At 37.5% G+C, this 288,358-nt stretch overlaps 2 protein-coding genes across 7 annotated transcripts; both read right to left on the reverse strand.

The window, feature by feature from the left end:
- Positions 1-6,717: 6,717 nt before the first annotated feature.
- On the reverse strand, positions 6,718-169,478 carry LOC129774925 (polypeptide N-acetylgalactosaminyltransferase 5). 4 transcript variants are annotated; one of them, XM_055779004.1, is made up of 12 exons: positions 169,339-169,462; positions 168,523-168,787; positions 120,473-121,513; positions 54,909-55,134; positions 47,653-47,782; positions 38,387-38,675; positions 31,510-31,706; positions 31,270-31,447; positions 30,961-31,141; positions 16,537-16,676; positions 16,202-16,435; positions 6,718-9,171 (listed from the first exon to the last, which is right to left on the reverse strand). In XM_055779004.1, exons 3-12 carry the CDS (start codon positions 120,650-120,652, stop codon positions 8,998-9,000), a joined length of 1,929 nt encoding a protein of 642 aa, XP_055634979.1. In that variant the 5' UTR covers positions 120,653-121,513; positions 168,523-168,787; positions 169,339-169,462; the 3' UTR covers positions 6,718-8,997. The 4 variants fall into 4 exon arrangements, with proteins under 4 accessions (XP_055634979.1, XP_055634978.1, XP_055634981.1 ...); XM_055779003.1 differs by lacking the exon at positions 30,961-31,141 and adding an exon at positions 29,847-30,027 and having other exon boundaries at positions 168,523-169,478; XM_055779006.1 differs by lacking the exon at positions 168,523-168,787 and having other exon boundaries at positions 120,473-120,814; positions 169,339-169,459.
- A 12,676-nt stretch (positions 169,479-182,154) lies between these two features.
- LOC129775277 (protein quick-to-court) lies at positions 182,155-281,726 on the reverse strand. Of its 3 annotated transcripts, none has more exons than XM_055779796.1 (6): positions 281,190-281,726; positions 224,131-224,731; positions 193,795-194,787; positions 193,492-193,731; positions 183,971-184,060; positions 182,155-183,541 (listed from the first exon to the last, which is right to left on the reverse strand). In XM_055779796.1, the coding sequence occupies exons 2-6, from the start codon at positions 224,614-224,616 to the stop codon at positions 183,338-183,340; spliced, it is 2,013 nt and encodes a 670-aa protein (XP_055635771.1). In that variant the 5' UTR covers positions 224,617-224,731; positions 281,190-281,726; the 3' UTR covers positions 182,155-183,337. The 3 variants fall into 3 exon arrangements, with proteins under 3 accessions (XP_055635771.1, XP_055635770.1, XP_055635773.1); XM_055779795.1 differs by lacking the exon at positions 281,190-281,726 and adding an exon at positions 252,518-252,988; XM_055779798.1 differs by lacking the exons at positions 183,971-184,060; positions 281,190-281,726 and adding an exon at positions 252,518-252,988.
- Positions 281,727-288,358: the final 6,632 nt, after the last annotated feature.

The raw sequence follows: 288,358 nt of genomic DNA on the forward strand, positions 1-288,358 counted from the left end.
GTGGTTTGTATAATTACAACATGCTAAACATAGCCTGTGTTTAAAAATAAAATCACTCCTTTGTTGAACGTTCATATTTTTAAAAATTGAACATTCTGATGTCTTATGCTCGTTTCGGCATGCGAAACACTTTGGTAGGCGCTTCGGCCTATATTTTTGTTCCTTTACAGCATGTGTATTCAAATATCCGCTCTTATGAGGTTTTTCTTTCCTCTCCGACTGTAGCATCGTGGCCAACTCTTCTTGAGGTTTTAACCAATTATAAAGGTCCTCTAGCGTCGGTATAAATGGATCAATTATATCTCTTGTTTTCTTTGTATCAGCTACAAACTTGATCCATTGATGATGCAAGTCGTTTGGAAGTTTTAAAACTAAATCACGAATCAATCTAGGATCATTGAGATATTCATCGTGTTTTAGTATTTTTATATTTGTCACGAAACAATCAAGCGATGTTACAAAATCAATCATTGTTTGGGGTGATCCAAAATGTGGATTCCTCGCATTTAGCATTTCCTTCAATAAATTCGAATAAATGGTTTCGGGATTTCCGAACCGTAGATTTAGTTTTTCCATTATTTTTGGAACATTAGCTTTATCGATTAAAAGAGCGCTCACTAATTTCAGCGCGTCTCCTTTGAGATATTTCTGTAAACGATTTATATTTTCTAAATCGGAAAAGTTTCCTTGAAGGGTAGTTTCTTCGAACGTTATTTTAAATCTAGGCCATATCTTATATGACCCATCAAAATAGGGGAGGTCTAAGAGAGATTGCCGGTGTAACAGTCTATTTGAATCAGGGGTTTCTTCTCTACCCTCGTTCTTAATTTTAAGAGTTTCTACTAGAGCCCGCATAGATCCTCTCTGGAGCCACCATGAAAAATTTCTCTATTGAAAGAAAAATTTTAACGCTTTCGCGTGAGTTCTGTTACAATACTAAAAAATTTATTCAAAAGTTTCACAATATATACATGGTTCCTTAAACTAAGATTGACGAGGAACATCTCCTCTCTCTCTCTTGAAAACCGATAACATATCGGTTTCGTTTAGATCATCTACCTTCCTTGTCCCTTCTTCTAGCGTATGGTAACGTGCAGTCTGAGACGGCTGCACTACCCTAAGAAAATACCTTAAGTTTATAGCACCTCGTCGGTGCGCCTATCTTATTCTTGGATTTCCCCTTTCCATCCTTCGCTCTAAATAACATCCTTTTATTTTATTACACCCTGCTGGTGTATCTGGCTGAGCGCAGCTAGGGATGGAAAAGGGTAATAAAAATGCATCCTAAATGATGCATGCATTAAATTGTTTACCGGACGCTATTTAAATATTCGTCCATTCTGAATTTATGACCGGCAATAATTTCGAACTACAAGCGTTTTCTAGCCTAACAAAACACTTGAGCTCTTACATCTTTTAATTGCCTTACATTGGTCCTTTCTAAACGTTTCTATACCTCGCTTGGAGGTCTTTTCTAAATATAATCTCAAATATTGCTTATCTTATGGATCTGTAACTCGATCCGCGATAAGCCTCAGCTGTCCGTAACAGGTACCGATTTAATCAGTGGATCGATCCCAACGCCGTTTGGGAAAGCGATTCGATAAGATCGATCTTTTTATAAAGATCGCCCAATCCTAGACTGGATGTGAGCATTAATGTTCCGTCTCTGTTTGTTCCAGATTCTATTTAACTTAACTTTGAGAAACTTCCGTATGAACATTTGACTCCGACCTGGGCAGATATTTGATTTTATTACGTTGATATTCTCATTACTTGAAAAGTTGAAAATTTGTCTAACGACTTTGACTTTGTGTACAGATTAGCGTTACGTAACATGAGGGGGAGGGGGTTTGTCTTGCATTACTTTTTGTTACTTCGCAAATATTCTCGTTTCGCTATCCCGCTTCGTTGTTTCTATTCTAGCGGCTGCATAAGTTGCTCGTTATTGATAGCTCTGTTCGGGAAGGCACACAAAACGACATAACAAATGTATGGGGAAATGGGAATGCTTCAAATTTTCATCAATTTAATCCATATACAGACTATGGGATTGTAGTGTATAGCATATCAAACAAATCTTGGAAAATTTTCGATTCAATTGGTACGCAAATCGTTAAAATCCGTTCGCAGCAAAAATAGTTATCAACGTTAACTTTATTTCATGAAAACGTGACCTGTTTTCTGATTTGGCACCCTTGATGTAAGACGTAGTCCTACGTTCACTTTTTTCAGCACAAACTAGCTTTGCGATGCTTTTCTTACGATGTATTGTAATAACTGATATAGCAAAACTGTATCAAATCGCGAATGTGTATCTCAAAATTATCGAGCGCAATATGATATAATATAAAAAAATATTTCATATCAGCGACGCGAATATTTATTTATTGTGAGAAGTACGTATATTACCACTACGTCAGATCACCTCCAGACCTTTGCGGTTCTTAATAAACGAAATGAGACGTTTATGCGGCCACCTGTACATTTTCGAGGCCATTGACTTGTTTGTGACGAGAACCTTAGTTTTCTGTCCACAGCTGCAAGTCACTTGCATAATTAAGAATTTCTTGACAACTTTATCAGCGAAAACGAACCTTTGCTGGGGACATTTCCTCTGACAGTGCCCTCATAGAATTTCTGGTCCCTATGGGCTGTCCAAAATCCATCTTCACGAACGTTTCGTCATCCATCGGCATGCACCCTCCGCCCTTTGTTGTACAACTTTCGAGCGCTTTTGGCACCAGATTCCTGTTTGGTTGCTTGTAGGTAGAGACGTCGGTTAATCGTTCGATTAATGCAAATAATCGAATATCTGAAATTATAATCGAGTAATTTTGTATCGAATAATTCAAAATCAAAATATGAATACATCGAATAATTGCCACTGTAATCGCGATTAATAAAAAAGGGAATCTTTCTCAAGGTTGACGCAGGTTAAGAATCAGGCTATATAATATTTTAATCGAACATTTTTATATCCATCCTTATAACATCGACAACCCGATAGACCACGCGACCAGAATGACAACGTGATACTAGATTATTACAAAAATAAATATTCGCTCGATTAATCGAATATTGAAAAACAATTATTCGAATGAATTGAATATTGAAAAATTCCCCAACGATTAATCGATAATCGAATAAATGAAAAATTTAGACATCACTACTTGTAGGCACGATAATTACTTTTACTTTCTCACATACGGATTCTTCGGATGGTACTTTGGTTAGAGTTGGGTTTTTTTTATTATATTTATTTTTTATTTATTTGTGGGATTTCATTTGACACTAGTCTTGATGAATAAAATGAGTTAAGTAAGAGTTAATTCGAAACAAGTCTAATTCTACTAAGTGTCTAGTTGGTTCATTAATTCTTCGACATCCGAAAACGCACGAATACAACTTGACAGTGGTTCACTGTATTCAAAAACGGTTCTATGGAAGCTTGGTTGCAGCAACGTTGTGTTCCGAAGCTAACTATTTGGCACACGGAAGTTCAGCATTGACAGTAGATCGGGAGCTTCTGCTTCTCCGTTTATCAATCTGGCCATAAGTGTCGATTGCTGTATTTTTCGGTGGCGCTCCAGTGTGTCTAAACCCAACAATCGACGGATATGGAGGCAAATTGTCAATCCTTGGGGACCATGTGACCTGATTAGGGTGCCATACAACAGATGCACTTTCCACAATTGGACGGACAAGTGCGCAATACAATGACTTACAACAAAATGGGCTGAGCTACGGAAGTAAAGATTTGTGGAAAAATTGCAAACATCGATTTGAGCTTTGATCGGAGAGATTTTGTGAGCACTGTATAGTTATCAACGAACGTGACCACCTTTGAGAAGAAATAGATATAAGTATGATACATTATCATTACACATAATTCCAGAAATAATACTTTTCTATTTACATTGGAAAATTTTCCGTCAACTTGCATAATCCATTCCTCAAAAAGCATTAAGGCCATCCAGACCTTGGTGTTGCTCTCGTATATCACTGGTAATTACTTCTTCTTATTGAAACATCGTGGATTTTAACTCTTTCCATTGATCAGCAACGGTAAGTTATCGCTCTCGTCATTGTTGGTTGTGCTTTAAAGTTGGGAATTCCCAGTTTCTGGACAAATTCGCAAGTCATATCCCGAAGAACAGAACCTTAGAGAGGTAAATTATTCTCTCTGGCTTGATAAGACAAAAATCCATTGACCACTCCAGCTTTTCGATTCCGACCAACCTTAGGGGAGTCGTGGGTGAGACGGACAGTGGAGGTATAATGGGTCGGTGGTTGATTTGTATAGTTGCATTATGAATTTCAAATTTCTGTTGATGGGAAACCCTTCTACATGCTATTCTATAATATTTGAACCATCCTATGACAATGAATACTGATCAAAAGTGGAATAGAGAAACTAGAACCGAAAATCGAACAAGATTCCGCGTGTGGATGTAACTTTTAAGGCTTCGATATTAAGCATTTTGAGTGGTTTAATTGCAAAATTGAATTCGCTGATGGTTATATTTCGGTTAATAGTTTGCTTGAAAGGTTTTTCGTAGTTTTACATACTTGAAAAGAAATTGCTTGATGACACGAACACTCCGTCTTCACTTTCAAGAGCAATTGAGCGGCTCAGAATGCAAGCGGTGTAAGTGACTTGATCGATTTCTCTTCATCGACTTTTTTTTTAGTTAATAACTCAACTGCAAAAACGTTCCAATTTAAGTTTGCTATACAATCCGATAGATGAGGTTCTGACCTATCTTCCACATTTTCAAATACAGCTGGGAATGTATTTGCAGCTAAGTTATGACCAAAAGAGAGAGTCGATGCAGAGAAATCGATCAAATCACTTACACCCTTTCATTCTAAGTCCCTCAATTGAAATCAGTGGTAATAACGCACAAAAACATGTACGCGAAAATCAATCGAGTTAGGGAGGTGAAAATCTATAGAAAAATGAATCAAAACCCATCGAGTAATGGAGAGAACAATGCTTGTAAAATCGAAGGTGCCATGAAATCCATCGAGTTAGGGAAAATATCGAGATACAGAACATCGAGTTAGGAAGACTTGACTGTATGTCAAAACCCCGTTCATATGGGTGTCAAAACTAGTTAATAAGGGCTTGACTAGTAGAACATAGTAATTCATGAAAAATGCAAATCCAAGATTGCTGCCACTACAAAATGGCGGACTACATATTTTCTCAAAACCCTATTATTATGGGTATCAAATGAGAGGGCTTGACTAGTAAATCACAGTAGATTATGAAAAATCCAAATCCAAGATGGCCGCAATCACAAAATAGCAAATCACTTTATTAAACGGTGTTATTTAGCTTGAACTGTTTGTATGTATGTTTGTACGTCTGTAGGGTTGTCCCACATTAATAGAAATTTGATCAATAGGAACTGACCGAACTTATCAAACACCCTTTACCTCTGTTGTAATTTTAAAACGGCTTATCTTGAAAAATCCAATTAGGCCGCCGCTACAAAATAGCTGATTCCATATCATCTCGAAAAAAAGGTTGATTGAGATATGTGTATCAAACGAACGAACTTGACTTGGAGAACACACTATGTATTTTCTGCAATCCACACAATATCGGTATCAAAAGAAATTATTTGACTGATAGAATACAGTACAATGGTTTTATTGTAGAGAAATATTCTAATGAAACAGATAATGTACTAAAAACTAGAAAATAAAATAAGTAAAGAAAAACTTTTTAAGTTAAACGGTTTAATTGTTATTAAACATAATGATGTACTAAAAGCTAGAAAATAATTAGGCAAGTAGCAGTTACCAGTTATCATACCTCTCCTTCATTAGTCTAGGGCATTAATAAGACGAAGATAAAATCGTGGGCACGTTGAATTTCCATTATCCACAATTAGCGACTTCATCATATGTCCCACGATTTTATTTTAGTTTCTAGCTTTTAGTACATTATTATGTTTATTCACAATTAAACCGTTTTAACCTAAAAAGTTTTTTTTCTACTTATTTTATTAAGCTTTTACGAGGACATTTTTTTACATTTCTGTAAAACTTCGCAGTTGTTTGAAAGGATTTGATATTCTTTATCGATTGGAAGGCACTTGCGTCACTTTGCGAGAATACGGCAGACCAGGCGCGCTTCTGAAGTTTATCTAGTTCGTCTTCTATCAGACTAAGCATATGTGCATTACTTATCAGCCTACTCCGGTAATTAAGTGCTATAATCAGTCTTTAGTCTGTGCTGATGTGTAACAAGATTTTTGTACCCAGTTGAGCTCCCACTCCTTGCGCTGTTGTTTTTATGCTTTGCTTCGAACGAACGAAGACAAAGCGGGCGTTACAATTTGATGTGTATGTGTGTGTGTAGTATCTGAGTTCTGTGCCGGGTACATTTTGTGCTGTCGTGCTTATGAATTTTGTGCTCTTCGCACCAAGAGAGAATACAAGTTTTCTTCGAGCGCGCGCTGCGTTTGTTTTCTTTTTTTAAACTCAAGCGCAGCGCTGCGTTTGTTTTCTGAAGACTGCCTATAACACAGTTTCAAGATTAGTTGGAAATCATGAATGTTGCAATAGTCTACCCGGTACAAGGCCAGATACTTCAGTCATTTTCGTTGGTCCATCAGGTATAGCAAATGAGTTTCATATTCGCAGTGGTTTGAGTTTGGAGGCACTCTAGGGGATTTCGAACAATAACCTACATACAATCGAATCATAAAAAAACTTCATTATTTTTATTCTACTATCGGAAATTACATCTTCTCTCGCGACTTCTCATTCTGATTCCTCATTGTTACAACTCACGCAATTGGTGCTGTTAAAGAAACAGTGCTCTCAATCCGTTGCCTAGGATGTGCAACTGAATCAACACAAAAACAAAACAAAAAATTGGTCCGTAATGATAGTAATGTACTGCAATTTAAAATTGGCTCGGTTCGTGCTTGGAAAGTCGAAACGTATATCTGGTTTCTTCCGCTGGCAAAAAGTATTGAACTTATGGTGTTTGTTTGAATCCTTCCGAGGAGGAATGTTTGTAAGAAGTAGTTTGTGGTGGCTCTGTTCAAAACACGGCGCAACGCGGAAGATTCGCTTGTTTCGTTTGTTTTTGTTACGGAAGTAGTTTAATACTGAGGTAATGAAAATTTGTGTCTGTAAACCATAAAACATGTGATGCAGTTAAGTGCGTTTTAACAATTTCTCGTAGTTAGGGAAGTATTTTTGTTTTGTAAAAAAAATAGTATATACCTAGTTATGTTTTCGCTAAAATAACTTACAGCCTTGCTCATAACGATTACTCATACTAAATTATAGGACAACCTCTCGTTCTGTTGCTTACCCATATTTTTTTTCTTCTTTTGTCTCGCTCAAACACTCTCACTCGGCAGATGAGTTGTGTTTCGTTTGAAAAGTATCGAATAAGATTAGCTTAAAAGCACAATTGCACACCACCACCTGAAATAAAATCAACCGGGTTAAAACTAAATGCTAAGCTCAGTGAATTGGATTTGCTAGCTTTAAAGGAAACTAAACTCTAACAACTTTTTCTCTGTGTTGAAACTTATTAAGCTCTGTGTAGATCTGATGATATAGATTTCCTTGGTTGATCACGTTCTTCTGTTTGTAAATTTCAACTATGTTTGGGAACTATCTCTTAGATATCTATATATTTTCATGTTTTTTTTCTGTCTCGTTACTACTAATGAATGATATCTTGATTTCGATCTTCTGTCAGATTGTTCAGCTCTTCTGGCTGATAGTCGTTCTCGTTTCTCCACGAAACAAACGTACACAACTAAGGGATTCACAAATCTAGTGTTTTTCGCACATCAAAATTTTGGGAAATGTTTTCCGCCTAAATGGTAAATGGTCCGTGTTTCCAACATGTTAATATTTTTTCCGTGATCACTTTTTTTTTTAAATGTTACACACAGTTTGAAACTCAAAATCTTTTCCGGAATACCATTATTTGCGCGTAAGTTTTCGAACTCTTGTTTGCGTTATCACCACAGTCAGATAATCTCGAACAAATGCTCGCAATACAAAACAGAATTCTACATGAGTTTAGTGCTTCAAAAGTTAGATCACACCGACTTTGCGAAACCAATATCGATATCTAACTTCGAGCAGAGATTTGTCAGTTGATTCTCTACGTGATATGCGGCAATTTTTGTTGTATTGATTTCTCTTTTGCTCCGAGAACCGTTTTAGGTAAATTTTAATTTCTATGAAATGCCAACGTCAAGAAACGTTGACGTTTCTTAAAGCAAGAATCGACCTTCGTTGAGAAATCGGCAGTCGGATTGTAACACTAGATTTGAATGTAATAAATCTCTTTCGTTTTTCTTTGTGTGTGTGTGTGTGTGTGAGTAGGAACATTCTCGCTTGTGCTGATTGGTAAAACATCCACTCCATTTTATCACCATCCTTTTCTCTGCACGATTCAGTCATTCAGCGAATAGAAAATGTGCAAATATTTATATGTACAATGCAAACCTTCTCCTATCTATGTACGTTTTGGGACAAACGCTTTGCTGCTAAATTAATTAACTTATAATTTTCCACATATTTTCATGTCTCGTCAAGCGAAATACGCTCATCATACTCGGATATTGTGCCCTTCACTCGTTCACTCTCACACATAGATTACCATCCATTCGCATTCCGCTAACTCTCGCAATATTAATTCTCCAATTTATTAAACACACGACTCGTACGTGCAAGTAAAAACGTCTAACTTCTCTTACTTCTAAGCAATAGATATAAATCGACTAAAACCGATGATTTTGCGATGACGCTCTCCATATAAGGCCGGGAAGTATATCGGGAATTACATTTCCGACTACTACCACTCAAGACCTTCCCGTTGTCCAATTACTTAACCGCTTCCCGACGGGCTTGGCTTCCCCTCATCATGTTTCCCGAGTTGTGGGCTGTGGCTGGGATGGAATTGTGGGATGATTGCTGCTGGCTGGCTTCCGGGGGGGTTCGATTTTATCTGTCGTCGCTGATCCGATTGTCGTGCTGCGCTTGCCACTTGAATTTGGATTGCATTAGCCACTGTTGGCCCCGGGAGAAAGTGCACGGCCGCAGCAGCGGCGTAGACGGATCTTCGGGAGACGGCCGCGTCAGGCAGTTGCCACTGTTGACGTGCTTGATAGTCTTGTCCTGTGTGGAAAAAGATTAAAAAGGAAAAAAAACATTTTTGATTATTAGTGACCGAGGTGATTCTTGATAGGGTGATCAAAGCATCATGTTAATATTTGTTCTCTATTAGGAATATTAACAAAAAGATGCCAAGATGTTAATTAATCAGAATTGATATTAGCCCCTACAAAGCACTCCCCACGAACCACAATGCACATTCTCACGATTCCCGAAAAAAAAAAGGAAATGAGAGCAACGGAAATAACGGCAGAGAAAAAAGTGTAGGGGAAGTGAGGGATAAGACGGACATGTTAAGAAGAACTTCAATTGTATCTTTGGAAACTCATGTTTTCCAAAACATAAAAGCAGATTCTTTCAGTTCAATATACTGGTTTTCGAAATAATTGGCCAAATGTTTAATAAAAATGTGTTTTTCCATGTTTTGTACTGAAATTAAAACAAGCCGAAAAGTAGAACACTTTTATCGATGCGGATATAATGGACATGTAGTGGAGGAATATGGAAAGGTTCATAATACAGTAGTACCTCGATTATCCGCGAAATAGTCGGGCGTATAACGAAAATCGCGGATAAAGCAATAAAGGTATGTGCGGAATGTACATAACCTAACAAAACCTTACAAATAATGTAATCTAATAAAATACAAGAATATCTGAACTTTTCTACAGTATTACTTTGATAACAAATTGTGGTGTAGAAAAAAAAACATTGAATTGAAGAATTGAAGAAAAATACTGGTTTTGGCCAATTTTTTGTTTGACGATTTTCATCATTTCCCGGAAAATTGAAGATTTGAAAAATATAAATTTTGAACAATGAAGTTTTTTGAACTTCAATAATCGAAAATATACCAATGACTTTCGTCAAAAACATACTTTTTACAGTTTGGTCGTTGATAGGTTACCAACTGGCATTCAAAAATTGTGAATCATATGGGCAGTTTCGCTCACTGTATGTCCCAAGTCAGTGCTCCCTTGGCCGAGTGGTTAGAGTCATAACTAACATGCCGGGTGTTCGGGTTCGATTCCCGTTCTGGTCGGGGGAATTTTTCGTCAAAGAAATTTCCTCCGACTTGCACTGTCATCACGCGTATTATAGAGCTTGCCACTCAGAATGCATTCAAGGCGTGTTATTTGGCATAGAAATCTCAACTAAGTACTAATAAAAATGACGCAAGTAATACTACGTTGAGACGGCGAAGTTCCTCTAGGAACGTTAGTGCCATTGAAGAAGTAGATGTCCCAAGTCAAAGAGGTATCGAATGATGATTCTTAATTCATTTCTGGTCAAACAAGGCCGCAGATGTATTGTCGCCGATCGATCTAGGCTAGCGGTTAAACAGTTTACCCACCTAAAGGGTGTGTCACATCAAATTGCATCACGGAAAAAACGCTGTAGAAATTCGCCCAGTAGACCGATCCTTTTGAAAATTTTAGACAGTAAAATAAAAACTATTAAACAACTTTTGGCATTTTGTTTTTATTCATACTTGGAGCCCAAGCCCGTATACTCGCACCTTCCTCTTTACCCCGTCCATAAGGTTCTGTACAACGTCAGGTTGTAGTTTTTTTTTGAACAGAAATCCATTTTCTCTTGAAGTCCGCCTCCGATTTGACAACTTTTGGGTTCTTCCGGAGGGCCTGCTTCATAATCGCCCAATATTTCTCTATTGCTTCAATAGTGGTAGTAAGCGCTTCTGTAGGCACTCCTTAAGGTAAACCTGCCCGTTTACCGTGCCGGTCATCACGAAGGGGGCGCTCCGCTTTCCGCAAGAGCAGATCGCTTGCCACACCATGTACTTTTTGGCAAACTTGGATAGTTTCTGCTTGCGAATCTCCTCCGGAACGCTGAATTTGTCCTCTGCGGAGAAGAACAACAGGCCCGGCAGCTGACGAAAGTCCGCTTTGACGTAGGTTTCGTCGTCCATTACCAGGCAATGCGGCTTCGTCAGCATTTCGGTGTACAGCTTCCGGGCTCGCGTCTTCCCCACCATGTTTTGCCTTTCGTCGCGGTTAGGAGCCTTCTGAACCTTGTATGTACGCAGACCCCCCCGCTGCTTGATCCGCTGGACGAATGAACTTGACAAATTCAGCTTATTGGCGACATCCCGGACCGAACTTCTCGGATCATGTCTGAACTGCTTAACTACGCGCTTGTGATCTTTTTCACTGACGGAGCATCCATTTTTGCCGTTCTTCACCTTCCGGTCGATGGTTAGGTTCTCGAAGTATCGTTTTAGTACTCTGCAGACCGTGAATTGGACGATTCCCAGCATCTTACCGATGTCCCGATGTGACAACTCCGGATTCTCGAAATGAGTGCGCAGGATTAATTCACGACGCTCTTTTTCGTTCGACGACATTTTTCCAAATTTACGAAAAATTGACAGTGAAGCATGGCCAACGTGATCTATACACTCTTATCTGATTATAAGCGAAAGCTGAAGATATAATTCCTAAAAATTAAATTTCTACAGCGCTTGTTCCGTGATGCAATTTGATGGGACACACCCTATTAGTTGCTCTAAGGTTACTTGAGGTTCGGCTAGTGACCTTGGGGACTCAATTACCACCACTTTTTCCAACGGTTCTAGTACAACCCACGGTTCAGACAATTAAAGGAGACGCCTCCATTGTGTCGCATCAGGTGGGCTTCTGACTTGCCCTCAGCGGTTCAACCAAAACGTGGAGTAATACCTTTTCATCTCTCGCTCAATCAGTCGTGAATAACCTCTCTAAACATTCTAAATAAATTCATATTTTCACATGAGAGTGAAAATGTTCCCTATCTGTTTTTGGACAGAAGGAAGAAAGACTAGCGAATGTATGAAAAATCGCTCAAAGCCATATAAGTACGGTATTTGAAATATCAATCCAATTTCAAAGATGTTGATCATTTTTTTGGGAGAGATTTATCTATCAAATGGTTTTTTGAATCGGTTTTGTGAGAAATCTGATGTTTTATAACTTCCACGTTCAAATACACTCATGGACCTTCAAAGATGGTTATGTTGGGAGATTGTGGTGGAGTAACACTAACTTTTGAACAATTGTAAAGTAACATTGTGCGAACTTTATCTGTCTTTTGCTTTGACTTTTATCTTGATAAAACTTGAATCCTTGACTCGACATCATTTTGTTGGAACTTTGTTTCAGATTTTCATTAAGGATGTTTAAGTGAACTTTTAGATCGATGAGAACCAAATTGAACCAAAAAACGGGTTGTGATGTGCTGAGGAAGAAAAATTTGAATACCCGAATACAGAGGAAAATATTTTTCATCAGCGAGAAAAATTAGTAGCTCCGGTTCGATTGTTCCAAACTGCATGAGAATATACCAACGTCTTACTGGGAAGATGGTATTTTCGTAGATGAGTCCAAATTTAACATCTTTGACTCCGATGATCGTCGTTTTGTATGGAGGAAGCCAAACGATGCATTAAACGTAAAAAAAAACTGAAACCAACGGTTAAAAATGGTGGTGGTAGAGTGATGGTAAATAAAGTTCGCACAGGGTTTCTTCACAATTGTTCAAAAGTTATTGGGTACTTTCGTATTAGACGACCCGCCGTCGGAAGCGGCGGCCTTCCGCCAACAAACCTGTGTTCCATCGATTGCCCGGTTAGTTTGAAACATAGGAGACGATCTTTTAGTTAGGTCCGACCGAGCGTTAGCGAGCCATACGTTTGCCCGGTTAAGTAATTGCTGTCTATTGTATTTCGGCTCCGGTGACGCTAATACTAAAGTACCAGTTATTGTTACTCCACCACAATCTCCCGACATAACTCCCATTGAGAATCTATAGGAATATTCGGACAGAAACACCGAAGGCAAATTAGAAGAAAATAACCAAACAAAGTGAGATGCAATCAGGGATTCAAGTTTTATCAAAATAATGACCCAAAATTCAGGGCATATAAAATTTGCACATGGTTACTTTACAATTGCTTTTCGACATCAATCCCATTGAAAAACTATGAGAGTGGTTGGAAAACAAAAATGTTATAAACCATCCGATTTTTATATAAAAATTATTGTTCATGCGCAACCGTTTTGAATTTCGAATACTTAACAGATTTGGATTTCAACACAAAACATTCAAATATAACGCGAACACATATATTACACAGACTCTGTTTCTGCTGACGGTATCTTTCTCAGTCTGTTCTGTTCTACCATCAGCTGTTATCACGAACTATCGATCAAAGCAATTCCCACAAAACTATTCTCCCGAGAGATTTGATATTCAGAGTTATTGCTACATATGAAACAGGCCAAGTGATACTGTGTGAGTGAATAGATACACAATATCACTTGACTATTGTGGATCATGTTCACTCGAGATGTTCAAATTCCCTTTCGGCACGAACAATTATCGTAAAAATACTTCATGGATACATGGATAAATATTCTTCCTGAATACACTAAAAAGCTCGCGGATAGCCTCCTGAAACAGTTTAAGACAATTGAAATGAACTAACATCATTCTAAGATCGTTCTCAATATTTAATTCTGAAATTGATCAACACCCTCGGAATCGAATTAATTTTTCAAATACCGCACGAATATGTTAATATATGTCTCCAAGTAAACTTTGATATAACGTACATTTCACTTTCAAAATTGTACGTTGGATCGAATTGTACGTTATATCGAAGCATAATAAAGTACTCACAAACGTTCTCTATAATACATTATTGTGTTGATGTTTTAGTAAAGTTAATGAATAACTTCAATCAGAAGACGAAGCCAGCCTTTCTCATGATGTTTCCCTTCGTACTGTTGATTAAAGCTTGATTCATTCAGAATCCGGAATCACAAAACTAGCTGTATTTCGGGATTGATTGAAGGTAAAAATTTGTTTTAGCATCATAATACAGATAATTCATTGTTCTATCAGGAAAAAGAATATTGAAATTTTTTTTCCTCTACACTTTGGAAATGTGTACGTTATATCGAAGTTTCCCTGTAATATATTTTTTGTGCAATAAAAGTCTTCTTTCAGAAAACAGATGGCAAACCTTTTCACTCCCATGTGAAAAGCGTCTTTCAAAAGAAACGAAAAGAGAGCTGCATGGAGGCGTACGAATTTGAGTTTGAATCACTGCATGTTCGTGGAAGACGTAATCCTACGTCAAAAGTTGTAATATTGTATACTTCAAGATTCACTCTATGTTCCGATATTTGCTTCTTGTTCCAGTGACACCATGATGACACCAAATGAACTCATCAGACTACAAAAACCATTCGCACATTTCTGATGGAAAACCCACTAAATCTAGACTCCGAACCCCCGTAACCGAAAAACAAAAATTATAGGAGGTTGTGTCCAAGATACGACCGCATTGTTGACGTAGAACTACGCTGTTATTTCATATAAGTCGCTTATTTATACCTTCGGATATTATTCTACAATGCTGTGAAATTTTAGAAACAACTGCTTAGTAGAATAATCTCTGAAATGTTTTTTTCATTGTAAAATCAGTTGACAATAATTGATTGATGATTTATTCTTGCCCTCGCAAAACAATACACTAGCTGATCGTATGTCGCAATTTATTTCATGTCAATGCGTTGAAAATTTACCTCCAACGCTATTCCGGTGGCCTTTTTCGCAATTAACATAGACTCGGCTACAGTCGATTATATACATGTTGTACCAGCACCATTATTCCACATCTCAACTACATCAATATATCTTTGGCACCGCATGGAAACAACAAAAATGACAACACTTACAAGTATCAAATATCATGCTACATGTTATTTGGTATTGCCTCAAAGGAATCGCACCTCTAGGCATCGTTCGTACAACGTAAACCAAGCGCCAAGAAGCGTTCGCCATAGCTTACATACAGAGTCATACATTGGTGGCTTGAAACTACTAGGAATATAAACACTTCTCATCATTTTGCACTATTCTCAAAATAAACGCTTCTGTTAATATTACTGGCTTCGAAAAAAGTTGCATTACTTTCTCATGCTCGAGAGAAGAGCAGCTGCATCCTTAGTCAAGGAAGTTTTGCTACTGGCAAACGAAACCTAATCACATACAAAATTCCAGAACGACATTTACTTTCTTGTTGACTAAACAGGCGAAATAAACTCTTTTTGTTAATCAACCTCGAAAACAGTAGTAATGTTTCATTATGATCAATATTAGCGCAAATGCAATCCTAGTTGAAGTCAGTTGCGACTGACACGCGAACCCAAATAACTTATAACCGACCGACGCTCCAAAATCGCCTACTTCGCTGTTGTTTGATGCGGTGTCACACTCGCGAAGTCTCGGTTCAGTGCGAGCGCTTTTCACTGCACCAACATCGCGTGCATCATTAGATGACGCTTGCCTTGAAATTTTATTGCCCATGGCAATGCGTTCGTTTTTTGCAAGGCTCGAGCCTGCCTTCCTCTTTTTCTTGCTCATCACACACTACGCGAAGCGTCCAATTTATGACGCGGAAAGAAAAACACATGATACGAATAACGCGAAAAACGAACAGAAAAACCAAACGACCATATCCAAGTTGGATTACCACTGGTGGGGTCCAATCTTAGATCGAAGCGCAGCGAAAGCGAACTGGATTGCTCAACAGTCCGATGCCGAATGAAAGTTTGCCTCAGCGAGATCCACTGTTTATACTCTAGGCAAGTATTCCACTTCATTCTTCTACTTTTCCTTTGCTCACGGAGGCTTTAGATCCTACGATTTCCCTTAGTTGGTCGTCGATAAGTTGCTCGTTATTGACAGCTCTGTTCGGGATAGCACACAAATGGATAGAACAAATGTATGGGAAAATGGAAACGCATAAAGTTTTCATGAATTTAAACCATTTACAAACCAGAGGATTCTAATGTATAGCATATTAAACAAATCTTGCGGAATTTCTGATTCCTTTAGCATGTAAATCGCCAAAATCCGTTCACGGCAAAAATAGTTATTAAAGTTAACTTTATTTCATAAAAACGTGACCTGTTTTCTGATTTGACACCCTTAATGAAAGACGTAGTTCTACGTCAAAAAAACTTACCTCATTGTCATACACCCACTCCTGGTTGCCACCCATCCCGTGACACCGGACCAAGTTCACTGGTCCCAGCGCGTTGGACGCGTCGAGACAGTTGTCGTCCGACATAACCTGATGCCGCTTGGTGTAGGCGAACACCTGATTGCCGCCCTGTCCGTGACAGTAACTGCTGCCAATTTTCTCGTTCGACTTGTGTCCCATCGTGTCGAGACAATTTTGTGTTTCCACGTTTCGAATCTGTAAACAACAAAGTAACAAATAAAATAAACAATAATGCGATGATAAAGCGACACAGCGTCAGCAACGATGCTGCTAGAGATTAGGGATTGCGTACATACCTCGCCCAGGAAGTAGTAATCCAGCGGCATTTGGCTCTCGGGGTATATGTTTTCCAGATACCAGCGGAAGCTTTTGCACTTCAGCCGCTCGCGGAGGGCTTTTCGTTCGCTCACATCGCCTGCGGAAGCTCGACGAGCACCTAAATGTGAACGTTTCACAGGTGTTCGGTGGGTGGGAAATCAACAAAAATCAACAGTAGGGGAGAAAAAGAACGTGGGGCAGAATAAGAATAAAGAAAGAAACGTTATTTCAACAATTGATTTAAATAAATTGGATTTTTCATGTGTGCAATGAAGTGAAAGGGTGTATGAACATCATGAATACAAAAACACGATATATCGACGCATTCGATGAATAAATACGAATTGGAAACAAATGGATGTAAAGCGGAATCCGTAAGTTCGACGTACAAATAGCGAGCATAGTGCATACCATAAGGGATGCGATGTCGGGACAGAGAACAGAACATCCGTTTTGGGAGTGAAGAAATTCGCATGCACTCACACAGAAAGGGATGGTGTGGAATTGATATGGGATATGATATCACAGATGGACAAACTTGATGAATATGGATCAACAGATAAATAAAATATAAAAAGTAGATAGAAAAACATTGGCTGTTATGAGAAGGCCGTACATTTCAACAGATGGTTACGTTTCATATCGAATACTAAACAGTCATTGCTTTTAGGCTTCACAGATAACAAGTTTGAATTAACAGATTGTTCATACTGATGTCAATTAAATATGCCGGTATTTCATTATCCGATACATCGGAATGTAATACAAATTTATAATATAATCCCACTAAAATAATTTCGAAACAGGCGAAATTTCTACCGCACATTTTTTTCCCTTCCATATCTAAATTTGGGATGAGAAACAGGAAACCCAACCACATTTCCGCTAACGAAATTATAGCAATCAGACCTCGGCTGGGAAGTTATCAGGAATGCCACTCTGCGCTGCCAAGGTTTGGAAATCGTTCACACCGTTGACGGTAGTGTGGATACCACGGAACGAATGGTGAAGTTTTCTCCACCATCTAACAATAACAACATCAGTTGGTTGCGATATGAGGCTTACCGCATCGTCGTCGTCGTCGTCGTCATCATCTACTTCGTCATCCTCGTTGATGGTGCCATCGTCATTTACCGTTCACTCGCTTGACAGCCTGTCTGATTCCACCCATCTTTGGTTTCCGGGAATCGAACACACTCAGGATAAACTCAATCGAAAGTGTTGAACCATCAGTCACAGCCCGTTAGGCCGCCATGGCAGCTGCTGCTGGCTCAGTATTAGATTCGAGTAGGAGGTACACACACACTTCTTCTTCTTCTTGAATGGCACTAACGTTCCAGTGGAACTTTTGCCTTCTCAACGTAGTATTACTTGCGTCATTTTTATTAGTAATACTTGGTTGAGATTTCTATGCCGTATAACACGCCTTAAATGCACTCTGGAGTGGCAAGCTCTGGAATACGCGTGACCACAGTGCAACCCGGAAGAATTTTCTTTGATGAAAAATCCCCCGGCCAGAACGGGAATCGAACCCGAACCCCCGGCATGATAGTGTGGGACGCTAACCACTCGGCCACGGGAGCACATCAGGTACACACACACACATGTATTTTAACGGTGGGGGGATAAGCTTTGGAAACAGGCGAAAAAGTAACCACCGTTGAGAAACAAAAATTGTTCGAGGAAAAATTTGAATGTGGGAAGAGTTCAAATGGAAAATTGAACATTCTCGAGCAGAAGAAAAGAACGTTGGAGTGGTTTGGTATAAATCGAGTGATTTCCGTCCATGTTAGGCTTTCTGGGTACTCGACAGATTGAATGGTGCTTTGTGGTGTTATTCTTCCAAGTATATGATGAAAAATGGGGTGGAAAATTTAAGTGGAAATGTATAATTTATTGACGTCCAGCTTAAGTTGATTGGGGATTAAATTCAGCAGTTGACAATTCGGGTAATGGGTTTCATTTTTACTGGTGAGAATAAGCTGCTGTTTAGCAATCATTGTTACAATCGTATCATCATTTTGTTTCCCTCAAAGAGGATTCATCTTATGCGGGCGCTACACGATTCGTCCAACGTTTCACTCGAATGTTGGACTCAAACATTTGACTCGATGAATCGACAAATGTTGTGACGAATGTGCTGCTACACGGTGAAGTGAATGTTCGATTCAATGCAATCAGTCCAAACAATCGGCGAGTATTTGGATCGAATGTTTATTGTTTTTATTTAGCATAAAAAACGTTAGGAAACTGGATGACGATGCGAGTATTGAAATTGCTGCCGTAGCAATTGTACTGATATCGGGCTGTAAATTAGAAATGCTTGAAATTAACATTATTAAACTGCAATATTTTGCCGAACATTTTGAATTTTATGAATCAATTTCATAGTTCCTTCATCTAAAACTTGTAAACAAACCAATCTGTCAAAGATAGATTCGGACGAATCGTATAGCGGTGTATCGAATGTCATCGAGTGTCGAATCAACGAATGACAAAAATCCTTTGACTCGTGCCACTCGCGTTGGAAGGTAATCCACAACAAACGGATTATCTTCCATCGTGAATATTCGACACTCGACATTGGAGGTTCGTAGCTCGTCAGTCGACTACACGAAGCGTCGAATCATCGAGCGTCCTGCATTCTAGGGTGTTCGTAGCATCGTGTAGCGCTGGCTTTAGAGGAACCCTGTGCAAAGTAACAAAGATTTCTAAAGTTTAGAACATTTGAGAACGGTGGCCAAATTTGGATGCTTTTTGACGTCGTTTTGTTTTTAGTAAACATATCCTCATTGTTACCATAGTTTTAGCAATAAGCAAAACACTGTGTGGTGGCTGTCTAAGAAGCGATTTCTCGAAAGTTGTACGGTTGAACGTTATCCAGAAGTTTAATTCTTATTTCAAAATCTCAGACTATAATTATGGAAAAGGCTAAATGCTGGTCATTGCACTGTGCGGCAAAATATGTCTCCGAGAAAGTTGCCAATCTTACCGAACAAATCGTACCCTCAATCAGAACAAAGAACAACATCAGAACAAAGTATGGGCTCCCAATCTGTACTATCAGATGCTGACAAAACACCAAATGAACAGTGGATGGATGGATTATGGATGATGAAAAGTGTGGAAAATACTCGGAATATAGGCAGAGATGCCAACCTTCCTGATTTTTCAGAATTTCCCAGACTTTTTGTCACGTTCCCTGATATCTTGACAAGCAATCAAATTTTCCTGTTTTTTATAAAAATGATCCTGATTTTTCCTGATTTTTGTACTTTTTATATTATCAGAAAAAAATATCCATAACAAACATACTAGAATCCCTACCAAAATTCTTCTGGTACAAATATGTGCATTTCCAGAATGAAAATCCCGAATTATATTCACAACACTCAAACTGTTCTAAGATTTTCAACACAAATCTGAGGAATTGATTATTGATGAAGGAGCACGCTTCAGAGTGTAAAAGTACCTAAGAAAAAAAATTTGTTTCCAAAGTCAATATAATGGGATTTATATAATCGAACCAAAATTTGAAAACAATATTCAGTCCAAAACATGAACTATGAATACAGATAAATTCTGAATATAAATTTTCCTTTTATTGACTCTGGTGCTGCAGGTTTCCGGAATAAACTATCAACGATCGAAAGATCCGGGGACATACTGGCTTTTCCACTTCTGGGAGAATTTATACCATGCTTATCAATTCTTCCACATTCCTCAACATCGGTTGAACGACTTTCCTTTCAATTCAATCTTAAAAAACGAAGATCAAAAGAATAGACTGGGAACGGAAACAATGAAAGGAATATTAGACACTAACATTTATGTAGAGCTAAATATAAAAGATACAGGTCCCGTTATATTTCACAGCAGTTAACATCTAAATGCATCAAATCGGTATATGAAACATTTAGAAATAAGAATATTGAATAATCTATATAAAGTTATTTGAAAAGCCGCCTCAGATGAATACCAAATCAAAACGCTGATCAAGAATAATACTCGGGACACGACAAATAAATAAACAGATTCTCTACGAATACCTACAATAATCATTCATGTGGATCTGGTGAAACTTGATGAAACCTTTAATAGATTGCATCTCGGTCTGCAACGCGCTTCAAAAACGCAATGAAAATGCCGTTTTGAAGCAAATCGTCACGGGTGATGAAAATGAATCATTGACAACAGTGTTGATCGGCTGAAATCTTTGGGTAAGCGAAATAACTAGCTAACCCCAAAGCCGATCTGTACCCTGTGCCGGGTGGGATTGGGTAGGAATTCTGGATCATGAGCTTCTACAAAGCAATCCTGTTTACAACAATATTGAGCGGTCAAAAGAACTTGGCGTAAGCCAAATGAAGCACAAATCTTCGCCTCAAGAAAGTCATACACTGTTTCTGGTGAGATTTGGAATGAATTCTGTATTATGAGCTACTACCAAGCAACCTGTCATCCCACAAGTATGGCTCGCAACAGTTTTGAATGAGGAGGCAAACAAGATTTAGGAGAATAGAATATTTGAGCTGCCTGAAAGATGACGAAAGATTGTTAAACAAAACTCTGGATAGAAAATCGAATTATAATCCTTTGATTGAAAAAAGTATGTTTTTGTTCCACAAATCGACATTAATTTCCCGGACAATCCAATATGAGCAGTACTGATTTCTCCTGATTTTTATTTTCATTCTTGCTGATTTTTGAAAATTATAGTTGGCAACTCTGAATACAGGCATCTGAATCTATCCAGTTTCTGAATGTTATAAGTTTTGTTGTATGCCTTCGTATAGATCTTATAATCACTGAGAACACTATTGTAAAAATTACCGAGCAGAAGTTCCAAGGCATCTGAACTCGATGATTGAGGAATATTATAAACCCAAATAGAATTAGTTTGAAAGTATGGACAACTTTTGCAAAATATTTTGTCTAATATGGTTGAAATTCAGCCTGAATACTACTGAAACTTCTATGGACTCTTCATAGTAGATTTTTTCTCCTAAACCGAGATAAAATTTGAATTGAATGTCGTGGAATTTTTGAATGATTGAATCTCTCTAAAATGGATCTAAAACGATCTTAGTTTCTCTGAAATTTCACATGAGGTTTAAATTTGGACCATTTAAGTTTGACAGCCACATTGTACAAACGTTGTCGAAATTTGAGTCAAATTTAATGAAAAATCTAACGAAGTCTAATTTTTCTTTGGATGGACTTCAACTCTTGAAATTTTGGATGGACTGAACTTGAAACTTCTAAAGGTAAGTTCACAGTGATCAACTGCAGATATTTATTGATATATCGTGGAATATATCATTGTTATAGCGAGAACAACATCCAAGCAAGGGTAATCGGAGAGGATCGAAATGTACAATTATTTGCATTTTTCTGTAAGACGTCTCGAGTATCGAAATCATATCTTGATGCTTTGCAGCAAGCCTTTTTGCTGTCTCTTGTTTTGTGTTTATTCGCCCGAATAACACGTAAACATTGTGCAGAATGATCTCCAAAATGAAGTTCTTGTTAATTATGAATTTCAGAAAAATGTTTTGTGAACGATGATGCTTGTTTTTGGTTAAATGGATACATAAACAAGATAAATTACCGCATTTGGAATGAACGAAATCCTCGTGCTTCTTCCGAAACAACGTTGCATCCTGTAAAAGTCACTGCTTGGTGCGATTTATAGGCCGAGTTAAGCATTGGTCCATTTTGTTCGAAAATGATGCAATTTTGACCGCTACGAGGCCATGATAGTTGACTTTTTGACGTAGGATTACGGGAACATATTGGGGTGCAAATTGAAAAACGGAAAATCGGTCGCATCATGAATATTGCCCAGTTTCGAGCGTTTTTTGCTCAGTCATTTGGGGATTTGGGTACTCCATAACAATCTTTTTCAATGAATGGAAATATTTTTTTTATGAAACCAACCTTTCGAACAATTGAAACATGTCAATCATTATCTCAACGAAAATCACTCGTTCTGATTTGTCGGTTGGCACAAGTCATCTATGCTCTCAGAGTTGTTACCAGTGCATTAGCACCTTATAGAAATAATATTATGGGAATGCACCATAAAATATGCGTTTGATGCTTGATTTTCTATTTTTTTTATATTTCCAAAGAGTCTGGCTGGGTAAGGGAGTAAAAAGTCTTCGAAACCAAATCGCCAGCTGCATGGAAAATATTGTATAGGGTACTAAATAAAACATTTTGGCAATACAGGTCGGACTCGATTATCCGGAGTAATTTTTTCACTCCGGATAATCAAGTCAAAACAATTTTTTTTCTTCATTTGTTTTTTTTGCATGTATTTTTCGGTTTTTGAAAATAAAAGAGGAATTTGATTTTTGATTCATTCCCTTAAAGTCAGAAAACACCTTTCGCACATGAAAAAAAATAATTTATCCAGATTCTCTCAGGAGGTGATAGACGATCATATTTGATGAAAAAATTGTAACGGGTTGTATCTAGGACACGACCGCATATTTCCGACGTAGAACTACGCAATTATTTTCTGCAATCCACTTGTTTATCACTTCGAATATTATTTTAGAGTGCATCGAACGAATAATTGAAGTCCGTTCAAGCAACGGGAGGCACTATACACCCAGGTTTTTACGCGGTTTTTTTGCGCTGTTTTTTATGAGGTTGTTTTTACGCGGATTTTCCGATTAACGCGGTTTTTTTACGCGTAACGCGTTAATAATTTTTATTCATTAGGTGACATGGGTTTTTTTTTACGCGGATTTTGCAATTAACATGGTTTTTTTACACGGATTTTCGAATTAACGCGGTTTTTTTACGCGGATTTTCCAATTAACGCGGTTTTTTACGAGATACGTATCCCCCGCGTAAAAAAATATAGGAGGTTGTGTCCAAGACACGACCGCATTGTTGACTTAGAACTACGCTGTAGTTTAATTCAAGTCGCTTGTTTATAACTGCGAATATTATTTCAAAATGCTACGAAATTTTAGAAATAACCATGCTACCAGTTTGGTCGCCCTGAAATATTTTTTTTCTTGTAGAATCATTTGAAGATGATTAATTATATTCCTTGTGGAACAATACATGCTCGAGAAAGCGTAGTTATCATCCTTAGTAGAGAAAGTTTTGCTACTAGCAAGCGAAACCATATCGCATACAAAATTCCAGATATTTATTTTCTTGGTGACTAAATAAACGAAATAATCTCTTTCTGTGAATCTCAACAACCACGAAAAGAGTAGCACTGCTTCATTATGATCAAGATTAGCGCAAATGCAATCCTAGTTGAAGGGAGTTCTGCAACTGGCACGCGAACCCAAATAAATTAATTACTTATTATAACTTATTGAATAACTTGGTATTCCCCAAATATTTTTTTGGTGCACAACCTTAACACCTGCTTCACCATAGCGTTAGTTCAATGCATTGATGCAATGTAAAAGCCACCAACGAAGCCTTTCTGATTACGGAAAACAAACAATGTTAACTGCTTGGAAAAAGGCTAAATATTTGCCTCAGCAGAGATTCATTACTAATAACCTAGCGCAAATATTTTCCTCCCGCTATCTTCCCTCCTTGTCACCACGCTCGGATCGACATGTTCACCCGCAACAGCGCAATACGTTAAAACGCACGCACGTAAGCACACAAATATTCATATATCGATGGCTTGAAGCAATTAAATATACACACACTTATCTCCGTTTTGCGCTCTTCTCAACAGAAGCCCTCTTTGTTAATTTTACCGGTGTAGATCGGCTTAGCTGCCATCCTTTGTGGAGAGAGTTTCGCTGCCGTCATGCGAAACCAAATCACAGACAAAATTCCAGAACATTTATTTCATTGGTGAGCTGACGATAGCCTGGCTTGTTGATACCCCACACATTTGTGTAGCTCAGAGCCTTAATGCAATGGGGTTAGTTTGATGCAATGATTGCAATACTAGATACATCAGCGAGTCAGTAATTTGGTCGCGTCCACAGCTCAATCTGAAACTAACACATGTGAGATTTTAAATTTCTTCAGTTCATTCGTCTCTAACCTTCAGAAAGGCCCTTGGAAAACTTTACTTTTTCCTCGTATTACTCCTCCACCCCAATTGCCTTGAGAAAGGCATTCGATCCCTCACCCGTCCAGCATGCCCAGCAACGATGTTGTTCAGTCGGTGTCCCCACGAAGATTGAAAGTTTGCCTCAGCGAGATCCACTTTATATACTCTAGGCAAATATTCCGCTTCGTTCTTTTTCTTTTCCTTTGTTGACGGAGACTTTAAATCTTATGATTTCCCCTTCGTTGCTCGTCGATAAGTTGCCCGTTATTGACAGCTCTGTTCGGGAAAGCACACACATGGACAGAACAAATGTATGGGAAAATGGAAACGCATATAGTTTTCATGAATTTTAACCATTTACACACCATGGGATTGTAATGTATAGCATATCAAACAAATCTTAGGGAATTTCCGATTTGTTTGATATGTAAATCGCCAAAATCCGTTCGCGACAAAAATAGTTATTAACGTTAGCTTTATTTCATAAAAACGTGACCGGTTTTCTGATTTGGCACCCTTAATGAAAGACGTAGTTCTACGTCAAAAAAATCCTCCTACGCATATGTTCGAATTTCAACAATGACAGAGATACAGAACTTTTTTTTGTTTCGGACTCTGTTGCTTCAAACTGGCTCTACATTAAAATGTACGCTGTAGAAGACGATTCTGATGCTTTCGTTTGAAAGATGAGAAAGTACGGGACAGTACGTAATATAGTAGTGGAACAACTAAATTAGTGAATTTTAATAACATTTTGGAAGTGAAACACTTGAATGTTTATGATTTTGAATGTCTTATTATTAATTTTATCCTAAAAATTAATATTAAACTAGATTGTTTCTATCAATTGAAATGAAGTTCTTTAATCGCGCCACAATTTGTTCTTTCACGCACAACTTCTATCTTTCTTAATTTGACTGCAATATCGATATAAACAATTCCTGGTGAAAATTCAAGCAAAATCTTCAAAAATCGCGATTTTTACCCACAGTACATGTAATAGCCACTTAAAGTTCACCTTAACGTTGAAAGGTTAAATTTCTTCATGAAATAAGCCATATTTGAAACATAATTTTTTTTTTCCAAACTGAATATAATCGAGTCCAAAATTGTATATAATCGAATCACATATAATCGAGTCTGTATATAATCGAGTCCGACCTGTACTGTATTCTATTAGTCAAATCATTTCATTTGATACCAATATTGAGGGGACCATTTTGAGGTGGTGACCTTTTCGAATTTATGTTGTTCATAGTGTAGTGTATTCTCCAAATCAAGCAATTCAGCGATTTCAGCGGCCAAATTGAATTTTTCAAGATCATGGAATACGCAGTTTTATAATGACAGTAGAATTAAAGGTGTGTTCCAAATTTCAGATCAATAATTCAACAGAAACGGGGTCAATTTTCTATTAATGTGGGACAACCCAACAATCATTCAAACAAACATACATACATACATCATTTGATACCCATATGGGGTTCTGAAAAAATATGAAATCCACCATTTTGTAGTGGCCGCCATCTTGGATTTGCATTTTTCATGAATAACTGTGTTCTACTAGTCAAGCCCTTTCATTTGATACCCATATGGATGGAGTTCTGAGAAAATATGCAATCCTCCATTTTGTAGTGGCCAACATTTTGGATTTGCATTTTTCATAAATAACTGCATTCTACTAAACAAGCCCTTTCTTTTGATATCCATATTAGCTATTCAATATAGAATTATTTTACAAATTAATCAAAATTTCCGAAAATTAAAAATAAAATACTCCGGATAATCGAGTCTAAAATTCCGGATAATCGAATCCCGGATAATCGAGTCCGACCTGTAGTACCATATATTTGAGACCTTATATGGTACACTATAGGATTTATGGTGAAAAATGCACCTTTTCGTTTTTTTCACGCCATTCTCAATAGCTTTGAGATAAAAATATAAAAAAAAAAAATACTGAAAGTACATCTTACTAAGGTGTATCGATCAATATTTTCAAACAATTTTTTCATCAAGAAATCAAATACTAAAAAAAAATTAAATTAATTTTTATTTTAATTTCAAATCAAATTTTGATTATTTTTTTTTATTTTGAGATTCAGTACTACTCTAGTTTATTAAAATATTTAAGATTTTTCCTACGTCTATTTTGGGTATATGTGATTTTTTTCAGAATTTTTAGAGTGTTTCTCGCGGTACAAAAAAAATTATATATATTTTCAGGTATTTCGAAATTTAAAAAAAAATACTTTTAGATCCAATTTAACTCTAATTCTTATTTAAATGCGTTTCTTATGTGTTGTTTTTTTCCATATGGAGCGTAATTTTTTCTTGAATTTTTTAAGAGGATCGCGCGAAATTTTTTTTGTCCTTTAAGAATTTTTAATTTATTTTGAATTTAGTGACACATTACTGCTCTAATATTTATTTAAATTTTGTTTATCATATGTCTAAATTTTGTCGGTATATTTAGAGCATTGCGCTGTGAAAAGATTTTCACTTTTTTCACGTATCTTATAATATAAGATATTATCTTTACATTGGATTTAGATGGTTTATCAAATTCATAGGAGTCAGCAGTACAATAGAGCTCTGTGAGAAAAAATAAAGACCTTGTGGAAAGATCATTCGGATTAATGAGAAGAACACTTAAAAAATCCTAATTATTTTAATTTTTTTAATTTTAATCTTATAATTTTAAACCACCAATACAATAAAATAATCGATTTCAAGAAAATAAAAATAATGATGCAGACGATGAAGGAAATTATTTTTGTGTCCCGCAATGCTCTTAAAAAATCAGCAAAAATTGCGCCACATGTAGAAAAAAGCAGAAGTGGATCTCAATATTATATTTTTTTTTCAAAATTTCGAAATGTCACAAAATAAATAAAAAAAAATTGTACTGCGTATTTAATTTTTTTATTATTAGATTTTTTGATGAAAAAATAGTTTGAAGATATTTATCGATACACCTTAGTAAGATGTACTTTCAGTATTTTTTCATGTTTTTGTCTCAAAGCTATTGAGAATGGTGTGAAAAAAATGAAAAGGTGCATTTTCACCATAGATCCTATGGTGTACCATATAAGGACTTAAATATGTACCATATATACATATACAGACAAAATCTTTTATTTAGTACCCTATACAATGTTTTCCATACCGCTGGTGATTTGGTTTGGGGGGACTTTTTACTACGTTCCTTTGGAAATACAGGTCGGACTCGATTATATATAATCGCAATTTCACTTTCAACGTTAATTTTCGATTCCAATACATAATCGAATCACAAAAAAACTATTTTTCTATTAATGTTTGACATTCATACATCAATGAAAAAATTGTTTTCTTTAGATTCTATTATGTATAGGATTTGATAATAATTGTTGAAAAAAAAGGTCGACTATATATAATCGATAATAAATTTTTTTTGGTGCCGCGCAATACTAAAAAAAATCTGAAAAAAATCACACATATCTAGAAAAGCCGTAGGGACACATTTAAATATGAATTAGAGTAGTACTGAATCTCTAAATCCCCAAAAATTTTTTTTCTAAATTTCACTATTGTTTCTATTACTTCAATTTTTGATGAATATTTTTTTTGATAATTTTTCTTGATACACCGTAGTGAGATGCATATTCTAGATTTTTTTTTCAAATTGTTATCTCGAAGCTTTTGAGGATGGTGTGAAATAAACGAAAAAGTACGTTTTTCATCCTATGTTAATCCACATAGGTGTTCAAACAAACCGCCAAAATTTCTTATTCAATATCCTATACAATATTTGCCATACAGCTAGTGATTTGGTTTGGGGACACTCTTTACTCCCTTGCCCGGCCAGGCGCTTTATCACTCAATAACAATCCCTACCAAAAATGGTCCAGGGGTTCATTTTTCTAATCAAAGTGAGCAAATTTTTTGCTTTTATTCAAGGTTGTGTTACTTTCTGTGTATCAGAGATACGAAATTTCGTTACGTAGGGCGGGGAGGGGGTCCAAAATCTTGATTTTTAGCGTTACGTAATTTGTGCACGACGCCTAAGCGATATTTGTGATTTAACAAGCACGAATGAACTTTTTGATAGATAAGCTTTAATCCGATCTAGCTGTATTGAAATCGATATCCCGAGTCAAAAAGTCTATAGCAGAAACCTGCAAAGCGTGGCACTGAAAGCAGCAAACTTCGACTGACCTACGGAAGCGGTGACATTCAATGGTAGATACTTATCGACGAGAAGTTTGATGACAGCCCATTCTCTGGACTTTTTGTGAAAATGACCGCCATCGATCGATGAACGAAAAACTTTCGCGACAAAACTATGAGGTCAAATACCAGCTATTTCAATTTAAATTACGGTCGTAGAATATTGTTGTTGTTGTCGAGAACCAATCTCTGTATTTAGCATTCAAAACAAATATCCCTAATGGATTCCGCTTTACATACGGTCGAACTTTTCGACACAGTCGTCGTGTTTTTGTATTCGTTGTGAAAGGCGGCGAACGCATCATTTGCAGTGGGTGTGCTTTCGAACGGAATAAATATTGATTGGAACTTCAATAGTTCCGTGAGCGTGAACGTGGACAACAAAAAGCATCGTAAATAGAGTAGTCAGTGCAATAGAATATGTGTCTCTTTCTGCAGTCATCGGTGGACGTGGGGGGAAGCGGCTGGCTTGTTGATCAAATGTGCAGGTAATTCGTGTCAAAGCGTGTGTGTTGTGCGTCACAGTGGGTTGAGAGTTATTCATACAGTTTTTTTTCTTTCCAAAAACCACTCTAAAAAGCATCAAACGAGAAATTAATCCACTTTCCGAGTCATACCATACGAGGAAGAGGATTTGCAGATTAAATAGCCACAAAACCGCTGCCTCAACGAGAACTGAATTCAACATTTACCAGAGCATGCGACGAAGCAAAATGTGTGTGTGTTAGTGACAAAAAGTAGGCAAATTTAAATCCTTCCCCAAACGCGTAGTCCATTGAATGTAATTTTTCACCAAGATAAAGTGAGCAGGAGCAATAGAGTTACAGAAATATTAAAGATTGAGAAGCAATATCGATGTGTTCTGATGGTTTTGTGAATAATAGATTTGCTGCGACAAAGAAAAGGGGGGAAGCTTAAAGCGGAAAAGTAAACATAAAAACATGCAAAAGAAAGCAAAGCAAGGGATTATACTGGGCACAGAACGACAATGCAATGTTTGCGGAAAAGAAGAAATATCTGCTAAACCTGGGTTAATATTGTAGTAAAATTCACTCCAGCCGTCGAGCCATACTTCAGCCAAACGGGCGTTATTTTTGTTAACAATCTGCGATGTGCCACCCGGGAAAGAGTACGGCGTTGATTTGCGGAAGACGTGACCAACTCGTGAGCAGGGTGCGATTTCCAGCGTTCCGCCGCACATCCAGACCTAGCGGTCACACGATTGCGGTCACGGCGTGGTTTCAGACGATTTTGGTTAGTAACACAATGTGGATGAACATTACAGGCCATGGTCAGTGTTGTGTTTTGATTTTATTGGGTGGCGGGGAAAAGAACAATAAAACACTATGCGTTAGTCTACGGCAAAAAGGGAATATCTGTATGAACTAGGGAAAAAATAATTAGAAAAAAATAAATCCTTCTTGGAGAAGCGAACAAATCTCGGCGGCAATATGGCGGCGTAGAAAACGCGGCTAATGGGTGATTAATAGATACCTGTCAATGATGCGAGAAAACACATGAGTGTCGGTTAGTTGAACTCCGAATGTATGTAAGTTGTTGCTAATAGCACACGGGAAAACTGTAGTTAGGGTAAGGTAGTAGTAAATTCATGATTACGGAGTACTTTGACGTTATTGTTAGTTTCACACTTAACAGGAGCATAAATATAATATTTTTGATTCAGTTGTCTATGTAGTGTTCATGTATTTTTCGTGTAAAGTTTGAGATTTAACTACTTTGTCGTAAGGGGAATAACTCGATCCAATTACTGTCTGTCACGCGAACTCATCTACGTTTCTTCCAAACTCAAGTCGACTACAAGAAATCTCTAATTCAAGAACCTTGAGGAGATGAAATTTCTTCAACAGATACTAAAACAGTGGATTCGCATAACTACTCTAGTTCGCTAACGATAGAAGTGTTCAGTGTACTCAGAAAAAGGTAGGTGTAATACAAAAACTGTGTCTTAGATAACGCACTAGAGTCTATTGGTGTTCACAGCACTGCGTGTACTCAACAATGAATGATTCGCACGACATTCTATTTTTCTAAAGAGAAGACGTGTTAGAGATAAATGACGGAATGAATTTGAGGGGTGTGTTTGTGAGTGTGTGGGTGTGTTGTTTGTTTTGATTCGAACCTGGACTCATTTGATAGTAAAATTCTTTCCAATCGTCCAACCAAACTTCGGCAACGCGGGCCGCATTCTTCAAGACGATATTAGCGACTCCTCCGGGGAATGTGTAGGGCGATTTGTCACGGAAAACGTGGCCCACGTGTGAGCAGGGAGCGATCTCGAGTATGCCACCACATTGCCATATCTAAACTCATTGAGATTTGGATTTATCGATAACATAAACATTGGATTACATACAGAAAATAAAAACATGGAAAAAAACGAAACTACGAATCTGAAACAACGTTCAATCACAGCTTGTACTATACATACCCTGAAGGACATCTCTAAATTCTCACCACCCCAAATGTCCATGCCTTCGTCATACGAACCAATCTCGTAGAAATAATCTCGATCGATTGAGAACAGTCCACCGGCCATGGTAGGCGTTCGGAGCGGTGACGTCCGATCGTGGTTCCTTCGCTGCATCTCGCGGGCTGGCACTCTGTACCTGAAGGGGAAATCAAAGTCGCATTAACCGGGTTAGATTACCGCTCGGAACTGTAAGCATACCATCGGAAATTGAGCTTCCAGTTGAAGCCTCCCCACGTTTGGTCGGAAGCCGTTACGTATTCGAACGTTTCGTCCGATATCACATCGATGATGGGACAGACGACCGTCTTACGGTCTAGCACGATACGGGATAGCAGGGGCTCCAACCATCCTTCGGTGCACTCGCAGTGGGCATCTAGGAAAGTTATGACTTGACCCTGTGGACGATAAGGACAAAGAAAAAAAAAAAAATATATCGTTATAAGAAAAATTAATGGCAAATTCTTTTCGTTCATATATAACTGGATTTCTCGCCAAAAACTGGGTGCTGGGTGCGTTCTTGCTCACTCCTCAAGCAATGGTATCGGAGTTTTTCTCTTTCCTCCATTAAGACTTGCTTTTGTCGTGTGTTCCGTGGTGAAGTAGTGCCCCAAGTATAAACTGATCAGACGTCCCGCGTTACGCGGGACAGTCCCGCATTTCAACAAAATGTCCCGCGTAAGATTACGTCCCGCGAAATGTCCCGCATTTGGCAAAAGAAACGAAATTGTCCCGCGATATCAATATATTTCCATATCACAATTTGATCATGTTGATTTTCTTAAATGGATGAACCTCAAAAAAACTTTTATTTGGCAGACTGTTCAAGAGCGCTTCTAATGCATCCAAAGATTGATACGTTGAGTTGGTTTCATCGCACCGATAGTGGGTTTTTTGTTTAGAGAGTGTAAACTGGAAGCGACAGCAACAAAATTGGAAAATGATTTTTATAAAAGTCCCCTATTGATCCGCAGGGACCAACGTGAGCCAGACGAAGAGATCATCTTTGTACCCTCGGTCAGGGCTTAACGTTTTAAATAAGCCGGAAGAACTAGTGTAAACTCGATAGGAAGAGGCAGGGTTGTTTGATGAAGTATCGTAAATGAAGTGCTGAGCGGTCTTACGGAAGTTGGGCGGAACCTCAACCATGGCCGATGAAAAGATGTATGTCGGCGTGTTCTTTTACCTTTTCATGGCTCTGGTGGTCGACTGTCTCTCCATTTTGGCCATTCGCCCAAAAGTTTTCTATCGGTCGCAGCTGGGGAATGTTGGGAAGGTTGGCGGTCTTCACGACAATGTTTATCTCCAGCCGATCCATCCTCCAGTGACCTTTGGCATAATGGGTTGATCCCACGTTCGGCATAAAGACTGCATCACCTTCGCAATTCCCAGCAAGCACTTCGTACTATATATCTCCTCGTTCACCATATGACTCGAAAGAAGAGCGGCTTGGACATTCCCTTCACACCTGTCAGAGAAGGACCTTCTTCGAGGACTTGATGTGGATGATATATTCGACATCATCGCTTACCTGAGAAACGTAAAGAACCCGGTCCCCTGCCATTCGTTGAACTCTAGCATCAAGTACGTCTCGTCTTTCATTATGAGCACGAATAGAAGTTTTTCACCAGCGAAAAAGAAGTTTTTCACTTTTTCCGCTGGAAAGAAGTATTTCACATGATTCACCTCAACCACCACAAGATACTCCTTCTGGGTGATTGCCTGCTGCTCAAATACGCCGGTCTCGTCTGACGCTTCCGCATAAAAATCTCCATTTTGGCTAGATTCTACTTCACCATTTGGCCGGTTTCTTCGATCTCCAGGCTTAAGGAGCGGCAAGGAGATGATGTTGTAAATACCAGATCGGCTATATCTGGCGGACACAAAGTGCCTCAGGATGTCCAACTCCTTCACTGTGGGGGTGGAGCTTGCAGTATGAAAAACTCATCAAGTTGCTTGACAGTGCTACATCTGCGAATCAACAGCCTTGAATCATTTTTGTTGTAGGTCTTATAAACGTAAGATTTAAGGAAATTTTGTTCCATTAAATTATCTTCCATCGCCATCCGAAATTGGTCTATTTTTTTTTTGAATACATACGCTAACACTAAAATCGATGAAGAATGAATTGGAATTTTCGAGCATTCCATTCGGTAATTTGAAGAAAATTGTAGAATTGCCAGGCTCTGATTGCTCTGATTGAGCGAGTGATTTTCAGGCGTAAACAAAATCTAAACCAAAAACCAAAAATCACAACTGAGTGCCGATACTTAGAAAAGAAATAATACAGATCAGTTTAGACTCGCTAAAGTATGGTTTATATTAACATAACGTATATGCATAACGTTTTGTTTTTTTGTGTCTCGCGTTAGACCTCTGACCATCTGGTCACTTTACCCAAGTACAATTCGTAGTTACTCTCCGTGATCGACCTAAACCAACCAAATTGCACAAAGAACACACAGAATGACGCTTGGGACTAGCAAATCATTCTCGTTGTGAAATTCTCGGTGATTCGAGCTTTAAATGGTCAATAACGCCGCCGACCACGTCCTTACAGTCACCAGAGGAAGGGAAGGAATGTTAGTTTGATATTCGCCGCCCGAAGGCCAGAAGGGTCGCCTCTATAGCGTGGTTCCCTAGCGTTTATCATGGAAGGGATAGTTGTTGGTGGGAGAGGTAAAAATCAAGATTCACTGAGGTAAGTGATGTGATTATGGAAACGCGAACTATGGACCATTCAACAAAACGAAATTCTGAAAATCTCATATCTCAACACGCAGCAGAGATCTTTAGGTATACTGAGAAGGAAAACCTGTAACATTAATTAGATTTTTCATTTCTCACATGATTTGTTATCGAAATCCAACTGCAACTGCAAAATTTTAACCGTGGGAAACCTGAGAAGGTAACCGAGAAAACTCCGCTCAAACCAATCAGACCAGCGATATATCCTATTATTCAATGCGCGTAGTGTTTATTTAACCCCAATCGCGGTGATGGATGGTTAACCTTGGGAAACCTGAAAAGGTAACCGAGAGAATTCCTCTACAATCAATGTGTAATATATGAGGATATATTCCGTTATTCATCATGCGTACGCTTTATAGAACTCAAATCGGAGAATTATCTTTGGGAAACCTGAGAAGGTAACCGAGAGAACTGATCTCGAAACAATCGTCCTGCATCATGATATAAACTAACACACCTAAGCTATTTCCATAGTTCTATACTAGCCCCATTTTGATGGATTTTGATGAATATTTTGATCAACCTCTGTGCGAAAATATGACCACAAGGATCGTATGCAATCGCGAGAAGTAAACAGCTACACATAATTGCACTGGTACAGCTGCCAGTGACCCTCCACCCAACCCGAAATCCAGCAAAACAAGCGAACAAAATAGGCTGCCTCCTTTCGTCGCCATTGTAGGTAGCTACAATCGCTCGACCGTACACAACTCGTACGGCAACACTTTCGCACCGAGAATTGAGTTAAAAACACGAAAGCATTGAGCATCAAAAAGAAAGAGACTAAATGATACTTAGCTGCGTTCCATTCTTCCTGTCGCTCACGAAACAATCATGGAAACTAATCATTAGCAACTCCTCTCATTCGGAGGAAAGCAAGGAGAGCACCTCGAGCAAAATGACACTTAAACACGAAACTGTTACAATCAGTTAACACTGGAATCCAATCAATGAGCACTGGATTTGTAGAATGCTTTTTTTCAGTATATAGCATATAACAACAAACACTTTCTCTTATTTCTACTGCTATTAAAAATTCTAATCACGGATATCAACGAACAAATCCCTATTATCTTGGTCATCGAATTACTGGAGCGCTCAAAGAGAAAGTAAAGCATACACACAAAAAAGCCTTAGCATCCATCTTCAAAATGCGTTTCTAATTAGATTAACACCATAACATCAAAATGCTTCTAGAAACTTTAGATAGTTTCTCTGCAACACAAATCATGTACGTCGACACGTATATTTTTCCAAACACTTTTGAAAAACACTGCAATCAACAGATATCGCGGGAGGAACAAAACGCGTTTGATCGTGCCGAAAATATATACGGAGCGACCAAAAATGCGTCGGTGCTCGATGACTGCCCGACGGAGACCTTCAACAAATAGAAAGTAAAAGAGTTGGCAAGTTTAAGAAACTCTCCTCGATGGAAGTCAAAATCTTAAACCGTCGCCAACTCGGGAAAGTCTTGCATGATGGGGAAAAAATAAAATTCACGCCCTTCCTGACCACATCATGGTCGACAAATTGAGGCTACCGGTGCGACTCTTCGTGCCAAAGCCCATGATTTGCCAAAAAATCAGGTTAGTTGGTTACACAGCAGCTTATTGCGCCAACAAGGAGTGCTGTGCCATTTGCGAAGAGCAACTTGTGGTCGAACCCTGGTGTTCAAACCATAGTTAAGAATAATTTGAGTCCAATATTCAGCGCACCACCCTAAAAAATTATTGCCTCAAATTGAACAGATACCAAATCAATAGCCTTTGTCCAGCACTATCAACCTTCAGTTCTTTGCCGCGCTTGGCCACCAACCACAAAAGAAATATACGTTCACTTTGAACAAATCAGTTGACCACATAACACGTTCTTTTCGCTTCTCGTTCTCCTGAAAGAAATTCTATCGGAATACTTGTCGTTCTCGGTGTTGAATTTAGCCACAAATTTTGAACGCTTTCACGCGAACCTTGTCGTGATTAGACTCACCGTAATTTCGTCTCGAACATCTGGAGTACGACTCATAAGGGTCCATATTTCGAGGGACACCACATGTGCTCTTGGCATGTGAAACTAACAGCAGTCTCTGGGAGAAACAGAAGCGTACTTCAAAGGAGCGTTTGAAACGCACTTTCGCGGATATTTTGAAGGTCGCTTCTCCAATCCATCCTTTAACCGAAAAAAATGTTTTCGCTTCGCTGCCGGTTTAAGAAATAGTAGCAGATATAGCCAACGAGAACACACACAAAAATGCGATCACTCTCAAAGTTCAAAGACAAGTCCCGCCGGTGATACCCCTGTTAGATATCACAGAGATATTTTCACTGGATTTTTCGGAGTCTTAACCCTAAATTTTCAAATTTTTAATTAAATTCAACTTCAATTGTGATGTTTTTGCTCACTCCGGAACTTGGTTTTCTTATCAAAATGATCTCTCTTTCCACGGTTTTAATATTATACGCTTGGATCGTGATGACCGATACGTAGGGGGATCATGAGTGCCACTAATTTTTTTAAATTGACTTTCCACCTATAGGATCGAAGCTGGTGCTTGTCATACAAGTATCAGATGCAAAGACCTTTGCATTGTCAGCTTGTATTGACCACAGAGAGTTAAGGTTAGCGGCCAGCAGTTTGCTGCTATGTCCTCACTCCTTCCTGAGCCACGGTTGATCTTGATGAAATCTGGTGGAGAACAGTTCGATGACAACCGTTCATTGTTGATATATGACCTTGGTAACAGATTCAATATGACAGTTTTGAACACTGGGGAAACAGTACGTGTACCTAAACCTCCTGTTAAACCAAGTGCTCTTAATCTCTCGCTTTGCTCGAATTCACTATCGTTAGATTGCAAGTAGAATGTAATCCAGGATCCCAACGGTAGTGACTACTTGCCAAACAATATTTCTATCATTAATGGGTTGTATTCTTCTGAAACTGTGAACATGGCATATGACCTCACAAGACACTTTGACTGGAAACAATATGCGGACGCGATTGCTCTAACCACCCACTAAAGAGATGGTTAACCTCCTTTGAAGGAATATAACTTCATTTCTCGTTTCATCTACGACAGCGCAGTTCGCGCTAAAACGAAACCCATCCCAGGTTTTACCTTTCGTCGAAGGCCTCTCAATTTATGGTGGGATAGCGAATGTTCCAAGCTTTATGTGGAAAAATCGAATGTATTTAAATATTTTCGGAAACGTGGACCCCTGATAATTTTCAAACGTATTTAGAATTACACTGCACTGGGCGTAAAACAGCATCGTCTCACGACCTGTTGAACACTATTACATTGTAACATATAATCTTAGCTCTGTTGAGGCTCTTCGTTCAGTGAGGTCGGAAAAGCACTCGCCGTACTTACTTAAGAAGATACGAGATGACTCATGTCCAATCACTGTTCTTTAAACGCGCTACTCTTTCTTATCAATCTTGCCGACAACAATCTCTACATTTGTTACCAAGGTTACCACGACATCGAACACGTTGTTTGGTCGTGTGAGGTGTATCTTGTCGCCAAATCGAATTTAGAAAACTCCCTTCGGGCTAGAGGAAGGCAGCCCAATGTGCCGGTGAGAGATTTGTTGGCTAGGTTAGACCTTGATTGTATGTCCCAAATATATGTTTTCCTTAAAGCTATCGATCTTTGTGTGTGATTGTCCTTACACCCTAATACCCAACCTTTGTTCCATCGCGAGCAATCGATTCTCTTCTTACACATAATAGAATTAGTGAAATTGTAAATAGATATAAGTATAGGTTTAAGAAGGTTTAAGCTTAGGAAGATTAAGCATAGGTTAAGGCTTCTTTAAACCTATGTTACTGAAACGGTAAAAATAAGCGAATTTATATAGCAAATATAAAAATAACCACCATGTACTTCTTCGGAACTAGCAATTTGTTGGCGCTGACCATGACGTTGCCGCTTCGTGTGAGATTTACTGGTAGCGATGCTGTTAGGATGCCGTTCATTTTTGTTCCGTTGATGTTAGCTTGATAGGCACAGATAGAAATGTTCAGTAGAGTAGATTGTATGAAAATCGAATGGCGGTCAAGCACTACCAGTTTGTATTGCTACAGGAAACTATCCCATAGTGTGTCTTTGAATTGTCAATACGAAATTGTCCTGCACCGTATTTGCTCAACATTCGAAGGCACGACGCAACACTTACTTCTTAATGACTGGTGATGAAGCTGTGCGAAGGCGATGAATGTGTGGCAAATGCGAAGAGCGCCACTTCACAAATGTATATTATTTTGGTTTATTGCAGACCACTGTACGTGTAACGTAATTCCATTCCAGACACACAGCACTTACCTTCACATGTTTGGCTCCGAGCAGTCTCGCTCGGATCAGTCCGGAGCGCTTGCCGGTCCGCAGCACGTACGTGTGCACCGGTAGCGTCAGCACGTAGTCCTCCAGCTGCTTGCCAAGATGGTCCCGCTCGCTAGCATCATCCACCAGGATGATCTCCTTCAGTAGGGGCCGGGGCGAGCGATTAATTACACTCCAGATTGTTCGCAGCAGCGTGCTCCATGCTTCGTTGTGGAACACTATCACTATCGAGGTTGTTGGCAGTTTGGCGGAGTAGTGCTTCTTTTTGCAGCTGCAAGAAACGAAAGGAGTAGCAACAGGAATATAAGTTGGGTTGTTATGATAATTGTTCACTCTTTAAACCGAAAAGTGCTAGTGCTAGTACGGAACACACGGAACACGCAAAAAAAAAACAGTCAAATGTGTTGGGAAATAGACAAAACAGTCAAATTATCGCTAATTATTTGCGAACTTAAACGTTTTGCACGTTTTTTCATTGTTTCTCCTTGTTTGGAAGACTAATGTGAATTGAAGAGAGAGCTGGGCGTAAGAGGTGCCTGATTTGTTAAAAGTAATTTATTTTTTTTCCTTTCAAGCTCTTGAAGTTCTCTCAACAAGAAAAATTCTATATAATTTTATTCGGTAGGTATTACAGTTTTGACCTATTATCGATTAGTTCTCGTCATTTTTATTGCTCACTCGTACAAGGTTTGTTTGATAAATACACGCGAGTAAATACAAATTTGCTCCTTGCTAGAAATCATTGTTTTGCGATGTTTTAAAGACTGTAATTCTGAGATTAATAAATGTCTGGAGCTGACACAACCATTATTTAAAAGATACGAGTCTCTTGTTTTGAAACCTCTTATTCCAGTGATTTTCAATCGGTGGGGAATTTGGTCATCAAAAGGGGGGAATTGTTCAAGGGAATATTGCACATTTGTTCGCTTTGAAGATGACAATTATTAGCTGAAATTGCCACAAAAAATTTATTGGATACGCCAAAAATTTGCGATCCTCGGCAAACATTTCCAAATCTGAAATGTAATGTTCAATTGAACAACTTCGCAATTTTTGAAAGACTTTCGTCAGTGAATGATGATAGAAAGACGACGAAACAATACAGCATTTGTCAAGGCTTTTTACAACAAGTTAAACTTGAAACATGTTTTCCTTATATCAAAGAACAAATTTAAACATGGATTGAAATGACTGGCAGGGACGAAAGTTTCGGATCAATTTCAGAACAAACTCATCGATCTACAAATGATCGGAAATGATATGAGGAAAAAGCGTTACGAGTGTTGTAGTCTTTTGCGTAGAATTTATGTTAATCTGGATTTCCTACAATGCTGCTTATGGGAACAAAACACCGTAACAGAGTGGATATCGAAGACAAGAGGTGTGTTTTTCGACAACGTTTCCAAGAATTACGATTTTGGCGGAAATCTTTCAAGCGCAGGTGCCATACTGACTTGCCCAGCGTTATATACCTTTTTTTGTAATCAAATACAAGCATAAACTTAAATTTGTTACGAATATATCTTGAAATCCGTTTGTATTCTTACATTATTTTACTGATATGCTACAGACTTTCTAAAAAAATACTGATAGGGGTGATGAACTGGGATTAATATTCTAAAGGGGGGAATTGAGCAAAAAAGGTTGAAAACCACTGTCTTATTCACATGTTTTAGCTTTGATGTGTATTTGCGCTGTGAGCATAAATATTGGGAAAGAAATTTTTTTTAACCCTCACTCGCGCATACGGTCTCACAGTTTGAGAATAAGGCCTTGTTCTCACTGCAGCGGGGCGTCAGCGTGGCTTGGACGGGGCGTGTGATGCTTACGATTAATCGTGTGTGTTCTTACCGATGTGTTCACACCAGACTGACATGTCGTGAACGTGGTTCTGGCGTGTGGCTGGCGTGCAAACGAAAACACTTCCGGCCGGCGATATTTGCTCTTCTCCGCTTCTCTCTTGCATATGTTTGTTTGTAGTAGTGACATAATTTTAATTTTTCGTGTTTTTTTTAGTTTTTATGTTTTTCACCGTCCGATTTTTGTCCCGGTTCTTCCAACGATGTTGGAATATTTAAAAATAAACCAATTTTCATTCTTTCATTAAAAAAAAAAACATTGACAGTTTGTACAGAACATGTTCAAGAAATACACCTCTTACGAGGGAAGTCAGATAAGTACTTAGTTTACAAAGAAAAAAACAAAAAAAATGGAAAAGTGGTGATTTATTTCTCAACATAGTCTTTTTTTTAGCTCGATGCACTTGACTAAATTTGGAGAATACGGTGGATGGGGCAGCAGTGCGTAGTGCAATTCGACCAATTTGGCCGTGGCGACGGCGGATTTTCCATTATTTCTTATTTCAAGTACTTATCGGACCGCCCTCGTATGTGTGACACCTTTATTTAATTCAATTTGTCCTTCGAATCTATATGTTCATAAAGTTTTAATAACATCGGAATCGAGTTTTTTTTACCCATGTGCTTCGTCTTGTATACGAACAAATCGTTTGCCAAACCATGAGTTTGTTTGGCAGACTTGGACAATTTCTGTTTCCTGATATTCTCTGTTACTCAACACCTGGGTGATGCGGATAAAATCAAATTGGTTGTCAAAATGAATTCAATAAAAATGTCAAAAGAGATCCTTTAATTAGGAGGGGGAAAAGAGTTACTTTTCTTATAATGATTCACTACCTAGAGAAAGTTTTGTTATTGAAGGCAGATCTTTCTCATCCGTACTTTTTCTTTTAAAAATTAGTACCAAAAATCTGTATCATCGAAAATATTCGCTGTAGAGAAAAATCTATTTTATTAGCATGAAAAAGTACTCATTTATTTTGTGTTTTTGATGATGCTTATACATAGTTTTTCTGAATCTAGATTGCATACTATAATTTATTAAAATTTATAAGTTGCCGCCATCGATGTTCAATCAAATCTTTTGATCACAAAATAGCGTTCATCATATCGTTGCTGAGCCGATTTCAAAGTTTATTTTTGTCAATATTCAATATTTTTTTTTTTTTTTTTATTAATCCGAGCCAAACTCTTAACTATATTTCAACTAGCATATATCAACATGTTGTTTCCTTAATTCTATGGTTAATGAAATAGGAAACCGATTACTCGCGGTCGACTCGAGTTTAGAAGGGTGACACATTTTCATTAGGAAAAGGATGGGATGTAAGGAGATGTGTGTTTACACTCGCACTCACATTCACATTCACATTCTCATTCACACTGACACTTCACACTCAATTCTTAAAACTATCCTTACATCTAATATGTATTTACAATTTAACTTATTCTAATGTTAGTAGGAACGGAACCGATAGCTCGCGAAGGACGAAAAGGAGGGGAAAAGGATGTATAAACAATCACACTCGAAGATCGATAGCTTTAAGGAAAACATATATTTGGGACATGTAATCAAGGTCTAACCGAGCCAACACATCTCTCACCGGCACATTGGACTGCTTTCCTCCAGCCCGAAGGGAGTTTTCTAAATTCGATCTGGCGACAAGATACAACTCGCACGACCAAACAACGTGTTCGATATCGTGGTAACCATGGCCACAACCGCAGAGATTGCTGTCGGCAAGATTAAAACGAAAAAGCAGCGCGTCTAACGAACAGTGATTGGACATGAGTCGGGAGAAGGTGCGAATAAAGTCCCGACTCAATTCCAGACTTTTGAACCACGGATTGAGGCTAACCTTAGGGATAATTGAGTGGAGCCACCGGCCCAATTCATCTTCGTTCCATTTGCGTTGCCAGTTAACGATGGTATTTTTACGAACTAAAGAATAAAATTCATTGAAGGCGATTTGACGCTGATAAATTTCGCCTTCAATTGCACCTACCTTTGCTAATGAGTCAGCCCTCTCATTACCCGGAATTGAGCAATGTGAAGGGACCCAGACAAAGGTAATGACATAACAGCGTCTGGATAAAGCACTCAAAATTTCTCGTATTCTCTCAAGGAAGTACGGCGAGTGCTTTTCCGGCCTCACTGAACGGATAGCTTCGACAGAGCTAAGACTATCCGTTACAATGTGATAGTGTTCAACAGGTCGTGAGGCGACGCTGTCCAGCGCCCAGTGTATTGCTGCCAATTCAGCAATATACACTGAGCAAGGATACTGAAGACTGTGTGAGGTGCTAAAAAATTTGTTGAACACTCCAAATCCTGTGGACTCATTCATAGAGGACCCATCAGTAAAGTACATATTATCACAATTGACACGCCCATACTTTGCTTCGAAAATCGTAGGAACGATCCCCGATCGATGATAATCTGGAATTCCATGGATATCCTGCATCATGGACAGATCAAAATGCACAGAGGAATTGATGTAGTCAGGAAAACAAACACGGTTGGGAATATACGAAGAAGGATCAACCTGCATGGAGACGAATTCATGATATGAGCTCATGAATCCAGAATGAAAATTTAGCTCGATCAGCTGCTCAAAATTTCCGATCACCAATGGGTTCATAACCTTACACCGAATGAAGAACCGAAGAGATAATAAATTGAAGCGATCTTTTAGTGGGAGTACGCCTGCCAAAACCTCGAGACTCATGGTATGCGTTGAGGGCATACATCCCAACGCAATACGGAGACAAAGATACTGAATTCGCTCGAGTTTAATGAGGTGTGTTTTGGCAGCTGATTGAAAACAGAAACTGCCATACTCCATCACTGAGAGAATAGTTGTTCGATACAACATTAGAAGATCTTCGGGATGGGCTCCCCACCAGGTGCCGGTAATTGTACGGAGAAAGTTTATTCTTTGTTGGCATTTTTTACTCAGATACCTAATATGGGCCCCCCAAGTATATTTGGAGTCGAACCAGACCCCAAGATACTTGAATGACATAGCATGAGTGATCGGTTTACCCAAAAGTTGAAGCTTTGGTTTTGCTGGTCTATGCTTCCTAGAAAAAACATTATTCAATATTTAATCAATATTTTGTCAATATACAGGGTTTTTCATTTCGGGCTTCCGAAAGTATACAGCCCTGCGCTGACAACCGTTTGACATAGCTGTCAACCAAAGCGTCATATCGTTAGTTGAATGTCTGCCATTTTACAATATGGATCGTTTTAGCATCGCACATCGTGTTAATTTTGTTAAATTATACTATAAAAATGATGAAAACCGGCAAATGTTTTTCGAGCAATACGGACGGATTTTGGTCGTCATGGACGGCCTACAGAGCACACAATCTCTAATGTAGTACGTAAATTCGAACAAACTGGATCCGTAGCGTATATTGTGAAACCTGTGCATCATCGTAATGTGCGTTCGGCCGAAAATATTGCTGCTGTTGCTGGCAGTGTGGAGGATGTTTCGATTCCACGGAATGTTTCGATTCCACGGCGTGCCCAGCTATTAGGCTTGTCAAACACATCATTGTGGCGAATTTTGCATTTGGACTTGCACCTACATCCATATAAAGTCCAACTGGTACAAAAATTAGAGCGTAGTGACCATGGAATGCGTCGGGCATACGACGATTAGGTGAACGAACAACAGCAGCAAAATGCTGAATTTTCGCATCATATTTTCTTCAGCGATGAGGCACATTTCGAGCTCGGTGGCTATGTAAACACAAAATTTCCGTATATGGGGCTCAGAAAATCCACACGTGATTGTTGAGAGGCCATTGCATCCGCCAAAAGTCATTGTTTGGTGCGCATTATGGTCTGGTGGAGTCATCGGGCCGTATTTCTTTGAAAATGAGGACGGCGAGACGGTAACTGTGAATGGTGAGCGCTATGGCCGCATGTTAACCGATTTTTTTTGCCACAAATTGAAGATATGGATACGGATGACATGTGGTTTCAGCAGGACGACGCCACGTGCCACACAACACGACCGAACATGGCTATATTGCGAACGAAATTTGAGGGACGCATAATTTCGCGTTTTGGTGATGCCAATTGGCCGTCCAGATCATGCGATTTGAACCCGCTAGACTTTTTTTGTGGGGTTATGCGAAAGACCGTGTCTATGCCAACTCTCCGCAAACTCTTGAACATTTGAAAGACAACATTCGTGAAGTTATGACCCAGATACCGCCCCATATGTGCCGAAAAGTCATCGAAAATTACCTGTTCCGGATCAAGGTGTGCGAGGAAGCCCTAGGTGGACATTTGAATGATGTTGTATTTCACACATAATGGCATAAACCAAACTTTATTTTGAAATAAAAGTTTCATCGAAATTCGAATTCTAAGTGTGTTTTATTTCAATTTACTTTCGGAATTTAAAGTTGGAAAACCCTGTATTAGTAGAGTCAAACTCTCCCAATGAAAAGAAGCATATTTGACGAAGTTATCGTCCATTTAGTTTTTTTAGATGGTTTATATGCATTTCAGTGCAAAAAAAGCATATTTGCGTCTCAATTATCCACTTCTGAAATCATTCCCCTCCTCTCATCAAATGCTCTAAGTTTTTCAAAGTTTTTGCATGACATGATTTCTAACAGCAACACGTTTCGACATGCTACTAAAAGCACAAAACAGCCACGCGCAACCGAAAAGGCAAAGTGTCCCATCGTAAAGCAGGAAAACAAATAGAAATTGAACGGTGAATGGCGTGGATTTGAGTTATTTTCTTGGGGGAAACTTTTTTTATGCGGTCACTATCTACCGCACAAAAAAAAGTATTTTTCACAATGTGTACAGAACACGATTTTTTGAAGCTGCTGGTGAAGTTTTGCACGATTTTTTTATGCGACTTTTTTGTGCGGTCCCTATCCCCCGCACAAAAAAGGTTTGCCTGTATTACAGTGTGTGGAATAGCTCTATAACAAAATTCGTCCGGTACTTCTATAAGTGCACAATTTCTGTTCCGGGAAGAAGCCAAGAGTATAGAAGTCAATTTGCATAAATGATTTTTAATCTCATAGTTCCCTAACACTTTATGTTATAAAAAATAAGATTTATTCCATAGATAAAATGGATGTGCCGAGTAAATACTCCAGCGCTTTCCCCAATAATCCATTGAAATCAGAAATGGTCAGGCTCACATCCCAGTGTATTTTCCATTTGCCATTTGATGTTAAATCCGTTATCTGATTTATAGATTCAATAGATTCAATCTACCCTTTATTGAACCCACACGGGAGTGTGTTTGCTGTATCAATTGAAAATGAAACAAAAAGTAACAAACGCTAAGCCACAGAACGATAAATCGCTCGATTCGGAAGCAAATCTAGCTCCGACATGACACATAAGATGCTGAAAAACACACATTCATTCCAGGGTTGGCAGCGGCAGCGGAAAGACTCTGTCCGGAAAGCACGGATTGAGTAATATATGTTGCTTCTGCTAGACGTGCGCAATTGTTCACGCCGTCAATCAGTGCAAAACGTGCGGAATTCAGTTGAATCAAATGTCTTCCAACGACGTCGGTTCACCATTCGAATGCGGTATTTCGCACGTCAGGCATACAGCTTTTGGCACCCTCAGCCATAGCAATCTTTCAGTTTTCAGCGCAGAACTGCGGTCGGAAATCCGGCAAAGCTCTCCACTGACCAGTGGCGTGTATCGCTGTGTGAAGGTCGGAAACTTTCGGAAATGTGCTATTAGATTTTTTTCTTAGTATATTGGTGGGAAGAAATCAGCATGTGCCTTTAAACAGACAAGAATGTTATGTAAACAAATCGTCAGTCATTCTCGATAATGCAAAACATGGCCTAGAATCAAGTCATGAAAACACAGGTTATGATTTATGCGACTTATGCCCCATACGATAGTCCATGATTTCTCAACGTGACTTTTGTTTTTACCTGTTGACCTTGGTTTTGCTTACAAAGGTTACAAAATTGGTTACAAAATAACAAAGAAGACATCATCGTTCGCATAGAAAATGATTGACTCCTGTAGATATTCTTGAGCAGAAATCATCAACGGATCGAAAGTCATCTGCCGCTGCAGGAAAATTGACCCGTCACATGACCTGTGACATTAGTCAAGTCAATTTGTGATTTTTGCCGCTCCATCACTTGCCTTATGAACTCTAACTCAAAAGCAGACGCGCTTTGATACTTGAAGACAGTGCGAGGGCAGGAATGTTTTTTATGTCATGAACATTTCTCCGTCATTTCAGCGCATTCGCCAAGATTTGTTTGATCGATTGACAGATTGAGTTTCATGCGGAAAACCGATTGTCACAATCAGAAAACGTAATCGGGGAAAGTCGGGAAAAATGGATACGATAGGAGAGGCGGACACCTTTTATAATTGATAAATTACATACAGTGCTATACAGTGTATCAATACCTTTGACACTTACTGTGTACACCTAGCTGGCTTTCTGTTAAAATTGTAAATAAAAACAATCTACAAAGAGCAGCTCGATTTAAATTTTCGTCTGCAGATAATAAGATTCTCATTGTTATCGAGTAATTTTTTCACTTATTTTCCAGTTTATCGAATCAGCGGTGAAGTTTTCTCATTTTTACTCCAGAAATATTGACGAGAATAAAATACTAATCAAGTCGGGTAAGATGGACACTCCACCGACAAAAGACAAACATTTAGTTTTGAAAACAATTTGATTATCTCTTCCTTCTTATATTAACAGATGTCCACTAACTACGTTTGCAATTGCAACCAGATATCATGGACGAATCAGCACAGCGGTTTTTAAAACGTAATCCGAATTTGTCATTCCGAATACCGAAAGCTATTTTAGACATGAAAAAATGAGAAAAATTACAAGCCTTTCTAGGTGATTTTAGTCTAGCCTTTTTGTTAGATCATTTTTAAGGCATATTTGAAGACCTCCAATACTTATCGAGTGCATAAACTTGAACTTTCAGTTAGTGTCCATCTTTCGCACCACAAGTGTCCAAATTTCCCGCCAAGTCTCACCCGACTCAATCTTATTTTTTCAAAGATGCCGGACACATTCATTTTTCAAAATTTCTGCCTCAAAGACAAATTTTATTATGAAAAGTGCCCTAGACTATCAATTGGTGGTGAGATAGCTACATATTTTTTGTGAAATTCATGAAAAACTCAACTTTTACTAAGGGTGTCCGTCTTTACCACCCTTCCCCTATATGTCAATCTTTTTGTGTGAAATTCTCCGAAGGCAAAAAATTCAATTTAGGTGGCTTAGCCCGAGAGAGAATTCTTTTTCGAAACAAAACTCAAAACACAAACACACAATAAGGATGTAAGCAAGTGGAACAAAGTTTTCGAACTGAAAAAATTTAGTTACTTACTCATGATGCCGCACGTCCGTTAGAGATCGATTCAGCCAGATCATATCGCTGGCCAGGAGGTTGAATTGATTTTCCTTGAATTTTTCCTTCATTAGTTCCTGCTGGCTGGAAGGGATTTTCACTGGCTTGCCTGTGGAAAAATTCAAGACCAAACACATCAGAATAATTCAGTGTATATCCGAAGGGACGTTCTGTTTCATTTGAGAAGAAATAATGAAAACGGATTGATTAGTGAGAATGTATTCTGCTCGTTTCGACCAAACGCATCGAACATACGAACGGTGGGATTATCACTGTTCAGATTGCCTCCTCCCAGGTCCACTTGTTGGATGCTGGATAAAACGATTATGTATTCGGATGCTAATCCCGAGAACGATGCAATGCTAACGAGTAAGGCTTGAAATTCACAGCCCAGTCGAGAGACCATTCCATTAGAACTGTTAATGTGAGCAAACTATCCGACAGTGCATCGAAATGAGGAAAAGTTGCTCTTCAACCTTTTTGTGCTCATGGGGCCATGGGTTCATCACGGCGTTGCGTTCCCAACCGGTAATCCGTTGAATCTGTTGAAAATTCATTGTTCAAATGGAACAAATTACGCTGGAGGCAGAGTAGAGTGCAATGGCAAATCAAATCATGAATTGGGGCGATGTTTGAGAGTAGAGCTTCATTAAAAGACAGAATAATGTCTGGCATTGTTTACAAGGCGGGTGTCGAAGGTAAGCGCGTTGAAAGTGGAGAGTGCATAAGCTGGGTGCTTATCTTCACTCTTGGACTTGTTGAACTATGTGAGAAGTTATTAGCGCGTTTGTAATCAGTTCATTCATTAGTGAGAAATCTAGTTTGTTCACAATGTCACTAAATGGCAGTTAAATGGAACAACAATCGTTTCACGTAATGAAACGCAGTGCTCCCAAATCACGTGATCTTGAGATTCGGGTATGTCAATTGGAGGCTGACTGAAAATTCAATGCATTTGATTTTAATGATGAAGTTTGTCCATAAATAAAGTTTGTAGAAATCAAGTCTCTTATCTTCGTTGTTGAGTTGAATGGATCAGTGCTAGAAAGTCGTTTAATGTGATCGTTATCTCAGCAGGAATTCTGACGTAGGAGTCCGTTTTTCAGTAAGCTTGCCAAATCAGAAAGCAGACCACGATTTTCATGCGCCTTTGGTCCCAAAACCATGTAAACTATAAAAAAAACAAATACAATCAATAAATACAAAACCAAGTCAATATTTTTTTTGCGAGCCTAACATTTTTCTAAGAAAGGCTAGCTAACTGATTTTGATATATCGATCATATGAATCGGTCCAGTAGTTTAAAAATTATGATTTTTTTTAAATTGCATTTTTGCTGTTCGGAATTTGAGACAAAAGTGTTCGGAATATGAGTCAGTGACAAAAATGGTGTTCGTAATTTGAGACAAAAGTGATTAAACATATTTTTAGTTTTTCACCATGAATATGTATTTGTAAATTTATTTTATTGCAGTCAAATGAAAAAGAAGGCTCTATTGTATCCAAAATTCAAAATAATTTCGCGAAAGAGTACCATTTTGAGTAATGAGCCTGTTGACTGTTTAATGGCCATCAAACCTTAAGTGTTCGGAATACGAGACAAAACGATATAAAATATTTGTAAGAAAACACTACAATTACCAGTTTCCGGAGGAATTACAAATTCCAACATCAGCAAGACATCTTCTTTATTTGAAAATCGATCCACCATATTGTTTGCAGAGCCCCATCTCTCTACTAATTTACTAACCAATCTCCCAATTTTATTTCGTAGAAGCGCTTGCAAAGTTGACGAAATGTTGATTAAATTTGTTTTTTTTTTCTATAACGAAGTCGTATAATGAATTCCTCACGGGAGTTGAGGCAGTTATATTCTGCCCAGTTGTTTTTAATTGATCGAATAAATTCTTATTACATAACTGGGAGGCCATATCCCCAAAAATATTCACATTATTAATGAAATCTTCAAATAACAGTTATTTCTAATTAACATTTCGGGTTAATATTGAGAAAAAATCCAAAAGAGGGGATTTCGGGTGAAAAATTCAAGTGCTGAGTGATAAGAGACACTTTGAGGAACACTTTCGTTAAAAAAGTTTTACGGAGAAATGTGTGGCATTTTTTTTAAGTTCATCCGTAGCAAAATTGAACTTCCAAAATTGTACTTACTTTGTGTGATGTTAACACGAATTTTGAAACTGACAACAAATGCAAATTCTCCGTTAAAAATGCTTCAAAAAACCAAATGAGCCAAAAAAATCGTTCAAAAACTTCACCAAAACACATGTTAGAAAAACACACGCAAAATAGTGGCACCGGCGAGCATGCGAAACTGTTATCTTATCGCGTTGTCAGGGCATCGACGCGCGCGCGGAATGGGAATGGGAAACACGTGATCCTAGATGCCTTAAACATCATAGAATACAGGATAGACTATAGGATTTATTTTTATGCAACTTCATTTTTTGGGTTTTGGCCGCCTACATTTTCTCAGGGACCACTGTGTGACGTAAGCGCCATTTCCGCTGTTATGTGACGTAATTTGATTGTGATGCGATGTGATTCTTAATCTGATCTGATAGCATAGAATGAACGAGCGTGAACAGCGAATTCCACAAAATAAAATCTTTCGTAACGGACGTTTAGCATAATGGGAGTTCACATGCCTTCTTATTTGTAAAAAAAACCATTTTTCCAAAAACCTCGTCATGCCAAATATTTTAATCAAAAACAGTCCACCCCCATTTAGTGCTACATTTATAGGTGAATATTGTTTTAGAACTACAAATCATGTACTTAGAATCTCTGTTTTAAAATATCGTCAAATATTCAAATTTATAAAATAAAACTCAACTCCAAGATTGTAATTGATTATTTTTTTATTATTCGTTTATTCTTACAGCCCCAGTTACATACGTTTTAAGGGGCTCATTCTTGATTATATTTTTATAACTACAGGGTAACTTCGATATAACGTACATTTCACTTTCAAAATTGTACGTTGTATCGAATTGTACGTTATATCGAAGCATAATAAAGGACTCACAAACGTAGCCTAAAATACATTATTGTGCTGCTATTTTAGTAAAGTTAATGAATAAATTCAATTAGAAGACGAAGCCAGACTTTCTCATTATGTTTCTCTTTGTACTGTTGATTAAAACTGGATTCATTTAGAATCCGGAATCACAAAACCAGCTGTATATCGGGATTGATTAAAGGTACAAATCAAGTTTTAGCATCACAACACAGATAGTTCATTGTTCTTTCAGAAAAAAAATATTCAAAAAAAAATCCTTTGCATTTTAGGAATGTGTACGTTATATCGAGGTAAAATGTACGTTATATCGAGTGACGTTATATCGAGGGTACGTTATAACGAGGGTACGTTATATCGAAGTTTACCTGTATAGATAAACAATCTTCTTAATAACTAGATAGTTAAAACTCATCAATTTAATTGTTGATTACAAGGATTTTCCAATAGTGTCTTTCATCTTCAGCATGCTATAAAGCCGCAAAACATGTAGAACCTTCTCCCTAATGATTCCTCATGCTTCGCTCAACGGCGGCATGTTGGAAGAAAATAATTGGAAACAGATGCACACTTTGATGGATGTTTCCACAACAAACTGACGTTGGTAGCATAGCTTAAACATTGCATTTTTTTCAAAAAATCAAGTCATTGGCAATGTTTTACCGTCAATTGCACACATTTTGTACAGATCTGATTTTTGTAGTCTACGCGTATTCTGATTATACATGCAATTCCGAGAAAAACCTCGTACCTGAAATTCTTCCTTTTGGCGCTTAGCCAAAATACAAGATTGCGGCAGTTAAAAATGAGGCAAACACAAAAAAAGATATTTCAGCATGAAAACAATTTTTATCAAAACAGAAAGTGGTCAGAAAATGGAAAAACAAGATCAAAACAAAATAGCAGGAGTCTACCAGTGATGAAAAATTTTGGGAAGGTCAATAAAATTACTATGGATCTTGCTTTCGCGGATATTTCGCATCGCGGTTCATCCGTTCGCCGAAATGAAGATATGAATTCTTAAAAAATTACCGAATTTAATACTTTGTGAAATAGTAATTATTTAAGTAAAAGTAAAAGTAAAAGTACCATAAAAATGGAGTTCACGTGCGATTCAACATTAAATATTATGTACATTTTGTCAAATTTATACCAGGAATTTGTTTTTTTCCAATACATTTCTTCTAATGAACAATACAGTCACTGCAACTCTTTTTATAGCTGTATTCAGGAACACAGCGAATTTTTGTTTTATAGTTTCAATTCTGTCAAAACGGGTCCTACGAAGCGGTAATCTGAGTTTCGGAAATAGGAAAAAATCACACCCATGTCTCGTCGCCACTAGTTATGCGTTGGGTGAGCGTGGTACCAGAATGTCATCGTCCGGGCGTGTAATCAGCCACTTTATTGCGATGACATTTTTTGTAGAAACTTGAGCTATTTCGGCACTAAGTGCTTCCCACATGAAAAAGGTTATTTTCGAATTCTTTATTGTCAGATTGAAGGAAGAAGGTATATTGCAAGGATCGAGAACAATGAATTTAATCACGAGAGAAGGTTTCTGAAATCTTAGAATCATACATAATGGCCGCGATCAACGAAAACAATGTACCAGATGTGTGAATTCAAATTGTCCGTTATTTTTTCGATGAAAAAACACACAATTGTCCGGAAAACCCAAAATATTTTTAATGCGGAACCAAGTCTGGAGAACACGACGGGTGCACTAACGTTACTAAGTTAAGGGTTTTCTTTACATCACTCACGGCTTTGGCGAAGTGCGCCAGTGCGTTGTTATGCTATAATATTACGTGCTTCCTGAAAGATCGAAGAAAGTGATGGCTGACAAAACTTTTCATCATAAACGCAAAATCAATTTTTTTGCAACGGAGTTTTCCAAAGAATGTGGAATAGAATTGATCTAGATCATGTCTCTATAGGAAGGTAACCATAGGAAGGTAAGATACCAGCAAAAGTGTACGCTGGTATCTTTTCCTTGTTTCTTTGCCAATTCAGAAAACACATTATTTAGTGAAGAAGTGTTAATGTTAATAACAGATTTCTTTGACGAATGGAAAACTTTCAAGATTTCTTTTTTTGTTGTTGTTGTATGTTATACAATACGATTCCAAAATTTGTAATAGGTGTAAATTAACGAAAATTTGAAGCATTCCTATATATTTGTTATGTCCATTTGTGTGCATACCACCAATAACGAACGACTAACACATCGACTCCGTCCGCCGTTCCGTTCGAGTATAAATCAGCCATACAGTATCAATCTCGCTAGCGAGCAAACAAAATGATTTCTTAATGCTGATATTACACAAAGAGGTTTAGCTAGATGCTAGATGAATCATAAATCTTCCAATTTCAGCTAATTCCTTGAAACGGTCCTCTCCAGGGCCACCAAAAGTTTCTACTGAGGAGTTATTTCAAGAAATTCGACGTATTCTAAAGTAATAACCAAAAGCAATAAAAAGTAAATTGATGTTTACTTTTTCTAAGAGTTTTAACATTGTGTTCGGACTTGATGGCGATTTTTTCCGATCGATAATTGAATTTTCGTGAATTCGAGCATTGTTTCCGAGTTAAGAGTGGTGTCAAAGTGCAGCGCATTTTAAGCCGGATGTGAAGAAGATATTTTCCAGTAGTGAGAACTGTGTTCTTCGGTGGAAAATTGAAGGTGAAAATTAGTTTCATAGCGGTTGCTGTCAACAACACACAACCGTTTAGGTTTGGATTTTCTGTTGCTATTTGGTGGGGCAGTATTTGGAAAAAAATCGGATTTTCGGGAGCGCTGGGGATGATATTTTGTTAAGAGATACTGAAACATTATATGAATTTTTAATAAGTTCAGTATTTTAGTTTCGCTCTAGACAGTCAACAACAAACAGTAAATGTTATGGTTGAGAGTAAATTTGATAATTTGCTTAAATCGGTTTTTTTTGCTTCTCGAATCGTTGCCTTGTCAGTAGTACCAATTATTTGTACTAAAGAGCTCATACCTAAAATTCAATATCGTTTGTTCTCGTCGGTTCGATAATAATAAGGCCGTGTTTCAGACACCACCCTTCTGACTTTCATGTTTCAAAATAGGAAACATTAAACTACATACATGACGATTGTTTTTAATAACATTCGCAGAACACATTATGCGACCGCTCCCTTAGATGATGTCTGTTTTTTAGCACACAAAGGGGAATATTAGACACTAACACCTTATAAAACATAATCAAATTACAACTCAAATAAATTTTCAAATTATCATTTTGAAATTCTTGAATATACAAAGAATAATTTTTTATTTGATAATATAATATCTGTCCACCAAAATATTCTCTTCAACCTTGATCAAATCTTTTATATGAAAATAATCCTATTTTTAATGGTATCTTAATAATAATTCATGAACATATAGAACATGAAAATATGAAATTTTCTATAGAACATGAAAATATGAAATTTTCTAAAAAACACATCAACTAGAGTTTAAGTACAGACGCAAAAACGTTGGAATTACAGCGAAAACGAAATTGTCGGATATACGAAATGTAATTGACAAATCACTTTTACACATCTATTCTGTACCCTTAGGAGACAATCATCGCTTATTCTATTCAACCGAATACATCCAGCAATATGTGGGACCAAATCCGATCTGACTTTACTTTTTGTTTGAATACACGCGCTGTAATGTCATGACAATGCAGCGAGTTCGCAGAACACATTATGCGATCGCTCCCTTAGATGCTGTCTGTTTTTTAGCACACAAGAGGGGAATATTCCATCTATCTCAAGGGTCATATCATCCGTCCAAATTGGTATCCTTTTAGTAATATCAAATTTTTTGTGAAAATCCAGGGTTGGACCTGAATCACTGCTTAACTGTAAAAAATCAAATAACTCAACAATAGTTGAGTAGAACGATAATTTGTTTTTGGCACTCTTGTTGGTAATTCTGCTTCGAGTCGGCCAAACAAGAGATAACTATTAACCTAATTAATTCAAAGAGTATACTCGTAAAAGCTGAAGAGCGGATCCTAAACAAAACAGATAGCAAAAGGCACGCATGATACAATCAATACTAAATCCGTACACACTCCTGAATTGACTGAATTGTTGGATATTTAGATTAATGGAATAATAGAAAGAAGAGCAATTTATATCAAAACCACACAATGTTCTCGAAACATACCCATCTCGCCGGGTTTTCCGTAGTTCTCGCCCACCTGTGGCACGGGGCGCCATTTTTTCAACTCCTGAGGACGATACGTTCGAGGCATTGAGCTTTCGGGCGCTTGTTCGCCCAAATTGTTTGAATTGGTATCAATTTCTTCCTCATCCACAATCGGATCGTCGTCTTCCAGGGCAGCCGCCCCGCGTTCAGCCGGATGCTGTCGCAGTTGTGCACTGTGTGGAAGCTGTTGAAGAGAAGAAAAAAAAAATGACGGTATAAAAGCATATTAATGAAGTGTTTTTCCTTCGATTTTTTTTAAACTGAGCAAAAAATTTGCTCCCGTGATAAATGATACGGAACAATTCCTGAGAGCATTTCACAAAGCACGAAGGTACAATAAGAAATGATGATGATAATAATAAATTACCTCCATCCAACCGTAGGAATAATATGCTTGCCACCCGTAATGGACTATTAAAGCTAACGAAATGGAATTGAGCAGTGAGAAAGAAGATATAATGCTTTGACAATCGTCTCCCTCTGGAATATATCTTCCTGTACATTCATTGATTCCAAAATTAGCTAAATATTCTGCATCTGTGGTGACTACACCATGGAGGAAGAACAGGTGGTGCTCCCGGCTGATTTTCGTCGTTTGAATGGCTCTAGGGCACGACATTCGAGCAGGATGCCGTGTGTTCGAGTTGAAAAGAACAAAGACACAATGTGTCTTCGTTCTGCTGCCAATTTTGCCGGTGCAAATTCGAATTCAAACAAGTTCGTGAGCAGGCAGCCGTCTTCCGGTGTCTCTACAGTTTATGCAATAAATATTTGCAATTTTGAGAAGTGCAGATGCATCAAAAACTCAAACAAAATGCATTATTAATGTTGTTTTAAAAATTTCGATCTGGGAATATTTCAATTTCTCTTCATTTTGGACACAGTTCGTATTGTCTCCCGAAATGCAAACTTCTTCTGCACTCGAGGAGGACGATACACAGCAAAGTAGATTCGGAACTTTTAATGGACTTTGAACTTTTTCCTAGCTAGCAAGATTTATCAGTAGAAGTTGCTTCTCCTGGTGGAATAGTTTTGTGGTGAGCAGATAATAGAGGTTCCGTACCGCGATTTCATACGAAGCGAGTCGGGTCAGAAAGTTCAAGCCGGAATTAAGTTGCTTAGTTCATAATTGTCATACAAGGGAGTGCAAAGCAAAGCAAAGCAAAAAAAAAAGAAAGATGCGACAATTGAAGATTGAATCGAGGCGAATAACATAATTATTTCTGCGTATAATGCACTTAACATACAGCCCCGCGAGGCGAATCAATTGCATCGAGTTAAGTGAATAACGAGCAATGGCGATGGCAATCTAATGGTAGAGACTATCAGAGCAGCAGTGGCAATAATTGTCCGTAAGTCAATTAAATTTCATTTCTGCACTGACATGATTCGCATTCAATGGGAATCAATGCTCTGAAGCAATTTGAGGAAGATCGATTCATAAAAATCAAAATCAGATCAACATACCGCCGCCCGCCCCGTCAATGTTTGGTCCAATTTCACCGATTCCAATCCGACAGCAACGAAATGCCTTGCGCAATTGATGCATGCTACTTTCAGGTCCGTAATTAAAATGTACTGTTTATGTACTCTCGCTTATTAACTCACTTATCGCACTGTTTCTATATTCCGTAACGTAAGTGATACAACGTTTTTATACCAACAGGAAACAGCGCAAATTTACGGAAATATAATTTTTTCCAACATGTTTCGTAGGTGCAATTTTCCATGTAGATGCAATTATGTTGCGAAAATAGTTCATATTAACTTATACAGCGTTCCTCAGAAGGGCGTGAACGAAACTGTTGTCACGAGTGCAAGCAATCGATTGCGGTTTTCCATGCCCAAAAATATGTTTATGTATATATTTGTATGTGTACAAACTCAGCGGGATTTCTCTTAAATGGCAACCTAATCTCCGACAAAGGTTGGGGGAGACTGAACGAACGATGATTACAAACTACACGATTGAGTTTGAGTGCATCCATCGTCGGATGATTGCTCGGGCGAACGGAGCAAATTGGAAACAGAAAGCTACAAATTGATACACATGATGCGGGGATCGAATGTGGCCAGGGGGTGGGGTATGAAAATTTGATATACCTGCACATTCAGTTTTGTGGTTTGTGGTCGGAGGATTCGGTAACCTTCCATCTGGTTAAGGTGTCACCATCAGACCAGACGAATGCAGAAATAGATGGCGAGCTTTTATTTTTATTGTGCTATGGTACAGACGATGAATCTTCGTCGGTATCAGTATAGGATAACAAAATGGTCAAATATATTGTGACAGCTCCAATCGATGAGAGGAGTAATTGTTGTTCATAGTCATCTATCGCTAACTGGAAAACGTTTTGAAGTCCAATATGATTGTGGTTTGATATATCATCATTGTGATTTTGTGATTGAGGATTTTATATTATTTCAATTTTTTGGAAATTATAAGGAAATTCATTAAATTTCATGAACATGACGGTATAAGACGACAAACATATTAAAAGGGCCTATCTATCTATTTATATAAAAAAGGATTTCTGTCTGTTTGTCTGTTTGTCTGTCTTTCTTTTTGTCTGTCTTTCTGTCTGTCTGATTCTTATGGATTTGGAAACTACTGAACCGATCGACATGACAATTGGTATGTAGGGGTTTTCGGGGCCGGGGATGGTTTTCATGATAGTTTGAGACCCTTCCCCCCTCTCTAGGGGGGGGGGGGTTTGCTGCCATACAAATGAAACACAAATTTCCACATTACTCGAGAATTAATTAAGCAAATTCAACCAAATTAGGCATCTGAAGGTTTTGGGGTGCAATAAATGTTTCTATGGTGTCTAACGACACTCCACTCCCCTCTCTAAAAGGGAGCTTCCATATAAATGAAACACAAATTTCTACATTATTTTTTTATAGTTCAAATATGACTTATTTCAAGAAAAAAATTAACCTTCCAACATTAAGGTGAAATTAAAGTGACTATAATAAGTATAATGGGGTAAAAATCGCGATTTTTGAAGATTTTGCTTGAATTTTTAAAAGGAATTGTTTATATCGATATTGCAGCGAAATTAAGGAATATGGAGGTTGGGCGTCAAGGAATAAATTGTAAGTGGCTTGAGAGCTTTAATTTTATTGATAGAATAATCAATTTTAATATGAATTTTTGGGATAAAATTAATAATTACGCATTGAAAACTATTAACTTTTAATTTTTCACTCCCAAAATGTTATTCAAATACACTAATTCAGATGTTCCACTACTATACCCTGTACTAAATTCTTCCATTATTTTGTTTTTGCCTTAAAAAAACGATACTTGCTATAACTGGAAAACATTCTCTTTTTCTCAATGTGCAATTATGTTCTCAATTCTCGAACTCATACATGTTTACGAAAGTTCCCGCCATCGAAACTATAACATTTCATCAGAGTTTTAATTGCATTCAATTTGACAGGAAATCGATATTCATAGTTTTCCCTAAAAGTTGAGAATCAAGCTGGGGATTGCAAGTGATCCTGTGGTTTATGGGTGTGTTCTCGGATTTCATTTTCAGAAACCATATCTATTGCATACTGCAATAAAATTTTCTCCACTGCTGTGCTGGCCTGCCCCATCCCACCAGCCAATTATTTGCTAGCGTAATCGACCCACTCAAAGTTCTACAGCAGTAGAGCGAAAAAAAAACAACAAAATGCCAGAAAGCGGGCGTTGTTTTAATATGCTTTATGCTTTTGTATACATTTTTTGTGTAACCAACATTTGCGGCGAAAAGTGGGGGAAACAAGAGCCAATTCTGCCTCTGCGGCATTTGAACGGCGAAGAGCTTTTACAGCGCGCACACATCTGTGAATGCAAAGCATACAGTTCAGTATTTTAGATTGAATTTAGAGGCAAATTAAACAGGGAACACAAGTGAGGAGAATTTTGAACTAGTTTGGAAATCAGGCTCGTTTTAATGACGTTTCACTGTACATGAAACGACGGCATGTGTACGATGTAATTCAATCGTGTAAATCAACACAAAGTTCCTCCCGGCGGCAGAGTCATCGTTTCAAGTGCAATAGTGGTGTTTGTTCGTACACTTAGTACTCCGTTTGGATTTTCAATTAAACTGCCAGACGCGTATTGTTAATGTTTGGTATCATGGAGTCAATGGATACTGATAAAGAACTCCAATAAATTGTTTTAGGCCACCGGGGAATGACCAGATTGACATTAACTTCTTATCAGAATCATCAACTGATAAAACTCCACTTGACTGGAACGGTGGGATGCAATGGGACAACGAAACAAAGCGCTGCAGAAGTACTCCATCACCTGAAACGGTTTTCGTTTTGTGACACAATACATGAAATAATAGAAAAGTGACGTAAATTGCCTCATTAGCCCACGCTGCGAGTGGAATCCGTTCAGAGAAAGCACATTCACTGTGGCTCCCGGTAAACTGCTTTCAATTATGAAACGATCCACCGCAATTCCCCACCTGTGTGCATTCGGTGGTTTCGTAGAACACAACGGATTATACACATTTCCCGCGCATTGTGTCGATTAAACCGAAGCGACATACTTTCCACACCTCAATTAGGTTTGTTTCCATTTTGACTTCATCGGCACTTTTTTTTAACTGGCGCTGCATTTTTTTTGTACGATTTTCAGAGGTATCGTTTGGCGTGTGAATTTTATCAACGGGCGACGACGAGGTGAAAGCTGATTCATGTTCGAGTGAAACTGTTAATGGAGCAAATTTGGTATTTTAGTTATATGTGAACGATTTTGTTACCAGTGGATAATATTTTCACTACTGTGACATATTTTGTGTTTCGTTTTTCAATGATAACGATCCGTGTAGATGAAAAACAACAAAGATTATCATTGCTCACTCATGGTTGGTACCAACCCCAATAAATGTACAGCTTTTCTATCTTGAAATAGCGCTAATCACTCTGACTCTGATTGTTTATCCCTGACCATCGCTCGATAACTTCCATTAAATAGTATAATTAGTTGCAAACATTATCGTACTAAACTCGGATTTTACCCGTAGACGACAGCAATCGAACTCTGAATTGCACGATTGCATTGGGAGGGTCCCATGAACGAAACTGGGTCTGTTGACCCAATATACAAATTTTGTTTATTTTTCCTCTCCAACGGTATGCAAAAGCTTTTAGCTGAACATCGATAGCACTATCGGTGAAAAACTCAAAAACATCATTAAGCGGAGATGTTTCCTCTATTCCCAGTCTCTTCCTTTTATTCCCATTTTCATGAGATTTCCCCGACTTTTCGGGGTAGAAGGGCGTCCGCTTTCGGTGGGTGAGCACAAATTGAAATAGCTACCGGCAGAATAAATTACATTATTTTACACACAAAATCAAAATGGAAGCCGAGATCCCTGGTCCGTTTACCGTCCACCACCGTGCGCTTGAGGAAAGAAATCTTTTTCCAGAGCCTCCTTCTCCTTCTCATCCGACGCAATCAAAACCAGCCAGCGTGCACCGCGCTAAATTATGAAAATCCTCTCGAAGAGGAGCAGCAGAAAAGGCAACCTGGCGGATGAGTGTTATTTCGCTATCCCTGGTGAAAAGGTGAGGTACGTGATGAATTGGTTAACTGAGAGAATGGAACAGGCGAGCGGCGGAATCCTACCGCTGGATGATTCTCGGAAAATTGATAAAAATCGTTTCCTCGAATTATGATCGCTTGTAAATCATTTCTTGGAAAATAATGGCCTTACTTGGGAAGGCGGTAGCATTATATGCAGCCGTATAATTGTCGGTGGTATGATTGTTGAATTTGCAAGTTTGTCTAGATGTGTAGATTACCTACTGGTGTCTTTCAGACAGAACTAAAAAAGGTAAACCTGACATCAAAAGAATGTTCTTCTTTCTGAAGTTTTCATACCTAGGAAAATAGTTCCACTTTGTCGATTGTGAGTTCGAACGCAAGTGCACGCGATAAAGAGCAACTTTTCTGTAAAAGTAACTGAGTGTGAGGGTTAGCTTCTCGGCAGCAGCACTATGCGAAGATGGAGCCATTCTGGCATTTTCACATGTAGAAATGCACCATGAAAGTACCTCTCCCAGGACTTTTAATTTGACAAACATGTCGGAACTTTAGTACTATTGTTCCTTGAAAGTTTGTCGTTTTTGTTTTATCGTGATGCTGCAAAATTTGGTGGACGGACATACTTTTTCTTTTCTTCCAGAAAAAAAATATCCATAGCACTGAATAAACAATATTGTAGTTTGCCTTTTAGATTGTTTGTAATGGAAGTGGACTGTTATGAAGTTATAACGTGGCTCCATGTGTTGCTGTTTACATTCTTTCACTGCGGTTCGGCGGCATACTTTCGCTTTAGCTAGATGTTCCGATAAGGGTAACCGAATTTCAGCTTTCATACGATGGATGAACAAATACAAGACTGATTAGTGGAATATCAGTCTAGATTGAAATCTCATTTACGTGATTCGAAATCCGAATTTTATTTTCTTGACCTTAGATTCATGATTTGATATCAACAATTACACCCAAAATTAATTTTTAGCTCATGTTTTACCATCCTGTTTAATAACATTAATCCTTTTCGATCGTTTGTCTGCTCTCTGCCATCACAAGGAATCAACAATTTTTTTATTTAAAGATGTAATAGTTTACATTTTTTCTAAACGAATTATTTTTTTATTAATATCTAGTGAACTTTCTCACAAATATACACGAAGTTCCTATGAACAATAAGTACGCGGTATAAAAAAAATATTATTAGCGTGGAAAGATAAGAGGATCTCTTCCAATGGAAATCAATTCCGACCGCAAAAAGTTCAATGTTTAAGTTTAAGAATAACAAAAAATGTGCTACCCTCCCATACTAGTACAGCATTTGTAGAATGTATATGCCATAGCAACATAAGAGCAATATGAGAGAGCGAAACGAAAGACACATTTCAAATAAGCACGCATTAACCTTTTCCGCATACTTTGCCACATATACACGACCAACAACCGATAATGCATGCTTTTTAGATCCTACTTCATTTTATAATGTAGTGTAATATTACAGGATACTACTAGTACAATAGCACTAGCAGTATCCTGAAATCGAGATGTTATAGATGTTATTATGTTATTTGGATATTGAAAATGACCTGACAGGTTGTTTGTATTGGACAAGCAATCGAAATAGTATTTTGTGAAAAATGCATAAACTACAAATTCATAATAAAAGTTACTATTCATATTCCTGAGGCTTATCAGCAACTGATATCAATGAGGCTGTTCGTTTCTGGGTGGGTGGATTTAAAACACTGGTGTTTTGGATGATGTATGCGCTGGAAGGCCGAAAGAAGTCACCAATCAAGAAATCTATATATATATATATATATATATATATATATATATATATATATATATATATATATATATATATATATATATATATATATATATATATATATATATATATATATATATATATATATATATATATATATATATATATATATATATATATATATATATAAAAATAGAGTGATGTCTGTCTGTCTTTCTGTCTTTCTGATTCTTATGGACTCGGAAACTACTGAACCGATCGACATGAAAATTGGTATGTAGGGGTTTTTGGGGCCGAGGAAGGTTTTCGTGACAGTTTGAGACCCCTCCCCCTCTCTAAGGGGGGCTGCCATACAAATGAAACACAAATTTCTAAATTTTTCGAGAATTAATCAAGGAAATGAAACGAAATTTGCCGTGTGGAGGTTTGAGTGTGCAATAAATTATTCTATGATGGTTAGATACACCTCCTCCCTCTCTTAGGGGGGGGGGGGGGTTTGGTGGTCTGCTATACAAATGAAACACAAATTTTTGCATTACTCGAGAATTAATCAAGCAAATTAAACCAAATAAGGCATATGGAAACTTTAGGGTGCAATAAATGTTTCTATGATGGTTAGATACCCCTCCCCCCTCTCTTAGGGGGGCTGCCATACAAATGAAACAAAAATTTCTGCATTACTCGGGAATTAATCGAACAAATGAAATGAAATTTGGCATGTGGAGGTTTTAGGGTGCAATAAATGAATCTATGGTGATTAGATACTCCTTCCCCCTCTCTTAAGGGGAAGGGGAGGGGCTGGTTCTGCCATACAAAAGAAACACAAATTTCTGCATTACTCAAATAAAACCAAATTTGGCATGTAACGTAACGGAGAAACATGTTATTTGCAAGTGGTTGAAAAATCTTGAACGAGAATTGTGCCTGAAAATAATCTGATATTTTAATGTCGAGTTTAGGTAGAAGTACTAGGAATTTTATAGTAAAAGGTAATTTTAAGAGTAGATTAGAAGATCAATCAATGAATAACTCTGGGATTGGACCCATGAACAGCGCTTAGTAAGAAAACGTGGATGTGATAACGAAAAATAAATTTTGGGCGGGACGAAGTTTGTCGGGTCAGCTAGTTATAGATAAATTCCATGATATTGTGTTGGTCGGATAGTGGAGCTAGTGAGATCAGTGTCTTAGAACATCAACAAATATTCACGAGAAACGAATATGATTTTGTTCCAGTGTAAATGACTTTTTTCAGCTTGAAACACACTGCCCTCATTATATTGATGACAATAACAAACGAGTTCATATTGTCCATATCGCTGTTGCTTGAGCAAATTTGCTATAATGAATGAATGCGACATTGAGTGGGGTTCATAACTTCGCTGTTATTTATACTTTGGATATCAAAAGCAACAAATTGATATTCATCACATCCGAAACGATATTCGTTCTGGCAGTGAATTTAAGTTCAAAATAAATTTTATTTGGCGAGACGGTAGCAACGGCATATGCAGAATGGATACAACGAGTGGTTTTAGCTGTCAAGTCATTTGCGACATCGGGAATTTCATAAGGTATTTCCGATTACGGCCTCCGGCAACTGCAAAACCCAACCGCACACAGCAACCTCAGGTTAGAAGTTAACAACAGCTGATATTCATTTTGCTGAAATGAAATTCAGTTTTGACGTTTCCGATAATCAAGATGAAAATGACACTGGGTGGAAAAAATAAACATCAAAACATATTGAAGGACAAAAGTTCATTTGCTCATATTCAATGGTTGCCTGGATCTGTCATTTTAATTTTCGTTTGGAATATATAGGTTTTCGATGCAACCTAGCCCGATAATCTATACATTTGATCTTTTTTTTTATTAATCCGTTTATTTTTACAGGCTCAGTTACATAAGTTTAATGGAGCCAAACTCTTAACTATATTTCAACTAGCATATATCAACATGTTGTTTCCTTAATTCTATGGTTAATGAAATAGGAAACCGATTACTCGCGGTCGACTCGAGTTTAGAAGGGTGACACATTTTCATTAGGAAAAGGATGGGATGTAAGGAGATGTGTGTTTACACTCGCACTCACATTCACATTCACATTCTCATTCACACTGACACTTCACACTCAATTCTTGAAACTATCCTTACATCTAATATGTATTTACAATTTAACTTATTCTAATGTTAGTAGGAAGGGAACCTATAGCTCGCGAAGGACGAAAAGGAGGGGAAAAGGATGTATGAACAATCACACTCGAAGATCGATAGCTTTAAGGAAAACATATATTTGGGACATGTAATCAAGGTCTAACCGAGCCAACACATCTCTCACTGGCACATTGGACTGCTTTCCTCCAGCCCGAAGGGAGTTTCTAAATTCGATCTGGCGACAAGATACAACTCGCACGACCAAACAACGTGTTCGATGTCGTGGTAACCATGGCCACAACCGCAGAGATTGCTGTCGGCAAGATTAAAACGAAAAAGCAGCGCGTCTAACGAACAGTGATTGGACATGAGTCGGGAGAAGGTGCGAATAAAGTCCCGATTCAAGTCCAGACTTTTGAACCACGGATTGAGGCTAACCTTAGGGATAATTGAGTGGAGCCACCGGCCCAATTAATCTTCGTTCCATTTGCGTTGCCAGTTAACGATGGTATTTTTACGAACTAAAGAATAAAATTCATTGAAGGCGATTTGACGCTGATAATTTTCGCCTTCAATTGCACCTACCTTTGCTAATGAGTCAGCCCTCTCATTACCCGGAATTGAGCAATGTGAAGGGACCCAGACTTACATTTGATCTTAGCGAAGATGATTTTTTCCAACACTGAGTGAGATAGTTGACATAGACACAGCCAACAGAGGCGGAATGTGAAGTAGAGTTTGTTGAAACAATGTGTTTTAATGTGTTTTATATAAACAAAATACACTCGACAAAAAAATTATAGTAACAGAGTGCGAAATCAGAAATTTTAAGTGATTTTTGACATGCTGTATCTTTGTGAAAAATCAACGTATATCGATGGGAGGCACATCATTTTGAAGCTACAACTGTCAGGTGTTAGAATATTTTACGAACATATTTTTATCTTGGTGTGTGTATGTGTAGTAGGCAATAATATCGGGAAGGAATGAAAAATCAATTTTTCTTTGTTTTTTCAAGAATATTCTGAACTAACACAATTTGTTGTCAACCAACTCAACAGCAAATCCATATAACCTAATCAATCAGCTTTTTTTGGTTCCAAGAACGTTCCTGTAGGACCTTCCCACACCGAGATATTTCAGTTTGAATGAAAAATTACCCCTTCGTCTTTGATGATGAATAATTCAATAAACAACCATCGCACCGCAAATCGTAAGGCAGTTTTGAAAACTGCAATAAATTTTGCACAAGGATATTTTGTTACTTTGACGAAAAAAATTATTTGAATTTTTTGCATTGATTTGAAAAAAAGGTCAAAAACAGGATTTTCATAGTGCTTTACAAAATCGACTGTAGTTCTGCAAATATTGTAGTAAGTTCTAATGTTTCCAGGCAAATTTTCAGCCTAGTGTATTCGCTAAACATCTGTGAACGTTTCATATTGATACGTTCAACCGTTTTTTCTAGCCGATTTTTCAAAGTTTGGAATAAATTAGAAGAGCATTTAATCGCAATCGTATCAGAAGTACATCCTTGTGCAGAATTTATTGGAGTTTTCAAATGCGTCATTTCTTTCCGATATTGTTGTCCACTACACCTACACACACCAAGATAAATATATGTACGAAAAATATTCTAATACCTGACAGTTGTAGCTTCAAAATGATGTGCATCCCATCGATATGCGTTAATTTTTACGAAGTTACTGTTCCTCTAATTTTTTTTGTCGAGTGCATATTATAATTCACCTTGGTGTATATAACACGAGAATCACCTACAAGTCGGTCCACAATTTTTCATACTAACATACTTTCATACTCCTCCCACATTCATATAGTAATTTATAATAAAATTTGATTTGCTAACGTAAACGACGCCGCCTCGTTTCATTCTTTTTATTATAGTTGTTCTGTCCGATGTATCGTAGCTACTCAGCATCGTGACTATCCTCTCATCTTTCCACGCTAATAATCTTTTGTTTAAACTGAGTACCGTTATCTATAATTCATTGAGGCTCCATATTATCCAATGAACAGGATCACTAGACTTCATGATTCGTTTAGAAAAAAAGTAAACTGATACATCGTTGCATAAAGTATAAGATTAACAGAAAAAAAAATTAAGGGGCTGTATCTAGGACACGACGGCATATTTTCGACGTAGAAGTACGCAATTATATTATGTAATCTACCTATTCACCACTTCGAAAACTATTTTAAAATGCCTGAATGTGACAAATACCCGAATGCGACATTCACCCGAACATTTACCCGAATGAGAAGGAAAGATGAGTTTCTTCGAATCTTCTGTTGATAAATAAAACTAAATCAAAACAACATAAAAAAGCAACAAAAATACGAAGTGACATGCCGTCTTCATCCTCCGTAATGATTTTTAAGGCCATGACAAAATGAGCATGGTTTATGGAATATTTCGAAAATTAAGCAGGTAATCCGCAATCCGAGTCGGTCGCCGATCCGCTATCGGAAGCGGCAGCCTCTCGCAAGCAAACCTGTGTTCCACCAATTGCCCGGTTTGTTTGAAACAAAGAAGATGATCCTTTAGTTAGCATACGTTTACCTGGAGTCGGCGGCCAACTCAGATTGCATCACCTTGTCGGCTTGAGGCCGCCTCGGTTCCTCATCCTCGTTAGATGGAGACTTCGCCCCCATTACAGTTATCTCAGAATATTTTTTATTACGAAAAAAAAATCATAATAAAAATTGCACTTCAGTGCCATAATACGTATGTACTAAAATTGTCAGCCTTTTTTCAAGTGCGTCAGCGTTATTCATATGAATAGATAGATTTCATAATACGTTATAAAACTGGATTCTTTCTTTTTTTATTATTTTGAAAAATAATTTTATCCAACGCCGCTATTTCTCAAATTGCATGAAAAATGCGAACTTTTTGGATGGAAATGAACGTACAAGACAAATATGATCTTTGTATAACACTTATCAGAAATGAATATACAAGTACTTCTTAATAATAAAAATTGCGTATTATTCGAATATATCCTTCTTTTGGGTTAGTCTTGCATTCGGGTAAATGTTACATTCGGGTAATTGTTGCATTCGGGTAAGTGTCCATTTGAGTAGATGTTACATTCAGGTAGCTGTCGCATTCGGATATTTGTTACATTCGGGTGAATTTCTTTCGGGTGAGTGGGTTGTGAGTGAATGTGACACAATCAGTAATATAAGAGCAATATGAGCGAGCGAAACAAGAGACACATTGCAAATAAGCACACATTAAAGCTTTTCGTTTACACACATATACACAGCCCAGACTGAGAAGGATATAGATTCACGTTTATGATCTCCTTGTTACTTTTAGAAAACCCTTCATTTTATAATGAGAAAACACTGATAGTATATAATGAAATGAAAAAACACTGATAGGATACATTTTTTGTAGGAGTTTTGAGTATTTAGGCTGAATCAATTTAAAAAAAATGCAAAAAAAAATATTAGAAAAACTTTTTAGCTTATAGCCATTTAAGATAATTCGTCACTTTTGATCGCGATTTGTGATCTATCACCAACAAATTAAAAGTATTTTTTAAGGAACTTTCTATGGAAAAAAACCATATATCTATTTTAAACAAAACCTTCAAACAATGTAGCTTTTTTGTGTATTTTGAGTTGTCAAAACTAAGGAGATCTTAGCTGTTTATATCATTTATAGAGAGCAGCATTTTTCTACATACCATATCAGAAATTCAGGAAAATCATTTTTTCGTTTTTGCGCTATTTATTTTTCTCTTGAGAGTTTTTGACGTAGAACTACGAACTTCAGCATGAATGCCAAATCATAAAAAACGTCCCGAAATATATTTTTTTTTTACTGGCGAAGGATCTTCATGATTCGAATACCAGTAGAATTATTGCTTGATATGCCAAACATCACAATTCTAGAGTCGGTAAATGTTTCCAATTGATGCAAAAATAGGAGCATGCACATTTTCCTACAGATTTTTTCTCCGCATTTGTGCTGTCAATAAAAAGCTAACCTATGTATCGGGGAGATTTAAAATTTCCGCTATCGAAGAAACAAAGAGAAAAAGAGGGCACTATATATTTCCATTGCCCACTACGAATAATTCACGCGTAAATCGGTCGCTGCAAATGCATATGTAAAGAATAAGAACTGTAAGCACCCGACTCGACCCCTCTGGAATGACGTCATCGGTGCACGTCATTGAGAGCATTCACAACACATTTTATGTGCATTGCATGCACCGACATAACCGGCACAAAGGGGAGGAAAGTCGAATACTGCAGTGTTAGCTTCACCCGTTCACATACATCGCAACGGATGAGGTATGAGAGCTCATTAAGTTTTCACGTATTATAAAATCAACGTCGAGAATAGCCCAATAGCTAGATTTTGGTAGCAACTCCAAATCGAAGGTGGAACTTTATGAAATGATACAATGCGTCGGTTTTCATGGCGTCTGGGGGAGAGGGCTCGTGTGTTTTTGCATCACACGGGAACATTGTTGTTGTTTGTATGTTGAGCCAGAAGCAAATTGAAATTTCAATCATACACTCTGTTCAACTTCTATAAGCCCAGGTGATCATCTTGATGCTTTATGTCACTGTTAACAAACAATACTTCAATTTATATTGGTATTGCTAACTACCATACACTGCATGACTTTGGTATGTGTGTGTGCAAGCACTGAGTGTAAACAAATGTTTTATTTTATATTTTTCAAGTATCAATCATGTTTGTATAAGACTAGTTACAATTCTCGTTGTTTTAGTTGTCTTGTTCAATAAATCTGGAAAATGCCGATAGGTAAAGTGCTCATGGAAAGAGAAAAAGGGCAAATCGGAACATTTCACCAAGAAAATGTATTAAAAAATTGCTCGTCGGATTGGACGATTCCATCAAGTAGTACTCAATTATTTGGTGAATCCCCAAGCATACGGTAAGAAGAAATAAGCTCCAAGTAAATAGGAGCTCTCTGACCGGGATAAGCGGGAAATAGGGGGATCCTAGTACGTAGAATCTACGCTGAGGAAAAGCAGTACACCACGGTTGATGAACCCAAGGCCGCAGATTCGGAGACATAGGAAAATATCGAGAAATCCGTTCTGCAGCATTTGGCAAATAATATGCCAACACGAATTTTCCAGGTTATTAACCGAAATGGCAAAGTTACCAATTATTGACCTGTAATTGAGCCAATTGTTTTGAATTTTTCATTGATAATACTTATGAATTTTGAAATTATTATATTTAATCCCAATAAATAAACAAACGACACTTTTGAACCAAATTGACGTTAAATACACTTAATGTTAAGCATTCAACAATGTATGAAAATATCTTGTTGAAATTCTAATTGTTTGTGTTACAATGAAATATATTCAAGGTGGTCTTATAGTTGCACAGAGTGTAGTACACTCAGGATTGTTTTACGCGGTTTTTTTGTGCGGTTTTTTTTACGAGGATTTTCCAATTAACTGTTTTTTTACGCGGATTTTCCAATTAACGCGGTTTTTTTACGCGGTAAGAAAATACCAGCGCAATATCACATTACCTCCTCAGCTTACATTTTTCTCTCATGTTCCCTCAGAGCTGCACCTTATCACGATTCACACGTGGATTTTAGGTGTTGGGAAACGGGGAGCTCGCGGGGCGGTACAAAGGGACGGGGTTTTTACGGGCAGCGATTCGTGAATGTCTTTCCCTGTATACTTAGCTCTGAACGTTTTTATAAATAATTTTTCATTCACGAGCGGATGATTCGTGGTTCAATTTTTCAGCGATAAAGGATTTCACAAGAATAGTTTCATTTTCTTAGTGTGACTTTTGAACTGCTTTACCGATTGTGATCGTTTTACTGCAAATGAAAGGTATTTGAATGTTTTTTGGAAAGATATTGAGCTGCAAACTGGATGTCTATTTTCACGGCAAACAGTTTGAAAAAATCTTTTTTTTATAATTTTTTAGATGTAGAACCCAAAGAGGTTTTTGTATGATTTTCTCCTACATAGCATTGCAAGGTTTATGGGAGACATCTTTTTTATTATTTAGACATATTCTTCCTAAATATTAAGACATCTCAAAAATCGCGAAAAACCAATGCTTAAACACTTTATCCCAAAGCAAGCGCTCGGTATGCAATTTAATATTTTCTTTCTTGGAAGTTCATCTAAATACCGTTCATCCTCTGTAAATGTAAATGTCCACCCAAGCTAAAACTCCAGTCAATATATAACGCGTCTCCATGATTTCGTAAAGAGGCATTTTAATATTAGCCCCATGATTGTCTCCCGCTTCAAATTATCTGAGCGATAGTACGAGTAAAGTGGAGTGGAGAGTCGAGTACGAGTGAACGCCGTTTGGGTGGCTAAAAAAACGGAACGTGATTAAATTGAACAATTGAATTTTATTGGAAAAAATGACTGTGTCAAAAAAAAAAAAAAAAGGAAACCATCATCTCAATAACAATTCGCAAGAACTGCTCCTTTAGCCCATTCCAATCACTAGATGCAACAGAAATGCATTATCACCTCGAACCGTCACCAAAACGGGATCTTTACGTTCGTAATCTAGTCGATTGTTCACAGCTCATAAAATCGGTCCCGAGCTCACACAGCTAACAATTTGGCCCATTGCTTGCATCCATCCAATGGACGGGGCGGAGGGAAGCTTTTTCGCTGCATCCGCTTCCTTTTTCCGCCTTGGGGTATCTTTTAACGCTGGCAGAGAAAGCATCAGCAGCAACATCAGCCACTATCTCCGTGAAGAAATTTAGCTCATCCCGCACAAATGTTGAAACTTGGCTATTGTTCTTCCATCGTGTGCTATTATCAAGTTTATTTTCCAAAGCTCGCGAGAGGCACCGTGAAGCGCGCTAGCTAGTAGCAGCATCCTCGAGGATGATTATAAATTATGACTGAAATGGCAGAGTCCATTTTCTCGCCCTGTCAGACGAGAGTCGTGTTCTAAGATATAGGAGGCAACGATGTGAAAACAAGGTCAAGGGTTTCCTCCGAGAAAGCGCTGAATAATGAATTAGCATCTTGTGGGAGCGTATCGCTTGTTTGAAAATTGTTCGCTTCACTGCCAGAAGCAGTGTCGAAAAATCTATTCACGCTCGTCACATTCTGTATGTGTGTTGTTCGGAAAAAATATCGTTAGATTGTTACTCAATCTGGAAGCTTCAGATGTTCTTGAAAGTACCTTGCGGACCGATTCCTTTTTTAATTAAATCATGATGAGTTTGGCCTGGTCAAAAGGATATTTCATTCCAGTCGTCCATTTTTTACTTCCGGAATATCTTAATCCCTCAGACGATGAACGATGAAGTTGTGTATGCTCAGCTGGTAACGTTGCATATTGGAACAGAATCTAATTTAGAAGGAGAGCCGGCAGCGAGTAAATTGCTCGGCTAGCGGCTCTCTACGGGAGGGCTTAAAAGGGTTACATGCCCTTTTGCTGTAGGACAAGTTTTTGACGACATCCTTTGTGAGGATATTGAAGATAGCACTTCGAACTGCAGCTGACCCGGAGAAAAGTGCACACACAAAGACGGGAACAATAATGAGATTTCGATATGATGGGACAATATTTTACTGCAGGCTTCATGCTGATGGTGGTTACGGCAAAGTGCTCGACTTGACCGACGATGATTCGGTTGAACAGTTATTTTGTTTCCAAGGATTTGCCGAACTGTGTTACAGTTAGTTCTACCGTTTGTGTTACATGGAGGATGGCTGACGAGTGGGAACATTGTAATGTGTGTGCTTGTTTTACATTGCAACAGAATGAAAGGGTAGAGAATATGCAATTCGCATCGGTAGCTTTACAATGAAACATCAACCAGAATGGAACGGTCAACACTCGGTTGGTTTTATGCAGTACACGAGTTTTCAATTGTTGCTTTGCCGAAGAGCAAAATGAAACGTCACCGCTGGGAATAAGTGCATTTCACTGGACTTCATGTTGTCTTAGGTCAGTGCCGCAAATGTGACAATATTTCACACTTTGTAACCTATTGCGTGTAGTGCAGCGACTGACGATGAGGTGTCCTGCTGAGAATGTCTCTCATATGCGTGTCACATTGGCAGTCTAATGTGGGTGCAGGAGCTTGGAGCATTGAACCAGTGATGGATATGATGTTATCGGCATTAAAAATGTAGAAACATATCTTAACTCTATTATTTGGATCAGAAACATTTCTCGAAATTCGGTTTTCGGAAGTGTGGAATTTCATACTTTACCCCACGTCAGGAACATTTGAAAGTTGAGAATTAAGTTGGTACTAAAACACATTTATTTGCGTAAGCAACAATTTATTCTGTTTTTACAACATTTTGATTTTAAAGTAACTGTAGCAGAAGTTCGTCGATTACTTGAATGAGGTTATAGCGATTACGCTTCGTCACATAACAATGTAAATAGTGGTATAGACTATTCAAAGTATATAATTCAATTGACAATACAAGTCACTCAACAAGCTTTGATTGGTGCTATCGAAAATTTTCACCTGCTCCAACTTTCAAATACCGAATTTTGTTGAGTGAAGCAAATTATAGCTTAAATAGAAGTCTTCAGTATTGAAGCGTGGAATTCAATCATACGATGGCAGACACATAGCTCGAATGATGATGAGTGTTATTGCTGGGCCAAGTGGTACTTTGAACACTGTTGTCAATACCGTGTTCGACGATGTGATAGAAGCTCAGAACGATGTCATGATTAACAACGATGGCAACGACAATTTGAAGCGTTTGATCGAGAAACTGAAGGACGGATGTAATTGTCGTAAATGACCCATTTTCATCACAAGTCAATTTCTTCAAAACGTCATTTTCGTTACGTTTTTGAAGTGATTCTCAGATGAAGAGGCAATGCATTAAAGGTTTTTCGGTCAAATTGTGTGGAACCTAGGATTGGGCGATCTTGGAATGATTTTCAGAAGATCGATCATTTCCATTTCAATTTCCGATTTTTTGGATCGCTTCTTTGTACCCGGAAAAATAGTAAAGATCGGTCTTTTTCCTTCGATTTTTTCGATCTAAGAGTTCTTTTTTCAACGTACATCGTATTTAATCTCACCACCTGACAAATCTTATGAACATAATGCCAACATCTGAATATCTTTCGAGGATGTCAAATTAGTGATAGTGAATAGGATTGAGCTATCTTGCATCGATATTTGGATCGATCTTTTTCTCTTCGATTTCCGATTTTTCGGATCGATTATTCTTACTTCAAATAAAATTGCGAAAATCGATCTTTTTCTTGCTATCTTTTTGATCTTTTTGACCGTAAAAAAAATTGTAAATCTGCTTTTTGTGAACATTTTTTTTATCCCATTTATTTATATATTAGGCTCATTAGCATTTTAGCTGTAACAGAGCCGGGTTTTAATCGTGTACATGTACATATGTTTATGTTTCTATAAATTGTAAATTACACAGTAGTTAGTAGTAGCCATTTAGGCGTTATGTTTTCTGTTCCATTACATTATGGTAAATTACACAGTAATAGCCATTTAGGCGTAAAGGTATTCTTTCTGTTCTTCCATTGTTCAGCAGACCGGACAGCGGAGACAGTTGATATTGATCATTGATGGGTTATTTATAGAACAGCAGCCCGATGTTTCTTGCAGAGCAGAGCAGTTGTATGGATGAATCGATCTTTGTTCCTCCGTGGATCGATTTCCATCGCTGATGATGTTTGCGTGGACGTAGTTATTCTATAACAACACAAAGATGGTCAATTGAGGGCCCTGAATTTGAACTCACGATCGATCGCTTGGTAAGCGAACGCGTAACCAAGTGGCTACGAAGACCCCCTTTTTGTGAACATTGATTCTCACCAAAAACCACTTGACAAATTTTGTAGGTTTTGTCATTACAAAACAAGTGACAACAAGTTATATTTCACCAACACATTCACTAGGTTGACAGTGAAAATTGTGACGAAATGGGATGGTGCGAAATGGGAACGCTTCAGCTGGACCTGATGCAGTTGAAGCGTTCTTTTCTAGAACTGGGACTACTAGCAGGATTTCAACTAAATGGCAGGCGTATGATACGATTGGATTCAAAGGGATTATTTTCAGCGGAGTTCTGGTGGTTCAAGATGCTATGGAAAATACGTTTTTTCTGGGCTTTCAAGTTTTTTTTTGTGACTTTCATTCTGAGAATCAAACTGAAATGCCTTTGATGTTTGAGTAGAAATGTGAAATGTTCATTCCATGTTTAAAGAAAAGACTATTTTTATATAGAACTAGTAAATAAATTCGATTTTTCAAAGATCGATTCTTTGGTACCGATTTAATCAGTGAACCGATCCCTGCGCCATTTAGAAAATCGATCCATCAAGATCGATCTTTTCCTAAAGATTGCCCAATCCTAGTGGAACCCTCACATTGTAACGATGTACGTAACCAAAACTGGATGCACATGAACGATAATTTCAGATAACTGTAGTGAATCTGCTAATTCATTCGCAAAGTACCGAGTTTTTTTGTTACCAGCGTTTTGATTTGGTCATCGCCAGTGGCCGTCAAGGATGGAAAACAAGGGAGCATGATGAGATTTACGATTAATCGCAAACTGCACAGATCGTAATCTGTGCAAACTGCGACTAACTATTAATCCTCTCCCATCATAACCTAATGATTTTCTCTTGGTAACTCTGAGTTGACCAAAGCATTGCTAGACTGAAACTAGTTCGAATAATTGAGTTACTCTCCTTCCTCGTTCTGTTTACAACTCCTAACAAGAATTTGCTCCATGGGAATGAGTATCTCTATGACGTACGCTTTACGATTCACGCTCTCTCGTCCGGGCGTTCAATTTTCCTCTCCGAGCGCGTTTACTACGATGAAATTATGTGAGGAAATGCGCTACAGCAGATAGGACAACATTAATGTTTAATGTTCCACAGAGGATTTCTCACTTCTCAGATGGTGTTTAAATTCATCTACAAGAGACTACAAACAATAATCCCGCTCAAATCACTAATTTTATGAGTTAATGCAAATGCGTCATTGGAAAAGGCTATTACGATATCGAACACGTGGTCTTGCGAGATATATTTTTCCGCCAGCACAAATACAGAACACTCCTTTCGAGCTCGAGTAATTTTGTGGCTAGAAAAGACCTTAATTACCTTGAATTAATCAAAAACATAAATTAGCGCAAATATGTCAACATGTGTTTTTTGTGTAAGCACGTAAATATTTACTCATAAAATTTTAGGATTGTGGAACTCTTCATAATTTGTATGCAGATAGACTATCGACAATTTGTGGGGGGAATACTCATACAACTCAAATGGGTAATGATTATCTGCTATCACAAAGCTGAGAAATTTTTTGACGTTTTGTTTTACTACTGATTCATTATAAAAAAAAGCTTTATTTTAAAATGTTTTCTTATCCTGAGACTGGCTCACCTTATTGCACTGCTACTAAAACCGTAGGCCAACCTCAAGGATATTTTTTCATCCATTTTCGGCGAATAATCAATAAAGTGCCGTGTTATGAAACATCACAACAATAGCAAAAACAACATCACGATCATAAGGTGTTTGTTCGGTTATTCCAGATGACATTGGAATATATTCCATCTAATCATCTTTAGGAAGGTTAACGACCTTCAAAGGATAAATTTATCTTGGGAACATTAAATTGATGTTCATGACTTCCAGTCGGACGTTTATACGCTCTGATAATAATTTTTTGCTAAGCAGCTCAATACCAACGTCAAGTAACCTTATCAATCAGCTTTCATTTAGTTCCTAGAACGTTCCTGTAGGACCTTCCCATACAGAGATATTTCATTTTGAATTAATAAATACCCCTTCGTCTTTGATGATGAATAATTCAAGAGGTAATAATCGCACCACAAAATAAAAGACAGTCTCGAAAACTCCAATAAATTCTGTGTAAAGTAAATTTATTGCTTTGACGAAAAAAAATATTTAAATTTTTCGCATCGATTTCAAAAAAGTGCCAAAAACCGTTTTTTTTGTAGTATTTTAGAAAATCGTCTGTAATTTTGCAAATAATGTTTGCAGGCAAATGTTTAGCCTAGTGTACCCCTTGAATTTCTGTAAACGATTCATTGAAACGCTCAGCCGTTCTTTCTAGCAGATTTCAAAAATAGTATTAAGTTAGAGAAGCACTTCATCGCAAATCGTACCATATAACTCATCCAGAACTGCTTCGCGACTCTTACAATGAACGATTCGTAACATAAGTTTTCATGAGATTGTGGGTGAGGAATGCGTGTATATGTGGGAATGAATATGTATACGTGTAAGTATAACCACTCTTTGCAATCTTCGTACCTATAAACGCATGAAAATGAAAGTTATGAATCGTTCATTCTGAGAGTCGCATAGCATTTTGTACTTCTGATACGATTTTCGATTAAGTGCTCCTCTAATTTACTCCAAATTTTGAAAAGTCGGCTAGAAAAAATGGCTGAACGTATCAATATGAAACGTTCTCAGGAATGTGTAAGCGACAAGCTAGGCTGAATATTAGCCTGCAAACATTTGAATTTACTGCAATATTTGCAAAATTATAGATGATTTCCTAAAACTGTTTTTGGCACTTTTTTGAAATCGATGTGATAAATTTAAATATTTTTTTTGTCAAAGCAATAAATTACCTTGTACAGAATTTATAGGAGTTTTTGAAACTTTCTTTCGATTTGCGTTGCGATTATTACCTCTTGAATTATTCATCATCAAAGACGAAGGGGTAATTTTTATTTCAAACTGGAATATTTCTGTATGGCAAGGTCCTATAGGAACTTTTTGGGAACCAAATGAAAGCTGGTTGATAAGGTTAATTGGGTTTGCTATTGACAAATCATGATTAGGATATGTATGTAATATATTCCAATACATGAAAGTTGGGGCGTTGAATTGATGTGCATTTCAAATTTTAGACTTCGCACTCTGTTCTTCTTTTTTCTTGTCGAGTGTAGTTGCTTTCCAAAGACATGAAAAATTATCAAAGTTGTTGTTCGATTATTCGAACGCTTGGCACAAAATGGGTTGAAAGAAAGTACAAAAGCAAAGGAAATTTGGAGATGGTATATCCATGTTATTCAATCGCGATTCGGATCAAACTTCAATGATCTTGAAGATGTGTTACAGTTTGAAATAAATGGAAAAATAAGAGACATAAAGCGCCATTATGGCTGACCATAAGAGTCGTTGCCTTCAATCTAATGGCAAAAGAACCGTCGATGTTCGGTTTCATAAAAGAATTGCGGGAATTGAGATGGAACAATATAAATAGTTTTAGAGTGCATGTAAGAAAGTATATAATATTTATTGATTGTGAACCTGAGTCATTTAGGTAACGAGATAACGAAAGAACAATAGGAAACACGCAGATAGTCAGGTTTAGCAGATTTAAGACATTCTCTAAAACAAGAAAAATGTTAAATGTAAAATAAATTATTTTAAAACCTTAACGAGAAAAAATGAGTAACTACGCTCAGGACAGCAGAACAAAATTGAAGGCGCTGAATTGCTTGCATTGTTGTATTGAAGAACAGCTCGAACGTTAGAAGAACTTGGAAACTAATCTTTATCTACCTTAAGGGTCTGTTACCAAGAGTTAGTTTAATAGAGTAAATATCATGGTAATGTATACCCACATTTTCATCCCTTGGATAGAATTTGTAGTTCACGAGAACAGACGGACGCAATGATTTTGTATTTCGCAGAAAATATCGAATCACAAGTAAAACAATCGAATCGGTGTGGTCTTTTTAAACAACAGCCACTCCGTCACTCACGGTTATTCAGGGTAACAAGCGAAGCTTGACGCCTCATCATTGCATAATAATGGATGTTGCATATTTCGTTGTTGGATGTTTAGTCGAATTTCCCACTGTTGTGTCTGCACTTCTATCCGTTCACCATGCAACGTATGCTAATGAACTGCCACCAAAAAAAAACCACTTCCGTTCCGCTGAATGCCGATACGGTGGCTTAGGGGTGGCAATTCTTGCACAGTATATGTACATAGTCATCGGGAGAAAAGCGTCCGCATTTGTACTTCAATAAATTAAAACATTAGATAATTTTCCACTCATTTTCCAAATCCACTGCATGCAAATTAAACAAATGGTTGCGTAATTACTTTACCCACAGTCGTCGTTACCGCCCTGCCATCGCAATGCCGGCGCATATTAGCTAGAATTCGCTAATGGGTTAAGCAGACGCCCAACATGTTTAATTTCACCCACCAACAGGTGTGAGATGTCGGGAGCAGAACTTGTGCGCCACCATGAAACCTCTCGCCGTCAAAATACGAAAAGCAGCAAATGCGGAGCGAAGTACCTCGTCTTCTCTCGTCAAGTGTGTGGAAACATTGTAAATGGATTCACCCTCACCCGGCATCGAAGTAAATGCCAAGCTCTCATTTCGGAGAATACGCAACATCCAGACAGCGATTGGAAGGTCCGTGGACAGTCAATGGAACATCAAACGGTTCCAGTGGTTGCGCGCCAAGTATCTGTACCATTTTTATGAAACATCAGGCCTCCCGCTCATTTGGTGTCGATAAACGATGTCTGTCGTTAATCGACCGTACTTTGAAACGCCGACGCAGGGCGAAAACAATCGATCAACAGTTCTGCAACGTGCGAATCATTTCACGGTACGTTTGAAGCATACTTAGACGCGGAACGCAAGCGTCTTCCCAGTAAACGACCCTAATCGGCATTAATTAGCTGTTTAGTTGAGGCGAAGTCAGGAGCTTTTCCATTTCTTGTAGTGTGTTATCTTGTTAAAACGCTAAATTTCAGAAAAGATATATCGTCAGATCATTAAGGGTTACGCTGTTCCAGCACAATTTATCTGGCGACAACAGATACATATTTAAACATTGTTCATTAGACTTCATCAAAATTTCTAGATCAGAATAGAAATATAGAAATCAAAAGCAGGGCTTATAATGTAGAAATACAAATTCATTCAACTTTAATTAATTATTAGGCGAAACAAATGAAACGTGAAACGTTAATTATTAGGCGAAACAAATGAAACCAATGATTTCCTGCCAAACCCACAAAACATTCAGCAAAACTTTCTTAGTCATCAGTCCTGGCTTTGTAACCGCTCATTACTGGAAACCATCGACTTCAGAAATTTTGTTGCAATTCAGCAGAAAATTCGATTCATGGGGTTTCTTGCTTCAATTTGTTTGGCACCCAGAATACGAGCATCATTTTTAACCAGCATATTTCCTCTCTTCACATTGTTCGTAGAACGAACGCAACATTTGCAGTGAGCGATCTACGCGCGCCTGATTTGCAGTAGTACATAAATATTGTACTTCTATCTTTTTTTTTCATATTAAAAAGTCTTTAAACTCATTAGATTCATTAGATTCTAGCATTGAAAAGAACAACTTAGGAAAACTAACTCTAATTCTCGTTCTTGAGAAAGGCCATTTAAAAAGCCTCGAGGATCGCCACCGTCCGATTGCTTGCCAAATGACTGATGAATCTTGAAAAAACTTTGGTCTTCGCAGATGCAAAAATTACTCTTTATTGACAGAACGCCGCATATAAATGCATAAAACTAATGTTTTCTGTTTTCTGAAAACAGATCACGTTTTCATGAAATAGTTTCAACGTTAACTATATTGCTGCGAACGGATTTTGATGATATGCATACCAATGAACCTGCATCTGTCCTGGAAAATTATCGTTTCCAGCTGTACTAGGATCGCACTGTTCAGATCGACCTCTCGATCCACAATTACCGTCCGGATATAATGCGATCAAGACACAACAAGAGCGATCAAAAAGTCACCATCATCGATGTCGCTATTCCGCTGAACCAAAATCTGGAGGTCCCAAGAATTGTTCCAGTCGTTCTCTTTGGAACTTAAATTGTCTCGAAGAAACTTCTGGAAGCGCTGAGGGAGTTGAACTTGGAGAAAGGATTGGTGGGCATCCAAAAGTCGGTCATCCTTAGCACCTGCGCGAATGTTCGACAATTCCTCGGTCAGGACTAAAAATTCTGTGCATTCCGTAGAGCCTAGTCCCCCTTTGGCATTCAGATGCTTGGGGCAAGTGAATATTCCATGGTTATTATGCAAAGAAAGTGGATAAAGAAATGGATAAACTTCTAATCATATCGCCCACCACAGTGAATCCTGATTCTTGCCTCCCCCACTAATAACTATCCCTGCCTTGATAATCGCTATAACGGCGACCTTTCTGGTCTTCGGGCGGCGAGTATCATACTAACATTCCTTCCCTTCCCCTGGTGACTGTCAGGAAGTGGCCGGCGTCGTTATTGACTATTCAAAGCTCGATTCACCGAAATTTGCACAATGAGAATGAGTTGCTACTCACAAGTGTGTCATTCAGTGTGTTCTTTGTGTAATTTCTCTGGTTCAGATCAATCAAGGACAGCAACTACGAAGTGTATAATCTATCCAAGCTCAAGCTCTTTATTACAAAAAAAATACAATATCTTTATACGAGGGTCACTATTTATATTTCGGGAATTGGCAACACTGATGTCATGTGAGTCCATCTGACGGTTCCATCGTAAAGTTTGACATTTTTGACGATATACGTACTCAGAACATTTTGTCATACGGACGCTATTTGTTTATTTTATATTTAGTTGAAAGTTTGGTCTCGGCAAAAAAATGGAACTGAATCGTGAACATTTTCGTGCGATGATTTTTTACGACTTTCGACGTGGATTATCACAACAAGAGTGCGTCAATCAACTTAATTTGACTTTTGGCGATGAAGCTCCATCAAAAACCACTGTGTATCGCTGGTATAGTGAATTCAATCGTGGTCGTAGTTCGCTGTCCGACGAGTTTCGTGAAGGTCGTCCAAAATCGACTGTAGTGCCAGAAAACATCGATGCTGTGCACGAAATGATTAAGCAAGATCGTCATGTAACCTATTGTGAGATTGAGGCATCCCTAAGCATTAGTTCCACCAACATATATGCGATTTTACATGAACACTTAGTTGTGCGAAAATTATGTTAACGTTGGATCCCACATAATTTGACAATCGCTCAAAAAAAGGCTCGTGTCGATTGGAATAAATGCTTTGAAAATTGGTTTAAGCGCATGCAAAAGTGTATCGATCATCGTGGCGAGTACTTTGAAAAACAATAAAAATATATTCGCAGCTTAACTATTTGTTTTTGTTCCTATTCCCGAAATATAAATAGTGACCCTCGTAGTACTGTAAATCAGGCGTGCGTAAATCGCTCACTCGAAATGCAAATGCAGCGTTCGTTCTATGAACAATGTGGAAATATTGCAACCAAAGGTCCGCCCATTTTTAGTTTATTGGATATGAACAAACCAATCATAATCACGAATCACAGTCTCGTTCCAGACTGTGATATCGGCCAGAAAATAGTCTTTTCTAATGCTGTAATCTCTCACTCCAGTTTTGGGGTCACTTCTTGGACATATCCCTCTATAATTTCTTTTACTTCCACACATTTGCATCCGGCGTTGAAAAAAATCATTTTCGCTGATCATTTCAAGTGTTTAGATTTTCGAAAATCAAACCGATAACCAGTGAATATGAGTAGATTAACTTTAGTTCTTTAAAATGTTTTGATGTTTAATGCTAAACACAGTCTCATATCCGTCTTGATTTTTGAAAACGTCAAAATAGAACTTTAAGTAATCAAAAAACACCAGGTAAAAAGCTTGACGAATTTTAGAAAATTTGTTCACCTAATGAATTTATTACAGCAATTTTTTTCATGCATCAGCGATAATCATTAAATGTACACTTTTATCATTATCTCCAATATAGTGAGGGCAGTGAGTATGAGTATGAGTATTAAAATAAAATCTTATTCGTTACTCGTGAATATTTCGTGATAATCGAAGACACTGCTTGCAACGATAACATATAAATAATATGACTAAGCAACAAGATATAATTATCCGGAAATATTGGGTTCAGCATTAAGGGAGGACCCCTGTCTGGAAGGTTGAAAAATAATGAATTTTCGCAATTTGGATGTTGGGAACAAAGTGAAGTGTTCGGCTATTTTGGTTATTGTTTAAGGTATATTTGAAGATGTATTTTCCATTTTTTGGGTGCACGAATATCCATTATTGCACTGTTGCAAGCTGCATGCGTGGATGCTGTCTGAAAATCGGTACTTTGCTGGTCTTATCGGTTCTGAAGCAACGAGGTGTCGCAGAACGAGCATTCCAATGAATATTTTGAAACTGTAGGACAATACCTAAAGCGTTACATATGGGTTTTTTAAAATTCGAATAATTGGCGGCAATTTTTGTTAAAAATGAGTAATTTTTCATGTAAAATGGCTGTTTTGAAGCTCATACAAATCTAAAAAATTAGGTATCAAAAAACGGCTATGTAACGCTTAGATAATTAATTTTGACATGCTGATAAAAAATTTCAGCCAAATCGATCGAGTAGATCCGGAGATATCGTTACCACCTGCTGAAAAAACATGGTTTCGGGAAGAACGCGTTACAAAATTCGTAAAGCTATGCTATATTACTTGAGGTGGCCTCATACTTTTGGCTGTATCTTTTCAACGAAATCAAATATCCAAAAATCCTTTCAGGACAACATTTCTGCAAGAAAAATAATAAGATTTTTTCGACCTTCCTCAGCGTAGCTTTTATTTAAACAAAAAACAATAATTGTATCAATAAGTTAATCAACTATATATTCACCGCATTTCGTTTTTCCCGCCAATTCACGACTGGTGAGCGTTCTCCTTCAAAAATGTTTTGAGACGTTCTTCATCGAATTCAGCAGGGGGGTGCATCGACGTCAAAGCCGCCATTTTTGAACTTCGCAAACCATTTTCGTGCTGTAGATCTTCTCCATACACGACGCAAATGTCCCGGGTTGCTTCGGCAGCTTTTTGACCTCAATGAAAAACAACGAAGTATTCCCTTTCTAAACTGATAAAAACTTAAATAACTCAAAAATACAGTTAACAGAATTTTGTAGAGCAGAAAGAGTTCTGTCGAATGAATACTTACTCTTTGCCAAACAGCAACAAATCCATGCAAAATAAAAAAATATAAAAACGCTAGGAACTTATTCTTCAACCCAATATGTCTTCTTCATGCACGCTACTTTCGCTTCACGGTCATTCGCTTCATCATTCACACTGAAGCTAAGTGTCAGTCGTCAATTTCAATGCGAATTGAAGCATTCTTCTATTCGAGCAGATTATATTCTGTCACTGTCGAAATACGGAACAAGTAAAGGTTGCCGCTGTAGAATTTTGTTCTTGTTGTTTGTGTAAAATTTGTTTTTTTTTGACTGGTCTGCAATTATTATTGTAATTCAATTAATTTTTTTTATATATACGAAGAAAATTGTAGCTACTAACCATAGCCCACTGTGCCGCAAGAACGAAGTAACGCATGGACGAGATATAAATCCCACCTAGCTGTCACTGGTGATATTGACCGGAAACAGGAAGGATGGAAGGAATGGATGAAAGGGAAGGAAACGGAACGGGGAGAGGAAAGGATAGGAAAAGTTTAAAAGGAAAGTGGAAAGGATTGACTCGGCCATTGATGTCAGAGATAGGGAGCGAAATAGACGTGAAAAAGGAAAAAAAAAGTCTAAATAAAGTGTAGAGAAAAGTCGATAGTTCTACAGCAAAAAGTGGTGTGAAAAGGAGAAACTAGTGGAGAAAGCTGAAAAACCCTAGTGATTTCTCGGAACGCTCCGGTACACGCTCCGTTACTCCCAGGCGTGTCCCCGGAAATAGAATTTCTGACCGTACTAGCTCTGGGCCTATCGCTAACGGTCCAGACAGTGCACAAACCACACGTTACCTCGTCAAGACGAGACGTTACCATCAACTCGCTTTCCAAGGGATTCACCGGATATCTGTCGCGTGCAGAACCATCACGGTAGCATTGGACGTATCCAGTCATACATTCACCTGATACTACTAATGGTACAGAAGGTACCATCCCCTTTCCAACGACCAGCGACGGAGGAGCACAGTGGGTATACTAACAAAAAAAAAAATATACAATAAAAATCTATTTAATCAATTCCTGAACACGTTGAGCCCTGTGTTGGTCCTTAGGGACTGACATTGAACTTTTCATAAGAAAAAGTTTGATTACTGGGACTGACAGTTACTGTGCGCGATCGACAGCGCGAAAGAGGAGCAAGTATCCAAGAAACCAAGTATATTTTTCCATCCCCTATTTCTTACCCCTATCCAATCCACCCCCGCTCAATAGAAATAGAATGTGTGGTGCAAGACACAATTACCGACAGCAGTATATCTCGACTTACAGCACAAAATGAAACGCAGACGAACAAATAAGTGAAGCGTACAACCAATATTTCCATTAGGATTGGCCGATGTTTATAAAAAAAGATCGATCTAGTCGAATCGATTCTCCAAATGGCGTAAAAATTTGGAGTCAAAAAAAACATTTTCAGGGTATTCATTTTGTGACCAATTGGAGTCGTTTTATTTAGCATTACTGTAAATTCAACAACTGATAACTGTCCATAACTCAGCTGACAACGATTCCACAAAAGCCAGTCGTATCATACGTTTGTGATTTAGACGCATCCGATGCTTGATTTGGCGCCAGCTTTTGAGAATAACCTTTCGCCTGGAATTAATGTTAACATCTAGTTCAGTGATCCTGTGAGCCACTGGTGACAGCAAATCCAGTAAATCAGTTACTGCCACTAGTTCTGTCTCAGTTAGCATTTGTACAGAAGAATTAAATCATAGAAGAAGCGATTCAAATGCTGACATTATGTTTAAAAAAATCGTTAGATACTACATTGGGGAGATTAAAATCGATGTATACTGAAAAACAGATCTATAAAAAGTTTTTCTAAGATCGAAAAAATCGAAAATCATCCAATGTGTGAAGTTTTCTGAAGTATTTTATTTCCCAAGTGTTCTTTAACTCTCTAGTGCAAACCACACTTCAAAATCCTGAGCTATCATCGAGGCTTCCTTCAGCCGAAGGATCCACCAATTTCTCAATAGTGTGATCCACCAGTTACAAAAGAGGGAAATCAAAAATATGGTTTGTTTTCAGTTGCTCTTGACGAATTTCTGACTATTTCCCTTTTGTACAACAAATAACTTTGGGAGCGGGAACAGACACTGATATTGTGCAAATGCTCTTTACGTGGACTAAATGGAAGGCACATCAAGAACAATCCGGGGCTCAACGTGTTAATAGAAATATTTTAAAAGTGAAAAAAAAACTTCTAACTGTCATTTACGATCTCGAGCGACTGCTAAAATAATAGGAAATGACAAATACTGTGCACGTAAACGATTTTGAAACACAAAATGTGCTTGTCAAAATTGTACCGTTCTGAATCATATTTCGGACACTTTATTCTAATATCTTGAAATGCTTAATGCACTGATGATATAACTATAAAATTAATATCACAATTGCTTCTTTGGAGTAATCCCTTGGATTCACTATCATTTCATATGAGAACTAAATTTGAATTATAACATACAGGCAAACCTGTTTTTGTGCGGTCCCTTTTTGCGTCATTCCTCGTTTGTGCGACTCTTTTTGTGTTTGACATCGGGTCTTGAATCACACAAACCAATCGCACAAATCATAAAGTCGCACCTAAACAGTCACATAAATCAGAAATGGCACAAAAAGCAACCGCACAAAAACAGGTTTGCCTGTAATCGGCAAAAATCTATCAACGCTACTCACTGTCGTTTGTGTTTGACGTTTGCTTAGCATGATTCATCAATGTTTAAATTTCTCCCGTGTTTCATCAGTTCTCATCATCGATAACAGTTTACTGTGATTACCTGGTAAGTTTTTCGCAATTGAGTATAAAATATAATCAAGTGTAATGTAATTTTCGTTCAAAAAATTACAAAATAAAGTGTCCGAAATTTTATTTAGTGTCCGAAGTTTGATTTTTATTCGCTTCATTTGAAAAGCATTTTATTTGATGATTTTTTTATGTTTTCAATCAAATAGGTAGAAAGCTTAAAAACATATTGAACTAATTTATTAAAAATATCAACCAAATAATACCTATGCATAAAGGTTAGACCTGTTTTCTGCATCATATGTCTTAAGCGTTCGAAATATGATTCAGAACGGTACTCGATTTTCTTTTTATTTTTGAACAGCAAGCAAAGAAAGCCGGATCCTGCGACTTCTTTCTGTTTCTTGAGCGAAGTCTTCATTTAAAAGACCAGACCTCAGTACGTTTAGTTTGAAATGCTTTACGACGTCAGTCTCGGCCATAAATAACCACATATCGTACACCCAAAAATCCAAAGTTAGTTGTTTAATTTGCAACAAAACGCCAAACTTGCACCCAATGTTGTATCGCAATACTACAATACATCGGATGCACATCAAATACCATGACAAGATTCACGATGTGTGAACCCGACGCTGTTAAATCACGTTCGATAACTCCAAACCAACGATACGTGCGCGTTGTGGTATTATGCAACGGTATTGCAACGCACGCAACAGTTGTAAAAGGCGGAACATAAAACGATCCGGTTGACTGATTTTGTACGAAAGCCCTAGATATAACAAACCTTCTTTGAAAAGTGGGATTCTCCCCGTCCGAAAGACATCACAAACTCGATTTAATTAGTCGGTTAATTGATATGTGGTGCAGACTTGTCTAACACCATATTACTTCCTTCCTGATGGTGGTTTAAAAGGCGAAATTAATTTGTCCAAAGCTAGGATTTCAAATTTATCATCGCCACGACATTTTACCACAATTTGCTGCAATGGAAGAGATAACCAGAAAAGTGAGTTCCAACCCAACTCGAGACACTGTTTTGCTGCGTGCTGCCGCAGACTGTCGTTATGGTCAACGTTAAATCAACCTCGAATACTCCGGTCTCCGGTGGCGAGCAAGCTTTCGAACCTTGTCGCAAGTTACAAGGCACGCGTTCCGGCACCAGTTTTCATTACCAAGTTTAGCGATCTGTTACGTAATTCCTACGTTGAGAGCCATGGCATTCGCTTGTTTCGCATTCGTTAGGGCGTCTGGTGCTCAGATCAGCGCAGATGGTTTTTCTCACTTCAACAGTAAAATCACACTTCCAAAGTTTTCACTCCTTCCTGTCTCTAATGCTAAAGGAACAAAGTGAATGTACAGAAAAAGTAACAAAAAAAACCCAGCGTTATGAATGAGAGACAATAATTTTCATGTCTATCGGAATGGCTGAATGGGGATGGGTTGGTTTGTAAGCGTTTTCACCGGAATGTGAGAATTATGGGCCCAAGGGAATACGAAGATTCTGCTGGCTGCCGCCGGGCTGCTATGAAATTGCTGCACGATGTCGAGAGGGTAAGGTCAGGGGCGGCGCTTTTGTGGGAACCATCAAAGACCGGCATTATTACAGTCTCTCGCTCTTGCTTATTGCAGCTAGAGTTTACGATTATAATAAGCGCATAATTAGCCTCCGCACGGAGGATGCCATCGAACACACTTTGGGCGTTGGGAACTGGGTTAGTTGAGCAGCAGCAACGGTGAATGTTTGGTTCACGCGCTTTGCTATGTATTTTTTGGGCTTATTGCTCTCTAAGGTATTAGAATGGTTGTTCGGTTTGGAACGAACTATTCAATGTTTTTATTCCAATAATCTCTATCTATTATAAACGTTAGTATTCAGATTAGTTTGATGTGACTATGAGGTTCAGAATTACGATTAAAAATGATTGTAATCATTTTTATAAAATAAATATTTTTACATATAGAGAACAGTCATCCATAGGATAATAATACAATTAATGCAAAACTGTTGGAAAACGGCATTCCGATTTGGGATGAAATCTATTCGCAGTGAACAATACACTGATTCGTCTGAACAAGGATCGACGCAATGTACCTATTTTATCTCATGTCAGCCGTGCTGTTGCACCGGAACTAATACACTAGGCCCCCCTGGAGAAGATGTCTTTACGTCATCTTGTGAGCTTCCATCTGAACCAGCGTTTTGGTAAGACAGATGGAACAAAAGATTCCGTTTACTTTTAGCTGATATCGCTATTTTCGTGTATCGTGATGTGACGCATCAAAAGCAATTTATTGCTCCCACATGTCAGACTCTCGAAATAGACTAACCAGTTTCTGATCCAATTGATTGATTTTCTTTTTCTTGCATCGTCAAAGATATTCTTATAAATAAAGCGCACACAAACGCAACTCGTAGCATCTGCCTTTCACTTGTGGGGGCATCCTTGGAATTTTGGACTGACGTCGTCGTTGCACATGTCTTATAAATAGGCAGCAAGTTCCGTCGGATTGCCATACATATTTGTTATCTGGGCCAATCCCAAGGATTGTGACTAAGTCTTTAAGCTTGTTTTATTCGGTATTCATCGATTGTCGCAAGACATTGAAAACATAGTAGGAAAAAAAAGAATATTCATCCTTTTCTCCGCAGATTGGTATTCTACATGTTGACCATATCTTTCAATTAAGTATGTATTAATTCAAAACAATATAATTCAGAGCAGTAAACATATCGAATAAACACATTTTGTTTACACTTTCAGTCAGGTGCGAGGAACAGAAGTTGAGAAACAACTCATAGCTAGCAGATATACATGTAAACACAGCGAGTCGCATTCAAGAGGTAACGACACGTGACAGTACAATACTGCCAATATTTGCATAGCTGACATACTCACCTTTACCATTAGTGTTGGGAAAATGCAGATATGATATTTGTCCTGTTAATGAATATTATCGGTAAACGGGGCGTGGGAGATTATTTAAATTAAAACATATTTGTACCACTTGGAAAATTGTTACGGCAATTTACATTTGTTCGCATACCTTGACATAAACAGCAGGTTATTTCGTCAGTAGTATAACAACTTACATTTCCGATAATAGTCAGAATGTCCTCGTCAGTAGTTTCAGTGAATTAAGCCAGTAAGTTTCGAAGAAATTTGATTAAATTTCTGGAAGAGGTGCGCATGGTATGTTGCGGTGGCATGGAATGGCACGGAAGGTAAAAATAGGTCCAATTCACGGCCACCTCAATATTATTTGATTTCATTACTAATCCAATTATTTTCGTTATCACATTAATGCTTTAAATCCAAAAATTTTAATAATTAACACATAAAAAATATTTGTTCTTTATGTTCATCGCGGTGCTTTGAACAGAGAATAGTAACTATATGAGCAGCTTTTCAATGGTTTCCTATATTCATCTATTAGAGAACGCCAAGTAAAAGCAACCAAAATATCGATTTGATTCATTTTGTCGCTTACGTCACCTATACAAACATGGGCAGAATATGAGTGTTGATCAAGTGACAATATGAAAGGTAGGATAAAAAAAGAAAACTGAACCTCTCTAAGAACATTGGTTCCTTGCACTTGTTTCTGATAGGTTTAAGTGTTTTCAGGAGAGCCTTGAAGAAGCTGTCGGAAGAAGACTTCCAGCACTGGATGAATTTCATGCCAACTCGTCTTGGCAGCACCATCTCAGGTAGCATTGAATCGTTGCGGGTGTGAAGACATGGATCATCTAAGCATCTTTGCATACTTGAAATATATAAAAAAAAAATACTTTTAGGAAAGGGCCAAAAAATTTCTTGATTTTTTACAAAAAAAATATCACTTAAAAACTATAATACCTGAAAAATTCAAGATATTTTTTTGGCGTCATCGAACGTACGCTATATTCAACTTGCAACGCCGAAGAGTTGACTGTGAGAAACTTGAGAAGGTAACCAATAGAACTCGTCTAAACTAATCGGACTGTCGATAAATTCCGTGAACAATTGAGTATTCTATATGGAAATCCAATCGTTGTGACTGAGAGTTATTTTTTGGGAAACCTGAGAAGGTATCCGATAGAACTCTTATAAACTAATCGAACATTCGATAAATTTCGTTAATAATTGAGTATTCTGTATAGAAATCCAATCCTGGCGGCTGTTATTTTGGGGGAACCTGAGAATGTAACCGAGCGAACTCCTCTAAAGTTGATAGGACCGCAAGACAACGGCAAAACGGCGAACAAATAAATATAAATGTTACAATACCAAAGAAAAACATAAGTGTTACATACATGTGTATAAGAAACGACAGTATAAATTACCATAACTACAGACGAACAGTATCTACAATAACATGTCAAAATTACTGGAATCTATTTTAAATCAAATTAGTATAAGAAATTAATCTGACACTGAACAAGTATCTCCGTTGTTTTCACATATATTACAGATAAAAACAGACAAACACAGAACATTACCAAAACTCTCACAAATAATCAGTCCATCATATTACTGACCATAATTAAACAATCCAATAAACACCATTGTTATGAAAAGAAAAGCCGATTCAAGGAAAAATAGTATAACCCAAATAACATTGCAGTTTTTTAATGTTGCCGAGACAAGTATCGCATACTAAGCGAACGCGCAACCAATGTGGCTACGGAGACCCCCTAATCCTAATCTTGTTTAAAGTAAAAATAGCGGAATAGTGGTTTCGACAAAGTTATTATGAGGATCTTATTAAAATTTGAGCTTTTGTCGAAGACGTCAACTTTCTAGTTCCTGTTTGACATGTTCCTGACATGTTTCTAAATAGAATAAAGTTTTCAGAACATGTAATCACGATGATTTATACGTAAAAATGTTACGATTTAAACATTAATAGTAATTTTTCAAAGAAAACATGAAAAAATAAAAGATAGAAAGATGACGCCTTCGACGAAAGTTCATTTTTTAATAAGAGCTAAAACTTGGTTGAATATATTATATTGCTATCTTGACTTCAAACAAAATTAGGATTAGTTATAATTTTTCAAAAGAAAACATGAAAAAGTTGTTGGAAAAACTTTTTCCCTGTAAAAGTGCCCATCTTCTAGTTTATGGGCGACTTGTTGGAAATTGTAAGAACCATTCATATGATTTTTTTGAGAATTTAAAAAAAATACATTTTCGAGAAAAATGAGTTTTAATTTTCAAAACATTTTTCTTCAGCGAGATAAAAAAACGTTATAATTTTTTGTAAACAATCAATGGCCGTTTCTTTTTTGAAACTAATTATTTTTTGAACATCTCTGCATGCTTGAAATGTTGCTTAAAAAGATCCATGTGTTCACACCCACATCGTTTCACTACTATCTAACATGGTGCTGCCAACGGCCAGTCGAGGAGTTGGCATGAAATTCGTCACTGTTAAAAGTATTTCCGATGATTCGCATAGAAATAATCTGTAGAATCAACATAAACAGAGTCCCGTCAGTGCTTCAATAGTCAGTAATGAACAACGAATTCTGCCACTAACCTCGAACAAGAAATTCTACGCAATTGACAAATTCACAAGCTCTGAAATTGCATAATTTTTCATTCATTTCACATCCCACCGAAAACGTTAAATTCACGTATCCCAATTGAACGTTCTTGCATAGTAATTTTCCGACAATCTTCTGATTATCGCATATCACATGACGAATGCATACATCTTCTTCCGTGAGATGAAAAGACGCGTTGTCATAAGCATCCAGAGCAAAAAGATTGGACATGATTCTGAGAAAAATCGCTTTCGCGGAGAAGCGTTCTTTCCCCCCAAATCTAAGGTATAGTATATTCAGCGGCAGTCCATATCCCGTGGAATGCTTCAATGGAAACATTCATTTCGCGCAAGATATTCTAAGACATGGGGAAATACTGCCATGGGGTAGATTGAGTGTGCTGATTGCGAGTTTGCTTGGTTAAGCGATTGGAATTAGTTCATTGTTGTTGAGCGATATTCAGTACAAGGACGATCGTTACGGCCGTTTTTCGGAGTGAAGCTACATAAAAATGTCTTCACACTGAAACCTGTCCATGTATATGGCCATGAAATTATTGTTTGACTGACGAGACGAAAATATAATTTGTATTTCGCAAGTAAAATTTTTAAATGCCTTTCTTAAAAGAATAAAATGAAACATGAAACACTAAAATGTGTTTGAAATAAATATTTCTGTACGCCCAAATAAAACAAAGATTTGGATTGCTTCGCTTGAAAACCGAAAATTCAGAGAATGGTGTAGTTTTACCTTCGATAACCTAATTTGCTCGTCTAGAATTGTTTTTCCAAAGCGTATTTGACCGTCATTACCTGTAAATATGAAGAGAAGAAAAAAAAACATTGTAGTTGTGAAGATGCATTGTTCGGTAATATTTATTTGAAGGATGTTTTTGATTGATGAATTAGCGGGGTACAATTTCTTTTTGACTGAGAATTGAAAAATGTTTAGTCGAGATCTGAGAGATCCTAGCTTTCTATACCATTTCCAGAAAAAGAGATTCTTTTTCACAAAAAAATTCAAAATCTCTGGAAAGCTTATTTTATTGTTTTTGTCATATATAGTTTTCCTCCGTAAGTGCACCCCTGGCCGAGTGGTTAGCATCTCACATTATCATGCCGGGTGTTCGGGTTCGATTCCCGTTCTGGCCGGGGATTTTTTGTCAAAGAAATTTTCCTACGACTTGCACTGTGATCACGCGTATTCTAAAGTTTGCCCCTCGGAATACATTCAAGGCGTGTTATTTGACTTAAGAAATCTCAACTAAGTATTAACAAATGACGCTAGTTAATGCATACGTTGAGACGGCAAAAGTTACACAGGGAACGTTAACGCCATTCAAGAAGAAGATCTCCGCAAAGTTGGAATGAATTCTGAGATATTTTCTTTTTCACGAGAGGGGCTTTCAGCAGGTAATTATTGAGTGGCCCGAAAAGTAATTGTCGATTTCACACAGATGGCATTAATGATGTTTGTGATGTTTGTGTCATATGTCAATGTTATGATTTATTTGATTTGTGATTGTTGGATTTGGGTACTTGTCGCATTCGGGTAAATGTTGCATTCGGGCATTTGTTACATTCGGATAATTGTGCTCCGGGTGGATGATATTTGGGTAAATCAATCGAGTTACACAACGAGTAGGGCATCGATCGAATGCCCTACTTTCTCACTTCACTCCAGAAGCGACTATCAAAATTGGTGTGATTTATTACTGACCTCCAAAAATGAACAGTTCATCTGCCGAGGGATCCACAAATTGTCAAAAAAAATGTATTAGATTAGTCGAAAGTGATGTACACAATACTTCCAAAAATATAAATATGAAATGAGGGGCTTAGAATGAAAGGGGTGTAAGTGATTTGATCGATTTCCCTACATCGACTCTCTGTTTTGGTCATAGCTTAGCCTCAAATACATTCCCAGCTGTATTTGACAATGTGGAAGATAGGTCAGAACCTCACCTATCAGATTCTATAGTAAACTTAAATTGGAACGTTTTTGCAATTGAGTTATTAACTAAAGAAAAAGTTGATGAAGAGAAATCGATCAAGTCACTTACACCCCTTGCATTCTGAGTTGAGGGGCTCATATAATAAAAAAATATAATATATCTAAGTAAAACATTGATATATATGCGAAATGTCGGTTGAGAGTAACGTGTTTTTCCCGAGTGCAAAATCTCGACAGTGTTTCAGCTTACTCTCTGCCTAGATGAGATAATTTTTCAATTTTTCATGTATTTTCGGTTACATATTTTATATTTCACTAGCTGACCCGGCAAACTTCGCCCAAAATTTGTTTTTTGTTATCAATACCTTAAAAAATTCACGTTTTCTTACCAAGCGCAAGTTCATGAGTCCAATCGCAGAACTGTTCATTGATTGATCTTCTAATCGACCCCGTTGAATTTACCTTTTACTAAAAAAATCCTAGTACTACTACAAAAACTCGTCATTATAATATCAGATTATTTTCAGACACAATTCTCGTTCAATATTTTTCAACCACTTGCAAATAACATGTTTCTCCGTTACGTGGAATAAATGTACTATACAGAAAATATGATAGAATAAATACAGCTCTCAATCGGACAATTCCTTCCTCGAGTTCTGCTCTTATCAACACATCTGGCGATCCTTTTTTTTGTATAGATAGAAGAAGATGTAGGAATGCGTTTCATCACATTGAAATCCATTTCCAGTTTCGAACAAAGATCAAATGGACTAATAGCAATTGTCACTATGTAATTGTAGAACATATGGGAATTTAATTTTACGAATTTTTCCTTTTTCCTTCAAAGTTTTCCAAAAATTTTCAATTGTCATGTTTGGCTGGAATATTTTTGGTTGAAATATGTGTAATATTTTTATGGGACCCCCTCTCCATTCCAGAGGAGGGAGGGGTGTCATACCATTATAGAAACATTTCTCATACCCAAAAACCCTCACATCCAAAATTGTGCCTGATTAGCTTTCGAGTTATGCAGAAATTTGTGTTTCATTTGTATGACAGCCCAGCCTTAGAGAGCGGGAAGAGTGTCTAACCACCATAGAAATATTGATTGCATCCTAAAATCTCCACATGCCAAATTTGGTTTCGTTTGCTTGATTAATTCTCGAGTAATTCAGAAATTTGTAATTCATTTGTATGGTAGTCCGCCCAGACCCCTCCCCGCCTCCTTAGAGAGGAGGGTGGAGATTCTAACCATCATAGAAACATTTATTGCAGCATAAAACCTCCATAAGCTTTATTTGGTTCCATTTGCTTGATTAGTTCTCGAGTTATGCAGAAATTTGTGTTTGGTTTTTGTGTGGCAGCTCCCCCTTAGAGAGGGGGGGTGGAGAGTCTAACCACCATAGAAATATTGATTGCATCCTAAAATCTCCACATGCCAAATTTGGTTTCGTTTGCTTGATTAATTCTCGAGTAATTCAGAAATTTGTAATTCATTTGTATGGTAGTCCGCCCAGACCCCTCCCCGCCTCCTTAGAGAGGAGGGTGGAGATTCTAACCATCATAGAAACATTTATTGCAGCATAAAACCTCCATAAGCTTTATTTGGTTCCATTTGCTTGATTAGTTCTCGAGTTATGCAGAAATTTGTGTTTGGTTTTTGTGTGGCAGCTCCCCCTTAGAGAGGGGGGGTGGAGAGTCTAACCACCATAGAAACATCTATTGCACCCTAAAACCTCAATATGTCTAATTTGATTTCATTTGCTTGACTAATTCTCGAGTAATGCAGAAATTTGTGTTTCATTTGTATGGCAGTCCGTTTTATTTGGTTCCATTTGCTTGATTAGTTCTCGAGTTATGCAGAAATTTGTGTTTGGTTTTTGTGTGGTAGCTCCCCCTTAGAGTGGGGGGTGGAGAGTCTAACCACCATAGAAACATTTATTGCACCCTAAAACCTCAATATGCCTAATTTGACTTCATTTGCTTGAATAATTCTCGAGTAATGCAGAAATTTGTGTCTCATTTGTATGGCAAATGAAATTGCGAATTCTCAGTCCCTGAATAGTTGGAGTTTATGAAAACATATAACATATAACCTATAACATACTCTTTTCCCCAGAACATTGAGCTGTACTTCACTACCCGTGCCGTCAAGGGCGAGCACCAAACTTTACGGCGATACACAATGTTCATATACTATTGAAGCGCAAATGCAAAACAGAAGAGAAAATTTGCAACGTAAGCTTCAGCCTGGCACCGCAGCGAGCATGGTAATTAGACCAAGCGTAGCAGAACCTGGTGAGTACAGGGCACTCACGGTATCGGAGAAAGGAACCGAAGTAATTTAGGAATATTGTAAATCAGTCCAAGATATTGCAAAAGCATTTGATAACACATTGCACACAACTACATCGATATAAATAATACTACATCAATATAACTTTACAAAATATTCAAAATGGTACTGAATCTTTCCTTATACATAAGAGCTAAACGAAGCATATAGATAGTGTTAGTTGTTTGATGCTAGAATACAACAAAATTGGCGAAACATTCAAAATAAAATAAACTCAATGATAATGCGAAATAATAAGACATAATTTTAATTTGTATAACATTCGCCATGAATTTGTCAGAATATTGAAATTAATTTAGGTTAGATGAAATAGAAAAAAACAAACAGCTTTTATCTACAGAAAATCAAACATGAAACAAATTATACAACTACAGAAGAAGTAAGAAAATAACATTGGTAATAGATAAGTAAAACTGTTAAGCGTGCAAAAAAGTAAAAAAAAAACAAGTATTTAATTTTGAAGGCAAAAAAACGTTTTGATTCTTGTGTCGCTCCAGCCAGCGAGAAGTCAATATTTTTCCTTAAGGTTAATAGTTCGGGTTTTGATCGATTGGAAGATTTTATTTACTGTTCATTCAACTCAATGTCGATCCGACAACAATAAACCAGGTTTTAAAATTATTTTAGCTTGAATCTTTTCATGTAAAAAACACTCTAAACATTTTCTGCACTTCACCGACGCGTTCCATCACTTGAAGATGTGCGCTCCAGGAGAAAATTCAACATCACGAGCAACGTCAACACAATCTCACACCCACATTTCCGTACCCAGAGGGAAGTTTTCATTGCTTATAATGAAAACAGACGCAGCGAAATCCCCCGATGAATGTGGATCCATTACAGGCGGCTAGAATGGGAAAGGTAAGTAGTAGCAATCGTAAAAATGGAAAGCGTGCGCTGTAAGTGGATGAGGTCATTCATGCTAAAACGAGCACTGCACCTTTGCCGTCGTTTGAAGTAAAAATGTTGACGACCTTCGTAGAAACTCCGACCTGGGCCAGAGAATTTGTTGTTGACATTCAATTAGCCTTCCTCAGAGTGTGTAACATTTATGCGAATGTGGAAAAGCGGAATTGGAGGAGTACTGGCGTAGGAAGTGAAATCGGATGGCTTGAGTGGAATTTGATTTGAGACAAAAAAACAAATTCAGTTATCCCTTTCAATATTCTGTTTAAGTTATTCAATTCTTCTAAAAAATTCCAACAATTTTTTAAATACCATTTTTCGGACAAGCCAGATTCAATGCTATTCATTATTTTCCAAGTTTTCATCTGTCAAGTTATTTATTTTGATTCCCTAATTTTGAAAACACTCCAACGTATTATATCAACTGGTCATATGATATTGGGAAATTATTGGAAATTTGGAAAACAATTACTAAAGTTTAGAAAAATCGGAGTTGGTCGAGATATTAGTTGAATGAAACTGCCTTGATTCTAATGCTGTTGATGTAACTCATCGTTTAATGAAGCAATCTGCATCTGTTCATCAGTAGTCTCCACGAAGAATGCCGTACGTTATATCTATAAAAGCAATAAAATTTTGTTTACATTCACACATGACTATGGAAAAGCTACGATTCCTCTATTACGATTTGATTATCCTGCGGAGCTACAAAATAAACGCGATCCATTGTCTGTCTATCCCTCCCTGCCCAGCAGGGGTTAATTCGTTCTCGAGAGCGATTCGCGAACCCACTCAATACCGACTGAACGATATGATACTAAAATTTGCATATTATTCAAAAGTTCAACCATTCCGAGCGTATCCCATCGAATTCGTATATGTGCGCGTCCTTTTCGTCGCACGGTTCTCTTCGTCTTCGTCTCAATAGCCATCGGTTTGGCACCCTACCGCATTGCGCCGCTGAAAGAGCGATTGGGGGTGTTTGCTCTGTTCTATTTTCATTCCACTTCTAATAGACGTGCGACAAGCACTTCTCTATACTCGATTCGATGAACTTTCCTAGCATCAAGTGATCCACACCCCCCTATGGAGCTGCTTGGCTGTTGGGAGCAGACAAAAACTAAATTATTTCTACTCGAGTTCCACCCTGCGCCAAATGGGGAAACCAATTGGGCTATTAATTAAAAACTTTTCGATTGCCACTGGAAATCATTCGAGGATTTTTTTCTTCGTCCTCTCGTGCTTCATAATCAGAATGAAGAACGAACGTACCATGACGGTGGTAGTTTGAAAGTAAACGGAACGGAGGGGGTGGGGCTTGCAACAACTGTTTCCACTTTCGAATGCAAGAGAGGAAATGAAATGCTATCAATATTTCGTTCCGTATTCTTCCTTCGCGCCTGCGATGCAATTCGCGCGAGACTGAGGGAATGCGGCGGCGGATGCGGTGAAAACGTTGAGACAGAAATAGTTCGACCAAAGCATGGGCGGACAAGTGCCAGTGGCCACCAGTGTCAACAACCAGGACCGATCATCATCGTTGAACGGTGGGAGGAGGTATGGCCGGGGGAACAGGTGCTCAGCTGCACCCTTCCCTCTATCTTGTTTGGATGATTTCCAGTGGTAATGAAAATGGTTCGGTGCGCTGTTTGGGAGGCGACCCGTGCTGGGATATGGAATGAACTCCGTTGTGGAATATTTTAATTTGATGAGCAGTTTTTTTTTGTTTGCCCAAAGGTATTCGACATTAATTGATTGTTCCCACTTTTTTTTACAAAATAACAGTTGAAAAGCATTAGTGAATCGGTATTGTTTCAGTTATTGGACATACAGCACACTGGGGATGAATCATGGTCGTAAAAGTGACTTTCATTTGCATTCATTATAGAACTGAAGCTGGGATTGGCGGCCAGTAGAAAAGGTTTGTGTTTATTCAGGCTCCTCTTTGTGGCTGTATGAGGTAATTGTTTACCTGAATTATCACCACAATACATTTACATTTCATAAAATGGGAAATTTATGAATAAACATAATTGGTTTCGTCTAATGATTATACAGTATCCTTCTTTCATTTTTAGCCATGCTGCCAAAATGGCACTTTTTTCAAATATTATTCTTTTATTAATATCCGAATGAGATCTTTATTTGGACATTGCATAGAAAGCTCGCAGAAAAGATCGGAAAATGATGAGAAATGATCGAATTATCAGAGACCGGTACTAATTAACTAACTAACTAAAATGGGTTTTGTTTTTAATGTATCCCAAAATAACACAAGAGCACTAGTCGCTGCACGGTGCGTGAACTCTGCTTTTCAAAAAGCGTGAAAGTTCTCGAGCAGAGTTCTATGTACTGAAACAACGTCCACTTGTTCAACTCCCAGAAGAGTTATGCGTGAAGTAATATCCAGATGTTGACATAATTTGTTTTGTTCGCAATGGTAGATACCAAGGCGCCTAGAAGTATATCCTAAGGTGGGCCAACTTGCTAAAACCACTCTTCAGCCATATTGGAAGTCTACTGTGTTTTGTTTGTAAACAAAACACAATACGCTAGTGCCGAAGCTCGCTCCTGATCAGTCTGTCTCTTTCACGCTTCAAGCAACTAATTCCCGTTCTGCTTTCTTCCGTACTGTTTTCATATGCCGCTCCCCTAACCAACTTAGTGACGAAACGGCCTCACCTTAGGATATACTTCTAGGCGCCTTGGTAGATACGAAGACCATGACAAAGCCGATAATGCACGTCCCTAGACGAAAGGGAGGATGAGACGGAACAGATGAACCGTTGGTTTTTGGCATTGGACGATTTACAGTGACCCACAACGAAAAGATTTCACCCGAATTCATGAAATTTTTCATAGCTGAATGATCAGAAATATGTGAATAATAATTAAGGTAACCTCTGAAATGGAAGTTCTTATCAACCGTTATTGAACAACATCGAATAATTCCAATTCGATTCAAATTTTTCAAGTTCTATGCAAATATGGTAATTTTTGGTTCTAACAGGCATGGCATGGAAAAAAATTAACAATATTTTGTTACAAAACATGAAATTCGGATCAGTGGCTGAGAGAACGCGTAGATGGGATGTGCGTCCGAGAGTAGCCATTCGATCTATCGAGAAAAACCTACAGCTTTCAGTATTCGACCGTACAATTAGCCGCAAACTACCATACATCATTCCCAAAAAATAAAACGTGGGTTATATCTGTGGTATAACCGCAACGTTGACGTAGGGTTATTGTTGGTTTGGTGATCATTTTTTTGAAGTTGCATATGAATCAATTCTCTATGAATGGATGAATGAATATTTTGGGGGATATCGAAAACGAGAGCATTACGTTGGAGACACAATGTTTTGAGCCTCAATAGCTCTTTGTCGATTGACGAAGGGACATGATTATCACTTCATTTGAAAGATAAAATGTCTACGAGTTATATGTCTTGAAAACAAACTATTGATAAAGTCGAATGAACTGGACTTAAAACCTCGTCTCTATAATTCAAGACAGAAACAGCAAATTATTGAAATATGGGTACCTGCTTGAAATTTCATCTTATTCATGATTAATATGCGAGTGATGCAAGATACGGCTAGCAAAGCAAAATTGTCGTTCGGCTTGTGCACAACTTCGTCGAACAACTTGCATGTAGCGAAGCCAAATATTCAGCGAAAATGGTGCACCACGCAAAAGTGGTGCAAAATTTATTCTCCGCTTTCTAATGTTTTCCCTATACATAATACATTGTTTGTTACTAATTCTCACTCTTTCCCCCTTTTGTGAGTGATTTAATTTGTATATAATTTCTAATAGACAAAATGCCTGTCGCTTCCAATCAGTCTACACAAATGTTGTGCTGGCTTTTACTTGCTCACAACACCCACTTCTCATTTGGGAAATTGTTGAGTAAACATCGTTCGTCGGCGAGTGTCGAGCGAGAATTGACTTTCTTAAGATTCTTTGTACACCTATTGAACAGCCGAAGGACGTCTTACGTTGATCGTACTTGATTGAAAAAATTACAAAACAAAATTTATTTGGTCGCAATAATATATTATAAATGGGAAACAAAATAAAATCTATTGCTTCAATTCAGTAATTCACAATTATACGATGATTTGGATTTGATTGACTGAAAACAAAATCCCTCGTGCTCTGCTCTGTGCTCAAAACGGCTTTGCTGATTTCTGTGGCATCGGTGTCTTCGGTTTCTGTGCAAAGGTTTACGAAGGCTTAGCTGTTTTTTTTGCTACAGCTGTACCAGCAGGAGCTCACCTTCTTCACAGTAGTAACTTTGAGTTTTTCGGTTAATTGTTCTTATTTCTCTAGTAGCAACGATGAAATCGTTTCGATTTCTTCTTGACGGCTGCTCCCTCAACGCTAGATGCTCGCCGGCAATCGATGCTAACTCAACGACCACCAAACGAAAACAGTTGCGCGCGTGTGTGTAACTGTCTTCAAGTACCATTCTTCTACATTCTCTCTGGATTTTTCCTTTTGGCATTAACACGTTGAGCCCCACGTCGGTTCTTAGGGGCCGACGTTGAGATTTTTGGTAGGAAAAAGCTGCCTGACTGGGATTGATAGTTACGAAATAAAAAAAAAAATATATATGGTTTGTTTTCGGATGTTTTACTAAATGTGACTACTTTCTGGTCGATTTTCTGACTATTTTCTATTTATAGAATAAGTACTGGGACCTACACTGATATTGTGAAAACACTCTTGATGCGGGCTGAATGGAATGCGCTGCCAGAACAATTTGGGGCACAACGTGTTAAGAGGAATCCGACGCGCCGATGCCGTTTCTTTTCGATCGCCGGTGGATAGTGTTCTTCGGCCCTTCTGAGCTCCTTCACGGTTCGAAACATAGTGAATATCTCTCGCCACTACACCGTCGCTTATATATACAGCTATTCCATGCCAAACCGATATAGTGGTTCTCAGATTTCCGTAAAAAGTGGTAGTTTTGTTCCTTATCGCAAAATATTAGAACCGTTTTATTTTATTCATTGGGGTGTTCATTTCTATTTTAGGGTGGTCCAACAAATCATTTTTTCCCTGTTTTTCCGAAAATTACTTTTTCAAAAATTCATAACTTTTGAACTATTGGACCGATTCTGATGATCAATGATCAAATAGAAGCCAATAAAGTAAAAAGTAAAAGTAAAAAAAGTGAAAAATACAGTACTTGCGAAAAAGTTGAATTTTGTTTTTATAACTATTGATTGCATTTGTTTTTCATAGTTTACATGGTCTCGGGACCAAGGGAGCTATAGTTTTTATAATTTTTCTTGAATGTTTCCTACATAACATATCCAAAAAATTTGGACTCCAAATGTGATTTTCTGGAATTTGAGGATTGAGCGTGTACAGCGAAGATTCATCCGGTTGGCCTTGCGTCATCTACCTTGGCGCGATCCATTGAATCTTCCTGCTTACCCGGATCCATGCAGACTTTTAAGCCTGGACACTCTTGAGAGAAGACGCAGAATACAACAGGCAATTTTCGTATCAAAGCTGTTCAATGGGGAAGTTGATTCTCCTCGGCTACTTTCATTACTGGACCTTCGTGCTGCTCAACGACCTCTCCGACAGCGATCTTTGCTACAGAACAGATTTCATCGTACTTTATTCGGATACAATGAACCGTTGTCGTCGATGATTCGAACTTTCACATTGGTGGAGGATCTATTTGATTTCGGCGAGACATCCAGCCGCTTTAAAAACAGATTAACTAGTTCGTCGATTGTATAAATAATTGTACTATATTATTATATATTTATTCATTAAGACCACAGATGTCAGATGAATCAGATTTAAATAAATAAATAAATAAATAAATAAAAATTCAGAGAAGCGTTATTTTTTTTCTTGAGTTATGATTTTTCAAAGTTAACCGATCTAAGAACCAGTATATCGGTTTGGCATAGAATGGCTGTACACAGATATCCAAAGCAATTTTTAACACTTTGCCGTCCGGCGAAACCACAGTGGCTACGTGCGCATATTATTGAAAAGCAGAATTTTTTTCGCGATGATTACTTTTAGTTTTTTTTATTTTAGTTTTTTCAAAACCAAAAATTCATCGAAAATTGGAGTTATTAAAAAAATTCTTTGATGCCAAATGCCTTATATGTGGACGAAACGTGGAGATTTATTGCTATCTCGAAAGAAAAACTTTGTCAATTTTTTTTGCGCCGGTTGTTTTTCTACATGAAATCTCGACGTTTCATGCAATTTTAAGACATTTGGCATATTTTTTTTAAAAAAAACCCCGATTTCTGCGACACAAGTAAATGGATTAAGAATGAGCTAATATTTGGCATAGGGTATATTATCGTGCAAATTAACATTTCGCAGCAAGTTTCAAATGAAAAATCGGGATAAATATTTTTATTGGCACCCCAACCGAATGGTGTTTCACTTCGTATTCCAAAAAAAAATATTTCCCAGAATGTCGATTTTTGACAATATTGTATTGGCACCCAACAATAAGAACAATTATCTCGATTTTTCATCCGGAAGTTGCTGCGAAATGTTGATTTGCACGGTAATATACCCTATGCGAAATATTAGCTCATTCGTACTTCATTCAATAATGTCGCAGACGATAAAATTTGAGTTTTTTGGAATCCGAAAAATCCGAAGCTGATGTCTTAATGAAATTGATTTGATTGAACTGACAATAAATGGCATCTGTATAGCTGTTTGTTGTCTGGAAAGAATGAAACTACGGCAAAATTTAGCAGTCGTGAAAAATGTTAGTAATTTGGTGGTGGTTTGGTGGTTTGATGTTCACTTGATTAATTACCCTAAGATATATCGGAACTATTAACGATTTATCTCTCATCCCAGAGCATACAAATTAACACTAAACCTACCACGGCGGGGTCAAATGACCCCTTTTCATTTTTTTCAAAATTATTATACAAGTAACATTACCTCGTCGTCATTTGTCTTTACTACTTTTCTTTAAAAAAATCATCAGTGTATTCTTCAATATTTACTCCTTATCAAATTGTGCGAAATTATATATTTTGATCTTTATATAGTAATATTTCAAAGAAGGGTCATTTGACCCGCTTTGATAGTAATAGGTATACATGAATATCGGTAGGTTAGGTGTTAAAACACTACACAGCTACAGCTACAAACTGTTCGAGATAAGCAGTAGTTTTGGATAACGCTGAGAAATTCAATTTTAGTCCAATCATAGCGCAAATTGCTACACCGCACACAGCTCTGGACCAGAGCCAACAAAACATCACATCGCTCCGCAGCTTTCGACACTGTCAGTAATAATTAATGATCCTTCAAATTTAATTCCCGATAACATTGCATGACGTTCCATGGAGTTGTGTCAACACAAACACAACTATGTGGAATTTTCTGTCCTCGGTGAAAAGTGACCGTGCATTGAAAAATACATCAAATTTTCATTATAACAAACTTGTTCATGATACAAAGTTATGATAAGGAAGTAAAGAAATTTCATTACAAAAATTACTCCAAACCACCGCGTGGATATTTCCATCCACGACAGCTGCGAAAGGGACACGTGTGTAGAATAACTGAGGGTGAAAAACTTTGTGCAGGTATGTGCGTACGGTAGCGATTTTTTTTTCGCATGACGAGCAAGTTTTGTTCTGCTCTGGTTCCAGAATAGAACACCAATTTTCATGATTTAATATTGGTGCAATTTTCCGCTATGTTAATGGTTCCTCTGCTTCGTCGAATGCTGGTGGAAAGCATGGTTGCTGAACTTTTACGGTTCATTTCCACTCCTCTTAGTTGAGTCTACCCGCGTTCTGCTTACAAATTATTTGTGACAGTTGAATAGCAACTGTTTTACGAACCCTCAGCACCATTCATCAACGGGTGATAATAGTGGGAGGGATACTCTGACTGTCTGAATGAATTTTTAATGTGACATCGGGTGTCACATCTTATTTTGCGGTGGCGCTGGATGATTTTGATTAAATATGTAAAATCTGCTGCATGTTGCCTGCATATGCACTCGGAAGAAGGGTTGTTGCATTGTAATTAATATAAATAATCCGGTTACCGATGTAGAGCTGATCATCGATACAATTCCCAAATTGATCCAATTCAAAGCAATTTTGCTCAAAATGATTTAGCATATTCCCCCTGTCGGTAATCGAATCGCCATTATTTCAGGCTACTGAAGCACCATCACTGAACAGAATATACCCTAGAAAATGTCGAGTGTGCATAAGTCTGGCTTGGAATGGCTCCCATTTGCAACTGTGCAATACAATATGTTGCACACATCAATTTGGACATTATATATCAATTCGGCGTCGAGACGAGATTGGAACGATATACACTCATGGAGGCGTCGTCCAATTGAGACTTGATTTGCATCCGTATTCGACTTATGTGACAAGCAAGTGTTGGAAACAAATTGCTGTTTGGAGGGTGAAAGATAGTATTGTAATTTAATCTGTTTTAGATTATAATTTAACGAATGTCCAATTGTGAATGGTTTGGTGAAAGGTAGCTAAAGAGTCAGTGCAGACTGGCAAGCATTATCGCATTTGAAACCAACTAGTGTTGATGGCATATTTTGAAACATCTTTTTATTTTAGATTTTCATTGTCCTTTTGTTATCTTCACTTCCGTCGTAGCTAATGATGGGTTCCGTTGAAACATCTTAAAAAACAATAAATGGAAAAACTAAAAAGTGACAAAACACTCAGCGTATTCTAGAATTTATGGTACAGGGTGGCCCTTCGTTGCTCGTCGATAAGTTACTGGTTACAGACGGCACAAGTAGGTTAGCTCACAAATGAACAGAACAAATGTATGGGAATATGATAATGGTTCCAGTTGTAATCAATTTAAACAATTTGCACACCAGGGGATGGTAATGTATAGAACATCAAACAATTCTTAGTGAATTTCTGATTAGTTTGGTATATATATCATCAAAATCCGTTCGTGGCAAAAATAGTTATTAACGTTAACTTTATAGTACTCCTCAGACGTTGGACCACTCTGTATTTCTAATTGTCTTTATTTTTCAAATTCTATTAGCAGCCTGAGCGTTAGATTCACAATATCTCACTGCCCTGGAAAATTGTCTGCTGCAAATCTGAGAAATACTACAACAACAGCTCATAAGAATGACAACAGAAAGGTATAAAATCGAAATAAGCTAAAGTATGTTTAAAAAGTATGAGAAAAACCGAATTTGATGCCGTCCGACACATTTCGATTAATTTTTATTACCTACCTATCTACCTGAAAAATGGATTAGTTTACTGTTTACTCTTTATGAACATGTTGATGGTTCCGAAAAAAACCTTTGGTGTTGTGTTTTTGTTATCACTCGATATTCCTATCTTGTTCGGTTAAACCTTCCTGTTTAGCTATTGCGTTTGCCACTCGCCACATCTTTCACAGTTGGAAAATTTCTTCCGGAGAAACACTTTGCCACTCACTGAAACTAATTGTTGCCTTGATGAGCGCCGAACCGAAGCTGCTCTGTTCTTGATGCGGGTTTTCTGATTGTCGTGAGCAGCTTTGCAAGCCAACTCGAGTACTCCGACGGCCGAAACTCTATAATCGCTGTTAGGTATACTGGTGCTCCGGCACCAATCCGTTCGGCCTAATTACCCTTGCGGAGCAATCAGTGAATGCGACCAACAGGGAACTGGAGACCTGCACGGTTCGAGTAAGACTTTGCCTTTCCCTTAACTTGTCCTCCTTTGTTACGTCCACGATGCCGATGCCGTACAACCACACGGGTTTACGGTTTGAAAGAAAATAAGATATTTTTTTGGGGTCCGCGTGTTTTATACTCTAGCGGTACACACTCACAGGATAGAACCAAAACGGCAGACTCAGCCAGAGGGGCGAGTCCAACGCGACGAACGAATGAGCGTTAAAAGGGAGCGATGGCAAAAAAAGACATTCATTACGATTTGTTCGCTCGTTGGATTCACATGCAGGCTAAAAAGGGTCCTTTTCAGGATCACAAAATTATCTTCAATCTAAAGAGTTTATTGTTTTGTTATCACTCGATATCCCCATCTTGTTCGGCTAAACCTTTCTGTTTAGCGATTGCATTTGCCACTCGCCACAGCTTTCACAGTTGGAAAATATCTTCCCATCCAGCTTTGTGACATGTTGTACAGTAAATTACATTCAATGCGACGTGCCGAAGCGCCACTCAGTGTCGCATTGGAGGCGATTTTAACCTGTAACATTTGCGATGACAGTGGTACAGTGTCGACTTTCAATGTGGGGTCAATTTGGATCTCTATGTTTACAAACATGTCCAACTAAATAAGTCGCATTACATGTCCGTCCAATTAGCTAAATGTCGAACTAATAGTAAATTACTGTACTTTCAATCTGGAAACAATTTAAGAATTGGTGAAAATTGAATAATCAGGAATGTCCCCAACTATCAATAAGCTCAGAACAACTGCCAAATTCACATACTCATCAGATCCTGGCAAACAAATTATGAAAAAATCAATTTGTGTTTTATTATTATTTTGGATAATGTTTTAGAAAGCATTGAACTGTATTTCATAAACTCTTTTTTGGAAGGTTTAATGGCCCTGAAAAGCGCCTTGTTTTATGGAATGGTTCCAATTTCGAAAACTTAGTACTCGTGGTTTTGAAAAAAACCATTTCGAACGCCCAATTTTCACCAATTCTTAAATTGTTTCCAGATTGAAAGTACAGTAATTTACTATTAGTTCGACATTTAGCTAATTGGACGGACATGTAATGCGACTTATTTAGTTGGACATTTTTGTAAACATAGAGATCCAAATTGACCCCACATTGAAAGTCGACACTGTACCACTGTCATGCCGCCTTGTTCTGGATTTGCCACCAAAGCAGTTTGTATAAAGAACAAATTTTTTTTTTCTGCTACCTGATGCCGTTTTGCGATTGCGTTTGCCACTCGCCACTCGCTGCAACTGCCTGTTGTCTTGATGTCCACCGAACCAAATGTGTTCTGTTCCGAATGCGGGTTTTCTTATCGTCGCGAGCAGCTTTGCCAGCTAACTCGATCACTTCGGCGGCCGAAACTATATAACGCCGGCTAGGTGGACTGGTGCACTGGTACTAACGCGCTCGGCCTAGCTACCCTTGCGAGGACTTCAGATCAACACGGTTCGAGCGGGATTTTGCCTTTCCCTTCACTTTTCCTCCTGTACCATGTTCAGACATGGCTGCTTGGGTTGGTTTGTTGATGTGTTGTGATGCGAACCGATGTGGTGTACGGTTTGAATGAGAATGATCGTTACGGAAGGAAGGAAGGTCTTGTATTATAGAGACTTTAAACTTTTGCAGTTCATTCGTCTCTAGCCTTGAGAAAGGCCCTTTGAAAACTCTACTCTACTCTACTACTCTACTCCAGCGCTACCACCTCCGCCCTCTTGCCTTGAGAAAGGCACTCGATCCCTCGCCGTCCAGCTCGTCCAGCAACGATTTTGCCCAGTGTCCACACAAAGAATGGATCGTTACGGCAGCGGAGCGGGGATTTTTAAGCTGGCTGGCTCGAGAATTACGCATGTGTGAGACTGCGACCAATGTTTCGTTCATTTTTTTCTTTTTCCTTTCCAATCGTGCTTCATTCTATTTCGCTGCTGCTCTGGTTGCCCGTTTTTGTCGGTACGATTTGAGGAGCACAAAATGGACCAATCAAAAATGGGCACATAGTGCATTTTGACAATGCTTCATATTTCACAATTATTCAATTATTTATCTCAAGAAAAATGAAATGTTATTCGTAATGATAGATGCGTAGATATATTTCCTATCAATTGATGCAAAAACCTTTGCGATATATTGAGAAATGCTCGAGTTATAAGCGTTCTAAATCTTGCATTTTTTCCTACTTGTTCAGTGCCTAGATTTCCATTTCACCCCCTATATCTTCCGGTTAGACGTAGTCCTACGTCAAAAAACAATCAATCGTTTTGCTCGAATTACTATCGTTAGATTGCAAGTGGATTACGTTGAACGTTGGGAAGGACGAATTTTTACGTCCAGTCATTGGAAGACACAGCATTCATCAACAAATTGAAACGGCCTGTGACTGATACACTTTGTAGTAGCTAGATATATGACTATCAGTAGCATCTAACTTCTGGTTATGAACATTAGGAAACACAGCTGGAGAACCTGCTCCAAGATCTGATTGGCAGTAGACACCTTTCGTATGTTATCGATGTTAGGTTTGGGTTCGGGAACCAGATTCAACGACAAGATTCACTCACGATTGACGATGAACGAAGCGTTTCAAAAATCAGCACAACCTTACAACCTTGGAACAGCCTTACAACTTGGTTCAATCCCTTGCTTGGTTTTGGTACTATTACAAACTGACATTCAGTCTGAGAAAATGAGAGGTCTGCTCCATACATACAAACATTTAACACTCTTAAAAACAGGTTTTTGTATTGTATATTTGAAGCTGTTAAAACACAATAAAAGGTATATTTTCGGTCAACAATTGTCAGAGTTAGTAAAATATAACTTATAATTAGTCGTTTGTACCACGTGTTTATTATAATCCGAAAATCCACGCAGAACTTCCGAAGGAAAAGTTTTAGAAAATTTATGAAGAGATTGTGATACAGTGAACGCGGATTGTGAAGTTGAACAATTCAAATTAAGAGCCTCTATGCATGGACGGACAGTGATGGGAAAACATTAACATAGATCGATGTTGCTGGAGGAGTGTCAGATCTATTTGATTCGGTCTAAAAACACCGCAAAAGCAATTGACTCTAGGACAGAAGGTATCAATATTGAAGCAGATCATGAATCTCAATTCAACTCAACCAGATGGGACATAATATGGAAGTGTATTTTTGCAGCTATCGAGAAACTGTACGTTCGACTAGAAAATCCTGTTTTTGAAATGCAGGAATGCCTTGAGGTCCTCCGAGGGCTTCTGGATTCTTCTAAGTTCATTGATTCTCAGAATGAGATGAACCCTTCGATTGAAATGGTTGAGAGGAAGTTGACAGATGAAGGTGACAAGTGGAAAGATTCTTGTAGTGAGATAAACGAGCAGGTGGTTGGAGCTCGACCGGAAGTGCTGTCCTGTTTTCACTGCCAAGGAGGAATAAATGGTTCCTCATCGAGAAAACGGTACTTGAGAGCTAACTCAATTACCACCTATTTGTCATGCAAATGGGTGCAAATGGCTATTCAAGCGAAAGGAGAGCGAAGCCGGAAAAGTTTCAAGATACAAACGTAGACTCGTAAACTCATAGGCCGTCCAAAGGTTTTTCGAATTGTTTGAATTATGACCAGAACGGGAATCGAACCCGAACACCCGACATATTAGTTATGACGCTAACCACTCGGCCACGGGAGCACAACGGAGACTTACTTTAGTTGTAAAAGCTTTGCGTTGGATGAATGTCTCCAGGAACTGCAGCGGTTACGGAAACTGTTTATGAATACATGAAATCTGGTAGAAATAGTGGGAATCACAGTGTTGATGCTAAAGAACTGAAGAGGTCCAACATTCCGTATACACCTCGGTATGCACGTGACATGTGATCACAATGTGATCCATGAAATCAAACGATGTCAGCTAAAGTTTCATAGTATACAAATATGAACAAAACTAATGCTTTATAGAAACGCAGATCCTCCTAGTGGCCCATCACATGAAGCATACACGCTTATAAAAGCTGATCGATGAATGCTCGAAGTTTTCAAGCGTAAGTTGTTGTGTTCAATACTTGGCGGTTAATTGAAAAATGGAGTCTTATCTTGTTCTCAGAGAAAATTATCGGCGGAAACATGCAGTACAGATTGTCGGTACTGCTATTGACAAACATGAAATTAAAGGGTGTGTCACATCAAATTGCATCACGGAAAAAACGCTGTAGAAATTCGCCCAGTAGACCGATCCTTTTGAAAATTTTAGACAGTAAAATAAAAACTATTAAACAACTTTTGGCATTTTCTTTTTATTCATACTTCGAGCCCAAGCCCGTATGCTCGCACCTTCCTCTTTACCCCGTCCATAAGGTTCTGTACAACGTCAGGTTGTAGTTTTTTTGAACAGAAATCCATTTTCTCTTGAAGTCCGCCTCCGATTTGACAACTTTTGGGTTCTTCCGGAGGACCTGCTTCATAATCGCCCAATATTTCTCTATTGGGCGAAGCTCCGGCGCGTTGGGCGGGTTCATTTCCTTTGGCACGAAGGTGACCCCGTTGGCTTCGTACCACTCCAACACGTCCTTTGAACAGTGGCACGAAGCGAGATCCGGCCAGAAGATGGTCGGGCCCTCGTGCTGCTGCAATAGTGGTAGTAAACGCTTCTGTAGGCACTCCTTAAGGTAAACCTGCCCGTTTACCGTGCCGGTCATCACGAAGGGGGCGCTCCGCTTTCCGCAAGAGCAGATCGCTTGCCACACCATGTACTTTTTGGCAAACTTGGATAGTTTCTGCTTGCGAATCTCCTCTGGAACGCTGAATTTGTCCTCTGCGGAGAAGAACAACAGGCCCGGCAGCTGACGAAAGTCCGCTTTGACGTAGGTTTCGTCGTCCATTACCAGGCAATGCGGCTTCGTCAGCATTTCGGTGTACAGCTTCCGGGCTCGCGTCTTCCCCACCATGTTTTGCCTTTCGTCGCGGTTAGGAGCCTTCTGAACCTTGTATGTACGCAGGCTCTCCCGCTGCTTGGTCCGCTGGACGAATGAACTTGACAAATTCAGCTTATTGGCGACATCCCGGACCGAACTTCTCGGATCACGTCTAAACTGCATAACTACGCGCTTGTGATCTTTTTCACTGACGGAGCATCCATTTTTGCCGTTCTCCACCTTCCGGTCGATGGTTAGGTTCTCGAAGTATCGTTTTAGTACTCTGCTGACCGTGGATTGGACGATTCCCAGCATCTTACCGATGTCCCGATGTGACAACTCCGGATTCTCGAAATGAGTGCACAGGATTAATTCACGACGCTCTTTTTCGTTCGACGACATTTTTCCAAATTTACGAAAAATTGACAGTGAAGCATGGCCAACGTGATCTATACACTCTTATCTGATTTTAAGCGAAAGCTGAAGATATAATTCCTAAAAATTAAATTTCTACAGCGTTTTTTCCGTGATGCAATTTGATGTGACACACCCTTTAATGGAATACGGGCCTACAATTCTCCGACACATTTTTGCTTTTCGGGAAGTTTCACACAACATTACTTGCACAGGAAAACGATGTTGCTGATGATTCCTGATTTTGCTTGTCTTGCACGTGTATGTAAACAACCGCTCAAGCATGACTAGGGTTGTTCGGGTTTGATCGGGGTTAGGTTTGTTTATTTCAACAGTCATATTTTGGTTCGGGCCGTGCATGTATTGCGCGCGGAAATGTAACGCCATTCCAAATATTATTTTTAGCGTTTCTAGGTAGATAACGTTTGCCTTCCTTTCTTGTGTGCAGAACAGTGTTGTAGCGTTTTCTGAAACAAAACAATCCACCAGAACAAATATAAAAGCGAGGAAAGTGCTTTTCCACCAAAATGGAAAACAAGAGTTTACAATCCGTCCGATATAAAAGAATTACCCTATCTGAAATAGATCGCCGTTTCTCACAGCTGCCACAGAGCAAGAGAACGCGCGTTTCCCGATAGAGCACAATGCCTTCGGCCTGCGCTAAACCAACACGAATGGGTTTAAGTTCCTCGAAACGATGCTGCCAGCCAGGGCAGCATAGAGAGAACCGACGTTAATTGATATAAACTAGGTCACATCCGTTTTGTCTCACCGACACCTGTGCGCCACCACCCTGAGCCGGGCATCACGGGTGTGATGGAACCGTTCGGATGTGTTTGCATTGTGCACAGAGGGCGCCCTTCTCCTCCGGGCAGGTATGGCTTTGCATACATGCCTCGGGGCCGGCCAGAGTAGAAATATGCGAAAAACATCTGGTTCGCACAGATAACAGCGCGCTGCTACCGTCGTCAGTGGCATCTGGTTGGGCCCTAACATTGTCGGGTATTCAGCTGCAGCGGCGTTCGGTGTGCGGCTTCGATGCGGTTAAACCGAGGCACGGGGGAATTAGATATCGTTGGTTGGCTGCCAGTTGATAGTGATATGGTTAGCTCATTGCTTATGTTTCAAAGCACATCAATTGTCGACGGGGGAGTGGTTCCACTGAACCGCTTGTGGTTGAGACTAAACACTCTGGCACTTTTGGGCAATGGTGGAGCTTTTTGCGCTGAATGGCGGCATTTGTGTGCATGGAGAAGTTTGATAATAAAAATACTCCTTTTACTTCCCGCTTGCAAATTGTGAGCCCTTCTGGAACGTTGTGGAGAAGTCCCATCTTCTGAAGTGTGCGTTTTTTTTGTTTCATCCGTGAATATACAAACAATTTGTGTCGAGTAGGAGGACGGGTTATCAGGAAGAATATTTTGGTTTGTGCTGGGTAGAGCACATCTTTGCTACTCGAAATACAAATAAGGTGTGTAGTTACATCCCGTAATTCAGCCATTTTATGCCAAATAGTGATTCTCAGATTTCCGTGAAAAGTAGTAGTTTTGTTCCTTATTTTGATTTTGTTTTCGTAATTATTGATTGTATTTATTTTTTATAGTTTACATGGTTTCGAAACCAAGGGAGCTTTCACTTTTCATATTTTTTGTTGGAGGCTGAGGTTCTTTTTCCCCAAAAATCAGCGGGGCGTTTTTTTCGTTTCCGAGTTATGATTTTTTAAAGTTAACCGATGGTTTTAATAATTTTCTTCCCTTTTTTGCAGAAATGATTTTTATTTAAATTCATAACTTTTGAACTATTGGATCGATTCAGATGATCGACATAAGGACTGCATCGAAAATCTTTAGCAACATCTAATCGTGAATTAGAATAAAACGCTATTATTATTTAAACTTTTGTGATAACAAAATTCTATTCCCTGCGTAAAAAATGGTATATTTTCGGTACGATCAAACGCGTTTTGTTCCTCCCGCGATATCTGTTGATTGCAGTGTTTTTCAATTACGGTCGTGTAAAGTATTTGGAAAAATATACGTGTCGATATACATGATTTGTGTTGCAGAGAAACTATCGAAAGTTTCTAGAAGCATTTTGATGTTATAGTGTTAATCTAATTAGGCACGCATTTTGAAGATGGATGCTAAGACTTTTTTGTGTGTCTGTGTGCTTTACTTTCTCTTTGAGCGCATATTGCTCTCCAGTAATTCGATGAACAAGAATAAGTTGTGAAACTTTCAAGAATCGCTTGCTTAATCGAGATTTAGTGTAGTTTAGTACCTAATCATATTGTAACATTTTATAATGTAGACCATGTCGTCAGATGATTTTGTTAATAATAAATAAATAAATAAATAAATAAATAAACAATAGGGATTTGTTCGCTGTTACCCGTGATTAGAATTTTTAATAGCAGTTGAAAATAAAAGAAAGTGTTTGTTGTTATATGCTATATACTGAAAAAAGCGTTGTGCATCCAGTGCTCATGGATGGATCATGATTGGATTCCAGTGTTAACTGATTGTAACAGTTCCGTGTTTAAATGTCATTTTGCTCGACGTGCTCTTCTTGCTCTCATCCGAATGAGAGGAGCTGCCAATGATTAATTTGAAGATTGAATGAACGTTTCGTGAGCGACAGGAAGAATGGAACGCTGCTAAGTATCATTTCGTCTCTTCCTTTTTATTCTCTCTGTTTTTATTTTATGGCTCAATTCTCAGTGCGAAAGTGTTGCCGTACGAGTTATGTACGGTCGCGCGATTGTAGCTACCCACAATGGTATTGGTGTGGGTGCATTGGGATCGGACTCGTTGCTTCGGACGGACAGAAGGTTTTGTTTCTTTTCGTCGTTTGTGCAGTCAAATTTTCGTGTGAGCTTAGATCCACTGTCCGCTGTTATATTAAGTCGGAATACATACGATAGTTCGATTGTACGGTGGCGACGAGAGGAGGCAGGGTATTTTGTTCGTTTGTTTTGCTGAATTTCGGGTGGGGCGGAGGGTCACTGGCAGCTGCACCAGTGCAGTTATGTGTAGCTATTTACTTCTCGCTATTACATACCATCCTTGTGGTCACATTTTCATCAAAATCAATCAAAATGGGACCAGTATAGAACTATGGAAACAGCTTTGGTGTGTTTATTTCATGATGGAGGACGATTGTTTCGAGATCAGTTCTCTCGGTTACCTTCTCAGGTTTCCCGAAGATAATTCTCCGATTTGAGTTCTATAAAGCGTACGCATGATGAATAACGGAATATATCTTAATATATTACACATTGTAGAGGGATTCTTTCGGTTACCTTTTCAGGTTTCCCAAAGTTAACCATCCATCACCGCGATTGGGGTTAAATAAAGACTACACGCATTGAATAATAGAATATATCGCTGGTCTGATTGGTTTGAGCGGAGATCTCTAGGTTACCTTCTCAGGTTTCCCACGGATAAAATTTTTCTCTTTCAATTGGATTTCGATAACAAATACGTGTGAGAAATTAAAAATCTAATAAATGTTAAAGGTTTTCATTCTCAGGATACCTAAAGATCTCTGTTGCGTGTTGATATATGAGATTTTCAGAATTTCGTTTTGTGGAGTGGTCCATAGTTCGCGTTTACATAATCACATCACTTACCTCAGTGAATCCTGATTCGTACCTCTCCCACTAACAAATATCCCTCCCATGATAAACGCTAGGGAACCACGCTATAGAGGCGACCCTTCTGGCCTTCGGGCGGCGAATGTTATACTGACATTCCTTCCCTTCCCCTGGTGACTGTAAGGACGTGGCCGGCGTCGTTATTGACCATTTAAAGTTCGAATTACCGAGAATTGCACAACGAGAATGATTTGCTAGTCCCAAGCGTCATTCTGTGTGTTCTTTGTGAAATTTGGTTGGTTCAGATCAATCACGGAGAGCAACTGCGAATTGTACAGTACCCAAGCTCAAGCTCATTATTATTTAACCTATTGTTTTTGGCTTATTGAAGATCAGTTCAATGTGAAACAATAGTGTGGCTAACATAAGTGAAAATATTATGCTCTATAGAACGAACGCACTTTTGACGAAAGACCTTTCATCAAGTTTTGCACAGTATTTGTTGTGCCCTTCCTGGATGCTGTTGTCCATTTACATTCCACATCATTTTCAAAATCGCCTAATAACGTTCAATTGGTCGGAGCTCTGGACAATTTGGTAGATTGATGTTTTTCTCGACGAATTGGATATTATTGTCTTAGAGCCACTATAATACTGGCTTAGCGTAATGTAACGCCAAATCCGGCCAGAAGAGAGGAGGAGATGCTTTTTTATAGAGGGGCAGCAATCTTCTATTCAAGCATTCATCTTTGTTAATTTGAGAATTGGTCGTACCTTTTGTGAAGAAAATGAGAGACCGCAAAGGGGATTTTATTCTAGTCTCATCAATGCCCTAAATTAATTAAGGAATGGGTGTGATAACTACTAAGGGGCCGTCCACGTCCCACGTGGACAGTAAACACATGATTTTAGACATCCCCCTCTCCCTCCTAGGATAAGCGTTGACATTCTCTATTACCCCTCCCCTTGTTGTCCACGTGAACATTTCTCCATTTTGTTTGAACAAAAATCGGAAAAATAATTTAACTGCGCGTAAATTCCATTTTTAGTTTGTTTCTATTTGCTACGCTATGTTTTTTATATTGATAAAAAAGTTTTTTAATAGTTTATTAGTAGTAGCGGTTTGTACTCTATTTTTTGTTTGTCTCCCAACGTTGCTCGTGAACTTATTTCGATAACTTCTTAGTTTCATTCAAATTCAATTTACGTTGTTATTACGTTATATTTACGTTACATCAAAGCATCACTTATCAATTTTAGCTCAGGCATTTTGTAGCAAAAACTAACGTAAACTGACTGAGCTGATTAAGTGAAATGAAATCAAGAGCTTGGATAGTGGAATTCAGTTAGCCGAAATCTTCGAAGAAAAGCTGAAACAAGACAAAAAATCGATATGGATATCATCACGCTGTTCAAGATATTGAAATGTTGTGTGGTGCTATGTAGTTTAGATTTGATCAACACCTAAAGTGCTCAAACTAATAGACCTGATGCAACCTTTCGTCATCCTTCACGCAACTTTGAAATTCCATCATCGCAAAACATATTTGTTCATTTCGTCGAAAGACTGCGCATTGTGCTTTTCATGATATCCAATGAGTCGAATTTTTTGTCCTTCAATTATTTTTACCACCAGCCTGAACAAATGATTATCTGAAGATGCATCACCAGCAATACGATCCATGATTTTTTTTTTTGTAAAATAGTGTAGAACTCATACATTGTAGCGTTTTAGGTAATCAGGCTTCACCGGGCGTCATGAGGATATACTGTACAACCCTGAAATAGGAAAAGAAAATGCAGCTTTTTCAACTTATCTAGTATAAACAAGCTAAGCGACCAGACGGAATCGAGGTTTTCCAGGCCAAGAGTTTAGTTTAGTTTCATAAATTGGATTTTTTCAATGCGAATAAACTGAGAAAATTTAAAGCCCCTCATGATCATTATCATTCAAGTCACAGTCTCGCTCCAGCTAGCAGACAGCAGTCTTCCTCAATGCTGATTCCAAACATAGCTGTATTGTCCGAAGGATGAAAAAATGGAAGACAGATATCGCACATAGTGATGCACTGTACTGGAACATAAGTTAAAAATTTCGGAAACTAGAGGGTAACACTTAGGGTACAAGGATTCGAGCGTTGGAACTTATTTGCAAGCTGAAACAAGTGGTATGACAATCATTTTCGAAATAAAAGGTGTATAAGTGATGTTTGTATTTCATTGACCCAATTTTTCTATAGCTCAAAAACTGCTTTGAAAACAAACTATTGAAATCACAAAATTCTATAAATATTGGTGAAGTCACAAAAAACTCAGTCAGCGGTTGATGCATGTCGTCGAATGGCCGTGAAAACAATACAAATATCGTGCTCTCCCTGGCTGATCTCAGTTTCTATTTTGCTACCGTGTTGAACGAACGTTCATTTTTTTTTAACTTCGGAATGCGTTCTCAGAATATGCGCGCAGTTAGCATACTGCAGAGCTTGTATAAACAAAGCTGAAGAGAAATACTAAAAAAATTTAGCGTTACGTTTTTGTGCAAAACACCTAATGTTGATTTCATACTCGTATACACACAGCTCGATACAATAATGGAGTAAATGTGCGAAACACATTTAATTCCTGGAAGAAAGGGGAGCCCTCTGTATCAAACTCTGCTTCGATTAAGGCAGCGGTGACACTGGATGCACAAAAGTGGTCGTACGAATTGTATGTAATAGTGTATGTAATAAGTAAGCAACCACATTGAGTTGTATTGGTGTGGTTAAATTGCTTCCCCCTTGCTTCGTGTATGGTTGAAATATGTGTATTATTTTTACGGGACCCCCTCTCCATTTCACAGGAGGGAGGAAATATAGAAACATTTCTCGTATCCAAAAACCTCCACATGCCAAATTTGGTTGCTTGAAATTAGGCACATTGAGGTTTTTGGGTGCAATAAATGTTTTTACGGTGGTTAGATACTCCTCTACCCTCTCTTAAGGGGGGCTGCCATATAAATGAAACACAAATTTCTGCATTACTCGAGAATTAATCACGTAAATGAAACCAAATTAAGCACATTGAGGTTTTAGGGTGCAATAAATGTTTTAACGGTGGTTAGATACTCCTCCCCCTCTCTTAGGTGGGGCTACCATACAAATGAAACACAAATTTCTGCATAAAACGAGAAAACATTTCTAAAGTGGTTCAACACTCCTCTAACCTTTCTGAGGGGGTGGGGGGGAGGTGTTCATTTCCTGTCATAAAAATGAAACACAAATGAAACACATAACTCGAGAACTAATCAAGCAAATGGAACCAAATTAGGCATATGGAGGTTTTAGGTTAGGAAACAGTGCTCCCTTGGCCGAGTGGTTAGCGACATAACCAACAAGTCGGGTGTTCGGGTTCGATTCCCGTTCTGGTTGGAGGAATTTTTCGTCAAAGAAATTTCCTCCGACTTGCACTGTGATCACGCGTATTCTAGAGCTTGCCACTCAGAATGCATTCAAGGCGTGTTATTTGGCATAGAAATCTGAACTAAGTACTAATAAAAATGACGCAAGTAATACTACGTTGAGACGGCGAAGTTCCTCTAGGAACGTTAGTGCCATTGAAGAAGGAGAAGAAGAAGAAGAAGGTTAGGAAACAATAAATGTTTGTATGGTGGTTAAACACTCCACCCCCTCTCTAAGGTGGGGGGGGGGGGGTACCGTACAAATGAAACACAAATTCCAGGGGGCACACAAACACAAGCTTCTGCATAACTCGAGAACTAATCAAGCACAATTTGAGATGTGAGGGTTTTTGGTATGAGAATTGTTGATATGATGGTATGACACCCCTCCCTCCTCTGGAATGGAGAGGGGGTCCCATAAAAATATTACACGTATTTCAACCTAAAATATTCCAACCAAACATGATAATTGAAAATTTTCGGAAAACTCTGAAGGAAAAAGGGAAAATTCGGAAAATTAAATTCCCATATGTTCTACGCATGATGAAACGCAGTCCCATATCTTCTCCTATCTATACCAATAAAAAAAGTATCGCCGAATGTGTTGATAAGAGCAGAACTCGAGGAAGGAATTGTCCGATTTAGGATTGTCTTTATTCTATCATATTTTCTGTGTAAAACATTTATTCCATGTAACGGAGAAACATGTTATTTGCAAGTGGTTGAAAAACCTTGAACGAAAATTGTGTCTGAAAATAATCTGATATTATAATGATGAGTTTTGTTAGAAATACTAGGTATTTTACAGTAAAAGGTAAATTCAATGGGGTCGATTTGAAGATCAATCAATGAACAGCTCTGCGATTGGACCCATGAACTTGCTCATAGTAAGAAAACGCGAATGTTTGAAGGTATTGATAACAGAAAACAAATTTTGGGCAGGACGAAGTTTGCCGGGTCAGCTAGTTATACATATTTTTAAAGCTACAAGTTTCAAGTTTTTGAATCTACTCATTAATTATTGTATGTATTGATATATGATGCGTATGGGTTTTGAACATACTGCGCTTAATAATTAATTATTTTCTTACTCATATATAACAAAAGTTAAACTGCTGTTGAAACATATTGTAATCGAAGAACGATAGAAATCATCCTGAACAGAAAACGACAAGGAGACTATAAAATTATTCTTACTATCCTCTAAACCACAGTGAATTACGTTCAAAACTATGTGGGAAACGCCAAATTTCGGCCAGAATTTTCCGTAACGATATACGAACACATATTTCTCCACCGGCAAGCATATAGATACGCTTCGCGTGGATATTATCCACGAACCATTGTACATTCAGATGGCGGTAAATCGTCGTACATAAACCAGTCTCGGAGGAAAATCCTGGATAAACTAACACCTACCTCAACATCGTACTCGCCGGGCCGTTTGCAGAGCCAGTTGGAACCGCCAAGACAGTCGGCGTAGTTCATTATCAGCACTACATCGATCAGCAGCCACACCAGCGATGTGAGCAGCACGATCCGACATGTGTTGGTGCGAATTTTGCCTCGAAACATTCTCGAATAGTTGATGTTTGTCATATTCCGCCCAACGCCACGGCTGACTAATTGAGTTATAACTATTAACTAGCTTGAGGGGGCGAATGGAGTGTGGTTTGGATTTTCGTCTCGTTTCACTTCCGCCCTGCAGCGGCAGCGGCACTCACTGCACTATGCTCTGTCTGAGGCGATAGCCACCGTTACCTGTTAGCCGGAACGTTTCCGGACGCAAGCGATGGATAGGAATTGAATTTCATTAAAACATCACAACATTTTTTTCCACTCGCACAGACATACTCGCGCACTCTCACACTGGCCCCAGATTGACGCGCGTTGCTGCTAGCCTTCTCTGCTCCACGAACTGACAACGAAAAACATCAACAACAGAGAAGGATTTTTTGCGCCCGTCTCAACTGTTTGCAACTCCGGCAAAAAATAAATATTTTGTTTCCATAAATTATTCACGCCAAGCTCAGCAATAACGTTTTGATGGAGAAAAGAGTAAGAAAAAATATAAAACAAACGCCACTGCAGTTCACTAAATGCTAGGGTAACATAACAGGAAAACCCATAAACGCTAAACTCGCGGAGCAGTACCTAACGAAATAAACATATCATACGCGAGAGTTTGCTCGGTTGCTCATTTTCGATGCTACGACACATTTGGCACCGTTCCAAACACCTTATCCCCAGCACTGTGAGCAATGAGCAAGATTTTGAACGCGATCAGTAAACACACGCTGCAATGGGGATTACCCATCCATCGATTCAAGTCGATCAAGCGGTTGCAAACAGCTTCCCGTCGAGTTTCCTTGCGCACGCAGCTTCCTTCGGTAGCACAAGGCGATAGAGATTCATAACAAGATGACTGCCGCGGGGTGTTGCTGACGGGATTTCTAGGATCTGCAAAATTAATGAATAGAGAAAAGATTATTAGTAAAAAACTGATGTGCAACACGGACAGTGTAAAGTGGAACGTCATGAATTTTAATTTTATAAAAATTACTGAAAATGACAACTTTATCATCTAACTTTTTGGAACATTGAACAGGGCACCTAATCAAAAAATCGTATGCTACATTTTAGTTTATATCACCCACTCTACGTGTTACAAATTTGAAATAAGTTGAATCAGTGAGGTTTAGTATATCTATATCATACACCAATATCAATTCACAAATCCGCGAAAACGAATGTAAATTGTCGACAGCTACGTAGTTGCGAAACATTTAACTGTATCAGATTATCAAGCAATAACTTTTCAAAATTTGCATGAAATCTATTGCTAGATGTTATTTGAATACTTAAATTGCATACAGATTACAGATTTTAGTCATAATGTACAGATATGTTCAGATTTTCTGGAGTGTCACTCATACTGCCTGTGAGCTGAATCTACTATTCGTACGATCACTTCTCATAAGTTCGATAGGGTTTTGATCTGGTAAACAAACTGATCAGTCCAGAATCTGAAGCCCCTATTCATTAAATCATGCCATGCCCTTCCGGATTTTATAAATAGATGCAAAATCACCCAATTATCACGGTGCTTTTGATGAAAAACAGAAGTAAATGATTTTGAAATACCTCTTTGCACTTCTGACTGTGCTTTCGTGTTAATGAAAAGCTATCTGAACCAGGCCTTCTTGAAAATGTTTTCATCAAACTGCCTGCAAAGATACGAGTTGCAAAATTACATGACACGTTCCGTGAGTCCTTCTAGTATGAAGTAATTCTATTCAAGTTGAGAAGCTCTCCTGAAACAGAGAAACCCATAGGATTAGCTTCCACATTAGTTCTTGGACCCGCAGTTTTGGAGATGGAATTTTCATGGTTCGAGGAGAATTTTCTCGAAAAGGCCTGGTTTAGATAGCTCACCGTCAACACGAATGAACAGTCAGAAGTGCAACGAAGTACTTAAGAATCATTTACTGCTGTTTCTTCATCAAAAACACCGTGATATAGTTATGAACCACTGGAATTTTAGTTTTTTGGATGTTTGGCGCCTGGGCACAACAACAAAGTTCAAATGGCCAGTCTTATAAATGAACATAGTTATTATGTCCTACACCATATACTTCAATTCAACTGACTTCTTACATATCCCTGGAAACTCTGAAAAACTTAGTGGTTCTATAGTTGTGAAACGCAGTGTAGCATATATACTCAATACAGCGTAACTTTTAGGAAAGTAAAACTATCACACTACAAATTTTATAGAACGTCAATGACAAATGTGCCAACCTACAAAAAAAATTAAAAATAAAACGGGTGAATGAGAGCGCCACGCTGTGGTGATTCCGGGAACTTTGTGATCAAGGTAGTATATAAAATATGCGCTGCAATAGAAAATTTCCCCACTCGCGAAGTATACAATATAAAGTGCTCAAAAACGTCTGATACTTTCTGGATAGCCCTTCTATCTGCGGGAAATCAAACGCAGTATCAAGATCCAGTGCAAATACTGCTGAGTTTGAAAATCTTTTGAAAAGCAGTTAGAATATTCATGTTAGAATGACAGCAGAAGCCACAAATCGAACGTCACAATTTTCAAGGATATCTGTCGCAGTTTTTTCGTGAAACTGAAAGAGCAGATAAGAAAAAGGTTGGATTTCAATAATCCGAACCAAAAGGCTACTGTAATGCTGATTCCTGAAACATTTCCACATAACAGACATCATGGGGATTTACAAGAGCTGACGACCAATGCTCCGGAAGAAATCCCTGTTATACAGAACGGAAATGCGCAAGATTGGAAGATCAAATCGGATGCTTGAAAATAATTGACGATCGCTTGGATTTTTATCCCTTATTTTATTTTCTATAAATTTCCTAACACACTCCGTTTGGCCACATCATTGCAAATAGATATTCAATCCACCAAGTTTTTTTTTGTGTTAACTGGTGTGGCATCTAAACATCGAGCTTCTTCTTGAATTTTCATGTTTCCATGAGAGAGGCATTTCGAAGCTACTTTTAAACAAATTACAATATGATGTATACGGATTTGTGATTTGAACCAGTAACCTAGCCAACTTATCAAAGTTGTTATCATCTTAATCTGGTAGGAATTAATCACTGGAATCTTCGGAAACTGAATATGGAATCTGTACCAAGTGATTTGAATCATAATTTTTAAACTAAAATCTGTAATCTGAATCAGAAATTTGGATCTGTACCAGGATCTGAATCTGAATATTCGATCGGAATCCGGAATATTAATCTGGAATCTAAAATCAGAATCTGAATTTGAATTTGAATCTGAATCTGGGATCTGAATCTGGGATCTGAATCTGGTATCTGAATACGGAATCCATATCAGGAATCTGATTGTGATCTGATCTGGTAATGCGGATATGAAATCCATCTGATCTGGAAATATGGACATAAAATTCACTCCTAAAACCTTAATCTGGAATCTGAATCAGACATGTGAATCTTGAATCTGAGTTTGTGAAATGTGAAATCTGAATCTGAAATTTTAATCTGGAATCCTAACTGAATATCATTCTGGAATCTGAATGTGGAATCCGATTCTGATCTTATTTGGGAATCTGGATAAGAATTTCATCTGATCTGGAAATATGGATATAAAATAATATGAATGAAATGAACACTATTGTCATTATCTCCCATAAAGTGTGAGTTTGTTCCAAGTGTGTTTCAAGCAGAGATACCTGGTTTGAAGACATACCTTCATTTTGAATACATTTGGCTTACTGTGAAGACATTTGATTTTATGGAGACATTTTGAAGACATTATGAAATATGTGAAAACATTTCAGTATTTTTAAGAGATATTATTTTCATAAAATTCTAACTATTGGCCGAAAATATCGTCCAAAGAAATGCTTGTTGTATCAGTGTGATTCGATTGCTTTTTCGTTAGTCAAACTTTTGTAGTGTCAAACTGAAAAAAGTTAATTGACACTGAAACAAAATCATATTCGATACCCATGAATATTTGTTAATATTTGAAAGCACTGATACAGATGTTTTTGAATCTGAATCGAATCTTTACATCTATGTACCATACCACATATCACTCAAAGCAAAAACAAAGCTAAGCTGAAATAATTTGGATGAGAATTATTTTTGTATGAGTCGATTACCCAGATATTCTTTTGACGTAGAACTACGTCTTTTATAAAGGGTGCCAAATCAGAAAACAGGTTACGTTTTTATGAAATAAAGATAACGTTATCAACAATTTTTGCCGCGAACGGATTTTGACGATTTACATACCAAAGGAATAGCAAATTCCCGAAGTTTTTTTTATACTATATTTTACAATCCCCTGGTGTGTAAATGGCTTAAATTGATGAAAACTAGAAGCATTTACATTTTCCCATACATTTGTACCCATGCCGTCAATAACGAGCAATGACTTATCGGCGATCAACAAAGGGGAATGATTTAATGTCTCCGTGAACAAAGAAGAGAAGAAGAAGAAGAAGAACGAAGGAGAATATTTGTCTAGATCATAAATACTGGATCTCGTAGAGGCAAACTTTCAGTATCGTTCCAAATACGCAGCAATGAACATCGTTTGTTTTTCCTTGTTTTGCGTCATCACATGTCTTCGTTTCGGATTGAGCTGTGGACGCGACCAAATTACTTGCTCGCTGATGTCTCTGGAATTTTAATCATTACAGTAAACTGACGCCATTCCATTAAGGTTCTAAACTACACAATTGTGTGGGGAATTATCAAACTAGGCAATCATCGACTCACCAAGAAAATAATTGATCAGGAATTTTGTATGTGATTTGGTTACGCATGACAGTAACAAAACTATCTCCACCAAAGATGACAGCTAAGCTGATTGAGAACGGAAATATTAATAGAAAGGGATTCTGTTGAGAAGAGCGCAATGCGGAGGAGTTGAACAAAATAACAGCGTAGTTCTACGTCAACAATGTGGTCGTGTCTTGGACACAAGCTTCTATATTTTTTTATTTTCGAAAATTCTGCTTTGCATTTCGAAACATATTTGACTAATCGCATAATCGAAAATATTTGTATTTTGTGAAAAATATGAATGTTGAAAATTTAAAAATGACACTAAGTGAGGTCGATTACTAGTTTTTCTTGCACTTCCGGAGAAGAATAAGGATTTTTTCCATCCATCTGTAAAAACTTAAATAACCATGAAGACAATACAGAACGAGTTCCAGATCCATCTCATATACATTCAACAGTAGTTGATTTTTTTCACGGAACGAAACCCCCAAAAACGACCGAAAGAAACGGTGCTTGGAAATGGTGAAAAACTATCATCCTGGCACAGTGCGGCTCAAACGAAACACGAAAGTGCCACAAATATTTGAATAGCTTTCCATTACATCACCTTGCTGGTTTGGGGGTGGCTGTCTGCGTTCAAATGATGGAAGGGCTCTGCTCTGCTTCTCTTGCTCTTTGATGAAGGAAAATGGAATATCCTGAGCCATCGCAAAAGGCAACCGACCGAAACCGCGCCTGCAGACGTGTGGTAATAGTATATATTCAATCTGTAGATAAATACGAGTATCAGGGCGTGAGATACTGGCGAACGCAAGTGGTAGTAGCACGGGTGGTATTGGCTTTTGTTTCACTAAGGTTGACTGGGTTTTGAAGCTTCCGAAAGGCTGCCGGGTGCCGTCGGCAATGTGGCGTTGCGGGTGAATGGCTTTGGATGAAAATGTCGAACAAAATAGCCCGAGTGGTTTCACACAGCGCGCGCAAGCAACGTTTGCTCAAGATGATGGATGAGGATTGTTGAGATTCGTGTCGATACTATTACGATGACAATTAGGTGTTTTGATTGTTTTTCAGTGGAAGAGATTGGTGCGGGGGAAGTGATGTAATAAACGAGCCGCCTTAGGAGAAGACCGTCGTCTATCGGATGCACGGATGCTTGTCAATATGCGGTTGCAAGCTAGAAGAGATACAATATGATCGAACTGTGATGGCATAAGGGCGGGGTATTGTTGCTCACCAGAGGAAAATTGATTCGTACAATGCAATCAATGCTGCATTGTGAAGGTTACATCATCGACTGAAAAGATTCTGTTATGTGTTGAGCGCGAACATTTGTGGGTACGAAGCTAGATGTGATAGGAAGACGCTTTATGTTGCAAATATCGTTTATCCATACGTTCTTTGAATACGATTGAGAGATTCCATTTGCACCGGAAGCGATTGCACTTCATTGAATCAAGACACAATAATGCAGACATTTTAAATGAAGGATAATAATATTCTCTCTATTCGTCTCCATTGAAAAGTTGAACTCCACTCTTGCTTGCAGATCAAAAATAAATTCCAAAAATACATGAACCATCTCTCCATCTTCAAATATGCTCCGATACTCAAGCACCAAACAAAGTTGCTATGCTATCGATATTTGTTGTCTTGTTCAGCACATCTTAGTCAAACACACACCGATCGGAATGTGTTGAGAGTCGGTAAATTCCGTAGAATTCATCATTCCACCGGTAAAATACGTCAGCAGCCGCCACCAAAGAATCTGGTAAAATCCGGCGCTGGTCGAGGATTGTTGCGCAAGGAATAGGTTTTTTCGTTTGAAATTGGAAAATGTATCAACGTGAAGATGCAGCACACATACATATACACCCCCCCCCCTACATCGTATGAAATTGTGTTCGGTTGACGACGGGAGGAAAAACTGCCAAAGCATTAAATTAGTTTTTCTTTTACGGCGAGGCTCTCGTCTCGCAGCATTGCGCCCTGAATTGTGGCGGATGTTTTCACTTTTATGCTATCATACCACAAAACACGAAATAAAATAAACTGAAGCGAAGGAGAAACTCCTCGTGTCCCTGTCCTCCTTCCCCGCCCGACGAAACATACTTTTGCGAGGAGTAAAGATTCTCTCTGGTCGAAACTTTTTTTGTGTGTTTGTTGGGAATCGGTGGAACAAAGCCGAAGGTGTATTGCTCCGGCAAGGCAGCATCATACCTGGGCGCCTCTGTTGGTTTTTGGAACAGTAGCCTGCCGGAGCGTAATATTCTGATACGATTGTGTGAGTTATGTAATGGACTCTGATGAATATGCATGGGGAACAATGGGCAAGCGAATTTGTTTGAATGTGTAATTTGGAATGTCTACCGGTGGAGGATTTTACATTTGCAATAGTACACGAGACATTTGTTATGCAACCGTTAGCAGGCAAGCCTGGTTTTATTAGCATTTATTTAGGTAGATTCGCCGCGAAGGACTATTGTCGCAAGTTTATTGTGTTAACTTGGCACGATGGAACCTTTCCTAAAACAACAGTATAAACTGAAAAACTGGCACCTCTTTTATGTCACTTTCAAGATGGAATCTGTTTTGGTAATAAGTTTATTTACACATTCCAGTTGATTATCTGGAAAACTCATCAGTTAGCTAACTGTTGATAGGCCACCAGGACTTTGATGACTTCAAGAAAACGAATAATGTTTAGCACGACGCGTTAGAATAATCTTTTCTAACAATTTTCCTTCTCATGTCGAGGTCTGTAAAACTGAACCGTTTCTGGTGGGGATTTTCCAACGATTTATAACTGTAGATCAACCTTGTTTTGTACCGATTTGGGGTTAACAGTTATAGCAAATGCAATTTACTGGCTCCCTTTCAATGAACCTGAATCTCACACATTTGTACCTACACCCAAACTAGCGTTGGCAGAAAACATTTCATATTTAGCAGAAATGATGCCATACCGTGCGATAGAGAGTCAAATGAGCAAATAATGAGATATTTCAAAAGCTTAAAAAGGTTTGTATGTATGCGAGCAGACATCTCTTTCTGTTTTCTTTTCTCATTTCATTTGGGATTGTGCCAAGTACGTACGACGTCAATGGGGATCGAACCAAGACCGGCTGAAATGCAAAGCTATTTTGCACGACCACGCTATCCACATGACTAATGATGCTTTGGCAGTTGTTCAGCAAATACGTGATAATATTGCACCTGATTATATAATGAAGTTGGAAAGTGTTTTCTTAGAGTAAAAAAGGAGCGCATGAAGGAGAACAATATCTATCTCGGTCTGGGCCGTGTATGTGGCGAGGTATGCGGAAAGCTTATTTGTCTGTTGTTTCGCTCGCTCATATTCATCTTATATTGCTGTACCATGAATATTATACAAATGCTTACCAGTATTTGTGAGTCATGACATTTTCTGTTATGTTATGTATCATTTAATGTCATAAATCGGGATGACAAAACATGTACCAATTTTGGGTGTAGAGTCAATTACCGTGTTGCTTCTTCTCTGTGAATCTCTAGAAAGTTTCTTACTCTATACTCTTTCAATTTTTTTCCTCCGTAATTTTAATATACTGATATTGAATAAAACATTACTTGATTTTTACAAAAAGCAAATATATATAAAAATACGCAGACATGTTATGTAAAAATCATCTGTCTTACAAAAATCCACCTGAATTGAGTTTTTTAATCCTTCTACAGAAAATGCAAGGTATGCCGACGAAATTTTGAAACCTTTTATAATTTTGTGGAGTCGAGGTGTTTATATTTTTTGTTGAAAGTTGAAAGTTTTGTTGATACTTTTTTACATGAAATAACAAAAAGTAAGCTATGTTTATGTATTGATGAATAAATTAGTTCAAACTATCACTCCTATTCTTTACCTAAAGAATTCAAAGCATTAATTAAATAATTAAATCTAAGTGGATAGAGGTCCAAATAAGGCGTAAGATAGTTTTGAGATAAAACAGGATTTAATGTTTGTGGAATTAACATTCCTTCCTAAATTTTATATGATTCACATAAAAAGGCCTTTCAAAAATGTAGAAACAACAATCTCTTTGGGATCGACATCTGTTGATTCGTGATTCATTTTTGCCCTCACAAGAGCAATACACAAGCGGGCCAATCTCGTAATTTGTATCTTTATTTTCAATGCACGCACTGCACTGAGTAAACATCACGATCGTCCTTGTTCTTCTTTGTATACAAGTTCATTACCTTCTTTTCTGGAAACAGGCAAATTACGGGGGGATCCCGGTTTGGAAGGTTGAAAAAAAAATCGATTTTTCATTGCATTTTTGGGAAGCTTATGTCCTCAGAAATGTTGTTCCTAACGCGTTTTTTTGTTGTAACCATGTTTTTTCCAGCTGGTGGTATCGGTATCCCGGGATCTACTCGACTGTTTAGGCTTAAAATTTTCATTAGCATATAAAAATTAATTATCTAAAGCGTTACAGTGCGGTTTTTTTATATCTCATTTTTTATATTTTTTACGAGCTTTTAACGGCGATTTTTCATGAAAAATAACTCATTTCAACAAAAATGGCCGCCATTGTAGAAAAAAACATGGCATATTTTTATTTGTGCAATCTACCTTAAACAATAACCAAAATACTCGAACACTTTACCTAATTTCAAACATCCGAAAAAAATCACGAAATTTATTTATTTTTCGACCTTTTAGATAGTGATCCCCCCCTAAGAGATCATGATTCATTCCCTCGTAGTATTTATGGAGAACAATTAGAAAAATTCAAAGTATTTTTTAATCCTTCATGCAATTCACTGTACGCTGATCAGAGTACGCAAATTCCATAATTTTATCTTCTCGCCCGGATTTACTTGGGAGAAATGGTTATACATATGTTTATAGAGTTTTATAGAGTTAAGATACGAATATTTTTTTGCTTCTCTCGATGCAACACGCTGGGCGATGCGACCGATTCGCACGGTAACAGAGCAACAACTGAATTAAAACATTAAGGAACGCACGTGTTGGGGCCAACTTGAACGCTTCATTTGTTCGGATTCCACGAATGAGATCGTTTCCTTCGATGTGGATGAGACGAAGACGAGTCCTCGGTAGACCTTGTTAGATTCTTGGGAAACCAAGGATTCAACCTTCAAGTGTAGAAAACACGGGTTATTTCGTGATCCATCCGTAACAGACGTAACGCGAAATACGAGAAATCTCGTGAGCGGTCCGCAATGTGTTAAGTTAAGCCGCTATTTTACAGACTCGTGGCTGCCGGGACTTTTAAGAAAGTACAGAATCAATATATGGAAAAAAAAAAGGAAATGATTCCAATGTTCGTCAATTTGAACTATTTACGGACTGAGCAATCATAATCAATAGCATAACGAACAATTCTTAGATTCCGATTCGACTGAAATCCAAAATCATCAAAATCCGATCGCATTAAAATGAGTTTCAAATCCTCCATCTACTTCAAGCTCAGTTGATAGAATAGCCTCTGTTGAGCCGAGGCTGTCTGAGGAGATGAATCGATAAGGTTTCCATGATCATTGAACATGGTATGTTGTGACCAGTTCTATAAAAACACGAAATGAGTATCCCTCTCTCCTGCTTAAAGATATGATACTTAGAAGGAAATCAGTAGCCTATACCATCAACTCAAGGCATTACATTAACGCATTCGTTCTATGACTTGAGCCCGATCGAGAAGTTCGAGAAAATCGAGAGGAATTTGGGTATGGGAAATATTGAAATATTTTCCATACCCAAAAGAAAAAAAAAGATAAAAAAAGATTTGGAAAAGATATACTTCCAAATTTTGTTTTTTTCAGAATTTTGAGATCCAGTACTGATTCAATTTATATTTAAATATGATCGCATGTTTTTTTTTATGTTTGGGATCTTTTTTCTCAGAAAACTTCGAGAACCGCACGGTAGGAAAATATCTATCAAATTATGTATATTTTTTCATTTCAAAATCTAGAATTGTATTCTATTAATGTATTCATAAAAAGAGCCCCAAACCTTAACACTAGCGCTATGAAAAATATTGTATAGGGTGTTAAGTTAGAAAATTATGTAATTTATCTTTTTTTTTCAATGATGATGGTCCCACCTCATTACGCTGTAAAGGTTTGAGCGTGACGAATTATCTTATTGATAATAATTATATTACGGTATTTATATATATTTTTAAAACTACCAGTAGACAAACTAAATTGAAAAGAAAACGGACTGGTTATCTAGCAAACATAGATTACTAATCGAAAGAACAATTCAGGTCATTATCTCAACGTCTTATTCCGTGACATGTCGAGGGAATTTCCAACCCGGGAAGACCCTAGACCGATCGGGAAATGAACCCAACACCTATGTCAGAATTAGCCAAGATTTTACAAGGGGATTCCCGCATTATCAGATCTCCGGTCACTATGCGATCGTTTCCGAGTTCAAGCAGATGAGCAAACCCAATCCTAACTCTGGCCGATACTTCAGACTCATCACTTATCCCAAGGCATGTCAGGAAAATTTCCAACTCGAAAAAATCCTAGACTGTTTAGAATTGAATCCAATACCTATGTAATAGAGTAACACGCTGTGGAGGCGATCTGGCATAGCGGTAACATCCATACCTCTCACGCTAAAGGTCACGAGTTCAATTCTCACTCCCGACATTCTTCCGAAATGGAAGGTAAAAAGTGACGAACCAGCCAAATGTGTTGAAAGTCACTATAATACAGAAATAAAAAAAAAAAAAAGAGTAACACGCTCTTTTGCAAGTGGAGAAAAAAATTCTGAACGAAAATTGGGTCTGATAGAGATTTGATATAATAATGATGTGTTCAGTCGAAATATCGGTAAATCTATATGAAAATGGTTGGACAAGATTCAATACTACGTGTTTAAGTAATCAAATAACACAAAGAAAAAGGCTGACTCATTTTTTTTCAATATTTTGATTTGAACTCAAATTCATTGCCATGAATATTCAAGACGATTGTTATGCATATGTTATCAATATGTTTCCTTGCACACTCAAAATATAAAAAAACAGCGAAGTCTTGCACCTCACTCAAGACCATATTCATTCATCAAAGTAAATTTGTTCACGCGTCAGCAATATGAAAACTATTGTTGTTGTCTCCGATATGAGTGGTTTTAATGATAAAAAAAAGTCAATTAACACTGAAACAAAATTATATTCGTTATACGTGAATATTTGTTGTGACGCTGCTGCAGGGACATGCAAGCTACACTAAGCTAAGCTTTTGGCTTAGTTTCCCTAATACGGATTATAAAAGCGGATACTGTGGTATCATTACTGACGATCCAAGCATGCTGCGAAGAATTTCGATATCGTCAGGTAATACCAAATACTTGTACACGAAGGAGTAGTTTATAGCACATGTTTTGGCATCTATATTTATCACATTAAATGAGCATAAAAATAACAGAAAATGGGCTACTCTCCAATACAGGTATAGCACTTGTATAATATATATGGTAAAGCAATATAAGAGCAATGTGACCGAGCGAAACAAGAGACACGTTGCAAATAAGCACGCATTAGAGCTTTTCGCATACTTTGCCACATACATTGCCTAGACAGGAAAAGATATAGATTCACGTTTATGCTCTTCTTTTTACTCTTAGAAAACACTTTCTAACATGATTTTATAATTTGGTGTAATATTATCACGCATTTATACAACAGCACTAATAGCTATGTGAATAGCGTGGTCGTGTAAAACAGCCTTGCATTGATACTTCCATACATGCAAACATTTTAAAGCTTTTGAAAAAGGTGCTTTTATTTGTTCATTTCACCCTCCAGCACACGAAAAAGTATTTTTTTTGCCGAAGATTAAATGTTTTCTGCCAACACTAGTTTGGGTGTACTAGAGGGAACATTTCTACAATGTTCGTTCTCGTTGGCATTAATTTCATAGTCCTACGTTAACAATGCGGTAGAATCTTGGACAATATATAGAATTCAACATTCAGGAGAACATGATTAAAGTATGCCCGACAGGATTTCATTGTTGAAACGTGTTAGTAATTATTAGTACTCAAGTAAGTGCGAAAATAGACAATGACGTTTATAAATTTGAAAAAAATAGCTTCAAAATAATAAACTATTTCAAAATACATTAAAACAAGTTAAAAATTCAGTTTCAAAAATAAGCAAGTGGTCGAATTGTATAAGCGAGTTTTTGGACTTGAAAAATTGAAGAGTAAAGTTTTTCTGCCTGGTTTCTGCTGGAAAACTGGCGACTCGTTTACTGGAATATGAATGATTTTTTGATATTTACTCGAATTAACTTCTTCGAATTTTCTTTTCGACACTCTCTCGTATGAAAATACACAAACTATGATCTATGAGCCCTATTTCAGAAAACAAACGCTAAATAATTGCAATGAAACGAAACGCACAGCTTGTCTCTCTTAGATATAACCCACCCATTTTTTTATTCCTGATTTTGGGCTTCGAATTCATGCTCTGAGATCTCATGTTCGGGTTCCACTGACAGATTGACTTAGGATTCCAGAGAATGGCATTCTGTAGGGAACCTCAAAAGGCGATGGACTCTCCTGTCTGCAATCCAATGCGACGATAGTAGGTATGTAATATTGTAGTCGATCGAAGCTTGATATAGGCTGGTTGATAGCAAATTGACAACAACAACCGTGAGATTCGAATACGCATAGTAAATGTAAGTCCACAAATCTCTGACGTCCAACAAACTCCGACCCTATACGAAGTATATGACGGGTGCGAATCATGGACCTTTTTTGGAGAGGAGCACTTTGTTTTTTTCGAATGTGCTCAGAAAAATCTACGTCGGTGTACAGGAAAACCATGTATGGAGAAGGAAAATTAATCACGAAGAGATGCAATTTTACGGAGAACCCAGAAATAGAAGTTCCTCAAAGCAATGAAGAATGGGGTGTTTGTGCAAGGTCGGCGCTTCACATCGATCACGGAGAGTTAAGGTCAATTAACGTTTTTTCTCTATGATATGATCTAAAATCTCTGATAATGTTCTGCTAATATTCGAACACGATCGAGCGCAGATAGCAGTGTAATCCCAAGCCTTATTCTTGTTAGCATTCAGATTTTCTATTAAATTAACGTCAAAATAATTTGGATGAATAAACATTGAATATATACAGTCAAAATCAATCTCCTCGTATCTGGTATGGCCTTTTTGGCGTCCAGCACTGCCTGCAAGCGCCATGGCATCAATTCGGTGAGATTTCTGGTCACTGTGAACGGAATGCTCTCCCAGAACTCCTTAATCGCCATTTCGAGTTCCACTTTGTTCCCTGGGTTTTTATACTTCAGATGGTTCTTGATCTCCCACCATAGATAGGATTACAGGAATGTTTATTTTAGAATGCTTTCGCAATGTTCGCACAATTACCCATTCATCATCAGAAGACAGGATCCGTTTGCGTTCTCTATCCGGGATTTTTTATTTCCACAACCGTTTATTAATCGGACCCAATTACTTATTAACTAACGTTTACAGAGTCAAATTGCACCTTAAAATATAACTTATTTTCTACATAATTAAGACTAATAATTTAATAATAACTAAATCTGACACTAGATTGATTGTACGAATTAGGATTTAGGACTAGGAATCCGGGATATCTCCATGGTTCCTTCGTATTATCACCCGTTTTTTTTTTATTTTCTGTATTGTAGACTGGGTGGTTCCGACAGCAGCTGCTTTTTAACGCAATGTCTTTCCTCGATCAATCTATGTTGTTGTTTTCATTGTGCGTGTAACAATATCTATTTCTTTTCTCTACTTGCCATTGCACAATGGTCCAGGAGATGCATTTAAGTGGAAATTAGCATTTAGAGCTCGACAGTTATTCTCTAGACAAAAACTGTCTTCGACAAAGTTGCTCATTTTTATGTTATCAAAAATAGGGTGACCAAAATTTTCAATGCCATAAAAAATCCAACTTTCTTATCTTAATAGATAAAGGTAAACATAGTTCGACAATATTGTAGTCCTAGTTATTTGAGACATCTTTTAAAAACAAAATTTTTTTCTACCTCTTGAAATAACCGATATATCGCCTTTTTTCTAAGTTACGTTAGGGTCACCATGAAAAAAAATTTTTTTGCTCTAACTTTCATATTTCAAACTCTACATACAAACTGTCTTCGGAAGATTTTTAGAACTTACTAATACAAACATTTTGCTATGCAGAACTTGTCAATATCTCAACTTCACCCAAAGTTATTTATATTTCTTCCCAAAAATCACGCTCTTTTCATTTGTTTGTCATTCTTTCTGGGGCAAACATAAAAAATGTTTGTTAACGGAATTTGAAAGAACAGATTTCACTCTATATAATAAGTGATTTTCAAAACTATGTTATTTTTTTGTGTTTGAGTAAAATGAAATTGAAATCATGAGTTTTTGGTTAAAAAAACATCAATAACTTTGAGTAGGATTAAGATATTGACAAGTTCTGCATCGCAAAATGTTAGTATTGATAAGATCTAAAAATCGTACGAAGACAGTTTTGATGTAGAATTTAAAATATAAAAGTTAAAGCCAAAAAAACGTTTTTTCATGGTTACCCTAATGCAACTTAGATAGAAAGCGCCAAAAACAGCTGTGTGGGAGATACTTGTTCTTTAGACAAAAACTGTCTTCAACAAAGTTGTTACATATGATAGAGCGCTAATTTTTATGTTATCAAAAATATGGTGACCAAAATTTTCGATGAAATAAAAAATCTAACTTTCTTATCTTTATAGATAGAGATAAACATAGCTCGACAATGGTGTAGCCCCAGTTATTTTAAACAACTTTGTAGAACAAAGCTTTTTTCTATCTTTTAATATAATCGATTTAGCGCTTTTTTTCTAAGTTGCATTAGGGTGACCATGAAGAAACGGATTTTTTAGCTTTCACCTTGTCAATATCTTAATCCTACTTAAAGTTATTGATGTTTTTTTACCCAAAAACTCATGATTTCAATTTTAATTTACTCAAACACAAAAAATAACATAGTGTTGAAAATCACACATCATGTACAATCGACAATTTTGGTCACCCTATTTTTGATAACATAGAATTGAGCACTCCATCGAATGTAACAACTTTGTCGAAGACAATTTTTGTCTAGAGAAAGATTGTCGAGCTCTAAATGCTAATTTCCACTTAAATACATCTCCTGAACCATTGTGCATTGTAATAACAACTTTTTCAAACATCAACAAAAAACAAAAACCAACACTGTCCATGCAGTAGTTTGGTGCTGACATCAAATACTGACGAAAAAAGTACGCTAGTTTGCAATGATCTTACTTAAAAGGTTAATTTGTTTGGAGAAATTTAAGGTGTACACTAAATTTTGCAATGCCGAGAATAGAGGTTGTTTTCAACTTTTAGGAATAAATACTTAGAAAAAAAACTTTTAACGAAATTTTCTTGCTCACATAACTAATTGAATGTGTGTTATTAATGTGTATCAAAAGAAGACATGTATTCAAAATATTTTGCACCAAATAAATGGAGTATCGTCAAGTAGCATGTGTATACTTAATTTTGCGATTGACTGTATTCGTTGCGCAGACTGAGACCAGCTTAACAACGGTTAACGCGCGAATCCAAAATTGAGGCTTCGTAGGATGTTTATGGCATTTTAACTTTTATAATTCTGTTATACCACTGCAGTGGTTGTGGTTGAGTGTCGCTTAATCTCAGTTGTATCATGAGAAGCCAGGCGATAGATTTGTTCGTCCCCGGATGGGATGATTCTCGTGGGAGAGTCTGTTACGCAGTCGAACCGGAGAATGGATATTTATCATCAAAGTGGTTCTTTTTAGCATCACCAATGCTGCCTTCAGAAACTCAACCAATTGATTTCTTCATATTGTATGAGAGAAACCATTCTCAAATGTGTGCCTTTCGAGCTACATCGATTCAATCGAGAACATTACCCAAAACTGTTTCCGCTTGGTGCTCGATTTGTGGTCCTATTTCATCACCAAATACATAGACACACACGCGCCCAAACACACAATAGAACATCGCAGAACGTTCCACAGTCGTATTCGAGATGTTGGCATTAGACGACACACACAAATATACACTGGAAGTCAAATCGCTAATAGCTACTGGAAACGACTGCTTCCTGTCGGCTTTCACACTGTCGCTTTATATCACGACCAGTGCCATGAGAATATATACATTATTGGCCTACCAGCCAGCGTTGCCTTGATTCGTTCCTTCCCCGGGGGTGAAGGGAGGGAGCGAACTCTGACTTTTTTGCACGATCCCCAGGACAACCGTGCTGTTGCTGCTGCTCTTTGCGCACAGCGGAAGTGGATTGATGCAGAGAGTTCTTCCTCGGTGATCTGAATGGATGTATTGTTCCAGGACTATGCACTTGCCTGGCAATTGGCTCGTTCGTCGAAGTGCACACGAACAGCCCTGGTGACCCAGTGATTTAGTGATACATCGTGCACAGATTTAGTCAGCTCGAACAGATTGTTTGCCTCTCCGGTTTTTTGAGATGCTTTGTCAGTTCATTCCGACTCAGGGAAAGCCAATCATGAAGTTAGTTTTAAACTGAGTTTGCTAGGAGATTTGTAAGGATGGAATGAGATTGTAAACAGTTTTGCAGTTCGTCTTTTATCTCGTTGTCACATGTTGTTCTTAAACATTTTCATGGTTAGTGGGCAATAATGTGACGCATCATGTGTAGATGCGATGCCACTTTTTGCCACACACATTTTGAATGAAAACTGAACTTGTATAACCGAACAGATTTCGGCGATATTCTATTTGCACCTGAAAATTTAAACCATTCTACATAATAATAATCAATGGGTTTGACTATTTATGCAAAATATGACATTCACTCGATGTATTGCAGAAAATGCAAAAATTCTAAAAGAGTTGTAAATTTAATAAAGACCATGAATATACAAGAAAAATAAGTCTGGCATCTCTGAGCACATGTACGAAACACATTTGCATTTTATAAATGTCCCGCTCCCATTTGTATGATATATTTCCTAGTGGAATTAATGACATTATATTTTCAGTCGCAAGAATAAACCGAATGCAAGAAATTTCTAGGACCAAACCCTCGCGCTACATGCTTCCCTTTTGGCTTGAAAGGATCCAGGCATGGGAACATAACCGGGGACAGGTTTGTCCCGAAAACAAATTACTCGCAGTGCCAGCACAAAATACACAAGTTGTGCTGTCGCGTAAGCCCATCGCCTGGTGGTGCCAACAGTGCCCATGGATTTCATTTTAACATAATAATAAAACTGTCGCCTCCTGGTAGTTGCAAAGGCACGTGTGAATATGTGTTGATGAAAAGTCCATATACACTCGTATACATTCCAGAATGAAGCTCACACAACTCGTCGTTTGTGCTTTTCCCGCCCTACTTTCGCCAACTTTTTCCCAACTTGACTTTTCTTCTCCCTCGTGAGGGCTGAATAAGGAAGAACGAAAGAAAAAAAATGACACAAGCGAAAGTCAACGGAACGGAAACATATGCTCGAGATTACAGTGAGATCAGAGCGTCTTAATCTATTCTCTGGCACGGCTGCTGGTTGTACACTATGTGAGCGGAATAATCACGAGTGTTTGCACTTCCAAGTGTTTGAGAATGAAACGGAGAGAGAGGAACATTTCGCTGAGGCTCGGGCGAGCAGCGAAAAAAAAGTCATCCTTTCCAGGAGTAATACAATCAGTGTTCGTATGTCAGACGCTCACGCGATGTCAGCCTCTGATTTTCCGAGTAGCTAAATCCGCTTGGATTTGCCTGACCTGAAATATGCCCACTGGCGGTATGTTCCTCCTGCCGATGGGGGCTTAGTTTCTCAATCAATAAAGCTTTCCATTCCCGCTATTATTTACTCCAGTCCGTTGTTCCTCCGAGAGTAAGTATATGACTCCATGCCCACGATGAGCAAACGAGGATCTTTGGTTGGCTACAAATCAACAAGATGAAAGAATTTGTCAGCGACGGTTTATCGCAGCTTTTCGACGTTGAGCAGATTACGTGCAGTCGTCTGTCTCCCGGCAGCGTTTATTGGATGAAGATATGAAGATGAGAAAATAAGCCAGCCCAAGCTGATCAGAGTAATGAACATTGTTTGTGCCATCATTTGTGAATATTGGATTAGTGAATTTATTCTGATCTGTCCGATTTTTTTGCTGCATTGAATAAAATACAAACGTCCTGTCATTACGTGCGATGTAAACAGAACGAATTTATTTATTCATGAAGCCCAAACACGCAATGAATAATTGAATCGGGCAGTTAATATTAGATCCATGCAAATATCTGAATTTTCATCAACTTCATCCTATTGAGAGCGAGTCGTGCTCTGCATTGTGCATATTTAGCCGGAAATTTTACATTGAGAGGAATAAACAATGTGATTTTTTCTCGGTCCGGGATAGGAACCATATCTATAGAAAAAAAGGAACTGTAACCAGTTAACAGTAACTAGTTACTGTTACTAGTTACTACCAACCTGTCGGAAAAGTACAGATGAACAGGAAGCCATTCGCTTCGCAGTCGCCAGAAATAGTCATTGATCGGCAACAATACAAAGATCGCGTTTGCATCGGAACTGCAGGGAAAGGCAAAGATAAAAGTCCTCCTGGATTTTTTCGGATTTTGCCTTATAATAAACAATTCCATATGTTCCATACAAGGATCATATGTGCTAGTTAAAACTGACCGTTTTTCCGATGAAGAGAACACATACTTTTCAGGAGATCCTCGTAATATTTTGTTTCGTACATCCGAAATTAATTTTTAGCACATGTTTTGGCATTCATGTTTTGGTTCTTAGATTTTCGTGAAAATTTGTAGTTTTGTTCTTTATCGCAAATATTTGACCTGTATTTTTTTTATTTTTTCAGTAGGGTGACCATTTCCATTTAGGGTTGTCCGAAAAATCAAATTTTTCCTCTTTTTTTTTTCCAAAAACAACTTTTTCCGAAAACTAATAATTGTATTAGTTTTTTATTGTTTACATGGTTTCGGAACCAAGGATGCTATGTATTTTTTATATTCTTTCTTGAAAGCTGAGATTTTTTTACACAACATATCCAAAAATCAGAAATGTGTTTTTTTTCGTTTTTGAGTTATGATTTTTCAAAGTCTACCGATGGCCCAGGAAAATTTTCCAAAAATAACTTTGTTCAAAAAATATTACTTTTGAACTACTGAACCGATTCAGATGATCGATATATCAAATTAAAGCCAATTAGCTAGTCTTTTTTGAAAAAAATGACACATTTGCCAATGCTTTGAATTCTAGTCGCATACATCCAGTCTAGCCGCACAGAAATACTGAACGAAGACTGAAAACATGTTAACTATGAAAAATCATAACTTAAAAACGAAAAATAACACATTTCTGATTCTTGGATATGTTATGTAAAAAAACCTTAACTTTCAAGAAAAAAATATAAAAAATATAGCATCCTTAGTCTCGAAACCATGTAAACTATATAAAAACAGATACAATAAATAATTACGAAATCAAAATCTTTTTCTTTCGCAAGTCTAATATTTTTCAAAAAAGACTGTTTAATTGGCTTTTATTGTATGTATCGATCATCTGAATCGGTCCAGTAGATCAAAAGTTATGAATTTTTGTGTTGGAAAAAAATTGATTTTTCGAACCATCGGTTAACTTTGAAAAACCATAACTCGAAAGCGAAAAAAAAACGCCTCTCTGGTTTCGACTATTTTTTTTTATCCCATTTATTTATTAGGCTCATTAGTATTTAGCTGTAACAGAGCCGGGTTTAATCGTGTACATGTACATATGTTTATGTTTCTATAAATTGTGAATTACACAGTAGTTAGTAGTAGCCATTTAGGCATTATGTTTTCTGTTCCATTACATTATGGTAAATTACACAGTAGTAGCCATTTAGGCGTAAGGGTATTCTTTCTGTTCTTCCATTGTTCAGCAGACCAGACCGGACAGCGGAGACAGTTGATATTGATCATTGTTGAATTATTTATAGAACAGCAGCCCGATGTTTCTTGCAGAGCAGAGCAGTTGTATCGATGAATCGATCTTTGTTCCACCGTGGATCGATTTCCATCGCTGATGATGGTTGCGTGGACGTAGTTATTCTATAACAACACAAAGATGGTCAATTGAGGGCCCTGAGTTTGAACTCACGATCGATCGCTTGGTAAGCGAACGCGTAACCAAGTGGCTACGAAGACCCCCTGGTTTCGACTATGTTATGTGAAAAATCCTCAGCGCTCAAAAAATAAGTTTCAGTGCCTCAGAAATCACGGAAAAATAAAGTTAGGACGAAAACCAAGGTGATTTTCGTAATCTACTTTTTATTTTCTATTTTTCTACATAATCGCCGTAACGTTCGTGGCATTTTGCATAGCGTGGCACGAGTTCTTCTATTCCGAGCGCGTAGCGTCCAACTTTTTGAAGTACGATGTAACTGCATCACGAATTTCTTCAGTGTTATCGATTCGTTGACTGCCGAACGCCTGTTTCATCACCGGGAATAAGTGATAGTCACTAGGAGCCGAGGTCTGGGGAGTAAGGAGGATGCTCGAACACAGTCCATCTGATTTTTTTCAATTGCTCTTGAACTTCGCGAGCAGAATGGGGCCTCGCATTATCATGGATGAGGAACACTCCTTTCGTCAATAAACCTGGCCTTTTGTTCTTAATCGGTCCAAAACTTCACAATAGTACGGTGATGAAACAGGCGTTCGGCGGTCAACGATTCGATAACACTGAAGAAATTCGTGACGGATCGTACATCGTACTTCGAAAAGTTGGACGCTACGCACTTCGCGCTCGGAATAGAAAAACTCGTGCCACGCTATGAAAAATGCCTCGAACGTTACGGCGGTTATGTAGAAAAATAGAAAATAAAACGTAGATTACGAAAATCACCTTGTTTTTTGCCCTAACTTTATTTTTTCGTGATTTCTGAGCCACTGAAACTTATTTTTTGAACGACCCTTGTACTTGCGATTTGGCAATTTGGATTTGGTTTGCATGATTATTGATTGATTTGTTTTTCATAGTTTTCATGGTCTCGGAACCAAGGGCGGTACATGGAAACTTCGATATAACGTATATTTTACCTCGACATAACGTATATATTATCAAATTCCAAAGGAATATTTTTTTCTGAGAGAACAATAAATTATCTCTATTTTGATAGTAAAGCTTGTTTTGTACCTTTAACCTATCCCAAAATACAACTGTTTTGTGATTCCGGATTCTAAATGAATCAAACTTTAATCAACAATACGAAGGGAAACATGAGAAAAGTTGGCTTCGTCCTCTAGTTGAATTTATTCATTAACCTTACACAAACAGCAACACAAGAAAGTAATATAAGCTACATTTATGAGTCCTCTCTTATGCTTCGATATAACGTATAATTCGAAACATTTTTTTTAATATTTTTTCTTGAAAGCTGAGGATTTTTTTAAAATAACATATTAAAAAATCAGAGAGGTGTTCTTTTTCGTTTTGATGTTATTATTTTTCAAAGTAAACCGATGGTTAAAAACATCAAATTTTGTCCTTTTTTCCAAAATTGCCTTCATTAAAAAACAATCATGACTTTTGAACTGCTGGACCGATTCAGATGATCTACATATCAAATTGAAGCCAACGAGCTATTCTTTTTTTCAAATACTACACTTGCAAAACAAAATATATTTCCTATGTTATTATTTTCTGTTCATTAAGCTATTGCAACCAAAACATCTAAACTTCGAAAAGTCATGACTCAAAAACGAAAAAGAACACCTCTCTAATTTTTGGATATGTTATGTAAAAATAAATCCTCAGCTTTCCCGAGACCATGAAAACCATGAAAAACAAATACAATCAATAATAATGGAAACAAAATCCATTGTTTTTGCAAGTGTAATATTTTTTCATAGAAGACTAGTTCATTTTTTTAAATTTGAGTGTAGTAGTCCAAAAGTTATGAACTTTTGAAAAGTCATTTTTGAAAAAAAGGGGAAAAAGTAAATTTTTCGCATCACCCTAAAATGGAAACGATCACCCTACTAAAAAAATACGGGTCTAAGGTTTTGCAATAGAGATCAAAATTACCACTTTTCAAGAAAATCTGAGAACCACTATATCGGTTTGGCATGGAATGGTTGTATATATGGCATAGTAATATAAGATCAATATGAGCGAGAGAAACAAGAGACACATAGCAAATAAGCACGCATTAAAGTTTACGCATACTTTGCCACATACACGGTCCAGACCGAGAAGGATATAGATTTACGTTAATGCTCTCCTTTCTACTCTTAGAAAACACATCCCATCTTCATTTTATTATGAGCGACAGAATGTTACGATGCGAGTGGATTAAATGCTTGTTCTCTCGAATTTTATGTTTTCCATGATTTTTTTTCTGAATTGGTAGGCGTTATTGGAAAAAAAACTAATTAACCTTTTAGAATGCCATACAAATGAAACACAAACTTTTGCATAATTCGAGAACTTATCAAGCAAATGGACCCAAGTTTTAGATGTGTTTTTGGGGACGAGAAATGGTTCCTTCCTCCTCTGGAATGGAGAGGGGGTCCCATAATACACATATTCCAACCAAACATGAGAATTGATCACTTTTGGTAGAAGTATTAGAAATGTTATAGTAAAAGGGTCGATTAGAAGATTAATCAATGAACAATGTTGCGGTTAGACCCATGAACGTACGCCTAGTAGGAAAACGTGAATGTTTGAAGGTATTGATGACAACGGGACGAAGTTTGCCGAGTCAGCTAGTATAGTATTTTTTTACAGGGTAAAAATTAAACGCTAAATGAATAAATCAATTTCTGGTTCATCTCTGGTAAATGGTCGAAAATACCGTGCAAAAATTAACATAAAACGGATACACATATACTAATGGTATGTGCACACGTATCACGATGTCACTGGACCGAATTTCAGTTTAGAATTCATTCGGCTTTCTACCTTGATTTTTTTTGTTCGAATTAAACCTCCCCATGACGAATGTGGGTCCAAAGGCGGTAACAATAACCGGGGAGCTGTACAGATGTTGACTCACGAACCGGCTCCGCAACTGCTGATGCTGTTGCCTAGTAGTATGAGGACATGTGTGTTTGTGTACCGCATAAGGAGTAAAGTGGGAAGAGAATCAAACCGGCTTTCTGCATTTTGCCAACAATCCAATGTCCATTCGCAAAGTTTACCGCTCCCCCATAATATTATTGGGTGTTCTTTGTTTGGTGGCTTGTTTTATATATACGCAAGGAACTTTTGAGCAAAAAGTTTGAACCAGAACACTTTACTGTGCAACGTTTATGTTTCATTGCACTTCCGTTCGTATTCTGCTATTTATCGATTGCCACCAATCGCTGCCATATTTATCCTACATTACTATTAAATAATCCAGCACGGAAGCAATTCAATCCGCCTGATGCCTGCTAATGCTTCTAAAGCCCTTCTTTCGGCGGCTCTCAGTGCCTCATCCACCGATCGTTACGAATTATCGATGCTCCATTAAGGTGAATCCAAATGCTTGAAAGCTTTTTCGAGCCCCTTGTGGCGCGTCCCATGGCGGAACCGGCTTTACAATCAATCTCACCGGCCAATCTGTCCGAAAATTTTGGTTAGAGTTAATAGAGATGGTTCGTGGCATACGGAGAGAAGTATATTGATCTTTCGACCCATTTCCATCGCTTCATTCACTTTAGTCAGCCACCAGTGCATTCGGGGGGAAAAAAGGACGGAGGCAAAATGGATGGTTACTCAGTCATCTCGCAATTTGGTCCCGCAATAAATGTTGAAGAACACCTCCTCTATTTTTCATTTTTATGATCACTTTCCTTGAGCTTACTCAGACCCCCCTGCTGTGATGGTTCGAGGTAATTCGATAGTGCTACAAGTCGTCATGTCATCCCATCGTGCCAGCAAAACGTGATTTGCTTCGATGGAAGATTTTTTTCTGCTGTGGGATGGAGTGGCCAGAACAGCTAATAGCTGGGTCGATAGTAAAGCAAACAACCGGACAGTTATTCGAGGGTAGTCGGGTAGATTGGGTAGTACGAGTTTCATTTTCCAGCGGAAAATCAACAGTCAGCGGTAAACATTGCTTGTCTTTCTGCAGCCCCCATTAGCCAGCCATAACGTGCCCTAATTGGATACATCTCCCCGAGTGTGCCGGGTGACCTCCCCCGAAAACTCCCTCGAAAAATCTCCTGCTGGGCCAACAGTAAATTTAGCAGAACGAGTGCCGACGCTCTGTTGCTTCTTGTAAATTTGTAAGACAAACAGAAGGTTTTTCTCTGGAATGATTCGCTTTCGTGGCAGAGGGCAGAGTATGTGATGTTTGCTTATCAGTTGTAGTGCGATGGCAGAATCGTCTTCGATCGAATAAAGAGCGACAACGGATGTGACTGTTGTCGATGAAAGGGAAGAGAATCGAGAAATCGTGCGCTTATCAATTTTGTTCGATCATCGCCCGATAATTGCAGAAATTCATCAAAATTATATTTGATTCGGTGGTTTGGTAACATGTTTTGCTGTCACTGTTGTGATTATCGTGAAACTCTTAATTGAATTTGATTGATTGGTTACAGGTTCTGCGTGTATCTAATATTAAATGAAAACCAGATATAATAGCTTTTTATTAGTATGCTTCAATGGAAAAAAGATACCATTTTTTACACAAAGGTAAATCCTTTTCTAGGTATTATATTTAATTATTCTTTTTTTCAATAGTGAATAACGCCTTGAACATAACTGTGATGTACAGGTTAAGAATTTTTCAAATTTATATGAGGATTTATTCTCGTCCATTTGGTTGAAATTTTGATGTCTCTTTGATTAACATGAGTTAACTTTTTTTCTTTTTCCTAATAAAAATATCTTTCTTATCTCTCGAGATATAATAAAACATTCCTTTTATACGCAAACAATCCCTTTGAATGACAGAAAAAATCGACAAACTGGGTATAATGAATATCTTAATTAGTTTTAAGCCATATTCATTGTAGCAATTGAACAGAGTCCTTAGCCACAATGCTATGCTAGCTCAGCGATGACTCACAATACGACAGTAATCGAGGCACCTTCTCCTGTGGAAAAATTATGTCATTACCACTCTCCGTTCCTCGTTTCACTGCACGTTTCACCACAGCTTATCCACCAGCACCAGTAGAAGTACTTGGCTGTAATTACAGCAAGGCAAACGTTCTATCGATGAATCGATTTATTCCGAACGTAAATTGAAACGAAGTGGTCATCGTAGCCGTAATACTTAGCAACACTGATCCGAGTCACGATGAAGGCTAATCCCAAAGGGTTCTGAAGGTGTGTCAACGATCAGAGTCCGTGCCATCTACCGTAATGACAAGCGATGATGTGGAAGCTACTAGCAGAAACTATTAAGAATGGACTTCACTTGTGTTATCGATTAGTTTCTAATCTCTCCTATATGACTTTAAAATATGTAAAACATAATCTTGTGTAGAGCTGCAATCGGAATCTTCAATGTTATGATATTATCACGGTTTTTTGGTTTATTTGCTTTTTTGGTTGTAGCGGAACCGAATGTAATTGTGCACATATCTTCCTTATCAATACATATGGCAAACTACATACTATTGCTTTTTCAAAGTAAAAGAAAATCCTTTTTTTCCAGTTTCTAGTTGGACCGTAAGAGAGATAATAGTACGACGATTCCACTGTTTTGTTATTTATAGCACAAATAGTCCGATGTTTCATGTTGCAAGTAGCAGAGCATGTCTGAACGGAGAGAGGCTGCAGTTCCACCACTGATGATTATTGCGTGGGCGTAGTTATCCTATAAAAACACTCAAAGATAGTCAATTCAGGGCCCTGAAATTTGAATTCACGATCTTTCGCTCATGAGGCGGACATGTGTTGCCACGATTATTCTAAAATGGAGCTCGAGCAGTATATCTCTACTCTTGAGATTTGTCTTCATTTATTATATCCTATGCGATATTATTTTAGAAGTATGGAAGATTTAGTTAGTTTGTTGAGATGCTGAACTTTGCATTCATTGATAGCTACGTTCTTATCTACTTGATCAAACAACAAATCAGTGGCATCTAGTCCACCTGGTCAAACCGTTAATATGTCTGGTAGACAATCAGAAAAAAATTAAAAAAAAAAGTTTTCTTCATTATTTTACATTTGTAGCATAGATGAGGAATTATCGAAGGTATTTTATTTGTAATTTCCATATTATCCCGAACATTCTTATTTTCTTTTCTATTTAGGAGAAACTTCTTCACCGTGAAGAATGTATTATGATGGCTAAACTTGACTACACCACCCAACCCGCACACAACACAACACAATACTACGAAATAAGCAGTAATGATTACCGGGTTCAAACCTTTCATCTGAACCCGCCATCATCCAAACACTTTTCTGCATCAAATGATACACAATGTTTCATGCAAGTAACCTCTCACGAATATACAGCCAAACATGAGTGGATCATTCAGATACTTGTATGAATGACAGTAATCACTTGTGTTACATTAAATGATTATACGAAGCGAGGGAACGAAGCCCGTGGATTGCATATCCGAGCTGTAGCTAACATCGCGCACCATTTTCGAAGCCTGCATACAAGTTTGAACCGCATATATCGTCTCGTTCTACTGTAGCGAAAACCGCTGCACAGACAAGTGCAAAGCAATAAATGATACAAGAAAAATTACCTCATCATTCGGTCATTATTTGCGGAGAGCAGCGAATGGGAAAAGAGCTAATACGAGAGAGTTTTTGTTTCTCACTGTAGCGGGGTTGCTGGTAAAACTATGTGGTTTATATGAATACATATATTTCAAGGGATTGAAGCGTTAAAAATGAAAAATATAATCTGACTACCCTTCCTTGAGCCTCTATATAGCTAAATAAGCATATAGTTTGCACTCTCTGAAACTAATGGATCGGGATCTGCTACATTAGTTGAATATGAATCATTCGCCTTGCGTAGTCCGTATGATCTTGCTGTTTCATGATGCATGGAGAGGTGCGATATGTACATGTTAGAGGCAAAGAAGAAAATAAACGAAATGTTCAAAAAGCTAAAATTTCAGTGTTTCATAACTATAGAACCAGATGGAAAAACTCTCACTCCTTTACAAAATTAACGTCAATTTCACATGAACTACAATAAGTTTCTAATTCGTTTCTAATTTATATATAATAAAAAGTTCGCAGAAATTGTAAATCGCAATAATTTATACATAAAAATATTACGAGTTAAACATTAACTCCTTGAACGACAATTTATCCTCAGTAAGCGTGACTTTGGCAGACGTTTTTATTTTCTTAGTTTTATAAGGAGGGGTTGATATAGAAACTTACAATTTTAACTGCCCAGTTAACGTTCGCCCAGTTAAAGAACAGTCCCGTTAAATCAGGTTCAGTTATCGAATGATTACTATATATTTAATATATTCCTCTCAGAAAAAATATAATAACTTCCATAGAAGGATGTCACTAGTAAAATTTGTAAAAAACTAGCTATTGTACTTCACGTTGTGTCGATCATTTACTTTACGCGATAATGGCTGCATAGATTTATACAAATTACATTCTAACGGTAACTAGAAGCATGTACACATGTATATCAAAGCAATAGTTACGATATGACTTACAGATGCTGCTCTCATAAAAAGCATCAAACCTTAATAATTTCTTGCAAGACTATATTTTTCAGAATAAAAAAAAATTTTTTTGAGAAAAATGAATTTTAATTTTCAAAAAATATTTTTGCCAATGAAATAAAAAAAAAAAGTTTGATATTTTACAATGAAAAGTTGAATAATATCCTATATTTCATTCTCTAATCAACATTTTGTAGTCATCGCCATCTAGATGTCAACCTTTTGAACTTTTCAGCCGAACTGTTATATCGTTCTGAATCATATTTCGAACATATGAGAACATATGAGAACATTTAAATTATAACATAATCGGAAAAAACCTGACATAAATACTCATTATCATTTGTGTTTTACGTTTGCTTAGCGTGAGCACGTAAAATTTACCCGTTCATAAATAGGGTAAATGATCTTGGTTTGTCCAATTTGGGGTGTTTTTACGCAACTAGTAAATGCAAATCGATTTTTCTTCATGAAAATCACACATAATCGATAAGAGTTTGGGTTTGTTGAAAAGTCCCAAGTCTCTAGTTGCTAATACTACCATAAGGTGTTGAAATTATTCAAATTTTTATGTTTTTTAACGATTTTCCTTAAAGAAAAATTATGATCATGGTTTGACCACCTCTGATCATGGTTTGACCACCTCTGATCATGGTTTGCCCAAAAAAATTATCATGGTTTGTCCGGTTTTAGGAATCTCCATTTTTGAATGAAAACATTCGAATTCACAATTAGATGTTGCATTTATCATTGCTTGAGTTTACTGTCATCATATTGATTCATTCATAATTTAGGCTTTCTTCAGAATATTGCCTTTTCTTGGGCATTTTAGAAGTGTTCACCTCAACACAATCAACACAGAAAAACCATACTTCTGCTATGCGCGAAGCACACCATAAACAAATATAAACAAACTGCAGCGCGCCAAGCGGTTGCCATAGAAATCATGTGGACAAAACAACATTATTGAATTGGACAACTCATGATCAGAATTGAGTTCATCAAAATGCGTTAATTTAATGGTTTAGCTATGTAAATCCGATACAAATGGTGAGCAAGCATGATGTTTACAATATTTATAAGTGTTGTAATCCAGAAAAGGTCTGAATACGTGCCAAATAATCATCTGGTGATCGATTAAAAGTTAGCTCGAATGAGGGGCGCATTGACACAAATAGAAGGTGTATTTTATAATCCTTTAAAACATGTGATTTCGTAAAAATATACTATAAACCAACAATAAATCATGTAAAAGGCAATTTCATTTATATGTATCGAAACATTCGAAGGCCTTATTTGACACAGGAGCGCTGAATTAGAGCATTCAAAAAAGTGGGCAAACCATGATCATATTTTCGACTGGACAAACCAAGATCATTTACCCTATTCAAATTTCTCCCGTGTTTCATCAGTTCTCATCATCGTTAACAGTTTACTGTGATTGCTTGGTAAGTGTTTCGCAGTTGATTATAAAATATAATGAAGTGTAATGTAATTTTCGTCCAAAAAATTACAGAATAAAGTGTCCGAAATTTCAATTCAATCTGTCCGAAATTTGATTTAGTGTCCGAAGTTTGATTCTTATTCGCTTCATTTGAACAGCATTTTATACTATGATTTATTCATGTTTTCAATCAAATAGGTACCAAAGTAGAAAGCCTAAAAGCATATTGAACTAATTTATTGAAAATATCAACCATATAATACCTGTGCATAAAGCTTAGATATGTTTTCTGCATCATATGCCTTAAGCGTCCGAAATATGATTCAGAACGGTATCAGTTCATCCAATCGGCTTCCTGTCATAGGGTTGAGAGAAAATATTCGGGAAACCCATTGTTGTTGCTGGTGAAATGCGAATAACTTAAAAAAGAGCATGATGTCGTAATTTTTTTCCAAATATGTTAAATTTTTATTCAAAATATTTTGGAATGGATGCTTTTAGGAGGTTTACTACCATGGGATTTGTGTTTTGAAATCTATATATATATATATATATATATATATATTATATATATATATATATATATATATATATATATATATATATATATATATATATATATATATATATATATATATAATGGATTTCTGTCTGTCTGTCTGTCTGTCTGATTCTGATTCTGACTCTGAAACTACTGAGCCGATCAACATGAAAATTGGTATGTAGGGGTTTTTGGGGCCGGGGAAGGTCTTCGTGATAGTTTGAGACCCCTCCCCCCTCTTTAAGGGGGGGCTGCCATACTAATACAAACACAAATTTCTACATTACTCGGGAATTAATCAAGCAAATGGAACCAAATTAGGCATATTGAGGTTTTAGGGTGCAATAAATGTTTCTATGGTGGTTGGAACCCACCCCCCTCTCTAAGTGTTGTCTATTAGTTATTCACTATATTCACTCTAAATTCACATTACAAACAGGGTCTTTCCGATAAAACGCTCACGCAAAAAAATCGAATAGCTCCTTATAAAAACATTTTTCGCTCCGTCGCTTTCGTCGATGGTAATGCTACATTCCCCACTTCGGGACGATTATATTCGGCCACTCGTTCGGTCTGATCGAATGGTTTTTAGAGTCAAGATGTACAATTTACAAGAACGTGTATTTTTAGTGAAACTCGAGACACCAAAGCCTAAATGAAGCTTTGTCCCCTTATGGTAACCAATTCAGGACCCCTTATGGTACGCGAAGGACCGTTGCTATGTTAATAAGCCACAAAATTTGGAGGAACTTAAAAAAGAAATAACTCGGATTTTCAACAGCATCGAAGTCGTTATGTTATAGTTGTACATGAAGAATTTTGTTCACCGTTTAAAACGCGTTATCGAAAAAAGGGGTGGTCGCATTAAAAATGTATTTCTGTTTTTTTGAATAAAAATCGATTCACTTTTATAGAAGTTATTTAAATTGGTTGCGTGAGCGTTTAATCTGAAAGACCCTGTATTACCTCTACCATAACATTACAGTTAGCCCCATCAACTTATAACTAATTTTCGCTGTCGTGCTGAACTCGACAGAAAGTGATGCACATATAGCACCCCCTAAACCTATTCCACCTCAGTTACATTACGTCAACCTTTGAGGTAGTAAAGCAATAATCTAAAGTAGAGTTTGACAGATTCAATGCTCCCCAATCTCATCTTTTTCATTGGTTTTTCTGGTATGGGCGCAGCATCGTTCGTAGCAGCTCGAAAGATGACGATGATGCATCATGTGCTGGTGTTTGGTATTTGAGGCCAAGCCATATTCTCTGATGAGGTTTACCGCTCCATTACATAGAAATTGCCAAACCCGCCTAGCTCATCCACCCATCCCCATTTGCAATGTACCAACCATTGGAAGGTGTGTAGCTCGGTATATCACGACGGAGGAGCTCGCGTCGTACACTATTTGCGAAATAGCTCGTGGGGCAAATAGTTCGGGATACGGGTATCTTTGTAGTGTGTGATTGTGCTTGCTTGCAATTTCGCAATGAAATTGAACCTGAGTCGCGCGTGGAACACGGTCTCCGCACGGCTCGGCTCTTGGACGAAGATTGCAACACTACTGCTGCAATTTCTTAAATGTCATGTGCAGAGCGCCAGCAGCGTGCGCATGTCTGCCTGCATGCCTACCTGGCTGCGAGTATGGGTTTGCGCCAGAGTAAGCGGAAAAATAATAAACCGGTTGCTGGCGAACGGACGGATAGTTGAATGTGAAGGTTGCCGCCTGTCGTATGTAGGTTTAGGATAACGCGTTCGCTGCCTTTAGCTTGATGACTTTTCTCCACTCGGAGCGAAATGATGTGTTGGTTGGTGGTGAAGTATGGGTGAGTAAAAATATATAAAGAGTTGATTCACGAGCAATTAACAAATTCTAGTTCCTTTGCAAGTAATGATGATTCGAAAACAAAGAAACATCTTTTAGCAAATTCCTCTCCTTTGGACTAGTGACAACAAATTTGCATCAACAGTTGTTCGTTTTTTCTAGTTTCGAAAATGCGCGGGACTATTGGTAGACGAAAAATTCCTGGAAACTACGATAACGATCAACAACGGGGGATGTCTCACGCAGGAGTCACGGGATGATGGTGGCATGCCTCTAGTGAAGGTTCTGAGAATGCAGCTCTTCTAAGAAGGCAGCTCCGAAGCCTAATCAATGAACGTTTGAAGTCACTAGAACCGCATACTAGTCCTATTCTAGCTTCGGGCTTCAGGTAGCGTGGGATCGTACAGTGAAATTCTGAAGAAGTCCTGAGCTATCAGCTATCCTAAAGCGTGAAAATCGAGTTGATTGGAAAATTATTTAAGCAATTGCAAAGACAGCAGGGAAATTTTAAGGTATACCGAAACGAAGTCCAGTGTGACCTCAACCGGAGATAGGATTTAGAAAAAAAGAAATCCACTACTGTGGCAGATTCAATTTGTCTAAGTGATAAAATATAAAGAAAAATGTGGATGGAAGTTTCGCAAGATGGTAGACCATTGTTGATACGTTATATTAGGTCTACCGGAAACATCTCTTCGTTTCAGGATATACAGGTCGGACTCGATTATATACAGAATCGATTATATGTGATTCGATTATATAGAATTTTGGACTCGATTATATACAGTTTGGAAAAATTTTTTTTTTTTTTTTATTTCAAATATGACTTATTTCAAGAAGAAATGTAACCTTTCAACGTCAAGATGTAATTTAAGTGGCTGTACAGTGGGTAAAAATCGTGATTTTTGAAGGTTTTGCTTGAATTTTTACCAGGAGTTGTTTATATCGATATTGCAACCAAATTAAGAAAGATAGAAGTTGGGTGTCAAAGAACAAATTGTAGAGCGGTTAAAAAGTTTTAATTCAATTGATAGAAACAATCTAGTTTAATATAAATTTTTAGGATGAAATTAATAATAACACATTAAAAATCATTAACTTTTAAATTTTTCACTTCCAAAATGTTATTGAAATCCGCTAATTTAAATGTTTCGCTACTAAAGCCTGTACTAAATTTTCTCATCTTTCAAATGAAAGCAACAGAATCGTCTTCCGTAGCGTACTTTTTAATGTAGAGCCAGTTTGAGGCAACAGAGTCCGAAACAAAAAAAAAAGTTCTATAACTGTTATTGTTGAAATTCGAACATATGCGTAGAAGGATTTTTTTCATCAAATATGAAATTCTATCACCTCCTGAGAGAGTCTGGATATTTTTTTTTTCATGTGAGAAAGGTTTTTTCTGAGTACAAGGTGATGAATCAAAAATAAAATTCCTCTTTCATATTCAGAAAACGAAGAATACATACAAAAAAAAACGAATTAAAAAAAAAATTTTTTGACTCGATTATATACAGGATTCAATTATATACAGTCAAAAAAAATCAAAAACTATAATCGAGTCCGCGCTGTAAAAGATTTTTTTCATCTTTATGACATTTTTTTAAAATCGAGATGAAAATGTGATTACAGTAAAGCAAAAATTTGAATTACAAAAATAAAAACATATCAGTTACATACAATTGCATGCGTAATCCCGAACTTATCAATCAGAATACAGTAAAGGCGTGACGCAAAATGATTCAAGTAATTACATGAAGTATTTTTGCGTAGAATCTGACCTTTGGGTACAAATTCGAGATACACGACTCTTCTAGCATCAAAAAGACAATGGCTACGGACTTCACCCGGGATTCATTCGTTCGAGCCACCTTCGGGCACGGCTACTTCAGTTATAACATTGTCTAGGAAATTTGGATCATCCGTAAACAACTGTTTCATTTTCTCACATACTTCCACACGATGGGGTTTTTGGGCGTCTTTCAAAACTCCTGACACAAATATTGTGCTACATCTTCCGACACAATTTTACGTGCAAAGGATTTTGGAAATTTTACAAGGTCAGTAGTTAAACGAACACTCAGTCGACGATATGTATGGTATCGATATGAACTCGTATCGGTCACCTCTTCCCACACTTACCGGAACAACTCGATCCACTTTATTTGCGAATATTAAATTCAGGCATTCCCGAAGGCTGTTTGGAGCGAATCCGATGACTTCTAAGGTGTTTTGTTTGGTTTCACACTGAACTTTATCGCGTATCTTCGCCCTGAAGTTTCGACGTCCGCACTCTCCAGGTGATCAGAGGTAACTGGCAAAGGGAAAGCTGAAATTTTTCCCCACCCTTGCCAACCAGCCCCACCTTTCTGCATTAAACAGTCGCCTCACGAAAATTAGGCTTTCCAATATGTTTGAACGAAAAATAAATAGAAAGACTTAGAGCCACCACGATTGTGGATCGCGTTTGCGATCTATTGCCATCTCGCTCATACGCACAAGTTTTTACAGTCCGTTTCGCTGCCCGTATTTGGACTGTGAGTAGTATTTATTTGCCGGACAGCTGTTCTTTGTAGTGAATGTCAGTCGGAATGAATCTTCGTATAATATTTGGTATAATACCCGCTCTTTTCTACGCAAGAGTAAAAAAAACGGTTGAATTGCTGCAAAAGAATTTCGAGTTTATCAAAACAAGTGTCCAAAGTAAATGATGAAGTCGTTAATTGTGGATAATGGAAATCCAACGTGCCCCACGATTTTATTCTAGTCTTATCAATGCCCTAGACCAGGGGTGGCCAAACTTTTGGGCATAACGGGCGACTAATTGTGCAAATGCTAGGCCGCGGTCTACCATGAATGTAGAACTAGATAATAAAACATAGTTTTGCCCTCCTGTACTTGCGCGCAAAATCATAACTCGTATGTCACAGACTGTGCGTGTTTCTGTAATTTCGCAATACGAAACTTTTTTTAAACTAAAAAAAGATATAACTAAATTTTAAAAAATAAGAATAATAAAACTAATCACCGGTTACTAAACAATTGATAAGTATTACTTTGTTTTCTTAAAGTATCATCAATCAAAATCGTTGATTTTTCAAAGGAAATCGTCACTTATGAACATAAAAAGCATTTATTTTCCATAAAAATAGACCCGAGATGATTATTATATTCCTCAATGATCTAGAGGTAAAGGGTTAGCGACTTGACAGTTTTGTGTCTTCGTGTGAACGATCCCTTAAAATATTTCAATGGTCTGTTAATGTCGTAACGTTAGTCAAAATCAACATTTTCAACTAGGTGAAGTACAGGAACGAGCAACGCTTAATAATTGTTAACAATTACTACCGAAATTCGGAGTCAGTGGTTGGTACTTTAAGAGTGCTTACTCCAATTTTTAGCCGTAATAATCGTACCAGCCGACAGTTGAGAATTTGAATTGGATGTTCCCGTGTCAACGAGAAGCCGCCCCGCACGAAGCAACGAAAATATCTCGATCGAAAGTAGTAAATTCATCCGAAATTACCCAAATCAGTCAATTGCATGGCGTTCTCAAGAACTGGACATCCCTCAAACCTCATTGTGACACATCTTGCGAAAAGTTCTTTAGCTACATTCTTACAAGGTCAAATTGATTCTAGAACTAAAGCCACTTGACCATATGAAGCGACGAAACTTCTTCTTGGGCTCTGGAAAATCTTGAAAAAAAAAGATGATTTTTATCACAAAATCATCTACAACGATCAGACTCGTTTTTGGCTAAACGACCAATATTGGTCAACAAGCAAAATGTGCGTTATTGGTTAGATGCAAACCAATTTGTGCTTCAAGAAACACCATCGCATCCGCAAAAAATACTGTTTGGTGTTGTTTTAATGCCGGAGAAGTGATTGGGTCGTATTTCTTCGCCGATGAGAACGATCGTCATTTGAAGAGCGCTATCGCGACATGTGGTTAACTGTTTTCGACCAGAATTGAAAGATCGGGATATCAATGATATGTGGTTTAAACAAGACGGTGGCGCTTGCCACACAGCGCACGATACAATGGATGTATTCAAAAGTAAGTTTGGTAAATGTGTTTTTTCGAAAAATGGATCTGTCGATTGGCCGCCTCGTTCATGCGATTTGAAGCCATTGGATTTCTTTTTATGGATCTTTATCAAGTCACTGGTCTATGCCATCAAGCCAGCAACTTTAGAAGAGCTCAGAGACAACATCCAACGTAAAAATCGCAACATTCGGGTCGAAATGTGTGGCCGAGTAGTGGAAAATTGGGTTCAACGGATCGATCGCTGTAAATTTTCGTATTTTGTAAATCGATAGAATCTTATCGACTCGAGTTATTTCTTGAACGTCTGCGAATTGCATATTTTGAAACATTTCCGAAATGTTTCCCAAAGCAAAACATCAGGAATTTAACAAGCAAACTAAACAGCTCGAAAAATTATTCCGACAGCTTTCACCTGACTGTATCTATAACAGCAAAATAGAGCTAACGAGCAAAATTCTGTTTAACTTGGATTACATGATAGAGTCAATATTTAATTTTAGAAATTTTTAATTTCTCATTCACTAGTTGCTCTATTCATGAATATATTTCTTGAAACAAATCTGCGCAATTAATTCACATTACTTATCACAGTTTTAATATCAAAGTAACAATACTTCATTAAAACTGGCATTCGCAGTCTTCAAAGCGAAATTTTCTCCAAAAGTTTAGCTCAGAATAATTATAAGGTTTCGAATATCAATAAAAACAAAATTGAGTTTGTTTCCGAATGTTTCCACCTTTTTCAATTGGTCATTCAACAAATGATATGCCTGGAGAATACATTGCTTAAATTGTTCCTATAGGCAATTTTTTGCTTTATTACAAGTTATGGTCGAACAACTGGATGTGTTAATATTAAATAACCAACTATTTGAAAGAAAATATTAAAACGGAAACTTTAATGAAGAAATATCTACTCTTAAAAATAATATGTGTTATTGAGGTTAGCAGAAACACCTTAAAAAATTATCACGGAAAAAGGAGGAGGGATATTCAATCAATTGCGTTTGAAGGTGATCGTATCCTAAACCAGCTGGCGGGCACCTAGGAATACCTACGCGGGCGACCGGTAGACCGCGGACTACCGTTTGGCCATCCCTGCCCTAGACTAATGAAGGAGAGGTGTGATAACTGCTAACTGCTACTTGCCTAATTATTTTCTAGCTTTTAGTACATTATCTGTTTCATTATGATATTTCTCTACAATAAAACCATTGTACTGTATTCTATCAGTCAACAAATTTCATTTGATACCGATATTGAGTGGATTGCAGAAAATACGTAGTGTTTTCTCCAAGTCAAGTTCGTTCGTTTGATACACATATCTCAATCAACCTTTTTTTTTGAGATGATATGGAATCAGCTATTTGGTAGCGGCGTCCAAATTGGATTTTTCAAGATAAGCAGTTTTAAAATGACAACAGAGATAAAGATATTTTATAAATTCGGTCAGTTCCTATTGGTCAAATTTCTATTAATGTGTGACAACCCTACAAACATACAAACATACATACGAACAGTTCAAGCTGAATAAACCCGTTTAATAAAGTAATTTGCTATTTTGTGATTGCAGCCTTCTTAAATTTGGTTGGATTTGGATCTACTTTTCAAGCATCATTTGATACCTATATTAATCGGGTTTTGAGAAAATATGCAGCCCGCCATTTGATAGTGGCAGCCATCATAGATTTGCATTTTTCATAAATAACTGTGTTTTACTAGTCAAGCCCTTTCATTTGATACCCTTATTAACGGGGTTTTGACATAATATGTAGTCCGTCATTTGGTAGGATTTTGATGGATACCCATATAAATAAAGTTTTGAGAAAATATGTAGTCCGCCAGTTTGTAGTGGCAGCCATCTTGGATTTGCATTTTTCTTAAATAGCCGTATTCTTCTAGTCAAGCCCTTTCATTTGATCATAAAAATACGCATTCAAGATCATGAAATACGCAGTTTTATAATAACTTCAGAGATAAAGGTGTGTTCCAAATTTCAGATCAATCGGTCAACAGGAAGGGGGTCAAACAATGTGGTACATATAGAGGTGGAGCAGTAGGCGATGTGTATCTGTATTGGCAAGCAAAATACCGTGTCGTAATTATTTGCATTCAATATGGAATGTATATGGAAGAAACAAAACAATGTTTAAAGTACTCACGGTTGCATGATAATTTGAGCCAAAATTCTCATCAAATCATTCAACTGGTTGTTTTCTAACAGATGACAATTATATCGTGGCTCATTTCGATTATTCATGTGGTAAAAAGGTCCAGAGAGCAGTCGTATGCTTAGTTCTCGAAAGCAGTAACATTTTCGGTGAAATTTTGATTAATTGGCGATTATTATCTCACAACATACATACCGACACTGAGAGCCTTCGAAACATTAACTCCATAACGGTAAAATAATGAAACTTCGTTGTTTCTATGAACGCGAGGGAGTGAAAATGGCACATGGAAATATCACTTTTATCTGTCTTTTTCGATGTGATTTTACAAATATTCACTCCACGCTATCACATTTGCTTCATATTTAGTTGGAGCTCTACAAAAATGTACGTTTTTAATTGATAAATTACTTCCCGAAAATAGCATTTTCCACATAGATGCAGTGGGCAATCAAAGATAAACACAACGACTGACGTCACTATTTGCGAAATAGTTATGGCAGCGCATGCTATGTCGCTCGAAACTCGACCATCTTCATTACCTTTTTTCCAGAACATTGGGGGTCAAATTTCTATTAATGTGGGTCAGCGCTACAGACAAACATGTTACAAACATACAAACATACAAACATACAAACAGATTACAGGGCAATCTAAATAAAACCGTTTAAAAATGAAAGATTTCGAACGCTTATAACTTTGATGATGTTTGCATCAATCAATAGAAAATATTTCTACGTATTTATCACAATAAAAATATATATATTTTGACGTAGGACTAAGTTTTTCAGTAAAGGTGGCAAATCGGAAAACAGGCCACGATTGTATGAAATAGAGTTAACGCTACGAATGAATTTTGAAAATTTTCACATTAAACTAATCGAAAATTCCCTAAGATTTTTTTGATATCCTATACATTATAATTCACTAATCCGTAAAAATTAACCAAAGATGGAAGATTTTTTTTCCAATTTTTGTATTATAGGGGCTTAACATACGGAAAATTTTTGTGCTAGTGCGGAACTGGTATCCACAATTTTGGAATACGGACGTACACTGCATTCATTTAAATGCAACGTATCTTTCATGGAAGTATGCTTTCAAATCCCAGCAGGGAAATCTTACACTTTTTCCACCCGAAACTTTGAAATTGACCCCTATATTGAAAGGTTAGGTGTAGTCCCACGTCAAAACAAGCGGATTGAATAATTCCGTGGTTCTACGTTGAAAATGCGGCTGTGTCCTAGATACAACCCCTTACAATTTTTTTATAAGCAGGGGGCTATTGACTACGGAAATGTAAAAAGTTCGCTTGAATCAATCAAGCTCGATTATGGGTTTCAAAATTTATATATATATATATAAATCTCATTGTTATTAGGCATTTGATAACAAGGTGTACACGTGTTCTGTTAAACTTTTTTTTATTTGTTTGAGAATGCAGTCGTTTTTCCAAACCAGAAATGAGTGCATTAGTCCTACTGAAAGCATGACATAAAATTCTGGTACTTGAACCGATTCATTCATTATAGATCTACAAAAAATATATGGTGGGCCTTTTTTGCCTAGAATATCAACATGGGAAAATTGAGTTTGATGTTGTTCTTTTAATGGCTGGGGACAAACTATCACTTTTTTGTGTGTTTCCGAAAGATTAGACATAAAAACATCGATTTATGAAGAAAAGTGAAAATTGTCAAAAAGCAACATGGGACAACTATGCGTAGAATGGCAGTATAGCCCTGAAAAAGGGGACCTTGAGGAAAACTTAACCTAATTTTCTCTTCATTTCATGAGAAAGAAAATTCTTTCCCGAACGTCGACGTCGGCAAACGATATTCACTCAACAATCACTAAACGGAAAGTGTGGTGAGAGGTCTTGCAAGCATTCACATTTTTCCATACATTTGTTCTATCCATTTGTGTGCTCACCTACACGTGCTGTCAATAAGACTCTGCTTATGTATCTGTGAGTTCCAATATTCATATACCACTGCGAATCAAATGCAGCGTTCGTTCTTCGGCCAATGTTGAGAGAGGAAATATTGCAATGTAAGCTCCGCATGTTTTCAACTGAGTATAAATTATCCATTTGCGATTTCAAATAACAGTAACAGTAACGCAACATTCATTTCTGATGTTGAGAGTTTTTGCACGACACATGGGAAGAATGGAAGAATAGAAGAAAAAGCAAACAGCAGTTATGTTCGATGAGAGCATCGGGAATTTGTTTCGTTTTACAACCCTCTACAAACAGTGTTCCGGACACCATGGCAACGTAGTACAAAATGCTATTTTTATCCATAATATAATTCTGTAGTTATAAATTGATTAGACTTAGTTTTATGCCTATGAATCTATTAAGACTTGTGTTCTGCCCCTTGTCCTTTTCTGCATAATTAAATAAATATAAGAAAAGGTGGTAGTGGCTTTAATGTATTTTGTGTACATTTTTACACCTCGATATAAAAAACCAAATAATGTCGAGTTCCTAGTGTCCATGTTAGAATGTGATTACGGATTCTACTTGATCCTAACTTGTAAAAGATATAAGTTAATATAAGAAACTGTTTTTCCAGGACGTCCATTTTATGTATCAAAAGAGTAAAAATTACAGATTTCTGAACAATGAAAAACTCAATTCAAATGCAATACAAACAGTCACAGCCGTCCATGCCCCTGGGCCCAGACCCATCTACTTATTTAAAAATATTTATAGTTAAAACAGCAAGAAAAAGGGTGTCTATAGTCCACATTTGTTATATTTTGTCGAAAAATTGATACGCTTAAATAAATATCTGTCAACAGCAGGGTATATTTGTTTTAATTGGTGTGGATTGGATCATTTCATTTAGAAGGGTAAAAAAGAAATATTAGAGAAGTATCCTCTTTTATACAGAAAGACACCGCTTATAGTTTTCAACTACTGGCGTTATTTGCGAACTTTCCGCACATGATGATAAGCAGAAGTCATTGCATGGGAATTATTCCGTCAAATGGTATAAATGGGTTAAGCACACAAATAAACAAGGGTGCACACCTACCGGCTCTTAGAATAACATACACGAATGATCAAAAGTTTGTGCCAAGTTGTAAATCAGTTTTTCACAACTCTCAATAATTAAGTGTGTATCTTTTTTGAACAGACTCGAATGCAACGGACCGCTCATTGTCGATACAGCAAGTTTAATTGTTGCCTGAATGTGTATCAACATGGTTGGGCTCTAATTTAATCTGCACAGCTACACAATTAGATAACACTCCAGACATTGAAATGTTACTGCGGACGGCGAGAGACTTTCCCGTCTCTAGCGAATGTGCCACTAATAAAGTGCAAGAACAATTGAATTGGATTGTCTCCCGCAGATTAATTAGCTGGGATGAGACTGCATACGGAACGAAGCGGATGCTGATGCCTAATTGGAACATGGAAGAAAGTGGGCTTGAGAATTATTTGAGAAACACGTTGATCGCGGCCGGCATGGCAAAGGTAACCCCCCGTATATATTTAACCGATATGTGCGCGCCTGGGAAACGATTGTGTATTGTGTTGCTGCTGGCTTGCTTGCTGGCTTAGTGGGTGGGTACGTTCGCACAAGAGCCCAAACGAAAACTTTCTTCCATTGCAATGCGGCAATGCGCTCTTCTTACAACCTTGTGCGGTTAGTCATGCTAAATCTAACCGTAATGGAACTGTCAAATGTAAACAGATACCAACGTAAATCGAATTCATGTTGGCACTTGTGCGCGTGGTATTGCCCTAATTTATCGGCCAAAGGCCTACCCGTCGTTTGGTGAAAGTTAGGCTTGTTAAGCTGACGCGGCATGATTGATAGCAGCGGAGGGCATTACCAGAGGGAAGTATTTACAGAGCCCATAGTGCGTTTTGTTTTCGGTGTGGTGCCACATTAGGTTCCATGGAGGAATTGTGGCGAACGGATTCGATTCCTGTTTAAACATCATTTTTGTCGTAGGATTACGTCTTTCAGGAAAAGTGCCAATTTTTTTTATGAAGTAAAGTTAAAGTTAAGTACTATTTTCACTGGAACGTACTCTGATGATTTGCATGCCAATTGAATTAGATATTCTCAAGATTTGGTTGATACGCTACACATTACAATTCCCTAATCCCTAAACGGTTTACATTAATGAAAACTGGGAGCATTCACAATTTCCCATACATTTTTTCTGCCGATTTGTGTGTTGACTTACCAATACCGTCAATAACGAGCAACGAATATATTCGTTTCTGCTCGTTTGCAACTTATTTGACGGTCTCGAGCAAGCAAGCGATTACACCACAACGAGCGGACATCTATTCCTAATACTGATATCACGCACACGCACAGCTCGATACAAGAATGAAAGGAATGGATTTTCATTCGGAAATATTCTAAGATTTGTTTGATGTATACATTGTGATTTTGCAGTCCTCGAAGATTTTGAATTAACGAAAAACGGGAGTACATTTTTCCTGATGTTGAGAGGTTGTACTGAGATTTTGTATGATACATAGGATGAATAGAAGAAAATACAAACAGTAGTACAATTTTGTTCGATGGGATCACCGGGTCTGACGAGAGTGCTCCTACATTCATGCATCACACGCACATTTTGTTGTTTTATGTTATTGTAAATTGAAATGTGCAATAATGGTGCCGGGGGAGCAAATATTTAACCGTCTGTGATCGGATTTGTGACTGTCGCGATAGAATAATACATTGCTGTATTACTATAAGGAAACAAATTCCTTTTGTACAGTTCTCGCGAGGTTAAGAATTGATCATCAATCAATAATCTTTACCTGTTTCTACAAAACTATCGGGTCTTTTAAAGCCCCTAAAACTTGATTCGAGTTATATAAAAAATTTCGGTGCATTCTAAAGTAATATCGGACATAATGAAAATCGATTTGATTTTTATAACTTTTTTGTCAAAAAACAGTTTTTGTGAATTGTGGGGACTTATTTTTGATTTTTTTCCGATCGATCATTCAATTTCCTTGAATTCGAGCATTGTTTCCGGGTTAAAACTGGCGTCAAAGTGAAGTATTGCTTTTGATAATCGGCTCTCGCGTGTGCTTTTTTGGGAATTTTGTCGAGAGGGTTCTAGGTGCTCTCGTTGATGCCTTGAACTCCAAACGTATTTCATGCTAAACTAAAGGGATGCAAAAGAAGAGTTTCAAACTAAGGTAGGAAACACTTTCAACTTCTAAAGTTTGAAGAAATTTTCGAAACTTAAGAACAAGTTATTGCCACATGAAAGATGCAAAAAGCGGAGAATGCTGTGCATTGTTTTCGGGATAAAGGTGGCTGCACTTTGACAGCGTATTTCAAGCCGGAAGTAATAAAGGTATTCTCCTGGGGTGAGAGCTGTGTTCTTCGGCGAAAACTGAAGATGAATGTTTGTTCTGCAACGATTGTCCTTGACGGCAATAATTTTGTAGTCCTACGTTCACAATGCGGTCGAGTCTTGGACACCACCCTACTATTTAAAAAAAATCTTGTTGCAACAGTTCAAAATCACAATTTTCATTTTTAAATGAACAATTTCAATTACGACTGATTTTAATATGGGCGTATCCTTTTTTTCGCATTGACCTTTTTTCGAAACAAAAAATCATCACTCGAAATTGTTGGGAAATCAATTAATTATTTAGGAAAAATATCATTTTAAATGCAACAATAAAAAATCTTACTCAAAAATTGAGAATTTGATAATTCAAATCATGTCCCCATTTTATTTTTTTCAAAATATTCCACTGATTTTCCAACAACTTTACCGTACATCATATTTGAGGCAGACGTCTGGATTTCGATCTACTATTTCAAAGCAGTCGTAAATAAAATAGGTCATCTGATAATAAAAATAATGATAATGGTACTTGCCACCTTACGTACAAGATTCAAAAGTGGGTTATATCGGTGATATAACCGCAAAGTGGACGTAGGACTAACGTTGGCTTAGCAATCAATAAGCAACAAGCATATAACTCTCAACATACCACTTCGTTTAGCCGGAAAAGGATTGTTACGCTCGAAGGAGGATCGATTCCTTCTCGGAATTACCCAGAGCAAATAGTACCCCCTCCCCAATCCCTGACAATTGGAATCATCGTTTATCCGGAGTAGGATTATTAACGCTTGAGAAGGAATGGATTCGTCCTCGGAATTATACAGCAAAAATAAGACCCCTTTCCCAACAATTGGAAACGACGATCGATTGCGGCGTTCGTAAACAAATAATTTTATAACGCTGTTTTCATCAATATGATTTCATCAGTATGATTTTATGGTGCAATATTCACTACATCATATCAAATATTTCATATTCTTCATTGTCAAATCCATAGTCAATGACACTCATCTGTATCGAATTATCATCAATACCTCGGTTTTCGCTAAATACTCCGTTCGTTCCGACTGCAGAAGAAAAATTGAATTGGAAAAGAAAAGCATAATGCATAGACGTCTGAGTGTGACAGTCCTCATCTCACATCGCCCCATCAACTGAATGGATTTCCCTAGTGGGCGCCAGTTTATATATGATTTCAATAGCCTGTTTTCAAAGCTGTTGTTTTATTGAAACAATTTTTCAAGTTAATAAGTAGCAACCATATAGCTATTTAACATTTTGTCTTTCGAATGAAATAATTATACCACTCGTTCAACCCGCGAAGATGTATTAACGTTCAAAACCTTGCACTCCAGCGTCAATCTCTCGTTTTCGAAACTTTGAACTTACAGCCCGGTACATAAATGAAATTCGTAGTCCTACCTCAAAATCGGAGAAAATCGGCGTGGAATTGCTCTATAATTCGTTAACTTCACGAATTCTTACACTCTAAAAATTCGTTTTCCATCTTTGCAACTGGCACGAATTCTTCGTTACACATTTCATCTCATGCATTATAACTTCTTCAAACATTGTCCACTCATCAAACAAAATAAGTTAATCTATTTGAACTGGATTTTTGACGTAGAAGGTGTCAAATCAGAAAACATTAAATAAAGTTAACGTTGGTAACTATTTTCACTGTGAATGAATTCTCATGATTTGCATACCAATCGAATCGGAAATTCTTTGTTTGATCTGCTATACATTACAATTCGCTAATCTCTAAACGGTTTAAATTCATGAAAACTGGAAGAGCTTCCTTTTTTCTCATACATTTGTCCTGCCGATTTGTGTGCTAACCCTACCCGTATTTCGAATGCTTATAATTCGAACATTTCTTAATAGACCGGAAAGATGTTTTCATTAATTGATAGGAAATATTTCTTTCAGTTTACCAGTCCAGGCCTACCAGTTTGAAATTGTTCGAATTTCAAATGAAAATGTTTACTACTGAAGCAGTGACAATAAAGAAAACTAAAAAGTTATTTTGAAAATTTCGATCCATTCTAATATAATATTCGAAGTGGTAAACAAGTGGATTGCATAATATAATTGCGTTCTACGTCGAAAATGCGGTCGTGTCCTAGATACAACCCCTTACAATTTTTTTTCTAATTTTACTATGACCATTTAGGAATGAACTTTAATACAATCCATACATTGTTTTGTGTTTCTCCTAGACTAGCCTTCCATTATTCAATTTATTTCAACGCAGTATCGATTTTTTTTTCAGTTTCAATAAATTTGCATGCATGCTGTGTTTCATCTGAATTAACCAGTTTGCACCTCTCTAGTCAAAAATACTTCTCCTCTTTTATGTTGAAGAATTCTTATAAATTCTTATAAAATGATCATCATTTCTTCCAACAAAGTCGATTAATGTCTGAAAGATCACTATACGATCTCTGCTAGAAAGAACCATATTTTGCGACACGGGTTTTCGAACAATTTTTTTTTCATTTTTTCAAAAATATTTTTATATATTAAAATTATAGTTTGATCATAATTGTAGCTGTGATTTTCAACTCCGACCAGATGGTATTCCTAGTACTGAATGAGCTAAATATATGGATTTCTGAACGGTTACAAAATCTTCTCAAAGTCCTACGTCAAGTTTACGTCCATGACTCTAGGATCTACTTTTCTGAAACGCATGCGTTTGTTGCTTTGCTCAGCTGATATGGGTTCGAATTTTAACATGTCACGTTTGTGAACTTTTTAATTTGAAGCCTCTAGAAAATAAACAAAAATGAAAATCATGTAACTTAGATTTATTATGAAATTCAACAACCGTTTTTGAAAGCTACGACAAAGTTGCAACAAAATCATAAATCTGGGCGACCAAAAAATTCTACCAAATGAATTTTTTCTACCCCATCTGTTTATTTTTATTACTAGGCTCATCTAGCAGTTCAACTGTAAAAGAGCCGAATTTATCGTGTACATTTTTTCTTATGTTGTATATTACACAGCCGCCATACAGGCGTTAAAGTATTAATCGATACTAATTTTTAACTATTACACCATTTTAGGCGTAAGAGTATTCATTCATATTCTATCGATACACAACACGTGTCGCATTTTTTCGGCGTAACAATATTCCTATTGTTCGAATGTTCACAGTTGGACACTGTTGCTTACATTGTTGTGTTTATAAACAGCACCAATTACCGATGCAGCAGATCGATCGTATGTGGAGTGAGAGGCTGGGATCACCATCACATGATGATTGATGCATGGACGTAGTAGCTAGAATAACACACAAAGATGGTCAGTTGAGGTCCCTGAGTTATAAACTCATGATTGTTCGCTTAGTAGCGGACACGCAACGAATTAGGTTACGAAGACCCCCTACAAAATAGATAATAATAGATAGGTAACAGTTTCGTAGATTTTATGATCGGAATGGGAGCCCACATTTGTCCACTCGGTGTGCGAGAAGTCAAACTTCATTGTTCTCATCACAGTTTCGTACAAAATAGATAATTACAAACATTTTCCGTCTTAAGTTAATATCTGAAGTGATAACTGAATTGAAAGCGAATTGAATGCAATAAGTTCGTAGTCCTACGTTAACAATGCGGCCGTGTGTTAGACACCATCCTCCTATTTTTTAATTATAGATAAGACCATACATAATTAGTTAAACGATAATTAATGTATACAATTTTTTCAATCGTCAAATGTTGATCAAATTTTCAATTAGATTCAAGTGGACTCTAATTGGTAGATGTGTGAGTTATACGTCTATTGACAACAGGCAACTTGGAAAACCCCTCTTATCACTCGCGATTCTACAGACACCGTTGCATCGTTGTCAAATTTGAAATGTACGGCGGTGTACAATTTCAAGCTCAACAAGTATAGTGCAGTTCAATGTTCGTATCGCTCGCCACGTCAATCTTGCGTACCGCATATCGTCCAGACGTCCGCTAAATTATCGGAATGAGATAATGACCCCGAATGTATGTACAGTGCTTGATCATCATCAGCACAGCATCATTATGTACTTATCGTTTCCAACACTCACCGCGTTTGCCGAGAAGCAACAATAAACGTCCACTCCAAGAGTTAGAGCGTCAGAGACCAGAGCGAAGAATAACCGGTCCGATTGTGACGTCGACACCTCTCGTTTCCTCAACACTATCTCACAGCTCCGTTGGCGTGGATCGAATTATATTTTTGCTTTCTTATAAGAATTATTCCACTTCACTGGCTTTATTTATTTTCCAATTAGCACTCAGTTTCGACTCTTCTCCTAGGCCAGCGACCAGTTGTATGTTTCCAATGTTACACTGGGGTGTAAAATAAACATCGATTCACATGCAGCAGGATGGACAGTCAGCAATTTTAACCATCAATAACAGGGTCATTATTCCAGCACCACGGTGGTATTATTTATTCCCAAAATTTGATACACACACCATTTTTCCGAAGCGCTCCACGTTCACTCTTGGTACACGTATTCACGTTTACCTTCGCACAAGTAAACTTCCAACAGGAATTCAATTCAGGAATTTCTCAACCCGGACTGCTATATAATTATCATCTACGCAAGATGACTTCGAAAACATTCAGTTACGTCGGAAATTATATTGTAACCGTAACCGAATAGTAACGCGGTTCCAATTTTTGAAGAGCACGCACTATCGATATTCTAATAAACCAGAAAAACAATTGCTTCACAACATTCGCTCGCGCACACACACGCAAATTGGTCTCATCGCTTAGCGATGGCTTTTCTTGATAAGGTGTAAATGCATTATCAGCTCCGTAATATGCATCGACGATACATAGTGCAACATAATCGGACGCATAACTCTCTTTAAACTAATTGCATGCACACCTTGTGTTCCACCACGACATCCGTCACCAGCTGGAGCAGACTATTTTCCACAAATATCCAATGGAAGTCCGTTCTGACAGTCCCGGAGCGAAACACCGATATGCCTCCGCACGCTTGCACGTTCACTATTTATGTGAGCAATCGTGTTGATGATGCAGGACGTGGTTTGGAAGCTTTTCGGACTGGTGTGCTGTCGGTTGCGTGTTGACTGCAGAAGTGTCAGTGCGGAGAACGTCACGTTGGCCGATGCTGGCAGTTGATGAGACAGCTCTTTTGGCGAGGGGTGTTGTTTTGTTTATTAATATTGACGGAGAAAGTCGCATTTTTGTTGTAAAAATGGACGAACACAATTTCATTTGTATTTCGAGCAGAATTGTTAGGTTTGGATTTTTGACGTAGGACTACGTCTTTCATTTCTATACCGGGATGTAAAACCAAACTTTCGAGAACGAAAGCGTTACGCCGGAGACCGAGATTTTGAGCGTTAATAGCTCTTAAACAACTGAACGAAATGGTATGATAAACACTTCATTTGAAAGATAAAATGTCTACGCGTCATATACTTGTTACTTTTTCATCCAAAAACTTGTTTCAATAGTCTTAAAATTGCTTTCAAAACAGGCTATTGAAATCACCAATCGGTATATAAGCGAGCGCCGCTCGTAAACCCACTCAGTTATGATTGAACAGCGATTGGAGCATGTTGTCGCTGTTGTTGTGAAGCTAATTTCGTTTATCATGAAAACGCTGATGAACGGTGTCACCAAGAGCCTGTTTGTGCACCTAAGGCCAAAAGGGAATCCATCAGGAGGAGAGTGATGCCACGGTTCCGCTTGAAACATCGGAGCAGCCACCACACACACACACATACACGCGCGGAATTCTCGTTGCTATCATCGTTGCTGAAAAATAATCTGCCAGTTCCCCTGGTAATTGAAAAATACATTCATGCGAAATAGTTTATTTTAATGTTTTCTATCCATATAACACTGCAACCAAACACATTTGGTTTTGTTATTTTTCAATCAATCGCAATTAACAGGAAAGCTTCTGAATATTTTTTTCCCCATCAGTGGAAATTTTCATATCCAATATTGGATGCATAACATGAAAAACGGAAAATGTTTCACATCGCGAAAATCAAGTCATTTTCGAGCGATTATTTGCTTTCTACTCATATAATGCTGCGACCAAATACATTTCGTTTTTGATTTTTTCAATCAAGTGTGATCAACGTAAGACCACGTCTTTCGGCAATTTATTAGAGGTGCAATGAATCTTTAGGAATTCCCGCTCTACGCGCACTGACAAACAATGTTTACTCAACAATTTCTCAAACTAGAAATGGGTGTTGTGAGAAAGGATTAGCGAACGCGAAAACGACAAACCGGAGAAAGATACGTTTGGAGGTTGAAGGAAATTGGCAGAAAACTTCTTCATTCTATCATTCAAATAATGTGATTAATACCACATCGTTTTGCCAGAAAGAGATTATTAATGCTCAAAGGAGGAATCGAGTCCTCCGAGGAAATTACCCAGCGCAAATTAGAGTCGACTATCGATTGCGGCATTCGTACACAAATAATTTTATAATGCATTTTCACCAAAGTTATTTCTTCGGATATATTCAGTACATCATGTCATGTATTTCATATTCTTCATTAAGAAATCCATATCCATGGCACCTATCGGTAACGAATTATTATCGAAACCACGATTTTCGCTAAATGCTCCTTTCAGTTCGGCCTGTAAAAAACTTTTCTGTACTCTAATCCATCAAATTTGGAGCCCTGAAAAGGGCCGTTGATTATATGCTAAGCTAATATAGCACGCTCTCCTCGGATACGATGGGCTAGTTGGATGTCCTTGGGCATGATGTGACGTGTTTTGCATGGATAGCACACAAATTGGTATCTTCGAATAAGCCTCCTGCAGCGTCATAACCGCGGAACTTTGGAAGCGCAAGTCGGTTTTGAAGTCCTGAGCAATTCCACGAACCAAATGCTGCAAAGGTAGCTTGCGGATCAGCAATTCGGTCGACTTCTGATAGCGACGAATTTCATGCGAAGTTCCCGGTCGATAGCGATGTGGCTTCTTCACGCTTCCTGCGGCTGATGCGCTTATCCGAGCTGCTTTTGTGGTGCCTTGCCACCGAAAGACTAACGAGCTGTCTGCTTAGTCCCGATGAAACGAGTCCTCACGGTGCGAGAGTAGAGTAAGAAATGAACGAAAGCAAAGGAAGCGTCATTTTATAAACCATAAAAGTATAGAATCTAAATCCCACCCTTATTATATTCGTGAGTATACAGTAAGCTTATACAATAAAGAGGGTGGGGTTTACATTCGATTCTTTTATGTTTTATAAAATGACACTTCCCTTGCTTTCGTTCATTTCTTACTCTACTCTCGCACCGTGAGGACTCGTTTCATCGGGACTAAGCAGACAGCTCGTTAGTCTTTCGGTGGCAAGGCACCACGAAAGCAGCTCGGATAAGCGCATCAGCCGCAGGAAGCGTGAAGAAGCCACATCGCTATCGACCGGGAACTTCGCATGAAATTCGTCGCTATCAGAAGTCGACCGAATTGCTGATTCGCAAGCTACCTTTGCAGCATTTGGTTCGTGGAATTGCTCAGGACTTCAAAACCGACTTGCGCTTCCAAAGTTCCGCGGTTATGACGCTGCAGGAGGCTTATTCGAAGATACCAATTTGTGTGCTATCCATGCAAAACACGTCACATCATGCCCAAGGACATCCAACTGGCCCATCGTATCCGAGGAGAGCGTGCTATATTAGCTTAGCATATAATCAACGGCCTTTTTCAGGGCTCCAAATTTAATGGATTAGAGTACAGAAAAGTTTTTTACAGGCCGAACTGAAAGGAGCATTTAGCGAAAATCGTTTTTCGATAATTCGTTACCGGTAGGTGCCATGGATATGGATTTGATAATGAAGAATATGAAATATATGACATGTTGTAGTGAATATATCCCCATATCGAAGAAATCACTTTGATGAAACTGTTTACCGTTTGTCGTTTTTAATTGTTGGGAAAGGGCATTATTTGTGCTGACTAAATTCCAAGAAAAAATCCATTCCTTCTTTAAGCGTGATTCATTCTGCCTCGTGTGGTATCCTGAATTTAGAGTGTAGCTCTGCTAGTGAAAGGTAAACAAAGGGAGTGCTGTTTAACCTGTCAATGAAGATAGACGTGTCTGGAAGAATAGGAGTTTTACGTGAAATAAATTCCAGTAGTAATGGAATATCACATTGGCGATCCTGCCATGATGAAAGTGAACAGGAAGAAAGTGTTATGCTTACAAAAAAAAAAGATTTTTTGCGTCCGATGAGCAGTGTTTTGAAACAATGAAGGTAACGGTGATAGAGGGAGATTAAATTTTTTCTGAAGTGCTGCCAGTAATGTAGAAAACATAACATTCAGATTGTTGAACGTTATGTTGTGTTGAAATCATCTCCAGAAAAAAAAGAGTCGGTTCGAGCCTAAGACCGAAGCGTACGTATATAGTTATATATATTATTTTATTTAGATACTACATTGAGTCGGGTTCAGCCCAAGGCCAATATTTGGATAAATTTGCGCCAAGTGCATTTAGATCAGTTGAGTCGGGTTAAGCCCAAGGCCAACTAGTAAACATGCATGTAATCATATCAAATGTCATTTGTTTACCATATTGAGTCGGGTTCAGCCCAAGGCCAATGTTTGGTTAGATTTGCGCCGAGTTCAGCTCAAGGCCAAAATCGTTGCATTTAGAGCAGTTGAGTCGGGTTAAGCCCAAGGCCAGCTTGCAAGTGTACATGTTCATATTTACCATATTGAGTCGGGTAAAGCCCAAGGCCAATATTTGGTTTGTTTGCGCTGAGCTAAGCTCAAGGCCAAAATCATTGCATTTGAAGCAGTTGAGTCGGGTTAAGCCCAAGGCCAGCTTGTATGCGTGCATTGTAGTTTTTACTTACTATATTGAGTCGGGTAAAGCCCAAGACCAATATCATGGTGTGCGAATGACGGTGTACTCACAATATAAAACGGGGTGGCCAAAGACGATTGTAAAAAGCGTGGCACTGGTAAACAATCAATAAATTGGAAAGCGGTATCCTGCAGCTGAGGCAGTTGTTTGTTATGAGCTGAATGAATTATTTCGAAAGGAAAAGATTCTCGCATGTAGAAGTCTACATGCAGTTGAGAATAGTCGTTAAGTTTTAGAATGTGTTTTATGTAGAAAATTATCTACCTTTTTGGAAAATATGCATTGTTTGAAATATTTGTGATCGATATCTCTTGTGCCGAGATATCGATTAGTTCGATGTAGATTATAGAATTGATGAAAACATTGAGAACCGAAATATGGCAGCATCTATGAAAATGCATGTAAATTTTTCAAACATCATGGTATTACACATTGATTTGATAGACGCTGACGCTGATGAAGGAAATAATTTTGGTGAGCTTTAAGAATTAAATGAACTTGAGACGGGCAATATTTTTTTTTATAAAATGAGTTATTTTTCTTTTCGAACCAAAGAACGTTAATCTCTTTTCATGTTTTAGCGTCTTTGGAGGATGACGGTTCCTTATTACGGCGAATCAATCAATCGTATGCATTGTGATACTGCGGAAGTTCATTCACATGGATATTGTCTAGTACATAACGAGAACGCTGTTCAATTGAAATCGGATGCGAATGAATCATATGATTTAAAGTCTCCGTGAACAAACAAAAAAAAAGAAGAAGAAGTTTGAAAAGAAGCATTGAAAAACTGCAAAACGAATTCGTTAACTAGATTATTTTCCGCTACATTGTTGTTACTGCCAGGGGAGGATGTGGTATCCTGAATTTAGAGTGTAGCTCTGCTAGTGAAAGGTAAACAAAGGGAGTGCTGTTTAACCTGTCAATGAAGATAGACGTGTCTGGAAGAATAGGAGTTTTACGTGAAATAAATTCCAGTAGTAATGGAATATCACACCTCGGATCAACGGAACAGTATGATAATCATTTCATACAAAAGATAAAATGTCCAAGAGTTATATGATTGCTATTTATTGAGTCGAAAAATTGTTTCAATAGCTTAATGATAGCTTCGAAAACAGGTTATTGAAATCATTCGTATCCGTATGTAGCGCGCCCACTTGGAAACCCATTAATCTTATTGGAATGTGAGATGGGGAAGCTCATACTTACGTCTATGCATTATGCTGTACACTACAGACTTTTGACGTAGGACTACGTCTTTCATTTCTATACCGGGGTGTAAAATCAAAGTTTCGAAACCGAAAGCGTTACGCCGGAGACCGAGATTTTGAGCGTTAATAGCTCCTGAACAACTGAACGAAATGGTATGATAAACACTTCATTCGAAAGATAAAATGTCTACGCGTTATATACTTGTTACTTTTTGATCCAAAAACTTGTTTCAATAGCCTTAAAATTGTTCTCAAAACAGGCTATTGAAATCACCAATCTGTATATAAGCGAGCGCCGCTCGGAAATCCACTCAGTTCTAATTGAACAGCGATTGGAGCATGTTGTCGCTGTTGTGGTGAAGCTCTTCGTTTATCATGAAAGCGCGGATGAACGGTGTCACCAAGAGCCTGTTTGTGCACCTTAGGCCAGAAGGGGATCCATCAGGAGGAGGGTGATGCCACAAACGGTTCCCCGAGAAGACATCGCTACACACACACATATTTCAAATTTTTCAACCAAGTGTAATTAGCAGGAAAGCTTCTGAAGATTATTCTTCCCCATCAGTAGGATATTTCCGTATCCAATATTGTATGCGCACGCAATCGATTATTGCTCAGTCGCCGAAAGTTTCGAGCTCAGAGAGTTCATTCCCCTCTAGTTTGCCTTCCAAATTGCCATCGTAAACCACACCTTCTCTCGATTCAATCACACACAGAAAGCATACTAAAGCGATATTCTGGTGGTGAGACGCATTCATTTTTCGTGAGGACATCTACAAGACAACATCGATGCCTAACGTGCTGGAGGAGACACATACACGCGCAGAATTCTTTCCGTTTGGATGCCATTCAGCATCGAGAAAGTTCCGGAAAGATCTAATCATTGCTGGAAAAATAATCTGCCAGTTCCTCTGGGAATTTAAAAATACATTCATGTGAAAGAGTTTATTTTAATGTTTTCTAACCATATAACACAGCGATCAAATACATTTGATTTTGTAATTTTTCAACCAAGTGTAATTAGCAGGAAAGCTTCTGAAGATTATTCTTCCCCATCAGTAGGATATTTCCGTATCCAATATTGTATGCGCACGCAATCGATTATTGCTCAGTCGCCGAAAATTTTGAGCTCATAGAGTTCATTCTCCTCTAGTTTGCCTTCCAAATTGCCATCGTAAACCACACCTTCTCTCGATTCAATCACACAAGCGATATTCTGGTGGTGAGACGCATTCATTTTTCGTGAGGACATCGACAAGACTGCCTCAGTCCACTGATCATTCAACAAGAGCCAAAGGTTGTACCGCTCATGACAACTCTACACGAGCTGATGTTTGCGCCGGCTAGTGACCATTCTATCCTGGATTCCTCGAGTCGAGAAAGACGCACCACGCTAGATATGGGGTACAGAATAGGGGGGCGTTGCTGATTAATGGTCAGCTGCATCCCAATAGGAAGTATCCCGTGTCGGGCACACGTACAGAGCATCGAAGACTGCAACATACCAATTATGAGAACACTTGTAATACTAACCTCGAGCCAACCGCGAGTAATCGGTTACATATTACTAACATAGTTGTAAGCAAACATTGTCGAAATATTGAACTCCCGGCCCCGTTAGGCTGACGCCATATGAGCCTTAATAAAATATATATTTTGGATAAAAAAAAAATCGACAAGACAACATCGTTTTATAACGTGCTGGAGGAGACACATACACGCGCAGAATTCTTTCCGTTTGGATGCCATTCAGCATCGAGAAAGTTCCGGAAAGATCTAATTATTGCTGGAAAATAACCTGCCAGTTCCTCTGGGTATTTAAAAATACATTCATGTGAAAGAGTTTATTTTAATGTTTTCTATCCATGTAACACTGTGACCAAATATTTTTCAATCAAGTGCTATTAACAGGTGGTTATCGAGTTAGTATTAACCACTGGTGGGCTTCCAGTGTCAAGGAAAATGTGGAAATATCTAATCGTTGCTGGAAAATAATCTGCCAGTTCCCCTTGGAATGGAAAATTACATTCAAGCGAAAGAGTTTATTTTAATGTTTTCTATCCATATAATACATTTGGGTTTGTGATTTGTCAATCAAGTACAGTTAGCAGGTTAGCTTCTGAAGATTATTCTTCAGAACAAGGTTTTTCGAATCCTATATTGGATGCATAAAACCTTGTTCCTCCAACGTAACGCTCTCGTTTTCGAAGTCCCCCAAATATTCATTTATTCATTCATTCAGAATGGATTTTAATTCAACTTCAAACAAATGATCTCTAAATCAACGATAGTCCTACGTCACCCTTGCGGTTATACCAAAGATATAACCCACTTCCTGTTTTTCCAATAATAATAAATCTGGGTAAAATATCATCGAATCGAATGTCAATTTAGGTTTCGTCAGACCAGCTTACTATTACTGGATCGTTACAACGTAAATAAAATATCAGGTACAGTAGAACCCCGATTATCCGCGAGCGGTTGATCCGCGGTGTAGATTGTCCGCTGAAACGAGTTCTATAGTAATTGTATAGAGCTTTCCGAAATTTGTCAGTGAGTAGTATGCTTTTGATTTTGTTTGTCATGGTTTTCACATTGTCTGGAGAGAATAATGCTTTTTGTACTGATGAAACATATAATTTTTTAGCGTTGGTCCTTTATTTTTAGCCCTCTATTGCTTTATCCGCGAATTCCGTATTCCGAGGTGAGGTTGCCAGACTATTCTACGGATAATGCTTTGTTGTAATGTATATTACTATATTACCGCAAAAAATAATGTATAGGCCATCGAAGATATGGTCCTATTCCAGAAAGCGAGACGAACAATTCGTCATTCGTGTCACTCTACGTTAAATGTAATAAAAAATTAAGGGATTTTCGATGAATAACACGCAAAATTGCAATATATATATTATAGTTTGTACCATTAGATAGGAAATTTATTCAGCATTTTTTAATATAACACAAACAGTGAAGACAGTAAAACAGGCAAACAATGTATCGAATAAAGTAGATATGTTTTTTATATTTTACTCGCAGCTTGCGCTGTGGAGCAAAAAAAAAAACATTTTTACATACAATTCGAAAAAAAAACTAGTTCACCAAAAATATTGAATGGACGGTCGTAATTTTTCTAACCCCCTTGTCGGTTCCTAGGGACTGACGTTGAGCTTTTCGTTCGAAAAACGTTGATTATTTGGAACTGAAAGTTTCTAAATGAGGAAATAAAAATAAACATGGTTTGTTTACGGATGTTTTACGATGTCTACTATCTAGTATCTAGTAGAATTCTGAAAATTTACCTTTTACACAATAAATATCTTTGGGAGCGGGACCGACATATTGTGAAAATAATCTTAATTTGGGATTAATGGAAAGCGTAGCAGGAACAATTTGGAGCTCAACGTGTTGAAGAACAGGAGTTCGCCGTACGAACTGATTGCGAGCGAGCTGTTTAGGAACGAATGGAGTGCATCTGAACTGAATACAAAAAACATCTGTCTTCTGTGAAAGAAAAATAGTTCAGAACATGAGAGACGAGAGAATGTTATACACTTCGATTCTCAAGAGAAACGCAATGCCGATTTACTTTTTTCGTCGAGAAAAATGGTTTCGTTTTCAGTGACTTCTTGATGTCGATAATGGTTTTTCACTTCTTCAGAACAGCTGAACAATGCATGAAAATATGCGCTAACATTGGGTTTCATTGTGAAGTAAACATGGGATGGGTTAATATTTGTACAATTCATACGCTGCTTTGATTTTTAGCTCCACATTTTCAGTACTAAATGAGAGACGAAAAAGCATTCTCGTTAAACTCCAGAGAGAGAGATAGAAAGAGCGAGAGATTCTCCCACATCTCTTTCTCTCTGAAAAAGAATTTTCGGTGAATAGGAAAAAACGAAAATTTCAACATTGTACAATTAATCGAGAATTAGATTGATTGAATGAATACTTTTCTCGCAGCTGATCGAGAATTTAGATCTCTGATATTAAGAATTATTCTACGTTTGATGATGGAAAACACATATCAGAATCAGAGGAAAGGAGATGACTTGGAGGATTATGACACTCTATTATCCTATTATCTATTATCGTCAAGAGCCTGATTTAATGGATTAAAAGTTGATAGAGATTTTATTAAATAGATTTTTGCTTGATCATATCGTGCTCAATGCACTCTCCATCATGATAGTGAGTATGTTGGTAATCAAACATTTTAATTAAACTGGCTGCCTATTGAGAGGTTTGGAAAGGTACACTCACGCATACCAGTTCATGATATTTTATCAAAAAATGCTAATGGTTTTATTTAGCCAGCTACACTTCCCTAATTTTATCTTCCTAATTTAAGAAAAGAAAGAATTAACAATTAGCGGTTCTGGATTCTTTCTTTTCCACTACGGCTCTTACAACCCGTTTAAAGATCAGTTCATCAGTATTTTCTAGGGCCAGCATTTAGCATTTAGAAACTCAATTCAAAAGCAATTGTCCTCAAAGTCCTATGCCAAGTTTTCGTCCGTGCCTCTAGGCACAGACACTTCAACTTATTTTTCAAATTAAACTAATGATTTTCTTTCGATTAATCAGATGTCCAACTTTGTTTGATAACAAGCTGGGCTTTTGAAGGTGATCTCATTACGTTTCTTTCATAAGAACCCTCGTCTTTATTTGCAAAAAGTTGGAATATCCGGGTTTCATAGCTTGTCGAGTTACTCCCAATTCTCGAATCATTGGATTCGAGGGAAAATGTAAATATTCGGAAAAAAGAATGATTTCCCATTTGATCTGCAATGAGAAGTTTGCCAATTGGAATTCGCGTTGACAGCATTGCATTGAGCTTCGAGATGAAAAATAGAAGGTGGGAAGATTCACGGGTTTTGCTTGTGTTAAACTTTGATTGTATTAGTAGCCAGGAAGATAAGAAGTTCACATATCAGGCATAACAGTCAGTTACTCAAATGGTACAAAATTGAATGTGTCAACGAATAACGTTGAAAGAGGATATACAGAAAATAATTACATATTTCCAAAAATATTTTATTATTTATTTCTTCTTATATCAGAATTAGTATTCTAATTTTTACTATGTTTGGATTTTAGAGCATCTTCATGGTAGTTTATCTCTTGTTAGCAATTGTAATTCCTTTTTCCACGATTAGGGTGCTGAACACTTCATTCGTCAGAAGCAGAAAACTTTTCGTCTCAATTTAGGTCATATGGAGTCTATTCAATTTATTTTTCAAGTACATTTTACGCGGAAAAAAAACTTGCCACTCATGCGCTGTAAAATGTTTTCCGCCAAAGGAAAAAACGATTTTGTAACTCTGACTTTGTTCATTTACGTTTTTGGTCGATGTAACGACAAGTAAAATAAGATTGAAATAAAGTTTAGAACACCTCAACAATACTGAAATTTCAGTTTCTGCTAAAATTTCAGTTGGGCCCCTATGATTTTGAACGCTAGCATTGATTTAAGAAAAAATACAAATTTGTTCATTTCATCTGCTTATTTTTACTTTGAATAACAACACTTTTCCTATGAAGTGGACTATTATAAGAAAAGTAACATACATAAACAAAATCTGTGACGTCACTGATTTAAAAATCTTCCCACCTTTCATTTTCCATCTCGATTGAGCTTCGTGTTCCATTAAAGTGTAGGGAAAATGGTAATGAATTTTCAGGCGGAATAATCACAGTTTCAAACTAAACATTGTGTATGATAATTGTCTTTCTCATATCAAATATGTGTTCAATGTGATATAATGACACGTTCTTTGCAATTGGTACAAATATGTTGAACGAGAGGATTGTCAACTCAGCGTATAAATCAAACGCTTGAGCAATGTACGAGTAATGTCAAGAAAAGTCGATTTAATTCGCCATTTGAAGCTATTTCTTCTTAAATAAGTCTATTCTTGGATTTACTTACCAATTCTGAGACTACAAATAAATATACAAATATAAATATCAAATTTGTTCCGTTGACAATTTTGAAATAGAAATCGATGGTCGGCTTGTTTGGAAATTAAATTGTAGGCTAACGGGTTAAAGACAGGGGGCTCCTATGCGGCCAACTTTTTGTAGCCAGCATAGAAAATCATGAGCATAGAAATCATAATCTAACATTAAAAATGAATTGCTTTGTGAGAGCCTGCAGCAATGATTTTAATTGCCAAACAAAGCTTCCGGATGGGTATCCATACATCGTTTGTCAAAGGAAACTATCCAATGGAATCATTGGCTACAGGTCATTGCAAGTGCTGAATATATTTCCATCAGTATTGACTCCAAACAGTAAACAATGCGTTCAAAGCTCACGCGCAAGCCTAGTTTAACACCTTCGTCGCCCAGAGCGATTCGGTCGAGTTTCTTTCGGGGCCCAAATTCAACTCTCGGTGCGCTAGAGAAATGAGCGGGCAACGATAAGAATGAATTCGGGTTCGATTCTGGACTATTTTTCTGTTAAATCCGATTGAAATCAACTAACTGCTGATTAGAAAACATATAAAAATAATGTTTCAGGCAATTGTACAGTGTTTCCAATGATAATAAACATAAAAAATTCAACCGAACGTACTTGCTCTATATATTATACTAGCTGATCCGGCAAACGTTGTTCTGCCATATATATTATTTCTAGTGAATATTTTTGTTTCATAAAAAATTATCAATTTATTGTAAGCATGTTTGTATGTTTTTTTTAAAAGCGTGCTGATTCCACTCGAAAATCCATTAATGTTTTCACTACAGAAATGGAACACCAATCTCAATGTTGTCTATGTTGAGTTGTGTGGCAAGATTGCCACATTTGCACAACTCGATTGGACTTGAGTTGACGGATTACATAATGCAAGATGACTCGATCGGAGTATGCATATTTAGAATTTCCAAGGAAAACTATTTCCTCGGGCGTATTTTATCAACCCTCTACCGCCCATGTTTTTTATTTATCTAAAAAAAATGATATATATGATATAACCGCAAGGTTGACCTTAACTTAGCAATTATTTGTTTGTATTAATTAAATTCTTGATTGAATGCAACAATTTCCAAATTCAATTGAATTCAATATATTTGCTGTGTGAGTAAAAAGATTGAACAAATGCCATGTAAGGTCAATTCATGCATTGTGATAGATTATGCTCTTCGTTACAAGTAAATTTAATGACAGTCCTTTTACGTTTGGTATGATGCATAGGACAAAATATGTTATCGGAAGACAATGGGGTCAATTACATTGAAAACGACCTTAATTCTCCTGATTGCCCCCAATTCCGCCCGATCGGAAAATATTGGGTAATTGTCAAGCGTAAATTGAATAAGGGTCACAAAGTGACTCGGGATGCTACAGATCGCGGAGGTTGACCAACTGAGAGTTCAAGCTTCAATGGAGAATATCCGAAGAAAATTACGAAAATGATTTTTTTTGTATCTTTAATCAATCTCGAGACACAGCTGGTTTTGTGATTCCGAATTCTCAATTCTAAATGAACCAGTGTTTAGGGACTATCTTTAGATAATGACATCGCAAATCTGCGTTGCAGGCTTCAACGGGTGTTTTCCTAGAATATGATGGTTTCAAGCTTTCGGATGAAAGAATAGAACGATAAATAATTGATAATGCAACTTTCATTTTCCTATCGTGGTGTGTGAGTGTCTGTGATGTGTACGCAACATTTGAATAACATTCATTGCAAGTCGGACTATTTGAGATAGCGCACCAATATATAATTTGCATTCCATAGTATACTTCAATAGCAGTGTTTATCTTCCCTGGCGCACTATGAAACGTTGTGTTGTCTCTCTTTTCCTGTTTTTTTTTAATATACTTTGCTTACTAAATTCAATCTAGCTAGTTTTTAGTTTGAAAACGTCGATTCGAACATTTGAAAATTTTAATATTGATTAGATAAAGATTCGACTTTTAATTACAATAAAACTCCCTAAAATTAGGCACTATCCAAACTGCACTGGCTTGAACAACCGAAAGACTTTATACAAAAGTTGATACTCTCCGCGAAAATTTGAATACGAATAGCTATGTTGTTGCATTCATCGAATACGAACAAGTTTTATGAAGTAGTGTGTAAATATATAAGCAGAGCGCATCTAAACCGTTTCTTGTCCCTGTTTTGGTATTCAATATTTTTAAGGAAATAGCAATCAGCGAAAATCTGTGTTACGAAAATGTATTGCTTGAGGGTTATTCTTTCTGAAAAGCTAATCTTTGTGTGGACGAATCTGTTTACCTTCTATCAAGTTCTGAAAAGCAATGCAAATTAACGCTATACAAAACCTGTTTACTGTACGGTTATTTTATGTTCTAATTTATCTGTCTGTGAACAGTCCTCTTACTACACAATACCTACGAAAAATTTCTTCGATTGGGAAAACATTTAAATTGCTGCGATACTTTCGTTGAGACAGGGTAGAAATTTTAACAATAAGCCCTGAAAAATTACAAGAACCGTCAACCAAGTTAAAAATATAATACAGACCGATATTAAGTATTCGTTAAAATCATCAATCATGTTCGCCTCTATTTTTTGGTAGGATGATAAATAAATATTTAAAAAGGAACTTATTAAAATATCGTGTAGGGATAGTCTTCAACAATCACATATTCCTTTAAAAGTGTGCTTCATCCAGGATGTTCTCTCCCTATGCCTGCAATGTGAAACAGCGGTCTAATTTAATGTAGTTTTTGCAAGTGAGATTTTTTGTTGTCACAATCATTAAAATCTTATCTAGCTTCATAACATGTATTAGTATTTTCATCATTATTACGATTCCTTCATTTGTAAGCTCGCGCCTTGTTAATGTTGGATTTTTCCTTCTCCGAGAAACCGAGAATGCTCTCGATCGCATTCAGATGACCCTGGGAGTTCTCCTTGTCTGTGAGGAAGTAATAGATAGCGCTCTTCAGGAACTGCAGCGTAACTTCTGGATCGACCTTGTTCTTGACCTGCTGGGCGTCGATCAACCGTTTGTACATGGTCTGAAACGAAACGGACGGACCCGGAAACGATGGTTACAATGGTTGTCTTTAGGATTCTGGTACGGCAGTCATCACGATGCAGAGCGATAGTGGTGCAGAAAGTAAGACAGAGCAAACGTGTGATACAATAGTAGAGGAAAGTGGAAAAAACATTCGGGAGGAAGAGGAGTCAGATAATAGTTCGGAAGATTGTACAACCAAGAATATTTGGCATGCCACAGCCGCGCGCTGAAAAGTATAAACTAAATGTAAGCTCATATATGTCATGCACTATAGAAACAAAATAAGCTCCGCAAAACAACCGAACTCGAACCTATTGTCAAATTCAAACATTCTCGGGTAAAAATCAAAACTCAAAACGCAACGTTTGTAGTACATTTTGTGAAGTAGGAGATTTATTTTTTGATTTTCTTAAATTCTGCTACAAACCTTCCGGGCGCCCAAAAGCCAGAGCGAGATCGCTTCTTTTGCGCTTAGTAAGACCTGTGAGCTTCCACTTTGTTGCTGATAGCTTGTATCCTGTGGGGGAAAAGTAATCGAAATCGTGGGAAAGAGTGTAAAGTTAGAAAAAAAAACATCAGAGTTAGGTTGTTTGTTTTGCTGATTGGTTTTTGGAAAGGAAAGTGTGTTATAGTCCAGAGAGAAAATGTGATTATAGGCTAAACAATCTATCTATCACCGAATAGGGTCCAACTGCCATGGTATTCTACGGAATATATAAGAACGAATCGAGGTTTTCTCCATTAGACATTAGATATAAATTACGAGATTAAATGTGATATGTACAATTACAAATCTCGATTCAGTTGATCGTGAGTACGAAGCAGTTCAGTCCGATAAGCAGTTACGATTGCGGATAGCCTGATTTTCTGCTTTGATAGGAAGTAAAGCTCATAAAGATTCATAAATTTGATCCCAGGACTGTGGAAATCTTTTAAATTATATTTTATGCATCGAAATTTATTGTATTCGTTTAGAGATCGATAAAAAAAAACTCTAAAATCATACCTCTACAATAAAATATTTCTTCGGAAAAGTTAAAATGGAAAAATATAAGAGGTTGTGTCCAAGACTCGACCGCATTGTTGACGTAGAACTACGCTGTTATTTTATTCAAGTCGCTTGTTTATAACTTCGGATTTTATTTTATACTGCTGTGAATTTTAGAAATAATTGTTTAGTAGAATGGTTTGATCGCCCTGAAATGGTATTTTAAATTGTAAAATCAGTTGTTGATAATTCATTGATGATTCATTATCGCCCTCGCAGAACAATACCCTAATCCTATCGTATGTCACAATTTGTTTCATGTCATTGCATTGAAAATTTACCTCGAACGCTATTCCGGTGGCCTTTTTCACGATTGACATAGATTCGGCTGCATCCGATTATATACTTGTTGCACCAGTATCATTATTCCACATCATATAACTACATCCATATATCTTTGGCACCGTATGGGAACAACAACAAGAACAATATTCGCAAGTATCAAATATCATGCTACCTGTTACTTAGTATTGCCTCAGTGGAATCGCACCTCTAGGAATCGTTCGTACAATGTAAATCAAGCGCCAAACAAGTGTTTGTTATAGCATGCATACAGAGCCATACATTGGTGGCTCAAAGCTACTAGAAATATAAACACTTCTCATCATTTTGCGCTATTCTCAAAAAAACGCTTCTGTTAATATTGGCTGGTCTCGAAAAAAGTTGCATTACTTTCTCATGCTCAAGATAAGCGCAGCTTTCATCCTTAATGGAGAAAGTTTTGCTACCGGCGAGCGAAACCAAATCACATACAAAATTCCAGAACGACATTTACTTTCATGGTGACTAAATAAACGAAATAATCTCTTTCTGTTAATCTCAACAACTTCGAAAAGAGTAGCATTGCTGAATATTTGCCTCAGCAGAAATTCATTACTAATACCCTATTTCCCTCCCTCTATCTTTCCTCCTTGTTTAAATTTATCATTACGGCTGCATTATTTGCACCACCAATGCACATGGGAGCAGATAGAAATGGGATTTCAGCGTAGCGAAGATGTACTATTTTTACGTACGGGTTATGAAGCACGCACGTACGCACACAAATATCCATATATCGATGGTTTGAAGCATCTAAATATACACACACTTATCTCCGTTTTGCGCTCTTTTCAACAGCCTTTTCTATTAATTCTATTAATTTCTATTAATTCTAATTCTAATTGCCTGTCTAGATTAGCTGTTAGCTGTTTTAGCTTAGCTGTTAGCCTTGGTGGAAAGAGTTTTGCTACCGCCATGCGAAACCAAATCAGAGGCATAATTCCAGAACAATTATTTTCTTGGTGAGCCGACGATGGCCTAACTTGATGATTCCCCACACAATTGTGTAGCTCAAAACATTAATGCAATGGCATCAGTTTGATGCAATGATTGCAATGCAATGCGAGTGAGTAATTTGGTCGCGTCCACCCCAATTGCTTTAAGAAAGGCACTCGATCCCTCGCCATCCAGCTCGCCCAGCAACGGTGTTGTCCAGTCGGTGTCTTTACGAAGAATGAACGTTAGCCTCAATTTAATTCTTTGTTTTTAAGAGGCTTTAAACTTTGCAGTTCATTCGCCTCTAAGATTGCCTCAGCGAGATCCACTGTTTATAGGCACTGTAGGCAAATATTCCTCTTCGTTCTTCTTCTTTTCCTTTGTTCACGGAGATAGTGATCCCCGATAATCGTTCGATTAATCGAATACTTCCTACAGAAATCGATTATTAATCGAATGAATACTGCACAACCAATAATCGAAGCGAACGAATAATTTACGTCGATTATTCGATCCAAACTCAGAGAGATAAAAACGTACGGCCGCTGCAGTTTTATCCTGAAAACAAATAATTATTTTTGACGCTCCCCTAAGTTCGTAAACAAAGCTCAATGCCGTCAACGTGAATTGAGCTTCGTTTACGACTTTAGGGGTGAGTAAAAGATAATAATTGATTGTCAGGCGGAATGAACACTTTTTTGATTCCATGTGGCTTTCTAGCAAATGAACTATTCGATTAGCTGATTAACGATTAATTTCAAAAATCGGGGATCACTACACGGAGACTTTAAATCTTACGATTTCCCCTTCGTTGCTCGTTACTGACAGCTCTGTTTGGGAAATCACACAAATGGACAGAACAAATGTATGGGGAAATGAGATTGCTTCCAATTTTCGTCAATTTAAACCATATACAGACAATGGGTAGTAATGTATAGCATATTAAACAAATTTTAGAGAATTTCCGATTCGATTGGTATGTAAATCGTGAAAATCCGTTTACAGTAAAAATAGTTATTAACGTTAACTTTATTTCATAAAAACGTGACCTGTTTTCTGATTTGGCACCCTTAATGTAAGCCGTAGTTCTACGACGAATCCGATGGCCCACTTCGATTTTTTTAAAACTACTTATTATGTACTTATGATGAAAACTACCCAAAATCACTATTTCCATTTCTGATTCTTCAAAAGGGCGTATTCAAAATTATTGATCTTTCTATCAAAAAATCGTGACTGAAAATCCAGATGTCTGATTAAAATATGATGGTCGAAATGAAGACCAATGAAATATTTAGGAAAAATAACTTTTAAAAAGCACTGTTAAAAATATTACTCAAAAATTGAATTTATTTTTAAAAACTTTTGTATCTTAAAACACCCTCCCTTCGACATTTTTTCGCATATGAGGGGCTCAGAATACAAGGGGTGTAAGTGACTTGATCGATTTCTATTCGTCAACTTTTTATTTAGTAAATAACTCAACTACAAAAACGTTCCAATTCAAGTTTGCTATAGAATCCGATAGATGAGGTTCTGATCTATCTTCCACATTGTCAAATACAGCTGGGAATGTATTTGCAGCTAAGTTATGACCAAAAGAGTCATATGTCGATGTGCCCTTTCATTCTAAGCCCCTCATATACAGTAGAGATCAAACGGATATCCGGTGCCTGGCCTTTCCGGTCAACACCGGATATTAGAAAAAATCTATAATTTCTCATTAACACATAATAAATCATAACAAAACAGCTCATGTTAATTCAGCCAAACCGATATAGTGGTTCTCAGATTTTCGTGAAAAGTGGTTGTTTCGTTTCTTACCGTAATATAACAGACCGGTATTTTAAATTTTTTTTTGTTAGGGTGCCCATTTCCCTTTTGGTGTGGTCCGAACTTTCCATTTTGTCCAAAAATGCCTTTTTTTAAAAAGTCATAACTTTTAAACTACTGGACCGATTCATATGATCGATACAACAATTTTAAGCCAATGAGTTGTTTTTTTTTGAAGAATACTACACTTGTGAACATGCTGGATTCTAGTCGCATAGATGTAGTCCAGTTGCATAGAAATATTGAACGAAATCTGAAAACATGTTAATTTTGAAAAATCATGACTCAAAAACGGAAAAAATCTGATATTCGGATATGTTGTGAAAAAATGAGAAAAAAAAGCAAAATGTTCACCACCTCTAAAAAACACCCTACTCAAAATTTTAGCTCAATCGGGCTTCAGGGAGTTCTTATTTTAGATCTAAAATCACCCATAAGGGGAATAAAGGAAATCGAGGTTCATAGAAAAAAAAAAATGTCAAATGTCTTAAAATCCAAGATCGAAAAGATCACGAACAAAAATTATAATAAAAATATGGCACCCTTGGTCCCGAAATCATGTAAGCTATGAAAAACAATTACAATCAATAATTACGAAAATTTCTTTCCAAAGTACAATTTTTTTTTCACATGAGACTAGCCCATTGTCTTTAATTTGGTATGTCGATCATCTGAATCGGTTCACTAGTTCAACAGTTATTAATTTTTGTAGTGGAAAAAAGGAATGAAAATTGATTTTTCGAACCATCGATTGATTTTGATTTGGGCTTTGGGGTGACCACACCATTGTTTTGATCCGAGCTGATCGGAAGAATGCTGCTGTTTTTTTCGCAGTATGCTTCGGGTGATTATCTTGCAGGAATGTGTAGTCTCATTTTCAGCATGAACTCTTCAAGGTTCTCGCAGAAAATGTTTTCGAACAGCTTGAACTTGGACTCGTCTGACTAAATAACGCGCATCCAGAATTCCAGCAGCTTGTTGACATGGTCACTCGCAAACTGAAGTCGTTTTTCTTGCCGATGTTGCTGATCATCGTTAGTTTTTTGGCGAAGTAGCTCTTCAGGTCCTGTTCCACCATGCGTCATCGAATGGTACGATTGGAGAGGTCCAGATCCAACCTTTCTCTAATCGCCCGGATGGTCGTTCGTGGGTTTTTTTATATCTCGAATAATTAGCATGTCCGTTCTTGCATCAATCTTACGTTTCGGTCCTTTCTATCCCGATCGATCGGCCACGCTGATGCTTCCGAAAGACCAACTGGACCGCACCACGGCTTACTCCATACTTCCCAGCAATGTTTCGATGAAATTCCTTACTTTGGAAGTCACGCAGAATCGAATTTCGGACCTGTGTTGAGATTTAGCTTCCACCCATTTTTTGGAAGCTGAACAGCCACGAAAATTATGTTTGTATCAGATGTAAACAACCAGCTGTCAAAACCGAGGCGAGCATCGATGAACAAAACACGATAAAACAAATTTACGCAAGTGGATTATTTTATGTCAAATCTTAAATTGGTACAATTTAGGAACAAAAGTATTTGATTGGTTTTCTAAAAAATAAATCAGCGATACTGAAATGGACCAATTTCATGCCAAATCAACTGGCCATTGGCAACTTTTTTACTTAAAATATTCGAAAAAGAACTAGACTACTTTTTGAAAAGGGCCAACATTTTTTTTCTTTATTTTTTACAAAAAAATATAACATGAGAACTAAACACCTACAAAATTCTGGTCAAGAGATGAATTGTAGGAAATTGTTTGAATTTTCATAAAAAAACCAAACATTTTTGAAAGAAAAATTACACCAAAAAAATTTTATATTTTAAAAATTTGAATTCATTTTTCTCAAAAACGTATTCTTTTAAAATTCTCAAAAAATTATGCGAATAGCCTTCACAATTCCGAATAAGTCACTCATACATTGAAAGATGGGCACTTTTACAAAGAAAAAGTTTTTCTAATAACAACTTTTTCGTTTTTTCTTTGGAAAAAACTGCTACTAATTCTAATTTGGTTGAAAGTCAAGATAGCGATACAGGGACACTTCGATATAACGTACCCTCGATATAACGTCACTCGATATAACGTACATTTTACCTCGATATAACGTACACATTTCCAAAGTGTAAAGGAATTTTTTTTTCTGATAGAACAATGAATTACCTGTATGCTAAATCAAGTTTTGTACCTTCAACCAATCCCGAAATACAGCTTGTTTTGGGATTCCGAATTCTAAGTGAATCAAGCTATAATCAACAGTACGAAGGGAAACATCATGAGAAAAGCTGGCTTCGTCTTCTGATTGAAGTTATTCAATAACATTACTAAAACAGCAACACAATAATGTATTATAGACTACGTTTGGGAGTACTTTATTATGCTTCGATATAACGTACAATTCGATACAACGTACAATTTTGAAAGTGAAATGTACGTTATATCGAAGTTTACCTGTATAGCGTATTCGACAATGCACAATGGTCTAGGAGGTGCATTTAAGCGGAAATAAGCATTTAGAGCTCGACAGTTATCCTCCATACAAAAGCTGTCTTTTTGTTACATATGATAGAGCACTCATTTATATGTTATCAAAAATAGGGTGACCAAAATTGTCGAAGAAATAAAAAAATCTAACTTCCTTATGTTTAAAGAAAGAGGTAAACATAGTTCGACAATGTTGTAATCCCAGTTATTTGAAACATCTTTGTAGAACAGAGTTTTCTTCTGTCTTAGGGCTTTTTTTCTAAATTGCGTTAGGGTCACCATGAAAAAAAAACTGTTTTTTTGCTCTAACATTTATATTTCAAATTCTACATGCAAATTGTCTTCGAAAAACTTTTGAAGCCTATTTATAGAAATATTTTGCAATGCAGAACTTGTCAATATCTCAACTCCACTAAAAGATGTTGATTTACATTTCTGAGAACAATATTGAACGAAAAAATTAAATACTTTGAAAATTGCAGAGCATTGAACTTCAAGTTCGTTTTTCTCGCGATCATAAAAATGTCACATGGTACGCTCTGACTTAACACCGACCATATGTTAGTTATATAATAACTATATAGTTATATGATATATATATATATATATATATATATATATATATATATATATATATTTATTACAATTTATTTTTTTTTATTACAAAAAATATAACTCTATATATTTTTTGTAATAAAACAAAAAAAAAGTTGGCTCTTTCCAAAAAGAAAACTAATTCTTTTTCGAATGTTTCAAGTATGCAAAGTTGCTTAAATGACCAATGTCTCTACATCCATATCGTTTCACTGCAATCTGATATGATACTGCCAACTCCCAAGACGAGTTGGGAAATCCGTCAATGGAAAAATGGTCTACTAATTACCTACTTTTACGTAGTATTGACTGGAATACCGAAAAGTTTGAAAAATGGAAATGGAAATGGAAATAAGTTACAACACACTATTCATCTATTAAAAACAAACAACAAACTTTTAGGATCATAATATCAGGAAACCGGGAATATTTTCAACATTGTTTTGTTTCTTCCATATAATACACTTCATATTAAATGCAAAAAATGACGGCATCATATTTTGATGATATTTTCGAACAAAATTGAGCTTTTTCGGCACTAGTTCTGCTGCTACTTTTGTCATGCTCAAAACACCAACCATTATATGACCGGCATATTTCAGGGATATTCACGCAGATGCCTGAAACAACGTGGTGGATTTTCGTGTTAGCTGTGTAACATAACTCTTGAGGGTGTGAAAATCAAGGAGAACAACATAAGGTTCCTACCAAGGGTCATACGACGACGAGTTCGTACATTTGGGATTAATGGTGACCAACGGCAACAACCCCAAGAAGCAGATTTCGAGTTGCATTCAATCTGAAAATCGCACCTACTTTTCACTTACGAAGATGCTGAGATGCTCGCCACTGCATTAAATTGACGCTATGCTAAACACTGATTACACGGGTTGTCCTCTTTGGGCTCGAGACTACCACAATGGAAGAGGGAGAATGGCGAGGGCGCATGAACCGTGAGCTCCACGCGCTGCTCGGAGATAATACGATTGAGCATCTGACAAAAGAAAATAGATGGTGGTTGGCCGGGCACGTCGTTAGAATTTCGGAGAACAACCCGGTTGAAAAACTAGGTAGCCTTTTCGGCACAACAACAGAGGCTCAACTTGTGAATGATGAGACGCCTGAAATTCTGGCGATAAGCAGGATAGAATCGAGTTGGATGGAGACGACATCTTGATACAACACAAATCATTCGGGTCTAACCTACTAGGTAATGTAAGTATCACAACTCTGGCTTCGTTCAGATATTTATCATGGAGCTCTTGTACATAACAATTTTGGGAAAAATAGTGTACAGAAATATGAAAAATGATAGAATTTTATATAACTGAAATAGGTATTACCATGTTTAGTATGTGACATACTTAAATAGATATTTGGTCAAATTCAATAAAAACAATAAGATGAAAAATGCAGCAAATGTATTAACTCATATCGTACCGACTGCTCAAAAAATTGATAGTTTTTCATGGATTTGGGAAGCATTCATAAGCTAACATTTTGGCATCAAATGATAGCTTAGTTTATTAGCTACCACTTACCATGAATTTCATTCAATTTTGTATTCGTATCCGTTGGGCAATAAATTCGATTTAGTGCAACAATGTGCGAAAAGTTTATAATCTAACATCACCTAACAAATAACAACACTTGATAAAATAAAAGAACACTTATTGTGATGCAGGAAAAAAACATTCGATTGGACCTTTTACAGAATTTTCAGTTTTTAATTTTAATTGGATTTTTCGATTTTTCGTCGTGTCTCGAAAAATGGAAAATCCTTGAACATTGTGGTTTTCTGAAGTTTATTCTGTAGCAAAATAGGTACATATTCGTATTTCAACAAAACGACTGTATGAATAGTGATAAATTCTAATATCAATGCAGAAATTGCATAGAAAAGAATATCGGAATCGTTGAGAAAAATATAGACTGAGCCTGGAATAACATGAACTGAGAACATAAAATCTAGTTTTATCTCACATTTAATATTGAGTGCCACTTTGTGAACAAAATTAGGATAATACAGAAAAGTGAGCGGCAAAGACACATTGATACAGTATACAATATATAATATTTCTATCACAAAAACATTTCAAATCCAAGTTGCTGTTTTAATAGTATTGACCCCCCTCGATTTTCGAGGAATGCACAAAAAAAGCACACAGAAAACATTGAAAAAAAGATTAGTTGAAGCTTATAATGAAACAATAAAAATTATTCTTCTTTATTCATCAGTGAGTTGAATTTTCCGGAAGTATACTTGAATGCCCACATCGGAAACACTGCCGAAACGCCCGCAACGAGCGGGTTTGTTGGCACATATTTGGCAAAGTTTTACGAACCAAACATTCATTCATCAGCTTCTTAGCATACCGTGGTATATGTGACTTCCTATAACTAATCCTATGTATATTTTTACAACGAATCGAGATGATCACACGCACAAGTGTAGGCATTTTACAGCGAACTGGTACTTTTTAAAAGCACGAGCGAAAGCGGCGCGACGCTTAGACATCATAGAAACAGTGTGTTGGAAATGAACAAACACAACCGGCAGAACAGTTCGAGACTAGCCAAGATTCTTATCTGATAGTAATCGATCTCGTGCCTATCGCCCGCAAATCGAAAATCACCATCAAATCTTCATAAACTCTTACTACAACAGCCGGTTGGAGATGGTGATGATGAAAACCCCGATCTACGTCATTCCGCCAAGAAACTTACCCGTATATTCTCCAATTCCTCTTGGGTCACCTGCAGTTGCTGCATCAGTTCCGGAACCGACACTCGACTGGGCGACTGGCGTGCCATATCTAAGGCACGGTCAGCTTGCTCTTGCCTTTCTGCTTCCTGCCCCTTGGAGTACATGTGCAGGTACATCTTGTTGGCCTTGTGCTCTTGTTCTTGGAGCTGGCTGTGGAGTTCCTCGAGCTGCTTTTCCAACTCGCGGATTCGTTCCTTAGCCTACAAAAAATGTCATTTGTTCACAGAATAGTCCGAAATAAATATACAGGACAAATATTTTACCTGGTCATAGTCTGGAACAAGATCGCAGTATCTGCTGTTCGACTCGGCCAACTTCTGTAGCAGAGCCTCGACACGATCGTTGTTGGACATACGAATTTTCTGCGCGTCGTCCTGGTGCTGCTTTACCAGCTCCTCAATCCGCGACTCATACAACTCAACTAGCCTCTGCTTTTCGGCATCCAAGTCCTCATCGCTGCCGCAAGCACGATCCTGCGTGTGAACGTACGAGTCCTTCGAGTGAATCGACGATGTCGTAATATCCTCAAAGTGGCCCGAGTCGGCGAACGAACTCTGCATTTCTGATGTGGACAATTTGTCCATAAACTGCACCTGATGGATGCCATGGTTGTGAATATGATGTCGCGGGCTAGCTTTGACTGCGTCGTCCGTCTGATCCACGATCGGCGAGATACCTTGGGAACTGGGCGTATTCGCGTCATTGGTTGTGTTCTCCCGCACCGTCACGGCATCACTAGAGTTCGAGCGTTCCTCCGGGGAACTGAGTGATGCCTTGAAGAGTCGCAGTTCTACAACCTCTTTGGTAAGTCTCAGGATCTCGCTGTCCCGCTGTTCTAAGTCTACCCGCGCCTGAGACAGCAATTCCTTGAGCCGTCTGATCTGTCTTTGAGCCCGCTGGGTCGGCGTAAGGTAGTCTTCGCCCGTTTGACCAGCATGACTCGAGCAGTGTACTACGTATTTCATTTTGCGCCCACTGAAAGTGGTACCGTTGCGAGCAACGTATGGATGATCGCACGACATTCCGCTGGCCACTGAACTACTATAGCTCTGCAGAGAATCCAAATCGTCATCCAAGTAGCTGGTAGCCGGAGATTCAGGTGATACCGGCGGTGTCTTCGGGCTAAGGCTGCTCTTCTGCAATCCCGGGTGGTGGCCGATAATGTTCGACTCGCACGGTGTATGGGGTCTACGAGGCGATCTCTGGGCACTGCTATTACAGCTGGCACTGTGACCCGAGTTGATCAGATTCAAAGACTGGAAGGGATGATAAAAATAGAAACATTAATATTGCGGGTGTATTTAAACAATTCCATCGAAAGCATCATGTCATTGTATGTTGTGACCACCGAAGATAATGAATACCAAAAATGATTGAACAGTGTCTCGGTCCAAAAACACCTTGGATGGTTTATTAATGTCGCCAGTGTGGAAAGATTGGATGTTACGCATGACAATAAAACATAACAAATCGTAAATTTTGGGCTAACATATTTTTGTCCATTTCTTCATGTGGAAAAAACTAATCGCCATTATATCACTGTTTCATTTATGCGTGCGATTAACCATGCGATTATTATCTGGCTTTGACAAACTTGCAATTAGAGAAAAACATTCATCTGTGTGCATCATCATCTGTGTGCTCCCGTGGCCGAGTGGTTAGCGTCATAACTAACATGCCGGGTGTTCGGGTTCGATTCCCGTTCTGGTCGGGGGAATTTTTCGTCAAAGAAATTTCCTCCGACTTGCACTGTGATCACGCGTATTCTAGAGCTTGCCACTCAGAATGCATTCAAGGCGTGTTATTTGGCATAGAAATCTCAACTAAGTACTAATAAAAATGACGCAAGTAATACTACGTTGAGACGGCGAAGTTCCTCTAGGAACGTTAGTGCCATTGAAGAAGAAGATTGAAGAAGAAGAAGATTCATCTGTTTCGGTTGTGCTTTGTAATTTCGATCAATTGGGCTGTAGTGTTTTGACATAGGAAATAATTATCTAGTGCTGTCTCCACTTTTGTCAGCTTTGAGAATTTGAGCATAAATAGAATATTTGAAGAACGGGCAGAAACCGATATCCGCAATCCATGACAATCCATCTGATCGTATTGACTCGGAATTTAGAGCTTCTGAACGTAGATTTGAATTAGAATTAGATCATAGTTTTGGATTAAGGAGGGACCCTACTCTGAAAGGAATGCGAATGTTGGAATTAAAGTTGGTGTTGTGGAATTTAGGAGATTGGTTAAGGTATATTCGAAGATTTATTTTTATAATTTTCGGATGCGAATATAGTTGTTATTATGCTGTTGGCTGAGCGTGTGGATGCTCTCTAATACTGGTGGTACGTTTTTCTCAGAATCTAGTGGACCGATTTGACTGAAATTGACTTGTAAAAATGTAAAAATGAATTGTTATCGGTATTGTGATATTGAATCGAAAATGTTGCCTTTTGAAGGAGTATTACGTTTGTCGGTTCCATAAAAAATGGAATAATTTTAAGCGCTTATTATGTTTTGTACAATGATTCACCTCTACATAGACATACCGAGGCATCACGCATGTCGCATTCGTTGCGATTGTGACCTGTAATTGACTTTACAAACAAACATAACACAATGTTTAACTCTTTGTGGTCGCTTGTCTGCTCTCAGCCACCATACCTTTTTTACCGTTCTGGTCGTTTGTCTGCTCTCAGCCACCACAGAACGAAACCATGCTAATCTTATATTTTACTCAACCAAGTATCAGCTTATGCTTTTCCTAAACGAAGTTTGATGTCCAGTGTCCTGTTCACGAATCAATACGGCTCCTATGAGTAATACATAACGGTACTTAGTATCAAAAAAAGTAGACACCCACACAAGACAACGCACAGTGTGTTGAATGCATAGAATTGCGGGACAAACAACGTAACAGCAGAATTTGGTCATTGTAACACTTTGGTGTGATGGAAAAGATTGTTCATAAGTATCAGAACTACTGTTTGCTTAAATGTCTCATGTTATTTGAATAATCACATAAGTGTCTCAAGAGACAAAATCTTTTTTTATCTAAAGTGAAAAGTTCTGCTCAATTCGAATACGCTGAAATCATTATTTGAGTATCTACTGGTTTGAATTATGTTGAAGTAGCTGTTTTTAAAGGGCAGAATAATTGTTCGCATAAGTGTCCTATGTCATCTGAATAATCTAATGTAAACAAAATCTTTGTTAAAAGTGAAAAGTGCTGATTTTTTCGGATACACATTCCTAGCCTGAATTACACATTTATTGCATCAATGGCAAAAGTGTATCATATTCAATGGATAATAAAAATAAAAGTATATGTTGATTATACTTCATATGATTCACTCTTGGAGTATATAGTTCAAAAAAACAATGAAAAAATGTTTATGTTTCATAGTCTTGTTTTTTCAAGGAAAAATAGTTCCAACCAGTACGACACCCATGCCCAAATTCATTGCGACCGCAAAGGGTTAACACAAGTTCCACTAGGCATACCAAACGTACCGTTTTGAACAAGACAGTACCGTTTTGAACAAGACAGTACCGTTTTATCAACAAAAAAGTGTCTTAGAGGGTTGTATCAAGGAAAAGACCGCGTTGTTCACACAGGGCTATGGAATTATTTTAGGGGAGCCCATCTCTATAAATTCATATTAAATCAATGATTAAACGGTCTTCTAGTCGATTTTTCAAAATTTGGAGTAAACTAGGTTTGGCATGGAATGGCTGTATAGACTAAGTAAATACATTGGAAAAAAGACATTCGATTTTTCAAAGATCGATTCTCTGTTAAAATCAGTGAATCGATCTCCACGCCGTTGAAAAATCGATCCGTCAAGATTGATCTTTTTCTAAAGATCGCCCAATCCTAAGGTGAATAGAGTAGAAACACTTCTTACTTTTTTTACCATGGTGCATTCGTCCCATATGATCAATATGCAGCTCTTCAGAACTTCGGAATATGCACAATTTTTTATCATGATACACATTAGAGTTTCTAGAATTCGCACACTAAATGCCAATTTGAGTGCGGAATAAGCCGTTCGTCCGCCTTCCAACAAAATGGCTGCAATGCCATGTTGTGCAATGCAATGCAATCATTTGGGAGACTCGATATCAATTTCGATGAAATCAAATACGTTTACGCTGTGCAGTAGTATATTTCCTTTAGAAGTAAACCTGCATCTCAGACGAATGATAGCTATAATTACTATAATAGCATCAAAATTGGTGCTCCCATGGCCGAGTGGTTAGCGTCAAACCTAACATGCCGGGGGTTCGGGTTCGATTCCGGTTCTGGTCGGAGGAATTTTTCGTCAAAGAAATTTCCTCCGACTTGCAACGGTGGTCACGCATATTCTAGAGCTTGTCACTCAGAATGCATTCAAGACGTGCTATTTGACATAGAAATCTCAACTAAGTACTAATAAAAATGACGCAAGTAATACTACGATGAGATGGCGAAGTTCGTCTAGGAACGTTAGTGCCATTCAAGAAGAAGAAGCATCGAAAATGCAAACAATAAGCGCAATATTTCATGATTTTCTAACTTTTCCTTACCTTCTGTCGTAAAAATTCATCGGGAACAAAAATGAATTAAACAAAAAAGGAATCTTGCTAATCCGTCAGTTGTCAAAGAAACATCTACCTATTGGTGCTATTAATAACTGTCCTGCTTCGTACGGGGTTAAACTGTAAACAGTAGAACACTAGAAATACTCTTACGCCGAAAAGGTGACATTGTGTATTTTGTAAACGAGTGTACACGAATAATCATGGTGACATAAATTTGTTCACAGACGATACTGTCCTGTACATAGCAACTGAGAATATAAATAATTTTTTTCAAAGAAAAAAATGGATGGGTGATGAGTAAAAAAGATTGAACCTATGCCATGTAATGTCAATTCATGCAGTCCTTTTACATTTGCTGTGATGCTTAGGACAAAATATGTGAATGGAAGAATTATCAAACGATTATTTTATTTTACATCATCATTGGTGTCATCTTCTTCCAACTCGTCTTGAACACAGCAATTCAAACAAGCTTTACCCACACAATGACCGCAAGCTTTAGAGTACTTCAAACTTGAAACAGAAATACAATTTGGTTGTAAAGTTTGGTATTGTTTTTAGTGAACTTGAATCACTCTACTCTTATGTACAAACATAAATACAAACCATGCTTGCGGTAAGTACAACCTGATGTACATCCTTTCTTACAATTACAAAAAATGCTTTTCAATAAATCGTTCGGTGCTGGTGCCTTATTCGTAAATATTGGCTGGTTTGTGTCGTCGCGAAGCTTCCATCCCCAATCAGCAGGATCTTCAAAATTTCCTTGCCAATGCTGTATTTGCAAATACGTTCTGTAAAGATGTTGACGGACAGCAGCTTCGGTACGGGGTAGATTTGCTAGCTTAATGGTCTTGTTTCTTGCCACGTTTTTCGAAAAGCACATGTACCGAAATTCGTTCAACGTCGATTCAGATTCAGGATCTCCATCATATAAAGCCATGACAAATTTCAGGCCTTGCTCGATTTATTCCTGGCCCTTCCGTATAAAATATTTCAATAACTTCGGAAAAATCGTATTTCTGGAGAATTTTCTTGGCTGTATTTTTCCCTTTTTGAAAAAATGCAGAGGTCGTGTCGCAACCAGTTATTGGATGCAAAAATAGAATGTTCTCCTGGTTTTCTCGTTGATTATCAGCTATTGAGTATAAAGTAGGACGATTTTTATTTGTCGGCTTCGATAAAAAGATTGAACAATCTGGTGGTGTTAATGCACACAGCAGTACCATTGAATCAACGTCTTGGCCAACAACTACAACCGAGTGCGACTCTTTAATTTTTGAAATCTCGATCGCGTTATTCACAATGAGACAGTCCGCATCTCCTGGCGTTTGTTTAGTCGACATTCCGCTCGAAATAAAGGCAGTCGTTAACAGCTCAATTATACGAATTTTATTTTCGCTACTCGCGAAAAAATCTTGAGGCTTGAATTCGATGATTGTATCTGGCGCCATATCTTTTACCTCAATTCCTTTTCCTTCATATCGTCGATTCCTCTCAAAATGTTTGATGTCTGACGGATCATAACCATCAAAGACGACGCACACATTATTACCGTAGGAATTTTGAACATAAGACGTGTAAGCATCAATAATTTCATTCACAGTTGATTTACTTTTCCAAGAAACTTTATGTAATAAGATTCCGCCATCGATAATATAAAAAATATTTCCGTCAATTTCAACTGAGCTTTTCTCAAATACAGAATACAGGCTGGATTTTTGAATTTTTCTCATGCCATTTTCATAGAATAATGATAGAGGATATGAAGCTCATATTTGAAATACTTTCGGAGCTCATTATCTTTTTTTTCAGCAGTGATATCCTCTGGAATAACAGTAGAGGATCTATGATCACACTTTTTTTTTCCTAATTCTAATCGCCAAGGACATTTTGGAAAGCGATATTTACCAAACGATTGTTCGTTCGAGAGTCCAGGCTTTTCTTAGTGTTTGTGTACTGCATTGAATTCTCAAGTCTGTTAGTAGGGAGGGGGTAAATGATTACCTTGGGAATCTATTACAAACATTTTGAATCCTCATTTAAATACACCACACCAAAATAAACATTTCTTTAAGAGATTGTTCTGAAATAACAGCTACGCGAGTACTGCAACTAACGAAAATATAAAACTCGGGGTATTATTAGGGATGTAACTCGCGTGGGGGTGATCGTACAAAAAATTTCATAGAATAAAATTTATGTAAAATTTCACGCTCTTTAAAATTGTATAGAGCACTTTTATCGAAAAAAGTGATAGGGAGCGAGAAAAATGCAAAAAAAACTGTTTCGGGGGAGAAGCACCGATCCGATTTTGGTAGACATTTTGTATGTTGATTATGACACCTTCCCAAGCACTTTGCCGAAAAATAATTCTTTCCGCCAATTTGTTACAAGCTGAGCTCTTAAATGAGCTAATTGGACTGGACTATTAGGGGAACTCAGCTCGGTGGGAACAAAAATACCCTCGACTTGCATGTATATTTGCAAAGCGGATTTCACAGGTACATCGATTTTGAAGTCTGTGTTGGGGAAACCGTAAATCGGGCCAATCAATACTTGGAAGTAAGGGCGTTTAGATAGCGCTTGAAATTTTACAGATTTTCAATTGTCTATCTCATGAAAAATAACATTTTATTAATTGAGGGGCTCAGAATGCAAGGGGTGTAAGTGACTTGATCGATTTCTCTTCATTAACTTTTTATTTATTTAATAACTCAACTGCAAAAATGTTCCAATTTAAGTTTGCTATACAATCCGATAGATGAGATACAGCTGGGAATGTATTTGCAGCTAAGTTATGACCAAAAGAGAGAGTCGATGTAGAGAAATCGATCAAATCACTTACACCCCTCTCATTCTAAGCCCCTCAATTGTGATAGATGCGTAGAAATATTTCCTATCGATTGATGCAAACATCTTTCCGGTCTGTTAAGAAATGTTCGAGTTATAAGCATTCGAAATACGGGTAGGGTTAGCACACAAATCGGCAGAACAAATGTATGGGAAAAAAGGAAGTTTTTCCAGTTTTCATGAATTTAAACCGTTTCGAGATTAGCGAATTTTCTGAATTGGCAGACGTTCTACGTCCTACGTCAAAAAAACACAGTATAACAATCAAAAAATGTGCTTCGACTGCTTTTTTCTTCAAATGAAAAAACTGAAAAATTAGAAGTGCTTTTTGTGCTCTTTATTCGGAGCGAAACTCGACGAATTTAATTGTTCGTAAAAAAAGTTCGAAAGTTTAATGTCAAATAAAAAATGGCATATATGTCAAATCGAAGAAATGTATACAACCCTACTAGTAACATTTGTAACATCAACCAATTTCAATTTGCACATCTGATAAAGATAGAGTTATTCTCATCATTAGTCTTACCTCATATATACTTGTTGAAAGGCTATGGCAATTTATTTATATTTATTACTGATAAATTACAAATACAGAATTACAAATCGAGTTGAAAAAGGAAGTGATGTTCATAAATACAACACTAGAAACGTGGGTGAAGCAAGAACACCTTTTCTCATTGAAAGAAAACTGGACTCTATATTTGTAGAAACTCAAACATTATCCACAAGATAAATCGTTACGTTCAAAATTATGTAAGAATATGCGGCTCATCATTATCATTATCCATTCTCGATATGCGAACATTGGAAACACTTATATCCTCGAAGTCAAACTCTAGCTGGCCTGTGTTCAAATTTACTTTTTTTTACAGAAAATATAGATGACTAAACCAATCAATACAATTCCGAATATTGAATTTCAATGTCATTCACAATGTAGTGTGGTCAAGAAATTGATGATGAAATGATGAAACCTGAGAGGCCTCGAGGAAAATATGTTTTTGTTTGCCTTGGTTCATGAAGGTTAAATAATTGATTTAACAGAGTTATGAAAATTATTGCGATCATCATAGAGAAACTTTCGGAATCAGTTATGATACGATGATTCTGGTTTTCCCTTTGTTAACTGTTTCATGTGCTCCTTACCAATATGTTTTTTTTGTTTTCGTTGATTTGAATATTTGAACTAATGTTCAACTAATAAGAGTAACTCTGTAACAGATCATACCGGAGAAACTATTAGGTAAATCAGTTATAATTTTTTGAGTTAACCTTAGTCACAACATACCCTCATTTTCACCGTTTTTCTCCATAGTCACCAGTGGGTAAAATATTATCAATAACGCTATCCTACTAATTACTCAGTTACAATAGAACTTCTCTAAAATCAAGAAGTTGAACGAGTAATGGACGACACGGCGAGATGTTTCGATACGAAAATAGTCAACAATCCAGAATCCAAGTCCTCTATGCTTCCTGCGCACTCGTTCCGGAACACACCAACAGCTAACAGCACACACTTCAGAACAATCGCAGTGAAGACTTCAGGTACGGATTAGCCGAAAACTAGGCAAAAACTTTTACAAAAAGTAAGGCTAATTTTACAGTGTTCACTTAGTTGGGAAATGCAGGCAACCAATACCAGAATTATTCACAAAATTAAGAGGACGAATACTTTTCCACAACTTCTACCACTTAGGGTTCAGTATAAATGTTCCAAACACGTCCTCTCACTACAAGCTCAACACACAATCACGTTTCGTTACAACTTCACACCCCGATTACACGCTCCCTTAACTCCTGTATCGTTCGGTTTAACATCTAACGATAGTCGCGCGATCCACGAATTTTCCAACCCCGTCACTGTCACCTCGGGGATCAGCCCCGAGGCCAAGGTGGCTGCTTTCGGTAATGCATGCTTCTGCAAGGCTCTCGCTATGAGCACTGACGATAAAATGCTGACAGCAGCAGCAGTTTGATGGCGCACGAAGTCACGCTTCAGAGGACCCAAGAGGTGTTCTCAGTCTGAGACACTACAACCAACAACACAAGCACTGTTGTGTTGAACTTCGGCCGAGAGGCGACCAGCGTCCACAAAATTGTGGTGATGATACAATTGCAAATTCCGGCCGATCACTGCGAGGACATCACGAGCGCGCGCGCTGAAGACGATACTCTAGAAAAGGTGTGTCGGAGCTAACGCTTGAACGAAACTGGCGCAAACATGGCTAGCCTTTCCTCTAGTTCGCGATGGAAATGATTAAAGACATCGTCGCTTCGGGGGAGGAAAATGATGGTTGCTTCGTGTTAGGCTGAGCCAGCACGAGGCGCGGGCACTCAAGAGCCTTGCAGTTCGTTTCTTGTACACATTTTCTTAGTTTCGCTCGATTAGCCACTGGCTCGGGGTGCTCAATTTATTTCTTCACGAGCAAAAGATCTGTGATTTCCTCAGACACAATGAGGCGATGAAGATTGAGGCTCCAATTGAAAACGACCCGAATGTGGGATGTTAACTTTGAACCGTGTCATCGACTCGTGAGACCGGATGAAACACTTGGATTATCTTGTTACGACTCGAGAGCTAAGCGGATTCGGCAGATTATCTTGGAGGCGAAAATAACTTGTCTGAAGAAGCTTTTTGCCACTGGAAAGCCTCTTAAAACCTAGTTATAGCCGCGTGCTAGGTGTTATATAACAACATATACTTTTAATTTTTATTGTCTTCCTTTCACAATTTGCATACATAACTTTTCAGTACTTTGCAATTGTTCGTTGTCTTACATTGAAAAATGAAATAAAAACTGTTGCTGTTTCGTAGGAGGTCATGCAATTATCTGACTCAGCTCGGTATTAAATTGGCAATTGCCTCCAAAAAAAGCTGCGTTATGCAAAAGGTGCATTTTATCGTAACCATTCGATATTTAAATATGCATCGAAGAAAAAAAAAACTTTGCACTACTTTTCTGCCTCTGGCATTGCTATAATTACGAACAGCTTCGCATTGATGATGATCATTTTCAAATATTGATACGGATTGCATCCTGTACGTGCTTTGCTACCCCACACGAGAAGATCTCCCAACGAGTCATGGAACGTTTTCGTTTCTTGTCACCAATTGCTTAATCCATAAAGACGCCCAAGGCTGGTTGTATTTTATCGATTCATGTTTTTCGATTCCACCCCGTTCTTTGTTTCTTAGCAGTCCATATTTGAAATCATTTTCACCAAGAGTATTGCCATCTATTTATATGGATTGGAAGTTTGTTTTGAATTTCTTGCTTTTGTTTTTGCTTTGTCAGAATATGGACTGATATTTTTGGCTCAGTTCTAATTATCAGTTTGGCGAAGTGTGCAGTGTACAAACTTTTACGGAAATGTATGCCACAATCAAAGGAGGGGTAATTATAAGCTGCAGATGCGTTGATGTGCAATCCACCCGTTTTCAAGAATGCAACTCGGAACATTGTTTTCTGAATCAAACAATTGCACGTTTGGACGATTTTTAGATTGAAATTATAATTCTTTTTCGTGTCATGTGTATTGAGAACATGGTAGGAAATCTTAAAACGACAACGGCGTGTGTGAAATTTTCATCAACTACTTCTCAAATATTGGTATTATGTTATCCAGCGAAATCCCTAAGCATGGTGACAATATTTCACAAACACATTCCAAATACATACTTTTTCTGCATTCATCAACGCAAAATAATTATAAAAATTATAAACAAAAAAATAATTATAAACAGTTTCGGTTCTGATGAATTCCCAATAAGTGCTATAGAAGGGATTTTCTGGAATTTGCTCAGATATGTTCATAGTTCACAGTTCATGGGAAGTTAAAAAACAGCCTGAAAGTTGCTAGGATTACGTCAAATTGAAAATCCGCAGATTCCACGAATTCGAATAACTACAAACTTAGCATTTTATTGAAAGTTTTTTTTTATAAACCACAAGTATGATTATTCTTGGTTTTTTATGAAAATAACGTTTTTTTCAAACTCCAATATGAATTCAGGCCTGGAAACTGCACTACAACTGCCATGACTGAACTTGTAATTAAACTAATTAATTAAATAAATCGTAAAATTATCGTTTATGCATTTTTGCAGGCATCTTTGCGAGGCCTTCGATATAATATATCATGAAATATTACTAAAACAAACAGAATATTTATGGTATCCGAGGCAAGAAAACTATCTATTGGATAGCTAGCAATATATAACATTTAAAAATACTGAAAGTATCTTGTGTTCAAAAAAGTTCTGGTATTCCCATAGTAGTCAATTAGACCGCTGTTGTTTCTATGATATCGGAACCTTCCACATATAGTATCTCAGCCATTCCATGTCAAACCGATATAGTGGTTCCCAGATTTTCGTGAAAAGTGGTAGTTTTGTTCCTTATCGCAAAATATTAGACCCATTTTTTTTTATTTTTCCATCATTTTCCCATGATCATTTCCATTTTAGGTTGGATCGAAAAATCTATTTTTTCCCCTTTTTCTCCAAAAACGACTTTTTTCAAAAATTCATATCTTTTGAATCATTAGACCGATTCAAGTGATCGACATATCAAATTAAAGCCAGTTAGAGTCATAACTCAGAAGTGCAAGACAAAACATCTCTGATTCTTGGATATGTTATGTAAAAAATCCTCAGCTTTCAAGAAAAAATATAGCGTCCTTGGCTCAGAAACCATGTAAACTATAAAAAGCAAATACATTCAATAATCACGAGAACAAAACCCAATTTCTTAGCAAAAATATTATTTTGCTAGAGAAGTCTAGCTGATTGGCTTCAATTTGAAATATCGATCATCTGAATCGGTTTGGTAATTCAAAAGTTATGAATTTTTGAGGGAGAAAATTGATATTTCGAATTAGCGGTTAAATTTGAAAAATCATGACTTAAAAAAGAAAAAGAACACATCTCTGATTTAAATATATTGTATGTAATCCTCCATACCGTAACACCTTCTTCCAGCACAGCCTCCAATACCGTACACCTGGAGATCACTACAGCAAACAGAAACACAAATTGACCACGTTTTAATCGATGGTCGGTGTGGTCAAACTGCGTTCTAAATTGTCAGTCGTAAATAACATAAGACACCAGCGCTCACCACGGTACCACCTACGACGACTGCAGAAGCCGAACGTTGCTGCAACATACTCGCAGCGTCTTGAAGCTGCGTTACCGGGGGTAGACGAACTGGATGCTGCTCCCCTCGATGAATGCTGAAACACCTTAAAGTAGAAATTAGCAGCACAGCAGAGACCGTCATCGGGTATGAACAACGAGGACAACGGAACGAATGGTTTGACGACGAGTGCTGAGCGCTCCTGAACGAGAAGGATGCAGCACAGGCAGCCATGCTGCAACGAGCGACTCGACAAAACGTGGAACGATACAAACTGAAGCGAAGGCAGCAAACACATCTCTTTCGGGAAAAAAGCGCCACCTGGAAGAGAAAAAGTGTGAGGAGATGGAGTTGCTTTATCGTTCTCGAGAATCGCGGAAGTTCTTCAAGAAACTAAACGCCTCGCACAAAGGCTTTATGCCATGAGCCGAAATAAGCAGGAACAAGGAAGGAGGCATCTTGTCGAACGAACGCGAGGTGATCAAAAGGTGGAAGCAGCACTACGATGAACACCTGAACAGCGCGCAAACAGTGGACCAAGATGGCGTTGAGGAGGACTACACCGGTGCAGTGAACAACGACGACGTACCACCCCCGACGATGGGTGAAGTTAAGGAGGCCATTAATCAGCTAAATAACAGCAAAGCAGCTAGTAAGGATGGCCTCGTAGCGGAGCTCTTCAAGGGAGGTCCGGGAAAACTTTTAGAATGTATGCACCGGTTGATAGTCAGAATCTGAGACACAGAACAGCTACCGGAGGAGTCGAAAGAGGGGGAAATCTGCCTCATATATAAAAAAGGTGACAAGCTGGATTGTGGCAACTATCGCGCCATCACAATCCTGAATGGTGCCTACAAAATTCTGTCTCAGATCCTCTTCCGCCGTCTATCGCCAATAGTAAGTAGATTTTTGGGAAGTTATTAGGCCGGATTCATGCCCGGTTGCTCGACGACGGACCAGATTTGTGAATTACCAAACTTTGTTTACAAAGCGTTTGTTTAATGTTTCCTGAAATATGACCATCAGAACGCCTAGTGGAAAATAACCGCGGATTGTTACTTTTTAAATTACCTAAGATGTTGACAGTCTCTAGGCTCGCATTTCTAATATAAAAAATACGAGCTCTCAGCGGAGATATATTCAGTTTGTGACGGGTATCGCCCAAACCAACTTTATATAAATCGTGTTGCGCTGCTACCCGATATTGTAATTAATTATTCAGTATGAGTTTCCTTGAAATGCATCCATTACCAAGCAGATGCCATGATCTAAATGTTGGTTGAACATGACAGAACTATCATATATAGCACAATGATAACAGCCGTTTATAATTTTACATTTCAAGTATAGCGCGCACATGTTCGAGCTATATGATTGTTCGGGCTGCCATAAAGAACTTGAATTGTGATGACGATTGAAGATATATCAGAGTTTGTTTGAATTGTAGAGCAGTCCATATTCTGGAATGATTGAAGATTCAGAGGTATGGAATAGTGCGGGGCAAAGGTGAGCACCTTATTGTTATCGTCCAATAACTCTTGAAATAAAAGCAAATAGAAATCAGTTTACTTAGCAAATTGTAACTATATATATATTACCTTCGAAACGTAATACAAGAATTTCTCGAGTTTTGTTTGTAGTTAGACAAAAACCTATTTTAATGCAAAATGGTAAATGCGTACTTTAGCCCCATAATGGGGGCAAAGGTGCGCACCGTACGGGGCAAAAGTGCGCACTTATTGAATTGTACTTCTGAGGTAACTTGTAACAAAAATAAATGCTATTCATTACCAGCGACAGAAGCATAATTACCAGAATGTGTAGGCACCATCCAGTGGGGAGGAGGGGAGTGCTGTATGATGTTTTATGGTAGGATATGAGTGGGTGTTAGGGTCGAACATACCACGTGAAAATTTTTGGGAGGGATGAGACTGACAAGATATCTGAAAATGTCCAACATTCGTAACATAATTCTTTTTTATTAACAAACTAGCTGACCCGGCGAAATTCGTCCCACCCACAATTGATATACTCACGTTCCCACTCACGTTGCCACAGAAATTATTTTTATGTACATGATCTATACTCGCGGTATATAATTTCTTTTTTGACATATAAACCTGATGCAGACACATCAATCCTGATACTGACTGTTTAAATCCGTTGTTCCGTTCTTGAATTAAATCGTGTGAAACGGACACCAAATCAATTTTATTAATGTATATCAAGTTGATAGATGCATAGTTACCTTCACTTGATGTATTTGAAACTTATTGTTGAAAATATAACATAAAACATAAACATAACCTTTATTGAAGTGAATGCATGGTGAAAAATAAAAACATTTTTCATTTGAAATTAATTTTCAATTATTTTTAAGGAATTATTTATTTTTATTCCTCATCTTGAATTTCGGTTGGGGTTCGAAGAGACAGACGATGGTTTCTCATGAAGCTAGAATCACAATATCTTCCTGCCAGTTTTACAACTTGGTTGAATTTGTGCTGGAGGTTGTTGGCCAGACGCCAGACGACCTAAATCTTTGAGAGCTGATTCAGAAATGTCGAGGTCAGCCGCAATCCGACGCGTTGAGACTCCCTCCCGAAACCGCTGTCGGGCCATTTGAGCATTTCTGGAGTGCATTTCTTCAAATCAGTTTTCTTCTTGTGGGTCCCGTTAAAAATTTGGTAGAAAACCTTTCATATTTTTTTTTCAGAGCAAACTCTGGTACGAACTTTTGCCCCACAGCCTCTGCGCACCTTCGCCCCACAAGCAATTTTTGAACTTATCGAATTTTTAAAAAAACTTGAATTTATTCACAAAAACAAATATGAAGGTTTCCTCGACAGTGTAGTTTCGAACTTTCCTGTTATTTTAGGTAAGTTAATCGTCATCTCCAAAACTGAAAAAATTAGATCAAAACATCGCAAAACCATTTTTAGCTCAAAACTTTTTGCCACTTTCATGAAATGTATCTTGTTTATATGTTTGAGCTGCTGGTGTAATAATGTATTAAACGAACGCACTGTTGTCGTATGTTTATGCTCGTTTGCTTCAAAAAGGCCAATGCGCACTTTTGCCCCGTGCGCATGAATGAAGGTTTCCTCGACAGTGTAGTTTCGAACTTTCCTGTTATTTTAGGTAAGTTAATCGTCATCTCCAAAACTGAAAAAATTAGATCAAAACATCGCAAAACCCTTTTTAGCTCAAAACTTTTTGCCACTTTCATGAAATGTATCTTGTTTATATGTTTGAGCTGCTGGTGTAAAAATGTATTAAACGAACGCACTGTTGTCGTATGTTTATGCTCGTTTGCTTCAAAAAGGCCAATGCGCACTTTTGCCCCGTGCGCACCTTTGCCCCGCACTACTATAAGTGATCTAAATTCAATCATGACCAAAAAGGGAAGAACGGATAGTCTACAGCGTCCAGTTCAATATTCAACGGAATCGACGGTTCAGGAAAAGCAAGTAGAGTTTCAAGTGGATCTTACTCGCTGACAAAGATAAGAAGAAATTGACAAGGACGATAAACGTCAGTAAGAAAACGGATGAGATCAGCATTACACTCATTTATGTTTAGAGTTGTGGTTATGCGCATATCGCTCACAAGTTCTATATTTCAATATGCAAAGCCAAATGAGAGAGCGATATATATGAACCATGTAGAACAGGAACCGCAGTTGACTTGTATAGTTAACTATTGAATTTAATATTTATTTTGATGAGCAACTCCCTGAATGTTGGTCCTAGATATATGGCAGTTCATATAAATCTAATTTCGTCGGAACAGTTTAGCAGTAAATATTGATGTTGCGTCCGGTTAAATTCTGATTTTTTTCATCTCATTTTCAGGATTCGACTCTGGAAAAACTATCTTTAGGTTTGGCTATATGTACACTAGGGTGCCAATGAAAATGGTCATCTCGAATTTCAATAAGTTACCCTATAAAAATGTTCACCACCTCGGAAAAACACCCTATGCAAAATATCAGCTCAATCGGACTTATGGGAGAGTGGCACAAAGCGGACAAAGTGTGATTTTTTTTGAAAATCGAAAAATCACCCAAGGGGGGGAGTAAAGGAAATCGGGGTTTTCGAAAAAGTTTTTTTGATGTTAAATGTCTTAAAATTACATGAAACGTCGAAATCAAGTGTCATCTCGAAAAATTGTTTTGTCAAAAATTGACATTCTGGGACTTAGTTGTTTTTCGGAGTACGAAACGAAAAGTATGGTTTTGGGTGCCAATAAAAATAGTTATCTCGATATTTCATACGGAACAAACGTTAAAATTAGAGTTTTTTTTTCAAAAACGAAAAATCATCTAAAATCGAGGTATTCAAAAAAAGTTCGATGCCAAATGTCTTAAAATTGTATTAATTGTCGAGGTTCACAGTTATCTCGAATTTTTTTTGTTAAAAAAAAATTTTTTTGGCACTTGCTCGTTTTTCCGGCTGAAAAATCGATTTTTGACAATAATTTTTTTTGAGATAACTGTAAATCTCGACGTGTCATGCAATTTTAAGACATTTGGCATCATTTTTTTTAAAACCCCGATTTCCGGTGATATGTCGGTTTTTGAAAAAATCCAATTTTAACGTTTGTGACACTAGTAAACTAGTAAATGTAAAACGAATGAGCTGATATTTTGCATAGGGTATATTCCAAATCAGCACTTCGTAGCAAGTTCCGCATGAAAAATCGGGATAACTATTTTTATTGGCATCCAAAACCATACTTTTCGTTTCGTACTACGAAAAAAAACTAAGTCCTGGGACGATTTTTTGCCGAAAATTTTTTTTCGAGATGATACTATATCTCGACGTTCCATGCAATTTAAAGACATTTGGCATCAATTTTTTTTTTAAAACCCCGATTTGATTTTTCGATTTTCAAAAAACTCAAACTTTGACCGCTTCACACCACTCTCCCTTAAGTTCGATTAAGCTGAAATTCGGCATAGGGTGTTTTTTCGAGGCGGTGAACATTTTGTATAGGGTAACTTTTTTTAAATTTTAGGGTCGATTACATACATTCATTGGTACCCTAATGTACACCAACTGACAAAAGTTGTCAACTGTATTTAAAATGACGTTCGTAGTTTTCCACACGCATGCGAAGTTTGAAGTTATCCGCATAAATATGATTCTTACATACGAGGTACAGCAGAAAAGTTAGATGTTTAGAATGTCTTTATGAGGATGGATATGAGAATGTAATGTTACACATAGATAAGAATGCAGTCAGAGCAGCAACGATCCGAAGCTACTTAAAGCTATTTTTATATTTAAATATCAATTGAGATTGTGCTTTTAGTATCAATGGATACCAACAATGTTATTGCTTCAATAATTTCTGGGTTAAGAATACTCAGACAAAGTAGATCGATATGCCGAATCATCATGTTTAAGAATGGAGTTGGAACGTTCTGGTCTACAAATTTTCGTTTCAGAAAAATGGTTCGAAAAAGATGGTCTTGTATGAGATAAACTTTTAACAGTTCAAGTAACATTCAAAAAATAGATGTCATTTATTTGTGACCGAATACTTTATTGAGTCATGCTTTCGATGACCACACCTTCGAAAGGAACGTGAACATCCCCAGCAAAAACCTTCACTATCAGTGAGCACCTGCTGCGATTGTAAAACGCACTACTAAACGTTAGCAGAAACGATTAACACTTTCAGAGGAGCCCTCCATTGAACTGATTAAGGCGGTTGTAGAAAAGCCAAACAGCAACACAAAGTTCCTAGCAGTCTGGCGGTGTACAACCTGAGAAGCATGAGTGCACACATTAGCGAAATCCCACTCAAGCATCAATTAGTCGTCTAAGATGATGCTTTCATCAGTGGAGAAAAAATACCAAGAAGGCACACAGCCGAAATTACAAGCGTTGGAAATTATTGCATATACACAGGTAAACAAATCAATGAAAGCCGAAACACGCGATCCGAGTTGAAGGAGTTTGGTTTATGTTTTTCCCCCTCATCGACTCTTATCAATGAAAAACAAAGGTAAACAAGGGATGATCAAGTTAATCTGAGATAATATGAGCAACTTGGCTTATACAACTCACATAAATTCATATCCAGGTTTTTATCAACCCGATTGTTTTCGATCAAACACCTGCCTGCTACCTTTTTCACAGACCATTTGGCATCCCTATAGTAGTCGTCCAAATACATCAACTGCTGCCGCTCAACCGTGCAGTTTTGATTAATGATTTGCTACATTATATGGTGCTGTAGCATTGAAAAAAAACATGATGGGCGCAATAGATAACAACAACTGCAGCGAGGAATATTAAAAAGCAAAAAAAAAAACAGAAAAACAATAACAAAACCGAACGATGGGGTTGTTTGTGTCTAGCTGAGAGAGAAAGAAGAGAGAAAATTGGGTCGAGTTTTCCGCTGACAAGGGCTCGCGCTATGCTGTGTTCGGTTCATCCAGCTACACATGGGATATTTTGTGTAACCGAACCAAAAATTTGAAAAAAAAAACAAACAATATCGATTATTAAAAATTGTAAGATCGGGGGGTAGGAGTGCTTCCAGCCACTGCACACAAGGAGAACATAACATCAGTTTGTATGCGGAGTTTTGCCAACCCGTTAGCATATTTTCATTACTGATCATGTGAAAAATGTTAATTATAAACAGCGGAGGCTGTTCATTCAACATTATTCGCCATGAACTATGCTAGAACGGTTCCGAAACCGTTCACATTGTTATTTGCAAACGACGCCAATCATGTTAATGAGGCAATTTTAATTCATCGAGACAGTTTCGGTTCAGCATCCCGATGAAACGAAACGTTCCATTACTTGATCGAGAAACTTTCACACATAAATTGCTTTCATTCGCCAGACGTTCTTTCCGAAGTACCGTCGCGGACGAAGTTGCCGGCAAGCGTATAATTTTCAATCCAAGTCGGAAATTTCTGTGACATTGTAGCCAGCGGAAGGCTGCATTTCGGCCGCGGGAAATAATAATAATGATTTATTATTGTTATAGCGTTATAGCGAATTGTGGTGGCAAGTGAAAATTCGAGAAAAAAAAAACATTCCACCGTCGTTGTGAGAATCGACTGCAAGTGAACCTCAGTTACAAAACTAGTAACAATAAAATTCCGCATTTAAAGTGGGAGTGATTACTTTTCGCTTTATTTTGCCAATGTAGGCGCGCTGCGGATGTTGATTTCGTTGTTGGCCAAGTTTCCGCTCCCGAATGCAGTTGCGTGCTGTTGGAAGTTTCTTGCCGGGTCGTTTCACGATGGTCGCCTCCGGCTAGCGGAGGTGGTGGTCAAATTCCGAATGGTGGTCTCTAACTTTTGAACAATAAATCAGAGAGAAGTTGTGGAAAATTTCTGATCTGTGAACAAAGAATTAAAATTAGTTGAATTTTTTACTCAAGTTTCACATTTCTTGAATCACATTGACGTGAAGCCATTCACCGCGCAAACCAAGGTGCAATTTGTTTATATGCATTCCCATACGATTGGTCGATTTGTTGAAATATGAGCGGTAAATAACGTTTTTCTCGGTTGATTAAGGCCATGATGGGTGGTGGCAATACCTACCTACTTCATGTGGTAACCGCAAAGCTAGTGGATATGATTTTCTCGTGTGTTTGTCCAATTTTACAGCGATAAGCCGTGTAACACAACGTATCGAATTGGACAGAAGACGACCGTTTTGTTGTTTTGTTGTCTGTAATTCGTTATGGTTTTAGATCAATTTTTTTTGAATGCGATACAAACAACATTGAGAATGTTTGTAAACCCAAGAACACGCAATCAGCGTTTGCTCTCATAATCTTGGATGATCTAATAACTCAAATGTTATGAAACGGCGGAATAGTGCATAACATCGTGATAAATACATTCCACATTCCAAATTAACTTTCATTGATTTTTGCATTTACTCGATTTTAATACAGGGAAATCTATCTCCTTTGAGTTGATTCATATTCTATATTGACGTAGGACTTCGTCTTCCATTTCTACACTGGGGTGTAGGTTCATAGTTTCGAAAACGAGAGCGTTACGTTGGAGACACAAGGTTTTGAGTGTTAGCCCTTCTTTGCCGGCTGAACAACGTAGTATATCAGTCATTCCTTACGTATGATAAAAATATCTATGAGTTATCTTTGAAAAAGCAGAGAAAACTCGATTTTTCATTTCTTCCCGATATTGTTGCCTACTACACCTACAAACACCAAGAGAAAAATATGTACGTAAAATATTCTAATACCTGAAAGTTGTAGCTTCAAAATGATGTACATTCAATCGATATGCGTTGATTTTTCACGAAGTCGCAGCATGTCAAAAATCACTTAAAATTTCCGACTTCGCACTCTGTTTCTCTAATTTTTTGTCGAGTATATTTATTGGAATTCGCACAGGGGCTCGCCCTTAAACAATAACTGTAAAACGTCGCATAGCATGAAGGGGCGCCCAGGATTCTGCAGCTAAAAATTTAAAGGGGATTGGTTTAATGTGATGTTGGGCGTTTCAACTTTGCGAAAATTAAAGAGAGGTTATTGGTTTAATGTACGGACCTGAGCATCTACTCATGATGCATGTTTTTTTACTAAATTGAAAAATGAAATTGGAATTGAAAATTCTTGGATTTTGGCGCCCCAAAGGGCCAGCGCCCCCGGCAAATGTTGGGTTTGCCGCCCGCACACTACGCTACTGGGCCTTATCATATGATTTTAACATGTTGAGCCTCGAATTGTATTTGATGCGCTTTCCACTCAGTCCGCATCAAGAGTATTTACACAATGGTCCTGATTCTCGAATACACTACGAATACACTTCACGGTGGAAACGGAATGACAACGGTACGGTGTCGACATCTGGATACGAGATTAGTTTCCCACTAAACTTATCATTATAATATCAAATTATATTCAGATGAAATTTTTGTATGAGATTATTATATCACATGAAGAAAACAAAGTTTTCCACTCACATTGAATACCAGTTTGATACGAAGAAGTTAATTTTCATTAATGATTTTTTTTTTCAAAAGTGCTCATTCTGCCTGAAAATTCATTATTATCTTCGACACTTCACTAACTCGTAAAACGTAGTTCAATGGTATGCCGTTTATTTCGTTTCCACCGTGAAGTGTATTCCAGAATCAGGCCCAATATTAGTGTCGATCCCCGCTCCCAATGTTATATCATGTATAAAAAGAAAATAATCAGAAATTCGACTGGAAAGTAGTCATACATCGTAAAACATCCGAAAGCAAACCATGTTATTCTTTATTTCCTTATTTTGTTGATACCGTTCATCCCAGCGATTTAAGCTTTTCTAACAAGCTTTTCTAACAAAAACTCAATGTCAGTCCCTAGGGACCAACACGGGGTCCAACGTGTTAACATTGATGATGAGACTGTTCTTAAATGCAAGAACATATCGCGAGTGGTCCAGGTACTATGATTTTAGTGACAAAGATAGTAGTGGAAACACACAAGATGAAAAATTGGGAGAATTACCTGAGCCAAGAGTTCCAAGAGCGAAAAGCGACTCAGAAAGACGCCTTGGTGATACAGACGCAAGGAAATTGGTTGCCGTACGAGTTAAAAGTTTAGGTATGAGCTGTTGAAATTTTGACAGAAATAATGAAGGGCAATCCGTATCAATTGATGCACTTGAACCGAGGAAATGGCCACCCAATTATTCGAGATTTCGCCGATAACGAAAAGGTGGGTTGAAATGCAATAACGGGTGTTAAATAAAAGATGAGAATTTTTTCAATGACATATAAAAAAAATTTTTTTTTTCGTCGATTTCAGTATTTTTTTTATTAATAACATAATGTATTTTCTTCAAAAAAATGTCAGTGAATGTTTGAGTAAGGGCCGTGGTCTGCTGTTCGACGCAACTTTGTCGCGATGCTCTCACAAGAACATTGTACGGCACTTACGTCCATTTTCCGGATACAATTCCGGATTCTTGTAGTCAGTTGCTTCGTGTCCTTGGTCCTCCAATTGTTTTTATACACTAGGGCACAGAGTGAGCCAAAGAAATCCTCTATTGGGCGGCACTGGGGCAAGTTTGTTGGGTTACGATCTTTCGGCACGAACGGTATCTTTTTCTCCTCAAGATATGCCAGCGTCTTCTTGGCGTAATGGGAAGACGCCTTGTCCGGCCAGAAGACGTACTTCCCATCCGCGTGATGCTCGTTCAGGAACGGCAGCAGGATTTTATCGAGGCACTCTTCTCGATAGATTTTTTGGTTGATTGCCAGACCGCTCGGCTTAAACCAAGGCTTTGAAATGCCCCGGTCGGAAATGGCGATGTACAACATAACCTTTTTTCAAACTTGTATTTCACTTCAGGCGGTGTGGATGACTTGTCGCTGGAGTAGTAATTATCATTTCCTGGAATATGCGTTTTGGACAGCGGAAAATAGCTTTCGTCGTCCAGAACGAAAGACGTCCCGCGGTATTTTTTGGTCATCCACCGACACTGTGATTTAACCGTCTCAATCTGCTCCTCCGGGTACTCTGGCGACCTCGTCTTCTTCTTGTAGACGATTCCTTCCATCCTGAGGGTCTGATGGATCAATACGTGGGAGCAGCCATATTTCCGACCTTGTTGTCAAACAGCTTCTTTAACGATGTCTTCCTCTGCTTCGTCATTATCGTCACCGGACGACCACTCCCGACCTTCCGCTCTACGTTCAGGGAACCCAGGATACGATATACCGTACTGACAGGTACATTTTCTTCCTTAACCCATTAACGACCAAGCTGTAAAAATTATTTTTTTGACGAAAGCCATTGTTGTATTTTCGATTATTAACGCTAAAGGAACTCCAATGTTCAAGAATTATGTTTTTCCCTTCTTCCATTTTCCGGGAAATGACTGTTCGAAAAATCGAACATTGGCCGAAACCCGCATTTTTTTTTTGCAAGTACAAACATACTGCAAACTAAAAGTCACTTCAATTAGCAAATATACGTTATTCATAAATGCATCAATTTTGGATTCCCGGAAGAACAAGAACAGGAGAATGGAGGTCTCTAAGTATAAATCCAAATTAATCCACCTAAGGTGAGATGTGGCATTTCTTATTTCATGTAATTTTAACTTATTACTGACAGGCTTTTTCTTTCAAACGAAAGCATATGCTGTGTTATTTTTATTGTTAACTGTGGAGAAATGTCAATGCTTAAAAACTAGTCTCTCCAATTATCCATTTCCCGAAAAAATCGAACATTTTCCAAAACCTGCAAAGTACCAGAGTACTGCTAAAAAACAATGGCATAGAGGGTTGGGAGGTTATTATTCGGTCCGGCGGAAGAATATTCACCCAAACAATCTCATAAGGATCCTCGTTGCACGTATTGATCATTTACTCCAGCTCCTCCACAAAAGAAATTCTACGGGCCGCCATCACCTAATGTTGTTACGGACAAAAAATCATACAGATTTTCGATAATATTTGCTAAATTAATCGATATTTGCAAACATTCACAACTGAAAATGCAAAAAGAAATGAAAAACCTTCCGTCTTCTAAAGTAAACAAATCAAAATGCGCAGCGGATGTTAGATGTGTTGGTGTTGATTCAGCAGAAAAAAAAAATGTTCGTTATGGCCAACGTTCGATTTTTCGAACACTAAATTTCCCCGGCTGTTATTTTCCTGTATGCGGCTCAATCAAATGATTTTCGCTCTATATCACAATGTATGTTCTTTTATCAGAGCAGTACTGTAGAAAACTTCACATATTTTTGTATTTTATTGGGGTTTTTAATGGAAATTGAAAACACCTTCCAAACATACTTGCTTTAAATCGAATTTATTATCCAAAAAAGTTACTCAAAATTGTATGAAATCGATATAAGTGATAGCTAATAAATTAAGCTATCTTTTGGTGCAAAAACATTACCATAAGGTTCCTGTCCAAAGACATGAAAAATTATCAAAGTTGCTGTTCGATTTTTCGAACGCTTGGCCTAAAATGGGTTAAAATGTGCCACCGTGAACTTTTTTCCTTGCTGGAAATGCGTTTCGTAGAACCGTACAATGCGTTCGCGGAGCACGTGCTGTTTCGACGCCATCTTTGCTTTGACCAAATTCAAACTAGCAAAACCAAACACGCCTACTGTTTCTAGGGAGCCCAAAGAGCAATTTTCTTGGAGAATGAAAACTTTACACTCTTTATTTGAGTTACTGAAAGGTATTGAAAAAATTCTCATTTTTTATTTACAACCGTTATATGGTAAGCCCCCTATTGGATATAGCGTCTATCGTTGTTTATGGGACTATTTATAAAACCTTTTTTGTTTTGGTCAAGCGTGAACCATTTAAAAAACTTAGCCTAACTAAGCAGTTGTTCTGCAATAATCTCGCATTTTGGCGTAAGCGCCAGAAGGAGCAATTTTCGCATAATAAAATTTGCATAAAAAATCGAACAAAATTTCAACAGTAGCTTTAAAAACTCGTGTTCGGTACACAATTTGAAAAAAAATCTTATTTTTGTGCGGTAGATAGGGATCGCATAAAAAAAGGTTTTCCCAAGAAAATAATTCAAATCCACGCCGTTCACCGTTCGATTTTCTTTCGTTTCCCTGCTTTGCGATGGGACAGCTGGTCCCATCGCATCTGGTGGGACCTAGCTTCGTGCAATTACGCAAATTACGTGCTTGGTTTGCCGCTCACAACTGCAACTGAAGTCAGAGTTCCAGCAGATTAAAAACATATATTGTATTACGGCCGTTCGTTTGTGAATGCTCGTTTAGAGTGCTCTACTTTTATGATTTTGGATGCCAATGAAAAAAAATACATACAAAGAGAATTCAATGGAATTATTTTTCCTTTTCCTTCCGTTTATTAAGCCTTTCACAAAAATCCTTCGATGCCTTGCCTTACGACAGTTTTCCGGAACCTTACCCACGGTCGATGGAAAGATGGATGTCGGCATGTTCTTGAGCTTTTTCGTTGTCTTCGCTCAACTCAACTACTTCTCCGTTTTATTCACGGAATTATTAGATAAGATCTTCCAGTCGAGATTCGCCCAAAAATTTTCTATCAGTCGCAGGTCTTCGGTCCAACGTTTACCTTCAGCGGGTCCATCTCTTCCGGTGGTTTTTTGATTTAATGAGCCAAGACCAGTTCCGGCCAAAAACTCAGACAAAGCCGGTCTCGAACGATCCTTCGACATAACAAATGTCCATGCTGGCCAGGTACCTCTCCAACGTTTGGCCGGTCAATCTCACGACACAAGGTATGGAACGATGAGGCAACGATCCTTTCGGTCTTCCACTTCCGCTCCTGCTGTACTTTACGGTCGCGCGACTGGAAACAGGGGTGATATTGCGCATTTCGAAACGGGTGATTCTTGTTCGTTTCGACCATTTTGACATGCCTTTGACCAGCTTTGGTTACGAACCCAAAAATTTTACATTTCAAAACAAATTTTGCTCTAAACCTAGTACACCGAAAATATTAACTTGAAAAATATACATAATACTAAAACCATTTCGATTTGAGTTCGAATTCTCTCGAAACGAGTTACTCGTTTCGAAATGCGCAATGCCACCCCAGGCTTCCGTTCGACACTCTCGCCTTTTCCAGAAGGCAGAGGATGTTGTAAGTGTCGGATCGGCTATATCCGTGCCAAGTGCCTCACGATGTCCATCTTCTTCACTCCTGGGTGGAGCTGCGAGTTCGAACAAAGCATATAGCGAAGTTGCTTGACTGTTTTCGCCATGGATGTTGCAGAATAACTGATATGAGCGTCGAAGAATTTTGTGAAAGGCCTAATAAATGTGGGGGTTAAGGAAATTTGTTTCATTGAATTATCTTTTGTAGTATCTCATCATCGAAATTAGTCCATTTTCTGAATGCATACGTTACATGGTGTATTATTTTAAATGGGAAAACTGTGTATATTTTGAGTGGCAAATACGGAAGTACGTGTGTCAGCAATAAAATGAATTTGAAGATTTCCCTTACTGTAAAAATATCTCCACTTTAACACAAAATTCTTGTCATGATGTAATGTAATACAATAATAATACTAGGGTAGATACTCCGGTAATAGGGGTAAAACAACGTTGTCATTATTCACGCTTATACGATTGTCAACCTCTTTCAGACGATTTTTCATTACTTTCTGAGAAGAATTCTAAAATTTGGTAAAACGCCTTTCAATGACTGATAATATTGGTGTCACTTGATTTATCGCACTAATAGAACGTCAACTCTTCTGACTGGCTTTAACTTTCATAACATTAAACTCTTCTGACTGGCTTTCACTGTCATAACATTTATAGCAACTTAGCTGTATTCGTTTGCGAAGTGGCAAATTTGATGAAATTTAGAAGCTTCTGAAATAGGACCTCTCAGGATGTTGCATCCATGTGCGAAAAGATGAGTGTTATTAGAAGCAGTTTTTCAAGGGTTCTTTAGTAGATTTGATGACGTACGATTCTCTTCTAGTTTTTCTTGATAAACATAGATAATGTAGAATAGGCCAAAGTGGTATCAATCTGTAACTCGTCGAACGATCAATTTTGTCAGCTATACCTATCTGTCATATATCCTTAAACTGACGAATAAAACGAAAAAGCTTTTGCAAGATATGTCTCTGAAGATGTCTTATCTCTCTACATTTTATCTTTGCACGAAATTTTCTAAAATATATTAGGTTGGGGAAAAAGTAATCCATTATTTAACTAACTTTAGTGATCAATATCTCGCGTGATATCGATCCTACAATTTCAAGTTTGAACACGTTGTGAAGGTGACATTCCACACTAAAGCAAATTATTTTGCTGTTTTTTGTTTATTCCATTTAGTTGTGAGTTACAGGGTGTTAACAATGGAAGTCAATAAAGCGAAAATTCAGTACATTTTACACTTTTTCTTAAATAAAGGTGAAAATGCAAGTCAGACAGCTGAAATTGTGAATGGTGTTTATGATGTCAATAATGTAATAGAAAAATTGTGCAATTTAAAAAAAAATCATTTTTTTTTTGTTTAAGTGCAATACACTAAATTCAGATCTCTATTATCAACAACCATTTGAAGCTAGTTATTGACCAGAAAAATCCAAAAATGGCCAGTAGAAAAGGTGTTGTGTTCCATTACGACAACGCATATCTACAGTGACTCTTAATTGGAATGTTTGAATGCATCCACCAAGCGATTACCATTATTTACTCGTATTGAAAAACTACCTGAATGCCGTTCTACGCATAGTTGTCCCATGTTACTTTTTTTTTAAAAAACTTTTTTTTTAACTTTTCTTTAAAAAACGATGTTTTTATGCCCACTCTTCCGGAAAAAATACCAAAAAAAGTTATTGTTTGTTCCTAACTTTTAAAAAACAACATCAAGCTCAATTGTCCCATGTTGATATTCTGGGCATAACTGTCCCACCATGAATTTTTAAATTTATAATCAATAATAATTTTCATTCACGTGAGCGGAACTTTTCGCATTGTATTAGACACCTATTTACTGCTCATAAAAAAACCCGGTGTACTGCTAAACTGAAATGCTTGAAGTTTCAGGTAGACAAATATGCTAGAAACTTTGATTGCGTTTTTCTCAGTTGCTGATTTTGCAACATGGGACAACCATGCGTTGTTGAATTTTACGATAAAACGGTGCATATTTAAGCCAAAACGGACAATCAGAAGCATATGAAAAAAAAGTTTGAATTTCACCCAAAAATAATGGAATATTTTTTCCCCCACCTAATATGTATTTGAATATAGTGTTTCGATGTGTAATAAATATATCGTTCTGTGTGAATCTGTAGCAGTATGATATCGTTCTATACGAATCAGATGTTTGAAACTATTAAAAAATTGCAATTCAAACCACAAAAAATCAAAAAATATTCCATTTCAAGAAAATACAGACAAATTCAGAATTTTTATTCACCTGCATTCAGACTTTACTGAAAAACACTCGGCAACCCTGTGTGTTGCCTTTTTGTCTTTCTTTTTTGTTATATTAAATAAAACTAAATATTTTTTCAAAAAATAATAAATTAGCGAATTGGGGTTTTTCCTTGAATAAAGGAAAACCACAATTCGTTCATATTATCTTGTCAATAAGTTTTTCATAGGATTGATTCACCTCCTGTCAATGATTTTTGAGCCTCTTCATAAAATTCATAACGTTATAGATGTTTGAGCATATTTGTCGATGTGAAAAAAGCTATTGCTGGTATTGTGTTTCAGTTTCGCAATTCTTATGAAAGAGAAAAGTTTAGCATCTCAAGGTAAGAAATGACAGGAAATGTCTCGTTCAGGTGGGTGAGTGCACCCAAGATGGGTCTATCTTGAGTGCTTACACCGTCTGGTTACTAAGTGGGTTAGAGGAAGATATATGAAAACAGTATGGAAGAAAGCGGAAGGGGGACTGTTTACCTGAAGCAAAACGGAGAGATTGAACACAAGCTTCTGGAATTCTGGATTCTTTCTTTTTCAGTTTCAGCTGTGCTTTATTCAAAGATAAACGTTTCGCGTTAAGGGAAAACGAAACGTTTGCAACGGAAAATTTCGTATTTAATAGAGTGCACAAACCACGCACAAGCGCAATTTGTATTGTTTGCAAACAATAACCAATAGACTTTCAAGATGACCGCAGAATGTTTTAACGTATTGAATCACCTGGTAGTATACTTCTGTTCGCCTTGAGTGCACTGTACTTGCATCAACCCATTAGCGGTCAAGCTGTAAAAAAATACTTTTTGATGAAAACCATTGGTGTAGTTTTGATTATTGGTGCTGAAGAAACCCTAATGTTCAACAATTATTTTTAGTCAAGTAGTGTAGTAAAGTAAATGAATTCACAACATGAGCTGCTGTAATATTTGATTTGATTGTAATGAAAATAATTCTTTTCATTTCTATGTGCCTCTTTTGTCTGTTTCAAGGATTTGCTGCTATTTCGTATATCAAAACAGTTATTTCTATTCGTTCCATGCTTCATGAAATCATACGTCATCTTTACTCAGCACACCAACTTATCTCTCATGATAGAGTGAAGGTAATCGGCAATGTGTATACGTAAAAGTTTTTTTTTTTCAATCCATTACGATATGCACCCCCAGAGCGGAAGGACAAAAGACAACAACATAAAGTGGGACAGAACTTTGATTATGATTTCGGCCTATATTGAAACGTTCGGAATGTACGTCTAACGGATTTGTTGGCTAAGTTCCAAATATGGTTTCGACCGTTTAGCACTCGTCAAAGAAAAGTAGGACATCATGGACCGTATTCTGTAGCCCGAGGTCCTTCCAAAATAGAATAAACACTGCATTCGGACTGAAACGAAACTACAACAGCCACATTTAACGGATAAAATTGTTACGCGCACACAACGGTTCATCCGCATGGTGATGAAACTCGTTCCGCGTTTTGACAGTCTACACTTCAGAACACTTCAAAAATTACACGACGATGACAACGACTCGTGTGACTTTACTGATATCTGCTATTGGACAGTTTTTTCAGTTCAGTTTGGTCGCATTTCCAATTGAGCAAACATATTTGTATGTTGTAATGATCAAACAAGATGCACCTTCCCTAAACCTGGATAGGATTCAATGATTCTTCCAGTAGCTCGTTCCAAACAATATCACAAAACGTCGAATTCTTAGTGTTCAAAGAAAGAACTTCTTCGAGTAAGTAGATCAAAAAAGCAAAACGTATCCACGACATTTCATATTGAACTTGAAACATAATTTCGTAACTATTCGAATATTTCGCTCGACGTTCGAACAATCTCATTATCACTTTGCGGGTAACCTACCCTGTTTACAATGCTTTGCACCACCGTATTCTCACGTGGGTGGAAAAGTGTGGGTGTTCGCAGAGGCATCGAACTGGTGGCACTCACTGTTATGTAGGTCAAACTCAACTGTCACATAAAGTTCTTTCATTTTTCACTATTCTTTCCATTCCACACTGAATATTATTATGTAATTTCGAACATGATTATGTACACCAGACAATTGAGACAATTAGTTATCACTCACCATTCCCCGATCATTTTTCTGCAGACTGTTCTTGCGAGTCGACTGCGAGGACGAAGTCTTCTGCCCGGAGCCCGACGGCGGCGAAATGGCATTATGGCCGTGTCCGATTATGCCATTGGGTATCAGCGTACTGCCCGGCGACGAGGGAGACCCTTTGGTGCTGTTCTGCGGATCGAATGGCTCCGCTGTGGCGGCTCGTTGTTGATGATGATGGTGACTGGTCGGTTTGTTTCCATTGCTGAGGGAATTTTTCACTTTAATACTGGGTATCGAAGGACCGGACAGATTCGTTGGTTGATGCATGTTTCCACCACCACACTCGCACTCGCGGTAATGTTGGTAGTCATGGAAGCTTTGGCTGGTGCGCATACGCAGCGAGTAGGACCGCCGGAATGGGGTTGGCGAAAGCATCGGGATTCGGGTGCTTTCGCATTCGCCCGGGAAAATTCGCCGCTGCTCGAGCGGCGTCGCTGGTTTAGAGGACATCTCGGTAGGAAACGGGCCCTGCTAACGACACCTGGATGTGAAGCTCGGGAAACACCATCTAGTGCAACAGGTTGCGGTGGTTCAAATCCTCTCGGTTAGTTTCGATTCAAGAGATCTGTAAACGAAAAAATCAAAACAAAGCCTTAGAGGAATTATTAAAAATTACGCGAGAAACGAAACGAGGACATTCCAATTAATCCGAAAATAAAAATCGTAAGTGTGGGGACCGTGGAAAACGTGTGACCGGTAACCCGTTTATGCCCTGTGCAGCGAAAGCGCGAAAAAAGTTACTCGCTCTCTCGCGTAGATGATGATGATGACCATAACACGTGTGTTTACAAATTCGCCCTCGTTAGGTGGCGATGCTCGTGATGCAAGCGGCCTGATTCCAATGGGAGTGTGTAGTATAAATTAGCTGCATCCGAGCAGTTTAAGTTTTGTTATGATTGATGATTGGATGACATTACGAACATCTGAGTAGCTATGGTTCGAAGCTTATGTTGGTTGCTTTTTTACATCTGGTCCTGCGAAAGCATTATTCATTTGATGACATAGTTTACGGTGCTTTACGGAGCCCAAAGCAAGATAGGTTCAATAATTCTGCTCTAGTTGAGATTCGATTATATGCGTAGATTTTTTTCTTATCAAATGTGATTTGACCCTGTGCACGATAGAACATACTTATGAATTATGACCCCAAACCACAACAGATTTTCCTAAACTACAAACATGGAGGAGGCATTTAGCCGGACAATAGTCATTTGAAAACGAAACAGTAGTCACGGTTGGGAGTGGCCTTTATCATTTAAAGCAATGTAAACAAAGCCATCTCAGATAAAATGTAGCCCAAAAAATATAACACAAATGTTGTTTAATTTCAACAACAGGTTCGCATTTGTCTCGCCATCCAATTCCAAATTATTTCAAATTGTCTGCCGCATTTAGCCAAACAACGGCCGAAATTGGCAAGAAAATGCGCGAAACGTTTTTTTTTTCATCACTTATGGAAATTAGTCAACCGGTGGCTTTTGGTCATCGTCCAGCACAGCTCGATGGATCAACAGTTGCAAATGTAAATTTTAATGCTGATTTGTTGCGGGTTTTTGTTTCTTCCGAGTGTGCGATCTGCTTGAAAGTGAGACTACTGAATTGCCAACAATTATGTTCCATTTATTAAATTCACACCTGTATCGGGGTATCATCTGGCATTCAGATTAGTTGGTGCAAAGTAGTGGTTCGTATAATGTTTCGCATCCGCATAAAATTCACTTGTCCGAGATTTTCCTTTCGATTCATTTGGTTCCGACATACGCCACTATTCATTGGCGGATGTGTGAATTATCTATCGGACGGTGCCTTTAACCCCAGAAATGGATCGCTTCAGCGAGGGGGCAAAAGCTTATGGCTCTAATTGGATTGGAAGATGCGGATGGAAAAGTATTTGTTTAACATCCGGAAAGTGCTTCTATGTTGATAATATGGAATTGGAATATGGTCGGTTGTAATGAATGAAATTACAACATGATGCGATGTTACATAAAAATAAGAGAGTAATAATGTTTTCGGCAAATTTGATCCGAGATTTTTCCGGGAAATTAAACATACGTTGCCAGATCAATTAGCTTTTCTTCCGCTCAAGTGTACAGTTGGTCATTCAGATAAGCTCGTGTTAATTTTTCTTTTGATAACTGTGTTCTCTATTATTGATTACTGTGCTGGAGTAGCGATAGTTGCTTTAACTATAATACGATTGAGATTCAATCAGTCTTTTATTTTGCTACGATGTTGTTGTCGAGTATTGATTACTGAAATACGATATGAGTTTCACTAATAGAAGGAGCCAAACTGGTAAGAAAACAAAACACAAAAAATGAGATGAAAACATAGACACACCGACTCTGAGATAGAGAAAAAAATACGATAATTTTTAACTTTGTAATGGAAAAGGTTCCTCAGTGAATATTATAATACTGGGTTCGCTAGCTGAGGATTTTTCACAAAAAAAATCTCGATATCATCGATGCTTTTTTTTTCGTTTTTGAGACATGATTTTTCAAAGTTGATCGATGGTTCAAAAAAGCTTTTTTCCCCATTCATAACTTTCGAACTACTGGACCGATTCATATTATCGACACATCAAATTGAAGCTTATGTAAAATTTCTTTAAATAAATTACTTTTTTCGAAAAATTTGAATTTTAGTTTTTGTAATTATTGATTGAGTTATTTTTTCATAGTTTTCTCGGTTAAAGATAGAGGGCGCTATATTTTTTTATATTTTTTGTGGAAATCTGAGGTTTTTTTTACATAATATGTCCGAAAATCAGAGAGGTATTATTCTTCATTTTTGAGTTATTATTCTGCAAATTTAACATGTTTTAAGCTTTTGTTCAATATTCCTATGCGACTAGAATCCAATCTTCCAGCAAGTGTGGTATTTTTTCAAATATCTAATATATTATCTTATTGGCTTCAATTTAATATGTCGATCATCTGAATCGGTTCAGTAGTTCAAATGTTATGATTTTTTTGCAAAAAGTCATTTTTGGATAAGGGAGAAAAAATGTTTATTCGGACAACCGGACAAATTCATATCTCAAAAACAAAACAAAAAACATCTCTGATGCATCTCAAAATGCCGATTTCACTTGAACATTCTCCAATATTTTGACCACCCCTGGTGTATAAGAATTGATTTACAGTTTTCACCTGAATATGGAATGACTATCCGTGAAATAAAAATGGACAGTTTTTAAAAGTGGTCTAAGAGGCCGTTAATTCTTCTGATATGTTCCTTTCTCACATTGAATAATATATCATGAGGAAGTACTTCATGGAAGACGCGAACCAAAAATTTATTTGAATTTCAGTAAACATTGAAAAACACTTCTTTGTAAAACATTTGCCCGATTAATTCGAAAAACAGTATATTGAATTGCAAGAAACTGCATTGAAGATTTGGGAAACAGAGTTCCCAAAGATACAATTAAAGTTATTCTTAACATGTCCGTACTCTTCTGCCCCCTCTCTCCCTATACGAGGGCACTCCGATAAGTACTTAATCCATATTTAATCCATCTAAAAATACGTTTTCTCAAGGTCTGCAAAGTAGGTCTCCGTGGCGTCGATGACCTCCTCATTCGATTCAAATTTCTGCCCGGTGAGTGACTTTTTCATGTTTTGAAACAAAAAAAAAGTCGCACGGAGCTAAATCTGGAGAATACGGTGGATGGGGCAGCAGTTCGTAGTGCAATTCGACCAAATTGGCTGTGGCGACGGCGGAATTTCCATTTTTTTTTTCATTTTTCTAAAATCCGCGGACACGCACGCTTCCACACACGGTCAAAACAACACTACGAGTCCAGTTCGGCTGAAATTTTGACAGTAGCCGTTTACGAGAATGTATTCTTCTTTAATCCATCTGAAAAATTTACGGTACCGTCAATCAAATCGGTTAGGTGAGCACACAAAGGGGAAGAACAGATATATGGGAACATGAGAATGCTACCATTTTCCATTAATTATAACTATTTACAGGATAGGGGATTGCAATGAAATTCGGGGTAAATTAAAAACTGAAATCATCAATTTTACTAGGCATGATGGATTGATGTGATATATTTTTCCAGTAAACATTACCTTTCAACCCACCTTATGATAGGCATTACCAGAATACTGGAATGCCTTAACGCAATCCGCGCTTTTGTTTACAATCTGTCCGAAAACACAGTTTTTTTTCAAAAATATCGCCATAATTGCACGTCAGGTAATCAAATAGAGAGAATCAAGTGTAATGGTTTTGAAAACTAAACTGAAAAATCTTTTCCTGTATAGCTCTGAGCACTTCAACTGACCCCATGTTCTGTTCAACTCTGGGGTAAGTTGAATAAGCAGTGAAATCGACTATTTTTAAACTTTGTTGCAGGAGCCGGACGATATTTGTTGGTGATTGCTGGATGAATGAATGATGATAAATTCAAAGAATAAGAATTATTCACAGTATTTTCTACGTAATTTATGAATACACAGACATGTCAAATTTGTTAATTTTGCAACTAGGGGTCGTTCAAATACTACGTAACGCACTTTTTTTTACTATTTTAGACTCCCTCTTCCCTACATGACTTGTAACAAATAGTAATTTACATAAAATGTTCAAACATATTTGGATTTATTTCTAAACAAATTTCCACATGGCATCCCCTTCTCCCTTCCTGAGCGTGTTACGTCATTTATGAATATTTGAATGATCTTATAAACCTCATTAGTGGCCGTTTTGAGTGGTTCTACTCTGACATGAAAGCGTCTAAAATAATAGTTTTGATGTTATTGTTTCGTATATCAATTCCTAGTTTGTAGTGTCCATTTTGCGTATATCAGACTATTCCACCACATCTCACGTGTACCAAAACCCCTTTTTTTAATTGTTTATAAGTTATTCCTTCAATTTAGTGTTTCATAAATCAGTTGTAGATAGTTCGCGTTTCAACTTACCCCGCTCTGAAGGACAAGTTAAAACAATGCATATGAAAACTAAACACTTTTAAAATTAATATTTTTCGAAACATCCAGTGTAAATCTCTATTTTTTATCGGAATTCATCTGTCATGCCTTGCATATGCTGTGATTTAGTGATTTTTAAAGATAACTTTCAACTTGAACTTGGAAAAAAATGTTTCAACTCGTCCCGGTATACTTTATATAAATTATATTCATTCAAACATATTTTCGATACGGAACATCAAAATCCATTTGCAGCAAAAATAGTTATTAATGTTAACATCACTTCATGAAAACGCGATAGGTTTTCGGATTTGACACCCACACTGACAGGCGTCACAACAATCCTTCCTAAACTCCACCCTTTCAAGAAATTTGCACCATGCGAGAGTATGAAATATTTGATTGGCGAACATTCTAGTCTCGTTCTAGCCAGCGAGTAATCAACAACCTTTCTTAGTGATGATATCATACGTAGTTTTTCCCGACGGAGTTGATTTTGATTTTCTAATTTGCTTTTCCGAAGGTGGGAACAAATGAGTTTTCAAGTTTCTAAGCCTCTTTAATACTAAAAAGAAAATGAAGAACATCTGCAGTGCAAACTTAGTGCAGTGCGTGCGTTGGCAAAATGAAACTGATTGCAAAGTATGACCAACTTGTGCAGTGTTCACGCGCAGGCAATAAAGAACTATGAATTAACTATCCAACTGATCCAAAATGTTATAAGAATAATCTGAGATTATTGTTTCTTGAGTTTGGAGGTCCCAGAATCCAGAATATTTTTTATCATAAAAGTAACTGATGCTAACACAGACATGACATGTATGGAAATGACAACTTCTGAGGAATCGCCATCGAATTGAGCCCGTACGTGAATACTGCGCTAGACTGTGACTCACTTGGATGGTATCCGAACTTCATTCTTTTAGAACATCTGTTTCCATACGTCTAAGCAAATAATGATTGATCGGATCATCATTTCTAGCTTAGACATGGTTTTGCTCCGGCTGATGAAGCTTTTGGTTTTTGTAAACCATTGCTTTTTTCGAAGGTTCATTTAAGTGTGCACAAAAACACGGAATCGTAAATTTTAACGATCCGCGCGTTTTACGTATTATACAGCGTGTACATTTTTTCTCTCATACAAATACAATATTCAGTTTTTTTTTGTTTTTATAAATTCGAATATTTTTACAGTATCAGTTACATAAGTTTAAATTAAAGAAGCCAAATTCTTAAGTATACTTTTAAAACTATATATACTATATATATATATATATATATATATATATATATATATATATATATATATATATATATATATATATAAACAATTTTCTTAAACCTATGGTTAGTAAGGTGAAAAATCGATTGCTCGCGGTGGACTCGAGTTTAGAAGAGTCAGGAAATAAAGTCAGGAATAGTCAGGAAGTCAGGAAGAGTCAGGAAATAAAGTCCCGACTCAATTCCAGACTTTTGAGCCACGGTTTGGGGCTAACCTTAGGGATAATCAAGTAACTAAAGAATAACATTCATTGAAGGCAATTTGAAGCTGATAAATATCGACTTCAATTCATCTACCTTTGGTTATGAGTCAGCCCTCTCATTACCCGGAATTGAGCAATGTGAAGGGACCCAGACAAAGGTAATGACATAACAGCGTCTGGTTAAAGGACTCACTCACTCTCGTATCCCTCAAGGAAGTACGGCGAGTGATATTCAAATTTTATTGGTAACTGTTTCGAATGACAGTTATTATTGTGTTGATCGTATGTCTCAGAATATCACCGCCTTTAACTTTTTAACCAGCTTTAAATGTTTCTCAAACCCATACCAGGAAGACAAGCACGACTTTTATTGGCATTTCATCTCAAATAAGCAGGATCGCGGTCTTGAAAGGACAAAAAAAAGCTTGTTATCTCAAGTTAGGTTTGAGCACATTTTCATTTTCATCAAATTTACTCCATGGCGTTCTAATTCAATCGCTCAGTTCATGCTGAACGTCATCTGCCAAAACTTTTCCAGTCGTCCAAAAAGAAAGTCACACGTTACTTCCTAACGATTCGATAAACAAGATTACACTTCATTCTCAGACTTTTCAAACTTATAAAAACGCTAGCCAATATTTCACTTGAAGTGTATCTGGCGTTGCAATTAACACAGTTGCTTAACAAGTTAACTAAGTTGTACGAAACTTAGAACTTGTTCATTTCCTGTACATATGAATAGCACACCTTCGATACTTTTAGTCGCCATTCGTATTTGGTCTCGTGCGCATCGGCTCAGTTCTGACGCAACAAGCTCCTAGCTTTGTTGACGGTTTTGATCGAGAGTCGAGAAACAATCTTTCAAAAACGGCCATTCTCGCAATGTTTCATTTTTATCGCTGCAACTGAGTGCATCTGTTAGATGCGTGTTTGATGCTTGTTGAATGACGATGCACGGAAGGTGCATCTTGTTAAAAACTCAGTGATATAAAGAAACAAATTGCGACATATAACCAATAAGTGTATTGTTCTCACAAAGGCAAAAAAGAATCGTTGCTTCTCGAAATGATTCTACAAAACCATGCAAGCCATTACACCTTTTCAGGTTCTCCTAAACTTATTAAAGAGTTATTTATGAAATTTCGACGTATTCGCAAATATATCCGAACTGATGAACCAACAAATTTTAAAACAAAAAGTTGCGTAGTCCTACGTACTAAAGCGGCCGTGTCTCGGATACAACCCCTCGATTTTTTTACATAATTTATTCAAAAATCAGAGATATGATTACATTTATCGTTTTTGAGTAATGATTTTGCAAATTTAATATTTGTTGGTTGCGGTAGCTCATTGGACAGGCCATTTTCCAATTTTTTTGTGTCATTTTTCTATTTTTCATGCTGATTGGCTTTAGTTTGATAAGTCGATCACATGAATCGGTCTAGTAGTTCAAAAGTTACGATTTTTTGAAAAAAGTAACAATCCTAACAAAACTTTACAAAAACCTTTATATCACAGCACGAAACTCTTTCTTCGTTGATAAACAATGGAACATTGAATGAAAAACATGGAACAGATCCATCAATGGATTTCGTGAACATAGTTCAATATTACACCAATGTTAAGATAATGTATGCAATGCTGCTCCACCACTACAGCAAGGTAAAAAGAGTGTTGGGAAGATGCAGGTAAAACGTACAGTGGGGTTAAAATGGACAGGTGGTTGAATTGAATGGTTACATTATGAATTTCTGACATTTGGCACCGAACATTTTTTTTTAAAACCTCGATTTCCGGAAATTTTTCAGTTTTAAAACAAACTCGAATTTTAACGTCTGCAAAACTAGTAAATGTAGTCCGATTATACTAATACTTTGCAATGTGTTTAGTGTCAAAATGTACAATTTACAAGAACGTGTATTTTTAGTGAAACCGTGTTACTCGAGCAACCGAAGTCCTCAGGAAACTTGGTCCTCTTATGGTAGGAATTTCAACATTTCTCGTCGTCGATTACTTCCTCTAGGGGTACGTGAAGGACCGTTGCTATGTTAATAAGCCACAACATTTGAAAGAACTTATAGAAGAAATAACCCGGATTTTCAACAGCATCGAAGTCGTAATGTTAGAGTTGTGCATGAAGAATTTTGTTTACCGTTTAAAACACGTAATCGAAAACAGGGGTGGTCACATCGAAAACGTCCTAAAATAAGCTTTATTTTCGTTTTTTTAAATGAAAATTCGGTTCACTTTTGTAATTATAAATTATTAAAATTTGTTGCGTGAGGGTTTAATCTGGAAGACCCTGTAAACTATGAATCAACAATCATAGAAAATAACGAACAGTTGAAAAAAATCCACGATAATTCTAAAATCAGATAACACTAGATGTCTGAGAACATAAATGCTGTGCATTGCTATTTTTGAAGGTTCGTTATATTAGTAGTCATAAGTTCCACTTGAATACGTTCAATATTGCTCAAACATTTTGTCGCTAAAAAGATTCAGTTGCGACGAATAACCCAAGCACGACAAATTTAACCGAGGCGCTTGTATGAATGGAGAAAGTCCAGGACTCCGACCGTGAATCGATCTCCATCACTGGTAATTGTTGCGTGGACCTAGTTATTCTATAATAACACAAAGATGGTCAATTGAGAGCCCTGACTTTTGAACACACGATTGATCCCGAACGCGCAACCAATGCACAATGGTCCAGGAGATGCATTTAAGTGGGAATTAGCATTTAGAGTTCGACAGTTATTCTCTAGACAAAAACTGTCTTCGACAAAGTTGTTACATATGATAGAGCGCTCATTTTCATGTTGCCAAAAATAGGGTGACCAACATTTTCGATGAAATAAAAAATCTAACTTTCTTATCTCTATAGATAGAGGTAAACATAGTTCGACAATGATGTAGTCCCAGTTATTTGTTACATCTTTGTAGAACAAATTTTTTTTTCTATCTCTTGAAATAACCGATATAATGGCTTTTTTCTAAGTTGCGTTAGGATCACCATTAAAAAAAAACAGTTTTTTGCTCTATCTTTTATATTTCAAATTCTACATACAAACTGTCTCCGAAAGACTTTTAGAACATACTGATACAAACATTTTTCGATACAGAACTTGTCAACTTCATCTCAACTTCACTCAAAGTTATTGATATTTCTTCCCAAAAAATAAGCTCTCTTCAACCGCTCGCCATTCTTTCTGGGGCAAACATGAACAAAGTTTATTGGCGGCATTTGAAAGAGCAGAGTTCACTCTACATAATGGGTGATTTTCAAAACTATGTTATTTTTCGTGTTTGAGTAAATTAAAATTAAAATCATGAGTTTTAGGGTGAAAAACCATCAATAACTTTGAGTAAGATTAGGATATTGACAAGTTCTGCACCGCAAAATGTTGGTCTTGATAAACTCTAAAAGTCGTACCAAAACAGCTTTGATGTAGAATTCGAAATATAAAAGTTAGAGAAAAAAAACCGCTTTTTCATGGTCACTTTAATGCAACTTAGGAAAAAAGCGCTAAATCGATTATATTGAAAGATAGAAAAAGGCTTTGTTCTACAAAGTTGTTTAAAATAACTAGGGCTACTATGTTTATCTCTATCTATAAAAATAAGAAAGTAAGATTTTTTATTTCATCGACAATTTTAGCGCTCTATCATATGTAACAACTTTGTCGTAGACAGTTTTTGTCTGAAGAATAAATATCTCCCACAAAGTTGTATTTTAACTAAGTTACATTAGGGTAACCATGAAAAGACGGTCATTTAACTCTAACTTTTATATTTAAAACTCTACATCAAAATTGTCTTCGTACGACTTTTAGAGCTTATCAATACCAACATTTTGCGATGCAGAATTTTTCAATATCTTAATCCTACTCAAAGTTATTGATGGGGTTTTACCCAAAAACTCATGATTTCAATTTTAATTTTCTCAAATACAAAAAATAACATATCTTTGAAAATATAGAGTGATTTTTTTTCTTTCAAATTCCGTCAACAAACATTTTTTATGTTCGCCCCAAAAAGAACGGCAAGCAATTGAAGAGAGCATATTTTTGTGGAGAAATATCAATAACTTTGAGTGAAGTTGAGATATTGCCAAGTTCTGCATCGGCAAATGTTTGTATCAGTATGTTCTAAAAGCCTTTCGAAGACAGTTTTTGTCTAGAGAATAACTATCGAGCTCTAAATGCTAATTTCCACTTAAATGCACCTCCTGGACCATTGTTCAATGTGGCTATGAAGCCCTCCTAAAACTCATTCCAATGTTGTCATCGAAAGGCGCTGTGATAATAGCAGGGGCCCCACAATCCCATACTCAGAAAACAAAGAAGGGGCTGGTTTGAGAAGTTTTAAGGCACAAGTTGTACTGAATCGTTTCGCGAAGTATAATTTTGAGGCAAAGAAACGCTCTAGAAAAATCTATGAGGCTTTGCTGACGAAATACGATTGCGTCGTTATGGACGATGGAACGTACTCCGTTTGCCCGTTTGCAAACAAATTCTTGGACAAGAATATTATCCTCGTTCAATCGGAAGACTGCAAAATTTAAAAAAAATGTGGAAGTTCCCGAAAAATTCCTTGTTTGGTAAGAAATTACAAACGATTACAAACAGAAAAATGACACTTTTGTTACATCTGAATCCAAGAATCAGTAAATTTAACAAAAGGAGGTAGGAAGGTGAAGATTGTTGTATTTTCCGGAACAACATGAGATTGATGCCCTTTTCTTGTCCGGTTTGGCAAGCTATCACTATTGCAATTCAGTCAAGTAGTGGTACAATGATGATGGCGTCGCCGTGGTTTTCAAGAAGTGGAATCCGGCCAACACTGCAAGAGATAAGAGAGAATTCGAGCGGAAATGAGAATTGGCTGCCAAACATGTGGGAAAACAGCTGGCGCGTAGGATGTGTTTGGTGAAACAGGCCAATGAGCAACAGTTAGGAGTAATGTTTCCCCGATACATTGGAAAATAGGAACAAATAGGCTACAAATAGGAGCGTATCGAGTACTTAGGCGTGCTAGTCACCGACCGAACTGCGACATTCCTAAATTATGTTCTCATAACATCCTCACGAAACCGAAGTTTGCATGCAAACCTAGACGATAAGCATCACATCCATATTCTATTTGTACATAACCACTGAGGCACAAAGTCGCAAACCGTCGCAAAGCAGCTGGCCAGTTGAATAAACCATAACAATCACGGTTACAGTCGAAAACAGTTTTATTTTTGGAAAGCAACCAACCGAGCGGACTTTGTTTTCCAAAGCCCGCTCGGTTGTATAATCGATTCGGTGGAAAATCAGGAAATTTGTTTGTGGCGACCAATCAGCGCGTCACGATAAGCGCCGTCGTCGTGGGAGGGCAATTACGTTACTGAGCAGCCACGATAATCTCCGCGGCGCATCATTACGGCTCGGGCACACAACACATAATGTATGTGACATCCAAAAGCGTCAACCGTTCAGCCGATGGACGGCGTGGTTGTTGCGATGGAATTATGGAATCGCATGCCAAGCGCAATGGTGAGCCTCAGATGAAATCGTTTTCAGTCATTGCGCAGCCTGTTTTCCTCCGACGGACATTAAGTTTCGGCGTGGAATATGTCTGTCTTGACAGAGCATCCAGCACCAGTGCCTTTCGCCGAATCACAGCCATAACAGCGGGTTTCACGATTTATCGCGATAAACCCATATCACTTATGGACCAAGCTTTGTGACCTGTGAAGAGCGCATAATGAATGTAACTATTGCTTATCTCTTTAACCCGATCAGATGATACAACGAGTGATTACAAGGGAAAACTCAAGCTAAAAGTTATTTGAAATGAAAAACCTGCAGATAAAATGGACAACAATGAAGAAAACAGTGCCATAAGTGGCGCTAAAAAGGAAAACATAGGTTGAAAGTAATCGTTGTTGGGATGGAAATTCAAGTAGATCGTAGTAGAGCTAAAAGAAATAAGTGATTAAATGTATGTTAAGCGCGATGAAATGAGCATAAACGGGCAAAACAAGATTGGCTTCGAGTGGTGTTAAGGAATTTATTTTCTCGTCCGCTTCCGTGGTTTACAATCTGGCGTGTTTTCTGACCATCACTTCTTCAGTTATTTTTGCAGGGGTTATAACATAACCATGGTTTTATGGTAAATACCATACCTATATAATATTTATGATTAGACTTTCGAAATCGCAAAGAAATTAGAAGAGATATTGGATGAATACAAATCAACCAGCAAAAAATGTACCTGCCACGGTCCGTGAAGTTGAACTCGGGTTCAACTTTTGTACTCTTTCGTATATTTTAATTACTCGATTAGTCACGTTCCCAATTTGTCCATTCAGAGTTAATTTGATTTCGCTGCGTACCACACCATTAGGCAGAGAAAACAAATTGTGAAAAAGCTTCAATTGTCACTGTCGGTACTAGCACTGAGAATACACGTTGGACCTTCGCCTTTCGCTTTTTTTTCCCAGTAACCTTCAAAGAGCGGAATGCAACGCCATTCTTTTCCTGCAATTAAGCGCTTCTATCATTTCCACTTGGTACTAAAAAAAATCGGCCGGTATATTTACCGTTTCGTCCATCTGCTGTCAGTGGAGCGAATAATGCACCGGGGTTAAAAAGCGAGAAACCTTAACTGTATTGTGGTTGAATTTTGAAACTAGGCTATGTATTACATACACACGTAGCCGGGGAACAGAGATCAAAACCGAAAACAGCATATTGTTCGCCGCAAAAACAAAGAGTCACGTGAGCTTTTCCCTTTAGATCGCTATTTTTTTTCAACGTTTTTCTTTCTTCACCTGTTATGCCTTGCTGTAAAAACCAACATACAGTTTATTTTGTAAAATCAAATAGGCTACCATTTTTAATGGCGCCCTGTTTATTTACACGGCTCGAATAGGCGGGCATGTGAAACAAGTACAACCAGGTCACGTTGTACTCACTATAACTGTTATGATTCATATGTTACCAAAGTGTGGCTTCAAATCTGTTGGCTTCATTTAAGTTCCATTTGTTTCGAAGTGATTTAAAGTCAACCAGAAGCGGGGCTGTTCTGGATTCCACAGAATGTAACATACTTTTTTGTCCGAATGGGTTCCGCGATAATGCACTCAAAATGCTACGAGTTCAAAGAACCATGATCTGATTTCTGTTTTGCTCCCGCAGATGTCATGGAAACAAAAAAATCTCACCTTCAAATTTATCTCTCTCAAATGACAGTTTTGAAGCATCGCTTTTATTCCACACGATCCTTCTCTCTCACCGTCTCACCTCACTCTCAAACACGTCAAACAAGACATTTCAGTTTTCCAGCTTTTATTCTCGTTAATACACTGATAACAAGTGAGGATGGATGTTATTGAGCTTGATCGGAAGCGAATTGGAATGTTGCGCCCTAGCGTGACTAACAGCATGCGAGTTGGACTAACGTCCAATATATCGTGCATTGAGATTAGAAGCGTTGGCGGGTCGAAAAATGAACCATTTTTCGAGAACGCTTTTTCATATATTTGTTTCAGAAATTCAAGCAGCCGTTATTTAAGGTGATCTTCTGGTATTCAAGGTGTGTTTGGTATATAAATAAAAATGTTTCTTTGGTAATCTAAATAGAGTTTCAGACCTCTCATGCTTGGAAACCTTTGAATCCGATTATGGACCTCCTAGGATAAGCCCTACTAGAAATGATTCCGATTGCTTTTATACATGATTTAACTCCCAAAATAGAGGACCAAATTCAAACGCTTCGATGGCGTCAAGAGTAAATAATTTCACTAGTCTACTCAGCCTCCTAGCGTTGAAAGTGCAGCACGAGGGAGACTCGATGTTGTAGAAGAAAATAATGTTACCAGATTTATATAGATATTCAAGAATAATTTTCATAGATGAAAATATTCAATAAATGAATATCAAAACAAAGTTCCATTATCTTATATATAAAATTCTCGTGTCACGATGTTCGTGGTCAAACTCCTCCGAAACGGCTCGACCGATTTTTATGATATTATACTCAAAAAACTTGGTAGGCATGAGAATAGGTCGTAAACTATATATGATACCGCTAGGATACCTATTACTTTATATTTGAATCCGATTAGTGTGGTCCCATGCAAATGAAATCTGAATAACTTTGTTTTCGTATTTTTTTTGCATAAATTTAGCTTGAAAAAAAACTTATAACCATATATAACCAATTTTCACCTTCATCTCCTTTTTTTTATCGCGATATATGTATTTTTATATAAACGATACCAAATAATTGATTCGTCGTTCGTTTTTTAAACAGGAAGAATTTATTTACGTTGTTTAATGCCAGATGGCACTTCGTCCTCTTCATCGAATTTCACCCTACACATACGCAAGTAACTTCAATTCGACTAAAACTAGGAATATCGCCGGCGAGCTGGAAGTTTTTTTGGATGAGCACAATGAATTATTGAAACTATTCTAATCACACCCATGCTTGGAATGCAAAATAACAGTCACGCTATGTCGTCAATCCTGATAAAAAACCAATTGAAGAGCACGTGTGTAGATCCAATGCGCCACAGTTACTTTAATTATTAGGAACGTCATTACTCATTTTGAATTAATATTTTAATATTATGTGGTTGGAGACGAAACAAACAAAAGAGTGCCCTCGATGGATTCTTATGTGTGTCGTTTGATGAATTGGCGCAGTCAGGACAACGTCATTCTAGGATGTCTTGACCTGTGTCAATAATCCATGGTCAACATATTCGCAAAGGTAGAGAGCGAACGACTGCGATTCCTATGAGACAATCAACAGAAGCGGTTCGAGGAATTATAGCGAGACGCTATCATGAGTAACACCTACACAGCCTTTGTTCAAACGACAGCACTAGTGTTCAAACAAAAGAAATGCAGCCTTTAATGGGCTCTATTACAAAATTACACGTATTTCGTCCAACATGTTGCTGGATGTATACAAGATTTATAGAAGAATCGTTAAGTTAGGACTGTTTTCTAAATATTTAAACAACATCGAGTAATGATTTTCATCCAAATTCGCGCAATTTAAATTATTTTCGTGTCTGTTAATCTGATACAGATTAAATTGCTCCACGAATACGGATTACTTATTTTGAAGTTTATTTTGCGCCGAGGCAAGGTTGCTACATTTCATAGCACGAATGATCATATTTACGAATGCAAAAGACGAATCCTGAGATCCGATCGATCCGGTCCATTTCTCTGTACATCATAGATCTCATCTCCATCTCCACATCACACTCAGGTTCGAGAAGTTACCACGGTCCAATGCAATACACGGTCAAATCTTCACGTATCTGCTCGATATCCACGTGGAATCTATCCTTCATCGATCATATTCAGTTAATTTTATAGATCGTTGAAACATTTGAACACACATGTATTGCAATACATGTATTGCAATACATTAGTTATTTTTTATTCAACAGTCAAAATATTCACTAGAAGTAATTTATATGGCAGAACAACGTTTGCCGGATTAGCTAGTTATTATATATAATGGATCTGGTTTTTGCAATTTTTAGAACTATGATTTTACGCAATTTTTTTCAGCGCTATGGCCCAAACAAAAAGACTTTCAAGTTTATTTCATAACAACTCACAATGACAATAACCCCAAACGTGATTGCGATCATCATATTCTGGAGAACCGTGCACCATCCGACCAAAGCCTTTGCTTTCTTGTTATCGGCAAATCATCGACTCCTACACGTTTTGCGGTATGGCATCCCGATGTTAGATCTTCGTCGTCTTTGGGTTCTGACAACAATAATTTTCGAGTAGGTTTTTAAAATGACCTATCTGCATTCATAGCTTCATATCATCAACACTCTCTTTCGTTAAAAACTCGGCAGTAAAAGCATCTTTTAATGAGTTCGATATCAGTAATGTAGAAGGGAACCTCGTTTATCAAACTATGTGGCGCAAAATCTATCTGCAAGGCCGTGGTTATCGAAAGAGAAAGTCATTGAAGAGAATCGATCAAAGCAAATAGGTCCTTTTCGAAAGTTACGTAATAATTGTCGAATCATTAACGTTTCGGACAGCAGCACTTGCTGCAGTATCCATTTGAGCATAGTAGAGTACAATTCTGGTCAACCAATAGATATTTATTTGGAAGAACCTAACGATATCATCGGCATTGGTAGGTTTAAATTTGTCATTAAGAGGTAAGTACAGGGCAACTTCGAAATAACATACATTTCGCTTTAAAAATTGTACGTTGTATCGAATTGTACGTTAGATCGAGGCATAATAAAGAACTCAGAAACATAGCTCATATTACTTTATTGTGATGTTGTTTGTTTAGAGTTAGTAAATAATGATGACAAAATCCAACTAGAAGGTGAAGCCAATCTTTCTTATGATGTTTTCATTCATACTGTTGACTTTCTCCCTGTAACAGTGCCCTTTTTTCGATGTATGGGAATCTTGTTGATAGTTGTATGGAATATTCATATAATTTTCGCTCAGATTAAAAAAAAACAAATATATTTTTGAGAAAAATGAATTTCAATTTTTAAAATATTTTTTTAGCGTAACTTTGAAAATTTTGTTTTGTATTTCATTTTAATTTAAATTAAATAGATTAAATTATTTCCCATATTTCATTTAAATACTAAAATTTTGTAGGTCTTAATGATTTTCAATTTTTTTAGATTTTTTTTTTGAAATTTTACTCAAAAACTATAACAACTACATAATTTTGGTCGGACAATGAACTATAAGAAATTGTTTAAGGTTTCATTAAAAAAAGACGGGTGGGTAATGTCGGGGACATAACCGGAGTGACGTAGGACTATACAAAGGGGACAGCTTTCATACTCTAGCGGTACACACTCACAGGATAGAGACAAATCGGCAGACTCAGACAAAGGGGCGGGTCCAACGAGACGAACGAATGAGCGTTAAAAGGGAGCGATGGCAAAAAAATACATTCATTACGATTTGTTCGCTCGTTGGATTCACATACAGACTAAAAAGGGTCCTTTTCAGGATCACAAAAAGTCTAAAGAGTTTATTGTTTTGTTATCACTCGATATCCCCATCTTGTTCGGCTAAACCTTCCTGTTTAGCGATTTGTTGTCACTCGCCACAGCTTTCACAGTTGGAAAATTTCTTCCCATCCAGCTTGTGACATATTTTACAGTAAATTACATTCAATGGCACGTCGCATTACCACCACTCAGTGCCGGATTGGAGGTAATTTTAACCTGTAATTGAACATTTGCGATGACAGTGGTACAGTGTCGACTTTCAATGTGGGGTCATAATTTGGATCTCTATGTTTACAAAAATGTCCAACTAAATAAGTCGCATTACATGTCCGTCCAATTAGCTAAATGTCGAACTAATTATAGATTACTGTACTTTAAATCTGGAAACAATTTAAGAATTGGTGAAAATTGAATAATCAGGAAAGTCCCTAACTATCAATAAGCTCAGAACAACTGCCAAATTCACATACTCATCAAATCCTGGCAAACAAATTATGAAAACATCAATTTGTGTTTTATTATTATTTTGGATAATGTTTTAGAAAGCATTGAACTTTATTTCCTAAACTCTTTTTTGGAAGGTTTAATGGCCCTGAAAAGCGCCTTGTTTTATGGAATGGTTCCAATTTAGAAAACTTAGTACTCGTGGTTTTGAAAAAAACCATTTCGAACGCCCTCGATGCCGCCTTGTTCTGGATTTGCCACCAAAGCAGTTTGTATAAAGAACAAACTTTTTTCTTCTGCTACCTGATGCCGTTTTGCGATTGCGTTTGCCACTCGCCATTCGCTGCAACTGCCTGTTGTCTTGATGTCCGCCGAACCGAATGTGTTCTGTTCCGAATGCAGGTTTTCTTATCGTCGCGAGCACCTAAGCCAGCTAACTCGATCACTCCGGCGGCCGAAATTATATAACGCCGGCTAGGTGGACTGGTACACAGGTACTAACGCGCTCGACCTAGCAACCTTTTCCGGTGCAATTGGCGGATACACCTACGGGAAATTGCAGACCACCACGGTTCGAGCGGGATTTTGCCTTTCCCTTCACTTTTCCTCCTTTGCCATATCCAACCATGGCTGCTTGTGTTGGTTTGTTGATGTGAGGTGATGCGAAACGATGTGGTGTACGGTTCGGATGAGAATGATCGTTACGGCAGCGGAGAGGGGATTTTTAAGCTGACTGGCTGGCTCGAGAATTACGCATGTGTGAGACTGCGACCAATGTTTCCCTCATTTTTTTCTTTTTCCTTTCCAATCGTGCTTCATTCTATTTCGCTGCTGCTCTGGTTGCCCGTTTTGGTCGGTACGATTTGAGGAGCACAAAATGGACCAATCAAAAATGGGCACATAGTGTATTTGGACAATGCTTGATATTTCACAATTATTCAATTATTTATCTCAAGGAAAATGAAATGTTATTCGTTATGATAGATGCGTAGATATATTTCCTATCAATTGATGCAAAAACCTTTGCGATCTATTGAGAAATGCTCGAGTTATAAGCGTTCCAAATCTTGCATTTTTTCCTACTTGTTCAGTGCCTAGATTTCCATTTCACCCCCTATATCTTCCGGTTAGACGTAGTCCTACGTCAAAATAGCAAACTCATTTTCAAAACAATAAAAAATAATTAAACAAAATAATTAAGAAAATTAAAATTGGCTTTTTTCAAAGACATTAATGTTTGAATATTCCATACAACTATGTATCAACAAGTCTCCCATACATTTTTTTATCCCATTTATTTATTTAAGGCTCATTAGCATTTTAGCTGTAACAGAGCCGAATTTTAATCGTGTACATGTCACATGGTTATCATATCTATAATTAGCACATTACACAGTTGCCATTCGCCAGTATTCCTTCTATACCATTACATATGGTACATTCACACAATAGCCATTTAGGCGTAAGGGTATTCTTTCTGTTCTTCCATTATCCAGTTGGACCACCGGACAGCGGAGACAGTTGTTTGATCATTATTGAGTTATTTATAGAACAGTAGCCCGATGTGTCTGGCAGAGCAGAGCAGTTGTATGGATGAATCGATCTTATTTCGACCGTGGATCGATCTCCATCGCAGATGATTGTTGCGTGGACGTAGCTATTCTGTAACAACACAAAGATGGTCAATGAGGGCCCTGAGTTTTGAACTCACGATCGATCGCTTACTAAGCGAACGCGCAACCAATGTGGCTACGGAGACCCCCTTTCTCCCATACATTGGAGAAAGTTACTTTTGGTAACGTTATTTGTCAGTGATTGCTGTATGAATGAATGATGATATAATCAAAAAAAAAGGAAATAAAAAAATAAGATCGTTCCTCAGTATGTTCTACATGATATATGAATAAACAGACATGGTAAAGTCAAATTTGTTAATTTTGCAACTAGGGATCGTTCAAATATTACGTACAAACGGTCATTTGCATAAAAATTAAAATGTTTAGACTTATTTGAATCTATTTCTAAACAAGTTTGCACAATAAATTCTCTCCTCCATTCTTGAGTGCGTTACGTAATACAGGGCCGACTCGATTATATAGAGTTTCGGATTTATTTTCACTGTATATAATCGAGTCAAAAAACAATTTTTTAATCGTTTTTCATGCAATCGGAGATATAGAATTTTTTGTTTGTTTCGAACTCTGATGAGAAAATTTAGTACAGGATATAGTTGTTAAACATATAAATTAGTGGATTCAAATAACATTTTGGAAGTGAAAAACTTCAATGTTAGTAATTTTTAATGTGTTATTATTCATTTTATCCTAAAAACTCATTTTGAACTTGATTTTTTCTATCAATTATATTAAAGCTCTCTAGCTGCTCTACAATTTGTTCTTTGACACCCAATTTCTATCTGATAACAATGGTTAAAATAGCATGTTGTCTGGTCGTGTATCCGGTTCCATACTGCTCGCTCTCAGCTCTCTAGAGCACTGAGAGCACAAGGCAGACAATCGGAGATCCCCGTCCGGGATATCTTAGGTAGCCGTGATCTTCTGCTTCATCTATACCTGTTCCTCAGAAACGCCGATGTCAACGTTTAATTATGTTTCCTTCGTTGTGTCCCCGTTTCATATCCCTCCTATCCGATCGATAAACTTTTACTTAGTCGCGGCAATACATACACACACTCTTTACAGACACACGGGCCAAAGGTTGTGCAGTCCACTGATCATTCAACAAGAGCCAAAGGTTGTACCGCTCATGACAACTCTACACGAACTGATGATTGCGCCGGCTAGTGACCATTCTATCCTGGATTCCTCGAGTCGAGAAAGACGCACCACGCTAGATATGAGGTACAGACTAGGGGGGCGTTGCTGATTAATGGTCAGCTGCATCCCAATAGGAAGTATCCCGTGTCGGGCACACGTACAGAGCATTGGAGACAGCAACATCCCAATTACGAAAACACTTGTAATACTAACCTCGAGCCAACCGCGAGTAATCGGTTACATATTACTAACATAGATAATAAGAAAAATTGTCAAAGTATTGAACTCCCGGCCGCGTGAGGCTAACGCCATATGAGCCTTTATAAAAATATATATTTTGGAAAAAAAAATTGTTAAAATTCAAGCAAAATCTTCAAAAATCACGATTTTGACTCCACTGCACATATAAAAGCCACTTAAATTTCACCTTAATGTTGAAAGGTAATATTGAAATGAAATGAAATAAGCCATATTTGAAACATAAAAAAATGTTTTCTCTAACTGCATGCAATCGAGTCTAAAATTGTATATAATCGAATCACATATAATCGAGTCCGACCTGTATATGAATATTTGAATGTTCTGTTAAACCTTACCAGAAACCATGCCTTTTTATGCCTTGAAGCGTCAAATGAGCAAATAAAATAATCTGTCCCCCAACGCTTTAAAATGTTTGTGTGTGTGGATGCAGACATCTCTTTCTTTTTTATTTTTCCATCTTTTTTGGTATTGCACCCAAAAAAAAGTCCAAACCACGTCAACGGGGATCGAACCGAGGCCAGCTAGAATGCAAGGCTGGTTTGCACGACCACGCTATTCGCATAGCTAATGATACTGTTGTGTAAATGTGTGATAATATAACCCCTCATTACAAAATTAAGTTGGAATGTGTTTTCTAAGAGTAAAACGAAAGTGTTTTCTAAGAGTACGTCCATCTCGGTTGGGACCGTGTACATATGTGGCAAAGTAATGCGTGCTTATTTGCAACGTGTCTCTTGTTTCTCTCGTTTTCGTATTAATCATAAATTGCTGTACCATATATAATACTGGTAAGCATTTACACCAGTATTTGAGAGTTATGAGATTTTCTGTCAGTTTCAGGCTCTTTTAATGTAATGAATCGGGATGACAAAACATGAGCTAAAATTCTATTTGGGTATACAAATCATATTTTCAGATTGATTACTTAATTAGAATACATTACGGAGTCTAATTAACAGGACTTACCTAAAAATGAAAAAAAACCAATCAGAGACGATTGAAACACCGAAATTGGTAAAACTCATTAAAATATAATAGAGAGCCGCAGATGAGAGGAGAGAGACTATATTTCACATAATCATTTGAGTGTAGAGTAGTTCTGTGCTAGGAAGTTTTATGAAAAATTTTCTGTCAACAATGTAAATACTTTTGAAATTAAATAGAAAAAGGTTGTTTTCTTCATTAAAGCAGATAATTTCCGCCCCGCCTTCGAATATTTATTGTATAGGAAATCGATCAACGAACGGAGAAACGAAACGGTAGGATAAAATGCCACCGTTGAGCGGAGCATAAGGAAGCATCAGGGAGAAGAGTTCTACACATTTTCCGACTTTGTAATATGCGTGGAGCAGGATAACGTAGTTGAGAACCCGATTGCAGAAATTATGGATAACACCGTATTTTTTCAATCCAAAATGCAATTGAAAACATTCGTGCTAAATAAAACAATGCCGTCCGAAATTATCCGATGTAAAGCATACACAGTTTACGCGAGGATGTTTTGAGTTTTGTTATAAGATGCGTTTCGATGAAGAATTTAGAAGAGCGCAGCTGTTCACCAAATCCGACCTTTACCCTTCCATCAACATTCAGCTTCAATTCATCCGAAAGAGAAATTGAACAAGAAGCTTTGTCTCTTGATTCCTGAAAACACTATAGGGAAATCCTTATAATCAACAATTAAATTGATGAGTCAAATCCTTATGTGCAATGTTATGTGCAGAGCTGGGAATTTCATGCATTGACACCTTGGCAGATCTCAAATCACACCAAATTTAACAAAATTTTTTATCCGCTTCTTTCAATGTAATTCTCGCAGCTGAAACAAGCTGGGAGGAAAGCGTAGGAAGCAAAGAAATTTTTGAAAATAATTTTAACGTATTCCGGCACGACCGCAACTTATAACGCAACTTACTCAGAGGAAGTCTGGAGTAAAGTAGACTTCATTCCCGATAACGATAATGAATGCATTCTACTTCCAGTCGTAGGGGAAAATGAAACCCTACATTATATATTTGACGAAATTGCACATCTCGGTCTCAATCAAATAAATCACATAAAAAATTCCTAAAATTATTATTTAGATCTATTATTTACTAACATCACCGACGACTTTTGTGTGAATGAGTCCATGACTCCCCTTTGGAAAAATGAAAAAAAAACACACAACAATTGAATACTCAATCTTTATACAGAACAGACAATTGCGCATCGACTGGGAGTACGAAGAAGTACCGGAATACAACAAGACGACCTTTCAAGCAATCAAATGTATCCTACAAGCCATAGAATGACCGACGAGATGTCAACTTATCCTTATATTCTTCACGAAATTCTGAATAACATAACATCAGAATTTTTATGGAAGAAAAGAAGACAAAGAAATTCAACCAGTAAATATCCTATTTGGTATAATGCTCAAATAAGAAAATTAAAGAATAGAAAAACAAAAAAAACACACAAAAAATACAAAATAGACAAAGGTAATCAAAATTTGAGAGAACACGAAGAGTATAATAGAAAGGTCGAAACTGAAGTCAAATCATGTCCGAGAAAATTCTCTAATTACGTAAAGTCTAAGCTCAAAGCAATAACTTTCCATCGCAGATGCATCTCGATGAAGATGTAGGGAATTTTTTGAACGAAATTGGTAATCTCTTTGCAAATTTCTTTCAGGAAATATATAGCACATTTTCCGAAGAATCTTTCACAACAAGAAATATGCCAAGCATTAAATAAACTAGACGGAACGAATGAACCAGGACGTGACGGAATAGCACCTGTATTTCTGAAGAACCTGGCTGAGAATCTCACCCTTCCCTTATATTGCATTTTCAATATGTCACTACAAACTGAAATATTCCAAGAAAAATGGAAACAATATTTTTTTCAAGTCACTTCGGGAGTCCCACAAGGCTCTCATCTTGATTCTCTCATTTTCATTCTGTACGTTTATGACATCTCCTTTGTTCCAAGCGTATAAATGTACTTGTGTATGCAGACGACATGAAGCTTCTATCGGAAGTTGGTAATGAAAACGACATCGAAGCATTCCAAAACGAAATACATGTATTCCATACTTGGTGAAATAAAAATCTACTTAAACTGAATGTAAAAAAATGCAAATGTTATGCAACATCCATAACTTTTAGCAGAAAAAATCATGTACCAAATATTGTAATACGTCTTGGAAATCAAAATGTGGAAAAATGTGAAATAGTTAGGAATCTAGGCGTCGTCCTGGACTGTAAAGTCACATTCATAGAACACTACAACTCTGTAATCAATAAGGCAAATAGTGTGTTAAGCTTTGTCAAACGCTTCTCACATAACTTCCAGGACCCATACACAATAATGCTTTTGTATATCACATATGTAAGGCCCATTCTGGAATGCTCTAACATCGTTTGGAACCCGTATATGGTCGTACATGAAGAACGCATGGAGTTAGACCAGAAACAGTATCACTTATTCGCACTCCGTAGGTTGAACTGGACCTCATTTCTATTTCCTTCATATGAAGCACGCTGCATGCTCATAAACATCCAAGCACTAAAAGAACGCCGTAAATTTGCAATGCTTTCTTTTATTAATGATCTAATTTCGCAACGAGTACAATCAGCTGAAGTACTAGAAAAAATAAATATACCTATATACCTGGGCGTCACCTAAAATACGCAATTTGTTTCTAATCAAAACATCCAGAACAAATTATGCAATCAACGCCCCTATCAATCGCATGATGCGTATATACAATCAGCACTGCGAATTAATTGACACAATAATGAATTTAAAAAACAGCTAAAAAGAAACATGTACCGTAGGAATAATATTTAACTTAAGAAAACATTGTAACATTAATATATAAGCATGTAGCATGTATTAAATAAATAAATAAATATGTGAGAACAGCAATACATTTCAATCTAGGATATTTTTTTTTTAAGATGAGTTTGAATTTATGAATTTAAACATTTCACGCAACTTTTAAACAGAGCTCATGATCAAGTAAATGATTTGTAGTAGAATTGCTATTATAAATGTAGCACTGCATGGGAATCGACTGTTTTTGATTAAAATATTTGGCATTGCGAGCTTTTCGGAAAAATGGTTTTTAAGGGAAAGAAGGCATGTGACTCTTATTATGCTAAACGTCCGTTACGGAAGATGTTGTTATTTCAAATTTGCTGTCCTGCAAATCAGATCAAAAATCTCATCAGAACAGATCAAAAATCACATCGCATTACATTCAAATTACGACACAATCATAAGGGAAATGGCGCTTGCGCCGCATCACAGTGGAACATTCTCTCTCACTATGAAGTAAATTCATTTCAGAAAAGGATCAGTTGATCGGTATCTAAAGACGCTGACCTCCAAATGGTAACGAACTCACACTTGTACTTTCTGAATGGATATTATTCCTATGGTGTATAACACCTAATGCTCACAAGCTTGCAGTAAAAAGAGTCACTGTGTTTATGTACCAAATAGCTGTCAAATACAGATAACAGCTACTCACTTCTTCATGGCATACGAAACTTACGATACCGGAAGGCCAATACGAAACGCTCACCGCCATCGCCGTGACGTCCTAAGAGAACTGTATATTATGTTCAGTCGATAGGTATTGCATTTGTCTTGAATACAGAAAAGTAAAAACATCACGCTGATCAAAGGAGTGCACAAGGGAAAATGTTCTAAAACTACTAGTTCAAAGAATGGGTAAATTCAACAAACTGACACTGACAGGCAACATAAACGGAGCTTAACTCACCTCAAAATTATAAAAGATCAACCGGATTCCGGATGCAAAGAATCAGACTGTTCTTCAAACGGAAGAGGCTAACCATAGTTTTCTTGGAGACCATAAACCTGATCAACCGCTAAGCGAATTTAACTGATGTACACCGGGGCAAGTTGAAATTCGGTTTATGGTTTAAAACGTAAACCATAACTTCTACTAGGAATGATGGATTGACGTGATAAAAAATATATAGTAAACATTATCTTCAACTCACCTTATGATAGCCATTACAAGAATTTTGAAATGGCTTAACGCAATCTGCGCCTTCGTTAACTTTTCCTTGTTCCGTGAAATCAAAACAAACAAGTTTTCGCTCTGGCTCAATCGGTCCGAAAACTCTGTTTTTTTTCTCAAAAATATCGTCAGAATTGCACGTCAGGTAATCAAATAGAGATAATCAAGTGTAATGGTAGTGGAAAAACTCTTTTTCAGTATAGCTCTGAGCATTTTAACCCACCCGCGTATTCCAGAGCTTGCCACTCAGAATGCATTCAAGGCGTGTTATTTGGCATAGAAACCTCAACTAAGTACTAAGAAAAATGATGCAAGTAATACTACGTTGAGACGGCGAAGTTCCTCTAGGAACGTTGGTGCCATTTAAAAAGAAGAAGCAAGAATACACAGACATGATACAAGTCAAAGTTGTTAAATTTGCAACTAGGGGTCGTTCAAATATTACGTAACGCAATTTGTGTACTATTTTGGACTCCCTCCCTCTTCCCTACATAACATGTAACAAATGGTCATTTGCATAAGAATCTTTAGACTTATTTGGATTTATTTCTAAACAAGTTTCCATCCCCTCTACCCTTCCTGAGTGTGTTACGTAATATATGAATATCTGACATAAAAGCGTCTAAAACAGCTATTATTTCTTAATATCCCGTGGGAATCTATATTTTTTTATCGAAAGTCATCTGTCATATCTTGTATATGCTGCAAATAGATTTCAATTTAGAGATTTAGTGATTTTCCAAGATAACTTTCAAGTTGATTTTAGAAAAAATCGTTGCAACTTGCCTACCTTATAACAATCAATGTATCGTGACTATATCGTATTAGGACGACAACATTGCAACTCAATAAGTTCATCATCATAATGAATAGAAGTACATTAGCACAAGCTGAAGTTTCATTTACTTATTCTAACGAGTTGTTGTAGTATGTTACTTAATGTTTAAAAACTTTAGGTTAAAATATTTACCATGTTTATAACACTTTTCGCGCTAAAACGGACAACTGTCGAAAAGAGGTAGTAACATCGGTATTCATGTTACAGAGACGAGCGAGAGAAGAACCAGCTCATAACATTTCCCAATAACTTGAAACATATTTTCAATGAAAACCTCCAAGCTTTTTTGGAACTAACCTTCAACGTTGACGATTATAGAAACAGAAGAATGTAATTTTTGCCGAAACCAAAAATCCTCGAAGTAAACTAATTATAATTAATGATGTGTATTTCCATTATTAATTCACAACGTTGGACGCTGATGCTATCGTTGATTAATTGTGTTTGCAGGACAATGGTATCTATGTCACACACATAAACCATATAGTTATCATTATCCAGCCACAATTAAACCCCTGAAATTGGTTTCAACGAAGCTTGATTGAATTTTTGGCTAAAATAGATTTATAGCTTTCATTATTGACGGCAGAAGCTACAACAACAACAAATTACGTAAAAACTAACAAAAATTTGGAGCGGATTTTTTTGACAGCATGCCAAATTATTTTTATTCAATAAAGGATTAGAGAGTGGATTGCTTGATTAAGTTTTCGAGAACAATCGCTCAAACTGCTAATTTTTGATGACTTCACAGACAGGGTTGTGAATCGATACATATCCTAATAAACACATTCTGTCTGAAGACACTAGTTTGAAAAACAAACAAATTTGCCACATACTCCTTTTTCCTGATTAATTATTACATATTCATACAATGTGTGGTACATGCAACTCTGACGAGCATTGTATATATATTTAAAAGTATGAATATGGATTATTAACTATTAAAAATGTCAATAAGAAAACAATTCCTTCTTAAATGAATTGAAAATAAAAAATCACCATGCCGACAACCCTTTCAAAAATATTCATCAACTAGCAAGTAGAAGAGAGAACGAAACAAAACTTTCTGCCCACTCAATTTACATTTTCGATAGCACTCCCTCACTATTACGCAACCTACCTCGTTAGGCCTTCCGTATATCAATCCACCCTTCTGCATATGTAACACCCCTATTCCAGAATCACCCTCTCCTCTCTCTACGATGATTATATAACTCAGCTGGCAGTCAAGATTTGTTTTGCTAGCGCAGCCTTCAAGAATTGTGCACACATAACGAAAAAGGTCGAAAGGAACACGTTTCAAAGCACGATCAAAATGAAAACACGGTTGCGCCATAGGCCGAAAACGAGACGTCAGTGTGTTCTACAATCCAATTTAGTCTATTTCCGCCGAATTAGTTACGAAACACTGTTCCGTGACTACGGAACATTTAGTATTAGTATGGGGTAGGAATTACCATGCAAAAATTCGACACTAGAACACCCCTCAGCCCACACCAGCGGCGTAAAGTACACTCACCTCAAGCTAGATGTTCTGCGGAGCAACTGCGTTCAGTTGCTAGTTGCCGCTGATGTGTGAGCCACAGCCGCCACTAAATGGGCCTACACAATGTGCAACGGTAGCATTATTCATGATAACTGCAACTAGAACATTAAACCCACAAACACTTCACTCGCGGCACTTGTTTCGTTCCAATTTCGAAATAGAGGGAAAAAAAAGTGGTAGCGGGAATCACATCGAAAGAAATTGGTTTTGCATTGAGATCACAAAACAATTATGTAATTCAATCCGCTAATTGGAAAATGCTTTGATTCGTTAGATTCTTCTGTTTATGCGCGCACGTCGACACTACCGTAATCACGAGAGCAACAGAAGGCTGCGTACAGATGGAGCAGTCAGGTCTCCGACTGCGAAAGCCACCGGCGGGTAGCAGCAATTCGTCCGTCTGTCTCAAACAACACGGTTATACTCGAAGAAACGCTGTTGTACAACTACCTGTCCACCCCAACACGAGCGGCGGAGAAAGAGAGCCCAATTTTTTTATTGTTGTTATTGTTGGTGGGTCGAGAGCCCACATAACAGCACGAATAGAGAGTCTCGTTCGGGCATGGTTAAGTGGGAAAAACAGCAAGGAAGAGAGAGAGAGGCAGAACAGAGCAGTTGGAAATGGACTGTTCAGCAACTTGTCGGGAAAAATGCTAACAGGGATTGTGCGATTTTTCATCTTGTTCCACATGATTGGTAACGTAGATTTTTCGAACACGTGTCTGGAGAAAACTGTTATGTACATTATAACCCTCGGGAACACTTGGTATCTTGTACCATCGCGAATAAAAAGTCATGAAGGTAAACGAAGGTGTGTCGTGAATTAGTAACAGTGGAACCCTTTTACTATTCATATTCAATAGCCAATTCCAAAGGTATTTACATTCATTATAGTTAAATGGAAAACTTAAATTTATTATGAAAAAATTAACATTTTTTTCTTAACATTATTATTCTACCATTACGAATTCATTTACGCTTCAACTCTCTTGTTTTGGAATATTTTACGAACACATTATTATCTTGATATGTGTAGATATAGTGAATAAAAATAAAGGGAAGAAATGAAAAACCCCTTCCTTTTTTTCAGTTTTTTTAAGTTTCTGTGGACAAACTCAATTTTATGCTAACTAAGTTAATGGAAAATTCAATTGAACCTTAAAAAATATGTACATCCCATGCGTTGATTTTCACGAAGTTACAGCATTTAGAAAATCACCTACAAATTTCGACTTCGCACTCTGCTTCTCTACTTTTTTTTTTGACGTAGGACTACGTCTTTCATTTCTATACCGGGGTGTAAAATCAAAGTTTCGAAAACGAAAGCGTTACGCCGGAGACCGAGATTTTGAGCGTTAATAGCTCCTAAACAACTGAACGAAATGGTATGATAAACACTTCATTCGAACGATAAAATGTCTACGCGTTCTATACTTGTTACTTTTTGATCCAAAAACTTGTTTCAATAGTCTTAAAATTGCTTTCAAAACAGGCTATTGAAATCACCAATCGGTATATAAGCGAGCGCCGCTCGGAATTCTACTCAGTTCTAATTGAACAGCGATTGGAGCATGTTGTCGCTGTTGTGGTGAAGCTCTTCGTTTATCATGAAAGCGCGGATGAACGGTGTCACCAAGAGCCTGTTTGTGCACCTTAGGCCAGACATGAATCCATCAGGAGGATAGTGATGCCACAAACGGTTCCCCGGGAAGATCTCGAAGCAGCCGCTACACACACACACACACACACATACACGCGCGGAATTCTTTCCGTTTGGATGCCATTCGGCATCGAGAAAGATCCGGAAAATAATCTGCCAGTTCCTCTGGGAATTTAAAAATACATTCATGTGAAAGAGTTTATTTGAATGTTTTCTATCCATGTAACACTGTGACCAAATACATTTGGTTTTGTGATTTTTCAATCAATCGCAATTAACAGGATAGCTTCTGAAGATTATTCTTCCCCATCAGTAGGATATTTCCGTATCCAATATTGTATGCGCCCGCAATCGATTATTGCTCAGTCGCCGAAAGTTCCGAGCTCAGAGAGTTCATTCCCCTCTAGTTTGCCCTCCAAATTGCCATCGTAAACCACGCCTTCTCTCGATTTCAATCCCGCACAAAAAGCATACTTAAGCGATATTCTGGTGGTGAGACGCATTCATTTTTCGTGAGGACATCGACAAGACAACATCGTTGCTGAGGATGCTGGACGGCGAAGGATCGAGAGCTGCCCTGAAACGTAAACCGTTTGTTTGAAACTGTGAGGGAGCACAGAGAAGCCGATCCTTCAGGAGAAGAGAAGGTGACCATCGAAGCAGCTGCTACACACACACATACACGCACGGAATTCTTTCCGTTTGGATGCCATTCAGCATCGAGAAAGATCCGGAAAATAATCTGCCAGTTCCTCTGGGAATTTAAAATCACATTCATGTGAAAGAGTTTATTTTGATGTTTTCTATCCATGTAACACTGTGACCAAATATTTTTCAATCAAGTGCTATTGACAGGTGGTTATCGAATTAGCATTAACCCTCCTGTACTCGCGTGCAAAATCATAACATATATACTCGTGCACGGTGTCACAGACCGAAAATTGAACTTCTCTGTAATGTTGCCATTGTGTAACTTTCAGGTTTTATTGGCATTTATTTGAAGAAAAGGGTATGATTGAATGAAAAAACTCCAAAAAATATGTTTTCTTCGTCTTTATTATGTTTTAATAGTCATCTTATTCAGCCTCCTCAAAATACAGTTATTTTGATACTCCAACAAAAATAACGAAATTCGAATTTTTCACTGTTATTAATTAAAAATAAGCAACAGAATATAATTTCTGGAAGTATAAAGAGCTATAAATTAACATTAAAACGTATAAATCGATTGTGGTTTCATTGGAGTAAGAATCAGAATATAGCATAACTGCATGCTCGAAACAAACATATTTTTTACATTTCATGCAGTTGATGCGTGTTTTTCGGGTCTTTTATCGAAGAGAAGAATATATAACGACCTCCTAGATAATTACCAGATGATAAAGAATCTGGAAAATAAAGTTTGCATATTCCTAATATTCTTTGTCTCTGTTTTTTTGGTAAACTAAGAATTAATGCTATTTTTTAGATGGGGCATAAAATTCTAGGAATTTCGTTTTCTTTTTCTTGTTTTCTTGTGGATATTGTCCATTATAAGAGAAATATCCCCGAAACTGTAACTGTTAAAAATTATAATAAGGTACCGATTAGTTCATAGTTTACTGTTTACAATTCTTCCACAAGTGAAATTCTTTCACATGTGTGTAAATGTATGACCATTATATTTAGCGAATAAACTACATGAAAGCCAAACATTTATATTTTGCTTTTGAACGTATGAATCTAACGACGAATATATCGACGAATAGTTACAAAAAGGACTGGAATCAAATAAGAATAGTCCGGTAATAATCTTATGCATTATATTCAATTGACGAATTTACGCAAAGCTGAATCAGCTCATGCGACATCTACATTAGAGCTCAGAACCACAAAAGTGAGGGTGTTTGTTTATTTTACGCACTGAAAAGCAAGATTCGGTTGTGATTATTCATTTTATTTCAATTTAGATTCATTTTAGCCATTGAATGTCGTCAGTATATGGTAAGAAAGTGGGAGTTTTGTATATTTACGATGGTTTCAACACGCGATTTGACCAAAATCATAGATAATCTTCGAAAATTTTAAGTTTGATAATACATAACGGTTATTGATACTATGGATAATTGCGATGAAATCGATATCATATCAAATTGGCCGATATAATAGATTATGTAGGGGCCGATAAGAGAAGGATTTGCAGTATTTTTAGTGCAACACATGCTACTCATCGTTTACCTAGTTGAAAAATTATAAAGTTATGATACTTATACCAAGCCATTCTTCAAAATATGTATATCACATTGTAAAATGGCGATTTTCTAACCTTTTAGTGCAGAAAGAATACATGAAACCGGGAAATTTGAAGAAAAGTTCTGATTTTTCTAGAAAATTTGATCGAATTTCATACCAAAAAAACATAACATCCTCATTTTACTCGCTGCGCCATCTGGTTGTAAATCCAACATTAATTCGTCAATAAATATTCCACGCCACTAACATTAATCTATACATTTCATTCAACAATATTCCAGAATATGAAAAAAGGCACTTGTCCAAAAAAGTTACTCCTATACTCGCGTCGGTGTGTCAGACCGAATGTGTAAAAAAGTGGCACATGTCCCCTTCGTACCAACACATGCGATACGCTAAATGATGACGAACGACGAATAACGAAGCTAGAGACAATCGCAAAGTCGTAGTGTTGATATTTTCTGAGAAATGAACGAATTATTGATTTCTCGGCCTGACAGACCAATGCGCGAGTATAGGATTGTTAACCACTGGTGGGCTTCCAGTATCGAGGAAAATGTGGAAATATCTAATCGTTACTGAAAATAATCTGCCAGTTCCTCTGGGAATTTAAAAATACATTCATGTGAAAGAGTTTATTTGAATGTTTTCTATCCATGTAACACTGTGACCAAATACATTTGGTTTGTGATTTTTCAATCAATCGCAATTAACAGGATAGCTTCTGAAGATTATTCTTCCCCATCAGTAGGATATTTTCGTATCCAATATTGGATGCATAAAACCTTGTACCTCCAACGTAACGCTCTCATTTTCGAAGTCCCCCAAATATTCATTTATTCATTCATTCAGCATGGATTCAACTTCAAACAAAGGATCACTGAATCAACGATAGTCCTACGTCACCATTGCGGTTATACCATAGATATAACTCACTTTCTGTTTTTTTGATAGAGTGTAGAACATAGTCGTAAAGGGCTAAATCCTTTGAATATAGTTTCAAAGGAACAATTGAAACTTCGATTCGTTGCTTTCAGCCATCGCAACGACCCCGAATTGATAGATGCGTTATCACAGAGAATAGCAAATGCAGCACTGATCTAGTGATGTTCGGTAATCGTTCGATTAATCGATTATTAACTACCAAACTACAAAAATTGTTACCATCACAAACATCGGCTTCAGGTTCAATTCCTGTTAAGGCCGGAGAATTTTTCTACAGAGATTTTTATTTTGACTTGTGCTGGTGATACATGATACATACACCCAAACTAGTCTTCGCAGGAAACTTTTCATCTTCGGCAGAAAAAATGCTTTATCGTGTGCTGAAGGATCAATTGAACAAATAAAAGCACATTCTCAAAAGCTTTAAAATATTTATGTACAGGGTTTTCCATTTCGGGCTTCCGAAAGTATACAGCCCTGCGCTGACAACCGTTTGACATAGCTGTCAACCAAAGCGTCATATCGTTAGTTGAATGTCTGCCATTTTACAATATGGATCGTTTTAGCATCGCACAACGTGTTAATTTTGTTAAATCTATATATATAAAAATGGAGTGATGTCTGTCTGTCTGTCTGATTCTTATAGACTCGGAAACTACTGAACCGATCGACATGAAAGGTTTTCGTGATATTTTGAGAACCCTCCCCCCTCTCTAAGGGGGGGCTGCCATACAAATGAAACACAAATTTCTGCATTACTCGGAAATTAACCAAGCAAACGAAACCAAAGTTGGCATGTGAAAGTTTTAGGGTGCAATAAATGTTTCTATGATGGTTAGACAGTTCTTCCCCCACTCAAAGGGGGGGCTGCCATACAAATGAAACACAAATTTCTGCATTACTCGAGAATTAATCAAGCAAATGAAACCAAATTTGGCATGTGGAGGTTTTAGGATGCAATAAATGTTTCTATGGTGATAAGATACTCCTTCCTCCTCTCTTAGAGGGGGCTGCCATACAAATGAAACACAATTTTTTGCATTACTCGGAAATTAATCAATCAAACGAAACCAAAGTTGGCATGTGAAAGTTTTAGGGTGCAATAAATGTTTCTATGATGGTTAGACAGTCCTTCCCCCACTCAAAAGGGGGGGCTGCCATACAAATGAAACACAAATTTCTGCATTACTCGAGAATTAATCAAGCAAATGAAACCAAATTTGGCATGTGGAGGTTTTAGGATGCAATAAATGTTTCTATGGTGTTAAGATACTCCTTCCCCCTCTCTTAGAGGGGGCTGCCGTACAAATGAAACACAAATTTTTGCATTACCCGAGAATTAATCAAGCAAATTAAACCAAATTAGGCATATGGAAACTTTAGGGTGCAACGAATGTTTCTATGGTGGTTAGATACCCCTCCCTCCTCTCTTAGGGGTGGCTGCCATACAAATAAAACACAAATTTCTGCATTACTCGAGAATTAATCAAGTAAATGGGCGGGACGAAGTTTGCCGGGTTAGCTAGTTATACTATAAAAATGATGAAAACCCGGAAAATGTTTTTCGAGCATTACGGACGGATTTTGGTCGTTATGGACGGCCTACAGAGCACACAATCGCTAATGTAGTGCGTAAATTCGAACAAACTGGATCCGTAGCGGATATTGTGAAACCTGTGCATCATCGTAATGTGCGTTCGGCCGAAAATATTGCTGCTGTTGCTGCCAGTGTGGAAGATGTCCCGAATGTTTCGATTCCACGGCGTGCTCAGAAATTGGACTTGTCAAACACATCATTGTGGCGAATTTTGCACTTGGACTTGCACCTACATCCATATAAAGTACCACTGGTACAAATATTAGAGCGTGGTGACCATGGAATGCGTCGGGCATACGTCGATTGGGTGAACGAACAACAGCAGGAAAATGCTGAATTTTCGCATCAAATTTTCTTCAGCGATGAGGCACATTTCGAGCTCGGTGGCTATGTGAACACCCAAAATTTCCGTATATGGGGCTCAGAAAATCCACACGTGATTGTTGAGAGGCCATTGCATCCGCCAAGTCACTGTTTGGTGCGCATTATGGTCTGGTGGAGTCATCGGGCCGTATTTCTTTGAAAATGAGGACGGCGAAACGGTAACTGTGAATGGTGAGCGCTATGGCCGCATGTTCACCGATTTTTTTTTGCCACAAATTGAAGATATGGATACGGATGACATATGGTTTCAGCAGGACGGCGCCACGTGGGGTTATGCGAAAGACCGTGTCTATGCCAACTCTCTGCAAACTCTTGAACATTTGAAAGACAACATTCGTGAAGTTATGACCGAGATACCGCTCCATATGTGCCGAAAAGTCATCGAAAATTACCTGTTCCGGATCAAGTTTTGCGAGGAAGCCCTAGGTGGACTTTTGAATGATGTTGTATTTCACACATAATGGCATAAACCAAACTTTAATTTGAAATAAAAGTTTCATCGAAATTCGAATTCTAAGTGTGTTTTATTTTAATTTACTTTCGGAATTTAAAGTTGGAAAACCCTGTATATGAGAGCAGACATCTCTTTGTTTCAGACTGAACGTCAGCTTGAGATTGTACCAAAAAAAAACACCAAACGATGACAACGGAGATCGAACCAAGGCAGGCTGGAATGCAAGGCTATTTCACACGACCACGCTATCCACATAGTCACTGGTGTTGTTGCATAGTTGCGTGATAGTATTACACCTCGTTATGAAATAAAGTTGAAAAATGTTTTCTAAGAGTAAAAAGGAGAGCATAAACGTGAATCTATATCTTTTTTAGCCTGGGCCAAGTATGTGGTAAATTATGCGAAAAGCTTTATTGCGTGCTTATTTGCAATGTTTCTCATTTTTCGCTCTCTCATATTGCTCTTAGAAAACATTTTTCAACTTTATTTCATAACGAGGTGTAATACTATCACGCAACTATGCAACAACACCAGTGACTATGTGGATAGCGTGGTCGTGTGAAATAGCCTTGCATTCCAGCCTGCCTTGGTTCGATCTCCGTTGTCATCGTTTGGTGTTTTTTTTTGGTACAATCTCAAGCTGACGTTCAGTCTGAAACAAAGAGATGTCTGCTCTCATATACAGGGTTTTCCAACTTTAAATTCCGAAAGTAAATTAAAATAAAACACACTTAGAATTCGAATTTCGATGAAACTTTTATTTCAAATTAAAGTTTGGTTTATGCCATTATGTGTGAAATACAACATCATTCAAAAGTCCACCTAGGGCTTCCTCGCAAAACTTGATCCGGAACAGGTAATTTTCGATGACTTTTCGGCACATATGGAGCGGTATCTCGGTCATAACTTCACGAATGTTGTCTTTCAAATTTTCAAGAGTTTGCGGAGAGTTGGCATAGACACGGTCTTTCGCATAACCCCACAAAAAAAAGTCTAGCGGGTTCAAATCGCATGATCTGGACGGCCAATTGACATCACCAAAACGCGAAATTATGCGTCCCTTAAATTTCGTTCGCAATATGGCCATGTTCGGTCGTGTTGTGTGGCACGTGGCGCCGTTCTGCTGAAACCACATGTCATCCGTATCCATATCTTCAATTTGTGGCAAAAAAATCGGTTAACATGCAGCCATAGCACTCACCATTCACAGTTACCGTTTCGCCGTCCTCATTTTCAAAGAAATACGGCCCGATGACTTCACCAGACCATAATGCGCACCAAACAGTGACTTTTGGCGGATGCAATGGCCTCTCAACAATCACGTGTGGATTTTCTGAGCCCCATATACGGAAATTTTGGGTGTTCACATAGCCACCGAGCTCAAAATGTGCCTCATCGCTGAAGAAAATTTGATGCGAAAATTCAGCATTTTCCTGCTGTTGTTCGTTGCCCAATTGCTGAGCACGCCGTGGAATCGAAACATTCGGGTCATCCTCCACACTGGCAGCAACAGCAGCAATATTTTCGGCCGAACACACATTACGATGATGCACAGGTTTCACAATATCCGCTACGGATCCAGTTTTTTCGAATTTACGCACTACATTAGCGATTGTGTGCTCTGTAGGCCGTCCATGACGACCAAAATCCGTCCGTAATGCTCGAAAAACATTTTCCGGGTTTTCATCATTTTTATAGTATAATTTAACAAAATTAACACGTTGTGCGATGCTAAAACGATCCATATTGTAAAATGGCAGACATTCAACTAACGATATGACGCTTTGGTTGACAGCTATGTTAAACGGTTGTCAGCGCAGGGCTGTATACTTTCGGAAGCCCGAAATGGAAAACCCTGTATAATAGCAACGAGTATTGTTTCATTCTCTGGCTTTCTTACTTCGATGTTAACCAAAATACACGAGATAGTATAAATGGTCTGTGCCGTATAGTATGAACGGAGCTTGACGTAGGACTGTTATTGTTCGAAAAAAATGTTTTTGAATTCAGTTCTTTCAATTATTCAGAAATTCGCAAATTTTACTAGTTTTATAATCCAAACGTGACCCCTAAAAAGAGCCGTTTGTTACATGGATTGATACTCTTCAATCGGTAGTGGTGGAAAATATTCTGAAGCTAAGTGGATTTAGGGAAGTAAAGTTAATACGCTCACTTCTCAAACATTGGTATTTCCAAGGAAGATATATATGAGAAACCTAAGATTAGATTGCGACCCGCATGAGTGTACCTCCCAAACGTCTAAACCAACAATCGATTTAATTGATTCATAGAAAAATTCTCTAAATGGTTAAACAAAAAGCTCGGTACAATGATTTTCTTGATCACAATTGCATCAAATATATAGATTTTTGAACCCTTTTGTTTATTTATTTTAGGTTCATTAGCATTTTAGCTAAAACAGAACGGGTTTTAAATTATGTACATGTTACATGTTTATGGTTTCTATAAATTGTTAATTGAACAGTATCCATTTTTGGGCATAAGAGTATTCCTTCTGCTCCATAACACATGGTAAATTACACAGTAGTAGCCATTTAGGTGTAACAGTATTCCTTCTGATCTTCCATTGTTCAGTAGACGGGACAGCGAAGACAGCTGATATGATCATAGTTGTGTTAGTGCACAACAGCCCGATGTGTTTTCCTTGTTGCAAGCAGAGCTTCTCCAATAGCAGAGTTTGCATAGTTATTGTTGCGTGGACGTAGTTATTCTATAACAACACAAAAATGGTCAATTGAGTGCCCTGAGTTTCGAACTCACGATTGATCGCTTAGTAAGCGAACGCGCAACCAATGTGGATACGAAGACCACAAATATGCGTAAATATTAGTTAGAGTGCCAACGGATGTATGGGAAAAAAGAAAGAAAATCTACGAATTTTCAAAGGGAACTTGGTTAAATATGTTGATTCCCACGAAAAACTACCCTATGCAAAATATCAGCTCTATCAGACTTTATTTACTAGTGTCGCACAGCACAGTATCAAAGTTTGAGTTTTTTGAAAACGTTTGCGAAGTAATTTTTTGGTTTTCAAAAGGACTCAAACTTTGACGACTGTGCGACACTAGTAAAAGAAGTCCGTGTTAGAATACCCATGTTAGAATATGTCAATGTGCATTGGATATTTGTGAACTCACGTCTAAAAAGATGAATAAACGTTATACTTTTGTGGGTCTTTCTCACTCCTCCACCTTTATAGAAACAAATTGATTTTCAATGTTTTACAGATATTTGCTTGATAAATAAAATCATTTGTTACCGAAGATTCTTCGCTTGTGAGTTGGCTGAACTATTGAATTTTCATAAATCCACGGTGTGTAATGCTCTGAAACGAATTAAAGAATGGACAATCTGACAATCTTCAAAAGAGCTAGAATAACAAAGGCAACTGGCCCTGAAGTTCATTCGGAAGTGGTACCTCTTTTTGAACAAAACCCGAACCTGTTATTAGAAGACGCGGCGAAAGTGGCAGGAGTTTCGCAATCCTTTGTCTATGAAGCGAAGATAGAGGCTCGTTTGAGAAGTTTCAAGACAAAAAATGTTCCAGACAGTGAAGTGTAGCAAAATCTGCAGGCAAAGAAACTCTTAAGGAAGCTACTCTAGAAAAAGAAAGAAATAGGAATGCGTAGATATGGATGATGAATTCTATTCGTAGTAGTAGATTTTCTGGCAAATTTATAAACAATAATTTTACACCTCGTTCGATCGGGAGGGTTCCCTAAAATACAGTAAAATGAAAAAGAAGTCGAATCTCTAGAAAACATTCCTCAAGCAAATTGGCAAGCAACCTGGAGCTGCGGAATGATGAGTAGTAAATAGTACATTCCTCGTTTGGCAAGCAACCTTAAGCTGCGGAATGATGAGGGGCACTTCCATTCTGAAACCATGAACCATGCAATTTCTCAAAAGTAGTGTCAATAGAAGATGCAACTATCTTTTCTTTAACGGTTGTTACTATTTCTGGCCTAATTTGGCAAATCTTATCATTCAACACGTACGTACATCCGATTTTCGATTTTTTATGGCGTTGTTTTGTTAGTCATGTCTCTCACTTTTGCCGACAAGTTCGGTCATCTTGAATGTTCGGTTAATTTTTTGACAGCTACATTGCTTGCACGTGACTCGTCTTCGAGTTCTGCATATTCTAATTCAGCAGCATGACGGGATGACTGAGTTTCCACATCATAAGAATGAATCCATGACCCGTCGCTAGTTGTGACCAGGGCCATACAATTTCACTTCAATTGACCCATCGTTACTTAACCATCAGCCTGTCGCAGTTCAATTTGCTGCAAACTTGTGCAGACTGAGAATACTGCTACTCTCTCTTCACGCTCAATAAAGAGAATATCACTTCACCTTCATACAGTTTCGTTTCGCTTCACGTCCATTTCTTCCATTTTTCACACGAAATTATCAAATCGTCAAATGAAAATGAAAGTTTTTAATATCGAATGAAGTTGCCTTATTTCGAATGAAAATTTCGGTGGAGCTCGAACCATACTCACTGAAACTAATGAGAATGACGATGTGGAAGAATGTGCAGTATACTAGCAGGCGCAATCAGTTGTTGGCGCTGGTTGTAAGACTTCTATGCCCTCATATGCCCCCTTAAATTCCATTTTGTTTGAAGATGGTCCGGGAAAATTCAATTTGAAGAAATTAAATCAAATGAAACTTTCAATTGAAAACAGTGATCGTTCTTTCACATGAATCTAAAAGCGACATAAAGCTCATTCAAATGATAATGAATAGGGCACTTCTAATCGGCAAGTGAAAGCGTCTGCTTTCAAATTCAAAGGAAATGGCAGCAGAACGAAAATTAAATTAAAGAATCGATGTTTCAGTATGCGTAGGTAATACACACAATAGAAATTGAAATTGACTGAAGAGGAAGAAAGAGGTAAAAAAGTCACTTTTATCTTTTAGTTTCGAAATTGTCAAGCCCTAGTTATGATATAGTATGACACGAGTCAATCGATATGTTTGAGTTCTTAGCAACTTCTTAGCAACGATTATTCAACGATTGGTAAGTACTATTTTCATCACCTCAACATTGTTTTCGTCTGTCGTTGACGTGCTTTCGATCGCTCCTCGTCATCCACATCTTCTCGGTTCTCTGAGAACATTATGTAACACCGATAAACATTGCTTCGGTCCAAGGTAACCACACCATATCTCACAATGCATCAGCACACCTAATTTTGCTTTTCACACAGAATTCTATACAGATTATTTGATTTTTCGATTAGTCAAAAATCGAAGACGAGCCAAAACACGTGCAAGCGAAGCTGCTGTAAAAATATAACTGAACGTTCAAAATTGCCAAAATTGACAGTATATACGAGATATATGAGTGCCAACATAACATAAAAAAATTAAAATGAAATATAGATACGTAACCAGCGGAAATTCAAATATGGCGATAATTTTCGAACAGACCTATTCTACAAGTTTTTATTCATTAAGACGATGTTGTCAGATGAATGTTATATCTAAACAAATAAACAAATAAACAAATTTACTCAATATTCAATTGAAATTGAAAAAAGGCTGAATTCAAAGCTCAAATTCGAATATTTCCTGTACATCGTTTAATCCCCTCGAAGGTATCTTCCTCCGAGCAGAGTTGGTTTTATTCTTGTTCATCCGACTACAATGGTTGACCTTCGTACCATGCGGACTCAATATGAAGGGATGCATCGGCGTAACAGAGAGCGAATGAAGATACAGAGAGCACATCACAGCATAAATCCAAATCCAATGAGGAAAATGATAAGAGCACAGCATAAACATGAGCGGTTTGGGAAATGCGATATCAAACAAACATAATAAGAGCGGGCAAAGCAAAGTGCGGTGGAAGCCCAGCGGTTGCAATAATATGCGAAATAGAAATCGTCGAACTGTTCAGTGATGGCACGGATGATTCATAACTGTGTTTTTGTTATTCGCTACTCGCTGCTGCTCACGAGTTGGAGTTCACCTTCGGTAGCGTTGAGTGTACCGCACGATTTTGGGTCTCGCATACTGATTTACGGCTTTGGGGCTTCCATGTGCCTGTGCGCGTTGTTTTGGAAAGCACTGTGGTGTGAAATTAATTACAACCCTAGTTCGGAATTCAGTCCTATGACATTGAAAACACCGTGTGAAGCAAACTAGTCGAAAGGAGATCACCGTCCGGGTCATCCAAGCAGCACGCAATGAGCGCATAAAACGTTTGCAACCTGCCATAAATAGCAACGCCCCAATCCTATGTAGGTCTTCCGAACAGACGATAATCCCCAATCGAACCGGCAGGTATAGGGTACACGAAATGTTGTCGTACAATGGTGAGCATATTGGAAATGCGTTCTGGCATTCTGTGTAAATGAACTATACTTTGAACTATGAACTATGTTGTTCCCGCCACGAAAGACAAACCGAACAGCAAAAATTAATGACATTCGATGGATTATGAATAAAATTAGATAATGTGTTATTATTGATTAAGCGTAGTAATAATACTATTTGGCTAGCAGAATAAATTACTCAATATTAAATACAACTGAAACAAAATGTGATGGATCCTACAAGTAGTTTTGATATCTAACGGATGCTTCGTTTTTTATTGTTTATACTTCCTGACGAATAATAGTTTGAATCCGAACGATAAAAGTGATGATTTTTAGGTCGTATTAATAACCCGCTAATTAATGAAAACTCTGTTCAAATCCGATCGGCGGACATGAGAACACTCGATTTGGAATCGAGCCATTCATTTTATCGGCGAAAACGAATCGAAGGGTGATCAATCAGTACCCATAATTTCTGTCAGCGATTTTAGCGTGATATAAAAAGAGTACCTTTCAATTTCGTTGGAACGTGAAGGAATTTGAAAAATACATCGAAAGGCAAATACGTTGGTGATTCAACGGAGTTTTTGAGACAGACTCTTTCCCTGTCACCTTTCATGAGGAGCAATTAATATGCTAAATTCAAATTGAAGCGATTAAAGTACTCAAAAAATGGAAACACCTGGTGTAATGAGCATTGTTTTATTTCATACTGGGAACACAACAACAACACCAAATAAAGCTATATTTTTTACAATCTGACAGTGAAAAAGCATTTTTCATTTGAGTGAAACCATGAATTATAAAAAAATATTTGCAGGTACCATGTCGCCTCATCGATGGAAATCTGGAATCGAAAGAGATCTAAAATTCTTTTCCATAACTGTACCTCCCTCGAGCATTTCCTTGCCTCCAGATTTTGCTTAGAGTTACTCCCCAGTATCTTGCATTTAAACTTCTAAAACCAACCCTTTTTTTTCAGGACATAAGATTGCGAAACATCTCCCATTTTCGCAGCGTTTTTCAATGATAATTTCAGGTTCTGTTTTGAAAGGAGACACTACTTTTGAATGAGGTTTAGAATCAGCTCTCTTTGTTTTTGCCATTTTAGAGTTTCCTGTCATTCGTCCGGAATTTTAACTGCGCTCTTATAGGAACGATTTGCTAGGCGCTTGTTCTGTTGACTGTTCATGTTGTCTACGCTCAACGTAATTAGTTAACTTAATGTTTTGAATATTTTTACTCACTGTGTTCGGATTTTCACTCATTCGATTATTGGTACAAATCTCATACAAAGCGATTTTAGTAATTCTAACATATGTTACAGCGAGATTTACGTTTCTAACTTTTTATCTAGTCAAGACAATTCCTAGAGCGATTCGGAAATCATTCTTCATTCAATATCAGGTAATGTGCAGCATGTAATTTAACCCCCTTCTGTGTCATTAGGAAATATCTGGATATATTTATTGCATCCCACTGGTGAGCTGTTTTGCTCCAATTCATTATGGATTAGAATACATGAAGAATCGATGGTAAACCCCAAGACTGGCAAGCAGAAACGATAAGCTGTAAAAGAAATAATCTCAGCAGGATAACATTGCTAGCACTGCCCTTCTAATGTAAACGCGGGGTGTGATATGGCATAAGAGTGCACTGCATTCAACATCACGTCTCTAGCCGAATCAATAGATGGTCTATTTTTAGTATTATTTACTTGACACAGAAACACAACTAAGATCTGAAAACATTGCCTACAGATAAAGTGTATGTTTGGCTGGAACCAGGAAACATAGATGAGAATAAGTATAAAGATGCAATTTTCAGTTGGGAATGATTCATAAGAATATTCAATTAATTTGAAAATACACTAGGATGCTGTTAAGGTTTCGGTCATTTTTAAATCAGAAAACTTTCAATCACGCGCCGCGAGGTGACAAGTGGTGCTGCAGAAATTAAGAGATGGTGACATCAAATATGTGGTCAGATTGACCAACAAAGTACCAACAACTGATGCAAGTTTTCCTTTTTGAAAGCGCAACTATTTTTTTTAATTTTTGACCCTACTAGAGCTGAAACTCGCTCTCGAGTACAAAAAACGTAAGCTTCTTCCGACACTGTTCTGTTGGATTTTTGCTAAGAAAAATGTATCGATTTTTCACATATTCAAACTGTATAATCAACCATTGTCATATTAAATGATCAACACTACACAAACGCGCTTCTACAATTTACTCAGCTTCATCGCAAGTGTGTGTGGTAATTTTGGCCATGAGGATGCATTGCAAACATTTTGGACCAAACATTGGACGCAGTGCATTCCAAGCATAGCAAAAGATAATTAAATTGCAGCACACCGGTATCCACGATTTACAGCGATTGGAATTCATTCATACAAGGTTATATACAGACAATCGCAAAATTGAGTATACAACTCGTACTGGTTTGTTATTGTTGAGTTTTTCGGGGTAATTGAATGCGACTTATATTCATCGTAAGATCGATCCATTTACTCTCATGTAGTGATAAGAAAAAAAAATAAAAAAGGCGCATTTCTACTTCATGTTCAAAATACAAACAAAAAATCTCCAATTAATAAGTTGCAAAATTGGGTGTACAGTTCAAGTTTTTCTTGAAACGAAAATTGTAATCAGTTCAGAAATGTTAATAGATAACAAAAATCAATCGCCTAGTATTTGGTATGGCCCCCCTTTGGCGTCCAGCACTTCCTGCAAGCACCGAGGCGAGATTTCTGGTCACTGTAGACGGAAGTACCTCCCAGATCTCCGTTATCGTCGTTTTGAGTTCCACTTCGTTCCCTGGATTTCGATGGATGAATGGTTCTTGATTTACCACCACATATACTCAATTGTGTTCATGTTCGGTGATTTCGGAGGTGTTTTGAGTTGATTGGGACATAATAGAGCAGGCATTCCTGCACCACGAAAACAGTTTGCCTCGGGTCATTATTCTGTTGAAAGTAGTAATTACCAGGGAGACTGCAGGTTACGTTTCAGAAAGATCAATTAAGCCATCTTGTTCATCGCCGAATCGATAAACACCATGGTTCCAGTTCCAGAAGCCGCCAATGTACCATGCATCATCTGACTACCGCCGCCGTGTTTTACTGTGATAACCAAATGCTGAATCTGAAGCACCGATCCTGGTTTCCTCCACGCCATCTGTCTTCCATTTGATTCAAAGATATTGATTTTCGGCTCATTCGTATAAAATACCTTGTTCCAGAACTCCTTAGGTCTGTTTACATATGCCTTAGCAAACTGTAGTCGTTTTTTTTTTCATATTCACCTTTGAGATGTAATACTTTTCACGGTCAACACGACCTCTCAGATTGTTCCTGTATGCTCTCCGGACAATGTCTGCGCAGATAGGTCTTCCAATGATGTCGGCTACTTCGGTAGTCAATTTAGAAATGTTTGTTTTAGGGTCCTTTGGCAAAGTTCGAACAATTACCCGTTCATCATCAGAAGATAGGAGTCGTTTGCGTTCTCTACCGGAAGATTTTCCATGGTTCCTTCGTATTTTCACTTGTTTATGATTTTTCTTTACTGTAGAGTGGGTTCTTTTGACAGCAGCTGCTATTTCCTACAATGTTTCTCCACGACAATTCATACTTATTATCATTGTACGTGTAGCAATATCGTTTCTTTCCTCTAACTTACCATTTTGAAAAAAAAAATTCAAACATCAATAAAAAACAAAAACCAACACTGCCCAAGCAATGGTTAAGTGTTGACACCAATCACTGATGAAAAAAAAGTAGCGTACTTTCGCAGAGAAACTTACTTACAAGATTAATTTGTTCGGAGAAATTTAAGGTGTACACTCAATTTTGCGATGCCTAGAATATTTATTGTTTTCAATTTCTTGGAATAAACAATTAGCAGAAAACTTTTCTCGGAATTTTATTGCACGTACAGCTAGTTGAATGTGTGAGTAATAAATATGCATCAAAAGAATCAATGTATTCAAAATATTTTATACCAAATAAATGAAAGGTATCGTCAAGTAGCATTTGTACACTCAATTTTGCGATAGACTGTATACACTCGTTGCATTCGTCGATCAACACAAGGCAATTTTTTATGTTAATAAAGCTTTTTTTTGGTTTGCAATCGAAAAACAAAACAGAGCGCAGCCATCACGGAGATGAATTGTGATCGGAGGCAGAGAGGCCTGATTTTTTTTGTTGATTTGAGTAACAAACATACACACAAAAATGGGAAATTGAATGGTTCGTGACTGAAAATAAAAATTATGAATACAGGGTCTTACACCCAAACAAGCGTTGCTAGAAAGCATTTCATTTTCGGCAGAAAATATGTCTTTTCAAGCCTTGTAGCGTTGAATGAGCAAATAATATCATCTGTCTCCTAACGCTTTAAAATGTTTGTATGTATGGAAGCAGACATCTCTTTCTTTTTTCTTTTTCAATCTTTTTTAGGATTGCACCAAAAAAAAAGGCCAAATGACGTCAACGGAGATCGAACCAAGGCCGGCTAGGCTAGAGTGCAATACTGTTTTATGCTATCCACATACCCAATGATGCTGTTGCACAAAAGCGTGATAATATTACATCTCATTGCAAATTGAAGTTGGAAAGTGTTTTCTAATTTTACTCTTAGAAAATGCTTTCCAATATAAAGGAGATCTGTATCCATCTCGGTCTGGGCCGTGTACATATGTGGCAAAGTAATGCGTGCTTATTTGAAACGTGTCTCTTGTTTCGCTCGCTCTTATATTACCATATATATTATACAAATGCTTACCAGTATTTAAGAGTCATGACATTTTCTGTTATTTTTACGCTCATTTAACGTTATAAATCGGGATGACAAAACATGAGCTAGAAATCAATTTTGGGTGTAGGTATGTTGAAATGTGTTTCAGTTACAATTTAGTCGCTTATTTTTATTCACTGCAGCGCCCCTAGTTGTAACAGAAACTATTGACAGCGTTTTGATACGGATGGTTTGTTTATTTAACGGGTGTTAAAAAAAAATGAGAATTTTTTCAATGACATATAAAAAAAAATTATTTTTTTTCATCGATTTCACTATTTTTCATTAATAACATAATGTATTTTTTTTTTAATGGGGTCTCCGTAGCCACATTGGTTGCGCGTTCGCTTAGTAAGCGATCGATCGTGAGTTCGAAACTCAGGGCCCTCATTGACCATCTTTGTGTTGTTACAGAACAGCTACGTCCACGCAACAATCATCAGCGATGGAGATCGATCCACTGTCGAAATAAGATCGATTCATCCATGCAACTGCTCTGCTCTGCAAGACACATCGGGCTGCTGTTCTATAAATAACTCAACAATGATCAATCAACTGTCTCCGCTGTCCGGTGGTCCAACTGTGGATAATGGAAGAACAGAAAGAATACTCTTACGCCTAAATGGCTACTGTGTATCATATGTAATGGTATAGAAGGAATACTGGCGAATGACAACTGTGTAATGTGCTAATTATATAGATATGATAACCATGTGACATGTACACGATTAAAATTCGGCTCTGTTACATCCAAAAATGCTAATGAGCCTTAAAATAAATAAATGGGATAAAAAAATAATGTATTTTTTTCAAAAAAATGTCAGTGAATGTTTGAGTAAGGGGGTGGTCTGCTGTTCGACGCAACTTTGTCGCGATGCTCTCACAAGAACGTTGTACGGTTCTACGAAACGCATTTCCAGCAAGGAAAAAAGTTCACGGTGGCACATTTTAAGAAAGAAAATGTAACTGTCAGTACGTCATATCGTATCCTGAGTTCCCTGAACGTAGAGCGGAAGGTCGGAAGTGGTCGTCCGGTGACGATAATGACGAAGCAGAGGAAGACATCGTTAAAGAAGCTGTTTGACAACAAGGACGCAACCAGCCTGCGTGACGCCGGTCGGAAATATGGCTGCTTCCACGTATTGATCCATCGGACCCTCAAGATGGAAGGAATCGTCTGCAGGAAGAAGACGAGGTCGCCGGAGTACACGGAGGTGTAGATTGAGACGGTTAAATCACAGTGTCGATGGATGACCAAAAATACCGCGGGACGTCTTTCGTTCTGGACGACGAAAGCTATTTTCCGCTGTCCAAAACGCATATTCCAGGAAATGATAATTACTACTCCAGCGACAAGTCATCCATACCGCCTGAAGTGAAATACAAGTTCAAGCACAAGTTTGAAAAAAAGGTTATGTTGTATATCGCCATTTCCGACCGGGGCATTTCAAAGCCTTGGTTTAAGCCGAGCGGTCTGGCAATCAACCAACAAATCTATCGAGAAGAGTGCCTCGATAAAATCCTGCTGCCGTTCCTGAACGAGCATCACGCGGATGGGAAATACGTCTTCTGGCCGGACAAGGCGTCTTCCCATTACGCCAAGAAGACGCTGGCGTATCTTGAGGAGAAAAAGATACCGTTCGTGCCGGAAGATCGTAACCCAACAAACTTGCCCCAGTGCCGCCCAATAGAGAATTTCTTTGGCTCACTCAGTGCCCTAGTGTATAAAAACAATTGGAGGGCCAAGGACACGAAGCAACTGACTACAAGAAACCGGAATTTTATCCGAAAAATGGACGTAAATGCCGTACAACGTTCTTGTGAGAGCATCGCGACAAAGTTGCGTCGAACAGCAGACTACGGCCCTTACTCAAACATTCACTGACATTTTTTTGAAGAAAATACATTATGTTATTAATAAAAAATACTGAAATCGATGAAAAAAAAAAATTTATATGTGATTGAAAAAAATTTCATTTTTTATTTAACACCCGTTAGTAGTGAAAATTTCATCTGAATTGAAGGACACATACAAAAGTTATCGACGATGGAACGCAAAAGGCGGGAAATAATTCTTCAAACTCACGTTGAGAATCCGACGTTGTCAGGAGGAAAGATCACAAAATTCTTCAAATTTCCAAAATCGACTGTAAATACCGTACTCAAACGTTTCCGGGAGATTCTTACGTTGGTTCGGACCAAGGCGCCTCTATATATATACCAGGTGAAACAATCATATGAAATGCACTTTCAGCCATATTGGAATTGCTGTCGGTATTGTTTATAAACAGCATCAGAACGCTGCCGGCGGCTCTCTACAAATTGCTGCGACGCTTATTCGAACGATGCCTACTTTGTTCGGCTTTCGCGAATTTATGTTAGAAATTTATGATTTTGTAGAATTTCATTCTCATCCAGTTCATCTACTACTCTCGCATGTGAAAATACAAAAATGGCGTATCCTAGCAATAACAAAACAAACAACCCCCGCTCCACAAACCGTAATCCCCTTCTCTTTGAAGTGATGATGTTGCTTCACCTGTTATACATTTATACAAGCGCCTTGGTTCGGATGAAACCTATCAGGCATAGAGGTGGAACATACGACCGAAATCTACGAGCAAAGGTACTTCGAGCAGTCGACATCCTGAGCTATCCGTGCGTGGTTTGACGAAAAAGTTCACGGTGAGCCACAGTACAGTTCGACGAGTTTGTATGCGAGAAGGCTTGCGGTCGTATCATGCCAACAAACATTCCAATAGGACGCTGAAACAAAACCTGGTTGCTAGAACCGGTGCAAGAAAGCTGTACAAGCAAGTGTTGACAAAGGATGCATTTTTATGGAAGATGAAACATAGGGGAACCGCGGGTAAGACGGACAGTGGGGGTATAATGGACAGGTGGTTGATTTGTATGGTTGCATAATGAATTGAAAATTTCTGTTGATGGCAACCCCTTCTACATGCTATTCTAAAATATTCAAACCACCCTATGACAATGAATACTGATTAAAAGTGGGATAGGGAAACAAAAACCAAAAATCAAACATGTTTCCGCGTGTGGATGTAATTTTTCCGGCTTCGATATTAAGCATTTTGAGTGGTTTCATTGCAAAATTTAATTCGCTGATGGTTATATTTCGGTTCGTGAGTTGACAGAGAAGCGATATTTGGTATGCACGGAAAATTAAATTCTTTCGTAAGTGGTAAATTTAAATTACTAAAATAATTGCACTGGTGGGGTTGAAATGGACAGTCACATCCAGATTCCCATCCAATGCATGATGAAAAGTGAAGGGAAGAATATTCAACTCTTGAGCAATTCCAAATGAAATCGACAAATGACAAAACATGAGTATTTTTGATTCGAAGGAACGTTTGTATTCCGTTTGGGTTAAAGGAAATACGAGTTTTTTTTTAATGAAAAACCTTACCGAAATAGTGTCTTAGGAAGAGTTATAGAGTATTGATGCGTAAACATGAAAAAAATATACACTGAGAAAAAAAATTAATACTCTTTTTTTATTTACAAAAAAAAACTTCAATTTGCAATATCCAAAATACATATTTTTTAATTTTTGTTTTAATTTGTTCATATAAAATAGAAGTCATGTAGAAAAATTAAAAAATGGGTCCAAGATGGTAAAACTATTTTTGACGAACTTTGTGGAACATCGAATTTTTTATGAATTTTCGAATTTTTGTATGTTAACAAAATTATGCCACAAATTATGATTCCTGATGTGATTTAAAACAAAAAAGCTCATTATAAATCTCCTTCTAAATGCAGCCATTCTCGAGATATTTTGAAACATATTTCTAATTTATTGACTTTTTTATAGTAAATATTCCCTTTTAATATGTTTGTCGTATTATACCGTCATGTTCATGAAATTTTATGAATTTTCTTATAATTTCCAACAACTTTTCCAAATACATCATCATGGTAAAAATATATGATTAGGAGTTACGTTGAAAATTATTGAACACATGTGGGTTAATATAAAACGTAGCGATATGAAAAAATGTTTTTTTTTAATCTTAATACAAACTTTTAACATGTTATACAAATTGCGCCAACAGAACACAATATTCATAAAAGGAAAAAATATAATTCTCTACAATATGGTCAAATAATTCCTATATTTATCGGAGTTTAAGAGATACTAATAGATAATAATACTAGAATTTTTAGCATTTATTTTTTATCAACTAACAATTTTGTTGTATATAATATTTCATATATTATATTGTATATATTTTTTCATTATTTTCTTATATTTCTATACACATTATTTGAGTCGTTAGAGTACAATTGTCATTTGAATCAACAAGGTGTATTTGTTGTTGGGATTTCATTTCTACTGTTCGTGTTTTGGATGTGTGACACGAATAATATGTTAAAAGTTTGTATTAAGATAAGAAAATATTTTTTAATATCGCTACGTTTTGTGTTAACCCACATGTCTTCAAATGTTTTTCAACGTCACTCCTAAACATATATTTTTACCATAATGATGTATTTGGAAAAGTTGTTGGAAATTATAAGCAAATTCATAAAATTTTATGAACATGACGGTATATCACGACAAACATATTAAAAAGGAACATTTACTATAAAAAAGACAATAAATTAAACATATTTTTTTAAATATCTCGAAAATGGCTTATAAGATTTATAAAGAGTTTTTTTGTTTTAAATCAAATCAGAAATCATAATTTGTGGCTAAAAATGATTGTTAACATACAAAAATTCGAAGTTTCGGGAATTCATAAAAATTCGATGTTCCACAAAGTTCGTCAAAAATAGTTTTACCATCTTGGACCCATTTTTAAATTTTTGACATGACTTCTATTTTATATGAAAAAATTGAAAAAAATTAAAAATATGTATTTTGGATATTGCAAATTAAAGTTTTTTTTTGTAAATAAAAAAATACTACTAATTTTTTTTGTCAGTGTATATTTTTTTCATGTTTAGACATCAATACTCTATAACTCTTTCTAAGACACTATTTCGGTACGACTCATAGTTTTTTAGATATAAATTATCAAAGATTTCTCCTACTAAAATCGATACGCCCTTTTCAAAAGTTACGCTTGAGTCAAAAAATTCCCAATTGCTGTAGAAAACTCATATTTCCTCCAACACAAACGGAATACAAACTTTCATTCGAATCATAAATACATGTTTTTAAAATCTGCATTTTTTGAACGATTTCATTTGGAATTGCACTCTTTTTTATATTGCTTTCTCATTTTGTTCTATTTCAGTTATTGGACGCACAAACACTGAGAGAGAGCGAAATTATTCCTCTCGCGAACGATATACCTCTACGCTTCATATATTATCAACCTGTTCATATTCCCCCCACGACATATCCATTATACCCGCATCCATAAAAATGTTCTACTTTTCGGCTTGTTTTAATTTCAGTAAAAAACATGGAAAAACAACTTTTTATAAAACATCTGGCCTATTATTTCGAAAACCAGTGTATTGAACTGTAAGTAACTGCTTTTAGGTTTTGAAAAACATGACTTTCCAAAGATATAATTGAAGTTCTTCTTAACATGTCCGTCTTACCCCCATTTCGTCTTACACGTAAAAATGGACTTCGGACCCGGAAAAAGTCGGCAAAAAGTTTTACAATGCCAAGCTTAAATGGGATGTTGCGGATCGGCTCAAATTTGTTTACGCTGACATATTTTCCTGTACCTTGATGATTTCGCAAGAGTTACTTAGTTGTAGAGAGAAGACAAAGGTTTTCATCACTGGGGCAACAATTAACCCCTTCCCATATTACTTAATACGTCACACATCAAGTGATTCACTACTCTGCTGAGCGTTCTAGTTTCAATAGGACGGTGCCACAAGCCACACAGAGAATTAACCAATCAATTTATTGAAAACCAAGTTTGGTGAGCGTGTTATCTCACGAAATGGCCCAGTCAATTGGCCGCCTCGGTCGTGCGATTTGACGTCGTTAGACTATTTTCTGTTGGGCTACGTCAAGTCTATGGTCTATGCCAACAATCCAGCGACGATTGATGAACTTCGTACGAATATCGAACGTGAAATTGCAGCAATATCGGCCGAAAATTGGGTTCACCGTCTGGACTTCTGCAACCGTGCCCGTGGCCACGCAAAATAAATCGAGTCAATACATAATGGTATCAAATGTACTTTCACATGAATAAAGCATTTCATTGATATCCAAAATCGTTTTTGTTTTATTTGAAAAAAACTTTTGTAGCGCTCTTATCAAAAAACCCGATATTAAACGAAAAGTTCGAAAATTCATCCGAACAGCTGACGAATAACTCAAGGGGGTAGCACACTATGGAAACTTGAGAATTTCATTTAAAAAAATTTGGCCTAAAATGTTCTCTGGGATATCTACTTCACTGAAGTTTTTGTCACAGGTTTGTCCGATGCTCCGTTCCAAAGTTACAAGCCAATTAGTGGACCTAATTCTTTGCGTAAGGAGCGCGGATCCAAAATTTGAAACGCGTTTTCTCGAAACTAAGTCTTGCAAACTGGTGGGAGTTCTACTTCAGGAACGGTCCATCCGATTTTGATGAAATAGTTTTTCCCAGATTCTCCACTAAATTTCCTGTCTTCGTGTGTAGATTTTTTTTGAAATTTTGAAAAATTAAATTTTGATGAATGTTTTTGTCTCCATTTTTAAGGGCAAACACGCAATTTTTTTACAAAAAATGTCGCCATTTCGTGAAAAATCTATATTTTGAAAGTCCTGCGTACGATGATAGGAAATATATCCAAGATTATGTAAAACATCATTAGTTGAAATCGGTCCACTAGAAAAACTTGTAGAACTCCCACCATTTTACAAGGTTTTGACTGCGAGGGTTGAACAAACCGGTTGCGGCTATTCAGGGGACAGTCCAATTGGCACCATTTTATTTTTTGTTTGTTAAGTAATAGGGGAAATGGGGGGAATTTGGACCACCTAAGCAAATCGACTAATATGACACTTGTTTTCTCTCAATCAATAATGTTTAATCATCATATCAAGCTTCAAATTACCAAATATATAATAAAATAAGAGAGATGATTTTTGGACATTAAAATTTGATGCGGGGTGATTTGGACCGTCTGTGGGGTGATTTGGTCCAGTGTGTGTTTTATCGAAAAAAACATACTTTTTTATGTAAAGTATTTTGGGATAATGTTACAATCAGTAACAGTGTTCTAGGATCGATACCAGGTGTTTTGATCAGACCAGAAAAATTGGATTGAGACTATATCGAATTCTGCATGGATCTTTTCACTGTTATTCGAGCATTTTCAAACACTTTCGATGCTTGGTCAAATAAAATCCGTTCTTGATGGCCTGCGTTGCTCTTTCAAGCTCCTCTTTCTTCCAACGTTGTCTGCCCATCCTCTTTTTGTAATTCAGCGGCATCTGGAATCACAAAATGTCGAAATATACAGGAGGAAGACGGTATGCCTGGTTTCTCAATAAAAATATGTAAATCAAGTTATTATTCAATAACTATTCATAAAGGGTCACTTTTTTTTATCTGTATTATAGTGACTTTCAACTCATTTGGCTGGTTCGTCACTTTTAGTTCCATTTTTGGAAGAATGTCGGGAGTGAGAATTGAACTCGTGACCTTTAGCGTGAGAGGCATGGATGTTACCACTACACCAGATCGCCTCCTCAAATAGGGTCACTTGAACCGCTGTGGTAGGAATAGGTATACATGAAACATCGGTAGACTTAGTGTTAAATTGGCGTTCTATTGCTTCGCGAAGCTCTCGCGACCCTCACTCAGTGAATGCATTCATTCATCGGCACTTGTCAATGCTACCAAATGTTTGCAGTAAGGAATTTCGTTTCTAAATTTCTGTAATGTTCGTTCTCGCCGATATTTTCGTAGTCCTACTTTAACAATGCCGTCGTGTCTTGGACACCACCCTTTTTTTGCGGCCCGCGACACCATAAATTACGTGTGTTTGTGATCCGAATGAAAAAAATACAGCAGGTTATGTCCAAGACACGACCACATTGTTGACGTAGAGCTACGCTGTTATCTAACTCTAGTCCTCTGCTTTGCGCTCTTCTCAACAGAAGCCCTTTCTATTAATATATCCGGTGTCGATTAGCTTAGCTGCCATCTTTGGTGGGTATAGTTTTGTTACTGTCATGCGAAACCAAATCACACACAAAATTCCTGAACAATTATTTTCTTGGTGAGCCGATGATAGTCTAGTTTGACGATTCCCGATACAATTGTGTCGTTCAGAACCTTAATGGAATGGCGCCAGTTTGATGTAATGATTGCAATGCCTAAAAGTTTGTCTTCTTCTTATTATTATTAAATTCAAGAAATTTTAAACTTTTCAGTTCATTCATTTCTAGTCTTCAAAAAGACCCTTGGGAAACTTTCCTACTCGTTTACCTCCACTGTCTCGAGAAAGGGACTCGACCTCTCGCCGACCAGCTCGCCCAGCAACGGTGTTGTCCAGTCGGTGTCCTCACGAAGAATGATGAAAGTGTGCCTCAGTGAGATCCAATATTTAAGCTCTAGGCAAATATTCTCTTCGTTCTTCTTCTTCTTCTTCTCTTCTTGGTTCACAAAGACTTTAAATCATTCCCCTTCGTTGATCGCCGATAAGTTGCTCGTTATTGACGGCATGGTTAGGGAAGCTCATAAATGGCAAATGTATGAAAATATAGAAATGCTTCTAGTTTTCAACAATTTAAACCGCTTACACACCAGGAGATTGTAATAGATAGCATAAAAAACAAATTTTAGGGAATTTCCGATTCGTTTGGTATGTAAATCGTCAAAATCCGTTCGCGGCAAAAATAGTTATTAACGTTAACTTTTTTTCATAAAAACGTGACCTGTTTTCTGATTTGGGACCCTTAATGAAAGACGTAGTTCTACGTCAAAAAGGGTTGAGTACCGCTGGTATAGAGCGCTTGTTTCTTCGAGTTCAAATCGTTACAGAATCTCTCTTAAACTCGACATGAACCATTCTACAGTGTCTGTGGAGCTTTTTTTTAGTAGAACGCGAATTTTAATAGAATACAAAAATTGATGTTTTTTGGTGAAATGAATGGGAGTGCGGGTAAGATCGACATCCAGTCGGGGCAAAACCAACACCTTTAGAGAAATGAATGGAAACGTGTTACAATAGTTTCAAAGTTCTGAGAAGCTATGCAGGGGAAATAGTTGCAAAAGAATACGTAATTGGATTGCAAAGATTTTGAAAGATAAAAAACCAAACAAATTCACGTATTTCACCTGCGAACAAAATCTGTTCACTGTTGGCTTATTGAAACCCATAGTTCTTGCTGCTGGTGTAGCGTTAGGTTTGCGGAACAAATAGTTGGATACCGGTCTAGAAATCTTAGCCAGCAATTTCATTTTCTTATTGAAAGGGTTTCTTATTGCATGACTGACGGTTTTACCTCGAATTAACTTGAAATTTAAAATATTTCAACAAAATACACTAAACGATTATCTAAGATGAAATAAGCTCACAAATGTATCGAATTTTCCAAAATATTCCGACCAAACACTTAAATTCCACTTAATTCGGACTGTCTCCAGTTTGCTGACCGGTTTTGTTTTGTTATTTGTTTTGACAGCAAAGCGACTTCCGCAACAATAGGGAAGCTAGAAATGTAAGGAATGACAAGTGTGGACAGGGGACATCGGAAAATTTGCAATAAAAAAATGCTTCTAACTGGAAAAATCAGGGGGTATCGGTTTTACCCTGATTTCCCCTAAATAATTCTTTCATTTTCAAATAACTCAATGTCATTATCACAAAAAAAGGGCGGTAGCAAATTCATACATCCAATACAATAATGAACGGTATAACTCGAAGAGAAATGCTCTTCATGGAAAGTTTGATTCGAAACATAAACCCAAAATAGTAAAAACAGAAAAAATGTGGTGTTTAATTCATACAACACAATTTATCAATTTATTGCTAACGTTTTCTGTTTCTGTATTTTGCACATAAGATATTTGTATATAACGAGCGTTAGGCACATAAAATAATGCATTTCTCTTCGACACCAAACAGTTGAACAATTTATCATTTTCCCATGCTTCCACATTGGCAGCAGGTCAATTATTTCCACTGTTATTACTGTAAAGCTATAATCAGTGCACGGTCTGATAACTCCATATGGTATGTGGTACGGTTGGTATCAGATAAAGTGAGACTCACCGACATTATACTGTAACCTTTACCATCCGGCGCAGATTACCCCAATAGATGCACAATTAGCGACGCAATACGAACAGAACATATCACTCCGGCAGCCTTCTTGGAGAGCGATAGCGCAAAACACTTTCAGCGCCTTATCACGCTCCTATCAATGTCGTCGACCGTATCAGTAAACAAAAATTCACCGCCACGCACACACGCTGTTCCGAGTTCCGATGCACCACCGGCGAAGGATGAAAATGACACGATTTTCTCGAACGCACAAAATTTTATTTGATTTTCCACGCAATCAATCCACTAGCCTCGAAAGCGTTTCGACGAGTTTCACTTTGAACTGCACAATCCGAGAATAAGCTCGGTTTCAGCGTTTTTCATTTAAATTGCCGACCTCAGTTGAATATAACGAGAATGAGAAAAAAAATTAAACTTATGTGCTTTGCTTGCTTGAACAGCTGTTTTTGCCATTAGCATCGACGTAAACGTAAATTCTAGCTCGTAAACCACCAAACACCACGCGATCCGCGAGTTATTATTTTTTTCAAGCCTATTCTATGAGACCGGCTCGACTGAGTGTATGATAGATACTATTGAACCTGCTGGACTGCTTGACTGACCAAAACCGACAGCGCGAAAATGGAACTCCGCAGGTGCCGTCGGCCACTGCGCTGTATGTGTAGCTCCTTCTGTGCTGTACACGGTTGCGATAATGTTAATCAATCGTTCCGCGCAAACACAGCAACCCGAAAAGCCGGAGAGAAATGGCATTTTGCACATTGAATTAAACTGATGGAATGAGTGATAGAGGGAACTTATAATTTTTAATTAATTTGCTGGATACAAATTTCCTGCTGAGCTAGTGCGTGGCTGGGAAGGATTTTAGCATTAAAATTTACGAACCCGGCCATCGATCTCGAACAATCTCTCGTTTCATCACTCGAGGCTTCACCCTGTCGTTGAAATAATGATGTTATTGAGGCGCACTAATTAGGATGGTTCTGGAATTCATCCTATCGGAACGGTCAAAACGTTCCGATTTGATGCGCATTTTAATTCGGGCACTGTTATTTATAAGCTGTGAAGCGACAGAAGTTCTACCAATACAAGTGAATGCGGATTTTCCTTTATTGAAATGAAAATTTACTTATCGTCAGGCGGGAAACTTCCAACAGTTTATTTTTACAAGTTTTCTACCAGAAATACCTTTTAGTACATCTAACAGGAAGATATAGGAAATTAAAAAAAAAAGGAAATCTATGAATTGAACATGTAACGAAATAATACGTGCTTCTCAAACCATGCCAACCGAAACGAGTTACTAACCTAGCAGCGAAATACAATTCATTTAGAGGCGAATGGACTGCAAACTTTAAAGCATCTTAAAGCCAAAAAGAAAGAAGAAGAAGAAGGCAAAATTAACACTTCCCGTTTGGTGATTGTTGAGTGAACATCGTTTGCTGGGGAACGTCGAGCGGTATTGAATTGTCTTTCTCAAGACATGCCGAGGAGTATGTTCCACACAAGGGCCCTTCTCAGGGCTAGAGGCAAATGAACAGAAAAAGAACAAAACCGTTCAAATACAAAGAAGTCACAGAAGGGCTGTGTCCGAAACACGACCGCATAGTTGACGTAGGATTCCGTTAGGCTAGCTGTTGCATGCTAATTTTGAATATGTTTGAAAAATTACATCGTTAAACTCTTTGATAATAATTTGGTGGCCCTAAAAAGTTGCCGCTTTGTTTGGTTGTTGGGTATTGTTATTTCACTCCACCAGTGTTTACAACCGAATGATGATGACAGAGGGATGGTGATTAAGCGAACTGTTGTGGGCTTCATCCAAGAAATTTTTATTGATTGATCTGCTGATTGGCTCTGTTCAAGGCGAGAGGCGAGTGAACCTTGTAGTACAAAGTTTCTATAACAGAAAAAAAAATCAATAAATTCGCGATGACGAATGTACAATGTCGACATTCTCGATTAACAAACCCGATTAGTTTTTGATATTGTTATTGTTAAACATGGAATGAATATTCTTACTCGGTGCTATTTGAATGCCGAGGTCACAGTTAACGCGATGTGGTGCGATGCGATGCGAAGTGATCAATTGGAGCTCATCGCGTGCTATAACATAGAAATCGGTTTAGATCGTGCGGTTTTTGACATTTTAATAATATCACAATCTAGTCAATTCTACTTGTAAACAGCACAGCACAAGGATGCGAGATATGATAACATGTCTTCATTCTGTAAACAACAGACAGTAGTGAGATGTTTAATTTAGTAAACAAAAATTATGTATGCGTTATTTTCTCAAAAAACTTCAACCAGACCTCTAAATTGAAAGTATAGGAAAAGAAACATTATTCTCAGTGGCATTTAGTTGCTTTTTCTCCAATGTCTTTTTTTTTGTTCACACAATACACGATAATTTTTATTGTCATTTGCATGTATTTTCCTGAAAGCTTTTTGCTACGCCAAGGTTAACAGTATTGAAGATTGTTTTTTTTTGTATCAGACTATTTTCGAAGTGCATTATTTCACCTGAGACTCCATTGCCAATTTTGCTTCGCATCTCGTTTCAAAAACCATTCTCCAAAATTTCCCCATGATCCCGCTGTAATATTGATCTATGGGCAGAGACGTTTCAGTTATAATTTGGTCGCATAAAAGAAAAACATTTCTTAGCATAGTAATAACGTACAAAAAAGGGAAGGAAGGCATAGTATAGATTTTTAATTGAAATTCGGATGAATTTTAGAACTTTTCTGTAACACCATCCATCATTTTCTGTATAGTACTATTGCTATTTTGTTCCACCACTTTTCCATTTGAGCTGGTTGTTTGATGGTTCTGCCATATTTTTTCAGTTTGCTTTTGATAATTGTGCAATATATCTGGATGGTACGGAAATCCAGACAATTTAGTGGATTCTTTTGTAGAAGCTTGAGCCACTGCAGCCATTAGTATGATCTATTGATTGGTGAATTGATAGTTTTTTTCAATGAAATCGATCTTGTTCTCCTTGCAAAATCCCGGTTGTAATGGCAACTTGTCAAGTCAGGCCAGAACTTCACCGGACCTTTGTGTGATTGAATGAATGGCAAAATCCTGTTCTGAAGACACCCCTCCTTGTAAACTTTTCCATTCATTATTGCCTCAGTGATGAAAACACTTGTCTTCTCTCCACAACTACAGATCCCTTGCCAGATCATCAACTTACGGACAAATTTATCTGCGTAAACAAATTTGAACCTATAGCCAACACTCCCTTTACGCTTGAATTTTTACCAACTGTTTTGAACGATCAACGTAAACCCTTTACATCACTAAACTTCAAGCTCGTTTTCCTCGAAATCATGAAAAACTCATATGCCCGATCTGACTGAACACATTCAGTTTTCAGAATTTTTCCATTTTCCATCAAAAAATTTCAAAAAAAAAAACTCTGGGTTTCTCGTTATAACATTGATATACGGGCGTGTTAGAGGCGAATGAACTGCGAAGTTTGAAGCCTCTTAAAAATAAACAAGTGAATAAATCTATGGGCAGAGACGAACACAATGAATTGAAGGTGAAGGTGGAAGCTAGCCACAAATGGCTGCCACAATGGCGCTCATTTCCTTCATCTCCCTCCCTCACACCTCGCCCGAAAATCAATTATTTTGCGAAACAGTGTGAAGAAAATGATGGTTTTCGCACACTTCCCATCAAGTAATATCAACCAAACTCTAATCGATTACTCACAAGATATTAAATTTTCATCTGCTATCGCACTGTATAGTGAAAAACGTCGAAAAACTCGAGCTAGTGCTCTGAAAGTTAAATTTTCATTTTTCAATTTTCGGCAATGGTTTTGTTTGTATTGGTGAAAAAAAATTGTATTTGCAGTGCTCGGAACACTGTCAGGGCTGCCTATGCTTTCAAAAACAGTAAACGGAAAGTATTACATTCAATCAAAATGCCTCGGCCAACGAAGAGAAGGGTTAAAGCTCTCCAACGTGAATATGTAAAAACAATACGATCAACGAAATAATATATTAAGGAATTATCAACATCGAGTTACTATGCAGAAGAACTTGTTAATACTAAAAGAGCCCCAATTCGCATGTGTTATAAATTTGCTCATATTACGCTCGCGAATAATCAGAATTTTACTTCATATGCAAATACACATTCTATATATATTTATATATGCAATTGTTCATCGGAACCCTTCGTTCAGATATTTTACTTTAGTATTGAATTGGTTTTTTGACGTAGGACTACGTCTTTCATTTCTATACCGGGGTGTAAAATCAATGTTTCGAAAACGAAAGCGTTACGCCGGAGACCGAGATTTTGAGCGTTAATAGCTCCTAAACAACTGAACGAACCGGTATGATAAACACTTCATTCGAAAGATAAAATGTCTACGCGTTATATACTTGTTACTTTTTGATCCAAAAACTTGTTTCAATAAATTTATCTTAAAATTGCTTTCAAAACAGGCTATTGAAATCATCAATCGGTATATAAGCGAGCGCCGCTTGGAAGTCCACTCAGTTATAGTTGAACAGCGATTGGAGCATGTTGTCGCTATTGTGGTGAAGCTCTTCGTTTATCATGAAAGCGCGGATGAACGGAGTCACCAAGAGCCTGTTTGTGCACCTTAGGCCAGAAGAGAATCCATCAGGAGGAGAGTGATGCCACAAACGGTTCCCCGGGAAGAGATCAGAGCAGCCGCCACACACACACATACATGTGCGGAACTCTTCGTTTGGATGCCTTTCAGCATCGAGAAAATTCCGGAAAGATCCAATCGGTACTGTAAAATACATTCATGCAAAAGAGTTCATTTTAATGTTTTCTATCCATGTAACACTGCGACTAAATATTTTTCAATCAAGTGCTATTAACAGGTGGTTATCGAGTTAGAATTAACCACTGGTGGGCTTCGTGTATCGAGGAAAATCAGGAAAGAACTAATCGTTGCTGAAAAATACTCTACCAGTTCCCCTGGGAATTGAAAAATACATTGATGCGAAAGAGTTTATTTTAATGTTTTCTAATCATATAACACAGCGACCAAATACATTTGATTTTGTAATTTTTCAATCAAGTGTAATTAGCAAGAAAGTTTCTGAACATTATTCTTCCCCATCAGTAGGATATTTTCGTGTCCAATATTGTATGCGCACGCAACGGAAAATGTTTCGCATCGTGAAAATTATATAATTTTCAATCGATTATTGCTCAGTCGTCGAAAGTTTCAAACTCAGAGAGTTTATTCCCTTCTAGTTTGCCTTTCAAATTGCCATCGTAAACCACACCTTCTCTCGATTCAATCACGGACAAAAAGCATACTTAAGCGATATTCTGGTGGTGAAACGTATTCATTTTTCGTGAGGACATCGACAAGACAACATCGTAATTGAGCGAGCTGAACGTGCTGGACGAGCTGAACGGCGAGGGATCAAGGGATTCATTACCTGGCCTGACCTGACCTGAAAGACATGCAGTTTGTTTGGAACTGTGAGTGAGGGCAGAAATGCCGATCCATCAGAAGGAGAAGAGAAGACGACCGAGAGAGTACCAGCATCGAAGTTGGTTCCGCTTGAGGTATCGAAGCAACTTCCACACGCATACACGCGTGCAACTCTTTACGTTCGCTGGTTATCGAGAAGAATCCGGAATGAAGTGATCGTTGCCGTAAAATAATCTGCAAGTCCCACTTGGACTTGAAAATTACATTCAAGCGGAAGAGTTTATTGTAATGTTTTCTATCCATTTAATACTGCGACCAAATACAATTAATTGTGTGATTTTTCAATCAAGTACAATCAACAGGTGGTTATCGAGTTAGCATTAACCACTAGTGGATTTCGAGAAGAATCGAGGAGAATCCGGAAAGATGTCGTTGCTGCAAAATAATCAGTCAGTTCCCCTTGGAATTGAAAATTACATGCAAGCGAACGAATTTATTTTAATGTTTTCTATACATATAATACTGCGACCAAATATATTTAGTTCTGTGATTTTTCAATCAAGTGCAATTAGCAGGAAAGCTTCTGAAGATTATTCTTCCCCATCAGTAGGACATTTTCGTATCCAATATTGGATGCATAAAACCTTGTACCTCCAACGTAACGCTCTCGTTTTCGAAGTCCCCCAAATGTTCATTTATTCATTCATTCAGAATGAATTCAGATTCAACTTCAAACAAATGATCACTAAATCAACGATAGTCCTACGTCATCATTGCGGTTATACCATAGATATAACCCACTTCCTGTTTTTTCAAATGTATTCAAATACTCGTGTCAATGAAGCGCCACTCAGTCTGATAGGTGAATTGATCTATTTACGTGTGCTTTGCTCTTCTCTCATAAACACTATTACACCTTTTTCACACGTGGGTTTACCTATACTACTACAATGGCTAGCATCCACCTTCACCTTAAAAAAATCTTAAATTGAAAGACCCGTTCTCGATTTTCGCACTTAGCAGCACATTTTGCGATACAGTTTCTTTCATATACATACATAGCAGAAACAATCGCGCATCAATCTATCGAAGATAGGTTGAGAGTTGGTTTTATTTATTTATAATGATGCTACATCCCATGAAGAGATTGGATCTTATTCACAATTTTGTTCCGCCAATGATTTCGATTCTTAGCTGCAGTTTTCCAACTCCCGGCCGCACCGATTCTTGCCAGGTCCTGTTCCACCTAGTCGCTCGTTGGGATCCTCTTTTTCTTGTTTCCACCGGATTCGATGCGAACACCATCTTTGTTGGGCTGCTACCCGGCAATCTTAGAACATGCCCTACTTATTGCACCCCAGCAAACATTAAATCGCATAACAAGCGTAGTGCTCCCGTGGCCGAGTGGTTAGCGTCATAACTAACATGCCGGGTGTTCGGGTTCGATTCCCGTTCTGGTCGGGGGAATTTTTCGTCAAAGAAATTTCCTCCGACTTGCACTGTGATCACGCGTATTCTAGAGCTTGCCACTCAGAATGCATTCAAGGCGTGTTATTTGGCATAGAAATCTCAACTAAGTACTAATAAAAATGACGCAAGTAATACTACGTTGAGACGGCGAAGTTCCTCTAGGAACGTTAGTGCCATTGAAGAAGAAGAACAAGCGTATATATAACATCATATGCCCTAAAATATGGTTGGCATATAA

Source organism: Toxorhynchites rutilus, chromosome 3 (genome assembly GCF_029784135.1).
Source record: "Toxorhynchites rutilus septentrionalis strain SRP chromosome 3, ASM2978413v1, whole genome shotgun sequence".
Classification (NCBI taxonomy): Eukaryota; Metazoa; Arthropoda; class Insecta; order Diptera; family Culicidae; genus Toxorhynchites; species Toxorhynchites rutilus.

Excerpts from the sequence above, each read along its gene's own strand:
- LOC129774925 (XM_055779003.1), bottom strand. The coding sequence starts at position 120,652 with ATGACAAACATCAACTATTCGAGAATGTTTCGAGGCAAAATTCGCACC. Across the intron at positions 31,448-31,509 it reads TGGAAGCTCAATTTCCGATG|GTACAGAGTGCCAGCCCGCG; the intron begins GTATGCTTACAG and ends TTTCCCCTTCAG. Across the intron at positions 30,028-31,269 it reads ATTTAGAGATGTCCTTCAGG|GTCTGGATGTGCGGCGGAAC; the intron begins GTATGTATAGTA and ends TGTGACCGCTAG.
- LOC129775277 (XM_055779796.1), bottom strand. The coding sequence starts at position 224,616 with ATGTCCTCTAAACCAGCGACGCCGCTCGAGCAGCGGCGAATTTTCCCG. Across the intron at positions 193,732-193,794 it reads TTGTTCCAGACTATGACCAG|GCTAAGGAACGAATCCGCGA; the intron begins GTAAAATATTTG and ends CATTTTTTGTAG. Across the intron at positions 184,061-193,491 it reads AGGAATTGGAGAATATACGG|GATACAAGCTATCAGCAACA; the intron begins GTAAGTTTCTTG and ends TTTCCCCCACAG.